The sequence below is a fragment of the Megachile rotundata genome, chromosome 11 (assembly GCF_050947335.1).
Source record: "Megachile rotundata isolate GNS110a chromosome 11, iyMegRotu1, whole genome shotgun sequence".
NCBI lineage: Eukaryota > Metazoa > Arthropoda > Insecta > Hymenoptera > Megachilidae > Megachile > Megachile rotundata.
In genome coordinates, this window is record NC_134993.1 from 15,886,738 (window position 1) to 16,122,109 (window position 235,372).

At 41.1% G+C, this 235,372-nt stretch overlaps 8 protein-coding genes across 19 annotated transcripts; 6 read left to right on the forward strand and 2 right to left on the reverse strand.

Annotated features, from left to right (window-relative positions):
- Positions 1–6,127: 6,127 nt before the first annotated feature.
- On the forward strand, positions 6,128–20,561 carry LOC100879163 (otoferlin). The gene is given in 27 exon segments (XM_076537244.1): positions 6,128–6,504; positions 6,561–6,702; positions 6,886–7,039; positions 7,708–7,876; positions 7,987–8,176; positions 8,846–9,045; positions 9,890–10,052; positions 10,257–10,441; positions 10,825–11,139; positions 11,501–11,830; positions 12,535–12,651; positions 13,452–13,586; positions 13,679–13,840; positions 14,070–14,339; positions 14,398–14,611; positions 15,026–15,258; positions 15,314–15,446; positions 15,448–15,566; positions 16,189–16,333; positions 16,384–16,513; positions 16,747–17,069; positions 17,135–17,280; positions 17,444–17,631; positions 17,889–18,124; positions 18,185–18,357; positions 18,528–18,628; positions 19,920–20,561. Coding segments are annotated over 27 exon segments (5,019 nt in total). The 5' UTR covers positions 6,128–6,339; the 3' UTR covers positions 20,101–20,561.
- A 6,032-nt stretch (positions 20,562–26,593) lies between these two features.
- Positions 26,594–179,117, forward strand: SK (small conductance calcium-activated potassium channel). 3 transcript variants are annotated; one of them, XM_076537277.1, is made up of 12 exons: positions 26,594–27,002; positions 67,189–67,703; positions 73,955–74,225; positions 85,354–85,575; positions 127,241–127,654; positions 151,587–151,682; positions 163,133–163,554; positions 166,176–166,311; positions 167,335–167,445; positions 168,351–168,478; positions 168,543–168,612; positions 169,474–179,117. In XM_076537277.1, exons 2-12 carry the CDS (start codon positions 67,234–67,236, stop codon positions 170,062–170,064), a joined length of 2,931 nt encoding a protein of 976 aa, XP_076393392.1. In that variant the 5' UTR covers positions 26,594–27,002; positions 67,189–67,233; the 3' UTR covers positions 170,065–179,117. The 3 variants fall into 3 exon arrangements, with proteins under 3 accessions (XP_076393392.1, XP_076393393.1, XP_076393394.1); XM_076537278.1 differs by lacking the exon at positions 85,354–85,575; XM_076537279.1 differs by lacking the exons at positions 26,594–27,002; positions 67,189–67,703; positions 73,955–74,225; positions 85,354–85,575 and adding exons at positions 105,505–106,028; positions 110,893–111,279.
- A 920-nt stretch (positions 179,118–180,037) lies between these two features.
- Positions 180,038–183,959, reverse strand: LOC100879276 (uncharacterized). 4 transcript variants are annotated; one of them, XM_003707702.3, is made up of 7 exons: positions 183,457–183,959; positions 182,390–183,018; positions 182,144–182,292; positions 181,861–182,068; positions 181,585–181,779; positions 181,370–181,499; positions 180,038–181,295 (listed from the first exon to the last, which is right to left on the reverse strand). In XM_003707702.3, exons 1-7 carry the CDS (start codon positions 183,626–183,628, stop codon positions 180,424–180,426), a joined length of 2,355 nt encoding a protein of 784 aa, XP_003707750.1. In that variant the 5' UTR covers positions 183,629–183,959; the 3' UTR covers positions 180,038–180,423. The 4 variants fall into 4 exon arrangements, with proteins under 4 accessions (XP_003707750.1, XP_012151106.1, XP_012151108.1 ...); XM_012295716.2 differs by having other exon boundaries at positions 182,390–183,119; positions 183,457–183,594; XM_012295718.2 differs by having other exon boundaries at positions 182,390–183,050; positions 183,457–183,592.
- A 129-nt stretch (positions 183,960–184,088) lies between these two features.
- On the forward strand, positions 184,089–189,485 carry pins (G-protein-signaling modulator pins). The gene is made up of 8 exons (XM_003707757.3): positions 184,089–184,422; positions 185,193–185,558; positions 185,635–185,777; positions 185,860–186,099; positions 186,176–186,647; positions 186,707–186,924; positions 186,997–187,141; positions 187,212–189,485. The coding sequence occupies exons 1-8, from the start codon at positions 184,378–184,380 to the stop codon at positions 187,413–187,415; spliced, it is 1,833 nt and encodes a 610-aa protein (XP_003707805.1). The 5' UTR covers positions 184,089–184,377; the 3' UTR covers positions 187,416–189,485.
- A 33-nt stretch (positions 189,486–189,518) lies between these two features.
- Positions 189,519–194,431, forward strand: LOC100879390 (androglobin). Its single transcript, XM_076537276.1, has 9 exons — positions 189,519–189,675; positions 189,731–189,831; positions 189,891–189,968; positions 190,141–190,330; positions 190,399–190,620; positions 190,687–190,797; positions 190,855–191,129; positions 191,188–193,662; positions 193,730–194,431. The coding sequence occupies exons 1-9, from the start codon at positions 189,552–189,554 to the stop codon at positions 194,369–194,371; spliced, it is 4,218 nt and encodes a 1,405-aa protein (XP_076393391.1). The 5' UTR covers positions 189,519–189,551; the 3' UTR covers positions 194,372–194,431.
- A 3,107-nt stretch (positions 194,432–197,538) lies between these two features.
- On the forward strand, positions 197,539–217,781 carry LOC100877035 (fibrillin-2). Of its 6 annotated transcripts, none has more exons than XM_003707682.3 (42): positions 197,540–197,837; positions 198,835–199,295; positions 204,930–205,012; positions 205,465–205,572; positions 205,634–205,768; positions 205,921–206,023; positions 206,093–206,277; positions 206,366–206,614; positions 206,688–206,843; positions 206,984–207,268; positions 207,326–207,448; positions 207,511–207,759; positions 207,864–207,983; positions 208,045–208,260; positions 208,337–208,536; positions 208,613–208,793; positions 208,862–209,167; positions 209,268–209,609; positions 209,717–209,842; positions 209,917–210,250; positions 210,314–210,480; positions 210,537–210,865; positions 211,180–211,606; positions 211,676–212,029; positions 212,101–212,214; positions 212,307–212,465; positions 212,521–212,735; positions 212,795–213,152; positions 213,207–213,352; positions 213,412–213,520; positions 213,582–213,869; positions 213,940–214,365; positions 214,426–214,674; positions 214,731–214,934; positions 214,991–215,116; positions 215,178–215,417; positions 215,500–215,672; positions 215,749–215,943; positions 216,003–216,107; positions 216,177–216,329; positions 216,397–216,600; positions 216,670–217,781. In XM_003707682.3, exons 2-42 carry the CDS (start codon positions 199,141–199,143, stop codon positions 216,886–216,888), a joined length of 8,616 nt encoding a protein of 2,871 aa, XP_003707730.2. In that variant the 5' UTR covers positions 197,540–197,837; positions 198,835–199,140; the 3' UTR covers positions 216,889–217,781. The 6 variants fall into 6 exon arrangements, with proteins under 6 accessions (XP_076393390.1, XP_003707730.2, XP_076393388.1 ...); XM_076537273.1 differs by having other exon boundaries at positions 198,940–199,295; XM_076537274.1 differs by having other exon boundaries at positions 198,943–199,295.
- Positions 217,782–217,841: 60 nt separating this feature from the next.
- LOC100877707 (galactose mutarotase) lies at positions 217,842–219,785 on the reverse strand. Of its 2 annotated transcripts, XM_012295916.2 has the most exons (7): positions 219,362–219,780; positions 219,135–219,265; positions 218,868–219,061; positions 218,635–218,808; positions 218,318–218,562; positions 218,116–218,257; positions 217,842–218,052 (listed from the first exon to the last, which is right to left on the reverse strand). In XM_012295916.2, exons 1-7 carry the CDS (start codon positions 219,457–219,459, stop codon positions 217,858–217,860), a joined length of 1,179 nt encoding a protein of 392 aa, XP_012151306.2. In that variant the 5' UTR covers positions 219,460–219,780; the 3' UTR covers positions 217,842–217,857. The 2 variants fall into 2 exon arrangements, with proteins under 2 accessions (XP_012151306.2, XP_076393396.1); XM_076537281.1 differs by lacking the exon at positions 218,116–218,257 and having other exon boundaries at positions 219,362–219,785.
- A 5,255-nt stretch (positions 219,786–225,040) lies between these two features.
- Positions 225,041–230,463, forward strand: LOC100879609 (uncharacterized). Its single transcript, XM_076537282.1, has one exon. It carries the CDS (start codon positions 227,060–227,062, stop codon positions 228,020–228,022), a length of 963 nt encoding a protein of 320 aa, XP_076393397.1. The 5' UTR covers positions 225,041–227,059; the 3' UTR covers positions 228,023–230,463.
- The last annotated feature ends 4,909 nt before the right edge of the window (positions 230,464–235,372 follow it).

The window sequence follows — 235,372 nt, forward strand, 5'->3', positions numbered from 1 at the left end:
TGACAAAAAATAAGAGGGTATGCTACAAGCTAACGCGTACAAAGTTTCAGAATTGAGAAGATGAGTGCAATTTAGAATGAGAGGCACTTACAAGGACCCACCCGCCCCGCCCACGAGCACACTTTACTTAGAATTAACGCACGCATACAATTAGCTTAAAATTAACGCACGCATAAAATTAGCTTAAAACTAACGCACGCATCCCTCGATGATCCCACGATGATCCCTCGATGATTGACGTCTTCAATGATGACCTATTACCTATAGAATAAATAGGTGTAACAATAAAAAGAGGAAACAGGGAAGCAATCACAAGATTAGTAACATTGTAATGTTAGGGATGCACAATTCCTGCTAACATTTAAATTTATATTAACATTTTCAGAATAAAATTAAAATAAACCTTGAATCGACTCGATAAAAACCTGAAACAGACAAATATTATTAAGACACATAAGAAAAATTGAATTATTTACTTAAAATAAAAATCTGAAACATAAAAGTATAATTAGACACATATGAAACATTACTTACTTAAAATAAAAATCACACATACTGTAGTATATTCTAAATGCCCTACATGTACCTCTTATTCTAAAATTGCACTCGCATATAAAACTTTGTAAAAATTGCAAGAAAATAGGAAAGAAAGTTGGAAGAACTTTCTCTTAAGTTTGGGGAAATTGAGAAAAAGAGAGAAACTATTACTACAGTCTAATATGTAAGTTTAAAAATTGACAAAGATGAGTGCAAATTAGAATAAGAGGTACTTATAATGTGCGCAGGTTTTTCGTCACTTGTGGTGACGAAAAACCTGCGCCCGAGCCCACCCTTCCTCCCACAGCTCGGAATTAAAATTAATGCACTGAAAATAACTTACCAAAAAATAAAATCTGTAACATACAAAATTTTATTAACCAATAAAATTGTACGAGAAGATGTGAAACAACCCTATCGAGAAACAAAAAAACCCAATGAAAAATTCGAATTTGGAATCAATCAACAATAAAACAATTTATTCAAAATCAATTCCTGAAACAGAGAAAAATAATTAACACATAAAATTCGGGGAAATTAAAATCGCGAAGGGATATACAAATCTCGAGAAGCTCGAGATAAAATCGCGAAGGGATATACAAATCTCGAAGCTCGAAATTTAATCGCGAAGGGATACAAAAATTTTTAATTTCGTAATTTAATCGGGAAGGGATACAAAAATTTTTAATTTCGTAATTTAATCGTGAAGGGATGCAAAAATCTCTAATTTCGTAATTTAATCGCGAAGGGATGCAAAAATCTCTAATTTCGAAATGTAATCGCAAAGGGATGCAAAAATCTCTAATTTCGAAATGTAATCGCGAAAGGATACAAAGATCCCTAATTTCGTAATGTAATCGCGAAGGGATACAAAGATCTCTAATTTCGTAATGTAATCGCGAAGGCATGCAAAAATCTCTAATCTCGAAATTTAATTGGGCGGGCATAAAAATCTCGAATCGCGAAGGGATACAAAAATCTTTAATCTCAAAATTTAATCGCGAAGTTATGCAAAAATCTTTAATCTCGAAATTTAATTGGGAGGGCATAAAAATCGCGGGTGGCTTTGCTCGTAAAAATTCGAGCAAAACGATACATTTTGTATCGTTCAAAAAAATACATGCAAAATACAAAAAAATAATTAGCGAGCATAGTGACAAAATGACTCTCCATCCTAAGATGGACAGCCATTGATAGTTCCCCTCTTCTTTGGCAACTTTGCCGGGGCTCTTCGGCATATAGCCTCTTCTCTCTTCGGCATAGCCTCACGAAAAATCACTCGCGAAATTTTACGGTAACTCGGACATTCTTATTTTTCAATTACATAAATTCTCAATTTTACTATCAATCTCCATAAACGGATAGCAGACAATTTTATAAAAATAAAATTGCACCACTATCCATTTATTTCGATCGATAACAAAATCGAAATTTTATGCAATATAAGTTAGTTTGGTAAGAAAAATAATTACTCAAAATAAAAATACGAACAGCGATTCTTAGAATGCGCTGTCCGTAAAAGAATGTCCGAGCAGAGTATTTTATTTCACTGCACTTCACTTCACTTTATACTTCATTTTTGCAGTCGGATCTAGAACCCGACTGCGACTTACAAACTAAAAGGCCTGGCCTGAACGAACAATCGAGTTCAAGAGATATTAAATATATTCATATTTAATTTTTCTCTTCTCGATTTTTCGTGAACCTCCCAGATGCAAGCATCTCACGTGTGAGAGAGGAGGATAGAGAAACGTGAAAGCTTGCTCTGGCCCTACCTACTTAAAACTAACTCATTCACACCAGAAGTAAACTACCTGCCTGCCTATCGCTATATTTAAAAAATTGCAAAGTCCACTCTCACAAACACACACTCCACGGTTCTCACACATACCACCCGGGTGCAAATAAGCCTAATCCTAGGGAGTACGTCCCGGGACGTCTCCGACACCCGAGTTCAATACTACATTCACACTCTAAGTTCATACCTTTTTGCTGAAATCGACCGACAATTGACAGTGAACATACATATTTCATTTTCGTACTCTTTCGAATATTCAATGTAATATGTACATGTAATAATTTAAAGTACTAATAGAATTTTCTAAGTTATTTACTTTATGTAATTTTCAAATGACTCTACTTGCATTTTGTATGCATTTTCAAATGACTCGACTTGCATTTTGTATGCATTTTCAAATAGAATTTTGCAAAATTTAAAAAATGAATCTATAGTTTAATCGACACAAGGTCCACGACCTAACCACACACACACGTGTAACTTGTGTCGATAATTCACTGTCAATTTGTCGATCGCCAAACATCTTAAAACTAAACCGTGTCCACCTGCCCTAACCCATGCGAGTAGCATCTAAGCACGCGCATGAGTATAGAGCATAAAAATGAACACGGCCACGTGTATTTTGACCTACCAGTTTTCTTCATGTGTGCTGAAAATCCTGAGCTAAAAAACTTGATTAGAAACATGCTAATAAAGTGTCTTCCAGCAAAAATTTACTCTAACTTTAAAAAATGTTCAAAATGGAAAATGGAAGATCACTTTGCAAAAATCTAAGTATACGATTGTTTCATTTTTAACAGATTTGTGATATCAAAGTAAATTTCTAAATGACTCAAACATTCGTAAATAACTTTGATATCGAAATCTGTTTCTCGCGATACTTTCTTGTACGTTTATTTAAAAAATTTTCACGCGTACGTAAAAATTGAAAGTGACTCGATAACTTTATAAAAATGACTCGAAAAGTACTGTGAAATCGGAGGGTTATCCGACTTCTATGTACTAATTTTAATTTTAAATTGAAAAGAAGTTAAAACGCGATGTACAAGAAAACCCTAACCTGAGCTAATAAATGAAATAAACAGTGTGTACGAATTTTGCACGATCGTACAGTCGTGGTCACTATGCTCGCTCAAAAATATAAAATACAACCAGTTCCCGTGTCGCTTCGGACCATTCGTCCTACGACATGATGGGAACCGGAGGAACCGTAAAGCATGCGACTCACCGTTCGCTGTCTTGCATCACTGCGATCATTTTAGCGTTGTTGGCTGCGTTTGGACTGCTTTGGACTGCTTTGGATTGGTTTGGACTGCTTTGGACTGCTTTGGATTTGGTAGTTTGTCCATTGGATTGGGTGGCCTTCTGTAATCATAGCAGGACAACAATTTAGTAACTGTATATCAATTTGCATTTCGAGTAAAGTACACATTTTTTTAATGCAAACAGTAAACAAGTTTTTGTGACTTTAAGCATGCATGCAGTACATTACAAACACCGGTAATAAATTTGCAAACGTGTATCAAAACGTATAGTCATACAGTGAAACTTGATAAAATATTTGAAAAGTTATGTCAAATTACTTGGATAATTATTGTATGGAATGTGTTAAAACGTTTGCAAATTTATACCGAAACACATAAATAACTACATGCAACAACACACTAAAACACTTGTACAAGTATGCAAGACACTTAAATAACCACTACATAAAATACACTAAAGCATCAGTAACAGTTTGTTAAAATGTTTAAATAACCACTCTACATAATATACTAAAGCACCAGTAAAAGTTTGTAAAAATATTTAAATAACCACTCTACATAATACACTAAAGCACTAGTAACAATTTGTTAAAACACTTAAATAATCATTCCATAAAATACACTAAAGCACCAGTAACAGTATGTCAAAACACAATAAAACACCAGTAATAATATGTCAAAATAATTAAATAATTATTCCATAAAATACACTAAAGCACCAGTAACAATTTGTTAAAACACAATAAAACACCAGTAATAATATGTCAAAACACTTAAATAATTATTCCATAAAATACACTAAAGCACCAGTAACAGTATGTCAAAACACAATAAAACACCAGTAGTAATATGTCAAAATAATTAAATAATTATTCCATAAAATACACTAAAGCACCAGTAACAGTATGTCAAAACACAATAAAACACCAGTAGTAATATGTCAAAATAATTAAATAATTATTCCATAAAATACACTAAAGCACCAGTAACAATTTGTTAAAACACAATAAAACACCAGTAATAATATGTCAAAACACTTAAATAATTATTCCATAAAATACACTAAAGCACCAGTAACAGTATATCAAAACACAATAAAACACCAGTAATAATATGTCAAAACACTTAAATAATTATTCCATAAAATACACTAAAGCACCAGTAACAGTATATAAATCACAATAAAACACCCGTAAAAATATTAAATAACCACGCAAAACACTTAAATAACCACTCCATAAACACACTAGTATATCCGTATACACATGCACAATCACTTAAGGGAATGCACTATTAAAGTCCATGACACTTGTTGAACCACACCATAAATCGTATTAATACACCCACGTATTTATTAAAAAATATTTAATAAAACACACTAAACACTTGTATTAGCACAGTAGATAACACAGAGATGAACACAAAGTAAAGAAATTGTATCCTTGACTCGTACCGGTAAGTGTTGACAGGCGACGTCCGAGCTCCGCGCGATTACAGATAAGACTGAGCGCTCCCGACCTTCTTCAAGTACGATGATAGGCTGTCTGTGATAGCCAATCATAATCAACCAATGGCATGCAATTATTTTATCCAATGCAGTCTCTGTTATGTTATCGATAATTTTAACATAATTTTACATTGTTCAATTGTTTATTGCATAATTTTTTATTAACAAATGATATATTTGTTTAAAATTATTGTTTCCATAATTTTTTATTTTATGTTATACAATGATTATTAAGTATCATATTTTAATTTGTGCTTTGATAATTATTTTTTTTTAAATAATTATTTGTTAGAGAATTGTTATATTCATGTTTGCGATTTTTAAAGGTAGATGCGATACAAAATTATGTTCTAACTCATTTTTTTAGAGATTATTATTTTTTAGTGATTAGTTAAATTATTATGTTTGTTACAATTTATTGTTTATAACATTCTTACATGAATGTAGTAATTTATTTTTTATTCTTTATACTTTTATATCTACTAGAATTAATTATTTTTATTCGCTTCGTTACGTGGACTTGTTACGAATTTTTATTTCAAAAAAATAAAACTATTATTTTTTTTTTGGAAAAGCAAAAGTCAGCATCATCTAGTGTACGATCCTCGAGTTCTCGTACAGTAAAAAATAGTAGGAATATAAGTAGAGTACTGAACTTTCGACAGGGGTAAAACAGAGAACAATATTACCCATGGTGCTACTTGCATATTTAAAAAATACATTTTAATTATATAATTATTTGCTTTAAGTATCTTAACAGCGAGTCAAATTGTAATTTTATGAAAAATATTTTTTTGCTTTCTTAGTTGCAATGTTCTCTATTAGACGGCGCCAGCAACATCATTCCAAAAATCGGTACTATTAAAAATAAACTGCGGATGTTTATGCAAATATCTATTTTTATATCTTCTCTTTAACACTTTGATAAGCGTGAAAAATTAGTTTAAAGTTCCACTAGAAACAAGTTTATTTTTAAAACGAAACTAGCCTATCTTACAATACAAGGAAATAATTACATTTTGTACAATTAACAATAAATATCAGCTTCATCAAAGTATAATAATTGTAACTATTCGTAATATCCTTATTAAACAAAAATTACACGACATGAATATGCATGCAGTCTATCGATCACCGAACGAATCGAATATTCATACATTAATTATACATCGATAACCTCGAAGAATTTGTGGAACAAATGCGAAGTGCATTAAATATCGAGCCTAAACACGATGGTTCGCAGGAAATTTCGGCCGAGCACTTATCAAGTTTGCATAACGATTCTAGAGGCGAAATATTTGCCGCAAAATGCGAATCCATCTGTCGTGGTGAAGGTGGGAAATCGGAAAAGGAGAACTGTAGTTCGAGAGAGAACCGACTCCCCAATTTTCAATGAAGTAATTTTGCAAACTAAGGCGTTGCAATATTACTTTTTAATTGCACCAATTTTCAGTATTTCGTCTTCGATTTATTTTGCCATCTGGAAGAACTTTTGAGCACCAAGATCATGATCGCTGTGTATCTGAAGCAGCATATAAGATCGAAGTTCCATGGGAGTACCAGTTTTGAGATTGCGCTTGTTTGGGAACAACCGGGTAATTATGGGTTTTTGTAGGAGGTGAAATTCCCGTGTGTGATATATTGAGATAATTGTGATTTCTTTAAGTACCACAGGTTTATTGGGGCATACAAATTACTTAATTTCTCTATAAATGAGATATGTCGGTTCGTTAGTATTCAACATGTACCCTAATTAATTTGCTAATGGTTTTAAATAGATCGCCAATATTACCACAAGTGGGCGATGTTGACGAATCCAAAGGATCTTGCGGCGGGACCGAAAGGTTACGTCAAATGCAATATTGCAATCAACGTGAAAGGGGAGAAGATGAGAGTGTATCCTGAAACGGAGGGTGAGGATGATATCGAAGGGTAATTTTCACTTTGAAATATACAAGCGAGTCGACGTAAGAATCTTAGAAACTGAGGCTCGATTAGATTTCTAATATGAAATCATAGCCGATGATTATCAGCAATAGCTGATAAATTAGTTAAATTCTTATAAATCTCGTAACTTACATCCCTCGTCTTCGAGATCGATACAAGAACTTGCAAACTCGATTAAAATGTACCTAGAGCAACTTGGAATTAATACGATGTTCACAGGATAATATAGCGTGAATCCCTCAGAAGATGCACTATTTATCAAGTTTAACCTATATCCTTGCATTTTAATCCTGAGGCGTCCACATTTCCCAATATAACTCGGAATAAAATTTCAAGCTTACGTCTGCGTCCACCTCAGAAAATGGCGAACTACCCCATAAAGCTGTTTTTTGCTCCCGTCTTTGATAAAAGATCGCGTTAACCCTCGGTCATATCGTATCCTCGTCTTTAATCTTCGTGAATCCAGCGTCGCAAATTTGCCCGCGTAACCGTTCATCTACATACATATTGCGTTCCTCGGGAAATAGCGTAGCTGGTTCTCCGGTATCCATTTTAATGTTACACGCCGGTGCCGCGTGTGACGCGAAATCGATTCCGGACCCAGCGAAATTGCGAGTGTATCGCTCGATTAATCGAGATACGAACAATTACAGGAATCTCTTGTTACCAGTTGGCGGCGAGTCTCTGCCGTTCAGGCAACGTGCTCGCTATATTTTCGCGATTTATCGAGCCGACGGGCTGCCGGACATGAGTAGCCTCTGCGTGAAAAACGATTTTCAGAACATTAATCCCTATGTGCAGATATCGTTCGCTGGAATGAAGGTGAAGTTATTTAGTATATAAGATACTTCAAATGTTTGATGTTCTAGAAATTAGAATATTTCTGAGTTTCTTTAGGGTTAATTTTTAGAAATTAACGTAGAATCTTTTAGGGGCGAACCAGCGAGGAGTGGCAAACTTATGCTCCGAGATTCAACGAGAAGATCACGTTCAAAGAAATGTTTCCCTCCCTCTGTCAGCGCGTTCGAATCGCAATTAAACACCGTGTGAATAGTTGTCGAACCTGTGTGGTGGCTTCCTACATTCTCAACATGAGTCACATATCACATTCTGGCGAATACGGTAATTATTAATTGAAGAGAATAAAATGTAAAGAAAAAATTGGCGGGATAAATTAGAGAACACGGTAGAAATTCACGCAGCTGCAAACGAAACATGGATTAACCAGCTTGTTTGTTCCATTTGGGCTGTAAATTCTTTCCCCCAGAGTCCGGCCGCGTTTAATGCAACTAACGTTGTGTAACTCTGATTCGATTTCATCGGATCCGATTTATCCTCTCCGCCTTGGGTTCTCGTAAAATGAAGAATACATGCTCGTTTATTGCCCCGGTCCAATTACCGGAGGATCTTCGTTTTGATTCGAGTATCAGGATACGATTACGATAGCAATCTTGCTACTAGACCGGATTGAATATAATGAGCTATTTCTTACGAGGTCTTCTAGAAAAATTAAATTGGAAACTTGGGTAGTTAGAAATTTGGAAGTGTACAAATTTGATAGTTGTTGATTTGGAAATTTATGAAAGTAGAAATTTAGACAATTAAATTTATGTGAAAATTTAGATATTTAATAATATAGAGCTTCAGCAATTTACCAGTTAAAAAATGTATAGATTACAAAAATGAGGAATTCGAGAATTTAGAGACATCGGTCATATAACGAAATTATAAAGAGCTATCAAGCTCGTGGCTAAAATGAATCGCATATAAGATGTTCCGACATATCGCCAGGTTTCCTGCCAACTTTCGGCCCCTCGTTTCTTCATTTCTACGGTTTTGGATCGTCAGAGAGGAACAGCTGTTTCGGCAAGTGTACAAGCCTCCCATTTTATCGCGGCAGGCTTCTTCTTTCGCTAAAAACTGAAATGGATGACCCAGAAGCGTCGTCAGGAATCAGTGCAGAAACAGAGCCTACCCCTCCCATTATCGAGGTACGTCTATCAATTTCCTCTGCGAATGTCAATCCGCTGCTTGGACTTTATCGTTTTGGCAATTTTACAAGCGCGGATGAAAATTGTGTTACCTCATTTTCATTAAGTCATTTTAGAATGTATCGAAGAATCGGATATTTCATGCATATTTTACATGGAATCCGATATATTTTAAGCTTCCGATTCTGTCGATAAAAAAACGTGTCAACCGCTAATTAAAGAAGTTAAATCCGTGACCCGTTCGAAATTTAGGGGTGGAACTTTTCGAAGCAAAATTAGGGGTTCACTATTTTTCAAAAGGTGCTTTCATCTCCAGAAACTAATTAGGGAGCTTATTTGATGCTTTTGAAACTTTGTTGAAGCTTTTTTGCACAAGTGGGTTTACTATTTTCTAATGAACGTTATTTCCGGAAATTAATTAAAAGCTTCGCTGAAATAAATCTTTTTAGAGACATAGAAAAGTGACTGTACAAGGCGTACACAGTACTTCGGTTTATCGTGATAGAACTTTGTTGAAACTTGATGCAAAATAGCAGGGGGGTTTTCCAAAGGTCCAAAACTAATTAAGAAGTTTATTAACTCATGTGAAACGAGATACAGCTTACTCAATTCTCCGAATATCAGAGTAATTAACATAATTAGAATCCACGATGAATTTCACGACCTACAAAAAATTTAATATCAAATCGTAAGAAGCCAAGCTAATATTGCGAAAATCACTGAAACTTTGTAAGCCTACGACATGAAAGGGGTGAAATCACCCCTATTGTCAACTAACGCTCTAACCCAGCCCTCGTATCGATTCCACGTCCATTAATGCTATCTAATGATTCTTTTCCCAAAGAAAAGCTTATGGAGAACAGAGGAATATTACCTGATCGCTGTCCTCTACGATGCGAGCATGATCGATCGACGATTTTCATGGAAATCGATAAGCTACGAGGTTAGCCTTGGGAACGCCGGTAATAGACAATTCTCGCATAGCCAGTGCTTCGACGACAACGATGGTACTCTCTAAGTTTCTAATCTTAACTCTCTGCACTTGTGTAACAATGTGAAGCACTTCGGTAACTTAGGAATTTGGTGAAAAATAGATCTCATTACCTAAATTTCTCAAGTTCAGTTGCTCAGTGAGAGCAGAAACGGGTGCAAAGGGTTAGCGAAGTTCACAAAGCGGTTACCCTGATTAACACACGATTAATTTTCAACAGGAAACAGAAGGATGCCTGTGTTCGACAGCGGGACCGTGTTACGAATGACTGGCTCTCTGGATGGCAAATGTAATTATCTGCCCCTCGGTTCGAGAAAACCGTGCTTGCATGTCAGATCTTGGTGGCCCAACCTCGGCTGGAGGATGCACAACAGTAACAGCCTGGCTCTCATCGTTCGATTTCTTGTAAGCTCTGCGTTTGTCAATAGTAGCTAAAAACAAGCTTTCCATAAACTAAAATATTCTCACCCTCTTTCGAAATTTTGTCAATATCGATATTCTATTACAACCTTCTTGAACAAAGCGATTGTTATTAACAAGCCGTATTAACAATTTCGTGCGGACGTTTCAACTCCAGCGAATTCCCGGTGGCACTGAAATTTTAAAGGCGCTGCAGACTCCAAGAACTCCCAAGTTCGATAAATGACGCGTTAAAATTCCAAGCCGTTAACGCGAAACCGTTACACAACTTGCCATCAATTTCAAAGAAATATTTCATAAATCCGAGTTCCCGCGAGTTGGGAAATAAGCGAGTTCGAGATAGAACGGTTCGCTAATTGTGTCGACAGGAACAGAAATTGGAGAGACTGGAGGGTCTGGTTATGTTGGAACGACCGGACGTTTACAAACTGTACAACGAAACGATTCGTGCCCTGAAGAGTCATTGCATCCGTTATTTGCATACGCTGGACACGGGACGATACTACGACGAGGGAGGCACCACCAAGTTGGATCGTCATCGCGTGAATCTCTGCCGTAAGGAGATCGAGGATATCCTGAGGAGGATCAAGATCAACGGGGACCTTCCGAGCAACCATTACACCAGGATCGCCATGGCGCACGCGTACCAGTACTTGAGGAAGCTTAAAAAGATTCAGGAAGACGTGAGTCACTTGCAAAAGCTCTCAGAGTTTGGGTAAAGTTTCAAACCAAAGTCCTCTTGAAAAACCTCCTTTAGCAAAATCCACATTGGAGAGGTAAAAAGTCGGGAATCTACAAATTTGGAAACTGCGAATTTGGTGTTAAATCTCGAAAACCTCTCTTGAGCTAACTCCTCAAAAGAAACCCACACATAAAAATCGAGAACCTACAAATTGCGAATTTGAAAGTGTTCGAAAAATCACCTCTCTTGAGGTAGCTCCTTAATCAAAAGAAAGCCACGAGTAGACTAGATCAATCTCTGTTCACGAAAATGAACATATTCATCTCTCCGGATGCTACATCGACTTTTCACAAATTTACCAGCCTCAGCATAGCCTGCCAGACGTTTTCATTTGGATGATGGCTGGCTCGAAGCGAGTAGCGTACGCCCGGTTCTCGCCAGAGGAGATCATTTATTCAGAACAGGAGACAGAGAGAGGGAGCAAGTGTGGCAGGCAAGTGGACGTGTTCCTGAAGAATCCGTCCGACGAAGACGAGGCAGATTATGCAGCCTGCAAGCTGCAGATTTTTCTATGGCTGGGAACCGCGGAGTACATCGGTGCCTGCTGGTCCTCGCTTCCGCCGGGATACAAGGTGGATCACGAGAGGAACGTCGACTCGTTCCCGAAATATTTCGAGTACACTCGATCCACGGTAATGACAAACCGTTCTCTGGGCCAAGGTCGAAGTTCTAATTAATTCGAGAGATGCGTGGTGCAAATTAGGTGCATTTTCAATGACATATTTTTTATATTTTGGAGTATGCGAGATTCTTAATTATGTTAACGATTCGAGGAAAAACGAATGGTACACGATACGCGTTTGTGATAAGAGTAATGCAAGTCCCCGAGCGAACACGCCTTTGTAAATGCAATTGAATATGCACTTTCTCCTATTACGTTCGCGTATGTTTCGAAAGCTGTAGGATTTTTCTCTGGTTATTTAACGGTGGAATCGGTTACATCCTTAGGGAAACTCTGTCTTAAGGTTAACTCCTTAAGCATTCCGAGCTTCCTTGTAAGCCATTTGAATTATTTAGTCCATCGGTTTGTATAACTCAAATGCCGAATTAGTACAATTACACAGGTACTCTGCAATTATACCGTCAATAGCACAGATCCTTTGATCAGCAAATCTAACATTTAGAGCATCGGGCCATTAAAGCCAATAATAGGGAATACATTGTTAAACGTAGCTATCTTCAATTATTAATTCCACTATTAATTTTCTGATACAGTTTTAAGTTGAAAAGTCAGAGTTCAGTAATTCAGAAATAAATGTTCAGTAAATACGGATGAACCTTAGACGTCTCTCGAAATAGTGTCACCTTATAGAGAATATAGCATCTTGCGTTCCAGGCATTCCAATTACGAGCACATATATTCCAAGGTTGCTTTGATCCCGGGATGGATGCATCCGGTTTATTGGATCCGCTGGTTCGCGTTGCGTTTCACGGTTACACGGCCACGACACGAGTGAGTATCGATAATTCACCAACAATTGCAACTACTTTATACCGCAACTCTATTATAAGCTCCTACGTTTGATGCTCTTATCATCGACACTCCATAGATCTTTCAATGTGACTATGATAGTGAGGGGTTAAACTTGATCCACTTTAATCTTGAACTATTTCCTTTTACATGGGTGCTTTTAGATTGTAAAGCACTTCATAGTTTTTTCAATATGACCAACTATGATAGTGAGAGGTTAAACTTGATCCACTTTAACCTTAAACTATTTCCATTTACATAGGTACTTTTAGATTGTAAAGCACTTCATAGTTCTTTCAATATGACTCTGATAGTGAGGGGTTAAACTTGATCCACTTTAATCTTGAACTATTTACATGGGTACTTTTAGGTTGTAAAGCAATTCATAGTTCTTTCAATATGACCAACTATGATAGTGAGAGGTTAAACTTGATCCACTTTAACCTTAAACTAGTTCCATTTACATAGGTACTTTTAGATTGTAAAGCACTTCATAGTTCTTTCAATATGACTCTGATAGTGAGGGGTTAAACTTGATCCACTTTAATCTTGAACTATTTGCATGGGTACTTTTAGGTTGTAAAGCACTTCATAGTTCTTCCAATATGACCAACTATGATAGTGAGAGGTTAAACTTGATCAACTTTAACTTTGAACTATTTCCATTTATACAGGTACTTTTAGAATGTAAAGCACTCCATAGTTCTTTCAATATGACTATGATAGTGAGAGGTTAAACTTCATCCATTTTAACTTTGAACTCCTTACATGGTTACTTTTAGGTTATAAAGCAAAGTTTGGACCCCTACTGGGACCAAACCCTGATTCTGCCTCCGAGAACCGTGCATGGAGCAAAAGAGTACATCAAATTAAATCCACCGTCGGTGTTACTTGAAGTTTTCGATCAGGACATCTGCGTGAGTGATTTCTGAAATATCTAGTGAATCGTAATCAATGCCTGATTACTCATCAGAACCGACCCGAAAATATACGATTCTAAAATTTACAGGGCATCAAGGAGTTCTGCGGAAGATGCACAGCCATTCCATTAGTTAAACTCGCAGAGGAAACTTACTCGCCGCCTGATTTCCCTCCGAAACTCGAGTGGTACAAATTTAAATCGCAAAGGGATTGCAGCGGCTCCGTGCTCGCTGCATTCGAGCTCATAGAGGTGAGACAGGCGATACTAATCGATACTTGCAAGCCTTTTCCATCTTCCGTTAACATCTTTTGCACCCATTAATTTCGACCTCGATATTTACGATCTGTGTACAATTTCTCCTCCTTGCATATTGAACATACGTGTACATGAAATTGAGTGTGTATACCTTGTTTCATGTAATGAAAGCGTACCATAAATTTCTTTAAACACATAAAGTATGACTGCAAAATATTTGCAGGTGGAGGACGATGAAAATGTGGATAGGCCAATAGACCCGTCAGAGCCGGAAATTATTTATAACATACCGACCGACATCAGGCCAAAAATGGCGAGTTACAGGCTGGAGGTTATATTTTGGGGTGTGCGCGATATGAAGAAGATTTATTACTTGCCCGTGACGAGACCCAGAATTATAATAGAATGTGCGGGAGTCAACGTCAAATCAGAGGTGATGGAGAATGTTAAAAGATTTAGTAACTTCGAGGAACCGCACATCATCGTTAGCTTGGTAATATTAATATCGATAAACGAAGGTAATTCGTTGCATCGGTTTTTCTTTTTCAAAGGACATGCCAGAGCTCGATATCTATTATCCTTCCATCATCATAAAAGCTTACGACTCGCGAGGATTCGGTTGCTTCAAATACGCTGGGATTTGCATCGTGCCTTCTCTTAACGTGTTTCTGGAGCAATTAATAACCGAAGAGGAATACGACGAGCAGATACACGAGTCGGGATTCATTGCAAAACTTCGGTGGAAGAAACAATCGACTACAATACGTAAGTCTCATAAATTATTTCTGTAGCCATTTGCATATCTTCGCTCAAACTATGTGCATTTGTCTCTATTCGCTTGTAAGAATAGTGGAGAAATTCCATTTCAAAGTTCACTCTTCAGTCTTTGATTAAAATACGCGGAAAAATGAACGCTCATATGTTTCGAGCGTACTAAACATTTAATCTCAGCTACATCGATTCGGAACTTCCTCATATAAGAGTTAATAACGCCATGGAAATGCTTGCTGCACGTAACAGTGAAGTTTGTTAATTAAAGTTCGCACATCAGGTTCGGTACAAATGTTTTTTACCAGCATATCTCTAGTTTATACTACAACGAAACTGGAATTAGCTGCAGATAGATTTTCATTTAATTTTGAATCAATAGAAGAGATCATTTCCCTATTTTTATTTTAGTCCCGCTCCCGACCGACCACGACCCAACGAAGGCCGAGAGTCAAGAATTGATCCCCTACAAGAAGATGATCATTAAAGAGTCCTCGAAGTTTCAAAAGATCCTGCGATCTGTAAAGAAGCTCCTCTCTGTCGTGCTCCCCTGGAGAAGAAAGAAAAGGAAAAAACCCAAGCTACAATCGAAACGTGACGACGACTCGTTCGATTGGTGGAGCAAATACTACGCCTCTTTGGAAGTAGGAATATCGGATCAGGGTTTTGGATCTTGTAAGGATAAGTTTTCGTTTGCAGAAGGAGAAAAGCAGACAATTAGGCAAGGATATTCCCGAGGAGCTCGTGGCGACGTTCAAGGTACGACGCTTTAGCGAATTTTCAGCAGCTCAGCTGTCTCTCATTGGACGGGAAACAGGTGTACGACGGGGAACTGGAGATGCAACCGGAGTTTGCCGGCTTCCAGGATCGTCTGAGAACGTTCGAGCTCTGGAGAGGGAAGAAGACCGGGGATCCTGCTTACGATAGAGACAATTATGTCGGGAAATTCAAGGTTCGCCGCTGACTTGTCATTTGCACGGAATAGTTTTGCTAAAATGTTGCGAGAAACAACGATAACTGTTGACGAATTTGCCGCGGAGTTGCTTGCAAAATACCGAAACTGTTACGTTATCTAGTTACCTAGTCTACAGAAACAGTAGACTTTAATAGCTCTTTAGATACACTTTAATAGCTCACATATGTGATAAAAAAATTTAACACAAAGGATCTTGCATTACAATTTGAAAAATTAATTTGGGAAATTTAGCATCTAAGCGAGTAATAATGAACTGCCTAATGATCGTGCCATTAAGCGACAATTTTTCTCCTCCCAACTGCATTCGAAATAACTGAATCCTTTCCTAATTTCAAACTTTATTCAACGAGTTGCTGTCATCTGGCAGACAGCCAGCGTCCGCTTTCCAAACAATTAAACGGCACTATTGCAGGCTGTCTTCTGTCCCGTTACATTATTTTCATCTCGGGAAAATAGGATTCCGCGTCTCGTCGCACGACCGAATAATTTCCCTCCAATTACCACGGCGAACACTTTCAATCCGTTTCTCGAAAAACTTTAAACTGCCGTCGTTAAAGAGAAATACGAGGCGTCGTAAAAATCCGACTTTCATCCGCAGGGCCACATAGCGGTGTACCGTTGGCCGCATCCGGATAACTTACCGTGCAAAACACGGAGCGGTAGAAACGCGGTTAACGGTTTATGCGACGATTATCCGCCGGCGGAGCTCGTCAGACTTCTGGTTAGGCTGTACGTGCTAAAGGGTGAGTTCCATGGCGTTCAACCGAGATCGTACTATCGATTCTCCTCGTAGGTATCAATTTGCAGCCTAATGATCCGCTTAGCGGCAAGTCTGATCCTTACTTGTGCGTCAAACTTGGCAAGACTTTCATCAACGATAAGAAGAACTACGTGCCTAACCAGCTGAATCCCACTTTCGGAAGGTACGGATTAGGTTTAACTCTTTTATTCATCAGCTGTATTGAGATTGTAAAATTTTTAGATACGTGCAATTTTTATGTGCGTTTCGGGATTAAAAGGTTAACGAATATCGGCTTTCATTGTTAGTTATTGGGCGGATTTAATTGCCTTTCGGGATTTTTGAATTTGTGGAAGCCTGAAAAGAGAAGTAGGAAAAATCTGTAAATGTAGAACATCGGAAATTATCCTTTTGCAGGCTGTTCGAGATAGAAGCCACATTTCCCCACGATTACCTGCTAACCATACAAGTATGGGACTACGACGTAAGCTCGGCCGACGATCTGATAGGAGAAACTAAAATCGACTTGGAAAATCGATTTTACAGCCGGCATCGAGCCACCTGTGGCATATCGAGCAAGTATAATATCGAAGGTTATAATGCTTGGAGAGACCGCGAGAGACCGACGCAGATACTCGAGCAACTCTGCAAGAAAAATAATCTGCCACCGCCGGAGTTCGACGAGAATTATGTGAAGATCGGACGGAAACGATTCGCCTTTACCGATCAGGACGAGACGAGTCTGTCTTCCGAAATAAATCGTTGGAGCTCATCCCACGAGTTACGCATTCTTTATCGGTGATAGATGATTCTTATTCAGACAGGAAAGAACGCATGGCGTTAATGGTTCTTCATCAATGGCAAGATTTTCCCATTTGCGGATGCACTTTGGTGCCGGAACATCTAGAAAGAAGACCACTTTTCAACGTCGCCAAGTACGGTCTGGAACAGGTTAGATTTATTACCCGACAAATATTCATCTTTAAGAATTGTATCTTAATGTGCATTGTCTTTAGTTATCTTTGTTAATTGTTGCAAACCGAGTAAATTTTTAGAGGGAATTTTTCAGACGGGTGTCTGTTTCGACTGTCTAAATATTTATCGGTCGTTTCAGGGCAAATTGGAACTTTGGATCGACATGTTTCAATTCGACGAGCTTCCACCGAAGCCACCCGTAGACATTACCGCCCCCGTACCAGAGGAATATGAAATTCGCGTGATCGTTTGGAATACCGAGGATGTGCCACTCGTTGAAAGTCAATTCCTCACGGGAGAAAAGTGCTCCGATATTTACGTGAAAGGGTACGTACGAAAATGGCATCGGTAAATAGACCTTCTACTCTCAAGAGAATATTCTAGACCCTCTTCACAGATTTTTTATGAACCTTACATTCGAAATGATACTATGTACTTTATTGTACAAGGACTAACATTTTGAAACTCAAGTCTTAAAACTTAATTACACAAGATATTTTGTATTATACAAGATATTTTGTATGATCACTTCCATTTTGAAATAGACTTTCAAAAGGGTAAAACTATCTGATTCATGATCACAGTTGGATTCTGTACGACGACTACCAAAAAACGGACGTCCACTACAACTCCCTAAACGGAGAGGGAAACTTCAACTGGAGGTTCGTATTTCGAGTGATGTACTCGAAACGCGAGAAGGTGATGGTTGTTCGTAGGAAGATGTCCCTATTGGCCAGAAGCGAGATCGAGGAGAAAATGCCGTGCAAACTGCACTTGCAAGTTTGGGACAGCGACCACTTCAGTTCGGATGACTTTCTAGGTGCGGTGAAAATCTCTCGAAGTTAATTAAACGTTCATTGATTCGATCAATTGATTTTAGGCGCGCTGACGTTAGACCTGGCGAGAATGCCACGAGGAAGTTCCAACGCCAAGAGCTGCACGCTGAGTTTGCTCGATCCGAACTTGCCGACCATCGATTTGTTTAAAGCGACACGGATCAAAGCTTGGTGGCCGTTTGCTAGTGGTGTCGCGACCGGAAATTACGTTCAATCGGTGAGTATGGATATTCGTTTTGGTCGTTGACACGGGTCTTTGATCTGCTGAATTTAATTTGTTTGAAAAATTGAAAGGGGGTTTAAAAGTAATTGTGTAACTTTTATGTGTCGAATAATTTTGTAGAAAAATATTACTCGATAATTGAAACTGATGCAAGTATAATTTAGGGCAAAGTCGAATTAGAATTGTCAGTTCTGAAGGGGGATGAAGCGGACGAGCAACCGGTAGGAAGAGGAAGAGACCCACCCCAAAATCTTCCTCCACCAAAGTACGTTAATTAAACGAAATCCTACGTCAGCAAAGTAAACCTGATACCACAATAACGATCGATTCATAAGTATTAACCCTCTCAAATTTTGAAAGAAAAATTTCAAGCCCTTGCTAATTTTGAATAATTATAAGAAAATAATATTGAAGTTGATAGAAGTCGATATAGATTCTTTTATCTAAACGAACTCGCAAATCGTGAAAATTTAATTATTCGTAAGTGACTTACAGCTATTCGAAGAACATAATATTATTTATTCAACGTTCTCTATGGAGTTACCGTAGCACGATCGAAATAAAACCGAGCATGAAGTAGACGTGGCTCGATACCATATTCCGCCGCAAATGAAATTAGAGCTGGCCATCGAGCTTAAATGGATTAATTCCCGATTTTGATCGTCAATCTGTATAACTACGAGTAGCTTCGTTAATCAGATCATTCCGTCCGGTGTGCTCGAGTTCACTCGAAATGTATCCTCGTACTGATGAATTTTAGGAAACTATTTGAATAACCAAAATGTCGGAAACTATTGCAAACCATTAATTTTTAAATGGGTTTGTACATTTTGGAAACCTAAGAATTTGAGAATCTATAAATTTGTATGTTTAGGAATGTAATACTTTAATAACATAGGAATCTGGTAACATGAAATAGTATTCAGTACAACATGCAATATTTCAATTACCCAGAATACATTTCCATCAGTTCCAGCTCAAAAGTATCCATTTACAAACATTTGAAACTCGTTGAGACCAACAAATTCGTAAATACGTTGACCCATGTACGTTTCGTTCACGCTGAACGTTTAATGAAGTTCAAACGTCCGACGGATCTGCAATCGGAATTATCGTTCCGGGTGTAATTAAACCAAAACACATTGGTTAAATCACCATTACGTAATTAAACGCGTATCTTGTTTTCGTTAATCTTTGTCGCACACGTAAGCGAATATTTTTTACCGAACAAATGCACTAAATGGAGATTTCGTTCAAGTAACAAATTATGAAAAACATGGGATAATATTAGAAACTGCCTCATCAATTTTAAGTTACGTAAACAGTTTAGCAATGTTCAAAATGGCTGGCCATAGTGATCGATTTCAAAACATGTGTGATATCGATTAACAGAACAAACACATATGTGAAACTAGTATATTAAATTGTAACTCGAAGCTTTAGGTAAAATTTTCCAAAGTTACCAGCTGTTTAAATTCTACATTCTACGTTCTAGCAAATCATCCATCCCCAATCCTGTCGCTGTCGTTAACAGACCTGTTTCCTTAAATTTATAGCCGACCGGATACGTCGTTTTCGTGGTTCCGAAATCCGTGGAAGGCCTTTCGTTTCGTGGTCTGCCGTTATTACAAATGGAGAGTGATATGCTGCCTGATATGCGTGTTGCTGCTGGTGCTATTCGGCTGCGGAATCTACGCGTTCCCCGGCTACACGGTGAAACGTCTTCTAGGCGCTTGAAACGCGGTGAAAAAACAGCAGCGGTTAGCGGCGATGAAAAATGATCATAAATGCGAGAATTAGGTCGGCCGACGGAAGAATTATCGATTATGACCACTTCACACGATAACTCCGACGCCATTTCGGCACCGTTAATTGCGGGACAACGCGGTGGAGTCGGTTAACGACCATTTTCGCCAATTAACGCCTGCTTGTTTATTATAAGCCTGAATTAATGGGTCACCGTTCTATGGCTCTGTAATTCGATATACAAACATTGTATACAGACTTTGTAACAAAACTTTGGAGTTTTTCAAACTACGCGCTATTTTATTCTTTGAATGTCTGAAACACATTCATCGTGCGATTTCTTAAAAGATATTCTGGGTGACCCGACTTCTTATTCTCGTTTGTTTTTGTTAATTAAAAAAACCTGCAAAAAATTTTATAATATGCGTGGGTGACCTTGTACATTTGACTTTAGAAATAAATCTGAAAATCCAACCCCTATTTGTTTTAATTAAGGTCATTTAGAAAAAGATCCGAATTTAGAGAGCAATCGAATCACCAGAATTTCTGAAAGGTCAAAAATTTTGCATGAGCGAGGTAAAAATTATTCCACGTTTTGAAAATCCTTTGCACAGGGCATATTTCACTGGCGTATTTGAGCACGTTTCAAACTCTCTTGGCAAATATAAATTAGTCACGTGCTTCTACATTAATCAGATTCTAACAAAGCCCGCTATCAGCATAAGTCTGCGGAATAAAACATGAATGCAACAAAATCATATTGTGGAACGATTTTGTTTCTTCGGTTTTAACTGATCTGCGTGATGAAAATGCGAGTTAGCCAGCCAGGTGGAAAAGAGGTAACGTGACGCAACGAAAAGATCAATAACTCAACCGTTTCGGTCGAAAGTTTATTGAACTCGACTTTTCTTAACCCTAGAACAATGAACCTTTCATTGTGCTATTGGCACGGCGACGGCTCGGTGTATTTATATCCTCTTTTCGAATAGTTCCTATAATTAGAGTAATTATGGTAATTGCTTGTACAGCTTAAGTGACTTTGAAGAACTTTAAATTTTTTAAGATGCTCTGAAAATTCCTAAATTTGCAATGATTATATTTTCGAATTTGTAAGTCTCGACTTTCAGGTTCTTTCAAGTGACATTTTTTAGAGGTTCGTATAAATAAGGCTTTTCGACGAAACAGATTAAAAGATATCGTCTCGGATTTATCTCAAGGTTTATGGGTCTCCGGCGCGGAAAGTTAGTATTCGTTCGAAACGAATCCAGTCAGTTTTACGATATCGATGAGCGACCTAGGCATTTTTTACACCGTCCTATCTCTCTGTCACGTCGTGACATAAACCTTTTTACGGCTGAACTCGAGCAAACGGTTCTAAGTAGTTTAATCTTCTTTGCTGTCATAGAGACTCGAAACGAGACACCGTGCAAAAAGATGGACCGCCTTTATAACTTTCAAGCAAATCCTAACTTTTAATATTTCTAGATGCGTAGAATGATGCATTAGGTACAAAAAGAATGCAAATGCGAAGTTAATAATGATGGATTCTATTTGTTAGTCATCGGGTGGACAGCAAAAGTTTGATCGATTTCGGTGCTGCCTCCATGAAGCCCTTATATTTCCTTCGTTGTCTTTTATCACCATTATTGGTTACCGATATCGTGGACCATCGAAATACGTCTTCGAATTTCGCGCTGTAAAAAATCGAGCGTGCCTCCACGCGATCCTCCATTATTTTCATGTGACGTTTCTCACGAATCCATCAAGCCCAACTGACGTATAAATGCGCGAAACGGATGTGCCGTATATCTGTACGTGGACTGTTCGATCGGTTCTAACACATAGAAGGAAATATAACTGTCTAACAAGAAATTTTAGAACTCCAGTACTGTCTAGATCGTTTCGTTCAATAAAAAATTATAACCGTTACGATAAATCTCCGAAACGGTGCCAACATTCCGTGCCAAAAGCACCGGTCCACTGGTTAAACAATTACCGTTCGTAGATTAGCCGTATCTCATTAGGCAAACATCAAGGTTCGCATTAAATCCAAACACGGGGCAAAGTACATCGAATAAACACACTGAATCAGTGATCAAGCTCGAAGGGGTTAATACACGCGAACCTGCAGTCGACGATTGCATGCTGTTTCTCGAAAAACCGGGTCTCCGGGGGAAACCGGTGCCGTTAAACGGTCATACTTCGGCTGAACCCCTCGCGAGTTTGTCAGCCAAGTTTTCGGGCCGACTGAATTCACTTATTACACAGCCGGAGAGTCACGCGAATGCATATGCAAGAGAATGCATGCTACGTCCACTACAATCTGTTTCACAAGACATCTCGATTGCCAAGTTTTTGACTTATTGCACCAGATGGTTATCCGTCACTTCAACACCTGTCCACTTGTCAAATCTTTTACAAGCTGTTCTGACAGGTCTTGACATTCGAAACAGGAAATATTTGTAGAACCTTCATGCGTTCTAAATTTAACTTGTTTCTTCCAATATTTGCAAAGGGTATTTTTGATTGAGCAGACCATTTGCAGTCATGCTTAAAAAGTGAGTTTGATACTCGCTCTGATTAGAGGGTGTATTTTTAAATGGCTTAATAAAGGTGATTAAACGTTTCGCGGATTACTTTCTTGTGGAACACGCTGTAATATCGGTCTTAACGCCATCGCGTGCTCTATCCGACCAAGTATCTCTCGATTGTGGGCCAATGACCCGGCCCGATGAAAAGTTTCACCCTGTTCCGCGATAACGTCGAGATTTCGCCTACGATTCTACCAGAAATCTTCCTGCACCCTCTGCCACCCCTGCGGCTGGATTTATGACAGAATTATCAGTGCGCTAGTCGCGGATATCTCGGGCTAAATTTATGCAGCTCTTCTTCCTCTTAATTTATCACGGAAATAGCAAGTTCAACGATTTCTGGAAGTCGCGAATAGTGATACAAGAGATCTAACTTTTAATTTTTCTGAGAACGGTGTCCGAAACTTTTTAGACTTCAATGCCTCTCGTAGGAGTGCTAGAGCATCAAAAAGACACTCTCAAGGTAGACACTCGTAAGGTAGAAAACAAAGGAGTCGTTATAGCAAGGATAACGTCGTTAAAAGTAAAAAAGAAGATGCTTTCTCTGAACGGAGCGACTTCGTTGTCTCTTTCTATGGCCAGAGAGAAATTTATAAGGAGTACAAGGAGTTCCACACTTTTGAATTTTTCAGAAAGTTCTCAGAAATTTTATTTTTTGGATGAAATTGCAATTATTACGAGGTACATGTTCTACTAAAAAATTTCTTCGAGTATTGCCAGTGAAACAGGGTGCAGTAGAGGAATAAAAGATAGGTTTCCCATGAAATCCGTAAGCGTGTTTTATCGATATCACGAAACACGATCGTCAAACTTGGAAGCGACCTCGTTTACAGGGCTGTGTACGCGCGACTCCGCTTTCGTGACAAGAGGAAGGCGTGCGAGTGCCTGGAAATTTGTCTTGCGACGGAAGCTTTTTCAGGACGAAGACTCGTCACGACCCGGATGTCAGCTTTCGTACAGAGCGAACTGCTAAATTGTCACAGACGCGAAAGTTCGGTTGTAACATCCTCTCTCTGTCGATCGTTTGAACGCTTTGTCTAAGATCAAAAGCCTGTCGTTTCAGATCATCTCATGATCTTGAAAGCTTCGTAGAAATATATTCTGAAATACATTCGTTAAAATTGCGAAGCAAAATGATAGACACGATAGTAAATAAAATCTTGTGAACAAGATATTTCTTCGATCTCATAAAGATGTCGCGGGGCACTCGGCCAGGTGTAGAACAAACCGAAAGTTGGTGTACAAAAGTCCTGTCGAGAAGTAGCACGGAAGAGGGGACGATTTATGGTCATTAAATAATGTAACGAAATTTATTCAGTGGCTGTCGTTCCAGGAACCCGAGGCGTTAAATTTTCGAGGCACGAACGTGTGTCTGCGATTGCGATATTAATGGGCAGTGTGTAATAGGGATCCGATAGCTGGCCGTTCGCCAACCATCGACTCGCCCGCCACGTTTCATCGCCAGATTCCTCGACCCAAGAAATTGCTCGAGCTCCATTTCATCGTGTGTTGTGCAGCCTCAATAGTTTTCACCCTACGTGAGATTTTCGCGCGAAAAGGGGTTCTCAAGTTTTTCTTAAACTTTCACTTCTTGACCCGCAAGATTCTTCCTATTACCCTTTCTCGAGGTCCCTCAATCAGACCTATTCAGTAACTTTTTAAACTCGCAGTTGATGAAAGTGAAAAACAACCCTCAGGGGTGTAATTCCGAGGTGTCGGTCGGTAAACTGTGAAATAATCGTTTACAGTAACTACCAGTTTCTCGTTCGTGGAAGAATAAACTCGGGCGTATAAACGCGAAACGACGTTCGAAATAATTGAAGATAAAGCGTCATCGCAAGGATGCTTTTATCTTTCAAACGGCATCAAGTTTCATTAAAGCAACAACATTCTCGTTAGAACGCAAGAACTGCCGTGAAAAGCACTCAAAGCACTCTCCTTGGGACCGCTTGTAAACAAATTATAAGCTTATCGTTTTCTTGGCAACGAGCGCACGATATATCTGTTTGAGCCAACTTTCTGTAATGATTAAAAACTTTTCCTAATTACCGCTCCTACGAACCGTTCGTATTTCTTTAATGTTTATCCGAAGTTTCAAGCTGACACTCGCGAACAAGCGTGTACCTCGTTCTGTGTATACAAGCACGGATTAAAGTTTCCTTCGGTAAATTATACCTGGTAATCCTGCGTTTATCGGATTCTAGATCTCGGTAACAATATTTCAGTGCGCAGAAACGACCGGTACAAACACGCAATCGAATTTTATTTTATAGACGTATCTTGGTAGCTTCGCTGATGAAATCCCTAATGGAATTATTATACCCTTCGTGTATACGGATGCTCAATAAATCTGATTGCGAGTGAATTTGTACAGGATTACACAGGTCCAGATTATGCTAGTCGGTCTGCTACAAGCGGTTTACAGTGCTAAACATATGGAACTTTATGCACGTTCATGCTCGATATCGGACTGTTGATATACACGGTCACGATTCGGTCTACGTAATATTTTCAGAAATCCTGGCAAACCTCGTTTCATGTAGGTGTCCTCTTCCGGCACTCGTTCGTCTTAGTCTATCGGGAAATCTTCAGGTATCACGTAACTTCCGGTCTTGTTTCATCGCGCGATGTTATTTATTCGAGTAGCTCGCGATGGAAACAGAAGAATAGCCATAAAATACGCGCTCTTAAATCTAATAGACCCACGGATATCAGAACGCAGCTCTCCTTAATATTTCTAGCGCGAGTTTTCTAACGAATATTAATAGCCGTTAGAGCAACGTATACGTAACTCGTGCCTCGAAAGACGGCGATTCATTTCCATAAAAGTGGAACGGTAGGTGCACGCTCGTGCATCGTATTCGAACGGTGGTACCATGCTGGAATAATGATAGCGTAAGACCTGTCCACAGGATTTCCTAGATGGTTCAGACGACACGATAAACCTCGATGCAACGGTGACAGAAACGGTAACGCTAAGTAGGAGATCGCTTCCTCTTACATTCTCTCGCGTGCTAAAACATAGGCTCTTTTGAAGGAAAGATAAGTCTACAGAAAATTTAGAGACCCCTAATCTAGAGGAACTTCATCGATTTTACATAATTGCCCCATCGAATAAGGGTCAGACATTCCATTATTTCATGTCATGTCCTATTAGAAAAATATTTGAAAAATTTGTCCATTTTTATGTTCAGTATGCAATAACATTTTTATGAGATCAGTATTATAGAAGCTTTTACGACGACAATTTGAAGATAGAAACACGGTTAGCTAGTATTGCTCGTAAAAAGGAATAGGGAAGTTTTAATTAGTAATATAACTTTTATGATCAATAATCTTCGTGAGCACTCTTGGGAGGTGTGCTGTATATTTAATTTATAGTTATTAAAGTTTACGATAACTGAGCATGTACATAATAGTCCTATGAGCACATAAACAAGACTCAAAATTGCTGCATCAAATTGTTTCTAATATGTAACATTCACGGTTACAAAATTAGAATTTTGAAATGTAAGGTTCGTACAGAAACCGCGGGAAATCGAGATTTTGAAATTTGCAAGTTGATCCACGTGCACGCAAGGAGCACAAAGGCACTTAACGTTCCACTAACATAAATCTTAAAGTAAAATAGTATTCTAAATATAGTTGCTTCCAACTGTCACCACGTTCCAGCTTAATTCGTTCAGTTTTATTGCGGCGAAGAAAGAAACAAGTAAATGCAGACAGCGAGCAACGAACAGACAATGTCGCGTCGTTCACCCCTCGGCGGCCACGTGACCCGAATGGCGCCGACAGCGAGTGCGACGGCCCTGAATGGCCGAGCGAGACGGCGGTACACGAAACATGCCGATGCCGGCCGACTACGCACGAGCCGGTCGCGACGGCAACCACGTTTTCTACCCTCGTCTTCAGTCTGTCGTGGTGTGTCCTGTCGGCCGGTCGGTGTAATAAAACCGCGCGCCCTTATCTCCCTCTCCGTTCCGCTTCGTTTCTCGTCGGTGTTATTGCCGTCGCGATATCTCGCCGTTCGCGTGATTCGTATTACGCGTTCCGAGTCGTCCTTGTTCCCCGCGACGAGAGGGAGAGGCCATTCGATGGAGATACGCGGTCCAGTGAAAAGCCGGCGAGCAGTGTTGTTGTGAGAATTCATGTGCGTACGCGTCGTCGAAAAGTTGAATCTTGCCGCGTAAAATCCGTGACAACCGAGTGATAGGATCGTTCTCCAGGACAACAGGAGATGCATCCGAAACGTTGTTTCGCGGACCGATGAACGTGGCTGCCTCGATGCAGAGGGACGCTAAGGTAAGAGTTCAATGTACGCGAACGACATCGTTGGCACGCGAGACTGCTTGAAAAAATAAACGCGCCGCGTAGCATGACGGGTATTTTTCGGTGCGTTTCACCCGCCTTTTTCGAGCGAGATCGTGACGTATCGATTCGATTCTTCGTTTCGATACTCGCAGCGCATTAAAGGTTAATTTCCGCGTTTGTCTCTCGCAAAATACGTACGTGGCGTGCAGTTTTGATGCGTTCGGAACCTCGCGTTAGCCTCGCTTGTTTTAATTGGCTAAACTGATCGATGGGAAGGCAGCGGTGACGAGTGTCGCGATTCCAATAGCTTTTCGATATCACGCGTGGATGCGCACAGATATAACACGTGGCTATAACGCGTGGCGATATAACGCGATGCGAATTTCGAGTATCTTCTAATTTTATTCTTTACTCGTTCGGAAAATATATTCTCTATAAAAACAAAACACACTGCGTGTTGTGATAATCTACTGATAGAAGATACGAGCTAGATAAAATTGCTAGGCGAATCAATACATTCCTACAAAATGAGAAAGTATATAGGGTGGACCGATATGTTTAACCCTTTGCATTCGAAGATAATTTTACTGTTTGCAAACAGCAACTTTAAAATATTAATTAAAATGTTAAATGACTTCTTTTGAAGTTATTATTTCTCTACTAATAATAACTATTGTCTATTTCACTATGTTTATACATCACATAAGCACTATTATAGAATTAATTAAATAATTCTTCTTTTAAATTATTGTATTAAATCGAATCGAATGTATTAAATCTCGAGCGCAAAGGGTTAATAATTTTATAGTAATATTTATTCAATTAGTACCATTAAAAATTATTGTTCAATATTAATTTGTTATTATATTCAATACTTCACTATGGTAATGGACAGAATTTTTCTATTTTTCTTCGCCCTAGTTATTATACATAGTCATATAAAAAATAGGAAATCTGTTAACGATGTTTTAGTGGAAATCGAATATTCGAACTATATATTTAATTGGAACACCCTATGCACGTGTCCATCAGCCTCACGCGCAGCTCCGTTTTGTGGCTGCGAGGATGGGTTAATTAAGAACCGTTGAGTTCGGGTTAATTTATCGTGGCTAGTTTTCGGGTTAATGTCCCCTAAGAGTGGTTTGAAGAGGGTGAAATTTATTAGCGGCCTTCACGAACGGTTTTTACACCACGTATGCAAACTGCGAAAGTAGCGTTGGTCGCGTGGTCAGGGTTGGAAGAATGCAAACGATTCTGAAAACATGTAATTTGTTTGGTTCGAGCGAGAGAGTATTACCTGTAATTTCGTTGCCTAAGTCTGTAACCACCCCCTCGTTATCTTCTGGTTTGTTGTAAGACATCCAATTTTATTGCGATAAATTAAAGCGGTAGAATAAAAAGTGGGGTGTTTCGGATAAATTCACTCGGTAAAATGAAAGTTCATTAAAAAGTAACATCGATAAGTATCTCACGTAACACCGCAGTAATGTATCTTTAAAGAGGAGCATGAAAGTTTATCCGAGAACAAAACCATCGCGTTACCCACGAGAATTTAAGTACGTACAATTTCCCGGTACATGAAAATTGTTTCATTTCCTATTTTCTCGTATCGGAAGTTATGAACGGTTAAAGAATCGTTCTAATAAAAGAGAAACGAAACGGCGCGAAGGCAGCGGTGATAGATTAAAAGATCCAAGGATGGTTCGAAGATAACACGATGGAACAGAAATAGAATAATTCAGCAAATTTTACGGCGGCTTGACGGGCCAGAAGATATATCGATAAGTGAAACGAATGAACTTTTTATTCGTTGGATTACAGCCCCTAAAAGAGAACGTGATAACGATAAAGCGAATGGAATACATTTTTTCCAAGAACGCCCGTAAGAAATAACGTTCTCCCTGGTGACCCGAGGAAATTTATTCTTGACATAAGCGGGCTGGATATAAACGTAGGGGCGGGACCGGTTACGGGCAGATCAAGTGCCCGTCAAGGTGCCCGTGACGAAATCGGGGATGCAGATTAATACGAAAGTTCGTTTTAAACCGCTGAAATTAAAGAAGTCGGATAATGGAGTTATCGCGTGAGAATTCGAAACTCTTGTTTAATCAAACAACGAGCTTCCGATCTTTTGTTGTTCCTCTGGCTCATTGTCCTGTAATTCGTTTTTCTCCGCTCTTTCTTTACGTCCTCTCATTATTGATCAAACTTTTCAACTTTGCCTCGTTCGCTTCTCAAGTTTTCTCCTTAGAACCGGGGCAAGATATCCCATAGGTTAATACGTCCTTTCAAATTGCAAATACGAACTTCTTTTCGTTCTTTGAGCAAACTTTGATATTACAGAAAGGAACTTCTTACGACGAATCGAAGGGTTCGTTACCGGGGAAAAAGCACCTGCCAAAAGTTTTATTTTAATGACTTAAATTGGACTTGCTACATTGTCGGATGTTGTAGGTGTAAGGAAAGTTTCCAAGTACCCTAAACGATCTTGGTAACGGGTGTCAGTTTGTCTTCGGAGACCTTGAAATATCTTCAAATAACTCCTCGAATTTACACAGGGTAGAAAATATCTATCTACAGGCGTAGAAATCCTAAGATATATCTGACCACGTAAAGATAGTGATCCAGGTTTGAACGTGATACACGTGGCAGTATAACAAAATCGAAATTTATTGAAGAGAATTGAAAAGTTTCCCCCGGGAAAAGGCGAAAGAAGGCTGTCACGAGCTGTTCAATTTATTTGGAAGTTTTATTTTCGCATCGAAATGCCAGGATTTCCCCGGCGATCGAAATAGCGACTTTTTATTTCTCCGTTTTAACCGCAGCTCGTGGACAGATCTCGAAATTGAGTTTAAGCGTTCTGTAAACACGCCTGGATGTTTTTTACGTTTAGAGCGCGATCGCGCGGGAAATGATGATGTTAACACATGCGCTCGTTCTTTAACGAACGTTGAAAGCACTGTTTATCTTTGGAAAAGAAGCGAAAGCACATTGTAACTGTGGCGAGATAATCGTGGCTGCAATACGTGCGTCACGATGTATTGCTTGCTTTTCAAACAGAATCGGATAACATATATTTCACGAATATTCTCCTACGCCTTTTATTCGACGTTTCGTTTGTTGTTCTAGTTATTAACGCAAAAATGTTTCGGTTGTTAAAAAGATATAACTTTTGAAGGGTCATTCGAAAAGTTCAATTCGAAATTTGTAGAAAACCTGCAAGTTGCGCAATACAGGTAAATTCTCCGAGCTTCTCGCGATAAAAGGGCGTTTTATAATTTACTACTGCAACGTCCAGAATTTATCGCCGACCGAACTGTAAAGTGCTTTCAAAAATCGCGCCACGTTTCTCGTTGTAAATGAGATACGTTACAAGCATAGAATAAATCTTCCATTAAAAACTTACCGGTTTACAATTTCGTACCGACTGTACTTCCCGTAAGAATTATTTTAATTCAACTTTATTATTCGCCGGATGAAAAATTGAAATTTCATATTTTTAAATCTTAAATAGTGTCCGAATAAATGTTGCGAGCAAGCTTGTAGAACAAATAACGAAATGTAATAGATACAAACACGCGTATGCATTTAAATTGAGCCGGGTTGAATTTATGAACGTCAAGCTTCGGGACCAACAATTCCGAGCGGATCCCGCGGGACGCGTGTAAACGTGGCATCCGCGAGCAAAGCTGACAGAAGCGCGGTGGCTCTCTTTATTCATTCAAAGAGACAGCCAGCGAAATGGAAGCTGACTTTTAATCGCGAAATCGTGTTTTAGCGAACCGTGCATCATCGATTATCATCGCTACATCAATAAATCAAAAAACCATACTAATCTTGACACGTGTATAACATCGGTTTTTCTTCTCTTTTTCCATCCTTTCGCTCAAATTTTTTTCTGCATAGTGCAGATTTTTGTAGACGTTTTAAAAATGTTTAGAGGACAATCGAAGGATTTTCGAGACGGTAAGGATCCCTTCGGGTTCGACTGATAGGATCCTTTGTGCGTCTCTAAGCAAATAGAAGGGAGCAAGATTTATAGAAATCGATTGTGACGCGGAGGATCACTAGAGAACGAATTTCGAGAAATTGACTATTGTGCGTTGAGTGGAATATATTTATACGAATTTCTAAAATCCAGATCCTGGGAATCTTGTCTTGCAAAATAAATACAATTTATATTCGATGATCTGACTTACCGAGTCCAATATCTTGGTAATAAGATTTAAATCTAGCGAAATCAATTCAATTTATTCTGTATTTTTATTTAGTGGAAAAATTGGATACACCGTGTTTTCGATATTGAACAAATCTTTCTGGCGTAACAGGATTTTTAGTGTTTGATCGTGCAAGATAAGTAAAATCTGATCAAATTGGACGAACATGTGTATCATAACTTTTAACCTAGAATCTGACCAAATTAAAATAGCTTCGTTTAATCATATTTTAACCTAACCTTGTATGACTTAACCTTAACATCACGTGCCAGTAGGTTATGATCAGCGTAATTGTAAAGTACAGTTAAATAGATCTTCCTCAAATTTCCTTTTCTGAAAGATGAACAAGTATTTGCGAATGCTCAGGAATCAAATTTTATCCGCAGGAAGATGACCCAAGTGGTTGAAGAGATTTATTTTTACGCGGTTATGTTTTTCCCTGAATGCGGTCCTCGCTGAGGACTTTCAAGGCACGAAGATCGGAAAGCGAAAGAGAATGTCGTTGATTCTATAGAAGGAAGTTGGAAGTAGCTCTCCTCGAGAAATACGGCGTCGCTTTGCCACACGTTCCAAGCGTTTCCTCTTGTTTCGTTCCGAAAAATTGCATGCGTCACGGCGAAGAAGCCACCCTGTTGACTCTTTGAACTTTCAAAGCTACTTGCGGAAATTACAGCCCTTTTTGCTCCTCGGAACTATCGAGATATTATATAGCGTTTTGCTCAGTAAAATAATTCAGTTCCTTTATAAACGAGCGTTAAAACTTCGTTTAATAGAATTCCAATCTCTCTAATTACGAATTTAAGTTTCTTTGGAAGTCTTAACGAGATAACAAATAATCGATGTTCGAGCAGCGAACTTATTTCAGAGCCTCGTTTGCGATGCTTCAAACTTCCAGATGGTTTTTGCAATATTTCCCGTTACGAAATTAAAAAGTCGGAAAGTCTGCTTTGCATTTGTCAAGATTGAACGAGACAAACAATTAGAAATTTTGTAAAAGCGATCAGTTTTTAAATTTGAACCCTGTATCTTCTATAGGGTGTCTCACTAGTGTTCCTAGTGTCCCTGGTGTTCACTAGTGTCACTAGATATACAGAGTCGATGCACTGGGATTAAGTACCCGACCTCCGAAACGAGGTTCATATTTCATTAAATATGGAAGCAAATACCTACTTATTGTTCTCAGCGTCTTAACAATGCCTAAGTTACAGAAACACGAAATTAACTCCGGAACATTTGTAGCGTAATACGTGGATTTCGCCCGTAGCAGGTGGAAATAATAGTAGAGATGAGAAATTACTATTCGCACGACATAACGGGGAATATAATTTAACTGGCCGATGTTTGCGAACGGTTTGCGGATGCAAATCGATCTCGAAACAACGGAAACGGATGCTGCGAATTCCGGCCGCGGTGATCTTGAACTCGACCACGGCTCGAATTCACGATGGAACTTTTCGCTCATCGATTTATCCGTTTTTACCCCAAGGCCTATCCTGCGTTCGTTTATTTATAATTCCCTCCGATGCAGATTCCACGCGATAATATTTTTTAAACGTTTCCGATCACCATTGATAGGCTACTTAGATTAGGTACTAGCTTCTTGCGGGTCGGTTAGGTCGATGGAGACGTTAGGTACAATTTTAAATAGCTCCAAAAAGTTTGTTAACCTCCTCCTTAATTTTTGTAACTCTTGAATTTACAGAATAGAAGAAAGGCAATAGTATAAACTAATAAATAATATTGTGATCTATTTACCCGAATTATTTATAAGAATGCCACGTACAAGTGCAAATTAACCCTTCGGTTTACACGAAGACGCGTTACAGTTGAAATGCGAGGATCCTAAATTTGCATAAAGATCGAGTCTTCACAAATTGTAATTTGCATAATTGAAGATCGCTAAATGCAAAGTACACCTGACATTTCAACGTTCTTTATTTATCTTAACACAGCAGCGATAATAGCTCCGCCAAACTCGTAATTCAGCTTCCATCGCTATAAGGATACAAGTTCATACAGTTCTGCCGCTTAATAGGAGGCAATGATTCGGAAAGTCTATTGCCACTCGGTTGTATTTCGATTAACGTCAATCTAATTCGAGCCGACATTGTAATAGCATCCCCATTAAATTTGCATTTCATCGTGGCTCGATAAAATCTCATTGATTAATGTTACCGGTTGAAACCTTGCTCGTGTTTAACGCCTCGAGTCGTTCGTGTCGTTTCACGCGATTCGTACAATGCTCAAGGACGTATCGAAAAATCTTAATGAACTCGCGATTCGTTAATCCCGATTTACAATTTAGAAGCCGGAAGTGGTCATTAATCACAGGTGTAACAGGACGTGGTCCGTGCAGTGTGTCAAAATTAGACCTCGTTATGTATTTCTGCAACAGAAATGTATTGCTACATGTGCAGAATAAATTATGGGGGTTTTCGCGCGCTCAGGAAGCTGTCTCGCGTCTGCGCACACGAGATTGCTTAATTATTCAAAAACGAAGCTTCAAACCCCATTTTTGCAAAGGGAAATCTTATTCAGAATCAGCTCGTTTCACCAGTTGTGAGGCAGCCTGTAGAATTAAAAATTTAATCCCAGTGCAAATATAGTAACATTTGAACGTGAAAGGTGTTAACCATGCCAATATTTATTCAGAACTAATTTTCTTTAATTCCACCGGAGCAAATACTGCAAATAATAAAGATTTCGTACGGCGAATAACGAGTTTGAAATAAATGGCGAAGAACAGAAGGCGATTTAAAGTAGAACGAGAGCGAACAGAAAAAGGATTGGATGTTCTATAAAAATTAATAATCCATTCGATTCTGGAGAGAGCACTTTTCCCGTTTTTCTTGCGAATTGATTAGATTTCAGCGGTTTCCGAAGCCTTTTGCAGATCTTTTGGTGGCGATTGAAAGGATCGCGCGCGATTGAATTTCAGCTAAAAGGGAATGCTTGAAACGGAGGAGGATGACAATGGAGTCGTTGGGGAAGTTAGGAATTAAATCCTCGATCGAGCCTGTCGCGGATTTTTCCAAGTTTCTCCTTTTTTCAATCGGGATGAGTTGTTCCCGTTCGAAGCCACCCGAACGTCGTATGCAAACGAGACTTCTTTTTCGACGAATATAATTCCGCATTAAAATTTACATTTTGCTCGAAATGTAGCAAAGGTAAACTGCCCAATGAATATTTTACACATTGCGTTATGTTATTCCATGTATATTTATAACATATTGTCGAAACACTTGCATATTCTTATAAGGAAGATTTACACTGACAACACGTGACGCGAAGGAAGCGAACGAGAGACAAAATGGATTCCTTGGAGCGAACATGTAAATTAAGAAGCTTTGTCGCGGAGCACCGCCATGTTCTCGAATTAATTTTAATAGGTTTTTACGGTCACGAATATAAACGTGCAAATGAATCGTGTAAAAATAGCGGCTTGGCTGAATTATGCATAAACCTTTTGTTTCCTGCTCCGTTTCTTTTTCTAGGCGTTACCACCCACTTGCAGAACAGAAGTTAATCAAATTCGTTCCACGAGATTTCTTCGTGTTTTAACTTCTAATTTCTCGGATACTCTGTATTTAGTTAGTTTTATACAGATATAAAAACTTCAGTCGCCATTTTGTCATAAATTTTATACCAAGTCACTTTCATAATTAGTTTTTACATCTCGAAGATCCCATAAAAATCGAGAAGGCAGAAAAAGAAATAAAGACATTTAAAGAAGACATATTGGAACGCTACTCTAAATTAGACACAGCAAACATTGGTTAATTAATTACAGACCGTATTTATTTTACGTGAAAAGTGCGTTTCGAGCTCGTTACATGGCGCTTCAATTAACTTTGTGATGAACGACTTATGTACACGATACCGTTTATATGGAAACGTTTCAACGGAATATCGCGTTTCGAGTAAAATGGCGTAATTTTGTGTTCGGTGGAGCTGAAACAATATCGATATCTATGATTATTAATACCGGTTCGTAAATTAATAACGCGCACAGTATCGCTGAAGATTTCGCTCGTGTATAATTAGTATGATACTTGTATTTGCAAATACTAATTTCAAATATTAATCTTCTGTATTCTACATTTTTATGTAGTCAGATTATTCCAATCTATGTATCTCGAAATTTATATTCAGATCTCTTTTGAGATACCTAAATTCTCGAATGCCTAGACTTTTCAATTCCTAGATACAGAATTTTTACATCCCCCTTACATCCTTACATTTACATTACATTTCGAGAACACCGAATTTTTAGATTCCTTAGTTCCTATATCTCTGAATTTTTAGAACAGCGAATTCTCAGATCTCCGAATTCCTAGATCCCCGAATCTCTAGCTTCCCGAATTTCTAAAAGCTCTAATTCTCAGATCCCCGAATAGCTAAATCCCCGAAAAGCTAAATCCCCGAATAGCTAAATCCCCGAATCTCTAGCTCTTCGAACTTTTAGCTTCCCGAATACCTAGATCCCCAAATCTCTAGCCCCCCGAATCTCTAGCTTCCCAAATTCTCAGATCTCCGAATTTCTAAAACCTCTAATTCTCAGATTCCCGAATAGCTAAATCCCCGAATAGCTAAATCCTCGAATAGCTAAATCCCCGAATACCTAAATCCTCGAATAGTGAAATCCCCGAATAGCGAAATCCCCGAATACCTAAATCCTCGAATACCTAAATCCCCGAATAGCTAAATTCCCGAATAGCTAAATCCCCGAATAGCTAAATCCCCGAATACCTAAATCCCCGAATACCTAAATCCCCGAATACCTAAATCCCCGAATACCTAAATCCCCGAATAGCTAAATCCCCAAATAGCTAAACCCCCGAATAGCTAAATCCCCGAACATCTAGCTCCCCGAATCTCTAACATCCCAAATCCCCAATTCGCCTCATCACCCCCAAATCTCCATTTCCTCACATCCCCAGCTCTCCAAGTTCATCCACACAAAATTTAAGTACCTAATACGTGCATCTTCATGCAAATTTCCCCACCCCTGTCACAATTGATCCAACACCGCAATAATTAAATGAAGATGCAAATGAACGTTCATAAAGCTCCATAATAAAGGTAGCCGTTTTAAAGCGATACGTTTGCAAATTGCTGGCTCTTAATTCGCGAAGAAATGCAGCTAAAAGGTTTTCATTTAATAATTTTCCTCGTCTCAATGAGAAAAATTTCAGCCGGCGACTTGTTTTTGTTGCGCACAAAAACTCAGAAATTTACTTCGCCATTTGCCTCGTGCTGTTTTACCCTTTTTCTCTCGGCCATGTTCGCTCGAACGAGAAGAAAAAAAAACGAAGAAATTTCTCTGTAGTTCCGCGAATTCTTTTGTGCGCTCCACATTCACCACAGTTTCGAGAACGCCTCGCGATAAAATATCAGAAAGTTCTTCGCGAGATGTCACCGGAAGGAAGTCTGAAAGTCGTGCTGCTCCTCTTTTTTCCTTTTTTCAAGAATCTTTTCCCGCGGGAATCGAACTCGATCGGCTAGGGAATTACATCGCGATAATGTATGCGTTCTGTCTCGCTGGGGAAAAGACTCGAGTTGGAGAAAGCGTCTTCAGCACGCCTGTTCGCGTTCCAGGGCTAACGAATGACCTTATTAGTGGCCTTAATAAGGCCTTCCAGCGAGGTCACGTTCATGATTCGTGGAACCTTGGAACTACTTAGATGTAACCTGTGGTCGGCCTGCCTCGGGCAATGTTAAAATCGAGTGTTTTCAACGGTCAAAGTTTGCGCGATATTTTTATGCGCTCCATTGGCGCGGCTTGATGAGCTGCTTGTTTTTTACCCGCTTGTTTATCTCACCACATTTTTTTTCGGAAGGGATACATTATGGATGAACGGTGGACCATGGTTATAATGCGAGGGTTTTTTAAAGTATTCGATTGGGAAAGGGGAGAAAGTCACAGGTATTTTCATCGATTACTAATAGTTGTTTTAATTGAATTATAAGGGAGACTGTTTTTATAAAAGCGACCATGAAGTGTAACTAAATTCATTTTTAAATAGAATATTTTATGATAGCTTGAAACAAACAGATTGTAACGAGGAGAAATTAAAAAATGTATATTTTCCGATTTCTAAAATTGATCGTTATCGCTTAATAAAATTATTCAAAGCACCGAAGCGGAAATATTTCTAAATTTTTCGACATGGAAATAAAATAACGCAGCGCGCAGATATTTTAACAATACACCCCGCTGCCCACAAAGCCACTTCGAAAAACATACAATATCCCGTATCCTGTATATATTTTATCATGCAAAACTATCTCCGCATCGGTGTTTTCATCGAAAATAAATCGATGATTTAAAAAAACCGTATCTCCCGTTTGCAATATTTCCCTGCGAAGCGGGTAAACTTTGCCTGTAAGACTTGCAGGATGTAAAACGTAAGAGACAAACGCGACATTCCGTGAATCACTTCCAGTAGAATTTCATTTATTTCTCGGGGGATAACCGTAGGATTCAGCGTCAAAATATCAGCGGTCGCCAAACGAGGCGAGTAAAAAGCTGCTTTTTACGCGACGTGTCGACGGCATCCTTAGAAATCCTACGTCTTTTATACTTTTTTTACATTGTGTTGCGTAATGAGAATTTTCCGCCCGACCACTAATGTACGCTTCGAACTCCAGATAATTCAAAACCACAATTTCCATGTGGAATAACTTCTTCAAATTTTTAACTGCACTGTGTATTTTTTGGAAGTGTGTAATTTCTGAATTGTTAAATTTGTAGACAGCAATGTAGCGTCGATATAAGGAGTATAAAGGGTGTTTTACAATTAGTGTCTGAGATGAGGGGAAGCTTATTCTGAATCAGCTTAGGGACACTAATTGTGGGACACCCTGTACAAGTCTGTTAATGATCAGTAAAGATAATTTCTTTCTTTCTCCGAATTCCCCGTCATCCCAAATTGTGTTACAAGTATTTCTCTCCACTTATCCGTAGAATCCATAATGAGGGGTAGATCGAAGTAAACTCGATATCCGAGGATCTGGGGCCTCTTTGCTGGCCGGGTGTTTAACATTCTAGAGACGTCGGCGTCAATCAATGAAGGTTATTTAATCCGAGATGGACCGCTTCCAACTTATCTAAACTCGTCTATCTCATTGTCCGCTAATGCTCCACATCTGCTTTTAATTTGCAACTTGGAATTATCGATCAGGAAGTTTGCATATTCAATGAAATTAACCCTTTACAACGTGCCACTGCAGTTCGTACTTAATTAACCAAACTCATCGCTATTCAATTTTAAGTTCAATTTTAATCATAATCTTCACAGTCCTTGAATACGAAACCTAACCTTTTCATTTTTCTTCACATTTCTCTTCACATTGTAGCAGTAATTAATCATTTAAAAATTGTAGGATAAGTAACATTTTGAAAATTGTAGGATAAGTAGTATTTTGAAAATTGTAGGATAAGTAACATTTTGAAAATTGTAGGATAAGTAACATTTTGAAAATTGTAGGATAAGTAACATTTTGAAAATTGTAGGATAAGTAACATTTTGAAAATTGTAGGATAAGTAACATTTTGAAAATTGTAGGATAAGTAACATTTTGAAACTTGCAGGTTAAGTAACATTTTGAAAATTGCAGGATAAGTAACATTTTGAAAATTGTAGGATAAGTAACATTCTGAAAATTGTAGGATAAGAAACATTTTGAAAATTGTAGGATAAGTAACATTTCGAAAATTGTAGGATAAGTAACATTTCGAAAATTGTAGGATAAGTAACATTTTGAAAATTGTAGGATAAGTAACATTTTGAAAATTGTAGAATAAGTAACATTTTGAAAATTGTAGGATAAGTACCATTTTGAAAATTGTAGGATAAGTAACATTTTGAAAATTGTAGGTTAAGTAACATCTTGAGGGTTAATCTCTAAATGATTCTAGGATTGTAGGTTTATCCTAAATCTTCATGAAATTTGTTGTAAATGCGAAAGATCTCGTAACAAGTTATCGCATTGTTAATTAGTGTGCGCAGTTTTATCGTGATTACAGTAAATTCCGATGTACTCTATAGAGCGCAACAGCTTGCAGAATGCTGACACCGGTAAATAAACCGGACGATGCATGCCAGCGTGTTAACGGACCGAACGTTGAAACTTTAGCGAAAACGGATATTCAGTTACATAACTGATGCGTCCCCTGTTTCGTAAACCTTCTATTTCCGTCTTCCCTCCGAATGTTCACGTACACATTGTAATTCTTACGAAGTGAGTCACCGAACCTCGAGAATCCGAGGAATTTTTATCTGAAACAATTGCCGCTGACTTGAATCACCTGGTGCTTTGCTGTGAAATCAAACATGGGTGTTTGGAAATACGTATTAGTGTAGACATCTGTAAACGTAGAATTCCTAATATTACGCAAACCTACAGAAGGAAAAATTAATATATCCTTCATCTCTGAATCACCTCAACTCCTCAGTAATCCACCCGGCAATTCATCAGCCGTAACCTTGTTCACCTCGGAACAAATTATCCGCCAACCCAGCATCAAGATGTAACAAAAGTGTAAAACCGCGTCGAAACAAAATTACATGCAGACGAGATGAACACTCGCAGAATTCGCCGCAGGAAACTCGATTCCGTTGGACAAGATTGAACGCATGCGGCGGTTATACGGGTGTAATCAAGAGCAAATTGCAGCTACAATGGAGACAGTTTGCTAAAAATAATGCAATCAGTTGCGAAGGAACGATTTCCAGTTGAATTCTTCGATTTTAGAGGGCTGACTTTTATAGTCACGTGGTTCAAGGGTAGACGATGTTAAAATCTTAGGCTAATATTTATCTCTCTTTAAAGATATATCTGTGTTTCGTATAATGGAGGGTGTACTTGTGTTTTGTGATTAAGTAATGACAGATACAGGTTTCATTTTTGTTTCAAGAATTGGGGACATGGGGGTTGAAATTTGTGAGGTGATATCCTGCTCTAACAAAACGGCTGTCGATAACACGATTATCAGAAAATTAACTCGAATCAGGTCCGTTATCTACTTACGTGAATCGCTCGAGCAGCCTTCAAGCTACCTTTGCGAACTCGTACGAGCGGAGGACGTGATTCGAGCTGAGAACCGATCAAGCGTATCGGTGATGTGGAACGAAAAAAAATGAGAACGAATCGATGATCCGTGCGTCGATAACCTTACCGTTCATCCCTTCGAGTTTAGATGCGAAAATGGAATCCTACTTCGTATTTCCAGCAATTCTCAAGAGTGCAAGTCTAAAAAATAAAATATTGAAACTATTTCAAACATGTCTGAGTTAACCTTACATTTCTTTTACCCACCAAAAAGTCCTCAATAAAATGCAAGTTGTGACAAATATATTTTGCCATCTGAATTATAAAAGAAATCCACTCAGAAAACAGTAAAAGATATTCCGTCCCAATTTGCCAGATTAAAATGCAAATAAATTCTTTAGCTAACCATCTCCGTTGACAATTACGTTTAATGCACCGGCAGACATTTATCGTCGATTTGCTCGCGTAACATCGAGCAAGGACACGCGATTAGCCAGATAAAAAAAAGTAAATCGATAGAACGAGCGGTGACGATCGCTGGTGTTCGCTTTTCTTCTCGCTTCTTCATCGCTGAAAGACGAAATGAATAATAGAGGCGGGAGAGGATGGAAGAGAGGAATCGTCGATTTTCAGGACGGAATGTTTGCAGTGACGAGGCAAACACGCGATAGACGAACTCGAATTCGATAGAGGCTCTGCTTTTGTTACTCTGTTTTCATTGAACGCTCTCTGATTCCCGCCGAGGGCTTCCTAGCTTTGCACGAATCTCAGCCTTTTATTGCTTTTCTTCGATCATTCTTGAATTTTTAACGCGGTGAATAAGCAAGTTTTCGAATAAAATTACTTTTCGAGTGTTTGATTCAATGCTGCTGAAATGTTTGTCTTACAGATTTTATTCAAAATTTGATATCGTTAAAGGGAAACTTCTGAAAGAGATACTTTAAATGTCGTTCTGAAACTGGAGACTTATTAAGGAAGAGGATTATAATATCTCCTATATTGCCGGTTGCTAATTCTGCTCTTTGGTAGCTCACAAGTTTCAGAATCAAACAATCCGTTGTTCTATCATATAGTTAGATATAGAAAGATTGTTATAATTCTGTTCGTAGTAATATAATGTACAGTTTCGTTTTAACCTGAAAGATCGGAACAACAACGTTCGAATAAACGCGAAATATAGCGGGAAGGGCGGATAATGAAGAGCTCCGGTCACGAAGAAACATCAACACGCGACACTGTGAAAATTGACTTTCATAATTAACACCAGTCATCCGTAATTTGCGTCACGAGGTTAAATAATGGAAACACGACCGCGCAACCTCCATGAAACTCTGTTTGGCTCGAACGTAACTAAGTCTGCGATCGCAATTTGCATTCGTGTAACGTCTCGTACTATCAGACGTTTCCTCGCAAAAATCCTCCCTTAACTTCCTTTACCTGGTGAAACATCGAGAGTCAAATTTGCGAGGTTGAAAGGGTGAAGTATGTAAATTAATGAACAGGTTTGACGAGCTTCTTAATAAAAGGAAGCGCAACAACTTTCACACGATAAATCTATCGACATTCCGAAGTTACATGCCGCAAGATTGACGTTGCTAAGGGGAATTGAGATTAACGAGGTCCGATAACAAATGGGGTTAGTGGCGATAGAGCTCGAACCGAGAGACGATGAAACACGAGGGTGCACGGGATTTAGGGACAAGAGGGACAGGTTAGATAACACGTAGGTGAGAAAGAGACAGGAGGACAAACCGAAAGACGAAAAAGGTTAAAAAGAGCGAACTTTGAATTAACACGAACGTGTAAATTTGCCTCCCCGATTTTGGTAATTTAGAAACGTGGAAATTTCCAGTGTGCAAGTTTTTAAGGGGACTTTGAATAATTTCAGAGTTGTCAATTATTAAAAAACTGGATAATGAAACTTCCATGAATTCGCTTCCATGCAACGAATGTTTGAATTAAAAAGCAGCAGATAATCGATATTAACGATTTCCACGGTACAATCCAATCATCTTGAAACGTCAAACATTTTTACCTTTCCTTTATCAACTTATTCAAGCTTATTCGTTGCGCGGCATTGACCCAGAATATCATTTGGTGTTCAATAAGAAACAGTTTCATGTTTCGAATTTTTTCTGTGCGTCTTATTCGGAAATTTTGCGGAGCAAGAACGTTGAAGCGTTTAGAATCGATATCAGGCAATTAATCGGAGTCAATTAAAAGAAAAAACACGAATCAATTATCGCTGACCTACATGAGGTTGGCATTTGATTGAAGGAAGAAAATCAGTTTTCCCGTCACGGCGGCGAAACATCGCTTATTAGCAGCGTAAAAAGGGGACTCCGAATTAATTCGACGAAAATCCTTAGAGTTGTACGATTTGCAGGACTTGCATTCAGCACCTACAATTTTCTCATCAGTCAAATTTTCAAATTACCCTTCCTCGGCCCAATTACCGGTCCGGAGACGTATTTATACGTCGGACGCAAGCATCGGTGCGTTGAAATCAGCAGGTGGAAATCGCCAGGTAGAAATATGGTAGGCATTGTCGGCAATAAAGTAAATTAGGCGAAACGTTCAATGGCGGTTAACGCGGACAATGCACACGTCCGGTGACGGAATTTCAAAGCAACGTTTTCTCGCGAATTCATGACGAGGATAACTCCGTTCTCGCGAAATTGCCTCGACCCGAACACGTTAAGCTCCGGTATTAAACTCTTCGCGAAGCTTGCGATGACTTACGTGACCAACAACCATCTGTAACTTCATAGATTATAAAGTTAGTACGGCTATTATTCGATTCTATACCGTAAATAACTTTCATTTTAAATAAACAAACGACGTGGAGGGTTGCAAAAATTTAGGGAATTTTTTTACACAGCTACTTATAACCCTACAATTAAAATTATCAGGGATTTCACGCTGATGTTGTTTCTCCTTCGAGCTAATTTTATGACGTATATTTTCTCTGCACCCCACGTTAGAAAAAATCCATACTCGAATTGCAGCGATAGAACATCGATAGAATGCGATCGTAGGATCACGTAAGGACAAGTAACATTTCTTTGTTAGGAAGGGAAGATGAATAAATGAAATTCAGAATGTACACGGAAGAACACGCACCAGAAACAAGATACCGCTTGCATAGTAATGGACCCGCAAAAATTTAATTCTGTTACCGTACAGAAGACTGGCTTCATAAATGTTTTACGTACAAGGCTGAATGACAGCTGAATTTGGAGCAAGCATGCGAAGAATTTTTAAGAGAATACTTTATTATGTTTGCTGGTAATTTTAAATTAATCGTGACATCCTTTCTTGAGAGGGTAGATGTTTTACATTTAGTCTTTATGGATGGCTTTGAGATATCATGAAGCTTAGGAATGATTTGGGCTATACAGGGTGTCTTATAAGTGTCCCTGAAATGAGGAGCTGATTCTGAATAAAATTTCCCTTTGCAAACATGGGATCTGAAGCTTCGAATTATTAAGACGGACCAATCAGAGCGCGAGGATTTCGCGCGCTCAGGCTCGCGTCTGCGCGCGCATCGCACTCTGATTAGTCCATGTTTTTCCTTAATAATTCAAAAACGAAGCTTCAGGCCCCATTTTTGCAAAGGGAAATCTTATTCAGAATCAGCTCCCCCTCATTTTAGAGACACCAGTTTACCGTATAGATAACTTGCAATGCCACTAAATTAAAAATATATGTGCTTGATAATCGCGATAGTGTGCCTTAGTGCATATGTAGATCGCATAATCCATTTTCGCTGCAAGAGTGTTCGCGTTAATTATGGAGTTCATTTTGCCACGAGTTCGAGGTCTCGTTTAACTTATTTACTTTGCTTGACGATCGCTTGTGATTCTTATTCAGCCTCCTTTTATCGTATATTCAAAAGCTTTTAATTCGACGAGTCAGTTGCTCCACGGTTCTGACCTGGATTTCCTTGCACTCTCATTATTTCACGTGAAATTTTTATTTCCGGTGAAATAAAGAAAATCCGAAGGTCCCGATACGAATTCTAGCAAAATTTCCGATACTTTAACATGAAACGAATAAATAAGGGTAAGCAATAAAAATGATAAACAGGTTACAAAGATTCTACAGTTTCTCGTTGTTTAATCCTATATTTTCGTTGAAATTCCCGGTACAGTTAATTCGCAACGTCGGTTCATGAACCAACGAATGTTTGTAGTTTCTCGGGTTACGTCGACGAATTAAATTCACCCTTAAACTTTGTTTCTCTACGAGTTCCATAACGCAGGTACTTCGTAACGTAATCACATTTCATAGAACAAGCTATAGTTATTTCGACTGATATTGGCATTCGAAACACCTGAAACTTTCGGATGTTCAAGTTTTGCGGATGTTACGGACAGATTGCCATCCTTGAATAATCTCGTCACTCGGAGGAAACTTCGCCAAAATTATCCCAAAATTTCAACAATTAATTGCAAAATAATCTTCGATAATATTCGAAATGCTTCAACTGCAAAAATATCCAAGTACTTTAATCACCAACTCTGCACACGAATTTTTCCTGCAAAACTCGCATTATTGCAGATAACAGCTGCGACGTCAATCCATTACCCAACCGACGGTCAGACCATTTATTTCGATTTACCCGATGATTTACTATCGACAATTTTTTTGCATCGAACTTCGTGTCAGCAGCCCGAACATATTGTTATTTTAACAAACCATAATTCCGTGCTCGAAAGAATCCGCAAACATGTAGATAATACGATACCGCGCAAAACACGGAAGCTCGTTTGCGGACATTTGCGTATTTTCGAAATCGTAAAAAATATACGAGGCTTTAATTGAACGGATCTTCTGTCCGTATCAGTCCTTTTAGGCGAACGAAAGTGGCCGCTACTTGAATACGTTCAATCGAAACGTATTTTCCGGATTATTGGGGTCACGAGTGGAGGAAGTAGATTGACCGTACTCGCGTTATTATTCTCCAACGATACACGTGTGTGTGTGGAGACACGACGTATCCGTTTTATCGACGTTTTCTTCAAACCTCTGCAAAATCGAATTCAACTAGATCTAAGTGTATTTGCAACCGTGTTTGTACAATTTTTATGCAAACTTTAACTCGTAGAGACAATCATTGCAGGGAAAAATATTTTATTTTATTTAGCATGTAATGGGAAAATTATTTGACGCACTCAGCTGTGATTAATTTTAATTTTTTGCATTATTTTGAGGAGTCTGACTCGTGACGCACTCATGACGCACTCAGTTGTGATTAATTTTAATTTTTTGCATTATTTTGAGGAGTCTGATTCGTGACGCACTCATGACGCACTCAGCTGTGATTCATTTTAATTTTTTGCATTATTTTGAGGAGTCTGACTAGTGACGCACTCATGACACACTCAGCTGTGATTAATTTTGCCCAAATTTTTAGTAAGCTTCAACTTGCAATTCAAGTCCAATTATAACATAGTCAACGATTGCATAGTAATTTAACGTAACATTTCAACTTTCTGTCTGCTTTTGTAAAACAACCCTTAGTAAAATAAATTGATAAAAATTACGCAACAATGCAATCGTGAACAAACCAGTCGTGATTCGTTTTATCAAAAGGCAGTTTTTCTCGCGAGGAGGAATTGAACGGGTAATTCGTGCTCGACGCGTGAAAGATTCATAGGGCCACGCGTTGTGCCGGCGAAACTAAGAGGGTTTACCACCCGTTTCAGTCAGCCTTAGCTCGGTCATAAAAAATTTCGGTCCACGCCAGCCAGGCAAACGAGAATATAAATATTTCAAGCAGTCCGTGAAATTTCCGCGAAACGGTTGGCCGAGCAGACAGTAGAACGGGTCGTCGCGAAAACGCGCGGTTTTTCTCCGCCGGCTTCTTAACGCGATTTTTCGCCCGGCAATGACGGCACGCGTTTAAACACACCCTCGTGCTCGCGTAAAGACTCAAAGGCACAAAAGACAGAGGCGGAAAAAAATGCCAGCAGACCTCGTAAATGAACGGCTCGGCGAGTTCGTGTTCTTTCTATACGAATTTTTTCGTACCCAGGTGGCTAGTGTCTTTTTAGCGCTCGTAACGTTGCGCAACGTACAGGGCTGTCACAGAACGGTGGTCCTTGTTTAGTATGCACCGAAATTTCCTTCTCTAATTCTCTTCGGGGCATACAATCACTTGCAGCTGTGCAAGAGAGCAGTAATGGAAAAGTAATTACAAGCCCATTGGGTAAAAATAATTAAAATAATTGATAGCTCGTGTAGATTGTTCTATGTACTCGTTAGAAAAATATATTCTTGAACGAGAATAGAGACAGGTCACATCCAACTGAATTTGTTGTACACCCGGTATATAAAGAATGAGTGGAATAAATAATTCCGTGTAATGTATTATGTATTCATGTAGATATATAAGAGGTCTGTCAAGTAAATAAATAAACAAACAGGGGTGACTTTTTGAAAGCTCGTGAAAACGACGAGGCATTATTGATCGAATGGACGAGGGTACGTGGTTCTTGGATTGAATTCTCATGATACCAGTTCTTTGCAACAACCAAGTTGCATGAAATTTTCAACAAGTACAAAGCAATTTCCATCGATTTAGAAGGTGGTTCGATCAGCTCGAAATTAATCGTACGTCGAAAATTTCACGCATCCGATGGGTTCCGCCATGCTTTTCCACGGATGCTCATTATACTAATGCGCGAAAAAAAATTCGCACGATATCGATTATCGGAACGCTCTTTCTTGGCGGATGATTAATTCATCGCGTGTTTTATCGCGAAACTCGGTTCGGCGAGCTTTGGCTTGCAACCGACGTTGATGCGAAACAACGTTATAAACACTGGGAAAATGAATGCAATTTACGGCGAGCAACGAAGGTGAAATGTTAAAAAGAACTGAACTTCTTTTATGAGGAAATACAAAATTACTGTACACATATTTCAATACTGCCACTAATAAACCTGTCAAAACAAGCAACCCACGTTTTTCCCTTTCAAGATATTAATATTATAGCTGTGCAACATCTTTGCCGCAATTTTGGCTTCTACGACCTCGGAACTTTGGCATTTTACGCATTTGCCACTTTGCTATTTCGTAACTTTGCCTGGTTGGGACTTTAGGGGTTTAGCATCATTTTCAAAGTTTTGAAATTTAGAAATTTTGCTCGGAACCCGAAGGTAATTTATAAATTACGCGCGTGGGAGATTCGGTGCGTGGAAATATGGCGCGTGAAGATTCGGTGTGTGGAGATGCAGCGCGTGGAGATACAGCGCGTGGAGATACGGCGCGTGGAAATACCACGCGTGGAAATATGGCGCGTGGAGGTACAGCGCGTGGAGAAACAGCGCATGGAGATACGGTGCGTGGAGATTCGATGCGTGGAGATTCGGTGCGTGGAGATTCGGTGCGTGGAGATTCGGTGCGTGGAGATACGGCGCGTGGAAATACCATGCGTGGAGATTCGGTGCGTGGAGATGCAGCGCGTGGAGATACAGCGCGTGGAGATTCGATGCGTGGAGATTCGGTGCGTGGAAATTCGGTGCGTGGAGATCCAACGCGTGGAAATTCGACGCGTGGAGATTCGGTGCGTGGAGATGCAGCGCGTGGAGATCCGGCGCGTGGAAATACCACGCGTGGAAATACGGCGCGTGGAGTTACAGCGCGTGGAGATACGGCGCGTGGAAATACGACGCGTGGAGATACGGCGCGTGGAGATTCGGTGCGTGGAGATGCAGCGCGTGGAGATCCGGCGCGTGGAGATACGGCGCGTGGAGATTCGATGCGTGGAGATTCGACGCGTGGAGATTCGGTGCGTGGAGTTGCAGCGCGTGGAGATACGGCGCGTGGAGATACGGCGCGTGGAGATTCGATGCGTGGAGATTCGACGCGTGGAGATTCGGTGCGTGGAGTTGCAGCGCGTGGAGATACGGCGCGTGGAGATACAGCGCGTGGAAACACCACGCGTAGAAATACAACGCGAGAGAATTGCAACACGTGATAATTTATAAATTACCTTCGAACCTTATCAATTTTTTCAGCCATTGAATTACGATTTCTAAAAGGATCCGTTTCCTACGTAGACGTAACATTGGTAAAAGCGTAGGAAATCGAAGTTTTATAATGACCCACAGTCTCATATCAGTTATTCGATGCATTAACAGAAAACGTGATTGCCCATTGTGACCGGGCGATTGCCTATTCTGAATCGCGTACCAGGCAACGATCATCCCCCTCACCCTTCTACAGTTACCGAGCTTTTTCCCGATCGACCAACACAGAAAGAGATGGGAGCTTGATTGGATTTAGTTCTTGGCAATTGAGCCGACCGCTTCATTGCATTAATCCCGTCGCGTTCGATCCGGGAGCTAGGCAACTTCTTGAAAAGGCTTATTGTTAGTCCCTTCAAGGGACCATCTATTTATTCCTGACAGGGTCAAAGAACCAGTGAAATTACTCCACCGGTGATAAGTTTCCATTCTATTGTGCAGCTCAAGGTGCTCTAACATTCAATTTTTGCTTGCTCTCTGTGTTGAAGCTCATGTATTCATGCAAGAGTCATGATGTGATTTATAAGCTGACATATGTGGAGCTCTTTAACTTTTTACTAAAAGTTTGACATCTTGATGTGTGGCTACTTCGGGTAATAGTTATAGGAGCTATGTATTTTACTTTTAAAATAAATTAAGTACAAATGTAACATCCATATGATACAGTAAAATGTATATCAACACTTTCACTAATAATCAGCCATAAAATTCACGTTGCAAAAATGCTGCTAATACTTAAATTAATAAACTATAAGATAATAAAGAGTCTACATGCTGTACCTTTGCTCAGCGTCCATCTTGATCAACGTTCTCCATTTTGTCCACGACCCTTCTTCAACCAGTCAGCGCCTCAGAATGTAAGACAAAAATTCAAGGTTAAACCCGAAATCGATTTGCCCTTGGCGATAAATAACGACGGGTGAAGAGCTCCACGAAGGTGTACTAAGGGCCCAGGGATTAAAACGCTAAGTCATGTCGACGGTAAGGCAATCTGAACGAGATCTCGTTTGAATGGTCCTCTGGAGATCTTCGACGGTCCGTTCGATATTCAAATTCCTCCGGTCACCTGGGTTACGAAGACAAATAAAAGACTGGATGGAGAACTGGCTCTCCTGCGGGACCAAATGTAAAGAGACGTTCCCCAACGACGGATTTCGTCGATGTTACGGGCTGAATTAAAGCCGGGTATTTGAAATTTTGAAGTTTGGTAGAAAGTTAGTTAACAGAACTTTCCTACCTTTTTAAGATTGGACGGTAGATTGATACAAGGATACTTATGTCAATTTGAAGAGTATCTTATTGACATTTTGAATTGCTTCCACGTGAATTATCAAGGCAGAAAGAAAGTTTCGAGGATCGAATTTAATGCGATTGAACGACCGAGAACCATTGGATAATTGTATTGTTCCAAGTGTCGTCAGAAAGTGTCCAGCAAAGCAAGAGGGTCAAAGGAGCACGAGAGGAAATGAACGAAGGTGCAGAAAAAGAGAATTTGACCAACGAGGTCGTTGCTTCAGATTCCATCGCGCGACCTGGATTCTGACCGACGTTCGTCTTCTTTGATCCACCTAAATCTCGATAAACGTCCATCCGCATCCGCGAACTATTGCTGATCCATTTCGTTGGGATTTACCAACTGTGTTCTCGTTTCCGTTCGCCTTGAAAAGTCCATGCTAACATTGTGTCGTCGAGATATCAACTTTAAAGGACTGCAGAATACCACTGGGATCTTGTCATCAAGGAGAGTCGTGGGAAATAAGAGCTTTCACGAGGAGAAAGAAATTGTTGCTTTTAATTACGGTTTTGTTCGTGTTATGAGATTGCTGAGTTTGTTGTATTTGCTTGGGGCATGGTGGAGGAGAAGGTAGAAGGTTTGCTATATAATGTGGAGGAGTGGAATGTGGGGATGTGGCGTGTGTAGAGGTAGGACGCGTGAAGATTCGGTGCGTGGAGATACAGCGCGTGGGGATACAAGGCGTGGAGATATGGCGCGTGGAGATTCGGTGCGAGGAGATATGGCGCGTGGAGATTCGGTGCGTGGAAATACGACGCGTGGAGATTCGGTGCGTGGAAATATGGCGCGTGGAGATTCGGTGCGTGGAGATATGGCGCGTGGAGATTCGGTGCGTGGAGATCCAGCGCGTGGAGATACGACGCGTGGAAATTCGGTGCGTGGAGATCCAGCGCGTGGAAATACGACGCGTGGAGATTCGGTGCGTGGAGATCCAGCGCGTGGAGATTCGGTGCGTGGAGATCCAGCGCGTGGAGATACGACGCGTGGAAATTCGGTGCGTGGAGATACGACGCGTGGAAATTCGGTGCGTGGAGATCCAGCGCGTGGAAATATGATGCGTGGAAATTCGGTGCGTGGAGATCCAGCGCGTGGAAATACGACGCGTGGAGATTCGGTGCGTGGAGATCCAGCGCGTGGAGATTCGGTGCGTGGAGATCCAGCGCGTGGAGATTCGGTGCGTGGAGATCCAGCGCGTGGAGATTCGGTGCGTGGAGATCCAGCGCGTGGAGATTCGGTGCGTGGAGATCCAGCGCGTGGAGATACGACGCGTGGAAATTCGGTGCGTGGAGATCCAGCGCGTGGAAATATGATGCGTGGAAATTCGGTGCGTGGAGATTCAGCGCGTGGAAATACGACGCGTGGAGATACGATGCGTGGAGGTACGGCGCGTGGAAGTACAGTGCGTGGAGATACGGCGCATGGAAGTACAGAGCGTGGAGATACGACGCGTGGAGAATTGCAACGCGTGGCGATACAAAGCGTGGTGACACAACGCGTAGAGAATTGCAACGCGTGGCGATACAACGCGTAGTGGTACAACGCACAGAATATCACATTGTCCTGCAATACAACGTGTGACAATTCATCACGCGCCCATACAAATGATCCCTCAAACACCACCGACCAATAATTTCATTTACTACATCTTCTGCAATTAACCCAAACTTGTAAAATCACTAAATACCTTGTAGCTAGTGCACTTATGGCATAGTGCAATAAAGTGACCTTGAATCAGAATTTTGGGTGTTTACAGGTAAAAGAAGGGTCATTTATGGTTAGCTGTTAGCTTCTCTTTTTCAAGATGGCGTGCTTTTCTGATCCGAGAGTCTCGCTGCTCTCGAGAATGAAGTGCTCGCTGGTTTCGTCGGAATTGACCTTTAGCCAGCTGAGCCTCGTGGATGAGTGCACTTCAGCTGTGGAAGCTTGTTGCATGGTCGAATTTGGGTATGGAAGCTCTCTGGACGTTGTTAGGTCAATTTTAGAGGGACGTTTTCATTCTGATATGTTTTGCGATGATGCTCCACTTTGTACCGATTGTACATCTTCAAACATTATTTATACTTTTAATTACAAAACTGTGACATTGCAGCTTCTGCTTTTAATTGGATGAAAATAATGAATTATCATCTCATTTGAATGTAACTTCTCCAGTTAAACTACCCTTAAATTATAAGAAATACAGAGAATCCTATAATAAGATTGGACAGAAGTCAATACAAAAAACTGCCTTGAAATAGCTGCCAACAGCTGCGAAGCTTTTCCGCTCTTTGGTTGACAAATCTGACCATGAATCATAACCATGATTTAACGTCCACGTGACCTTTTGGTTCTGCGCTTCTGAAATTCTGGACCTCTCGCATACAAATCACTGTGTACCAAAACCCTCCACTCTTTCGTTAAACAATTTTTAAAAACAGCAGAATTCGCTTAGACTTTCCTCCACTTTGAAGTATCAGAAAATCCCCGAGTTTCTCGAGCTCGGAAAACAAAGCGAAGGAAGAAAAAGAGTGGATGGAAAAGTTGTCTTTATCAGAAGTGTTCGAGCGCCGTGTCTGAGACACGTATCTGCAGCGATTTTACAAGCAACAAATACCGCCACGACCAAAACGATATTACAGCGGATAAAAGCGTCGCATAGCCAAGAGCCGCGTATTTTTAGAGCCGGGCCCAGGATCCGGATGATAAAGCATTCTCGGAAAATTCATTCCTGTCTCTATTTATAAACTCGAGAGAGATGGGTCAGGATCGTAAAAGCAAATGTTAAGTTCTCGCTACGCCTTGGCTGATCGATGGATCGATTGTATAACCAGATTCGCTTAGTGTTGTGTCATCACTTCACTCTTAGCTGTTTTTAAATTTAGATATTTTGCAAATCTAAATTGAATGATTTTTTCTCTTAGAAATTGACAAAGTACATGAAATAATCCGCGTAATCTAGCATCCAGGTTAACAAGTGTACAAAACCTGAATAATTACTCTCTAATAGAGGCAACGTGAAAACGTTCGGCGATATTAATTACGATCATTTTGTAGATCGACTCTGATGGAGCGGCGCGCACTATGAACACGCACTCCGGAATCCCAGACATTAATTAGTCAATAAATCGAACGTATATTGTGTACGCAACATGCGAGTTCGATCGATTTCTCCACGGAGATTTCGAGCTCTATTTCGAGCGCAAACAAAAAGAAGTTTATCCGCGACTTTGTTCTACTCCCCAAAAGAACAAACTCGTAAAAATCATTTAGCGAAATTACATGTTTCCAACGATTCGAAAGGTCGTCAAGTTCAGACAGGGTCGTTCCACGAGAATCAATAAACGGACGCTTTGAAAAATGAGAATTTCAACTGCGTTGAACGCGAGCCAAACACTCGAGAGAGCACTTGATCGTGCTGAGAAATTCGTAGGAATGAATGAGTCTTTCAATGAAACGGTCGTAAAACCACCGTACGCTGCGATTCCAGTTTTATAAACACATTGAGCGGTGGAACTATTTGCTGCTGCTGTTGAGGGGAATTGCGAGTAACTTGGATGCCTCGGCCCAGACAATTTGCGATATCCGACTTTGATAAGCTGCGGCGACTGGTATCTTTCGTGTAATTGCGTTTTATGGAGAGCTTACAGATGTAGGGACTTAATAGTTTTGGGGATTCAGGGATAGGTGATGGAGTTTTGGGGATTTAGGGATTCAGGGATAAGTGATGGAGTTTGGGGGATTTAGGGATTTAGGGATTTGTGATGGAGTTTTAGGGATTCAGAGATTTGGGGATGGAGATTTGGAGATTTAGGGATTTAGGGATTTGGGATGGACTTTGAGGATTTAGGGATTTGGGATGGAGTTTTGGGGATTCTGGAATTGGTGAGGGAGTTTTGGGGATTCTGGAATTGGTGAGGGAGTTTTGGGGATTCTGGGATAGGTGATGGAGTTTTGGGGATATAGGGATTTAGGGATTTGTGATCCATCACAAATCCAGTTTTAGGGATTCAGAGATTTGGGGATGGAGACTTAGGGACATAGGAATTTAAGGATTTAGGGATGGAGTGTTGGGGATTCAGAGATTTGGGGATGGAGACTTGAGGACTTAGGAATTTAGGGATTTAGGGATGGAGTGTTGGGGATTCAGAGATTTGGGGATGGAGACTTGGGGGTTCAGGAATTTTCAGGTTTAAGGATTTGCAGATTCAGGGATCTATATATTTAGGGACTTCAGGACTCATGGATTTGAGGATTCAGGGATTTGGAGATTCATACATTCGCTGATTCAGGAAATCAAAAATATAGGGCTCGTAGGAATTTGCTAACACAGGAGATAGAATTATAAGAATGTAGAAAGCATGGATTTAAGTATGCAAAGAATTAGGTATACCAGAACTTGTGGACGTAGGAATTCAACGTAGAAATTTGAGAATGTGTGAGATAGAAGTTTAACATTTTTAATAGTACTATATATAGAACTTGTAACACTTGTATCGATTTAAATATTTTCCACTACTTGAAATTTTAAACAGATTCCCAAATTAACAAGAAGGTAGAAACGCAAGAGGAAGTCCGAGAATAACCGAACGATAGTTCTGCACCGTTTCAAATACGCAAAGAGGTTTGATCGCGGCTGAAAATGAGTTGATCGCGTTCCATCAGCAAGAACAGGGAGAGATTTAACAGGAAAGGAGGAAGTCGGAGCGGAACAGTGGCTTCTTGGATTCCAGATTAATGGATCGAAATAAGAGGGTCGTTTGCCTGAAAGCCGTTTGCTCGCGCTCGTTGGCGCGAAACCGAGCGAGCACGCCGAGCGTGTGCCACGTGTCATCGTGCTCTGTCAGTATGACTTGCGTCATTCCACTTCGATTGTTATTTCAAGACTCGTTGCGCTCCCGAAATAACGACACACCAATGACGTGACGCGCGAACCGTCTCTCATAAATTCTGAACTTTGAGTACTGACTTTCGATCGACCGCAATTACGGGCGAGTTCGATGATTGACGCTTTTAAACGCTTTAACTACTTTTAGGAAAGTTTGTAGAACTTTATCGAGCTTTTAGAAAAACTTCGTGTCGCGTTAGATATCAAGGTTTACGATATTTAACTTCCTTTTGGCGCCAAATTTTAATGTTAGGTTAGTTCGAGGCAGCCATCTTTGTTTTGAGGCGGCCATGTTTGTTTTGAGGCAGCCATATTTGTTTTGAGGCAGCCATGTTTGTTTCGAGGCAGCCATCTTGATTTTAAGGCAGCCATCTTGATTTTGAGGCAGCCATCTTTGTTTAGAGGCAGCCATCTTTGTTCCAAAGCAGCCATCTTGGATCCAAGGCAGCCATGTTAGAAAGCAATCTTTGTCTACAGAATTTTGGGAACATACTTATATAAATTCTGAAATGCAAGTTTACATTTATTTCTCGTTTACAGCGAAAGTAAAGTTGGCAAGACACTCTGTATATCGTGAGACACCAAAATCTTACAATTTCGTTTCGGCTTTGCTATCTCAAGATCTCCCCGTGTCATCCCCGGCACAGAAATATTCCGTACGTAATTAAATCACCGTAGTTTCTCCGTGATTTAATCTCAGTTTTATTGTATTCTCCCGACGATATTTCCGCGGCGCGAGGATTTATGAAACGTTACAATTACGCGCCATTAACGAATTGCAAATATCTGAAACGTGTAAAAATATACACACGTATCTTATATCATCTAAACTCATTTGTTTCGTTTCTCGTTACAGTAGATATTATATCAGGAACTTGGCATCAAATCAAAGTCGTCAAATTATTTAAATATAATCTATGAAAATTATCTACATTGTTTTGTCTGACGATAGAAATGATTCTAATTGAACAAATCCATCAATCCGACAAATCCGTGAATTTTTTACTGGGACTATTTGCGGAAGTGTAGCTTCGGGTAGGAAATCATAGTAGGACGAAGAAGGAATCACGCAGAGGGATTTTCTCACGGACCCCTTTTAACCCGTGCTTTTTTTCCACATTCGTCGTGGTGGAAAAGAAGCGGACTTCTGCAACGCCCTATGGCCACCTCGATCGATTACCGGCGAAGGCAACGTGCTGCAAACACTTTATCGACCAGTGAACCGCGCCGCCCGTGGATAGTTTCCGTTCGTCCGATGGAAACGAAACGAAGCGAAACGTGCGAGAAGAAGGTCTTTGAAATGAAATAATGCCGGAGTCATATGGTACGCTGCTTAATCGCGATTCAATCGTGGCAAAAATTCGTTCGGGCAAAAACAATTTGTTCTTCTTTTTGCGCGTCTCCAATATTTTCCTTCTGAATTTATTCTCTGAATCAGCTTTCGATAAAAGGCTATTTAATCGCTCGATGATGAAAATCATTTGCTTGGAATAAATTCATTGTTGAATCATAAATTTTCTTAGGATTGTCAGCTTCTATTTATTAATTTTTTATAACAAGATTCAAACATGTCCGCAATTATTGTATGAACGTGTGTGAAAATATTTGAGAACTTACAAACTGCTACAACTCAAAGCACATTAAATTACTATAAAATTAAATCCACAATAATAAATTAGTTTACAATAATGAATTGTTGCAAACTCCAAGAATTTTGTATCTAAAACTCCGTTTAAATTACTATAAAATTAAAGGAAGTCCACAATAATGAATTTTGTAGCAAACTCCAAGAATTTTGTATCTAAAAGTCCATTTAAATTACCAGAAAATTTTAGAGGAAGTCCACAATAATGAATTGTTGCAAACTCCAAGTATTTTGTATCCAAAGTCCACGAAAATTGTCCATCGTCCAAAATTTTCGTAATCGATCGTAAAGAAGAAGAGATCAGAGCGCAAGTAGAGGGTATCGAGTCGAAATTGGCTGACAATGAGTCAGACGGTATAACGACACCATCCGGATATCGGTTTCCCTATTTTTTCCTGCACAATGGAGACGATACTGTCCGACTGCGTCGAAATTGCAACCCCGTAGAGAGGAATTCCAAGTTGTTGACGGCAGGAGTGGCACTCGTGCTGTTCCAGCCTTCTTTCTTCACGGTCCCTTCACGCGCGTCCTCTTTCCTACTTTTTTTTCTCTCCGTTCCCTTTTTTCCTCTTCGCGACGAGAAGCCTCGGTATAGTTTCGTCGGAAAGTGCGCATACACATTGTACTTGCGAGACGAGTGGCTGCTGTCTGGTTCGGTTCGCCAGAAAGCTAGGCCTGCCTGTAATGCAACTGTAATGTTTGTAACGAGAAAACGTCAGTTTCGCGAGTGCTTACCGAGAGTCGATATTCTAACTTTTAACTTCTTACCGCGTCATTTCTTTACTTATATCGGGAAAATATTCCTTGGAACTCCAGAGCTTCGAAGTTCATGCTCGACACGTTTCTACGAAGTTCGAGGATTTTTAAGTATTTTTTTGGCGTCAGTCAAGCATCTATAATAGTCAGACAAGTAGAATATCTCTGTAAGTAGAACTAGATGGTCAGACAAAGAGGCCGAATAAATAAAAGAGTAAAATTTGTATAACCTAGCCAGGGATATTTTAATGGAACATCCGCAGCATCAGAAAATATCTGTATCAAAAAAATTTGTTCCTCGTTTACGGATCCAATATCGCGAAAGCACATTTGGTCCAATTCAGTTTCACCGCGCTCGAAAATTAAACGGATATTATCTTTCCCATTGGAATATTAGCTCCGGAATAATTGCAAATGCTCCATTTTAATAGAAGAAAAAAAGACACGCAAAGAATACTTGTAACGACGCGGAGTCGTTAAACGCATTCAAATCGAGAAGGCTTTAATTAAAGTCTCCGACCGCTAAGATCGACAGAAATAATTAAAAAGCTGTTCCACGATTTCCTAATTGAACACGAATCTGTATCTTTCATACGGTTATCTTCGAATGAACTCTGCAAGAAGATGACCACAAGAGCATTTCGTTGTTTCCAATTATCCGAAGCAGGTCGGTGTAAAATGATCGAAGAGGTCATCCGGTGCGACGTTGCATTATGCACGATCGTCTCTAGCCAGACGACGTTGATGGACGTTGATTTGATTAAGATCCGATGTATTTTCGGCGATGTCTACTCGTTCATTTTGACGCCTGGTTTATTAAGCTTGGCTCTAAATCCGGGTCTTATCCACGCGGATCAAATAAAAACCGTTTATTTTCACTAGCACATGGCATAGTTTACCGATCGAGAATTTAATTGAACTTTGATTGTCGTTTTCCAGTTGAGTGCTTTTTTATGGGTCACCATTTTGTAATTGTTGAGATTGAAATCGATTTGTTACTTTCGTTGTTCGATATTTCATTGTTTTTCTTTGTGAGTGCCTAGCATATGTGTACATGTATGTCTACCATATGTGTGTCTACCACATATGTGTACATGTGTACCATATGTATATGTCTAGCATATGTGTATATGTATATGTCTATCATGTGTATATATCTAGTATGTATGTATATGTTCATGTCTAGCATATGCATATGTCAATCACATATATGTACATGTCTACCATATGTATATGTCTAGTATGTGTGCATATGTACATGTCTACCATATGAACATGTCTAGCATGCATGTATATGTTCATGTCTAGCATATGTATATGTCAACCACATATATGTACATGTCTACCATATCTTTATGTCTAGTATGTGTGCATATATACATGTCTACCATATGAACATGTCTAGCATGTATGTATATGCATATGTCTACCACATGTATGTACATGTCTACCATATGTATATGTCTAGTATGTGTGCATATGTACATGTCTACCATATGAACATGTCTAGCATGTATGTATATGCATATGTCTACCATATACATATGTCTACCACATATGTGTACATGTCTGCCATATGTATATATCTAGTATGCATGTATATGTTCATGTCTATGATATGCATATGTCTTGCATATGAATACGTACATGTACCTTGTACATATCAATAAGCATTGTGTCTGTGACTGTCTGACTATACCGTCTCTACTCTACTGATTACATATTCTCAGAATGGAGTATGTATAGTACTCTTACGAGGTCTATCCTACTTGTCTGACCATGATATCTTGTGTTCCTTACCTTCCAGTTCTCACTGTGAATTTATAAATTTTTAAAGCTCCAAGTTCAGAAGTTTAAACAAGTAAAAGTGCGGATAATTAAAATTTCTCCTCCGCAATTAAACTTTTTAAAGTGAAACCTCTATGCAGACTAATTTTAAAAATTATATCTCGATGTTGAAAATTGCCTCGATGTTTGTGAAAATCGATTGATTTACAAGGAGCAGAGTGTTATTACGGGATAACATTCGTGTACACAAACTGGAAGCAGATAAAACGTACATAGCGGAGACACAGATATGCAAATACATACAAAAGTTTCAGCCCCGAGCCGGTAAAGGAGTTAGTAGTTCGCATCAGAACAGAAACTAAGGACTTACAATTAATGCGATCTGATTTATAAGTGAAACCTCGTTGCAAGTTTAATTACAGGATTAGTAAACGTCGTCTCGAAACAACGCAATTAATTTATTGAAATCCATCACTTTTCGAGTTTCATTATTATTCAGGTCAATGTATCCTCGATTACATTGGAGTTTTTTAAGAAAACGAAAGACTTTGAAACGAAGGAAGAGTATTGTAGTTTTCGAGTGATTGGTATTAGAACGCATTAATTAGGTGCCACTGATCCTTGATAGCGCGTTAATTAGAGCAAATTCCTGTAGCGGCAGATGCTCACTAAATTGCACACTGGAAATTCCGTAGAACCGAAACGTTATAGGAGATTGAAATCGCTATCTTTCCAGATGGTGCATGCTCGAAATTGCCTGCAGCGTGACAAACAATACACTCTGTGCTTTAATCGATATCGCTGCTCGTTTAGATATAATATAATAACCCTTGATCAATTAACCATTTCACTCCCACACCAATTTTTGCGAGACTCCACTTATTTAGTCTGCAACTTTGCATCACAGATTATGAATTTTAAGAACACAGATTATGAACAACTGTATCAAATATAAGCTCCAACAGATTGAATATAAAAATCCACTGCATTACCTAACCAAAAAAAATTAGAAGCTGCAATAAATAAAAGTAACAAGTGATGCTATCAACGATTAGATCAACTCTCCAGTATCAGTAATTGTCGAGTAAATCCAGTTCTCCCATTGCAAAACGTTTTCGGTGTATCCCCAATTAAGCGGCTCAATTACAGAAAATAAGACGGGCTAATACCTCAGAAAAGCTGTCACGGTCACGAAAGTTCTAAATCAAGCGGAAGTAACGGTTCGATCGATGACTCGGTCGGGATGAGAAGTATCGCCGTGAAACCGTGCATAATCAGCGTCCATTAACTTAATTAAGTGACATGGCAGGCACGGAAGCCCCTTCTCACCTGCGCCGCTTTATGAAGCAACAAGGCCCGACTCTAAGCAGATTGCGCCATAATTTTCACCGGTGCCCGTCGAGCTCGTAATCGATCCACGGACAAATATTTCCGATTCGATCGATCTTTGTGACGCTCTTTCAACGCTCGGCTACTTTGTTCGCTCCGCTGGATTTAGAAGTTTTGTTCTTTTAATTGCCTCGTTGATTCTGTTCGGTAAACCATCGATGAAAGTTGGGGGAAATTAAATTTGTTGTCGAGATGAGTTTATTACTTTGGAGAGGCTTGGAGTATTTCAAATTGCTTTAAATGTTAGTGAAATTTTATCAGTTTATTTATTTACTGCAAACTATTACACATCGTTACAATGAAGAGGAACTTTTTTGGCAGAAGGAAGAAATGCGTAAGTGCGTTAAGTCCCATTAGTCAGACATGACAAATGTGAGTGGTCAGACAAGTGGAATGAGCCGTAGGTGGTCAGACAAGTAGAGTAGAGCCGTAGGTGGTTAGGCAGTACACAAATGCAGTGACGGAGGAAGAAGTAAGATACATAAGTGGTTAGACAATAGAACTAGGGGACCCTAAGTGCTTGGATAAGTGGAATAGGTCTGTAGGTGGTCGCCTATATGCAGACAAGCGTGTACGGTGAATAAAGACGTAAGTGGACGGAAATATAGGAACTATAAGTGGAGGAGTGGAATGTGGGGATGTGGTGTGTGTAGAGGTGGGACGCGTGGAGATATGGCGCGTGGAGATTCGGTACGTGGGGATCCAGTGCGTGGAAATATGACGCGTGGAGATTCGGTGCGTGGAAATACGACGCGTGGAGATTCGGTGCGTGGAGATCCAGCGCGTGGAAATACGACGCGTGGAGATTCGGTGCGTGGAGATATGGTGCGTGGAAATACGACGCGTGGAGATTCGGTGCGTGGAGATATGGCGCGTGGAGATCCAGCGCGTGAAAATACGACGCGTGGAGATTCGGTGCGTGGAGATCCAACGCGTGGAAATCCGACGCGTGGAGATTCGGTGCGTGGAAATATGGCGCGTGGAGATTTGGTGCGTGGAGATCCAGCGCGTGGAAATATGACGCGTCGAGATTCGGTGCGTGGAAATACGACGCGTGGAGATTCGGTGCGTGGAGATCCAGCGCGTGGAAATACGACGCGTGGAAATATGGCGCGTGGAAATTCGGTGCGTGGAGATCCAGCGCGTGGAAATATGACGCGTGGAGATATGGCGCGTGGAGATTCGGTGCGTGAAGATACAGCGCGTGGAGATACAAGGCGTGGAGATTCTGTGCGTGGAGATTCGGTGCGTCATGCATAAATGATTCTAAAACCCTAAATCTTTAAATTCCCAATCAAACTCCTTAAATCCCCCAAATAATTGTCAAATTCCTAAATCCCAAGTATAATGCTGGACCCATAATTTTTCCCACCCGCAATCGCACGTTTTGACGTGAATTTACAAACACCTTCTCCCAGTTTCCGGCCGAGACCGGTCTCGCAAGTTGATTCTCAAACAGCTGGCCACGGAAGCTAACTATTCACGGGAGCATATCACGGTATTAATATTTCGTGTTCGTTTAAAGTTTCCGCCAGCCGATACGCGACCGCCGTTGTGTGTTGAATTTACAATTTAATTTCAAGCTGATTTGAATTTACCACGAGCGGTGCGATTTCTCCATTTTCCTGAAAGATCGTTCTGCCGTGAATTCATTAGAAAAGACACGTTCGGAACGGGATCTCGTTCCGTGCATTTATCCGCCGTGAATTCGTGTGATTTTAAAGTTCATTCGATTCCTACGGATAAAAAACTGTGATAAAACGAGTGTAAAGAATGGTCGCTCTTGTGCGCACACCCCGATCGAATCTGAATAAAATATTCCTTTACTCTCCGGTGTTACATTTATGACTACATCAATTAATCCGAACATCGATTTTTATTTCTGCAATTTTTTGAATTTAAAAATTTTATGTTTGACAACTCCTAAATTTTTTGCAATTCACGTGGATATTTAGTCCATAGATGTTATTTTTGCAAGTTTGTAAATTTTTAAATTTTATGTTTGATAGGTTATAAATTTTTTGCAATTCATGTGGATATTTAGTCCATAGGTGTTATTTTTGCAAGTTTGTAATTTTAAAAATTTCATGTTTGATAAGTTCTAAATTCTTGCAATTCAGAATGTGGATATTTAGCCCATATGAGATGTGATTTGTCTTTATAAAAATGTAGGAGCAATCGAGTGGTTGAAGGGAAACCTCAGTCGTTCGATTTCTTATCGATCAAGCGAACATATTACCCAGTTTGAAGTCCGTTATCTAATCACGAAGCTCGGCCAGAGGCATCTGAAGTTTCAGATAACAGCGACACCTATGTAGCGCGCTATCGACTGAAGTTCCGTTGCCCTTACTTCCGGTTCCACGTATGTACTTTACGATCGTGACGGCCATTATCTGTTCTCGGTGCAATGCTCTCTTTATTGGCCATCAAAGGATTTTGTTTCCAGAGTTTCAAATGTTGGCCACTGATTTTCGAACCTTATTTCTCCCAACATTTCTCTCAGCAATTGAACTTGACCATTTGTACACTTCAGAATTTCATTAACTCAAGTTTTAATCGTTGATACTCGATCTAATTTCGACCGTGTTCATTAAAGGTCCAATCAATTTTCTCGTAGAAACACACGCTCCGGCATTTAGGAACATATGGAGGTTTTATTACGCCCAAACGTGACAGAGGTAGGAAAGCAATGATACCTAATTAGTAGTCGTAACGATCTGAAACTCGCTGAAATGTGCTCATTAGCCATATTGCTGGCACGGTTCGTTCTTCGGTAAACCCTGCACTCGCTCACGGATCTTCCGAGTTCAAGGAATTGTTCCATTTTCAGCACTGGAAAGTTACTCTCCACGGTGCTTCAAATAGCACACTCGAGGATATAAATTTTCTTTACGGGAAATTTGAACTTGTTCGTTACGTTCTTTACTTCTCTTCGAACCCTCTTAGTCCAGGTGAATGATCTGGCTTGAATCGTTCTAAACTTTGCTGAAATCTCGCAGACGTTAAGATGAAAATTTTTAGAACGATAAATATTTTTAATTTCAACATTTTTGTCAATCTTGACAATAAGGCAGTTAACGAGTGGTCATTTACGGAAACGACATTTAACGCAGTCAATGAGTACATAAACCTCTGCCAAAATAACGGCTAGAAACATTCGTAGCCTAATTAGAAAGAGCGGAAACGTTGCAGCGGAAGATGAAACGAAACTTGTTAATAGTCGCGGATCAACGTCTCTCGAAGCTCCTCGAAACGAAGGCCGTGCTTTGAGCTTTCTAATTAATGGACAATGAACAAACCGAGTGTGCCGGCACGCTTGTCCTTCGCGTTTACGTGTCCCAGTTCCATAATGCCTTGCAGGAGCACCCTCCAAGAATACTCTTGCCATCGGCTTCCAGGCGAATCAAAGCGGCGCCGATTCCCTGGTTCGACGATTAATTTCTCACCCCTTAGGGCACAGCCCTAATGAGTCGAATTTCCAGCGCTAACCGAATTTCTGCCCGGGGCGAGTCTCAAATTTTGCTCTCCTATTTCAGTGCTTTTTGAAATTGTCTCTGGTGTTTTGAACTTTTAGCTCTTCTCAAATTTGGTACTTTGAAATTGTCAAGAGTACGATAAATGTTTTGAAATAGAATTTTGCAACTTTGAAGCATCTCTATTGACGCGTTACCAGGTTGCATGTATCGCAGTTTGAAAGCTGCTCAATAACCATCGTCCGTTCGACCAGAACACCCACTATGAATACGTTGGTATTTACATACGATGGTTTTATTTAGCGCTGTAGCTGCATTCGACGTGAACATCCCGGTAAATAACTGAACGAGTTCGCCAACTCGGAAATGTCAAGAATCACCTTCTGACCTTTTGAACCCTTTTGGTTTTACGATCAGCTTCATGAACTTGAAAAATCATGACAGTACTCGCGTGGTATTTCCACGCGCTGGATCTTCACGCACCGAATCTCCAGGCGTCGTATTTCCACGCACCGAATCTCCACGCGTCGTATTTCCACGCACTGTATCTCCACGCGTCGTATTTCCACGCGCTGGATCTCCACGCGTCATATTTCCACGCACCGAATCTCCACGCGCCATATCTCCACGCACCGAATCTCCACGCGTCGTATTCCCACGCGCTGGATCTCCACGCACCGAATTTCCACGCGTCGTATTTCCACGCGCCGGATCTCCACGCACCGAATCTCCACGCGTCGTATTTCCACGCGCTGGATCTCCACGCGCCATATTTCCACGCACCGAATCTCCACGCGCCATATCTCCACGCACCGAATCTCCACGCGTCGTATTTCCACGCACTGAATCTCCACGCGTCGTATTTCCACGCGCTGGATCTCCACGCGCCATATTTCCACGCACCGAATCTCCACGCGCCATATCTCCACGCACCGAATCTCCACGCGTCGTATTTCCACGCGCTGGATCTCCACGCACCGAATCTCCACGCGCCATATTTCCACGCACCGAATCTCCACGCGCCATATTTCCACGCACCGAATCTCCACGCGCCATATTTCCACGCACCGAATCTCCACGCGCCATATCTCCACGCACCGAATCTCCATGCGCCATATTTCCACGCCTTATATCCCCACGCGCTGTATCTCCACACACCGAATTTCCGAATTTTCACTTGCATCTGCATCTTCTCTGGGCAAAGCTATTTCCCGATAGAAAAGTAGACACGAGTTGGATAAAACATTTTCTGCTTCGCTCTTCGAAACGATCGGGGAATTCTGCTTCGTGCACCTTAATCCCTTAATATACGGATTTTCTCCTCTGCTGGAAAAACGATCGATGGTCGAATCGATCGAGGATATTGCGTGAGATATTTTCTTCGAAATATTAACGGGAATGTACTCTTTGAAATATTCATTAAAGTACCATGTTGGAATTTTATTTTAATTACACGTTGTTAATTTTAGCACATTGACTCCAGATGTGTGTCACATGTATAGATGACATCATAGATTATGAGCATCAAAAACTGTACAGACAGTTTTGGGTCCATTTAAGTAAATTATGCTTCACAACCTTTCAAAGATACCTAAAATACGCAACAGTACAAATTTCGGTCCGCACTTCTTTCTTTTTAAATCTACGCCAAAGCGTGTCTCGTTGAAAACGCAGAATGTTGTTTCACGGTGGTTTGGCAAAGCTGAGAAAAGAGCTACTTCATCCTCCGTAACCTGACTACGTGCTTTTAGCAACTGTGTCACGCTTTTGTCTTTTGCGCTTGTAGTCTTTCGTAGTCTTCTATGATTTAAATTTATCTCCAGTTATTTGTTATTGTATCAAGCGACTTCAACCCTTAAATGCACAAAAAAATGTGCATATTTCATGTACACTATGTTGCACTCGTGCAATTTCATACATATGTATGTACTCAGATTTTGAAGTCCTTATTGCAGCAGAGAACTCATAAATATTGCAACACTGCAACATTATTAACACAACTAAGTGAAATCTTGTTAATTAAGTCTGTAATTGGTCCGTGCGTAATTGATCTCCAGATTAAAATAAAGCACTGCAAAACGTAATTAAAATCAGACTTCGAGGCGAGAAGCGATCGCTTTTTGTTGAAAATTTGAGCGCTATCGGCAGCGGCCCAAATTGCAGAGGGTTCGTATCGCAGCTATTTCGGAATAGCCGGGAATTTTTATTTTTTCCAGCCCGTGGAAACGAAAAAGACCAGTGAGCCTGTTCATCCATTATTCCTCATTTACGTTCCGTGAATTGAAGGCAAACACGAATTTCATTTCCATGATTCTATGACCACGTTGTTCGCGGGCGCAGTTACCGCGAGGAATTTTATTTCTTCCCGTCTCGCGTAAAATGTGATAAATGAATTGTTAAGTAAAGAAAGAATGTAACTTTATCGCAAAATATCTTGGCAAAGCAAGAGGGAGCAAGTTTCTACATTACAATGAGGTACAAAATATTTCGGTTTCGAAGCTGTTCAGTAAAGGGCGTTTAACCAAGAAAGAAGAGGTCAGTAGAAGAAAGAAGCCCCGCATACCGAGACAATTTCCTTTTATCGCGCAAGGCTTCGCAAAGCCCCGGGAAAAACGGTTCGGGAACGTTTCTCGTCTGTTTATAATATTGTCACGACGAAGCCGTACGCATTAACGTACTACCAAAGCATGTCGCTCGTTTGCCTTCAGCCTGTCTCGTCACCAAAATAGGTTCCTGTATATTTACGCAAGTGTTCCAGCTTATCCTCCGAGCAACTTCGTTAAATGGCCCGCGGAAAGCGCCCCGCCACCGTTTCGTCGCCTTTGATCAAACTTTATTGGCAACAGATGTTCAGTCCGCTGTCTACATCTCGATCGATTAATCGCTTCACGATTCTTTTATTTATTTGAGGGAGGAGGAGATTGGACTAGGATGTTGATGATGTTGGCTCAGGATGGAACTGGAACACTTTCGGAAATTTGGAGAGTGCAATTTGGAAATATGGCGATGGGGAAATTTGGGGAGAATTGGGGTACTTGGAAACTTAGGACACTGGGATTAGGGGAACGTGAAGATTTGGGGAACGCAGAGCTTGTGTATTTGGAAATTTGCAGAGACAGGATTTGGAAATATGGCGACGGGATTTGGGAACTTGGGGTACCGGGAGGTACGTGCAAATTTAGGATTTTGGGCATGTGAAGATTTGGGGAACAGAGAACTTCAGTATATGGAAATTTGAAGAGGTGGATTGTGGAAATATGGCGATAGAATTTAGGAGTTTAGGGATATGAGCATTTCTGTACTTGGAAATTTAGGACATTGTGGATATGAAGATTTGGAGAACGAGGAACTTGAGTATTTGGAAATTTGAAGAGGTGAGATGTCCAAATATGGCGATAGAATTTAGGAATTTGAGGATATGAGGGTTTCTGTACTCAGAAATTTAGGACATTGTGGATGTGAAGATTTGAGGAACAAGGAACTTGAGTATTTGGAAATTTGAAGAGGTGAGATGTCCAAATATGGTGATAGAATTTAGGAGTTTGTGGATATGAGGACCTGTGTATTTGGAAATTTAGGACATTCAGAATGTGACGATTTGGAAAACCTGATAGAACAGCTTGGTTAGAATATCTCAGTAAGAGAATATTGTTTGTTTCAGGAAATGGCGACGTGACGCGACAGAAAAAGAGAACCCGGCCGCAAGATGAACACGAACGGGAATGTCGGCTCTCAGGAGGGTGGGAACGGTACCGATTACGGTTCCAACGAGGAGACGGCTGCCCTGCTAAGCAGGGCGCCACCCCCTCCGGTCGTGGTTGCCGCGGCGTCTCAGGGCAAGCCGGTGCTCACGCGACAGGATCGAGCAACCTTTCTGGTTGCCTCGCCCCAGTTGTCGGTCTCGGGGCTCGGCGGCTCCGAGGAGAGCGGCACCACCGAGGATCCGGCCACCAGATCGGTACCGGACATCGAGCTGCATTGCAGACTCGACGGCGAACTCCAACCACAGTTACAGCCGCTACAACCGCAACCCCAACCGCAAACGCAATTGCAGCAACCGGTTGTGTCCGCCGGATATCGCTCCAGGCAACCCTCCCATCAGCACAGGTGTCGTTGCGATCGCAGGGACTCTCTGGCGCCATCTTCGGCGCTGCACCTGGCTAGGAGCGTCTCCAGGTAATTTCACTATACTTTCTGCTGTGCTGTCACTTTCAAAGCGCATGATTTTTACTCGAGTCGTCACATGTAACTGTGACATGTAGAGCTAACGGGATACACCCTTATCTATCAAGTGTCAGAAATGTTGTAACCGAAAGGAGGAATGGGACCTTCCTCGCATGTCATCCTATTAGTAACGTCATCTTAAAAGAATATCAAGGTCATCTCAAAGCTAAGGTCATCGTTCTCCAAATATATTTACAAAATTTATTAGAATTTCTGTATCGTGCAAGAACCACTTTGCAAGAATTCGTAAATCAAGCAGTGGATCTCGGTATATCACCGAGAATTGGTTGGTACGTTTCAGGGACAATTCGTCTCCAATTAAAGCGTTCGACGGTCGTTTCGTTAACGAACTAATGGCGATTGCCTGGGAACAGTCTTGTCTGTTGTTCGTTATCCCGCGCAGTTACACCGAGTGGATCTGCAGCCGTGAACAATGCAGCACGAAAACATTTTGAGGGTGGTTCATAGTCGGGAAAGTTTCGATTTATGTAACTGTAGTTTCGAAGGCTTTGGCGTAATTTCGCAGGTTCAAAGGGTCGTTAATTGAGCTGCCTTTGAGAGGGATTGTGTTATTAAGAACATTCGTTGCGGGGAATTTGGTTGGACTTTTCTGGCTGACTATGATTAGGTGAGATTTTATTGCAGGGAAGATTGAAAGGATTAGGTTGATATCGTTGTATATTGTTATTAAAAATATTCCACTCGCGAGGAATATCCTTTGGATTTTCTTGAATCTCTCCATAATATACCGTTAGGGACTTAACTGGATTTTATGTAATTGAACTTTGCAATCCCTTGAAATTTCCATGCACGTTCTTACACATGTCGCTACACATGGACAGAGTATTATTCGAAGACTATTCAGAGAACGAAAAAGTTAAATCTCTAAAAACTTCTTACGTATTTCTGCAAAGTTTGAAAAGTATTCTTGAAGGGTCTTCAAAAATTTTAGAAAAGTTAATTGTGACAAAATGGTATGAATTTGATTCAATCTCCAGGTTTCCCGAATCGCAAGTCAAGTAAAAAGATAAAAGCTCCACAAGGATAAACGCGGAAAGTTTGAAATAAATTAATCAACTTTCAGCCTTCATCGAGCGTTCTAAAAATGCGATTTTAAGGGAAACGAATCCTTGTAACTTGCTTCCACCTTGATTAACTTGAAACTTCCGGAAAATGTTAAGAAAATGTGAAAAATCTTCCCGCGCCTTTCAAGTTAAATTAAAAAAATTCCCCCGGATAAAAACGCGATACCGTTACAAAGTCACTTCGCGCGTTAAACGGGTAACAGTAGACTTTTAATCAGATTTTGATCTATTCCCTTTGTGTTTGATAGTCGAAGCGAATTTCACGCGTTCAAAAAGGGCTTCGTGCGCGGTTTTCGGCACAGAGTGTTAAGCCCCGACCCCGTTTCGGGATCCAGCGGGATCTCGCAACCCCTATTGCGCCAGTTATTTCCTATTTCGAAATCCGCGGCAACCCCTATTTCCTTATACATCGCCGCACAAAATGTCACGCCCCTCTATATTTCACGATATTCGCGAAAACATTATACCGGCCGAGAAATTTGCAAGACGTAATTAGCGTGGAAGAGGGTTGATGGATGAAGCGTAAATGCAACGTTTCGAAAGCACGTATTTGCGAATACTAATGCCTCGTTAGGGTGGAAACGTATACGCTAAATGATCGGTTAATGCAGAAGCTTTTCTGCTCGGTTTCGGCCCGTCAGTTTTGCACATATTTCAGTTAGAAGGCTGTAAAATACGTCCCTTATCTTGCGAAGTTACCGAAGTTTTCAAATTTTATTCACTTTTGTAAAACACGGTATCTTTAAAGAGCGTATTATCGGGAAGAAAGTGTTCCATTTCTTGCACAGAACAAACACGCTCGAAACGTAATAACTGTCAGGCGGAGAGATCATAAAGTTGGTCAGGCGGTAAAATTGTTGGAAAAGCAACGAGCTAACGCTATTTAATCTCCAGTGATTTATGCCCGGGCAATAATTTATCCCGTCGTATCTGGGCTCGTTTAAAGTCACCGATGCGTCACATGCCAAGTAGTTGTACACAAAATATCCTGGCCCTATTCTCGGCCACGTTCGCGCCATATATCCTTCAAGGGCCATCTCCCTGACCAATCGAGCGAATCTCTACGCCACTGTATTTCATTCATTCCCTCCTTTTGCACCCTTCTTGTTAACCTTGATATTTCTGCCGTTTTTTATCAAACTTTCTCTGGAGACATATTTACGGAACTGGAGCTGGGAGAGGCATGCAACTTTCTTCTAGCAATGCAAACTTTTTCGGAGGGACGGTGTTAATTATTTGGGGGTAAGGGTGAAATTTGGAATTTTCAGAGGAACGTGTTTGTAATTTGGAAAGTTTGCAAGGGTTGATATTTGGAAGCTTCAGAGAGACGTGGTTGTAATTTGGAAAGTTTGCAAGGGTTGAAATTTGGAATTTTCAGGAATTAAGGGATTTGGGAAACTTTTTAATTTAGAAAATTTCCGAGTGAAGTTGCGATTTGGTAATGCGCTCGAGAGGTGACTCTCATACCATTATTTAATACAATAATTTGAAATAAGCATTTTTTAACTGATTCTGTAATATGACACGTATACACATAGTGAAACAATCGTGGAAATTATTAGTAGAGAAATAGTAACCTCAAAAGAATTCATTTAACTTTTTATCTGCGTTGCTGATTTGCAAATAGTCAAATTACCTTCGAGTACAAAGGGCCAAAAATATATCTCCGTTATATTTGAAGCATCCTGCGACTTCCTACAGTGTTGATACTCCGACTGTCACTCGATGCAAACGTCTCCAGCAACAATGTCGTAAATCTGGCGTGAAAGCTGATACACTAACAATGAGATATAAAAATGAAAGGTACAATCTAGTGCCTTAAGGCGCAATAAATCACTGACATTTAGTATGGCGGCTAGACGCGTACGATCCGTCAGGATTATTCTCCCGACAGCGATGCAACCGGTCGTCGAGCGTAATGCTTCGTCAAAGATTTATGGGCAGGAAACGCAGAAAGGAGCATGGAATTTTCATTGAAATAACGTAACGTCATGAATATAACAACCATAAGAGATTTCTGCCTTTGAAGCATCCTCGTGTTGGCAAAAGATAAATTTGGATTTTCGAGTATTCTGGGTCTATTCTGTACTCTCGTACTGGTGAACAATATCTTGTCAATATTTCAAGGCTCTCATGACCTACATGGGTGAGAAAACCACCTGTGTAACTTGGCGATGGGAGAAATCGGGCAAAATTACTATTATTCTTTAGTAACATTAGATATCAAATTTTGCCTGATGCAAGTAATTTTGCCTTTTTATTACATATGTTATTTTTATTTTATTGAGGTAGCTTTAAGGCCCTCACATTCGAAGCTGATTTAGAAAAGAAATAGAATTTTATAACCGACCTCTTTGTAATGTGAGAATGATACGTGTTAATGAAGCGAAAATAATTAACCCCAAAGTCGGTCGGCCAGATTGAAGATAAAAGGATAAATGATTTCGAGACACCCACGCGTGTCATACTTCCTGTCAAACCGGACAAGAAATAACATATCGAATACAGGCTACACCCACGCGGCGTGTAAAGGGAAATCTAGCGTAGGAAGCAGACGCTTTCGATCGGACGGATTTTTACGGCAATTAAATCGACGACTACGCAACGACGAAACGGACTATTGGACTAGGTGTTTACAGTACTAGGTGCAGATTAAACTTACTGGGTTAATAGTAGAATATGGATATTAAGACTTAAAGTATCAGACCTGATATTAGGTTTAATACTAGGTCTACATTAGATCCAGATACCTAGTGTCTGACCTAATACTAGATTTAATACTAGGTCTACATTAGAGCCTAGATATCTAGCATCTGACCTAATACTAGATCTAATACTAGGTTTAATACTATGTCTACATTAGAGCCTAGATACTTAGTGTCTGACCTAATACTAGATTTAATACTAGGTCTAATACTAGGTCTACATTAGAGCCTAGATACCTACCGTCTGACCTAATACTAGATCTAATAATAGGTCTAATACTATGTCTACATTAGAGCCTAGATACTTAGTGTCTGACCTAATACTAGATTTAATACTAGGTCTAATACTAGGTCTACATTAGAGCCTAGATACCTAGTGTCTGACCTAATACTAGATCTAATACTAGGTCTAATACTATGTCTACATTAGATCCTAGATACCTAGCATCTGACCTAATACTAGATCTAATACTAGGTCTACATTAGATCCTAGATACCTAGCATCTGACCTAATACTAGATCTAATACTATGTCTACATTAGATCCTAGATACCTAGCATCTGACCTAATATTAGATCTAACACCAGATCCAGATCTAATACTCCTACGAGAGCTAATAAATTTAGCATGAGCCCTAAGATTAAACGACGAAAGAGTAACTGTCCGGAAACGCGAAGTCAGTGATTTCCGGTTAATCGTTTGAAAGGGTTCAAAGCGCGACTAGCGTTAATTGCGTTATTACCGGCGAAAGCAGCTGCCAACGACCCCGTATCTCTTTCTCTTTCTCTGCATTAGCTACGTTCTAAGTCAAGAGCACTCCGTTTCGACAAAGACGTTGAACAAAGAGCATCGCCGTCACAATAGACGAGCACATTCCGCGAGCAAAATCGAATTAGTTAAGTACTTCCGTCGAGGCTAAGCCTTTCTCCAGCGTTCAAGCTACTCCACTTTTTCCTTTTTTCTTCTCCGCTTTTACCTTTGGGCAACGTCTTCTAAATTGAGTGTTTAGACGCGGATTCTGACCCGGGTAAACGGAATGTCTGTTCGCGTCGCTTCCGGAATTTCCAACAAAGTGGAGTTTCAAAAGTTTGGGAAGCTTTATTGTTAATCGAGAAATAATTTTTTCCGATGGAAATATTGATATCTGATTTATGTTGGTTAGCAGAAATTTATTCAATAAATGTACGCAACATAAATATTGCATGCAAAAGGCAATAATGACAGTTACGTTCATAAATTTTATTTTTATTAAAAGGTTTTTTATTTCCCTTTCTCTTGTAACTTGATTTTATCGCGCAAAGGACTAAAACAATTTCGTTTATTTCTCTGCAAAATAGTTTCATTCGTTTATGAATGTTCGTATTGATCAATAACCGTGCGTGGCACGGAATCAAATTACTTTTTATACTCGAAATTCGATTATCGCTATGGCGATTCAGAAATAATCTTCAACCTCATGTACACAGAAGAGTCAGTGTAATATACAGAAGTCAGTGTAAATTACTGCTTCTTAGCTGTCCACTGTAAATATCAATTTACATTAAGAAAAATTAAATTACATTAGCAGTTAATTTTGCTAAGTAAAGCTCTGACAAGACTCGCACAATAATCTCACTTTTGCTGACAATCTTTTCTGCAACGATACACCTTCCTACCTACACAGCATATTCCCAGTTTTATTGGTTTCTTAAAAAGAGCTGTTCCATTACGCTACTTCCTGCTATACCCCACTATATCGATACACATATCGCGATGAAACTCGTCGATATGTACTGCCTATTGTCCGCGTCAAGCATTGCTCAGGTTTGCCTACATGCTGCATGTAGGGGATAGTTCTATTGACATTCAACGTGTTTGCAGGTTCTATAAGATAATTAACTACCAATGCCGGAATCGACAATACCATCGTCTGTTTACTACACGAAATTTCATTAGTGACCAGTCGATCGATGCGTTCGCGATAATGTCGCCGCATGATCCAACCTCCTACGTAACGTTATTTAATTTCGTTCTGTATGCAATAATATCACCTCGTTAATTTTTACCGTGGAGGCAGAGTAACATAACTGTAATGTTTTGCTGTATATTATTTGTTTGTATTATTGCTACATGCGCAAATTTCATGCGCAAATTATATGTACGATAAAATATTGTTAATGTTTTGTACGCAGCTATGTTCTGCTGTATATTATTGTTACGTGTGCAAATAATTTCATGCACAAATTATATATACGATAGACTATTGTTAACGTTTTGTATCCTATATGAAAATTAAACTCGTGCTTCAAAATCGAATTTCGAATCGCCTGGAAAGTTGTTCGCGGATGCGTATCTCTTTTGATGGGAAAGTCGGTGAAAACAAGGCAATATCGCGGGATTGTCGATAACACCTGTTCGTCGATTTCTGTTACAGAGAAAGCGTGAAAAGCGGGCAGCACTGTTGCCCGTGCCAGGCACCCCCGCCGCCGGTTCTCGTCACGACGTCGCCGAGCGCTCGTATAATACGGCAAAGCTCTCAACCGGAAGCTTCCGCGTGCTGTTGTTCCGGATGTTGTTGCCCTCTGCACACCGGCGCCACGCCGAGTGCTGCCTCCCTGCGGCAGCTGCGCGAGCCGGGCGACGGAATTGCGGGCATCGCGGCGGATTCCTTGCGGATCAATGGCGGCATTCGACAATTCCGACAGGTGAGCACCCCTCGAACAAAGGGTTATCTGCGCCCTTCCATTTCGTTGCCAGAAACTAAAGCTCGCAGTTATTTATTGTTACGAAACCAGCCAGAATGTCTTGCTGCAGTTTTGAATAGAATGCAAATTATTTATTGCTCGGAAAAAATGTAGCGAACCTGTACAGATTTTTCGAATTTTTCATCGAGATGAAAGGGTTTCTGGCAACTTTGTTATTCGCAATCTTCACTGCGTTCACCAGCCTTTCACCTTGGACATATCTGTGTTCGATATCCGGTTTCACTTTGTGTACGCTTATCGTGATATGCGCGATGGGAACCTGGACGCTTTGCATTTAATACGGCTTTGTTTTAATTGCTGTCGGAGCTATTAATCACTTGTAAGCGAGGGGTTAATGCATCGAATGTCGTGCAAATGGGTTACATTCCGATCTACATGAAAACCTCCATGTATTCTTATTTGTACATAGCGAAGTTTAGATTCATCAAAGTGTTACTACATTTCTAATCATACTGTACATAATTTGAAGCAGCTCAAGACTAGCCAAATGTCTGTACATATTCCTTGAACAAAACTGTACTAATTATACTGTGCATGTACATAATTTGAAGCTGCTCAAGACTTGCCAAATTTCCCTATAATATCTGTACATATTTCTCGAACAAAACTGTATTGACCCCTTGCACTATGATTTGTCACATCACCCTTGTGAATCACTACAATATTAACGTAGATAAAGAAAGTTAAAATTATAATTGAACTCCAAATCAGCGTATTCAAAATTCCAGTGAAATCGCTCCTAAACTACGAGTGCGTCACAGTGCGTCATACCGCAAGAGATTAACCAAAAGAATCAAACAGCGTCCAGGTTCGCGTGTACAATTTCGAGGAAATCAATGTTAGGAACTGTGTCTATGTTGCTTGTACCGTCGATGATTTACGCGATCGATGTTCCACGATCCAGAGCACGTTTCGTATCAGCACCCACTCGGCATTCCGTGTTATCCTTCCGTGTTTGAACATCCGGTCGGAGCAGCAGCTTCACCGGAATTTTTGGTTGTCTGCTTGGCACGCGTTCCTCGAGCTGTCTTCCCTTTCCTTTCGGTTCCACCTTTCCGATACACTTTTCGTGTCATCGAGTTCATGGGATTCGGGATCCCGTTATTGCATATTGATCGTGGAAAATAGGAACTTGGTGTCATTTAGCGTTTTTTAGTTCCGAAGGTTTAGGTCTTGAAGTGTTGAAATTTTTGGTTGCTGTTAGGTGCATTGGACTTTGTGTTTAAGCATGGGCTCTAATCAATTGAAATTCTGAAAAGAATTGCAAAAGTACCAAAGTACAATTCAATTAGGAATGTGCAAAACGCTGAACAGTTTGAAAAATAAAATTTTCTGACGGGTTAACATCAGAGTAGCATATCGAGGAGCTTTTAAATTTCGCAAGGCTGTCGAAGTACACAGTGCTGCCACCTAACAAGGGGTTGCAGCATCAGTTAGGAGCTACCCTTGAGAATAGTCCGATACCGACCGACGAAGGTCAAACAGACCCCTACGATAAGAAGCTTATCAGACAATACTTCTAGTAACGTTCCCCGTTGTAGATGGCACCGGTGTGGAATGATTCGCTTCTGGAGGAGTAACCCTCACGGGAATGTGCACCTAGAGATCGCAGACACACGAGTTTCGTAGAGAATTGCACGAGTGATCGATCACAGAACTTTAGTATAGGATTTAATCACGGTGCAATTAACGAGACTAATTACTGGGTCGAATCAATTATCGAGATACGCGAATGCGTAACTTAATTCGATGGAGTCCTCAACTCGGTTTCAATGGGATTTACAATTTAATTTTGTAATTGATATTTTCTGTAACAGTCTTACTTTCTAAATAACCGAATTCGAATATTATTTAAGAAAATAAAAAATTGCAAGGCGGGGCTTGCACAACCCCGAAATAAAAGGAGGGGTAATTTGCTTATTCCCGAGTGGGGATCCTTGACGAGCACGAAACGGATCTCGCGTCGTCATTAAACGAGATCCGGGGCAAAAAGGAAGGGAGAAAAAAGGGGCGAAGTGGCGCGAGGCGAAAGAAGCGAAGAGAGAGGCTAGGCAGGAAGCAGCGAGCAAGTGAGATCTCGACATTGTTAGTTTAATTATCTCTCCTTGGCGCGACGAAACCTCCTCGTATCCCGTATAGATGCCCGAAGGGACGCGAGAGGGGCTCTGTGCTTTGTACGCGATTTTGGCCGGAAGCCAACGGATTATAATCATGCTCCGACATGTCGTGCATGGTATCAAGGTTCGCGACGTGCAGCCGTGACACGAGGGGTAATTGGGACCCTTTTTTCCGCTCCCTTCCTGCAACGAATGGCTCTCTTCTTCCGCTTCTTTTTTCTGGTCGAAAAAGAGTGGCTCGAACCAACCTGCTACTTCTGTTTTATATTGAGACAGATTGACAGTGCTGTCTTTATATTTTTCGACATATTTTTTATAGCTAGTTTAGAGTTTACTCTCGGGTGCCTTCACTTATGACTGACCTGTTCTACTTAAGGTTCTTCCTAGAGTTTAAGTAATTTGGAATTTGGAGAATATCAAAAATAGCTGGTAGATTAATTAAATCGATAGAAGGTTAGAAAGTGCCTTTGGAAAATAAGGACATTTTTGGCGATCGTATTAAGTCAGGAATTCATTTTGACTTTTCGATTATCGGGTTTTTGACTTATGACTGACCTGTTCTACTTAAGATTCTTCCTGGAGTTTTCTCAAAAATTTAAGTAACTTCTAGAGAATACAAAAAATATCTTGTAGACTAATTAAGTCTATAAAAAGTTGTTAGAAATTGCTTTTGGAAAATAAGGTCATTTTCAGCAATCGTACTAAGTCAGGAATTTTGATTATTCTATTATCGGTTTTGTAGTGTCGACTGACTTATGGCTGACCTGTTCCACTTAAAATGTCGAAATCATGTCTATGTATTTTCCCATTGAACAATTTTACGCTATCGATATATCAAATGCAAATTAATATCAGACAATACTAATTATTACGTTGTTATTAAATTATCGAGAACCTGGTTTGTGTTCATTAATATTGCTGCAAATTGAAACGAATAGGTTTCATCTTGTAATTCATTCGAGATTGATAACACGTCCTTTACTAATTATATCTCGGTGTACATTATTTAGGATATTTTGATTATCGAAGAAAATAATCTTTTTAGTCTGGGCTGACCTATGGCTGACCTGTTCTACTTAAAACTGTTTTATTCGTATAATCTACTTCGTTCCTATTTTTTCAACATATTTATACATCTTGATATTACACTACTGATACGTTCTATCAACTACGAAAAATTTGATCGAAAATTAATAACAATTACTGTATTGTTAATACTATTTATTTATATGAAAAGTTAAAAACTACTTCGTCTCTATTTTTTCAACACAATTATACATCTTGATGTTAAACTACTGATACGCTCTATCAACTACGAAAAATTTGATCGAAAATTAATAACAATTACTACATAGTTAATACTATTTGTTAATACAGAGCGTTTATGTTTGAGCATTTTTTCCAATTGTTGAAATAAAAATTGAGAAGAAGAACAAAGCTCCGTAGGAAATCATAAAAGAAAGTTTATAAAAGTTTGTTACGGTTTTTGTTCTCCAAAGTTTCGCAGAACAATAACTCGATCGTGAAAGTTTCGATCGCGTCTCCGTTTCTCGAATCTTGGCGTTAAATAACCAAGTTGAATCGTACGTCGTCACGAGATCGTGGAAGTTTCGGTGCGTGAAAGTGGAAAAATGTCGAGTCGGGTCGGGGTCTGGTCGGTTTTTCGTGTGGCGCGGCTATTACGATCAGGTGCCTTGTAAATCTGGAACGTTACACGTGTTTCCCGTCTGTGTAAGCGCATCCTGGGAAATGAAGCGGATGGGATCCGGGATTTTAAAAGCAAGGACAGCGATTTTTACGTTTTTATCGCGTGCAGACGATCTCGAGCACGCCCCACATCGGGAAGCTTCTTTTCCGTCTTCGTGAAATCCATCGGGATATTTTTAAAGGCGACTACTTTATCCAGCGGATAAGATTCCGACGAATTTTTCTTGCGATCGATTTTTCCGATGAAATACATTAACGACGACAATCTGTAGAAAACCGAACATTTACACTCGTGATAACATTTTTTTATGTATTTTTAATGCACACGACGATTAAGATGCTAAAAAGTTTGAAGAGTTTTATTTTTCTAAAGTTGAGAAACAGTATGCAAGAGTAATATTTCTAACCCAGTTTTAATAAAGTTACAATTTCCATACTTTTGAATACCACTTCTGGACCCATGACCGCAAGTACACCTTGAAACACTTTACCAATTGTTCCCAAGTTTCGAGAGTCGGAAAGAAAACCCACACATGTACATACACTTATACATACATGTTTACGCCCTTTATGAACAACGTATCGATGTATACTCTTGATGTTTCTTTTAATACATGTGCGATGTTGCTGAGATGCAACCCCTTTTATGCTGTCTGTTACTAGATTTTTCGATGTCGATATTATTGTTAGAATATTAACATATTGGTGTTAACGATGTATTAATGTTTAACGATTGTATGTGAATTAGGATTATATGCAGAATGAGTTCATTTTTTAGAATTTTAAGATCAGTGAGTTCATAAGAGACAACACTGACTCATACATTTATATGAGAAGACACAAATAAATATTAAACAAATTGCTAAAATTCTTCATATATCTATTCACAATATTGCGACGAGGATTTGGTATCAAACACATCGTATCAAAAATGAATCCACTTGATACACAAATTACGATTTTATTGCATAAAGTGGAAGTACAATACGTTTCGTGTCAACATCGTTCGTTTGAGTAAACGACCGTTTACAGCCACGGAGATGTAACGAGCGAGAATTGGCAATTTGCAGACGAGACAGATCGACGAGGAAGTCGATATCAATTTCCCTTTCCCCGGCTGAATGTCTCTCATTAAAAGGGATCGGAGAAAAACAAATGGTGACTCCGACGAGTTGGTGCTTTTATCTTCGGGCGTCTCGGTAGGCATTCCTCGCGAACAAAGCCGAACAAAAAACTGAAGGAGACGTTTAATCGTCAATGAGGAACAATCAAAAGTGACGGAGAGGTTATTTTCGCAATTGTCGAATGAACCTTTTCAAAACTTTTTGTACCTTTATTCGTCTCTAGTCGTTGAGATAATGGCTCATTTCTTATATTGCCACGTGCTATATTACACGTTCCATTACTACGCGTTGGATTACAGGGCGATAGATTACTACGCGTTGGATTACTACCCGTTGGATTATCACGCGTTCTATTACTACACGTTGAGTTACCACGCATTGGATTACAGCGCGTTAGATTACCACGCGGTGGATTACCAAGCGTTGGATTACCACGCGTTAGATTACCACGCGGTGGATTATCAAGCGTTAGATTACCAAGCGTTAGATTATCAAGCGTTAGACTACCACGCGTTGGATTACCACGCGTTGGATTACCAAGTGTTAGATTATCAAGCGTTAGACTACCACGCGTTGGATTACCAAGCGTTAGATTATCAAGCGTTAGACTATCACGCGTTGGATTACCACGCGTTGGATTACCAAGCGTTAGATTATCAAGCGTTAGACTACCACGCGTTGGATTACCAAGCGTTAGATTATCAAGCGTTAGACTACCACGCGTTGGATTACCACGCGTTGGATTACCAAGCGTTAGATTATCAAGCGTTAGACTACCACGCGTTGGATTACCACGCATTAGATTACTACACATTGAATTACCACACGTTAGGTTACCACACGTTTGATTACTATACGCTGAAGTACTACGCGATTGAATACTACGTACTCGATTACATGTTAGATAGACATGTGTAGAATTGCTACGCGTTGTATTTCTATGCCGTAGGTTACACGTTGAATTACTAAGCATTGGGTTACCACGCATTGTATTACAGCGCGTTAAATTTTTAGTTTTAATCCACGCGTTGGATTACTTCACATTAAGTTACCACATGTTAGATTACTACACGTTTGATTACTGTACGTTGAAGTACTACGTGATTGAATACTACACACTGGATTACAACATGTTAGATAGACACGTGTAGAACTGCTACGCATTATATTGCTAAGCGTTAGGTTACACGTTGGATTACTACACGTTGCGTTACTAAGCGTTGGATTACTACATGTATTACTATAAGCCTTACCGCCCTTCACGTAGAATTACTCATTGCATTCCATGCGTCAAAGTGCAAAGAATAACCCCAGTATAACCACGTTTTTATTGCGTTATATAATCATGCCCAGTATAACCACGTGCCGTATATACGAGGTGATCCGCGAAACGATGTTTGCATCGTGAAATAATTCAGCATCGAAGGTTCCCAACAAAGACTACATTCGATCGAACCTTGCCGCTGAAATTGTATTTCCCTGTAGCCGTTAATAATTAATTTGCGAGCCATTTTTATACCCTTGCACGGGATTTTTTCGAGAGAATAGGGGTTAGAAGAGATTTTTATGTTCTGGTTGATGGAATTTGCCAGGTGCTTATGTTCGAAGGAAAAATGGAAGTGTACGGCGTACTTTGCCTCGCAGATTTTTATGATCTCGTTGGTTAGCTTCGCGAATTGCATTACTCCCGTGTGAATATTTTTAGGCTCCACAAAAGTCATTCGAACGAAGTCGGTTAAAAATTGTTAAAGTATCGGTGAATGTATTCAACTTGCAGGAAATTAATTACTTGAAGTTCCAATTTATTAAAAATTCCTCTTATTTAACCGACACGTTTTATCACGGAAATCATCGGAGAACGTGTTCCGAAACTTCTACCAGCACATTGCACTTTCAGGAATGGAATCAGTTTGAAATATTTAGGAATCGAGCAAAACTTTTCCCCACGAAACATCCTGAAATACTTTGACTCTCAGATTTACACTCTTCCGAACTCGGCCACTCGGACTAACGAGAATTAGTGTGTTTTCGACGCTTTGCTACACAAATAAACTTACGCTTTGAGTATACTTTATGAAACGATTCTTTGCTAAAGAAATTTGAACCTTTTTGCTCGAAGCTCGGGGTCCAAACATTAAGGAGGGTGAAAAGAAAAGGACCGTAATTTGGGTTTCGTTTTCAATAGCGTTAGAGAGGATATCGCACAAATCGTTAGCTCGATTGCCCTCGATTATACAGGACCCAGGAAAAAAGTGAAGTAATCTCGAATATCGGCAGTCAACTGTCAGGGAAAAAGCTCGATTCGTAGCCGCGGGAGAAACCTTTTTGATCCCCTTTATCACTCGAGTAACGGTGCGAACCCTCTTTTCGTTTTCTCACGATTCGTCATGTTGACGTATCTGAAATAACGATGCTTATCTCACTTCCTAGGGAGAGGGACCTTCCAGTTGACTTTAGGAGATTAAACTCGACGAACTATTCCTCTGTTTGTCGAACTTGATGAATCCTTCCTGGACGAAGGTTTCCTGTTTTCTCTTCGGTAATTGATTACACGAGATTTTTCGATCGGAATAGAACTCAAACAGGTTTCATCACTGACAACACTATAAACCTAATTCGATACAAACCGCTTCAGTTGTTAGACCTCTACAATTTTCTAGCCAGGTGCGTCATGCACAAATGACTAATTATTACTATAACTTGAAGAGAAATAAAGAAAAGTGGAAAGTTAGACATGTTCTGTATTCAAAGAGCCTTGATTGTGAAGATTATAATTAGTGTTGAACGGAAAATTTTATTGTAATGAAAATATGAGTTTGATCTGTCTTATGAGTCACAGGGTGCGTCATGTAGAAATGACTAATTATTATTACAACTTGAAGAGAAATAAAGAAAATTGGAAAGTTAGACATGTTCTGTATTCAAAGAACCTTGATTATGAAGAGTGTAGTTAGACTTGAACAAAAAATTTTATTGTAATGAAAATATGAGTCTAATCTATCTTATGAGTCACAGGGTGCGTCATGCAGAAATGACTATTTATTACTACAACTTGAAGAGAAATAAAAAAAATTGGAAAGTTAGACATGTTCTGAATTCAAAGAACCTCGATAAGGAAGAGTGTAATTAGAATTGAACGGAGAATTTGATTGTAATGAAAATATGAGACTCATCTATCTTATGAGTCACAAGGTGCGTCATGCAGAAATGACTAATTATTACTACAACTTGAAGACAAATAAAGAAAATTGGAAAGTTAGACATGTTCTGTAATCAAAGAACCTTGATTATGAAGAGTGTAGTTAGAATTAAACAAAAATTTTATTGTAATAAAAATATGAGTCTGATCTATCTTATGAGTCACAGGGTGCGTCATGCACAAATGCCTAATTGTTACTACAACTAGAAGACAAATAAAGAAAATTGGAAAGCTCTGAATTATTGGAATTCTGAAATTGGAATGTTCTGAATTAAAAGAACCTTGATCATGAAGATTGTAATTAGAAAAATTTTATTGTAATGAAAATATGAGTCTGATCTATCTTATGACAGGATGCGTCACAATTGTAGAGCAAGTAGAGGTAAATCTCAGAGAAAGCAATTAACAGAAGTAAACGCAATTTAAACCCCATGATTACACGTGATTATAGTGTTTGATCCACTCGAATTGAAATTTTGGTGAAAATTCCACTTGACACGATTGGTTTGATATGTATATCTCGAAATTCCGGATACTCTAGTAATCCATCGATCGAACGCGCTCGAAACGATAGAAACACTTCTAGCAAATAGCAAAAGCTTCTCGACAACGATGATTAAGCTATCCCTAGCCGTGGCCAATCCGCTTAGCATCCATCAAGTTCGTGGTCCAACGGCTAGTCCAGATTAGAGTTAGGTATCCACGATCAGCCAGTCAACCAGCGAATGTTCAACAGCGATACACACGACACCATTTTGATTCCCAGATTTATATCCTCGAGCGTTGGCAAACTACTAATCTATAGATTTTTGACAAATTTTCAATTTTGGACCAAATAGATCAGTTTGCCAATACTATTTCCTTGTTCCGTTTCCATTTCCTGTGTGTTTGTCTCTGTCCGCTAGAAATGGGATCGAGGTAAATAGAATGGAGGTTTGCAAAATTTGAAGGCGATTCGGAAGTTATGAATACGTAGATCCCATCTCTAGAGAGCTTAGACAGCTTGTCCTTGAGGTAGAACGCGTTAGGATCATCAATCTGCCGCCATCTGCTCGAGTCATCCATTAGCATCGTTCTTTTGCATCGTCGAACTGCTGGCAGAGCGGGTCAACCCCACCGGGTCCACCTTGCACGCCCGGAAAAACAACCGCGAACCACCCTCGAGCAGCTTCTCATTCGATTGTTCGCCAACACTCCCCCTCCCCTGGCTCCGCCCCAAAATTCAGCCCGAGTGATCTTTAGTTCTAGCCGAGAACCGCGTCCCTTTTAGTCTAGTTTTGGTAGTTTTGCGCCGAACGTAGTGCTCGGCTTAGATGACTAGAATCGAGTGTCATCGCTTACGACACCGTTCATTCTCTCGAAGAGTAAAGGGACTGGAACGATTCTGGAACGAGACTAATTATTTCATCATCTGATCGGCTATTTTGTCGATCAGCTGATAGTTTAATCACCTGGTCTTGTTCTGTGATCTTCTGGCTGTCTTGGCTGTGGCTTTCACGCGAACTCAAGGCGATTCGTCGAAGGCTTCTCTTTGTGCTCGCGTGATATTTTGCTATAATTTCGAACTGGCTGTTGACGAATCGCCTTGTGCATCTATGATTCACAAGAATTACGGTACTTTGGATGATAGATCAAGGAAGTTTGAAGGTGATCGATTATGGAGATCGATGGTCGTCGAATCTTCATAATTATATTTTGCAGTCACTTTTCAATGCTTGCTCCTCCAAAGTATCTTCTATCTGCAACCTTGTGCCGTCTCATCTGAATCGGTTACATCGAAATCACTGGAAAACTGAGCACTACTGTCTTCGATTGTCTCTTGATGTACACCTTTTATATAATTGTAGTATGTATCTTCAAATGAAATTGTTGAGAGAAATTGTTACATTGAATTATTGATAGAAATTGTTAAATTGAATTGTTGAAAGAAATTGTTAAATTGAATTATTGATAGAAATTGTTAAATTGAATTGTTGAAAGAAATTGTTAAATTGATTTATTGATAGGAATTGCTAGATTGAATTATTGATAGAAATTGTTAAATTGAATTATTGATAGAAACTGTTAGATTGAATTATTGATAGAAATTGTTAAATTGAATTATTGAAAGAAATTGTTAAATTGAATTATTGATAGAAATTGTTAAATTGAATTATTGATAGAAATTATTAAATTGAATTATTGAAAGAAATTGTTAAATTGAATTATTGATAGAAATTGTTAAATTGAATTATTGATAGAAATTGTTAGATTGAATTATTGATAGAAATGGTTAAATTGATTTATTGATAGGAATTGCTAGATTGAATTATTGATAGAAATTGTTAAATTGAATTATTGATAGAAATTGTTAAATTGATTTATTGATAGGAATTGCTAGATTGAATTATTGATAGGAATTGCTAGATTGAATTATCGATAGAAATTGTTAGATTGAATTATTGATAGAAATTGCTAGATTGAATTATTGATAGAAACTGCTAGATTGAATTATTGACAGAAATTGTTAAATTGAATTACTGAAAGAAATTGATAGATTGAATTATTGATAGAAATTATTAAATTGAATTATTGAAAGAAATTGTTAAATTGAATCATTGATAGAAATTGATAAATTGAATTACTGATAGGAATTGCTAGATTAAATCATTGATAGAAATTGTTAAATTGAATCATTGATAGAAATTGATAGATTGAATTATTGAAAGAAGTGTCACCAAAAACCCTGGATCAATCTAGGTAAATAATTATGTAGCAATGTAAGTAGTTTAAAATATGAGGCATTCGAAGACGGTAAAGACTCGGTGATTTCAAGGCAACCATATCACTCGTGAGAAACCACTGCACCCGTAAAACCACCCCCGCGTTTCCCGTATGCTAAGAGTACAGTGTGGAATAACAACGTGCTAAAAACACGCCAGTTCCCGTGGTGGTGCAAATCGTCGTCTACGACGATGCCGCCGACGACACCTCCACCGCCCACGGCCACGATACCCGGCGTTTCCGGTTCTGGGTCTGGTTCCGGTATGCAGGGCGCCCAGGGCGTCGTTCTCTGCCCACGTACGCTGTCGCAGGTCCGACGATCACGGTTACGAAGAGCCCTCACCGAGGCGACCGCCGAGACCGTCAACTACGTCAAGACGGTGGGCATTGATAATTACGATATGCCTGATTTCAACCACCCTTACACGATATTCTGTATTTTGCATCGTACACGCGCACGGACCTTGACGCACACTCTGTCCAGTTCTTTTGGAATAGTTTTACGGGACTGCTGGATTCATTTAATCGATCACTTTGCTTTTAATTTGCGCATATTTTTCAGTGGCAAATATAATAAATTGTTGTCGCTGGTTTATTTGGACTGGTTATACGTCGTTGGAAAGCCTGCGAATTTTATATAATTGTGCAAATGAAATTGTTGGTAGAAGTTTTTAGTTTGAATTGTTGATAGAAATTTTTAGATTGAATTATTGAGATAAATTGTTAGATTGAATTATTGATAAACATTGTTAAATTGAATTATTGGAAGAAATTGCTAGATTGAATTATTGATAGAGATTGTTAAATTAAATTGTTGAAAGAAATTGTTAAATTGAATTATTCATAGAAATTGTTAGATTGAATTATTGATAGAAATTGTTAATTTGAATTGTTGAAAGAAATTGTTAAATTGAATTATTTATAGAAATTGTTAAATTGAATTATTGATGGAAATTTTTACGTTGAATCATTGATAGAAATTATTAAATTGAATTATTGAAAGAAATTGATATATTGAATTATTGATAGAAATTGTTATATTGATTTATTAATAGAAATTGATAGATTGAATTATTGGTATAAATTATTAAATTGAATTATTGAAAGAAATTGATAGATTGAATTATTGATAGAATTTGTTAGATTGAATTACTGATAGGAATTGCTAGATTGAATTATTGATAGGAATTGCTAGATTGAATTATTGATAGAAATTGCTAGATTGAATTACTGATAGGAATTGCTAGATTGAATTATTGATAGGAATTGCTAGATTGAATTATTGATAGAAATTGCTAGATTGAATTACTGATAGAAATTGATAGATTGAATTATTGAAAGAAATTGTTAGCTTGAATTACTGATCGATGTTAAAATTTAGTGTTGGATGTAAACATTAATCGCTACTACATTTTCAAGCTTGCCAAGCAAATTACAAGCAATTTTTAATTAAAAACAAGTGTCTATTCTGTCGACCGAATTATAAAAACGAGTGGAAATAAAATTCAGCGCAAGAGCAGCTAAACTCAATTCCAGAAGAGTGGATGAAAAACTCGATTTCGTTACTGAAACCGTAAAGTCTATCCGTGAGCTATTAAATTACTATTCCGAAAGAACTGAATCGTGATAAGACAGAAACAACGTTCAATTTTGCGTACGATCTCTTCACGAGGAGAATCAAAGGCGATAGGGTATTAAACGTTACGATCTCGTTTCGACGAAAATCGAAGGATCGACGTTTATTACCTTATTTCTTCTCGTTAGCGATCGCTCAGCAACGACGTCGTTTCGATCTTTACACCCGACGGACGTACTCGCGATATATTAATGCGGGACGCATTTTATCGTGCGTACGTGTGCTTATGTCCGACCCCGTAGTTAGCGTCACTGACCTATAGAACCTCACTATTCACCACCACTGCTAGAAAGTATTGCCGCCAATACACTTAGTGACCTGCATTCTCGTATCGAAAGGAATCGATGAAAATCTGGGATCGAGCGGAAGGTTAGACCGATATTTTACATGTTGAAAACGGAAGAGGGTAGTTCATGTAGTTATTTTTAATAATTTATAATATGATAAAGGACCTTTTCTTTATAAATTTTGTATTTAACGCCGGGGATTAAATACATGGAATGAGGTATTTGAACTTTTTTAATAACACACACCTTTAAGCACCCGGGGCTTTGTTCACGCTTCCCAGTTTCTAAATTATGAGCGTTCAAAAAGTTTCACCGCATTTGAGTTCCATTGTATTTATAGTTGAAATAGTATTACTATTTTAAACTTGAAAATTTGCACGAAACTTATTCGACTTGCGTGATTTTTGTACGTGAAACTGCTTCATAAGACCTTATATTGCAAAATTAATATCGGTCAAGTTATCAAACTCGCAAATGACCAAATCGCAATTTCGTAAATTAGCAATACGTATCAATATCAACCTAAAACTTCAATATTGCGAGTGAGTGACCTGGTATATTAATCATCCGGCGTCCATTAATAATATCGATATTAGCCGCGAGTGAAGCAGTTTCGCGAACATTTAACGATTTCCCGACGAAACACACTCGTAAACCCGAAACGGTTAACAGGTAATAGAAAAGTAGTTGGAATAAATAAAAGGCAGAGAAATAATAGATTCTTGACTCGCGCGAAGAGTCTGTTGTTCGTCTCGTCTTCCGCTCGACATCCGTCGTGAAACGCTTGCTCGCGCCAGTTCCACGCGGATCCGTAATTAGTTTTACAGACAGAACAGCATGTCTTCTACACGTAGGAAAATCGCGAAACGCGTTCTTCGAGCGCTACGGCAGGAACTGAGAGATTTAATGCCGCGCTTGCTCGAACACGCTTCCTTTGTGTCACCTCTTCCGCTCGCGCTTTGTGCAGCCGACTTTGTCATCCGCGACCGTCGGATTTACGATCGACAATTTTTATTTCCACCCTCGTAAAGTTCTGGACATAACGAGAGGGATTACCCGGCTGAAGTTTTTCGAGGAAGGGCCCTCTGCCTTTTTAATACGGCTTTCTGTTCCTAACTGAAAATAATAGCCGAGTTTAAATACTTTTCGAATATCGCGAAGCGTTTAACCTCTGTGCAGGTGAGAGTCACAATATTAAAACTGGCAAAGAAAGACTGACTCTAAAGTGTATTTAAAATTTGAATTAAATTGATGATGAAGTACGAGTGCGTCAAGAGTGCGTCACCAGACTGGTCATTATACTTGCAAGGAGTTAAAGACACCACTTTGCAACAATAATAAAATATGACTATGCAGATTAAACTCCAAAGTGCATTTAAAATTTGAGTTAAATTGATGACGAAGTACGAGTGCGTCACCAGTGCGTCACCAGACTGGTCATTATACTGCAAGGAGTTAAAGACTTCAGCTTGCAACAATAATAAAATATGACTATGCAAATTAAACTACAAAGTGTATTTAAAATTTGAGTTAAATTGATGACGAAGTACGAGTGCGTCACGAGTGCGTCACCAGACTGGTCAATATAGTGCGAGGAGTTAAAGACCCCACTTTGCAACAATAATAAAATATGACTATGTAAATTAAGCTCCAAAGTGTATTTAAAATTTGAGCAAAATTTATGACGACGTAGAAATGCGTCACCAGTGCGTCACAGTGAGATTGGTCAAAAATAGTGCAAGGGGTTAAAGACCCCAGTTTGCAACAATAATAAAATACCAGCTTCACCGAGCACAATTGTCAAAGTTAAAAGCAAATTTATCCGAGAAGTCTGAAACAATTCGTCCATTTATCAAGAAAATTCGCTAGCAAAAGTATAACGAGCTCCAAAGCGGTTTCCTCGCAAACCAACTGTAAATTCGGTCAAACAAAAGTTTGCGGCACTCCATCGGCCGTAAATGACGAGGACAAATCAACGGCGAGTTACCGATCTCCACAATCGCTAGTCCGAATTCCATGGACAGTCGAAGACATTAAAATATCAAAGTTGATCAAAGTTCGTGCACAAAGGATTTTTATCTGTCAATTAACACTTGAACGATTGCACCCGAATTTAACAGATCGTTAATTTTCGTCAGAACTATCAAATGGATTTCCTAGATCACAGGTGATTGAACAGGTGTCCGAGGAGAATTTCAGAGCACGTCTACCGAGGCACGTTTCAGGATCATTTTTCGAGGGAAACATTTCGCGCGTTCGCAATTACCGACACGTATTGTTCACATAAATTACCTGGGCGAGATAATTGCGTATCTCAATACGCATTTCGAATATCTTTGCTCGAAAAATAAATTGCTTTTCGACTCCATTTATTTTCGTTTTAATTAAACGTGGCCGAGATGTAATCTCTCGATGCGCCGTCAAAATATGAGCTCGAAATCTCTTGAGCGATATACCGCAAACATGCAACTCGCTGCGGAGCATCAACCCTCCAGGTATCTGGTTCTATCGGTTAAAGTTATTGCCGTATAAAATCTGTGTTCCCGGTCTATTACCAAAATTGCAGCGCGTCTAGCAATAAACGCGCACTGCGTTAGGGAAGCCGATAATATACCGCAGCTCATTATAACCTGTAAACTTACCCCCTCTGTTTATCTTTCACTTTTATCTGCTCCGCGCTTCTGCTATTTTTACTGCGAATAGCTGCGAAAATATCGGAAATTTTACTGCAGTAAAATTTAGAATTTCGAGGTCTTGAAGTTTCTAAGAGTCAAAGTAGAATTTGCAATTTTAGAAATTTGGGGATTTGAAGATTTGGGGTTTCGATAAATTGGAGAAGGAAAGTAATTTTTTAGGTTAGCAATTAATACTTCATCGATCGATTAATGTGTGACGATGCAATAATCAGCAGAAATTTTACTGTATTAAAATTTAGAATTTCCATAATTTCGAGGTCTTGAAGTTTCGAAGAGTCAAGGTAGAATTTGCAATTTTAGAAATTTGGGGATTTGAAGATTTGGGGTTTCGATAAATTGGAGAAGAAAAGTAACTTTGTAAGTTAGCAATTTATACTTCATTGATCGATTAATGTGTGACGATGCAATAATCAGCAGAAATTTTACTGTATTAAAATTTAGAATTTCCATAATTTCGAGGTCTTGAAGTTTCAAAGAGTCAAGGTAGAATTTACAAATTTACGAATGTGGAGATTTGAAGATTTGGGGTTTCGATAAATTGGAGAAGAAAAGTAACTTTTTAGGATAGTAATTTATATTTCATTGATCGATTATTGTGTGACGATGCAATAATCAGTAGAACGGTACCGTGTTAATAACCACAGGAAACACGGGACTGCGCTCGGGTTTCTACCCATACAGTAGATAGTGTGTTTTCCGGTCAGCCAGTAATATATCAGACGATGTGTCAGAGTCAGGCCTGCTTTCTATCATCAGCGAAACAATAATGCGAGCAGACGAACGATAATAACGAGCGTCTCTATTATCCTCACTAACTATTTCCCACAACAATTTATCGACAAAATTTCTATTTCGAGGAGTTGCAAATTTTTCTTAACCTCTTTTAATTACGTCCATGTTATCATCGAGCTCCATTGTAATATCCCTCGTAATCTCTGGAATGAATTACGGGTAATTCGGAAACAATACCCTCTCATTAGCTCCGTGCTCGATAACAATGAAGTCATTAACGAATAATCGTATAAACACTTGCATCGGTGCATGGTCATTGAAATAACCATACTTTGCAATTCAATTGGCTCTCTGAAGTCTTGTACGCGATCCCTTATAAATTTACCTAGCAATTTGCAATCGATTCGTTGACCTGCAACGAAGTTGAAACGTTAAATTGCAAACAATGACGAATACACGATATCGAATCGTTTGAAGGAAATTTCATTGTAACAGCTTATCGATACTAAAGATAAAAAAGACGTTCTAAAGTTTACGACTCAATTCGAAGAGAAAGGCGATAAATTAAATCGCTAATCGAGTCGATCGGGGAGAATCAATTAATTCAACACCCCGAAGCAACGTTCCCGGCCAAAAGAGGATGAACTCTGTTCGTCCTCGATAAAGTTCATCGAGTTCCGGCGGACGATGCCTCGAGAAATCGTTTTCACGGTGCTTCTGCCGTCGTGGCATCGTTCCCCGAGGTAATAATCGTGAAGTAACTGCAGCGACGAAAAAATAAAAATGCTCCAAGAGCTTAAGTGACCATGGGGCGGACAAGCGCGAGCGGAAAGGAAGAATGATGGGGGATAAAGAGAGGGCCGTGAATCGTCCTGGCAAATAAAGGAACGTTCAAAAGACGTTCGGATCGTCGCTCGATCAGCTGGAATTTCGTTCGGCAACTTGACACGGAAATGGAGTCTCCATTTTCAGACGCTCGTCCATGATACTTTCTGCCCGATTGATGTATCACTATTCTTTTCCTACTCTGTTCAAGCTGACCGAATTTCCGGTTCTTCAATTTTAAAGCATTGCAACATTTTGGAGTTCTGTGAATTTTAAAAAACTTTGGGAACATTCAAGTGTTGGAAATTGAAGTTCAGAAATGTTACAAGGTAATTTGGATTCATATGACGATTTTTACTTGGAGCACTAGCGAGAAACTTGTTCTTCAACGACATCTAGTGGCCCTCTGTCAGAAGCATCTCAATAAAAACATCCTGGCAAAACTATATTGCTGGCAAAACATATTCTGTGCAAAACAGCTCATTCCTCGAAACAGCTTATTCTAAATAGAGCTTCCTATTTTCCGCAAAATAGGGCGAGCAGTGACATTAAAAATTAACACCGGACGTCCTGATGATCCCGTAAAGTACACGCAATATGTCGGTGTTTGGTCAGCGAATACCGCGGTTATGGGGGCAGTGAAACGACAGAACACGGCGTCAGGTTCCATTACATGCACGCCGGCAAATGGTGGCCCTGCCGGTTTGCATTCCGACGCGAACGCGACACTTGTAGTTAAAATACAACAGCCGGCCATGAATCGAATAAATCTCTCGCGCTCGTTGCCCGCCAGAGCGCAGCTCGTATTTCTAACGGGCAATTTAACGTTCTTATTTCACGAAGAAAACACTTTTATCTACTACGCTAACTGTGCAAATTGTTTAATTCTACAGTTTCAAGATTTTAGGAATTTTGAAATGTGGGTGCATACTCCGCCACTGTTGATAAAATTAATCTGATTCTCGAAAATACCGCAGTCCGGTTTTAATCTCTTCATCCGGACAGCCTCAGAGGCACCTTGTCACTGTCTGAACAAGCGTTGATTAATCTGGTCGGCTGATCCTTTTTACGACTGTGTTGAAAATTACAGGACTGTCCGCATTAACGCGTAATGAGAATCTATGGGACCTGGTCGTATTTCGTGTAGTATTCATCAAATCCAATGCACCGTGCATTACTGTCTTCACATGAACGACACCGTTCACTCTTATCCGCCTCATCGGGTCAAACCAAAATTAGAGCCTCTTGCGTTGCCTACAATCTACTGAAATTATAGTCAAAAATAAGATGAACCATCGTAACATAATATAGTAATGCTAAATTAGTTGTATCATCTCAGAAGAATTTCTTAACTCCTTCCCGTGTCATTTATTTATCAGATGCGTCAGTCAAGACTAACTATTCAGGGCTGTAACATTAAAACAAACAAAGAAAATGAAAATGTGAGTATTTTATATTCAGAGGTACTTGATAACACAAAATTAGTTGAATCATCTTAGAAGAATTTCTTAACCCCTTCCCGTGTCATTTATTTATCAGATGCGTCAGTCAAGACTAACTATTAAGGGCTGTAACATTAAAACGAACAAAGAAAATGAAAATGTGAGTATTTTATATTCAGAGGTACTTGATAACACAAAATTAGTTGAATCATCTTAGAAGAATTTCTTAACCCCTTCCCGTGCCATTTATTTATCAGATGCGTCAGTCAAAACTAACTCAGGGCTATAACATTAAAAGCGAACAAAGAAAATTAAAGTGTGAGTATTTTATATTGAGGGGTCCTTGATAATGCAACTTACAGTTGGACCTAAATTTGAAGTTGAAGAGTATTCAAAATTTGAGTAAGGTTTGTCACATTTGAGCTGTAAGTGCGTCACGAGTGAGACTCATCATGGGAAGAGGTTAAAGATTCTTGAAATCGGATTGAACGGCACTTCCAATTGACAATGTATAATCGAAGACCGAAAATGACGAACAAGGTTGAATCGCAGAAGGCGAACGATTTATCAGAGTGGAAGGGGTCGGTTGTTGAATTATTAAGTGGATGTGTCTTAAAGTCGTGTTCCGTATTTCCTTTTAATACCAGCTAGGCGAGCTGATCGATGAGAATTCAACAAAGTGGCTGGCATACCCAGCGTGAAATATTCAACGGCGAAATCGATGGAGGGGATCGCGATTACGCCAGTTCACCACCCCGGACGGAGTATAATCGAAACGCGACCATTTTGCTGGAAATTATTCAGTAAGATTGATTCCGCCTGGGCCCCGCGAAAATCTCATACGTATCTGCATAATTGTCATCACGGAATCGACGTTTCTCGGTTCTTGATGGAACGCCTGGAAGTGCTGGTATTTTCTTACCGGATCGAATCCATATTCCGAATGAGATACCGGATGATATTGCAACTGTGGCTTGAATATTCTTTTAATTAAGTTTTCGCGTTGAAATTGAAAAATTCCGAGAATTTTAATTTCTCTTTTTAACAAGTTCCTGTATTTCCATCTCCCGAAACTGGGTATCTCGGATTCAACTGGAATTAAACCTTCGTTTTAGTCCGTTAGAAAGTTTCGGGTTAATAATGTTACGGGGAGTGGAATTATTGTAATATATGATCACGCTGTAAAATAGTTGCTGGACAAACGTGGAATGAAGGTGGTCAGACAAGTAGAATGAGACACGAGAAAATAGTCAAACGAAATTAGTCACTGGAATTATCTCGTGTATCAAATTGTTTATGTCTTTCTTAGATTAAATAAATAAAAACATACCAAGTCACTAAGTGAATATCTAACGAGAAAAATAGAGCCGTCTCGTTAATCGTTGATACGTACCACTAGAATATATTCGGCAGACGCGGTTCGTTAAAATGCGGCACGTATTAACTGGTTCGCGGGAAACTTTCGAAACATCTTCACGTGTCGTTATAATCCCTAACAATTTACCCGATCCAGCTTTTGTACGTAGCTGAGTCGACGAAGTTGCTCTATTAAAAAAGTTTTTCCATTCCGCGCTCCACGAACGCCGGGCTCCTTCGATGGCCCGCGGCTTTCAAGGAAATCAATTTCTTTTCGTTGACTAACAAGGAAACCCGGTGAACCCGACCGCAACATCTCGAATTTGGCTTCTTTCGTTATGGACCCATTGTATTTGCAATCGGAGTACGGTATTTCATTTGTGCCGGATCAGAGAGATTGAAATGAACGAGGTAGAAATAAAATTGCTACTAAAGGAAACTGGTAAGGAAACTGATCAGACAAGTAGATTGAGACTGTACCTGAAAAATGTGGAGATACATGATCAAATAAATGTGAAGATACACGGAGTGGTCAGACAAGTAGATTGAGACTGTACCTGAAAAATGTGGAGATACATGGACAAATAAATGTGAAGATACACTGAGTGGTCAGACAAGTAGAATAGGGACGATGAGTGGTCAGACAAGTAGATCGAGACTGTACCTGAGAAATGTGGAGATACATGATCAAATAAATGTGAAGATACACTGAGTGGCCAGACAAGTAGAATAAGGACGATCAGTGGTCAGACAAGTAGATTGAGATTGTACCTGAAAAATGTGGAGATACATAATCAGACAAATATGAAGATACACTGAGTGGTCAGACAAGTAGAATAGGAACAGTGAGTGGTCAGACAAGTAGATTGAGACCATACCTGAGACATGTGAAGTTACATACTTAGACAAATGTGAAGATACATGGAGTGGTCAGACAAGTAGAAAAAGAACAGTGAGTGGTCAGACAAGTAGATTGAGACCATACCTGAGAAATGTGAAGTTACATAGTTAAACAAATATGAAGATACACCGAGTGGTCAGACAAGTGGAATAGGAACAGTGAGTGGTCAGACAAGTAGATTGAGACCATACCTGAGAAATACGAAGATATATGATCAGACAAATATATTCGATGCACGTAGTGGTCAGACAAGTAGAATAGGAACAGTAGTGGTAAGACAGATGAGTTACGATCCATAGTCAGACAAGTAGAACAGGAACGATCGGTCAGAAGTGGAATGTGGGCACAAATAACAAAGGTCAGATTTGAAGTGTCTCACCCTGAATTTAACCAAGCTATCGAAATGTCGCAGATAAAAAGCATCCATATTTTCTTTTATCGAGACATTTACCGAAGGCATAATCACGAATCGTTTATCTTTATTATTTCATGGTATAATTCCGTGACAACAGAGATAAGTCAACCCACTAAAAAAAGAAGGTATTTCCGTTTAAATAAAGGTCATCGCGTACAGAAATATCCACGTGTTAATGATTCAGGAGGAAGCAGCGCGAAATCCATCATTTTGACATTGACACGCGTGGAAAATAAGATCGTACGTCGGAGGTGACATTAAAGTTGACGGCAGCTGATCGCGACGAGTCGAGCAGAAACGTGACGACCAATTAATTCTTTCAACGTGCGAAACGTAACCAGCGTGCAATCGTTACATCTGCAAGCTCTGTCGCGCTAGTCTCGATGATTTATTGCTCACGGATGCATCATCGTGTTCCATCGATCGAGAACTGATGAACCGTGTCGCGGTTGCGAGAAAATAATTCGTCCCACGACGAACTTCGAATCGGTCTCTCACCGACTCCCTCGCTCCTCGTTTCACGAACTTCCCGCGCTCTTTTCCATCCGTGCCTGAAAGTAGTTTACCGGGAAAAGAACCTTTAGCTGTTTTGTCCATCACGCTTGACCCAGCTAGACCTCGATTTAAATCAGATACGCTTCGACTTTTTTTTACATTTCTCTAAACACGGGAAATATCGTTTTCGTGCGTGCTCAGTAGGAAGAAAAATGATTTGAAATCTTGATCCAAGTATCCCTTGTAGAAAACAGACAAAAGAAACGTCTTACAAGTTATACACGGCGAGATATTAATCACGAACACGCCCTGGAAAATCATGAATGGGTCACGCCACGCGGCCCATTAGCTCCTCGTACACGTGGAACCGTCATAAATTGTGCAAGGTATCCCCGGGATCCGAAAGTCAGCTGTTTACGGCGTATTTCCTCGTAAAATTGAAAAACACCCGAAATCCACGCGGCGGACTAGCCCCTCCTCGATTGAATTAACCTTGTACGAGTTTACGAGGCGAACGCGAGAAAAATCGTATTCCGTTATCACGTCGCCCATTAAAAGACCACGCAGCACCCTTCGTGGCTTCGGCTTACGATGTTAGATAGCCGGTGTTTCTCGCTCTCTCTCGGGAGCTCGTAAACGTTCGTGAAATTAACTTTTGCCGAACTTTAGCCACTCCTTGACCCTTGTCCTCCGGCAACGATGGAATTTTTGAATTGGCTCAAAGTCTTGATGGTTCCTTAGGGATCGAGTTGTTTTTACCAATTACCGAGCCGATGAAACGTGCTGGAAATTCCGGAGACATTTTTTTGTTTGTTGTCGAGAAAATTTTTCCCGATGTCGGGGAGACGTTTCGATGGCTGAGGGGAAATAATGAAAAGGCGTCCCGGGAATTGGTATTTACGACGTTCGCGCTGGGGCGAAGGTGTTTTATAAAAGTGGCTATATGAGGGCGTGGAGAATCGTGTTTCGCAGAAGTGGCTGCGCAAGGGTGCGTGGAGCAGAGAGAAAGGTAAACATTTTATGGAAATAAGTGTGCTGTTATTTTTGGATTCTATTCAGGCATTTTTCTTGATTTAATGGAAGCTTGCGTAGAAACGCTTCGCGTGGGAGGTGAATAAGGTTTGCTGACTCGTTGGGGATTATCATGGAGATCCCATTGTGTTTTTATCGCGTTTAGCTTCAAGTATTTTCTATTTATTGCGTGGGTCTTTGTTTACGATTCTAGAATCGCTCAGCCGATTATTAATTTTAACGGAGTTTCTAAACAAACTGTGTTCTTAAACGGTCCACGATTAACGATTCTCTCTGTGACAACGCGAGACTTTAATTCGACGAATTAAAGCGAAGAACTCGGAAGAAAGTTTTCTCTCTTCACCTAGATGCTCCATAAAAGTTTCGGAAATTCTTCTCGTTCCTGCTGGACGTACAATTCACAATGGGCATACCGATCGTTGGATTCCTTTGCGTTTGACAGTTGGATAGGTTGTTTTTAATATAGCTTGTTACCTTTGTTCGAGTTTCCTTCGAGAACCTTGCAGAGTTTCTCTCCAAACTTTCATACACGAAACTTGAAACTCTATTCATCAGAATACCACTTTTCGTTCCTCGTACAAATCGAACCAAAGATCTTTTCACTACGCGATCTAGCAACGATGCATTTTACAAGTTAACGCATTTTTTAATGCAAAACGTCTCATAATTTCTCTCGTGTCTATTCTAGTCGCTGGAGATACCATAAATCTTCCGCAGTTGTATCATATTATCATCGTAACCTACATTCTTCTCGTCCAGCTTTTATATCAACTTACACGGAGAAAAATATACTAGAAAAAAAACATATTACCTTTGTTCTCGTTAGAGGTCCAACACAATAAGACTTCTCTGTATATCGGTAGGTTGCCGAGAATATTAGTACTTCACCTTCCACGTACATTCTTCCATTGTTTCTCAGTTAGAGGTGACGCTAATTGGGCAAGGACTCGGCCACCTTGTCCAATTATGGTCGCGAGATTTACTTAGGTGCGGGTAGAGCGATGTTTATTTTCGAAGGAAAGAAGCTCCACTCGAAAGCGATTCCCCGCAGTATCTGTCTAACGTTTGATCCGAATGTATATTGGTACACGTGATAGGAATGTTTGTTCAAACTTCAAAGTGATTCCCGGTTAAACATTGGCTGAAAATGCGATTGAATCCGGCCGCGAGTCCTGCCAGAATTTCATTCCGAACTGTATTCTCTGTTGCCGGTATTGAAAACCAGTGAAATCGAATCGCGAGTGGCCAAATAAGTAGAACCGTACCGTGAATGATCAGACAGGTGATATTGGACTGTGAGCTAGTAGATGTTCCACTGTGTAGAATTTCGATCCGTGCGGTGTGAATCGATAGACAAGTGGTCAGACCAGCATAGAGCTGTGAGTTAGACAAGTAGACAGCTATGGTAGGTAATCGGACAAGTAGAGCAGACAAATTAAATTGTCGGTTATCAGTGAAGTTGATTATAGCGACTGGCCAGACGTATAACGCTACTGATAGCCAGACAAGTAGATGATAGTGCGTATAGTCAGACAAGTAGATGGTGTGTATTGCCAGACAAGTAGAAAATGTATGTTGTCAGACAAGTAGACAGTGTATGTAGTCAGGCAAGTAGATAGTGTATGTAGTCAGACAAGTACATAATGTGCCTAGTCAGACAAGTAGATAATGTATGTTGTAAGACAAGAACATGATGTGCGTAGTCAGACAAGTAGATAGTGTATGTAGTCAGACAAGTACATGATGTGTATAGTCAGACAAGTAGATAATGTATGCTATCAGGCAAGTACATGATGTGCATAGTCAGACAAGTAGATAATGTATGTTGTCAGACAAGTAGTTAGTGTGTGTAGTCAGGCAAGTAGATGGTGTACGTAGTCAGACAAGATGATAGTGCTTGTAGTCAGACAAGATGATAGTGCGTGTAGTCAGACAAGTAGATAATAGTGCGTGTAGTCAAACAAATAGATAATTGTGCTTGTAGTCAGGCAAGTAGAAGATGATGGTGCTTGTAGTCAGGCAAGTAGAAGATGATGGTGCTTGTAGTCAGGCAAGTAGATGATGGTGCTTGTAGTCAGACAAGTAGATAATGGTGCGTGTAGTCAGACAAGTAGATGATGGTGCGTGTAGTCAGACAAGTAGTTGTTGCGTATAGTCAGACAAGTAGTTGTTGCGTATAGTCAGACAAGTAGACGATGCTATCCACAGCTAGACAACTAATAATTGAGTTGCTAGTAGAGTAATCACGCATATAGTCAGACAAGTAGAATAACACCGTAACTGCTCCGTCAATTGTCCAATTACACTTTTGCATTAAATGTCCTCTGCATAAGATTTCTCGCAATCAGTAAATATTACTCAATGAAACTATAATAAAGTGTCTAAAGTAAAGTTCTTCGTATCTTTGAAAGCCTAAATCGTACTAGAAATAAATGTGGAATTTTTCTTCCTTCAAAAAACGGTATTATAGCCGTGCAGTTTTTTCGACGCAATGTGTCTTGTCACCGGTTGAACCTTTCGATTGTCGGAGTTTGCTTTCGCTGGTTATTTTCGTTGGAAACGTTCGGAGCAGCGAAACGCGTCTCAGGGACACAATGTGGGCCGCGATTTTTATCGGACTGGTCGATCGACACGGCTTTAACGCGGTCGCTTTTATTGGCTGAATCAGTCCATCGTAGAGCTACGATTGCGAAGAAAAATTACACGCTTCGCAATTGCTTTTCAGCGAATACAGAGGTAAATGACGACAATGGCGACAGGGTTTTTATCGTTAACACTTTCTTGGCTTGTCGGTGGCTTGTTGCTGTCGCTCAGTATTCGTGTCTCGATTTTATATATTTTTTGTTGCAATTATATAACCGTTGGCTTTGAGATGGGCTGCGAATGAGCCAAGTTTTTTACCTTCGTACTTTTGATTGTAAAAGTTTATTCAGAAGGGAAAGTTGTTAACGGGATGAACCCGATATCAGCTTTTACGTTGAAGTTTATTGCGTTATGCTAAATTTTTTAGGACCAAGTTGGAGTCAGCCCTGTAGGGTTGTTTCGCTCGACTGATACCATCTTTGCTACCCTCCCAAAATTCACTTCTTAAATATAAGTTATCGCCCGAGAGGAAGAAATAAACTCGCTTATCTCTGATGACTGTATAGAGCTGCCAAGTGTGGTAAAACTTGCGAATAACATGAACAACGGCGACATTCCATAGTAATTATTGAAGTTTTATTTTGTAAATTCAGGTGATCAAAATTGCACAAATTTTCTTTAAATAAAATCACTACCTTGACCGAAATAATCCTCCACATAACTCCACATCAAATTATGGGATTAATCTATGAATCTTTCACCTTCTACGCAATCTACATCTTTCGGACAAAGTTAATCGACATTCAAATCTTTCAACCCCATTTGAACTACTTTCCTACGCACATCTTTCTTACAATATATCTGCGTCAAGAAACCTTATCAGCAACCGCGTTGTCCCCGCGATTTATCGACTCATGAATGATCGTCGTTTATCGTTCCCGATTCAATTCCTAAAGCTGAAAAGCTTCGAACTGTAACGTCGCCTCTAATTTTGTCGTCGCGCAAAAAAAAACGAACAGAAATGGGTCGACAACCTGCTGAACGTCTGAACGTATAAACGTCGGACGTAAATTCGCGTATAAGGAAATCCGGCGGAAGTTCGCGACGATGAAAGCAGCAGAATTTTCGGTGCAAGCACAAAAGCAGTAAATGTGACCGAGACTGGTTATCGCTGATAAAGCTCGCGTTAATCCGACGTCTTCTGTTGTAAAGTTTTTCCCGGCAGCGGCTTGCACTTTTGGATTGTCAGACAAGGGACGATGAAGAAGTTCCCGACGCACGTCAGCAGCAATATTTCACGAACAAACTTTCGCCAAGATAGATCTTGGTGCTTCGTCAATGGCTGTAATGGCTGTTTGCTCTGAATCTCTTTTCTTGCGGTCTCGTTCAGGGACGAAATTAAAAATTGGAATGCGGCGATAGTTGAATTTTCATTGGTTTTATCGGCGAACTTTCGTTCTTAACCCTTTGCACTCGAAGGTAATTTGACTGTTTACAAGCAACTTTAAAAATTTGTTAAAAAGTTAAATGAATTCCCTTGAGGTTATTCTTTCTCTACTAATAATTTGCACTGTTGTTTGTTTCATTATGTTTATACATCATACGTGTCATATTATAGAATCAGTTAAAAAATGCTTATTTCAAATTATTGTATTAAATTGAATGGTGACTGAGAGTCACCTCTCGAGTGTAAAGGGTTAACAATCACTTTGACTTTATTAAATAAACACTAAACCTACCTGTATGTAGGTAATTTTAATTTTAAATTAAAAATGAAGTTAAAAAATAAGTAAACAAACGACGAAACATAAATTACACACATTTATTCTTTATGTTGATGCGAATCAATTCTGATTTGGAGAAATGTATTTCAACAAAATGTATTCCTTATAATAAGAAACTTGTGGGGTGGTCATATGACAACTTTGGTACTTTTAGTGTTAAAAGGAATAATGAAATTTAAGATTGGTGATGAGGATTTCAAGTGTTTATTTAATCAAAACAGCTTCTTTTTTATTGGAGTACGAGTGTGCTGAAATTTAAAGAATTTGGAATAAAATGCACGTTTATGCAATAAATTCCGTCTAATTTATTCGGTTGACTTCGAAAGAGAAAGGTGCTAAACGACGATAATTTATGAGCGCGGAAAACGTCACGCGAGGAAACGGAGATTTCGCGTCCCCTCCGAGTTTCGAGTTACCAGCTATTTCTCCATCGATCTTTCTATGGCTACCGCGTGAAATGGTAATTCACGGTTAGGCTAACGTCACGCGACCATAGGATGGGGAAAAAGCGATAGCACCGAATTACCGTTTCCATTGCACGTTTCACGCTCTTAAATGAACATTACCTCTTAAATTACGTGATCGGAGAAAAGAAAAATTAAACACTTAACACTTTAAAAAGTAAAGTTAAACGCGTTTCACAACAGGTGTTAGTTTTTTGATTCGCTGAAGGATCAGTTCCTCGGAAACCCCAATATTATCTATATTCAACCCCTATTGTCCACCCTCTTCCCGGTTTGCGATGTATACAACCGCCTACTAATCCTTCTCCCATATGTTGACCGCACGACGCGTTCTCGTAAACTCACGCAATATCCCAGGGGATGATTTCCTGCCCTTGTGACTCGGAACTCTCGTTATAACTCAACGGTAATTCTCTATTTTATTACCAGAGTACACAACATTATATCGTTACTTTCATACTATTTACAAATACACAGGGAAATCATAGGATTTGTATTTCCCTCCAATTTGTAGTGCAATTATTATTAAAATCAATAGTTAAACATCTGCAGTCTTCTCAAGTTTGTCCACGGGCAATACCACCGTTTCGCAAGATCCTCGAACAATGATAGATTGTTTGTCGATTATGTTTCGGTAGTTTGGTTATCGAAAACCGCTACACGTTGATCGTAACTACTTACGAACGTGTAGTCCGCCGTATCTCGTGTGTCGTAACAGCTGATCGATATTAGAAGAGATTGCGGATAATCGGGGACCATGGAAATTTGATAAGATACCCCATCGATTTGGACATCTGGGTCCGAGCTTTACGTAAGTAAATTACGTAAAGGAGGTTTATTAATCTATTGCGAGTTAAATTTAATTCGATAACGGTGTTCAATCTACGCTTTCAATTTTACAGGATTTATACCACGCCTGTATCGATTATCGCCGAAATCTCTTTGTCTCGTTGCTTCGGCAAGCGTTTATTTCTTTGGAAAGCGGAAAATTCGTTTCGGTTCAATATTTACCCCGAAAACGTCGAACGGTCGAAACGAAATAAAGACGGAAATAAAGTCGGAAAGCGCGAGATTTGCCAGGAAAGAACGGAAACTGTATGCAAGAAAATACGAGTTTCTTTGCGACGGAGAAATATTTTGTATTTTTCTGCAGCCTGAACTTTGCAATATTTAAGTGCAAGTTGTATTACTTCGAAAACATATTCTGTTTGCTTTCGGAATAAATCAACCGGATTTAAAAGGAGACAAGAGCGAACTTCTTCTTTAACGTTAATTGGATGGTTGTAGTAAATTACACAGGTTCACGGGAATTCTTTGTTGCGTAAAATCGTGCTTTGATACGTGTACTTTCGAAGGATCAATTATTGCGCCGATGACCTAGCTAATGTACTTTATGCGATAAAGGGAGTGAGACAAATTGACAAAGGGTTTTAGGTATAGTGCAATTAAACGCATTTGTATTACCTTTTTCGGAAAATTTTCATTTTTGAGTGTAGAAAATGTAGGGGTCTGAGGGGTCAGACAAGTAGATACGGACTGCGAGAGTTAAGACACGTAGATAAGTAGCATTGTCAGACCAATACACCAGTATCAGGGCTGGTCAGACAAGTAGATTAGTGCTGTCGGTAGCCAGACACGTAGTCGAGCACCCTAAGTGGTCAGACAAGTAGATTAGTCCTGTTACTAGTCAGACATGTAGTCGATACCCTGAGTGGTCAGACAAGTAAATTAGTATTGTCAGTAGTAAGATATGTAGTTGGGTACTCTGAGTGGTCAGACAAGTAGATTAGTCCTGTCAGTAGTCAGGCAAGTAGATTAGTCCTGTTACTAGTCAGACATGTAGACGATACCCTGTGTGGTCAGACAAGTAAATTAGTATTCTCAGTAGTAAGATATGTAGTTGGGTACTCTGAGTGGTCAGACAAGTAGATTAGTCCTGTAAGTAGTCAGGCAAGTAGATTAGTCCTGTTACTAGTCAGACATGTAGACGAATACCCTGAGTGGCCAGACAAGTAAATTAATACTGTCAATAGTGAGACATGTAGTTGGGTACTCTGAGTGGTCAGACAAGTAGATTAGTCCTGTAAGTAGTCAGACAAGTAGATAAGTCCTGTACATAGTCAGACATGTATATGGGTACACTGAGTGGTCAGACAAGTAGATAAGCACTGTACATCATAAAGTACATAAGCAATAAAATAAACAGTGTATCATAAGAAACTAAATAAACAGTGTACCACAAGAAATTAAATAAACAGAATAATGATGCTCATACAAGTAGAACAGCACCCTAAATGATCAGACAGTAAATAAATAGGTGTGATCTCTACTCGCAAAAGCAGTCTGATAGCAAAATGCAATCCGTGGTTCGTTCCCAAGGTGCAATTAAGGGCGTCTCTAAAGCCGCGATTTGTTTTACCTGTCGATTGATCGAGAAAAGAAAAGATGGGATGAAAGTTAAATGCGAGAGGGATTAAATAGAAAGGATCGTGATTAGAATGTTGATACTGGTGACGATCGATGCTTGGTTCTTGTCGCTGAATTCCTTCGTGCTCCGACTACGATATCCGAGGAAAGTTTTCGGTGGCGTTCAGATCTGCAGAGGAAAGAGATGGGGCAAGTTTTTACGTGTTAATTTAGTGAACGAACGTGGAATTGGATTGTGAACGTTCGAGGAGCAAAAAGAATAAAGTCGTCGATTTATCGACGCTTATCAGGCGTCGAAATAAAGAATCGATTTCCATTGTTTCCACCGCGTTCTTTATAAAATGGACACATGCAATAAATACCGGCGAAAGATTATTTAGGTGACTTGTTTCGGTACAATTGCTACAGAATGTTAACTGGCAAGAATTGACTTATTATATCGCGGTACAAGAGAAGCAATCAACGTCCCAGAACAAAATAACATCTCGATAATTCCCCTTGACTTGTAAAATTCCTCTCCAAGAACCCTCGATTTTTCATCGAAGAAGATTCATCGCGAAGCCCTGCAGCGACTGCCGAAAGAAAGGGGAGTCGTCTCATTAACGGGGACAGCATCCCCAGGATCCTAATTCCAATAATCGGGAGCCCCCGCGGTGCTACGGAAATCTCTTCAGACGAGGGTACGTAAATCGTGGAAAGAATACCCCCGGCAATTCTATGATTACTCATTAATCGAGACACACATCGACCTCGGGGGTGGGTTAATACATTCTTACAAACCGTGTAACGCGACGGCACTGAAATATTGCCTTAATAGAACAATTTGAAAGCGTAGAAGGGTAGGAAACTCTTACGACCCATGAAACACATCTGAAATTCTATATCGCGTTAATAGGAGAATTTCTCGTATAGGGTTCTAAACTCGTGGTTCCAGCGGCTGCTGGAGCGATAACCGAAATTAGCCGGCACGCAGATGTGTTTACACGCGGGGTAGTTGAAACGGGGTAGAAAAAGGCCGTCGATTCGCGGGGGCGAGAAGGCGAGGAGAGAGAAGGATGGATCTCGTTGGAGGGGTGGAAGCGTGGTACACAGAGGGCAGGAACACAAAGAAGGGTGGCGTCGAGAAGGGGTAAAGCGGTTGACGGGGATGGTCGGGCGAGGGTGGCTGGTTCGGTAAGCGTCGGGTTCGAGGAAGGGTAGGAGGAATAAATGGGGAGCGACGCAGTCCTGTCGGGAGCGTCACAGCGGGCGGACGCTCACTACCGACGCTTCTCTCGCTCGCCTCGCCTCGCTGCCTCGCCTCGCTCGTTCTCTCCCCCTCCCTGCCCTCCGCCCTCACCCTTTGCCCTCGCGAGCCTCATCTCCATCCAGCAACAGCCGAGTCGCTCGCGAGACGTTGCCGATGCCTCACCCTGTGTGTCCTCGAGAAGGTGCGTCCTCGTGCGCGGTTCTCCCTCTTCTCCTCTTCCTCTTCCACTTCCGCGCGGGTCTCACCGGTGATACAGTGACGATCGTGGACACTTGGTGATGAAAGGAGTACCAACAGTGAGGATCTGTGTTTCCGCGACCACGTTTCGTGCGCCGAACACTCCAGGATTCTCCGTTAGATCAATCTTCAGACTTCGATGCTAACTTTCGAGGAGTTCTTTCTCTCGACCACGTTTCGACAGCTGGTCCATAGGTGGATCGAATACAAAGAGTGCGATGTTGACATCCGAGAAGAATAGTTTGGAGAACAGATGCTTGTTAGAACGAGAGGTACTCTTACGAAAGACTTATCTCGCGAAGCGTGACAACCGTGATGGAGCTCCGACGCTTGATTCAGTGGCAAAGTTAAAGGATGCTGCAAGAAATTTCTGCGAGGGGAGATAATTTCACGCTCGTTACCTCGACTGTGTAGTTTTCGAATCGAGTTATCGGACGATTTAGAAGAATGAATCGAGGAGAATAATAAATTAGGTTGGAATAGGTTAAACGTTCGAGAGTGAGGATTAAAAGAGGAAGCAAGGAATTCGGTCGCCAGAAGTGCATCAATTATTCGCGGGGACACGAAACTTCGATTCGTTTCGATCGGAACCTTGAAATGACACGCTGCCCGCTCGAGGGTATTAATAAACCGGCTGAAAGAAGCTTTATTCTCGGCGGCAACCGTGAAAGTCAAGATCAGCCGGTCTCTATTGAATAATTAATATGATTTCCTGATGAACTTGCTTAACTAGCCATTTCTTTAACGAGCTGTGCTTTAACTCCCGTTGAAAGCCCTTGAAAAATGTCAGCATGGTGTTCTGCAGCTTTCTTTGTCCCGTGTCATTTATAATTCAAACTAATTTCGTATTGTTTCGAATTCTCGTATTAATTGCCAATCTTATCGCAGGTGTTTTTCGATTTAAACTTATCGATTCGAATTTTATTTACTACCCCATTTCGAATCTATTAAATCTGCATCAATCAAAGTTTAAAAATCAGCCCGGAAGCCGAACTCCAAGGGTTCGTCCGAATATAAAATTTCCATGATCCACCTTCCCGCCATCTTATTTTCATTTAATTATCGCCACGTACGGTAACGGTGTTATTTCAGTTCCGACGCAGATTTATTCGTAAAAATACAACACAGCACGTTTCGATTCGAATTGATTTAAAGCGCGGAACGAAGGTTGGCAGGTCGTTTAAATTCGGCCGCTGAACGCCTCGAATAAAGGTCTCGAATCGGACGATTTACCGGAAATCAAGACTGGCCGCGTCATTGCATTACATAACTTAATTGCTGAACCGTAACTGGCCTTCGGCGAAATTGCAACTCTCTGTCTCGTGTGTGTTGTGTGGCACGTAGCGGCACGACAGTGTGCGTCTGTTTATCCAACGTCAAGCTCGAGCTGATTTTAGTAAAATTACCGTCGTTGCTAATGGTCGCGAGCTTCCTCTGGCGTGGTCGCTCGATATCGATGTATCGAAGATACATTAACTTTAACGAACCAAGACCAACCGTTCGTATCGATACGTTTTTCATCGCGTGTCACTCTGTATTCCACATATTTATTTATACAGAGGAAATATTTGAAATATATTCTCGGTACAAGGCGAACAGAATGCAAATGTTCAAATGTTCGACAAAAGTTTGCTTCTTAAAATTTTAAGCGCTTTCCTTAACGCAATCCACTTCCCTCTAATTTCTCGATGCTCAAAGCGTTTAAGAAATTAACTAAATTCCTCCGACCACTTATCTGATTGTTCGTTAATTAGTTAAATGCACGGAGTTCGGTTGCACTCGAGAAAAACCGTCTCGTAGGACGCGTGCTGAAAAACAGGAAGCGTGAAATTTTAACGAGCTTACGGCGGCTTAATATCAGTACTGATTGCGAAGAAGTATACATTCTAATCAGTGACCCAATTCGAGGCACCAAGAAGCTCCGGCTAACCCTTCATTAGTCGCGATGTTTCTATTCGAGTAAAAGTGGCTTTTCTCTCATTACTTAACCAGATTACAAAGAGGTATTTCTCCTTTTTATTAGCAACTGAAACTCGTTGGATTTTAGAGTTCCTCGGTTAAATAAGAAGCTGGCAGTTTGCAGTTCTTATGTAGCAGAAGACCGAAGAAGCAACAACGAGGCCTCGTTAGCGTAATGGTTAAGGTGTTCGCGTTTTACCGGCGCGAGCCGAGTTCGAATCCGCACTATTTTTTCTATTATTTATTTCAAGAAAATCCTTCGTCTCCGAAAGCATTATTAAAATATTTTAATATATTGATCAAAAATAAATCTGAGAATATAGAAATGTTTGAGATAATGAATATATTGATAAAAATATATTGGTAAAAAAATAAATCTGAGAATATAGAAATGTTTAAGATAATGAATATATTGATAGAAAAATAAATCTGAGAATATAGAAATGTTTAAGATAATGAATATATTGATAAAAATATATTGATAGAAAAATAAATCTGAGAATACAGAAATGTTTAAGATAATGAATACATTGATAAAAGTATATCGATAAAAAAATAAATCTGAGAATATAGAAATGTTTGAGATAGTGAATATATTGATAAAAATATATTGATAAAAAAATAAATCTGAGAATATAGAAATGTTTGAGATAATGAATATATTGATAAAAAAATAAATCCAAGAATATAGAAATGTTTAAGATAACGAATGGATTAATAGAAAATTTGCAGTCGACGATTAGAACAAAGAATTTTGTATGAAATTGTTTAATATTAATGCAAGTGCAGATAAAACTTTGAAAAAAAAAAATTGTTCAGAAAAATGATAGACGATAATGAAAAAGCGTATCGGAGTAAAAAAACGGGAAGTATTACGTTCTCGCGGAAGATCTGAAAAAAAACTTGCGAGGTAATAATCCGAGCACAAGAGGAACGTCGATACTGAAAATAACATAGGAAGCTCTGGTACGACAATAGCTTCCCGGGATTTCTCAGGAGTTCAACGAAAAAGGGATGGGCACAAAGAACTCTCTCTCCCGATATATATGTACATCGGGATAAAAACGGGTAGTCTCGGGAAATCCCGTCTCGCGGACAATTCGCTCTTCATTCGATAAAATATTCCCGAATCGATCCTTAACTGCCGCGAAAAACTTTGAAGCGGTACAACAGAATGTTTCCGATTGCAAACTGCTTTTGTAAATATCGAAGGGATTTAAATATATGAAATGTACGAAAAACACAGTTAACGCCTACGACAAACAATTTGATTTACTCGGAAAAAGTAGGCAGACGCAGAAAAAAGCTTGTCGTGGCATTCTGCTGTTCACCCTCGTTGAACTCTGACTTTTCCCTACGGTTTCTCTGTTTCGTAGGTTTTCTTGACGCTCTAACGACTCTGCTTTTTTAAAAATGAACAACTTTTTATATTTCATTCTTACACGTGTACTAGAAATTCCTATTTAATTTCTGATGGGAAACAGAAGATACACTTTTTTGTACAAAATTAATAAAACCCTTATCTTGGAATTTAAAGCTTGTTTAGAATCAATAAGTTGTCATACTATTGGTTGCAGAGTAAACCGCGACGGATTAAGAGAAACGTTTGACACAGAAAAACGAAGTTACGAGCATCACCTGTCGATAGTAAAATTCCGGCGATCAAAAATTCAGAAAGACAGTTTTTACGGGCGAACAACCGATAGCCTTTCGACGAATTGATCTTCGCTGTCATCCATTATTTTCGCGCCGCGATTTCATCACCCCGATGAAATATTGTTTCGGGATGATTAACTTACCTCCGCAGAAAAGAAATTCGGACAACTTATTTCGAATTTATTAATGTATGCCGATTCGCTGGTAATTTATTGCGGTAACAGTAGCCTCGGGAATTCTCTTCTTTTTCCAAGATTTGCATTTCGGTGAATAAGCAGAATTAGAGCGAAACGAAGACGGAGTATATTTCGTTTCTTTTAAATACATCACAGTGATCAAATTTATAAAACCACCTGCATGAATGCTGGAAATAATTTTTAAACCGAGTTTTATGTTTGCAAATACTCGACTTTAATTACTGTTAGAGAAAATTTCGTTTCAAGACCTGCGTTTTATCTTCGTATCTAAATCTAACATATCTAAAAACCTTGAACAAGAAACTCCAGTATCAATCCAACATCGCTATTAACTACTCCGAAAGTATCGAAATTTGATTCGAACGTTATTGGACTAGCAAAGGGCCATAAAATCCGAGCGGAACGAAAATTGTAATAATTTTCGAACGTGAAGAGGGTCGGTAATATCAGGAACGAAAAATCGTTGCAGTTCGCGAAAGGATCATTTTCCGATGCGCGAGTAACGATCTCACTGGGTGTAAATTTTTCATGGTCTGTCGAACGTGTGACTACACATTTTAAAAGCTCTCGTTTAATCCGCATGGCCGCCGTGTCGCTTCTGTGTGAAAGGCAATTTATGCTCGCATCGCGCAATTTTTGAGTATGGCTGAAAATAAAGAAACTTTATTTCGGTCGGAAAAGGTTAATTCTTTATTCCCGGTGTTTTGTTCGAAATCTTGCGCCAGGTTAACCCTTTGCGCTCGAGGGGTAAGAGCCTCGAGCGCAAAGACAATTTAAGACAATAATTTTATTTAATTTAAGACAATAATTTGAAATAAGCATTTTTTGACTGGTTCTATAATATGACGCGTGTGTTGAACATAGAGAAACAAAATAGTGGAAATTATTAGTAGAGAAATAACCTCAAGAGAATTCATTTAATTTAATTAAGTTTTAAAGTTGCTGTTTGCGAATAATCAAATTACGTTCGAGCGCAAAGGGTTAAAAGCGACTGGGTCGGAATTTCTTGCCACTAAATTAGCGAACTTCATGTCGGTGTCTTCAATCAGCGTAAGTAGAAGTATTGGAATGACAATCGCAGAGATCATTCCCGGTACATCTGTCACGATAAATCAGCAGCCAGTCGTTCTCGATAAATCACGCGCCACAAATTCCGTGATCGTTTGACAGGCCAGTCCATATTTTCTATTTCTCCTATAAACCAGTCCAGATACGATCAAAACACGCGTACGAGCTGTGTATCAAACATCTACCAATGACCGACGCGTCCATCACGCTTGTCACTCTCTTCGAAAACAAACTTCGACAAATATCGCGGTTACAGATGTCCTCTAAGAACCGTTGAAGTTCGCAAAGTAGTGATTCGGAATGAAGAAACAAAGGCAAAGGTCGCGTAGGTGCAGGACGATCGAATCGATCGCCTCGAAGAAGTGATGCGGACTGTCTAAGAACGGGACGAGAACCGTCGCCGATGAGAAAACCGACCGTTCGCGAGTTCGATTCAGCGAACGGTGAGGGACCTTTTAAACATGAGTGATTCAGTATTCCGTGACGAACGATTACACGCCGCGATGCAACTGACGGGACGCGGTACGTTTTGTGAAGTGCATCCCGGCGATAAACAAACAAAGTTGCATAACTGTGCCAGCGACGTCCCGGCCGCGACGGACCTCACTTGAGCAGCTGGACGGACGTAAATGTCACTGAGAAGGTTGGTTTTGCATTTATACTACAATTAATGTAACTCCAGTTGCCTCGTTTTCTTTTTTGCGGATCGAACTTTGGAAGCTCTTACGAAATTCGGTAAAACTTTCATAGTTGTCTGAACTGCTTTATGTCCAACTGGAACTCTGTATTTGATTCATAGCATCTCAATAGCTAATACGATGAAATTCGGTAAGAAACGTTCATAGTTCTCTGATTTTCTTTATATACAATTGAAACTATGTATGTCATCTATAGCATCTCAATAGCTAATACAATAAAATTCGCTAAGAAACATAGTTGTCTGATTTGCTTTATATCCAACTGAAACTCTGTATGTGATCTACAGCATCTCAATAGCTAATACAAAGAATACAACGACCTACCTTGACACCTCGAATTAAGAAAATTGGAAATATCTAAAAAATGGCAGGCAATTCGAGAGGGTACATTCTTTTATTTCATCCATTGTCTCGTATCGAATTAAATAAGTAAGGAGTCATTTGTTCTCGAGGAATGTAGGCCCGACGTAATTTTACGCAGTGTCACGGTGTCTCGTAAAAAAACGTGTTTCACCCTTGGAATGTTAAGACGTGTCTCGTTTATCGAGGAGCCGGTAATAGGACGGGGGATGAAACATTCCAAGAATCGTGGGGTGAAAAATTGGAAGTTGAAATGGTGGATGTTAAAAAATTTAGAGTGTAGCAGGGAAATTGAAGGGTTACTTGTAAATTGAATGAAAAGTGGATGATAAAGTTATGAAGACTATTACATATGCAATCTTCATATGATTTTCCATTTGATGCGCCTTGAAGGTCAATTTTGGTGTTAAATTGGAGGGAGATGCAAAGTTAGCCGACGTAGAGAAACCCATTTTCTGAGATGACATCAGCTAGCGAAAAGAGAAAGTTTCATCAAAAAGAATCGAGTGTCCGTGGAAAAAGGGCTGCGTTTAAAATTGCCAGAGCTAGTGCTTCCTCTGAAGCAGTGTTTACCCAACTTTTCCACTTTTCATTTCAGCTGTTCCGCTTCCTCTCCGAAGGGCGCGCTTCTAATCCTGCTTATTAACATATATTACTCTTTCAAAACGATATTCCGGAAATACTGGAATCTCGAAACCCAAAAATTTTCAAACTTTGAAACTTTGAATTGTACAAATTACGATCTTGAAATTCGGAAGTTGGAAATCTTAAAAGTATTTGGAACGAAGTATTTTGCTTCCACGAAGTTGGCATCAAAGAATTCCTATCATCATATAATGCACTTTCCCGAATGATTTCATAACTCTATAAAAGATTATCGAATATCCTCCCGTTTTCCCATTAGTCGAAAATTTCTTCCACGTCTCTCTCGAGTGTCTTGAAAAGGAATCGCGTCCGGTGCCAAGGATTTTTCGGTAATTTGCCTCGGTTGCGGGGGCCAAGCCTAAAATCCACGAGTCCGGGCACGTCTCGTGGAACGAAGTTTCGCGCACGTTTAACGGACAACTGGGACGTTTTATCATTTTCGCTGGTGTTCGAGATACGAACCGGGTCGCGGGAACAATGTCTGCGCTTATCGACAAGATCTCGCTGACGACAGTTAGACAGAAGTTCGTTCGGCTTCCGCCCTCGGCCGAACTTTCGGATCATTTCAACGAATCTTCTCTGTTACTTCGGATCCGAGCATTTAGAGGATTCAAGGATATTAACGTTTATGGCCTTCCTTTTATCGCGGCTTCCTTTGATCTGCGGAGATTGAGACGTGGTCGGGTTCGGATACAAGTCTTTATCAGCAAATTTGGTTTCGAATAACAATTTTGGGGATTAGGTGTTATTAGGAACGTGGAAACATACGTGGGAATGTATGTCTAAGGGATCTGAGGACGTAGGCATGTGAGAACACATGGATCTGGGAATGTGTATGTAGGAACATGGAAATAAGGGGATGTGTGTGTAGGAATTTAAAGATGTACACTTTTGGAACCATAAAATTCGTGCAGAACTAATCTAAGCACCCCTCTCCAGTTAGCAGGTACTGACACTATCTTAAAACCAATATCTCAGAGCTGTCCCAAAACTTTCTTATGAGAAAACTTCTGTCCACGTCGAACGCCCGAAACAACTTGGAAGATAACCATATAAAACTCCTCGTACAACGTCATCTCTCTTCGTTTTTAATCGCTCACCTTTCGATTAACTGATACGAAAATACTTGAGACTTCTTCGAAACAATCGATCTCGGTTCAGTAAAAAATACCGCGTTTTAAAGAAGCATTCATCTCGCGAAACGCTTTCAGCCTTTTGTATCGCGGAGAAGCCGCATTCTTGAAGGTTCGGTTTTTCGAAGGAAGCCAAAAGGCATTTCGCGAAATAATAGACGAAAGGAGGGCGCGAAGCCGGTATCGCGTTATTCGAAACAGACGTAACGGCTGGCGTTTTTCCGCGGACTTTTTCCGCACGAGTTGGCTGCCGCACAATCGGCAGAGGCCAGTCGACATGGTTATTGTGCCAGGGAATATTGTGCGAGTCCCGGGACGCCCTCTAATCTGCATACGAATGAAATCCGTTAGCCACGAAAACCCCGCGAAAAGACTAAATAAGACGTCTCTTTGCGTCCCTTTGGAATCGAACTCCCTCGGAATATTTAATGTCACTTTCTTCCGCATAATTTATTACTGCTGTCTATCTGTTCAAGATACGCTGAAGTAATTCACGTTAATCTATTTTTACGTTGGAGACAATTGTCGCTATATTAAAATAAATAAAAACGTGTTTGAAATATTTTGAAGCGATGTTTAATTGCACAAACTGTAACTCAAAGGGCAAGTACAATTTATTATATTTGACTTGCGATGTCACTGGATGTCACAAGAGGTTAAGTTGAAGACTTTGTGTATAAAGACAGAGTTAAAATTCTCTGGAAATTCTTTGCAAAAGTTAATTTAAAAACATCTTGGTGATCAGGATGGATTCTCGGCTCTAACGAGAAAATATGGCGAGAGTTAATAAGAATGAAAAATGGCGGAAGAGGTTAATAAGAAGAAAGTGTTCGCGTTAATCATAATAGTCTTTCATGAACTTCCAACTCAGAATAATATATTAAATATTTATAGTATAAGAATCCATAAATCAAAAATATACCTAGCATTTTAACTTTCCGTATTCGTTTTAATAAATAATACCAAACACCGAATAAATCATACCCCAAGAGATTCGTCCAACTAATTTCTACGCTTCGCAACAAATAATTGACTTCTCGAAATTAGTTAAAAAAACTCTCGAGCGAATGTCAATAAAAAATTAGCGAACGAGACGCAGAGTCGAGCACCGATCGATATATTCGTGAACAAAGGACACTGAAAAATCCACTTGGGAGGCTTCGTTGGCAAAAGCAGCACATGTTTCAGCACAAAGACCCTCTTCGTATTGTTTGATCCATTCTTTTCTTAGACCTTAACCTGTACGACAAACATTCACGAACCCCATTGTCCGAGGGTGACGGCGGAGGATGGATTCGATTCATCTGAAATATAGGGATTTGGGGATAGAGAGATCTCGGTAACGTATCTGGGGAATAACGGAGATATGAAGGTGGCTGGACAGGATAGAACAATCTTCAAATTTTCAATACAGTCTCTACTCGCTCAAACTATTATAGAAATTTTTTTCTGTTCTTTTAAAGAAAATCTTGGTCTTTCAGGATCAGGATTATTAAGATATGGTCCCATTATGCTGGACACATCGAGTTTCGTTTTTAGCCTAAGTTTGAGGCTGTCGAAAGCGACTACTGTCATGTTGATAAACTCTATCTCTTGCAACGTTCAAATTTTCAATAAAGTTACTCTTCTCTCTACTCGTTCAAGCTATAAATCTTGTCCTGTACTTCTAAAGAAAATCTTGGTCTGCCAGGATCAGGAGCAGGTCCTGTTACCATTTTAGACAAACATCATGTTAGGCTACGTTTGTGATGAAGCTGCCAATTGCAACTATAGTTATGTTGACGATGATTAAACCTCTTAATAAGCTCCTCTCTTATAATCTGTTACAAAGAGTGATCAGATAAGAATGCAAGAATATCGTCGATCGTATGTAGGATCGTAAGTTGGCAGTCTAAGGAATCCCCGAGGCTATTCTGCGTTTAATTGGCCGTGGTTAGTTATTAAGACGATTTCCCGGGCTCGTGGATTACCTCATCGTCGCCGTACTGAGCAAACTTAATTAACTCGCGAGCAGCTCGACGATTCGTCAGCCCCTTGCCGGTATCAAAGAACGTTCCACCGTGAAAAGAGCACTCGTCGATGCCGATGGAAGTAGCAAAAGTTTTTGCGAGGCCTTTGCGCATTAAAACGTTCAAGCTTACTCGATTTAATTATTTGCCTTTCGAATCGACTGTTGACTGTTGCCCATGTAACGCTTTCTGCTCGTTTTCATTTGTGTTGAATAACGTTCCAAAAAAGACAAAAACATCTATGCTGTTTCGAGAGCTATCGATTTTCTCTGAAGGATGAATTTTTCAGAATACGCGGTAGCTGTGCTTAGGAAAACCATTAACTATCGTGAATCGTGTAAAATGAGAAAGCTATTCATTCTCGGTGCTCGAACAATAATCCTCTAGCGTATCCATCAAGTATTTCCTCGAGTACAGTGGCGAAATAATCGCGAGGCAAATTTTGAAGGCGAAGTAAACCGATAGTCAAAACGTTAGAGTAGTTCATTTTCTTTGACGTGTACGAATCATAGCGAAAACTTGGTGAAAGATTAAATTCCAAACGATATACGGGTTCGAACGTCGGTTTCGAAGGTAAATATTGACGGTGTCATGACACTGTAGCTTTTAGATCCGAGTTTTTAATTGCTTTTTGGCTTCGATGCCAGAAGAAATGGAGATGCCGCTGTGTATCGGTTTTCTTCTGTTTGTGGCGTGATGGAAGGATCTGCTACGGGTACAACCTTCCGCAAAACTTTTATACCCTCCAAAATCTTACCTAAATCTACTTCTACTTTTTATTAGAAATACAAGAAATTTTTATCGAATGACACATTTATGTCAAGAAATTTTTACGTATTAGACTTGAAGGATATCATTTTCTTAAGCCCTCAATAAAATATTTTCTACTGTTTAAACAATTCAATACATTTCAAGTTGGATTTGACAATGGGTTTTGGTCGGTACTGTACATGTTGCTTCTTGCAGTCAACCTCTCGTGAAATGAGTTTCTTGTTAAGTCAAGTTTCCAATGCAAGCTTGTACTGTTACAAATAGGATGCGACAACATGTATTTTATGTATTTATTTCTATTTTATTTTGGTCGTTCGAACTCTTAAAACATGTTGACCAAAGTTTACATTAAACTTTTAGTTTTTAGCCTAGTCTGACCAGTGGTCTCTCACAATAAATCCACGAAAATGATCGGTTAATTGAAACACGTCATTCGCTTAATCATTATCTATGTAAAATTACGCGTTCAATTAACCAGAATAATCGAACGTTTCATAATTACCTAAATAATTAATGACGATCAAACGTCAGTCATGTTTCTGCCTTACAGTCTAAAACAATCTAAATTGTTCTGAAAACAAAGTGTCAGTGAAATTCGAGAAATTCCGCGGTCGAACGTTTTTGCGAGAAGGAATTCGTTTCATTGGCAAATTCTTGCTGTGTAGAATTATGCGAAGCATGAATTTCGTGCTAATTAGCTGTTTTAATTAATCGCTTTCGTGCACCGACCCTGTATTTAACAATTAAACGTACGGCGAAAAGACGCGACGGAAAAAACTGAAGCTTCATATTAATAAATCGATCGAAATTGACGATGCTTCGGTGATCGTTAGGAATTAGCTGATCGAACGCCTGGGTGAATCGCGCGCGAAAATATTTGGAATAATCGAGAGTAATTTGAACGCGTAGTCGCTAATTGAAAAGCGTTCGAATGAAAATACGAGCTAACAGTAGCGAATTTTCCGATTGAAAAACGATCCGAGTGTCAGAGATTGAATAGCCGTGTATCTTCGCGAATCAATCGAAATTCGCGAAATTGCTATTTACCCGTTAATTCCACTGCGCTGAACGCTCTTTAATCAACGTCCATATTCGTCTACTGTTTACAGCGATTTCAGTTTGTTAATTGGAATGCCGAAGAATTTAGGGCGACGTTAAAAGAGAAATTCGAAGATAGCTCGAAAAAATATCGTAGAAGGAAGAGAACGTTGCCGTCGATAAAGAGGTCAAAGTTAATAATCGCGGTTCCGCGAGTCAGAGGAGGACGTCGTTGTAAGGGTAGCCTCTAAAAGCCTGTCAAAATTCAATGAGCCGGAACTCGGTCGGCGTTAAAATGCAAAAGGTATCCCCAGTATGGGTTATGGAATATATACATAAAATTAGACGAGGACCCCTTTAATCCTGCGGAGGATATTCCGTGCGCGAATCTTGGCGAATCCTGTCGTTTATTGAGACATCCTAGATCGAACCGGAATTTCAGTCCACCGATTCCGACGGAAATAATCCGATATCGCTCGCGACACTCGCTCGTGAATCTCGTTGTTCAACGCGTGATAGAAATTGGAATTCCTCTTCAAATGAGAGGTATTAACGTATCGCGTTAATATTCCGCCTTGACGCGCGGAGACCTCGATTTTCCGAACGATGTTAAATATCCAACTGTTAAGCGAGCATGTTTATCGAAAATTCTGGATTATTGTTGTTATCGCGAACTATCCGGTAATTTACAAGTTTAGAATTTATACGGTTATCCGGCTAGGGATCTAAATGTGTGGAGGTGCGAGTACGACAGCAGCTAATCTTCCGATCGCGTAAATGCGTCCTTAGTGACATGTTACGGGGGTCATATTGACTTGAACTATCACCCGAACGATTGGCGATAGACGATATATCACTTCCAACAGACAATGTCTTTCCAGAACATGGCGTTCCGCTTCCATTAGCAAGATTATCTTTGCGACTAGGAAGCTTGATCGCCGAGCAACGGAATGAAATTGAATAGAAATCGCTGGTACGTGTCTTGGCGTACTGATACCTCTCCACGGTCGTGGTTGAATGTTTAATGTCGTGTGAATTGAAAGAATTCGTGCCAGATACTGACTTTGTCTTATGGTTTCATCTCCGAGTGTTACCCTTATCGAGGAAATTTATGGCCAGAAAGTTTCCAACTGCCGAATCAGAATTTGACACGCGTTTCGGTACCTGAATAAAAAATTAACTCTTCTCGAGTGAATTACTCTGTCGGATACACGGTCAACATGTGCAAGAATTAAAAGATGTAAAATATAAATACAGAGGATACTGGGTCACTCTAATTGCTTTCCGATAATCTAAGATCAATTCATCTATATAATCCTTGACAAATTGCCGAGCACCTTCGCAGGATTCGCGGCAATAAAACAGTGGGATAAATTCTGCGGGTGGGCTGTTCGCAACGGCGATACCATAAATTCTATTTAAACCCCTCCATTATCTGTTTGGTGCGAAGCTAAAAAGCCTCTCGAGTACGCACGATGGCAAACTGGAACAATCGCTGGATGATTAACGCGATGAACCCCGCTCCTCGAAACTAATTCAATGTACCAAGTGAATTAACCAACGTTTCCTGAAACAGGTTAGACCGATTTTCTCTTAAAAGCTGCGTCTCGAAATTGACCACGGAATCAAGTTCGGTCGAGTGCGTAATTAACGAAACTTAACCAACCGCGATGTCTCGGGTTTTGCGAGGCGATGCGTCTTCTCCGGATACTGATTACCTTCATTACTTTCGCTAGCAGCTAATTATTCATGGGACGGTTGGCAAATCTTTCCTTCTTATAAACTTGATGGAACGAATCATTAATTATCTGTTGCCTTATGAATTTTTCACCCGCGCCTTTTTTGCGACCACCGTTATTGTATATCATTTTTATTCTGAGTCTATTTAGACTTTAAATTGATATTCAAATTACTTTAAGGGAATTATTTTGATACTCGTTATCCGATCTTGTTGGATCAGTCGTATTTTACCTGGTAAGCCGGATCATTCTACTTGTGCAGCGATCTGCACTGTTATTCTACTTATCTAACCACATCAGTTCTACTCTGCAGTTGATTTGTGAGATTATTCTACTTATCTGGTCATGCAAGGGATTTTCCTTCTCGTTAGCCTATCTACGGTTTAATACTGGTCTGGCCATTTACAGTTTAATAGTACTGGTCCGGCCATTTACAGTCTGATACTACTTGTCTGACCACCTACGCTCTAATATTGTTTATAGTAATAAATAAGTAATTACTATAATTACATATATATTTACGCGTGGTAAATCGGGGTGTGAGTAATTCCACGCGTGGTAAGTCGGAGTGTGAGTAATTCCACGCGTGGTAAATCGGGGTGTCAGTAATTCCACGCGTGGTAAGTCGGAGTGTGAGTAATTCCACGCGTGGTAAATCGGAGTGTGAGTAATTCCACGCGTGGTAAGTCGAGGTGTCAGTAATTCCACGCGTGGTAAATCGGGGTGTGAGTAATTCCACGCGTGGTAAATCGGAGTGTGAGTAATTCCACGCGCGGTAAGTCGAGGTGTCAGTAATTCCACGCGTGGTAAATCGGGGTGTGAGTAATTCCATGCGTGGTAAGTCGAGATGTCAGTAATTCCACGCGTGGTAAATCGGGGTGTGAGTAATTCCACGCGTGGGAAATTGGGGTGTGAGTAATTCCACGCGTGGTAAATCGGGATGTGAGTAATTCCACGCGTGGTAAATCGGAGTGTGAGTAATTCCACGCGTGGTAAATCGGAATGTGAGTAATTCCACGCGTGGTAAGTCGAGGTGTCAGTGCTTCCACGCGTGGTAAATCGGGGTGTGAGTAATTCTACGCGCCATAATTCCACGCGTGGTGATTCGGTGATGCGTAGTAATTCGACGCGTGGTAATTATCACCTCCCGTCTACTAGTACTTGTCTGATCACCTACGGTCTATTACTACTTGTCTGATCACTTATGATCTTACAGTACTTGCTTGTTCACTTACGGTCTAATACTACTTGTCTGATCACCTACGATCTTAGAGTACTTGTCTGACCACCTACGGTCTAATACTACTTGTCTGATCACCTACGATCTTAGAGTACTTGTCTGACCACCTACGGTTTACTACTACTTGTCTGACCACTCATGCCACTCGTGTCCACGTATTATCCCGCAATTTATCTTCAAAAAACAATTTAAACAGGAAAATGCAAGTTACGTAATATACACTGTGTTCTTAGCACAGATGCAACTCGAAAGTAACATATCAAAGTTCCGTCGTAAATTCAGACCTTCCCTAAGCTTTGTACAGCATTGACAATTACAGAATGCACAATAAATCGTAAAGTTGGTAACATCTTAATCGCTCGACCGTTGGGAAATGATTAATTAACGTTTTGAGTATCTACAACTGGCAGTCAGACTGCTGGTATAATCTTCGCGGTATTTCGCCGTCGTTCTAACTGGATTTCCGACGCTTAGCCCAGAGTTTGCCTTTTATTACCCTGGCTGAAAGTGGGACGGAAATTTCGGTCAGGGAAGAAGTTGTGAAACTCGCGGATGTTGTCGATAAATGGGTGGCATATTTGAGCGGCGATTGACTTAATGTTGTTGACGTTAAATTTACGATCCCTTTCTCTCTTTCTTCCTTCTATTACACGGAATTCGCAATTTTCTCTGCTACCTCGATTACTTACATTTTAAATTAAGAGTTTCGTTTTTGAAGCGTATACCGAAAGTTTGATTAGGTAAAAGAGATAGAACGTTTATCGGGACATATAAGATCGCATAAACGTCTCGAGTTCTTTCCTCCAATGAAGTCACTCCATTATGGTAAGTTAAAACTGCAGTGGTGCGCAATCGAATTCAGGTTTTGAGAAGCCGGCTCGATCGGCGGAGACGATAACGCGCCGACAAATGTCATCGAAACTTGGCAGAGGCCGAACGAGGTCGCAGTTTCTTGGAAACCGACCCCGCGAAAATTCTACGTTCTCACGAAATTCCGTGTAGAACCGTACCGCTAAGTTTTATTCGTCAATGAAACTCGATACCCGGGGAATCGAGGACAACCCTTGGCACCGGGATCGATTAAGGGTCGTCCCGTCGTTTCTCCGAATTGTCGCAGACGATCTCGCGCCTCGTCTCGCTGGCAACTTCGCGAACCGTGAACGGCCTCGAAATTGCCGTTAAGGTGAGAAACTTTATCGCGAGGACAAGTTTAAGATCACCTTAGCCAATCAAGCTTTAGATTAAGCTAGATGTAGTCTCTTGGGGCGGTCTCCATGACTACCATCCCCGTTTCTGTATCCTCCTTTCTGTCCTTACCTAATATTACCACTCATCTTACCACTTATCCTCCTGCGAGGAAAGGTCACGTGTAAAATCACTCGATTCCTGTAATTCCTCGATGCAATTATATAAATTACTTTGACGAATTCTCTGATCTTATTCTACTTGTCTGACCACTCGTATGTCTGAAACACCCAATTGCTCCTTCCGATTATTTATTTCTGCCACTCTTAAAAAGCTGTGATTCCTCGATACAATTTTATAATTTACTTTGATGAATTTTTTTATCAGGCTTATTCTACTTGTCTGACCACGTAGCACGTACGTCTGAGACACCCAATCGATTGATTCTTCCCATTATTTATTTCTGCCACTCTTAAAAAGCTGTGATTCTTCGATACAATTTAATAATTTACTTTGATGAATTCTCTGATCAGGCTGATTCTACTTGTCTGACCACGTAGCACATACTTCTGAAACACCCAATCGATTGCTCCTCCTCATTATTTATTTCTGCCACTCTTAAAAAGCTGTGATTCCTCGCTACAATTTTATAATTTACTTTGACGAATTTTCTGATCTTATTCTACTTGTCTGACCACTTGTCCATATCTGAGACACCGAATCGATTGCTCCTTCCCATTATTTCTGCCACTCTTAAAAAGCTGACGTGTTGCAGAAGATGTCGACGCAGATATTAGTGAATCATGCAACCTTACAAAATAACCTTTCTAATCGCGAGGCGAATCGAAACACGTGTACGATATAATCGGACCCTTATTTATACAGAAATTAATTTATTATTTATGTAGCGAAATATTTCAGAAGTCCACACGCGACCGCGTGCAAGGCTTCTCAACGCGCCACGAAAGTGGACGAAACAACGTTCCCTTCAATTTTTCAAAGCGCGAAGGTAGCGAAGTTAAAATTTGTATTTCTACTTCGATAAGCGGCGAGACGCGAGAAATTCGATGTGAAATATTCGTCGGAGGTAGAATCGCAGTCGATAAAGTTGCGTGTCCTGAAACGAAAGAAACTGTTGAACACTACGGTCCGCCGAGTATACAATTCCTTGATTTAATATCCGGGAGTAGCTTTCCGTAACGCGAAACTACGTTAATCATGCTTTGGAAAGTCGGAGTTAAACGCGAGATCTAGTTGCTCGTTTCGTGGCCTCGTTTTATTTCTCTGAATTCGAATACCAACACTTTAAATTGCTACACGTTTCTTTCTTTGTAGAACGTGAATTGAAACGTTTCTCGGTAGAACAAAACAGGGCTTTTACAAATTCGGTCTTAATTGTTGAAACTCGTAAAATTCCGGAAATTCTGAAAGACAATCGAATCGAAATGGGCGAGTTACGCACCGTGAACAAAGAGTAACACGCTCGAAAATGCGTGTTTGCAGAATCCCGAGGCAACCTAGCTCGATTATGGCGCAGTAAAACGTTTTTCTCCGGCGCGTTCAGCACTTTCACGGGAGGAAAGCGTATTAAAACGCGAGGCGAAGGAAATTCAGCTCCTGTGAAGGAAAGTTAAGCCGTAATCCCGTCGCTGGTTTTTCGCGCGACGAATTTCCAACATGCACGACACCGTCGCGACGCTCCCGGCACAAGTGTAACCGAGACACGCGCGAAATTGAAAGGAACAGCTTGATATTCTCGAGACCAAATGAAGTTGCATCGTCCGGGGCGTGGTTCAGCTGCATCTGCTCGTTAGCGGCAACGAGGGAGACGACCGACAGACGAGGGCGTTTAAGTGCTCCTGTTGCGCTACGTTCCCAATGAAAATTCATCACCGGGAATTAAGTTTTTACCTCCGCACGCTTAAAACCTGGTTTACCGCGCATTCTGCATTGTCGAGATCGGAGGTAAACGGATCTTGCGCGTTTACATCTCTGCCATTTTCTTTTCTCTTCGGGATATTCTGCAAACTTTATATTCGTTTGCTTTCGAGTTTATACTTTATCGGTTTTGAACATAAGGATTATTTTCTTTGTTTTGTTACAGTCTCCATGTTTTAGTTTACTTGGGACGTTGATATGAAGTCATATTCGTATGTGGCTCGTGGACGTATGTGGATGTGTAACAGATGTAATATACTTTAGTATCGTTGAAATTAGTTGGATGAACTAATAGTTTGGGTCGATGGATTTCTTCTTGTGGCTTAATGAAAACGACAGCATAATAGTTATAGAACATCAGAAAAATCATATGTGGTCCTACGAGACTGTAGACATAAAGAACAGTGTCAAGAGGGAACATAAAAAGTGTAGATAGTCAGACAAGTAGTATAAGACGAATTACAAAAACAGTATGAGCTAGTAGATAATCAATGAACCTCATCGGTGATGAATTAATTATTTAATAAAAACGACAGTATAATAGTTATACAACGTCAAACAAATCATATGTGGTCCTACGAGACCGTAGACATAAAGAACAGTGTCAAGAGGGAACATGAAAAGTGTAGATAGTCAGACAAGTAGTATAAGACGAATTACAAAAACAGTATGAGCTAGTAGATAATCAATGAACCGCATCGGTGATGAATTAATTATTTTTAAAAAATGACAGAATATTATAGAACATCAGAAAAAATCATATGTGGTCCTACGAGACTATAGACATACAAAACAATGTCAAAAGAAAATATAAAAAGTATAGATAGTCAGACAAGTAGTATAAGACGTATTACCAAACCAGTATGAGCTCGTGGATAATCAATGAACCACATCGATGATGAATTAATTATTTTTGAAAAATGACAGAATTTTATAGAACGTCAGAAAAAATCATATGTGGTCCTACGAGACCGTGGACATAAAGAACAGTGTCAAGAGGGAACTTGAAAACTGGTCAGACAAGTGGTATAAGACGTGTTGCCAAAACAGTAGTATGAGTCCGCGGATAATCAGACAAGAGCAATGTAGCAAAGTTTGGCAAGCTGGCAGAAGTAGAATAGAGTAGTAACGAAACAAGTAGAACTAGATAGCAACTAGTTGACCGAGTGAAATGTGACCGCAGATGGGCAGCCAAAGTAGAACGGTCTCTTGAGAGGTAAAATAGAACCGCAGCTCGACCGTACATTCCACGAAAATTAGTAATATCCGTTCTGTTTGTTCAATACGCGGCTTGTTCAACGCTACTCGAAATACTTTTTGGTCCCGTATTTTCCGCGTACCATTTTTGGGCTACATTTGCCGACATGCATAATTTCGTGGCACGCTTTCAGATCGTATATCTGTTTGCTCGCATTTGCGGCGCGCTTTTAGACGGGATTTTTCGCCTCGGCCTGTCCGCGCATTTCGCGGCGAAAGTCGGCGCCCTCGCGATATATCGCTCGATAAATCAGCGCCGTTATACGGCGTGTCGCGGCCGTATCGGAGTCACGCAATTTCCGGCCCGATGAATAAACCCGCGTCGCGACGTCACCCTTAAACGCGTTGGCGCCACGCGTCGACATTTTAACCATGCAGCGATGCAATTTAGCGGGTAGAACGCCCTTTGTTGGTCGATTTCGTTGTCACGAACGGAGCCGGGTTTCGGCCTTCGTTATTGTGCCACCAAAGCTCCTTTGTGCACGACTATGTCACGCGCTACTAAAAGGCCAACGATGCTTTCGCGAGTCGCGTTAAATATTTCGTTCCGCGTGTTCCTTTCCGAGCAGATAGCATGGAAACGAAACATGGCCGGATGAGTCGGGCAATGAATTTACAAAAATTACGAGCTATAAAATTAATTTCACTGATGTATCTTTCTGCCGGAACCGGAAAGCTCTTTCTAATTCGAGCAATTTTTCAACGTGCACAATATTTTTCTTTGCATTGCTTGTCTCGTATGTCGCTAATATATTTCCTGGTGGTTTTCAGCGAATTCTCGAATTGAATCGTCAGTTACCTCGTTCGGGAAAACGATCGATCTTCGTCGATCGAAATTCTGGAGGTAACGATGCCGATCGTCTCCTTGACCGGGTTTCAGAACCAGAGAACTTGCATTGTAAATTCCAAGTTGTCCACCTTTCCAATCGTTCACAATTTCCCCTTCGATCTGTTCGATGTTTCTTAAATAAGCGCGTCAGCATGACTACCCTTAAGTTAGAGTGAAATAAACAGGTAATTGTTCACCCCCAAATAACTCTAACCTATTTTGCTAATTTACTGCCCGTAGAGTCCACAATTTCATACCCAGAATATTAGTAGAATAAGCAATAATTTTTATCGACAGTGAAACAGTTTTATGTCCCAAAGTTCAACTTCGGCTCCCAAATTGCGCGTTTATTATGCAACGAGTTAATACAAAGTTGACAGAGGAGGAAATTTCGGGAACGGTTTTATCGCTTTGGCGTTCCGAGTAATTTTTACGGACATTAATGTCTGTCATCACTTTTTTTAAAGGCGCACAGCTCTAAACAATTCCCCGCCACACGTTCGCACATTCTTCCGGGTTATCGGTACTTTATGCCTCCACTCAAACAAACCGTGCCGGTATTAACCTAGAAAAGCTTCGTTCGGTTTGATGCCGTTGAAATAACCGTGTTCCCGTTCGACTCGATCCCCGTTTCAACGAAACGACGTCGAGTCGACGTATCGGATCCTTTTGTCGAAATGACTTCGCTTCGTTCTGTCGGCCGCTCCTCAGAATAATTCCTTTGAAATAGTGCTTCTGCTAGAATACCGCCTCGTACTTATACAGATGTATCTTTATTTGTTCCAAATTTCCTCGTTATAGCCCCGGAGAGAAACGTCGCTGCAAGCGCGGGTCAATGATAGAAGAATTCTTCGGTTCTCGAAACTGGAGCACAGAAAATTGAAACGTAACGCGAAGATAACTCTCCGTTGATGACTCGCTAAATTCGAAGGAAGTTCTCATAATTAGCCTCGCTACAAAGCGCAGCTTCTGTTTAGCGAAAAAATCTGCTGTTTTATGCTTGTTTCCATTCAAACTGTACCATGTTTCATCGCATGAATTCTGATAGTAATTCTGGAAAGTAGAACCATTCGGAGCTTGTAGATTTTTCCTAGAAAAAGTTAGCTTGGCTTCCATATTTTACATTTACACAGATAGAAAAGTCCGGATAGAAGTTCGAGCGATAAAAACTTTGCGGAACTCACCGACGAACTTTCATTTATTCTATCGAATTACATGTCGGAATTTTAAGTTGTGGAGTTATTTAAGAGGTTAATCGGTTCAAAATTTTATATAAATATTGCGCGTCAGTTATTCGGAAGCTAGAAAGGAGAGCGTTTTTGGTGTGATGGTAAACTGCAAGTAGTGTGGGTCAACGATTTAGGAAACTTTGTCGAACTCTTTACGTTAGCAGTCAATTTACATATTCCAGCGAAGGTTTTCTTGTTCGGAACTTTGAAAGCACTCCCAAAATACCGAATTACCAAATTAAAATCTTTGAATGATCTTACAGTTGGGAAGTTCTAACGAAAGATGACGGTAAACTTGGTAATCTGCGGCTACCGGGGTTGAAACTTGCCGCTACAGTATTCCAAGTTTTTCATAAAATAAAATCGGGGGTAACCCTACTACCCCCTCGTGAAGCTCTAAAAATTGCAATCGTATTTCGAATGAAATTGATAAATTTGATGTTGCTGGCACTGAGAGAGAATCTGTAGGAAAAACATGGGAATCGCAGAGAAGGGAACGTAGAAAGTTTGAACGGTGTTGTTTGTTGTTGCAGCTACGGAAGCCAGTGTCGACACTCTCGATCCCGGGGGCGATGAAGAACAGCGGCGGCGTGGCCGGTGGGGGTGGAGTGGGAGTCGCAGGGGGTGGCGGCGGGGGTGCTGGTTGCGGTAGCGCGGCTGCTACCGGAACCGGCGAGGACGCCGGAATCGCCCTTGTTGGCGTCCATTCCGAATACCCACGGTACATGGACGACCGTGTTCTAGCCGGTGGCCAAGTGAAGGGTCCATCGGGCAGCATAGGGCCGGGTTCGAAGCACAAACCGAACGTCGGCTACCGGCTCGGCAGACGGAAGGCCCTGTTCGAGAAGCGGAAACGCATCAGCGACTATGCGCTCGTGATGGGCATGTTCGGCATCATCGTGATGGTCATCGAGAACGAACTGTCCAGTGCCGGTGTCTACACCAAGGTAACGTGCTCGTCAATTCCATTCTCATTTACTTATATTCCGTTCTCGTATATTTATCGCGTCTCGGATTTATTAAACCGTTGTAACGTTTTGTATTACTACACAATCAATTTCTCAGATTTATGAACCATCATTTCTTTTCAGTCTATTTATCGGTGTGTTTGACCCAGTTCGAATGGTAATTTCATTAAACGCGATACAATTCGAGGTGATTCGGTTTTATTTCTATTTAAATCAACACGATTAAATCCGTCGCAATTTTAATCGACGTTATTCAACGCGGGTCGATCGAACTCGATAGGTTCATTAAATTTCGATTCCACGCGATCTAACTTTTCTGTCTTTCTAGAGTCCAACGATTCGTCAAGATTTTGTCGAGTCTTACCGATCGTTATCGCGGTAATTATCCGGGGGTTCGAACTTAGGGGATGGTTCTCGTAACGCTGGATAAATGTCTGTTTAAACCGCTGTTCGCTGCAAGTTGTATGCTAACGCAGTCGGCTGTTGTGCTTTCTATGATAATTTTACGCGATGAGAGAACGTTAGGGCGAATAAAATCGCGGAGGGAGGAAAATTTCACGGGATTCTTTCGTTTGATTGTCTCTGGTTTCGTTCAAGAAAAGTGATAGCTGTTGCCGAGAATTCGAGATACCTGAACAATAAAACACAATTTACGATCCGGTATTTGCGAAGAAATTTCCTTTCGTATATTGCGTACGTTGCGAAAAGATGAACAATAGTAAAATCAATAGTGCACAATTATTTTAATTAATTCTAATTTTCCTTCGATTCAGCATATTTTCGTGGATTCAGATATCGAGGTCGAAACTTCCTGACCTTTTCTAAATGCTTGTTACAGCAATCGTAGCGTTACATTCCTTTTTGGATGCAAATTCATAAACGAGTTTCATCGAAGTTCGTTTCGACAAATTGTTGGAAACTGTTATGAACGGGGAATTTTAATTGGACTAATCGTAGAATGACCCACATTGAGGGCATATAAACGCAGAAGTCATTATAATATAGTCTTAGATACTTACGGAGTGATCCACTGTTATAAAAGCAGTAACTAAGAGCATCAAACGTATTTAAATCTTTTTTAAAATGACATCTGTCGAACAAAATGTTACCTTTTTCCCAGAAAGCAAAAATGGCAGCAATAAAAAATGTCTTTGAAAGTTAAACACTAAAGACCCGGAACAAACTAATGACTAAAAATGTAGCACGCTTCAAAGTCTCCCTTCCACAGGAAAAAACTACCCTTTTCAAGTTGCTAATTAACACAGAATATTCGTACGAACACAAATTTAAACTATGATTGTTCTTAACGAGTTACGCGCCTCGTTTTACGTTCTTTGTCGATGACAAAACAACGGCTTTGTCCTACCATTTTCCGTTTCTACTCGTAATTTCCCTGTTAATTCAAAGGTGTTCGCGTCTCGTTCGATTAACCCGCCAACAAGCGAATCGAGAGCAGAATAAAATCACAATTAAGTGGCAATCACGGATTCTAATTAAATGTTACGCGCGATCGACCGGAAAGAAATTGTTTCAGCCCCTTCTTGTTTCTGTAATCCTTTGTTTTACCTTTTTCCTTTGTTCTTCTTTGACGTTCGCGACGGTCTTTATTTTAATCGTTGATGTTTAAGGTTTTCGTTCCGAATTAGTTTTCACACTTTTACGAAATTCTGTGTCGGTTTCACGCAATTTTAACCTCTTGTGTTTTAACAAGTTTCATTGTGCTCTTTGTGATCAATTTTATTCGAATTTTGGATACTGTAATTTGAAGTTAATGACCATGACGCACCAGAAGTCTGATGACGCACTCTGTGATCAATTTTATTCGAATTTTGGATGCTGTAATTTGCAGTTCCAGTCCATGACGCACCACAAGTCTGATGACGCACTCTGTGATGAATTTTACTCGAATTTTGAATACTTCAATTTTAGTTCAAGTCTATGACGCACCACAAGTCTAATGACGCACTCTGTGATTAATTTTATTCGAATTTTGAGTACTTCAATTCTAGTTCAAGTCCATGACGCACCACAAGTCTGATGACGCACTCTGTGATCAATTTTACTCGAATTTTGAATACTTCAATTTTAGTTCAAGTCTATGACGCACCACAAGTCGGATGACGCACTCTGTGATTAATTTTATTCGAATTTTGAGTACTTTGATTTGCAGTTCAAGTCCATGACGCACCACAAGTCTGATGACGCACTCTGTGATCAATTTTATTCGAATTTTGAGTACTTCAATTTGCAGTTCAAGTCCATGACGCACCACAAGTCTAATGACGCACTCTGTGATCAATTTTATTCGAATTTTGAGTACTTCAATTTGCAGTTCAAGTCCATGACGCACCACAAGTCCGATGACGCACTCTGTGATCAATTTTAATCGAATTTTGAATACTTCGATTTGCAGTTCAAGTATAATAATTTGCACAGTTAATGATTAATATTGTCATAGCATTTCATGTCACAGCATACCTTTATTTTAGTACTGTAGTGATTTAGAGGTACCTGGTAAATGATAGAAGAAGAGGTTAATACAAAAAGTAAAACTGCCGTTCATAAATCATTAGGGTGAAATTTCTTGCAGTAATAGAGGTTTATTGCCGGTGCTGCAAAAAGCGACATTTGTTTCGCACTATTCAAACTTGTCCGCTGACACGTAGCGGCATAACGCGAAATGCCGAATAAAACAGCCGGAATTCATCGAATAAAGCGAGCACTTCCCGCTTCCTGTTACACCCGACATTTGCCTTCCTATTTCCTGTGCGTACTTTGGTCCACCGGAAAAATTCGGAAATTAAACGCAAACTTTTCAATTTAAACCTTGACGAAGTTTCAATATTCAGATATTTGATTTTTAATTAATGTTCTCCTTTCGAGATTTCTAATAAAAAAATACTAGTTTTATTGAATTTTCTATACGGGATAAAATACCGAATTCATTTTTCTGCCAGCTTAACATTATTCAGTGTTAAAAAGAAGACTTCCATTGTTTCTCTTTTCACGGGCAATAAAACTTCCATCCAATCGGGCAACAATCATTTCACGATCGAATGCGCTTCGTTCAATCTTCGCCGCACTTTTTTTATTATTTCGTTTGTATTCGTTTTGGAAGCTGCAGAAAACTAATAACTCACCATCGAAGCGTCCGCTGGGGTGAAATCATTGCCCCTTTTATTCCCTGATGAGTCGTCTTTTCGAACGTGTTCGAATTTTCCCTCTGTCCATTCATCCCCAAACCCCCTGTATCCATCGAGTTGGTTAAATTTAACGCGAGGAAAGGAACGCCATCGTTGAAGACTGAATTACGCTGTTGACCGTTGCAATATTCCGTTTGAAGCTGTGCCAAGAAACCAACGAATGCATTAACAATATCGATGCACGGCACACTTCTCGGGGGAAAATGCTGGTGAAGGACTGATTCGTTTACTTTTGGTTGCTGAAGTTTTACGTGAGGGGTGGAATTTTAATTTTTGGAATTTGGGGTTTTGGGATTTTCAGGGTTGGGATACTGGGAAATTGGGAATTGGGGAAAGTGGGAATTTGGGGAATTGAGAAATTGGGGAAATGGGAATTTGGGGAAGTGAGAATTTGGGGAATTGAGAATTTGGGCAAATGGGAATTTGGGGAATTGAGAATTTGGGCAAATGGGAATTTGGGGAAGTGAGAATTTGGGAAAATGGGAATTTGGGAAAGTGGGAATTTGGGAAATTGGGAATTGGGGGATGTGGGAATTTGGGGAAGTGGAAATTTGGGAAAGTGGGAATTTGGGAAATTGGGAATTGGGGGAAATGGGAATTTGGGGAAATGGGAATTTGGGGAAATGGGAATTTGGGAAAATGGAAATTTGGGAAATTGGGAATTGGGGGATGTGGGAATTTGGGGAAGTGGGAATTTGGAGAAGTGGAAATTTGGGAATGTGGGAATTTGGGGAATTGAGAATTTGGGCAAATGGGAATTTGGGGAAGTGAGAATTTGAGAAAATGGGAATTTGGGAAAGTGGGAATTTGGGAAATTGGGAATTGGGGGATGTGGGAATTTGGGGAAGTGGAAATTTGGGAAAATGGAAATTTGGGAAATTGGGAATTGGGGGAAGTGGGAATTTGGGGAAATGGGAATTTGGGAAAGTGGGAATTTGGGAAATTGGGAATTTGAGGAAGTAGGAATTTGGGGAAGTGGGAATTTGGGAAAGTGGAAATTTGGGAAAGTGGGAATTTGGGAAAGTGGGAATTTGGGGAAATGGGAATCTAGGAAAATGGAAATTTGGGAAATTGAGAATTTATAAATTTGGAAACTTGAGAGCTTCCACACCCTCACACCCTCTGTTTAGCCAGAATACAGACACCCCGTATATCAATGCTTGTAAAAATATTCCGAACTGTCGGCTGTGTTCGTTGGAAAGAAGGCCAGGAGATGCATTCGATTGCTCTCTTTCTTTCAACCCGCGAACGTTCTGACGGGATTCTGGGCCAAATCGTACATATCGGGGAAGCCTGATCGACGTTCAGCCCTTATACTAGACGTCTTCTACTTACAATAATCAATAATCACTGATTTCAGTTCCAATAACATCATGTTCAATCTCACACTAATTCTACAATCTTTCACTTTATTATTTTTGCGAAAGAATTATTTTAATTCTAACCACTATTGATTATAATTACATTCATATAATTAATCAACAATTTATTTGCTTATCAATTAATCATTAGAATAATTAATTCTGTCAACGATTATTTATTATCACTCAATTATTATCAACCTATTCGTTGACGTACCTCGTTATAATAGGATTATAATTACAATCATATGTTTCATTAATCAAAAGTCTAGTTGGTTATCAATTATTCATTAGTGTAATTATACACTACAAAATTAATTCTGCCTATGATTATCATTTATGATCAGTTTATTAATATTAATCTATTGATGTACTATAATAAGAAGAAATGAAAGAAATCAGTGAACGTAAAAATTGAACCGAAGATAAATTAAATGTGGGACGAAGAAGACGTAGAACGCGAGAAGGCACAATGTAGAAAGTATGTCAGCGAAAAAGAATGTGTTGTTGCCGCAGCAGTACGATAAAATATACCGTATACGTAACGTGTCGCGATATTTACGCCTGCACGTTCTCGGTTATCAGATTCGGTTGGCAACGCGTGGCTTTTCGAGAAATTCCAAAATTTTCGCTGGCTTGCAGTTACGTACGTCGCGAATCGAATTGCAAATATTGGCTGGGACCTCTGGGGTATATTCCGGAAAGGAAATTTCGAAAACCGACAGGTTGTCGATCACGTTGCCTCTCATTTTTTATGCATTGCTTCGGGAATATCATATTCTACCTTTGTGTCTCGTGAATATAATGAAAATTACATGTTCGTTTTTCCTGCGCGTCAGCTACGAGTAGTTTATTTTGAAATACGTTCATGTCATTAATTTGTATTACAATTTTCTTTTGTGTCATTTTGTATGGAGTGCATAGTCGTGTACCTTGAGCCGTAAACTGATATTGAGTGATGTCATATTTTGTATGAATGTGAGGATACAGCTTTAAAATTAGTTGTGTTGTCAAGTAATTGTTTGCTGTAATCATCCAAAAATGTCAAGAGTAACAATGCTTTAATATTAAAATTTTAATCAAACTTAAAGGTATTCTCAAATTTCCGCTTTTTTAAATTTCTACTTTTCCAAATTTCCACTTTCCCAAATTTTCAAATTCCCAAATTCCCACTTTTCCAAATTTCCACTTTTCCAAATTTCCACTTTTCCAAATTTCCACTTTTCCAAATCTCCACTTTTCCAAATTTCCACTTTCCCAAATTTCCACTTTCCCAAATTCCCACTTTTCTAAATTTCCACTTTTCCAAATTTCCACTTTCCCAAATTTCCACTTTCCCAAATTTCCAAATTCCCTAATTCCCATTTCCCCAAATTCCCACTTTCCCAAATTCCCAAGTCCCCAACTTCCCACTTTCCCAAATTCCCACCTCCCCAAATTTTCAACTTGATGCACTCAAATTTAATTGAATCTATAAGTTAGAATTCTAATGCAAAGCTCAGGAAAAGTATCCAGAAATAGGTTGTGGAATTCCGTGAACCAAAACCATAAAACGCATGAATTTTTATCGAGGTACAATTATGAAATTTCCATATGACGCTGAGCACAAAGGTCCCAATTTCCTGTGCCTTGATTTACATTGCAAAACAGTCGCTGGCAATCTGTTTAACGACTCGAAGGCTCGTTCTGCGCGAAGCGTTTTCGAGTGGCCATCATAAATGCGTCTGAATTTCAACGCCACCCTGACCGATTAAGTCAGAAAAGAAAAGGCCATGCATCATCTTTCTTGCTGGAAGTCTTCCACTGTGACCTCCTGCCAGCTTTCCTTTTTTGTCGCAAATTTCGTGCGAAGATTCTTCTGAAAATTGCATAACTCAGGACTGAAGTCATACATTTGTATCGCGGAAATATGGAAGTGATTCGAGTGGTATAACTTGTTATGTAAGGGGTATGATTGTCACGTGTTAAGTTTCCACGCATTAGTGCCACGTGCCGGATTTCCACGCGTTGGATTTCCTCGCACATTTCAACCAGATATCGAATCGCCATGCGACGGATATTCACCTGTCAAGGTTCTACGCGGTGTACTGTGGCGAGGTGTTGCACTTGTCACGTAGTGTATCTACACGCGTCGTATCTCCGCGTATTAAGTTACCAGGCGCTGGAATTCTACATGTACTATATTTGCACGCGACGTATCTTCACGTATTCAATTACCACGCGCTGGAATTCTTCACGCGACGTACCTTCACGCATTGAATTACCACGCGCTGGAATTCTTCACGTATTGAATTACCACGCGCTGGAATTTTCCACGCGCCGTATTTCCACACGCTGTAATTCTCCACGCGCCGTATTTCCACGCGCCGTATCTTCACGCATTGAATTACCACGCGCTGGAATTCTTCACGCGCCGTATCGCCACGCATTGAATTACCACGCGCTGGAATTCTTCACGCGCCGTATCTTCACGTATTGAATTACCACGCGCTGGAATTTTCCACGCGCCGTATTTCCACGCGCTGTAATTCTCCACGCGCCGAAACTCCACGCGCCGTATTTCCACGCGCCGTATCTTCACGCATTGAATTACCACGCGCTGGAATTCTTCACGCGCCGTATCGCCACGCATTGAATTACCACGCGCTGGAATTTTCCACGCGCTGTAATTCTCCACGCGCCGTATTTCCACGCACCGTATCTTCACGCATTGAATTACCACGCACTGTACCTCCACGCGTCGTATTTCCACGCGTTGTAATTCTCCACGCACTGTACTTCCACGCACCGTATTCCCACGCGCCGTATCTCCTCGCGTTGCATTCGTCACGCGTTGTATCTCCACGCATCGTATCTCCACGCACCGTATTCCCAAGCGCCGTATTCCCACGCACCGTATCTCCACGCGTTGCACTCGTCACGCACCGTATCTCCACGCACGGTATTCCCACGCTCCGTATCTCCACGTATGTCCCCACGTGTTGCACTCCTCACACCCTGACCGTTCATCGTCACGACATGGTTCTAGTTAGAAGTTTCATTTGAGGAAATTTTAATTTAGGTTGCGTCGCTTAAAAGGGTGAAAAGGGACGTGTCCCAATACTTTCCTATGAAACTGCAGTTTCTGTGGCAGGCAGCCGTTGTATAATTAAATACCGGAATTCGATGCAATTGTTCGCGATATTACGTTCTGCCCGATAAGCCAATACTTGCGATACGGAACAATGATGTCGATATTCAAATGCTGCGATAATATCGGTCTTCCACGTGCACCGTGTCGAGAGTAGAATTAACAGGTTTCGAAGGGGTGAGCTTTCGGGAGAATCGATTTCAATCTTGTCTAGTACTCTTCCATTCCTATTTTAGGGGAATCTTTCTCATTTTCTAATCACAACGTGCAAATCTAAATGCAATATTCTGTACAATTATTTTTTTAAGCATATGTGTTAATGCCTGAAAGATTAGTTCTATGTAGTGCATCTACAAATCTGCTTTTCTAGAATTTTACAATTCTCCGAACTCGAAGACCGTTCAATTTATAATCCATTTAACACCGTCATAATTACCACAGTAACGTCATGAAAGCTTGTCACCTGACTAGTTCTGAAAGAAACCCTTCAAGACGGAATAGATTAGAATGTTTCACCTTTTGACCCAACTCCATTCTCCTTTCACGATCCTCCCTTCACAAACTTATCTTCGCGCCTCTCGTAAGAAGCATCTCGTTTAAAAAATCACACCGCCATTAGCGCAGCTTAATAATTAGCCGTCCCAGAAGAGGGACGAGTAAACGCTGAAAAATAGAATTTGACAAACGGTGAAAAATAAAAGTCGAAAGACAGACAAACATAAGCGCGAAGATCCCCCAAGGAGAACTGGCTAATTGCTGCAGAGTAATCTCGCAGAAGAGGCTCGCCAATTAACACGGTCAAAAGTTTAAGAAACGATGATTAATATCTTACTATTGTCCGATTGTTTGCGAGTTTTTCTTCGCAGCTTATTGACATTGCATCGAAGCCTTCTGCTTGATAAATGACTATTCTGAAGTGTACTGCGCTCTGTTGTACTTCTTGTAATATTTGTGCAAAATTTGGGATTTGGGACGGTTCTCCATCGTCTGTAAAATACAGCAAGTAAAACAGAGAACCAAATATGATCTACGAGCCCCTAAACACAGCCGATAACTCTTTCGTTCGTTTCCAAACGTCCTAAACGAATCGTACGAAGTTCAATTACACGTAAGACCAACATGAAATATCGTTGTAGAGACGATAAATCGAGCATTAATGCGAAGATCGATAGCTGACAAATTGTTTGAGCCTGTTACCGGCGTCTGGTTGGTGAAAATCAGCGGAAATTCGATTTCCTAGACGGAAAGTTCGGGTAACACGTATTATTATCCGAGGAGATTCGCGAGATAACCGCGGTAGATCGGTGGCACATGCGGTACGTATCGTTGGACCGTTGCCAATGACAAACGGGGTGGAGGTAGATTTAAGTAAGTAACTAGTTCATGCTCGTTGGCGTGTATCTCGAAGATCTCCTTCTGGCGCCAGGATCGCACGGTTTGCCAAGCTAGACGCTTTTCTATTAATTTCTACCCGCTTCCTCGATTTTTCAACCCCGCTGCGAGGGCAACAATTCTTTCCTTCTCGCTGGCTCTCCTACAACTAATTCGAGGCGACGTATACTTGCGTTGCCACTAGATTGCACGTGTTTACGATAAAGGATGCTATTCATTTTAAAGTGCGAGTAAACGGAAAACTTCAGTAATCATTTTTGTGAGAGGGTCATTTCTGCAAGTTGCACTTCATGTGTTACTTAATATGGCATGTGGAGAATTTCGGCGCGTGGAATTATGGCGCGTGGAGAATTACAACGCGTGGAGAATTACAGCGCGTGGAGAATTACAGCGCGTGAAATTACGGCGCGTGGAATTATGGCGCGTGGAATTATGGCGCGTGGAGAATTACAGCGCGTGGAATTACAGCGCGTGGAATTACAGCGCGTGGAATTACGGCGCGTGGAATTATGGCGCGTGGAGAATTACAGCGCGTGGAAGTACGGCACGTGGAGAATTACAGCGCGTGGAATTACGGCGCGTGGAGAATTACAGCGCGTGGAATTATGGCGCGTGGAGAATTACAGCGCGTGGAATTACGGCGCGTGGAGAATTACAGCGCGTGGAATTACAGCGCGTGGAATTACGGCGCGTGGAATTATGGCGCGTGGAGAATTACAGCGCGTGGAAGTACGGCGCGTGAAGAATTACAGCGCGTGGAATTACGGCGCGTGGAGAATTACAGCGCGTGAAATTACAGCGCGTGAAATTACAGCGCGTGGAATTACGGCGTGTGGAGAATTACAGCGCGTGGAATTACGGCGCGTGGAAATACCTACTTTGTCAAAGAATTAAACAATCGAATAACCATTAAACCCACGATAGAGTTTTGCAAATATTGCCCAATTCTTTCCAAGCATGTCAGCCATAAATTCCGGTGTATTCTTCATAGAGTGTCTGTTAATATTCCGTTTGTTCGGGGTATTATAGTAAAGCTCCGTAACGAGGCATTGTTACACAAAATTATTAAAATAAAAGCTGCATTAATCCCGGGAACAATATCAGCCTGGTGAATTAATGGCAACGTTACGAATTTCATTTCGTTGGAGCGATAAATTCGAAATGAAAATTGCATTGTAGTTTTCAATTCTCTACTCGGATACATACATTCTGCAGATAGGCAAATATTTTATTTCAGTCAAGTTTGAAATGATCTTGGTTTTAAAAATATTTAGGGTTGTATAATTTTTGTGTTGTATTAAAATTGAAGACTAAGTATGCTTCAACAAAGTATGTGATTAAAATATTTGTTTGTTAAACTGGTTACAATAGGTGCCCTGCAATATGACGCACTCGTGACGCACCTGTTCGTGCGCCACAAACCAGACTCATATTTCATCACCGTCGAATTTCCAGTTTAATTATAATTGTAATTACGATTACGTTTATATTGTAGCAATAATTCGCAATCATCAGCTAATTAGCTGATGAAGCTGTTGTAAAATAGTAGGTTAATGGACAAAAAATAGGGGAAATCGAAAGGTAAATGATTCGGAGTACTCGTTAGGGCGAAGTTTCGCAAAAGGTCGAAGATAAGACGTCGCATTGGCTCCATTCTTTAATCCGTATCAGAAGCCGGAGGTAAAAGCACTCTGACCCATTTTTATCACGCCACTACAACGAAGACAGTGGCATCCGGCGATCCTAATCCTTGCATAACGTACAAAGTCTATAAGGGTAGACCATCGTCGAGAAGCCTGGCGAAAAGTCGAAGCTCGTATCGACCGCGGTAACCGACGTGTCTGACGTGAAATCGAAATGAGAAAGCTCTGTTGGTTTCCCTCCTATATTCCTTTTCTCTTCTTCGTTTTTGTCGTGTAACGCAATACTGAGTATCGCCGCGAAAAAGGAAAGCGAATACGAGAGGATAATCCTTGGTTGGAAATGGAACGTGCCGATGGAGCGGTTGAAATTGTGGTCCTCCCTCTTTTTTGTTTCCACCTTTTTCCGATCGTTAGATAGAAATAATCAAGGTTCTACGCGTATTTACATTTTTCATTTTTATACGACCTTTCAATTTTTATGGGGTTTCAAAAATTTCAATTACGTGCACTCAAAATTGTATTCAGAAGGAATTATAATTGTACACTGCGATTACTCTGTGGAGATATGGCGCGGGGAGATACAACGCGTGACGAGAGCAACGCGTGGAGATACGACGCGTGGAAGTATAGTGCGTGGAGAATTATGGCGCATGGAGATACGACGCGTGACGAGTGCAACGCGTGGAGATACGACGCGTGGAAATACGGCGCGTAGAATTACGGCGCGTGGAGAATTACGGCGCGTAGAGAATTACAGCGCGTGGAATTACGACGCGTGGAGAATTACAGCGCGTGGAAATACGGCGCGTGGAGAATTACAGCGCGTGGAATTACGACGCGTGGAGAATTACAGCGCGTGGAAATACGGCGCGTGGAATTTCGGCGCGTGGAGAATTACAGCGCGTGGAATTACGGCGCGTGGAAATACGGCGCGTGGAATTTCGGCGCGTGGAATTACGGCGCGTGGAGAATTACGGTGCGTGAAATTATGGCGCGTGGAGAATTACAGCGCATGGAAATACCGCGCGCGTAGAATTACAACGCATAGTAATTCAATGCGTAGAAACACGGCGCGTGGAAATACAGTGCGTGAAGAATTCCATCGCGCAGAATTTTGCAGTCACCCTGTATAGGATTTTGCACAATGCAGAGAACTAGAAGCAATTTTATCGTAGAAGAGGTAGAATCTTTTTTCCGTTCCAATTTCGCCCCTTTTTCACGTGCGGCCCTTTGAAACAGATTTCACAATGTTCGTAGCGATTACTTCGCGTTCTGTTTTGCAATTTAAACGGTGCTGACCTGGAAGGGCTACGGTGGTCCACAATTTACGATTTTGGATGCTGCTTGTATCGGCGCGCTTAAAGAACAGCTGAGACAGCGAATCGAGTTTGGGCGGACATGTATTCTCATTTAAAGAATTCGGAATACGTTTGGACCCGTTTCTTCCGATGTAATTTCGAACCACTCGTTTCCATAACGTTATCGGGCACGGATCGATTATAGAGACAAATGTATCGGAGAAGAGATATTTCTCTTCCGAAGCCGGAAATTCAGGAGTAATTTTTGTTGAATGTCCTTCGATAACTCGTGGACAGAATTAATTTTTAGCTAACGAAACGGACATAAATTCGCTAAATTTCGTGCAATTATCACGAATGAAATACTCTCGGTTTAAATGGTTAAGCTGTTCGATTTGAATTAATTATAACTCGCGATCGCGCGTGCATTCATTGCTCATAAACGCTTTCGAATAAAGAGCTGTAACGGAGAAACATGTATCAATTTGTTTATTCTGTCGTATTCAATTTATCACGATTATCATTAAGCTTGGAAGCAAATTAGTTCATCTACTAATAATCCGGAACGTACCGCAATTCGGCGGTACAACGCGAAATGGAATTCTGTGGCCCTTCGAACTTCGTGTTATACTTGGGAACTTGATGCAATTTAACGTGAGCTGAAATTATCCAATATTGATTACTAATGTTAATATTACGGCTAAATGCAAATAATCACCGTTAATTATATCTGTAAATAGTTCAAAATACCTGTTAATAATTTCAAAACAATAAACAAAGTAAATAATTTACAGGACTTAAGTTCGAAAAAGATATCGTTGCAGCGGGACGAAAATTGTTTGACCACGCAAATAAGAGATACTCGGTTCGTTGTCGAGTTACAAGGTTCTTCCCCGGGTTCCAATCTCCTTCAGGACCGTTTGTTCGTCCGACTCGTTGGACAAACGTGGAAATGGTCCTTGAGGGAATCGGCCGGAAGCGCTTTCTTATCGTGTGTACAGGGCCAGAGTGTTTTCCGGTGTGCCCGTCATCGCGAAGGATTAAGCCAGCTCGGCGATAAACCTTTTTGCAGCGATAAATTTTCAGCTGGCGAATCCTACTGTAGATTCGACCAAAGAACGCCACTTCAACTTCCTCCAAACGTTTTTATCCTTGATACGGAATTTTCTCCGCTCTTGGATGACCGATCGATGCGACTGTTTGCAGACATTTTTATGGAAATCTTGATTGGATGGAGCAGTCTTTTCTATTGAATTACAATTGTGGTGATATAGGGAGAGGGTTCTTGTGCGCGTTACATTAGGGGCTGTCGAACTACTACGCATCGAATTTACTGCATCAGTACGTTTCATGTAAGATTCGTTGATCAATATGCAATGTACTAAGAGTCGAATCGGTACACGACGGATTACTAGTTGAATTACTATGCACCACTGAATTATTTCGCGTTGAGTCACTACGTATCGAATTACCAAGATTCGAGTCACGATATATCATATTACTACGCTCTGAGTCACGACGTATCATATTACTAGCGCATCGAATTACTTAAGCACCGATTCACCACGCGTTGAATCATTACGTATCGAATTACCAAGCGTCGAATCACTACGTATTGAATTACCACGCGCCGAGTCACGTCGTGTCAAATTACCACGCGTAGGATTACTTACGCGTAGATGTAGCACGCGTTGAATCACCACGGGTTGAATTACCACGCGTTGAATTACTACGCACCACCGAATCACCACGCGTGGAATTATGGTGCGTAGAATTAGTCACGTCCCGATTTACCACGCGTGGAATCTCGACGCGTCGAATCACCACGCGTAGAATTACTTACGCACCGATTTACCACGCGTCAAATCACTACGCACCACCGAATCACCACGCGTGGAATTACCACGCGTGGAATTACTGACAACTCGACTTACCACGCGTGGAATTACTCACGCCCCGATTTACCACGCGTGGAATTACTGACACCCCGATTTCCCACGCGTGGAATTACTCACACCCCGACTTACCACGCGTGGAATTACTCACACCTCGATTTTCCACGCGTGGAATTACTCACGCCCCGATTTACCACGCGTGGAATCTCGTCGTGTCGAATCACCACGCGTAGAATTACTTACGCACCGATTTACCACGCGTCAAATCACTACGCACCACCGAATCACCACGCGTGGAATTACCACGCGTGGAATTACTGACAACTCGACTTACCACGCGTGGAATTACTCACGCCCCGATTTACCACGCGTGGAATTACTGACACCCCGATTTCCCACGCGTGGAATTACTCACACCCCGACTTACCACGCGTGGAATTACTGACACCCCGATTTCCCACGCGTGGAATTACTCACGCCCCGATTTACCACGCGTGGAATCTCGACGCGTCGAATCACCACGCGTAGAATTACTTACGCACCGATTTACCACGCGTCGAATCACTACGCACCACCAAATCACCACGCGTGGAATTACCACGCGTGGAAATACTCACACCCCGACTTACCACGCGTGGAATTACTGACACCCCGATTTCCCACGCGTGGAATTACTCACACCCCGACTTACCACGCGTGGAATTACTCACACCCCGATTTCCCACGCGTGGAATCACGACATGCTGAATCACCATGCACAGAATTCCTTACGCCCCGATTTCCCACGCGTCGAATCACCACATATTGAATCCGCACGCACCGAGTCACCACGCGTCAAATTACCCCGCGAATCAAGCGTCGAAGCACACATGATTTTCCCAGAATATTTTCCACAGTCCCCATTTTTCCGCGAAATAAAGGATCCCCGTAATGCACAGCCATAAATTGTGGAAAGTAGCTCTAGGATCTATTTCTTTAGAGGCTGTTGTGCTCGCTATCAAATGCGGGGCTATTATTTCGTTCGACATACACGCAGCCACTGTTCCCGTTTCCGCACAACGAATTTTCCGCCGGAAGTTTCTCATTCGTCTCATCCAATAACCTGATACCATGCGTGCACTCTGTACGATGTCAAAGAAAATAAGCGACTTTTTTCCTCCCTTCCTCAGAAAAGGCTGCAAGGAGCTGTGCAGCTTTTTTATTTGCATACGGCTGCCTCTTTTGAGGCAATCCCTTTGATGTTTCGAGCAATTGTTCCCTGCATTGTAATATCTGAACGAAGATCGAATCGGCACGGTTTCGTCGATAGAACTCTTCAAATATTTTCATATTTTTCTTCGCGTTTTGCGAGGGAGATTTTTTGTTAGATGTGGTAGTTTTTTAAACTATTTAAATTAGAGAGATACCGTGATCGATCATCGGTTCTTTATAGCGGCCAACACAATTTCCAGGTCTTTTTTTAAACGAGCAGGATTAACATGCCTCCGGAGCTCCAACTGACACAGGACGATAAAATATGATCCTTGATTCGAGTGGAGGCCCCGTGGGAAATTATTTAAACATATCGAGATCAACCGATACGCGGTTTAAAAATACGTGTCTTCGATACTCCAATTAGTTGCATAATCTGCTACTCTCTGTATAATTGTTTTGATATATAACTGCACTTTATCATTTAATTGGCAGAAAAATTCTATTAAATTTTGTTGGGACAGAAATATGATTTACAATCCTCGATTAAATATTTGATTCTCTAGCACAGTTTTCTCTAAGTGGCGCCATTTTGAACATTCGCTAATACTCCGATTAAATAAACGAAATTAACACATATTTTTTCCGCGTTTAATCCCAGTCATGAAAAACGAGTTACACGGGGTTGTAAAATGAAAGCATCTTTACAAACTCGAGTTTATTTTATTCGTTGCAGGATCATATTACCACAACAATGACGCGAAATATTCTACAGTCCATTTTGTAAATATTCGATATCGATACAACAGTGCAAAATACGATGCTTCGTATGCAAACGGCGCGATAAATATTTAACAATAACCGTGGAGTTCCACGAACCTCGTTTTACAATTCGAACGGGAGACATAAATCTTCGATCGCGAAATTCCGTATCCGACATCCTTCATCATTTAAAGTTTCCATGGCGTTGCGTTTCCGCGACAAAACTATTCATAGCGTTTTCCTGTCGAATCATATTTCACACGATTGCCTGTCACGGCCCGAAAAAAATCTTCTGAATATGTCATTTTCTGTACACTTATTTTCCCATCATTCTTGGAACCGCTATAACCAAGCATTGATAAATATTTCTCCCCGGCGAAATGATAAATGTCTCCTATGAATTCGCATTTTACGATTAATATCGTTTTAACAGTTATTCTCAAGTAAATTTTATTAAACGTGGATTGCAAGTATGCTGCATTTATATTCTACAGAAATTTAATTGTGAGCATTTTTTATACTGTAGTAAAAGAGATGTAATTGTTTTCCAGCGATCTCCGTGCGAGATAATTCAAATATCGATAGCCACAAGGGTATATGGTTTCTGTCATATCGATTACAAACTGTGTCTGACCATACGCGGAGCTATACTACTTGCTTCTCGTTTATTCTTTACTCGTGGTGAAATCTTTTGATGTACATAGGCAGGTGCATAATAAAGACGTGTAATAATTATTATAATTTATTTAGAATACTGTTGTTTTATATTTTAAATGTTTTTTAAATTTTTTGCCTTTCAATTATTGGGTTATTCATGATATTGTTTGGTGGTCTCTGAAATATGGAGGTGTTGACAATTCTGTAACTATTACAATTATTTAGTAAATTTGAAGAGATAATTTGCAAGATACTTGTCAGTAAAATACAGTGTTGATGGCCTTTTGAATCGATAGAATAGTATAAATGATTCAGAATACCACAAACGATCCATTCGTTGATTTCTAACAATAATGCAGTCTTATACTTTTATAATAAATTTTATATTTACTTCATAACTAAGAAATTTCCTAATTAACACGATTGTTCTACGAGAGAAAGGCTTCATACACCGATTCGATATCGGTCCAGCAATTAGCGGAGGAATTATTAGTCAAAGGACGATTGAATGCAGTTAATTTTGGAGGTAAACGAATACCTTTAACCAACCCCCGTTAAATTAAGGAAGAAGGGTCGGTAATTAGAGGATCTCGGAGCAGCGTGTCAAACAATCGAGATTCGCCTTGATGCCGCGAATACTGGTAGAACAAACAATGACCAAATGGACGTATTCGACTAATTTCCAAGGGCGTAACCGAACGCCACGGTTTCATCGGTCGAACTCGACATGCGCAGCTACTGATCATGCCGTCGTCATAGAAACGTTGTGAATCTTAAAGGTATGCATCCTGGAGACTGTCAAATGTCTTTATTTATATATGCTCACACGTACACGTGTACCAGAGACTCCATCTGAATTGCAAATTGTCTCTATAACTCATGCCACTCAATTTGCAATTTGTCAACTATAATAATTTATGTATTACGCTATTATGATTTATTTGAGACCTGGTGCGATTAAGTGCGTGATGTTCGAGTTTAATATATGGTTGGATCTTTCACATTTTCTTATCATGAAATGATTTCTGACTTCACAGATTCTCAAGTCCTCAGATTCTGAAATTTTTAACGCTTTGCGCTCCAGAGGTGCCTCTCGGGCACCATTCGATTTAATATAATAACTTAAAAGAAGTATTATTCTATTAATTCTATAATAGAGCTTATGTGATGTATAAACATAGTGAAATAGATAATAGTAGAAATTATTAGTAGAGAAATAATAACTTCAAAAGAACTCATTTAACATTTTAATTAATATTTTAAAGTTGCTGTAAAATTATCTTCGAGTGCAAAGGGTTAAATCATCAAATTCTTGCTGTCCTCTATTTGCAATTTTTCGAAATCTGCAAGTCGACAAATTCCTAAATTCCCAAATTCCTAAATCCTCAGATTCTTACAAACTCTAATTTCGGTATCTTCAAATTCTTGTAGTCCACAATTTCTTTTTCTTGGAGTTCCCAAACTCCCAAATTTCTAAATCCCCAAATTCTTGCAACCCCCAACTTCCAATTCCCCCAGTTCTTGCAATCCCCCATTTCTTGCAACCCCCAATTAGTAATTCCTCGAATCTCTAAATTCTCCAATTCCTAAATCCCTAAATTCTTGCAATCCCCAATTTCCAAATCCCCCAATTCTTGCAATCCCCAATTTCCAAATCCCCCAATTCTTGCAATCCCCAATTTCCAAATCCCCCAATTCTTGCACCCCCAATTACTAATTTCCTGAATCTCTAAATTCTCCAATTCCTAAACCCCCAAATTCTAGCAATCCCCAATTGCTAAATCCCCAAATTCTTGCAACCCCCAATTACTAATTTCCTGAATCTCTAAATTCTCCAATTCCTAAACCCCCAAATTCTAGCAATCCCCAATTGCTAAATCCCCAAATTCTTGCAACCCCCAATTTCTAATTCCCCAAATCCCTAAACTCCCCAATTCCAAAATCCCCAAATTGCAACCCCCAATTTCTAATTCCCCAAATCACTAAACTCCCCAATTCCAAAATCCCCAAATTGCAACCCCCAATTTCTAATTCCCCAAATCCCTAAACTCCCCAACTCCAAAATCCCCAAATTCTCGCAACCCCCAATTTCTAATTCCCCAAATCTTAACGGCCATATAACGCGTGACAATACAACACAAAGAAATCTAAACTACCATCGCATCATTTAGGCAGTAAATTATCTCGCGACTAAAACTTCGTTAGAAATATGCCTGAGGATATGTTAACGAGTAGATAATTACCTGGAAGCTGTTCAACTTTACCCTCGTCAGAAACCTTCGCAAAGTATGCTTGACTTAACTTTCCCAGCTTTTTCCCGTTTTTTTACCGCGTCTCGACTTGACTGCGAAATATCCGGAATACATCGAACAAATTCCGAATTTCCGCGAATATGAAATTCATCCAATATTTGAATACCAACTAGCCGCGATCGAATGTTCTTTCATATCGTGCAAAAAGCAGTGATAAAATTTACGACTCGGTATAAAGAATATATTTTTTTTATTATTTTATTACCTTATCATTTCTAAATCCGTACTCATAACTTTCGACGAATTAGTCATTGTGATTTTATATTTCAGAGCAGTTTTTTTATTCCCTTTCGTTTATATTTTATAAAACGGTTATTTGAGAGACATTTACAATCGAATAATAAAATTGTTGAAAGGGGGTTAAAAAGGTTTAAAAAATATTCCACATATTCTGTAAATATAGTGTTAAACCCGATTGCAATATTCGCAAAATGTATTTACAATAGAATTTTGTCCCAATATTTGGTACCTGACCGCAATATAAATTTTGATGAAAGTGTCTGAAAACAATTAATAACGTCGTTTAGAAAATGATCGGAACGGCGGAACTAATATCGAACCACTCGAGGACTCGCGATCGTTTAATAAGCCAAATGACGTGCTCGTTCGAGCCACGTCGATGGCAAACAATAATGTCGAAGGAAACAATAACTAATCTCGGGTCTGAACCTTCTACAAACGCGATATTACGTGACACAATTTGTGTGTTCGCACCATAAATATGTTTCTCCTACAAAATCTCTTGAAATTTCTTCACGTATTGAGTGAACTTTAAATTCCATAGCTTTGACATTTAATATTTCTTCTACGTTTTAAGAATTTCGAGAACAAAGAATTCTTTGAAATTTAATATTCCTTTAACGCAGCTAATATTTGAGATTCGAGTAACATGTGACACCACGACATATGCGAGTCTCAAGGAAGAAATTGGCCAATTGCGAAGACGCAAGAAATTTGCAAATCCTGTTGCCAAAATTCGGAAACGCTGACCTCGCGTTTCCTCAGAGGCGTGTCACCGAAAAATAATTCCTCGTCGACAATGCAGCGGAGGCGAAAGCAGTTATCAAGCGACAAAGCTTCCATTTCCCCGGCTTGTATTTCATTTGAAATCAATAATCTCCTCGCTGGTTCATTCGCGGAAGCGGATTTGTGCACGTACAGGATTACGTATCGCGGTATTGTCGGAAGGAAAGCCCTTTTGGTCGCAGTCCAAAAATTTCGCTTCTGCAAGCGAATCGAGGTGTTCCTGCCGAAATTAATCGTTTCAGTCCCGCATCGAAATTTTCTCGAGGTCTATCATTTAAAGTATGAAGTCATTCTCTTAAGAATCTAGTTAAACTTCCCCCAGTAGTCCTTTAAACTTTTAGCTTCCCTATAAATTTTGCTGCACATGCAAAGTGTCGAACCGTTTTCGGTAATCGAATAGAAAACAAGAACGAAAGTGTGCACAAGGTTTAATCTCGCTGCATGTTGCAAGTTTATTTACCGTTGCAACCAGAACGATTTACCGCAAACGGTGCGGAGAATACAATCACCGGTTATCGCCTTTTGTAGACCGATCCTGGGTATAATATCGAGAGCGATATCGATAGTGATAATAGCTTCACCACGTTGCAACACCAAGTTGAATTTATTTCGATAAGACGTGCTACAAGAATCAAAAACCTTTTCATTCTGAAATATATGAAATTAAAAGTTTGTCCGATATAAAAGCAGCGATCTTTCCGAGTGAATGATTCACTCGAACAATGAAAGCGGTGGAGTGTTCGAGTTTCTAACACTTGCAGCAAAATTAATCCAACAAGGAGTAGAATTTCTCTCTAAATGCAGGATAACTTCTACACCCACTTCATCCAATTATAATTACAACTCTAATTGCCAACTAATGCCGTGTTCTCAAGTTCACTGACATCATCTTCCGCAACTTCGCACGATTGCCGTGCTCTCAGCCAGAATGCAATTTATCATGGCATCTGTGGTACATCCCAGGGAGGATTATTGTCCCTGTTCCAGGTGCTTCTCGTAAAAAGACACTTGACGCTCTCTACCGTTAAAAAGACTTTCATATTTCACGGGGAAATCTTCCTGAATTTCTAAATGTTCAACATTGCTATCTGCTTAAATTTGATGTTAATTCATTCTCGGTTAACTCCTTGTACTTTGACGAGTTTCACTCGTGATGGTTCAAATACAATCTCACTCAAAACTCAACTTAAAATTTAGGTCTGACTATAATTTGCATTATCAAAGATCGCTGACTATAAAATATTCGTCTGACAAATAAATTGTGCGGCAACGTTACTGATAGAAACTGCATTTTGTACTCGCAACTAATGTTCCCCTTACGTGCAACTAATTAACCGACTGCCGACCATTATGAAAACCGCAGATTCGTTACCGCGAAACCGGAAACTGGCCAGCGAGAGCTCCGTTCGTTGAACAATTCAATTAGAACATATCGCTAATCTCTGCCAGATCTAATAACACAGTTGCTCTAGTTTAACTTTTTTAATAGAAAGTCTGAAAAGGTTCAGTAATTCGTGGCAAGGAAATGAACTTCGAGCATCGTTGAATTAATGAAGAGTAACCATTCGTAGCTTCTTTCGTTAGCATTTACACGCTAGATCGATTCCGGCCTCGGTTTGACGTTCGCGATTTAATTACACAGAGAATGCTCGCTGCTCAAAGGGCTTCGAGCGATTCGAGGACTCTTCATTCGAGACTTAACAATCCCCGTTTCTCCCTTTCGCAACTTCCGGTGTCCTTCAGTTTCCACGGGTCAATCGTTCGGACCGAAAATGACAGCGTGATAATTCCACGCGTGGTTATTCGGTGGTGTGTAGTAATTCGACGCGTGGTAATTCAACACGTGGTGATTCAACGCGTGGGAAATTGGTGCGTGAGTAATTCTAAGCGTGGTGATTCGACACGTCGTGATTCCACGCGTGGTAAATCGGCGTGTAAGTAATTCCACGCGTGGTAAATCGGGATATCAGTAATTCCACGCGTGGTAAATCGGAGTGTAAGTAATTCCACGCGTGGTAAGTCGGGGTGTCAGTAATTCCACGCGTGGTAAATCGGAGTGTAAGTAATTCCACGCATGGTAAGTCGAGGTGTGAGTAATTCCACGCGTGGTAAATCGGGGTGTGAGTAATTCCACGCGTGGTAAATCGGGGTGTCAGTAATTCCACGCGTGGTAAATCGGAGTGTGAGTAATTCCACGCGTAGTAATTCGGTGGTGCGTAGTGATTCGACGCGTGGTAATTCAATATGTGGTGATTCGACGCGTGGTAAATCGGTGCGAAAGTAATTCTACGCGTGGTGATTCGACACGTCGAGATTCCACGCGTGGTAAATCGGGGCGTGAGTAATTCTACGCGCCATAATTCCACGCGTGGTGATTCGGTGGTGCATAGTAATTCGACGCGTGGTAATTCAACCCGTGGTGATTCAACGCGTGGTACATCTACGCGTAAGTAATCCTACGCGTGGTAATTTGACACGACGTGACTCGGCGCATGGTAATTCAATACGTAGTGATTCGACGCTTGGTAATTCGATACGTAGTGATTCGACGTTTGGTAATTCGATACGTAATGATTCAACGCGTGGTGAATCGGTGCATAAGTAATTCGATGCGACAGTAATATGATACGTCGCGACTCAGAGCGTAGTAATATGATATGTCCTAATTCGAATTTTGGTAATTCGATACGTAGTGACATAGTACGTTGCATACTGAATCTTATATGAAACGTACTGATCCAGTGACGAATTTTAGAAATTTTCTAGCAAAATCAACTTTGAAATAAACCACACTTTATTCGGATGAAGTCTCATACGTCAATTTGGTTCTGGTATTTTTGAACGTCGAGTAATTGGGGTCCTTCGACGAAAGGCAATGATATTTTGCCTGAGAAATACTTGGAGTATCGGCTCCCCTTTACGAGCTTCGAAAACGCGGTCAAGACGATTTAATGTGGCCGGTAAAGCGTGGCCGTTCGACTTTTACGAGCCGGCAATAAGTGTTCTGCCGTCTCACTGTTTCATTACCCTGCATCCTTTTCGAGTATCCCTACTTTTAATCAGCATTTTTTCAGTCCACGATTAAGTTTTTTAATCTAGTCGAAGTAATTGTGTACATTGCTTACTTGAACGCTTAGGAATCTAAGATGGCGATATAACGCTTAGATATACAACGGGTAGTAATCTAACGGGTCGTTATAACGCGTGACCTACTACCTTTAAGAACTTATGAATTCTAACTACACACCGAAATTAAACATCATTAATAATTCCTGGAAATAAAATAATTGTTCCTTGAATTATTCAAGGAATAAATTTTATCAGAAAATCTACTTTATTCAATCTGAAATTATTATTCGGAATATATAATGATATTAAATTCGCGGATAAAAAGCGAGAAAGATTAATCGTTATACGTCCAATTCCATGTGACAGCAGGAATTTTTCAGCAAGAAATTCCATCTTTGCTGTGTTTTCGAATTATTGTCAGCTGCACCAGAGCGAGCTAAATTTTAATTATTCAAGTTGCGCGCATCGATCGTGTTAACGCGTTAGAAACAATTTTTTGGTTAACTCGCTGGTTCGTGGCCTCATTGGAAACTTGTGTAAAATATAAATGAAGGTTTTCAGAACGAACTGCGTGTCCAACGTTTCGGGCGAATAATTCAAACAATTTTGTCGCACTGTGGAGCTGCGAACACGCAGGGAATAAATTAAAAACTTGCAGATATGTAAAAGGAGAAAATTGACAAAGCTAAAAAGTTACGAGTTACGGTATATTTTCAATTACAAAAGTATATTGTATAATTACCAGCGAAAATTGTAAAAGTAGAGTAAGTGAATCGTCAAATAAAAGAACGTAAACTTGTAAAACGAGATAGCGTAAACTGAATAGAAAAGTATGCTCGAATATATTGTTTCATTCTCGTGGTTTTCTCCCGGTGCAATATAGAGAGCAGGCAAATTTCGACGCTCGTAGAATAAAAATGATGTACCATGGCGAAGCTGGGATTTACGAGGACGACGTTTTATTTGTTGCAGGCCTCGTTTTACTCGACAGCACTGAAAACCCTGATCTCTGTGTCTACTGTGATACTGCTTGGCCTCATATTTGCTTACCATGCCTTAGAAGTTCAGGTGCGTATAAAAAAAAAAGAGAAAAATAGGCCCGATGTCCTTGTAGCGTGCATGTAAACAATTTCCCGTGGAAAAATTCCATGGTGCATGAGAAAGCACGATATAAACTTGTGGCACCGTCTTTCATTTCGCTGAAACTACAGACTTGATTAAATAACATATTTACATATTGCACTTTATGTACAGAATCTTTTACCTTGTACTCTGGTTGAGTAGCAATTTGTTTAGAGGAACTCATTTTTACATGTTAAGATTATATTTCACGAGGTGTGACACAAAGAAAACGAGACTAGTCCAATGTATCTTCAGAATCAGTTCTTTCACTACCACCTTCAATGTAGTCCTCTTCAGCATTCACACACTTCTGCATTCGGCGCTGCCATTGCTGGTAACAATTTTGGGATGAGGTTTTAGGAAGTCCCTTCAGGAGATTCTCCGTTTCTGCCTGAACCTCAACTGAGGTTAAATGGGTTCCCTTTAAGCAGAATTTAATTTTAGGAAATTAAAAAAATGTCGCATGGAGGCAAATCAAAAAATAATTGAATGTTGTTGAGTCTTGTATGGTAGTATCGTTCTAATGAAGTACTAAGAATGGGGTCTCGGTGGGTAAGTCGGTAAGGTGTCGGATCCACGATCCGGGGACCCCAGATCGAATCCGCCTGCGGGCGAAAATCTTTTCCGAAATTGTAATCGGTTTCTCTCGGACTTTGAGTTGTGGGAAATGGTTGTAAACAACTTCCCAAGATGTGGGAAATGAGGGAGAGGGAAGAAAGAAAGAAATTCGGAAAGTGGGGGGGAGGGGGAAGAAAGAGAAGATACCAGGAGGAGTGGGAGAAAGGTAGGAAATGGGAAATTGAGAATATTGAGTCCTTGTATAGTAGTATCGTTCTAATGAAGTACCAAGAATGGGGCCTCGGTGGGTAAGTGAGTAAAGTGTTGGATCGACGATCGAAGGACCCCGGATCGAATCCGCCTGTGACCGAAAATCTTTTCCAAAATTGTAATCGGTTTCCCTCTGACTTTGGATTGTGGGAAATAGTTGTAAACAACTTCCTCAGCTGTGGGAAAGTGGGAGAGGGGAGAAAGAAATTCGGAAAGTGTGGGGGTGGGAGAGTAAAGGAAAAAACTACCAGGAGTGGGGGAAAGGTAGTAAACGGGGAATTAAGAATACCGTTTGAGTTCTTGTATAGTAATATCATTCTAACGAAGTAACAAGAATAGGAGTCTCCTTTTTTGTGTCGCATTACTATAATGATATTAGTATATCTTCGTGATAATTCCTGTCCGAACACAAAATGCATTGACTGGCGTATTAAGCTCTGTCCATACCTGCCCCTCTAATGACTACCTAATGATGATTAATCGAGTAATTGATACAAAACTAATTTCCTCGGTTTCCCGTTATTTTCCGCCGCCTCGATTACATCTGATTAATGACCGTGAAGTTACGCCAGCACAAAAGTGATATTCCGCTAACAGGCTCGGTGAATAATGAATTGTTAGCGGTAATTTGTTGGACCTCTAAGTAAGTGGTGATCTAACGAGTACCTGTCAAGGTACTGCTTCCCGTTGTGTCTCGAACTCCCGCAAAAAACTATTAACTTTGATAGATTGTTAGCCTCATCGACGTTTATCTTTCAACATCGTTAATTTATTTAGATTTCTAATATTCGAGTTGCTATCAAAATTTCAATACCAAGATCCCTGGCTGTAATGGTCAGAGGCTCATCAAAATCAACATTGTCCGATATCCTGGTCCAGCAGTAAAACGGACCCGTGTTTATTACAATACGCGTAAATTGCTCGTTAAAATCTCTGCCTCGCTTCCCGTTAAGCGTCGCGTGAATTTTCATGAAGGCAATTTTATTTTAATTCCACCGAACGAACGTTACTGGCTCTAGCGATTTTACGTGCCTCCGAAAAGCTGTTATCCGACAAATTTCAAAGTTAGATTGACATAATCGATTCCGTGGTATCAGCGCGATGGTTAATTAAAATCATTCCTCTTTTTAAAAATGTCTGTCTCATAATTGTCTACTGCAAACTGTGCACTTAGCTGCTCATCAATTTGAAAATTTTTTATATTGCTAATCAAATGCAGCTCTTAATATTTGATGTTACTTGTCACCTCCATAATCATAAAGAAAATATACATATTTTTGTTGACGTTCTTATAGTCAAATTATAAGTAGTCAAATTAAGTTCTTGTAGTCAAGTTCATAATTTAAAAAATTCAGTAGAAGATGCAATAATAAATCAGACACGTTCGAGTACGGTTTCAGAAAGCCTAATAGTCTTCCGGTATAAAGTGTTAACGGTTCGTGCAACTCTGTTCCCTTTACAGAATGATCGCAAATGTGAACAGGTGCATTTGCAGCGACGGCTTCTTGCTTTTATGTCCTCGTATCGAAGCGAACGACAGTGCACCACGCTATTGGAGCGAACACTAGGGTACATCGTGAACCACAGGAAATCCGTACCGTTTCAATCAGTTTAATCGCAACCAGCAGTAAAATTATCGCGCTTAAAGGGTCAAAGCGTAATAATATCGTGGTCGAGGTATAGAGTTCGAGTCTTTGTCCATCGCAGGAATTAACGATTGCGACTGACGTTTGATTACTCGAGAGCTCAAAGTGTGAATCTCCATTGGATTCGCTATAAAATTTCTGTGGCAAATTCTGCGATACTGGTAATGTCAGATTATTTACTAATTGAAGGGTTGGAGATTATTTATCAATTTTGGAAGGGTTGTAAATTTGAAAGCATAGCAAAATTAAAATTCTGCAATTTTTCATTCCTCAATCAATTGATCGTACTTTCACCAGGAATAACTTTAAATAACAATGACTGAATACCGCCTGCCGATTACAAAATAATACGATAAATTCAGATCGGCGATTTGGTCGAAAGAAAGTTAGCCGTACAGTTACGAGTATCTGCATAATGATCGCACCGTAACGCGTTTCGCGTTGCATTGTAGTATAATTCGATTGGCACTCTAGCAGCGAGAAAATTGCGAATTGTTCGATGACGAACCGGTAGGCCACGACACGGCAGGGTGCGTTCTAATTGCGTTATCGTGCCGTGTTGCACAGCCGCGGCATAATACCGCGAGACACGGTTTCCACGAAGCTGCGTCTGTTTTGCGGCCTGCAAATGTGATCAGCTAGAGCGAATCGGTGACAATGGGTCGTCGATGGAAACGAATCTTTCGGAAAAAGGCTTTGCAGGCTGGATTTCATGTTGGACACGCTTCGTTCATTTCAATGAACGTGTACCTTCTTATATGATTTATGGATCGTTTTATTGTTAATCATTTATGGTATCGTTTTATTGTTGATCGGTAGTCTTGATTAGATCAAAAGATCTTTTAGAAGAACATTGTTTTTGTAGAAACATACGAAACTTCAATTATAGTCACTTGACTCGACTGCTGTTCAGCTTTTGCCCAAATATTTGTAGTACTCACAAACGGAACTGTATCGTCGTACATCGATTGTCACAGTGACAAAAGCGTTACGAACTCGCAGAATTAACGTCCAAAGTTCCAGCATATTGTCCTTGAACACAACATCCTTCGGGCTTCCGCAAACATCGTCCATCTTCCCGAAAATGCAATCTCCCGTTGCAGAAGACACGGCAGAGGATCGTAAGAGGGATTAATTACCAACTCATTTGTACACGTGACACAGTGCTGTCCGTGATATCTGATTTGTCCAACGAAACCGATTTACTCCCGTTATCGGCGTAACAGATCGATGGAAGAGCGTAATTGATGATAGGAGCAGAAATGGTCCGGTCGTAGGTCGGTAGATTCATCCGCAGTAGTATGAACCGTCATAAGTCAGACGCGAGGATCAGTGCTCGACTCGCGATAACGATAACGGCACGGTTTCTTCGAATTCCCATCGGAATAATCTCTGGACCGTATATCAACCCGAATGAATAGCATTAGACTGGCAATGAGAGTCAAATATCTCGGCCGGGGAATCGCTGGTCAAACGATACCGCTTGCAGGATTTGCTTACAGAGTAATTAAACACAACGCTGATCGACGATCTGATGAAACGGAATTAACACTCTGTCCACGTGAATTCATAGTTTCAACCTTAACTGAAATTTCACAACTGATTTTAGAAATTCTCAGTGTCTAAGTTTGCAAATAACCGAACATATAATTCTGTAGGAGTCGAATTTTCTAAATACCTTAATTCCGGGAAGCTAATTTTCCAGTTAAGTAGCTGAATTCTGGACTCCCAAAATATTTGCTCTCCGCACCGAAATTCCAAATCGTAATTATATTAAGAGCACGATATCCATATCATTATAATTACAGAACACGCCCCGAAGGCTCTAAAGTTAGCACGATTAATTAGGACATTCGAGGAGCATGCATTCCATTTTCACCATAACAAGCTCCGCATAAACATACGTGATATTTAACAGTGACGTTACAAACTTCATTATCGAGACTGAATTACGAGTTAGTTTTGATCGTTATTTATAATTTATACAATAGTATTGTACACATTGTCCTTATACCACTGTACTGTATAATGTAACGTGCTGTACTAATGTAATGCACTGTAGTCTTCCGCTGATGTGGAGGATACAGGATAAAAAACGAAGGATTTATGGATCGAAAGTGTTTGCAAGTAACGAGATGCGCATCCGTCCGATGGTAAATCAAAGTTTGAAATCAAGAACGGCCTGTTAGCTCGTGCAAACACAGCTTCGGCGTTTTCGAGTTTGAGAACCGCTCGAACGAACATCTTTCTTTGGTATCAATATTTGACTTGGCTCTCAAACGTTCCGAGCGGAAACTGGCCGAGTGAGGTAACACGCACCCGACATCTCTTTATCCGCGGCTAACTTATTAAGAGGGATCTGGAACCCGCTGGGAGCTGGGTTATTAAAACAATTCCACTGTTTTCTTTCATTCGGGGGATGAAAGATTGTAAGAACGTTCAAATATTTATCGATACCTTCCTTCGCTGTATTAATTTCTTCCTCGTGATTTATTCGTGGGGACATAATTGTATAGAACGGCACATTGTTCGTAATTTCTCTTGACATCGTGAAAGGATTATATTTTCGAGTCAAGATTTTTGTTTCTGCTGTATATTAATTAATAGGATGCATGGTGTACTTAAGTTTATCTAAGCGTTCGCTTACTAAGAACACTACGTTCACGTCTGAGCGCTCCGTCTACCGGAAGCTGATTATCATGCGCTTTGCAGTAAGACTTATCAACCGAGATCAAATTAATCGGCTTTTCGTTCAAGTTTCCCGTATTTCAACCTAAATACGTAACCTACACAATTACGTTAATATCACGTGTTCGTAATTAATACCGGTATGGAACATAAATGTTAGTTAACGTATTTTATTAAACGTTTTTTGCGAGAGTTCTGTTTAATCCGGGCAACGGTCATTCGTTGCACGGTGAACAAAATTCTACCGCAGTTTCGTTGGATAAGATGGTTTACGGGCACGGGACGTTTCGCATAAATCCTCGCGGAAAAAGCAGCGTATATCAAAATGGCGTTGGGACTTGGATTCGCAAAAAGGGTCAGGAATAATGTAGTCCACGAATCCCGGGAAATACGCTTTCTAAGGAACGGGGAAGAGGAAAACAGCGCAATACGCGCGAGCTCCGCTTTATTTAATCCCGTGCACCGAATGGGTCTAGGCGAGAAAGTTTATGAGACACCGGGATTAGCATCTTGAACCGAGAACCGTGAAAACATTTTTCTCCAAAGAAGTGATTCTACGTGTTTCGCGTTCTCGACTTTCCGTGTCAACAGACGAATGAAAGCCGTTTAGATCGGCCGAAGAAAAATTGCTGCTTAAAATTTTATGAAACAGACAGTTGGAAAAGTTAATGGCAGATGCTTAAGTTATTTGCAACAATGACTGTCGCAGAATGTTAAACATTATGCATGTTTAGCTACCAAGTTTACAATTTGAAACTGTAACAGCGAATTCTCTCATTGAGTGCCATTCGATTTGACTTGCAAATTTACGTGAGAATACCAATAAATTAATTCAAAATAAAATGGGTGGATGGTTATTGCGGGTTTGAAAGCGTTTTCATTCAATTTGCGTGAGGATTACAAGAAACTTCCCTTTGCGATAAGAACCGTCGACACGAAACTACCGCTGCTAGAATATTCATGTGCCCAGTGGTGAAAGGAGTGGTTCATCGACATTCAAAAAGTACGCTTCGTCCTCTATGGACACTCTTTGCTTTGAGTCGTTCTCGCGTGGACGTATCGATTATATCGTTCAAGATCGACCTTCGACGTTAGCGTCGGATGACTTTTACACTTTTCTCGTGAAGAGCCAACGATTACTCCTTTAGATTTTATCTTAAAAGTTGATCTTGTTTAGAATTCACGATGCTTTCACATGTTCTCCAGCAAAAAAATTCCATACATAAATTTAAATTTTGATACAGTGTTTGTTCCAAAAAAGTTATACACCAGATTCGAAGTTACACGCGTGCAGGGAGCTACAACAAATAATCATGTCCTAACTGCTGCATAAACTGGCTGTAAACACACCATGAGGAAGATACCGAGAGCTGTAAACCAGCTCCTTTATGCTCGCTTTTTCTGCCACATTACGTCCTTCGATACGCGCGTTCAGGAACACGGTAATTTGCGTATCGATCATCGCTTATCAGCAAATGTCCCGGTAGGCTTTTCTTGTCCCAGTTTCCCACGCAATCCTTGTAATCCAAGGAAACGGGAGAATTCTCTCGGAAATCGTAAACGATCCCTCTCGATATAAGCCTCTATTGATACGTGGTGCATTACCTATGGAAAGTATGGAAACTATGAAGAGTATCAAGGTTTAATCAAGGTTTAGAGATGTGTATCATAATTTCCCAAATTTCCAAGTATCTAAATAATCAGCCTTCATAGACTTTCAAATGATAAATCTTTCAAGTCTTTCTAAATCTTGTCGTGTTACATCTTTCAATGATGGCAAACAATATCCGTCCCCGAAGACGTAAGAGAAGATATAAGGTGGTTGACAGGTAACAATGGTACGTATTAAAGAAGTTACGAAACAGCCCCCGCAATATTCGAAAGGTTCGAGTTACATAGGGCACGTTTCCAACAGGGCTTACATAAGCGTCGGTCATAAACCGCGATCCGAGACTAGCTACGTAACCCGTTCTTGAACCGGCGTAACAGCTAATCCCTTGGAAACGAGCGTTGTAAACTGTAAACTATCGCTGGTATTACAAATTTTAATGGATGCACGGCACGCAATTCCTTCAAGATCACGATAATCTCGTGGGGCATATCTTCGGTGCCTTGGCAAAATTTGAATTTAAGTCCTCCTTGGTAAACTTTCTAAATTTAGTCTTCGGAAGAATGTTCATACTAAAATCGAGTCGATTAAGAGGAATTTTTAACGAAAATATAGAATCAAAAACCTTGTATCGCAGATTTTTCCTGTGAAAACATTCTCTATCGAGTTCCAATTGATTGTATGACCGTGACACACATTCGACTTCTGCATGATTCAGACGAATTGATAAACACTTTGCTTCGATTCCCGAAGTATTTGTTCAAGAGATAATTGCAAACCACAGTCACGCGACAAATGCCGCTGTTAACGCAAAATAGAGAGGTTCAAGCATAAAAGAACGAAAGCAAAAAAGGATAGGACAAGAGATGAAAAAGCCTGATAGCGGACAACAAAGACTGTTTAGGAGCAGCGGTTAAGTTCCACGTTTAATTAAGCGTAATACGATGGTCGTTCGGATGTACGACAGTAATCCTCGTCGAAAGACATTTGGAATGTCGTGTACCGGGAAAGCCGATTTGTTGGCGGTCGTGCAAACGGGTCAGGTTATCCAGAAACGGTATATTCATAAGGAAATCCGGAAACGCGGTCCACTAGCTTTAATCCTGGAAATTCTAATTTCGACGATCACTTTCAGAATGTTTCTCCCGCGAACGAGGACATCCGATGCCACATCAAAGAAGTCGCTAAAGAATTCATCCTTGACTTCGTTTCCTATTAATTCTTAAAGGGCGAATAACGAGGGCTAAAAGAACCAGATCGAATCTTTGGATATCAATTTCCTCTGCCGCGGAATTTATTAACGTATTGTAGAGAGGAGAATTACGGCGCGTGGAATTACGGCGCGTAGAGAATTACGGCGCGTGGAGAATTACGGCGCGTGGAATTACGGCGCGTGGAAAATTACAGCGTGTGGAATTATGGCGCGTAGAGAATTACGGCGCGTGGAGAATTACAGCGCGTGGAAATACGGCGCGTGGAATTACGGCGCGTGGAGAATTATGGCGCGTGGAATTACGGCGCGTGGAGAATCGGCGCGTAGAATTACGGCGCGTAGAGAATTACAATGCGTGGAATTACGGCGCGTGGGAATTACGGCGCATGGAGAATTACGGCGCGTGGAACTACGGCGCGTGGAATTACGGCGCGTGGAATTACGGCGCGTGCAAAATTACGGCGCGTAGAATTACAGCGCGTGGAACTACGGCGCGTGGAATTACGGCGCGTGGAGAATTATGGCGCGTGGAATTACGGCGCGTGGAGAATCGGCGCGTGGATTTACGGCGCGTAGAGAATTACAATGCGTGGAATTACGGCGCGTGGGAATTACGGCGCATGGAGAATTACGGCGCGTGCAGAATTACGGCGCGTGGAGAATTACGGCGCGTGGAACTACGGCGCGTGGAATTACAGCGCGTAGAATTACGGCGCGTGAAGAATTACAGCGCGTGGTAATACGAGAGTTCCTTCTCTCGTAAATTAAAAGAGGCAACTTAAAGAATACCATTTTCTAAGTTTCCTGCGGTTCGAAAGTTGAAATTCGTGTAGCAGGTGTAATTTATTAATAAAGAAAAAGTCGGTCAAAGCATCGAGCTGGCACAAATCGAAGATCAATAAATCCGGCGTGTTTGGGCAACGCGTCACGGTTTGGAATTGGGGGTCGTGGATTGCCAGGTTGATCAACGCACCCCTCGAGAGCGAGCGTTTCGTTTTGCGGGCTAGTCAGGTGTTCCCGACGAATCTGCGCATGCAAATCGTTGATAAACGACAATCAACAGGTGCTGAAAGGTCAACGGGCCATTAGGCTGGTATCCAAGCGTCGTCACTGTGAAACCTGTGCTCTCGCGGATCTCGTTTCTCTTCTCGTTCGTTTGCCAGAGGACACCCTGAGCTTCTGTCGGGTAAACGTTCGCTGAGAATCGGCTTAATTCGACGGGTATGTGTACGCAGACGTTTGCTTCTGTATTCATTAAGCGTGGACATCTTGTATTTTTAATCTTCTACTTACACGGACGTTTAGAATTCTTTGCGAAGTTAACAATCACACATGTCATTTAGAGATAAAGGGTTGAAGATTCGTTCGAGCAGCTAAACAACTGGTTATACATATTCATGACAAATAATTAAACAATAGCTTCAGATTATTCAGTTTGCATGGTCATTTCCTTAATACAGTGCTTTTAAAAAATGTAGAAAGAAGAAATTGAGAATCTGCATTTTTATAAAGTAGAATTGTCATCTCGAATATTAATATTGAATCTACGCTTTGTCGAGTGTCACGATGTACCTCTCGACAGGTTAGGCTGTCATCCTCGGCAACATATTTCTCGATGCACTCGATGGTGGCATCGAGAAATATTTTCTCGTGACACACCGCGTCGTCTCGAATATCGATCAAAAATATCGGGACCGGGGTCGACGTGGCATTGATCGACCGGTCAAAGGGACTAGTTTTTCAGGGAAACAATTGTTTGGGTACAGCGAAACGAGAGTACTGATTACAAAAAACCAGTCGTTTTGCATGTGACTGATATTGCAAGTAAACCAAGCAAAACTATATTACATATTCTACTTCTCAAGTTACAGAAAAATACTTGTGAACTTTTAAGTGTATCTTTCACGCTGAAATCTTCTCATTGTACGTACAATATACAAGGGTTACCTTTCACGGTTGATTAATTACAATGGATTTCGGACGAAGAGAAATTGATCTTTTCCCTTTGACCCTCTCTTCAGGCTTGATTAATCTGCAACACGATATTGTTACTAAGGGTTCCTTTATGGTCAGCAAAATTGTAAAAACCGTTATTTAATTCCTCGAATATTCCATCAGCATCCTTGACACTTCAGCGTAGAATTTCTCTGCTTTGTTCTCTTTCGAAGTTCGACCAAGTTCTTCCTGCTTTCATTCGGTTTCTGGAAACTCCAGGAAGTTCGAGTGCTGGTATTGATTATCGAGGATGTTAGGATATCGAAGATATTTGCTTGAATTTTTCGAGCACGTAATTAGAATAATAGCGGTCCTCGAGTGCTTTCGTGCTCGACTTTTTTATTCAACTTGTATGAATTATTGCGGTATTAATTTTTGTTTCTATAATTATTTTTCGTGTAATTGCAAGTTGATTTAACGCCTTCTTTCGTTAATATCGCTCCTGTACTTTTCGCTTAATGAAATTACAAAATGGAAATTACGAACTGTAGTGCAACTAAAATTTTTATTTTTATTAATTTCATGAAAAATATCAGAAATCAAATTTTATTCGGACAAGAGCAATTAAAATGTGCACGGTTAAAGAGTAAGAGGGGTACATTTTCAGGTTGATATTACAAAGGCGTAGAAGAAATAGGCGGTAAAGGGAAAGCGTTTATAAGAAGGGTGAATCGCAAAAAGCGGTGTAACGCAGGTCGATGCTCTTGTAACTTCTTCAAGGATCTCTTGGCGGCTAGTGTAATTCGTTTTATCGATACGAGTCGGTACAGACAGTAAAACGAGCCCGCGATTTAACGTCGTTCCTCCGGCGAATTATTTCTCGTAAAATGCTGCAGCTAATGCACCACGATCCTTGGCTATTTCGCAGATTTTACGATAATTCGTATCCTCGCGAGCGTGAGATTCGCTGACCTCGCTCGGTTTTTTATCCCCACTTGGGCTTTGCATTCTTTTTAGGGGAAGAATAAAATTTTCTGCAGGATTTACATTGGTCACGTAATTATTTTTTAGTCGTCAGCGTTTAAGATTTTAAAGAACACGTCACAATTATTTTAATCTTGATGAAATACAGAAAGAAGAGTATCTTCCACTATTCATGATTCAAAAATGCGATTCATGAAAGTAATGTTATGCTCCAACTTCGTGATCAGGCACATCGACATAACGTAGTTCCGAAACTCGATAATAGCCAGCAAATGAGTTGCGAAAGTGAAACTTAGCAAAGTATAATGACAGTAATAACGAGATCCATAAATATTTATTGCTTCGGCAAATGGTACTTGCAGGCTCGTTTTCATTTACAGAATGCTTTTACGAGTTGGCGAACTCTCGAAACTTCCTAATCTTGTTCGAGCAGACTAACCGATCGTTAGAACGCGTTAATTGTTAATTAAATACGAACGTTTTTTGTTCGCAGTTGTTCATGATCGATAACTGCGCGGACGATTGGAGGATCGCGATGACCTGGCAGAGGATCGCCCAGATTTCGCTCGAATTAGTAATCTGCGCGATCCACCCGATCCCGGGAGAGTACTATTTCCTGTGGACGACCAAACTGGCGAACAAGGGTGGTGATTTCGGGTCGAAATGGGTGCCGTACGACGTCACCCTCTCGCTACCGATGTTCTTCAGACTCTACCTCATCTGTCGTGTTATGCTGCTCCACTCGAAGCTCTTCACCGACGCTTCGTCGCGCAGCATAGGGGCCTTGAATCGTATTAACTTCAACACCAGATTCGTCCTCAAGACCTTGATGACCATTTGCCCGGGCACCGTGTTGCTCGTCTTCATGGTGTCTTTGTGGATCATCGCTTCGTGGACGTTACGCCAGTGTGAGAGGTAAGTCACATTCACATATGTTCTTTAGATACACGTTTAAGTCTAGGCAGACCACATACTTGACCTGTCATCATACAAATATTACTATCATACAAATATTAAATATAACAAATGAAGCAACATGTAAGTCAGATTCACTTTACAGTATGGTCTTTAGGTACACTATTTGGGTCTGAGTATGTCAGACCACATATGTGACCTGTAACCATACATCATCTATCAAATATTACTATCATACAAATATTAAATATAACAAATGAAGCAACATGTAAGTCAGATTCACTTTACATTATGTTCTTTGAGTACACTATTTGGGTCTGTGTATGTCAGACCACATATGTGACCTGTCACCATACCTCATCTCTCAAATATTACTATCATACAAACATTGTTAAATATTACTGTCTATGTAGCAAATGAACCAACATGTAAGTCACATTCACCTTACACTGTGTTCTTTGGGTATACTATTTGGGTCTGAGTATGTCAGACCACATATGTGACCTGTAACCATACATCATCTATCAAATATTACTATCATACAAACATTGTTATATATTACTATCAATATAGCAAATGAATCTACATGTAAGTCACATTCACCTTACACTATGTTCTTTGAATACACTATTTGGGTCTAGTATGTCAGACCACATATGTGACCTGTCCCCATACCTGTCCCTTATCATACATTGTTAAATGCTACTATGAATACAGCAAACGAACCAAGATTAAAATTCCGAGAACGTTTAGTAGATCTAGAGATGATCTTGATAAAATGATCCTCTTAGATGCAGCCGAGGATCACGCCTAACAGCTTTCTAAGCACCCGAAAACCCTGAACGACGCACCCTAAGATCCTGAGCCCGTTAACAGCGGAGAATCGGACGATCACAAGGGTGTAAATCTTCGTATCGGACAAGGGGGTTGGCTCGTAGTTAAGGTGGCAATGAAGGATTTACTACGGCGTCGAGATTGCTGGATCCGCGTATAATTAAATTCTTCCTAAATAGCGCGGTCGATTTAGGGAATCTATGGCGCACGATCAATCTTTCGATGAATGGGTGTCAGGGCTGAGAATTAACAGATCCTTATGAAAGATTATGGAAAAGTCCTCACAAATCTTATTTCAAAATACAGGAACTTATAAATTTGATATCCCAATTTTTTACATAAAGATTGTGGGCGTAAAAATGTAACGTAAATATTCTTTATGTCTCGTAAAGGACATACGAATGAAATTCGCGAATTTGTTGCAGCTGTAAAACGTTTTCCTCATATCGGTTTAGTGGGTCTCTTCTTTTAACACCCTGTATAAAACTTGGCCGTTCTTACGCTCAAGCAAGTACGGATTCCGAGACTCTTTCTTTTGCTTTCCTCTCACGGCCTCGATAAAACCTTCGTTCGACCTCTTCTCTTCCGCCCCTCGATGAATGGACCTCTTCCGGTCTTTTTCCCTTAAACAAGACGTTCACGGAACTCTGTTCTCTCCTGTTCGGATAAAAGGTTGCTCGAATCTTCGTCAGCCCGTGCACGTCGCGATCGGTTGCACACGGTGCTGAAGGACTTGTCCTATTTTCGAGACTTTCGGAACTGATCTTCGATAGTTTAGCTTCTGTAACATCTTCAACAGGTAATCTTTTTTTCGGGTAATGAATCTTTGATGAGTTACATGTTTCTGCAATTTCTACAATTTTACATCGCAAATTTCCAACTCGAGGATTTTCCAAATCCTTTGAGCCCTGTATCTAAAGTTTGGTCCCAGAAGGGACAGAGAATTTCATGCTAGTATCGACAATTTCATCCGCGATTCGCCTTCCCTTCATCGTTTCAATTATTCCGAAATGGTACCGCACTTTAGGAGTTTCGCTAGGAAACTGGCGTGTAACCTAATTAAGTGGTTTAATGCCGTCGAGTAATTGAAAAAGGTGCGGCAATTGATACAGCGGAACGAGGAGAAATGAATTTTAACTGCGTTTAACGGCATAGCCACGGATAAGCCAAGTCAAGATAACGAAACACATAACTGTGAATTGGAACAGATAATTTTGTATTACCGAGGGAATTTCTGTGCAGCTATTCTCCGGGATCTGCAACACTTATTCCAACGTGTTGTCTCTTAATTGCTGAAATTACTTCGACATATTCGCAATGAAATCTTAGGTTAAAACCGATAAAAGTTCGTAATTAAATTATTAATCGAATAGACGAATCGATTCTCGGGATTCAGCGGTAAGGTAGATCTCTCTGTAAAAGGAATCTGTTGTAATACTATCTGTTCCATTGGAACACGGTTTAACAAGCTGGATTAGTCTGCGCGTGTTATTTTGATGTTCCACCAGTTTAACGATTTCCGATAATGAATTTCGTGGACTCGATGGGGTAGAAAAAAGCTCTCGTTCGCTTGTGCGCGTATTTATAATGAACGACAGATCGAGATTCAAAGGGAGGATATTATCGCGTCAGGATTCGAGTTTCGAATTTTTTGTTTTTCGGACAATTTATAATTTCAGCAATTTCGTGCAAAATTAAAACGTTCCTGTTCGAAGCACAGACACGTAATAAAACGAACCGATCTATGCTGCGATGTTTCAACCTTGTTTTCTCGTGTGTGGCTGCAGGTTTCACGACGAGGAGCACGCGAATCTCCTTAATGCTATGTGGCTCATAGCTATCACGTTTCTGAGCGTCGGTTTCGGTGACATCGTACCCAACACGTACTGCGGTCGAGGTATAGCAGTTTCAACTGGAATAATGGTAAGGCCAGACTCGAAGTTTAATATGGAAATTCTCGTGAGATTTGCATGCCCATTCCTGTACAGGCCACGTCGAAAGCCAGCTTTATTAAGCGTTTTCAGAGATTCTGACAAATCTTACGACCTCTTATTTTTTAATTCTCCGAAATTATCACGCCTTAAACAATCACGTACATTGTACCAATAAGTTCATATCATAAATCAAAACTCGAGACGAGAAAGTTCCTCGTGCTAGACACTTTGAGTTAAATTTTTATCGACTATGTAAAAGTTGTATGAATTTATACGAGGTTTTATGAACGGATCAACGAGGAAACTCGATCTAAAACCTTGAAACGGTGTCCGAAGCCTAATTGGTACATGTTGAAAAGTTGAACGTCTTCGTTTTGCTAGGAAAAGTTTTCAAACGAGAAACTTAACAGCGTTGATTGGTCAATTTCTCGGTCCCGTTAATTACTCGATCTTTCACGGACTATCAATCTGTAATTAATTATCGAATTTACGACTAGAATTTGAGCTAACTAGTCCGTGACGAGATGTATTTAAACGAGTGAAAAACGTGGCTAGAGACAAACATGCAAAAAAAATCTTAAAATCTAAAGAAAATAACGAATCCAGCGAATAAAAATGAAGGTGATCCAAAACGAGTGGCCGAAAGTGAATATAATTTCAGTCAGCAGTGACTCGGAAAGAAGAAATTTGACCGTAATTGAGTCGAAAGGTACTCTGTGCTCGCGAGCAGAATTCGTTATCGTCCGAAGGCGAGCAAGAATTTCTTTTAACGAGCTGAAACGGTTTAGACCGTGAAACCAGTGAAAATAAAGTGGACGGAAGTACGATTCTGATGTTAGTTTACGAGAGAGCTAACGGGACGAGTAATTTTATTCACTTTGAGAGTAGAGGTCGAAGAGCGGCTTGAAGAATTAACCGGACGTATTTTATTATGTTGTATGTGTTTATATATGTTTGTTACGGGATTTTGAGACCGTTTTGAGTTCACAGGTGCGTTTAATGGTGTTTTTAGGGAGCCGGGTGCACGGCCTTGCTGGTGGCGGTTGTTTCCAGGAAGCTGGAGCTCACGAGGGCGGAGAAACACGTTCATAACTTTATGATGGATACGCAATTAACGAAAAGGGTGAGACGCGTTTGTTCATATTGTTCCAGCGATTGTTTGCCTTCTACGTACGAGCATACACCGCCGTCCATAAATTTTGGGACACTTTCGTTTATTTACATTGCATTTTACGATTCTGCCAGCTAATAATTCAGCCAACACGCTGAACAAATTTAATACTCGAAGTTTATTTAACGTGTAACGATCGATAGTCGCATCCCGAACAAGAGAATCGTTTTAACGGACAAAGGCTGCCAGGAATAAAAACATGAAAAATGGAGAGACTCTTGAATCTATTGGTCGACGGTTATTTTTCGCAAGAAAATATCAAGCCTAACTAGCTTCGACATGTTGTTATTAAATAACTGGCGAAATATAAACTGTGTCCTCGTTCGGTAAATCGAGACAGGCCAATTAACGAATTGGTTATTGATCAATTTTGTACATAACGTTCAGGTTGCTGTAAAATTTTCATTGTGACTATTTTCTTGCGACAGACATGAACTATTCAGGCTCGTTGCAGTGGACAAACGGCATGTGAACGACAGCCGTCCAGTCTCTATTTCGCGATCGAACGCTTTAGCTTCTGAATTAAATAATAGTCTGATATGTATAAAGCTTGGAAATAGCAGGGATGAAGCATCGGTGGCATTCAGAAGCAACTTCACAATATCAGTTCTATAAGTAGACGCTCGAAGTTCGTGAACATATGTTGTTTTCACTTTGTCAATCTTCTCGTTTTTCATCGCGATAAATACACTCTTTTTTCCACGATCGTTTAACTAAAGGAATGCGGGGATATCGGAATAATTTCTGGGTCGGGTTTGGTCAGTTTTTGAAACAAAGTTCGAGCAAAGAGATCGGAACTGGCAAGTTGACAATTGGAGAACCTGTAGATTCCGCTTAACGAGAGGATTCTGTTTCAGCTGAAAAATGCAGCGGCGAACGTGTTGCGCGAAACGTGGCTAATTTACAAGCACACTCGTCTGGTGAAGCGTGTCAATCCGGGTCGTGTGCGAACTCATCAACGGAAGTTTTTATTGGCTATTTACGCGTAAGTCACTGATCGACACCCGTGCACCGACATAATTAACAACCTTCATAATACCAACTTTCAGGCTCAGGAAAGTCAAAATGGATCAGCGAAAATTAATGGACAATGCCAACACCATCACAGATATGGCCAAGGTACTCGCACGCAAGTAACTTAGAATCCAATTAAACTTCCGTATCCGCCTTGTGGATAGAACATCGGTGTATGTGTCGGTCAAGCGTCCTTTGTATTCCGGGAACAAGCTCTTCGTTTGCGAATCGATCGTTCGTTGCATCGAATATTGTTTTTTTTTGGACTGACCCTGATGAAACACCGATCATCGAGTCGATTGTTCGTCAATTGTAACATTCGAGCAAAAATTGTACCGATTGTCTTGCGTCGAAGATCGTGGGTTAACACTACTTGTCTGACTGTCTGCTTAATATCAACATTAAGCCTATGGTCCCATTCTACTTGTCTGACTATCCGCTTAATATCAAGATTAAGCCTATGGTCCTATTCTACTTGTCTGACTATCTGCTTAATATCAAGATTAAGCCTATGGTCCCATTCTACTTGTCTGACTATCTGCATAACCTGATACTACTTCTGTAATCACAACCTAGAAACGCTACATGTCTGACTATATGCAGTCATATTCCACTTGTCTTATAACCCTTACTTGAACAAGTCTGATTATATACGTGACTCCCTATTACTGTCTGACCAGTTACGACTTTATACTACTTACGTGACCACTTATAAACCGATTCTACTTGTCTGGACATCTACAGACCCATACGACGATACATATACTTACTGACGACTTATAGTCTGTCTCTACTTGTCTGACCATTTATAGTCTGTCTCTACAGACTCCGATACAATGCTGACTCCGATAGCAGTCCTCTTTACGTTCCACATCCAAAACCGATGTGTTTTATACTTGTCAAAAAGCCATTTAGCCTAATCTGATGGGAGAAAAGATATAACCGTGATGAATAATTGTCCTACAGACGCAGAACACAGTGTACGAGATCGTGTCCGACATGAGCACGCGTCAGGACGGCCTGGAGGAGCGTCTGGTTGGACTGGAGGACCGTCTGATCGGCCTAGAAGACAAACTGACCGGTCTCCAGGCTCAGCTGGAGCTGCTGCCCGAGGAGTTGACCAGGTGTCTGGCGCAGCACGCGGAGAGGATGGAGCAGAGGCGCAACTTCCTTCATCCGGACACCGCGGTGGCGATGGCGTCTTCGGGAAGCGGCGGCGGAGGAGGCAGCGTGCCAACCGGAAACAGCCTAACGATGGGCATCTCCGTGTCCGCTCATCATCCGCTGGCGAACCTGTCGAACTCGCTGCCGCACTCTCGGAGCGTGCCAAGCGCGCCCAGCACCACGTCCCTTCATCCTTGGCCGGCCAGCTCGATCCTGCCTCCGGTCTCGAGTCGTACACCTCATCTGGTGCCGGAAACCGGAAGGCATCACAGCCTGGCACATTCCACGGTGGCTACGACCACGACATCGCAGTCGGCCACGAGACTCACCTCGCAGTCCGGGATGGGCGGACTGGGCAACAGTCAGGGCTCCGATACGTCTGCACACAGCTGAGTCTCGTCTTTGCAGCCGCAGCACTCGTACTAAGGACACCGAACCTTCGACGTTCGGTGACCTACGCGACGCTCGCGTGTCCTCGAGTCCCTCTCTCGCGACCTTCTCTCTTTTCTCTCTCTGTGTGTGTGTCCCACTCTTTCGGGGATAGGAAGTCTCTTCAGGTCCATGTTCGGGTGAATTCGTTGACTCCGGCGGTAGGGTCCTGCCCTTCGGTTCGGTCGGCCTCGCGACGAGTTACGATGTTCCTGGGGTATCGCACTTCCTTTGGTTGCATTCGCGGTGACAGAAACGCACAGACTGCCCGAAGGTTACCGGGTTTTCCTTCGATCATTACACGGGGATGAAGAACCAAGACGCCGACTGAGCTCAGCCGCCCGCTTTTATAGACGAAAACGTTGCAGTAGCGTAAACAACGGGTCCAATCCTCTTCCCGATCGACCGTGTCTTCTTACTTAAACGAAATAAGAAAGAGAACAAGGATAAAAAGGGACACGGGACGCGTGCCAAACGCGCGCACGTGCTAGAATCTATCTCTCTCTCCCTCTGTTCAGAGTCGATCGATCCGCGTTTCGAGATTCCTGCTAAACGAACGGAGGGACTCATGGACGCGAGTGTCCTCTTCCACTCGCTGCGGGCTGCTCCCCTGCCCAACTTGCGTGCCTGAAAACTTTTTTCTTAATATTTAAATATATATTCGACACACCTACACGCTCACACAGACACGAACACGTACACACACACACATGGACACGGACACGCATACACACACACGAACTCCATCTAATCTCTGTAATACCTCGTGAACGAACAAAGGGACGTGGACAGGCACCACGAGAAGAAGATGGTGGTTCTTGAGCTGACGACGAGCGCACAGCGAAGAGTGTTTTTCCTTGCCACGGTCGTCGTTCCGACGCGTCTCAAAGCGGATTAAGTCGTTCCCGCGAGACGTCGCGTGCGTCGGTAAGAGTTTTCGTTTCGTTTCGGATCGCGTGCGTGAAGGGGTGCGTAACGTTTTAAATGTGCGTGGACGAGGAGAGTTCAGCTTCTTTTTACACGTTTGCCGATTTCTTTTCCGAGACTGTTTTTAGCGTTCGAAACAGAGAATTGCGATCACGAAGCAAATCCTTGTTACCGATCGTTCGAACTAGATTTTATCATTCCTTCTCGCTGTCTTTGCTCCGTGATCGTAAATTGTGTGTCAGAGAAGGACCCGCCGAGCTCGAAACACAGAAGACACTTCATTAAACGACATCACATCAAAGAAACAGAGATTAATCGACACGAAATTCATCGACACCCACTCCCCCGAGTCGAGTGACGCTGGACGAGCTTTAAGGGCAACCAAGAGACCACGAAACAATCTCCGGGGCTGATGGAGGGAGAATGCAAAGTGATCTTATCCGCTTTAACGTCCGTAGGTTACATAGAGTATTATATCGTTAGGGTATATAAAGCGTACGCGCGCTCGAGTGCAACGTAGACTTCCTCCGGAAAAGGACTTTAAAAGCGATACGACAAATTGGACATTTCTGAACCCCTTAATTTTCCAGTATTCTCTCAAATATTCTAGTTTCGAGATCTTTTAAAATTGCGAGTTCCTATTAGCCCTAGGAAGTCTACCATGCTAGTGTACGCGTCGCACAGGTACAAAGGCTACGTTTCCACCAACGTTGTGGGAGATTTTTTTTTATAAACGGTCTAAGCACAACGGCGTACGCGTGTGCACGCGGTGTGGTCCACTAGTAAATATTGATTTTATCGAAAATTGTTACTGGAAACACGCGTAAAGGGGATGATGCACCATGTAAGCTCGCTCGAACGTGTCTCCGCACAAAGTTCTTTGGCATTTTGTAAACGGAAAATGAATTTATTTTTGTATCGGATGCGACAAAGGACGTTTAGCAACGAATTCGATCGCGTGTCGGAAAACGATCCATCAATGACCTCGACCCGGACCCCGAAACGGAATTTCAATTTCGCGTTGCTAGAAATTAGGAGCGAATTTTGGAAAAATTCCTGGTTAAAGGTGATATATTTTCGCGAGGATGAATTATTGGCGATCAGTTAGAAATCTTGAAATATAGGTCGGAGCTGGGTCACTCGAGGAACCGCGTCTTCTGGACGGACTTCTTTCGAGGTCGTTTTGGATATACCGTTTCTTATTATGGAAATGAATTCGGTTTCTACGAAAAATCCCAAAGGGTACCGGATGAAGGATAAAAGGATCCTTTGAATCGTTCACGCGTACAATGATTTTTTTACTAGGAAATTGGTGCTCGCGGTTGGATCAAACGGCACGCACACGTACGAAGCTGTTGCTACGGGGTTAGCTTTATCGAACGAAATATCGACAGACAAATGGGACGCGATTCGTCAACGACATTTGTTTCACTGTCCAGGTGAAATAGTAGCTCGAGGCTCAAACTTGGTACACGTTTTTATAATAAAATATGCACTTCATTTTCCTGTGGTCTTTGATTATTAACTTTTGAATTACTTCATTTATTTTTCCTTCAGTTTATACAATTGTGACACGTTCTCTCAACAGGATATTCAGTTTGTCGCTTCCTGTTAACGTCGGATCCTGAAAGCCTTTGTTCGTACCTTTCGTGCTCGTGAAAACCATACGATTAGAACGTGTGACCGGATCAAAGCTTATCGGGCTTTTAACATTTTACCTTCGCGTCTAATCCTTAGACATTTGTCCGTGTTCATCTGCGAAATAGAAATAAATCGATAATTCTCTCGTTCGATAACGCAATCCACGATACATCGATATTTCGATACGGAAACGTGGCGCGTAACGCGTTACGTACGCGCGAGCGAATCGAGTTAATTACGTTAATTGATAGTAAACGTTGAGGTTCACTACGTGATCGGGGGAAAACGAGTCGCGTCGACGGCATTAATCGTGTCGCACGACGTGACGATTCATTTCTTCGACGCGACCGGATATACGTTCTATACAGACATGTGTGCACACATACATATGTACATATACACGTGGTACATGAGAATACGCAGACACGGAAATACACGGGCAGACGTGTTTCTAACGAAAGGACATTAGCCGGAGATTTGATAGAGAGTACTTTTTTAAATGAAATCATTTGTTTCTGAGGTTTTGTGGATTCAAGTGTAAACGAATAATTTGCTTATTAAGGGAATGGCTTTGCTTTCGTCTTGTTATTCGGAATTATTTGCAGTAATTTATTGAGGAATAAAAAATTAGGTTTTCTCTGAAATATCAAGTTGGTGTCCTTTCAGAGTTCAGCAAATACTATCGCAACGTTCGGTGTTGTTCGAATAACGAACAGAGAATTTTTAATCGAAGAAAGCACAGAATAACGAATGTTGAACTAAAATAAAATTCGAACAACGCCCGACCGTTTCCTAATTTCGCGAGTGACGCATTCGTCGCGCAGAAGTTGATCCCTGAAGACTAACGGAAGCCACACTCAACGACGACCCGTAAAACGAGGATAACATTCACAGAAAAGCGAACACAAAAAACCGCACACGCGCGAAGAAGAACCTAGAAAAACCGAGATCATTTTTGGGGGTAGAATTGGGCGTCTCGAAGATTAGGAGGGAAGAAGAGACTTAAAGTCGAAGAGACAAAGGAAGCTGCCCTCAAAAATGATCGAGAACGTTCGTTTCCGACGGATAATGTTGGGACCTGGTTTGTCTTGTCCGTTTATTGTTTCATTTCGAAAGCGTTGTTTCGCGGCCCACGCGAAACGGGACCAAAGAAAAAAAAATAACAAAAAGACACAATTGTCACAATGTTCTCATTCCCCTTCTGTCTTCTATCTTCCTCTCTGGCTGCCTCTTTCTCCTAGACAACTTACTCTTCGTTTCCATTTCTTTCTTCCCTACGATACTCTCTTTCTCTTTCTCTCTATCTATCTCTGTCGCGGCTCAAAGTACTGGACACGACAACTCCACACGATATTTTTATATAGATTTCTTAAAAGTGCATTATAGTGCCAGGAAGACCACGCCAAGTTAAAAAAGTAAAACGAAAAGAAATAGATAATTAACAAAAAAAAATGAACACACAAACATACACGTACACGTGCAGTCTCGATATCGAAGCATTTAGGCGATAGAGACCGATTCTATAAGTATTATAAAGTATATACGAGTAGTCGGATCAGTGACGAGGAAAACGTGGATGAGAAGTCGAAGAATCAAGATTCTTCGACAGCTTCGATTGTTGCTCCGAATCATTAGACTCTTATGTAGACGTCGAACACGATTAGATTTTCTTTCGAGACCTTCCACATTTTTAACAAACGTTGTTTCGGAGAACGGTTGTTCTAAATTGGAGAATGTACTTTTGCGTAGAAAGTTTGTTTGCTTCGTTCGGTTAGCTTTTGAGCTCATGAATGATTAGAAGGGTACGTTTGCACGTAATATCTTACCCAAAATTTTATTTATAAACTTTCTTTCTATTGTAAAAGATATTTTATTCGAAAAAGTAGTAAAGTTAAAGTATAATGACTTTTATTTAACGTCAAAACGTACCCTAACTCACAACTTTGATTTAGAGAGTTAGATCGAAGTAATCGGTAGAGAAACTACAGGAAAATTTCCATCAGCAGCTAGACATATCCATAAAAAGAAAAACAAAATGGTGTTCGACCCGCGATTACGCTGAAGGATCAGCAGGATAAAGGAGACGGTTTACAGCATGATATCCCACGGAAAGGACCTTAAAATGGCGATCTGTACGTTGCCCGAGTGAAATTGCTTCATTGACTCTCCTTCGTGCGTTCATATACCATAAAGAATCATACAGTATGTGTGCATGGGGTGATGTGATTCGTTTATCTAAAACTTTTGCATTACTCTGAATGGCTTAGGAACATGCACTTTTCCCTTTGAACATTTTCAAATTTATTTTCGAATACAAGATAGTTTATTTTACTCTAAAGGGTAGGACCCACTTAGTGTGTCAACAATTAATTTCTACATTACGGAAAGTAATAGATGAGCGAATGACGTTGTCCCATCGAAAAAATATGCCGAGATTGATTTGTATGTTTATACCTGTACATATGTGTATACTATATTATGTAATATACCCGATATTATAGTATATAGTGTATATATATATTATATCGAAGCGTGCATTATGGCCTTTGTTTCGAGCAGAGTTTATACACAACGTCTCTTGTAAGGAAGCAAAGGGGGGCGCTTTTGTGTTCAGGGGTGAGCTAGAACCACGCCGGTTCGGTCGCCGTGTTTTCGTACGCGTCGAATGTTTCGCGTGTGTTTAAATGTTGTACTTTATATGTGTACATAGGTATTTTGTACGCTCGATGGGTTCGAAAACACAGGAACAACGGCGTGGTCGGCCGCCCTGCTGTTGAGAATGGGAGTGCTACTCCCCCTTTGTTGCGTAACGTTCTCATGTACAATGTTAATAATGGTCATTTGACGTTCAGTTTGCCCGTTCACGATGATGGCAGTGCAAATGTTTTGCAGGAATAGTCAGACCCCTTTACCCGATCGAGCAACAGGATACAGGATGTTTCAGAAGATGAACAAACTTCCCGGCGATCAACAGGTCACCAAAGTTATCGGATATTTTCTGTTCGAGAGCTGCCGAAAACTTGGATGTTCATTTTGTAATCCTTTTGTAAATTTCTAAATTACGAAGCCTTCTATCCTTTCGAATATCGAAGAATTTAAAAAGACCTAATATCAGTTAGCAGGAAACATTTGTACTGTGTTTGAATCGATGAGCGTGCGACCGCGTTTCGAACGAGCCTGTTAGCGTTGCTTCAACCCTAACCCACAACGGAGCGGATTCCTTGTCGAAGCGTGAAAACTATCGCTTAGGGTTGCAGGGCAACAATGGACAGCCTTCCGGCAAGAAGGTGACGTTTAAAAAGAATCGAAAAGATAAGGCGCGTTATCAGCGCGAGTCTCGTAACCGAAACGCGTAGGCTAAATCCACCTATCTTTGTACATAAGCATAGAGACACGTTGACTCTCGTATACTTTCTTCCTTCCTGTTTCCGTACGAAGGGCTGACAGATCGAGTATTTTCGCGAAAATCGGAGAAAGATGGCAAAGATCCGATCGATCGCGAGAAACGGCAACAAAGAAGAAGAAAAGAGTCGATTAGAACGCCGGTAGATATAACCGCGCGATTTATACGAGCGTTACCACGTTATTGCCACGTATTAATCGTTTATTATTGTTGTTATTATTACGAACGATTATTATTATTATCATTGCGAATTATTACTTACGATCATCTCATTACCTATTATTACGAATAACGGTAGGCGTTTAAACGGTTTTAACTCTCAGACACTTTATTAAGATCTTTACCAATATTTACCTAGCGGGCTGTCGCCGTGTAACTTGTTACGTAAAATGACCAAGAAAATTACTAAAGTAACGTACTACCTATTAATCTATATAGGATGATCTAGTCGACCACGTGTTTAAGGGGGAAGAAAAACAGTCTTTTTTAACGAGCTATCTCTTTCTCTCTATCTATCTATCTTTCTCTTAGTGAATTTTGAAATTACGGAGACACGGAAGTTGCAGCGACGACGAATCATTCAATGCTTATTTCTTTATTATTCTCATCAATGAATATTGTTTCAAAATTGTACAAAGTTCGGAAATTAAAAGACGTTTTACAGTAATAGTCTGACAAATGATTGACTCGTATCACTGAAATTGTTCCTTTTATTTCATAATGAATATACAAAAGTCTAATTAAAAACTCAATGTCTATCTTAAATTGTGAAACGTTTAATTTTTAGGACGATAAAAGTGATTTATACTCTCGCTCAATTGTCTACAACGAATCGATTTACATTAGAATCCAACAAATTAACGGCAGATCCAATAAATTGTAATAATTCCTGTTTCGACGACACTCGATGCAAATGAGGCACACCCTCTGACCGTTAATGCAAATTAATTGAAATCGAAATTTCGTATTAACTTTCTCGATCATCGCCTTTAAGATTCTGTAATCTAAAAAAATTCTCAAACCAGATTTAGTACGAAATTATTTTGTAATATTTACATTTATCACGAAAGCTGTAATTGCGATTTCAAAAGTGTAATTCTGCGAAAGGAAATTCGCTAAAATAAACAATACTTGATACTCTCGAAAATTGCATCCTTTAATAAATATTGAAATATCATGAAATAAGCGTCATCGAGAAACGCGCGTTTCGAAAACCGTCGATACTTCGATCGACAACCAATCAGCGTTACTCGTACAATTGCTCGCAAGTTGTTGACGTTGCAATTGTAAAGCCTGATTATGTAAGTTCGGAGTTTCGTTCGCAAACAGCGCGGAATCTCGCTAGAAGTAAGCGAACTACTTTTACTGCAGTTGTAAATTCAATCGGAACTAGTGACGCTATTTTACCGGAAGTTGATCGCGATTACTATGCAAATTGCAACGTTTCGTACTTTAACGCGAGATAAATATTACCGAGTCGTGTATTGAACTTCGCGAACTTACGAAATAAACTCCGTTTATGAAAAGGGGAAATAATTTCAAATATTTACTCACCATTAAAGTTGAATGTAGGTGGTGGAGTCTCGCTATATGGCCCTGGTAACAGAAACACGAATAAGTTATTGCAAAATTTAGAACTAAATTTATCAATTTTAATTTATGAAGCTAAAAGTGTCGAAGTGTAAGCAAAATACCAACCTAAAAAATTTGATCCTTTTGATTCCTCGAAGCAGGCTGCAGCTTCCGCGTGTCCCAGTGTAACAGCCCGTCTAAAAGAGGTGTAGATTACGAAAGAATAGCCCACAGGGTGTCGCGTTAGCACTTCAATGATATCGAACACCGTCTGGCGATGATGAAAAAGCATGTGATGCTTGCTCAACGTGAATAAAAATTGTATTTATGGGTCGTTCATTTCCCAAAACGCTCGACGCTGTCGACTTTCAAAGGAACCCAGAGAAATTTGTATCTTCGCTAATTTTCTATTGAACTGTTCCATAATTATTATAAGAAAACACATGCATACACACACCGAAAACGACGATTGTAAAGAAAATGACAAATCGAGAACTAGATAACAACTTTTTAATAGAGAGGTAATAGTAAATAGTATATTCGAAAGGGCCAGTAAACCTCGTAGCCAAATATGATATCGTTCATCGCGTTGGAGAATTAATCCTTCGACTGTTTTCATTTACAGCGCGTATAAAAATGAAGTTTCTAACGAGTCGTGAAATTAGCCATCAGACTGTCAAATGCGAGGAATTTTTGTCGAAAACAGTCAAAGGATTAAGCTTAATCGATCGCGCAGCTATACTCTACAAATTTAAGCTGTTTCGTTCGAACTTGTTTGCCCCGCATTTCATTCTCCCTTGTATCTCACGGGACTGTTTCTCTTTTTTTGTACTAGTATCAACGACTGAGTAAACTTTAGAGGCTTTACCATTGGAAAATGGACGATTCACTATTAGAGTGTAAACCGTGACGAATGAAAAAAGATCGATATATACGATATGGTGGTACCTCTGTGAGCGTGCGAATGATACAGAGCGATTTCGAGGAGAATTGCATTGGTCACTGCGAGGAACGAACGAATTCTACCAATTTTTACTCCGAACTTTTGTTGCCAAACTGTATAACAAATACTGAAATCGAATATTTGTATCAATAATGTTACGTTAATATAAAGTTGAATACGATTTATCGGCTGTGACAGCCAAGCTTAAATATGTCGATTGAACTAATCGAAACCAATTGAATGTTTCTGGAAATTCACTCTTTTCAATAGAGAATTTATAAAAATAAAGAAAGGAATTCGTTCCTCCAGTTACCGATCCAATGAACGCAGACGATAGCGTTCGTTGAACGCGAAGCTACTCGTCGCCGGTCAAGCAAGACCAAAAAACTAAGAAAACTGTTTGTAATCTCGTTACCAGCTAGATCTCGTTCCTGCCCTCGGAAAATTCGCGATGTGATCGCGAATGTCGCGAGCGTTGCGAACGCTATCGTCGCGCGACGATTAAATCTTAAGAGGAGAAACAAAAAAAAATAAATAAATAAATGAAACAATTCCCACGCAACGAATCTTGAAAGTAGTCAATATCTAATCAATTCCGAGGATACCGTAGCGGTAGTTACGATTTAAAATGAAATTAAAAAATGGAAGATAATTGATAAATCAGCGTGAGCGTGAAAGCGATGTTAAGTGGAGATTGGAAAAATTGGAATTACTTGTGGAACGAATTATAAAAATCTTCGTGAATCGATCTTGAATGCAAATAAAATATTCGCGTGGTTTGTTATAAATAATATGATATGTATACACAATATGAGTCAATAAGAACAGAAAGATTCGTTGATTTTTTAAATAAAATACATAAAGTTAATCGAACAGAAACGTATTGTTTTCTTGAGATATCCAAGATAATGAATTGTTTAAATATCTCTTTAAAAATGACAAATTATTTTCAAGAAAAGTTCCTATTGACTCACCCTGTATGTGCATAATTAATTACAGCGATGAGAATGAAAGAGCAAAAAATGTAGAACATATTTTTAAAGAGAAAAACAAGCATGTTTGAGAAAAAGAACGTCGAGTAAACAGAGGCGGTGCTAATCATGGCACTAACATAAAGTAAAAAAAGAGGTGATCCGATGAATTTCGATCCTTGTTAATCATAGGCGAATTAATATCAAGCGAAGCACCAGTCGATAAGTAAATCTCTAATCGTAGCGTATCTCCGAGAAGCGCTGCTAAAAAGAAAGAATTAAAAAACGATCTTCGAACCTTACGAAGGGATAGGGGTATAATGACTAACGATGTTTATGAACCAATGCATTTTCATGCCGAAAACAAATAAAATTTGCAAGTCGGATCCGAGTCTTTTTACTCTGAATTCCCAAATAAACTTCCTAATTTCCAAGACCGCAAATATGTAGGATCACTCATGCCAAATAATAAAATGGACGTTCATTATGTACATATATATTTGGGTCAATAAACAATTTAACAAAATAGTTGTACCACTATGTGCAGCCGCCTTTGTTAGCAAAATGTCTGATTTATTCAATGTTGATTCTTTTGATCATATACTTCGTAACGTATATACAAAATCAGATAACTTATGCGAAGAGCTTCGGAGATCAATGGTGTCCATAGAACTGTCCACATACTGTTAGGTTTAACTAAACCGAGTCGTTTAAAACGAGGAAGAACTGTCTTTTAAACAAAAATATATCCTTTTGTATCAAATAAATGCTACAGGCGCTAATATACACGAGTAGTTATAGGCTTTGTACAGACTCTTACAATAGGATCAAAGACATAAAAAGGAAAAAATTGTCGTCAGTTCTTGTCAGTCAGAAGTTATGTTTTCTAAGTGAGATATTTGTGGTGCTTCCGTGTTCTCGGCTATCTCTTCGATCACCTTCGGTGTCTTCCCCTGTTCCCTGTCGGCGCCTTTGGACCAGGAACAGCTCCTTCTGCCAGGAGATTTTGGCATGGACCAGGTGCTGCTGCGAGATCTTCTCTTGGGCGACGTGGTGCGAGATTTAGCCCTGGTGATTTTCACCTTCGACACTGATCTCTCCCTTCTGCGTCTGTAGCGGCTCCTAGTGTTATTTCTTGTCTTAGATCGACTCCTGGAACGCGATTTCCTCTTGGACCTCGATCGACGCGATCGAGATCTCACCCTCGAAGAGGACCTGGACCTCGACTTCGATCTATCTCGTCTTCTTCTCGATCGCGACCTGCTTTTGCTTCTGCTACGTCGCTTGCTCCTGGATCTCGATTTCGTTCGCGATTTTGTTCTTGATTTGCTGGGCGATCTGGACCTTGATCTTGAAACCGACTTCGATCTGGACCTAGACCGGGATTTTGATCTTGACCTCGATCTTGATCTCGACCTGGATCTACTGAATGATCCTTTACGACTACGTGACCTTGAGCTTCTGTAGTCGAAAGAGTGATAATCCTGACCTACTAAATGAGCGAAGTACTTGTAGTACTGCTCGTTGTATAAATGGGGGTTGAAAGTGGGGACTGTGCGAGGATTTCCAGCGTTACGCCATGAAAATCCTCTGCCCCTCCCTCGCGCGAAACGACCACCCCTGGGCATACCTCTTGGGAGACTAGGATAAAGCATGGGCAGTGCCGCTTCGTAACACCATGGTTGCGGAAATCGTGGATAAAGAGGCGGGTAAGGAAGAGATTCCAAGGAAGTGGCAGCTAAAAAGTTAAATAAAAATTGTTAATATACATTTCGTGGTTTGATGGTAACCTTAATCATTAGTGTCACTTACTTGTGGATGAGGATGGATATGCAACATTCTGTTTCAGGACGCTTTTCAGTTTTTTCGCTTGCTCTTCCGTACCTGAATCATCGCTCGGACTTGCAGAGTTTTCGGAATCCTTCCCCTTTTTACGTTTTTTCTGTGCAAAGAGATTTATGCGATTGAACAATATGTTTTGGGGAGAATGATAGTCAGTGAACTACTGGCCCTTAAATATGCCCTACCTTTTTCTTTTTTTCCTTTTTAGTCTTCTTCTTCTTCGATTTCTTCGCTTTCTTGTCCTTCTTCCCGTCCTTCGAATTTTCATCAGAACTCAATGCTTCTGTGACACCATCCATTTTGTTATTTTTCTTCTCTTCCTTTTTTACATCCGTACTTGATACTTCATCAATCTTAATTTCATTGTTTTCTACTTTTATCTTAAAATACAAAACATACGAAGATCAGGTTAAGTCCTTAGTACCAGGATTATAATATAACAAACCACCGCGGAATTGTACCTTTATCCTATCAAATAATTCATCTAATAAACGAATACTTTCAAGTTGCCTTTGTGCTTTTATCAGTTTTTGCCCCTCTCTCGCGATTTTCATAGACACTTTATCTTCTTCCTTTTTTCGAAATTTAGTCAGAACTTTACGCTTTCGCTTCTCTTCTCGTTTTCGTCGTCTGTTTTCTTTAGCCGCTGCATCAGCTTCTTCTTTCTTTCTGTAGAAATAAAAGCGTGCGATGTAATGCACGTTAAATTCACAATTCGATGAAGTACATTTTAATGTTAGTTACTTTTGTTCTTCACGACGTTTTTCTTCAGCTTCTTCTTTTCGACGAAGTCGTTCTGCTGCCAATGTATCCTGAGCTATGAGGCGTTTCCTTTCAAACTCTCTATGAGCAACAGAGCTATCGCTCATGTGTTTTGTTTTATCAAAATCGATCTACATGTAATACAATATCTTTTATTATAATAATTACAAGTTACTGTGGCATTATGATCTATCCAATCCATGCAGAAAACTCACATATTAAACACACCTTAATGGCAGCTGTGAATGCCTTCTCTCCTTCCTTCTTAAGGAGCTTCATCCCACGTAATGCATCCATAGCTCTAACAAAATCCATATATTCAACATACTGAATATAAGCATCAAAAAATATTCCATCCTCATAACTGAATTTATTAATATTTGTGCCAAGACGCATTCTAGATCTATAGGCATCGGCAGCAGGTACATCGATTCTTCTGAGTGTTCCCCATTTCTTAAAAATTTTACTGATCAAAGATTCGCTAGGCAGAGACCCGCTATCCTCGATGAACCACTTAACAGGTAATCCTGTTATGTGGATGGTATCAGGCCTTTCTCCAGGCTTCAATTCATTCATATGTTTAGCATCTCTGAAGTAAGAATCCCAACTATGTCTTGTGGGAAAATCATCCTTCGCCTCTGCTGCCCGGACTTTCAATACATTGGGAAATCCTGATAGATTTAAACGCTGAGAATCCAATCTTGCAAGTACACGTTGGAGTCTGCACCTGTCTTGCAAATCTCCTTCCAACCTGATAAATTCCAGCGTACTCTTCGCTACCTTCAGAGATGCAAACTCGTCCGGTAGTATAAGGGCACGTATCTTCTCCATTACTTCCCATGTTGATATTGTTTTTCCTGTTTATATCGCAGTTAATTTTCTGTAAAACCTACTATGCTAAAAATATTATATATATTTATAAATTTTGCACAGAATTTAATGAAACTGCATGTATATCCTGTTACAGAAATTAAAGTTATTATTATTGATACCATCGCATATATTAAATATACTAATCGCAAGGGTTAAGTTAAAAGGGTTAAGGATTAAGTTAGACAGTTTGAGCAATGATACGATAGCTAATAAAAGTAAATAAACAACAAAAGCAAAGATACAGGGCTGGTTTAAGACCTTCAATACACCCAAATGCTTAAGAGATATAAGTAGACCCCCATGACCTATGTGTAAACCTTATTTTGTTACTGATTAATCCAACCCTGCATATATACACATAACATTCTGAAAAATAAAGACACAGATGAAGAGAAAGTAATCACGGTGTATGGGAATTTTACCTGGAACTTTTAATTGGGGAAGATTAACGGACACATTTATTTTTGCAATTGGTTTTAAATAAAGTGCGCGTGGTATATAGAGAGGCACGATATCGCTAAGATCCCTACAGCTCCGAAATTGGTTAACAACCTCACTACTGGAATTTTCACCTACTTTCTTACCATCGCTCATTATTAATCTAATATACCGTATATATACTAGAATGTGCGTAAATCAGAACACGGAAGAACTACTTTAAATATCTTATTTAACGATAAAGAAAATCAAAGAGATGAAAACCATTCAGTAGAGAGGTTGTGTATCCATTCGAAATGAGAAATCTTTCCAAGTTGAGTTATTTCCTTCCTTCACTTCACCATTGAATATTTATTCTGATCAGCACAGCTCGTTTCACTCTTCTCGATTTACTTTCGAGCTATTTCACCAACAACTAAATGTACGAAACCATAATTATTTCTGATTTGATGTTCTGTCAAGTTTCACCGATCGAACACTGGGAACACAAGAACTCCAAAAAGGCACGCGTTCCCGTTAAAAGTCACATTAGGGAGTTTCGGTTTGTCGCCAGACGGCGCGGGTATTCCAATTGGACGTTATGCAAGCAGAGTGCATCAAGCGCCATTTGTTTGGACGCTAAATTCTCCGTCAGTTGCATTGAGAAAGTGCGGCGAGCGTGAGGTTGGAGGGAAAAGTAACGCGGGTTTTATTCTCAAAAAGGCACGCGGAGGTGATTATGTGAGAAAAGAAATTACCGGACAAAAAATTCGCTGATCACGATGCGCAGAAAATCATACAAGTCAAGTTATTATCGTAACCCAAATAATCGTCAACCGTGCACTTAAGACTCGCGTTATTTACGGTCGTAAAAGTAGCGAGGATCGATTGTTAATTTGCGAAGGGAAAGAAAGAAACGCAACACGATGTCCCTGAGTGCGAGCGCGGAAAATTTATCGTCCGAAGGGCAAGTAAGTGAACCATACTAATTATTCCGCTTTTCCATGTGTGACTCATATCTCTTTATCATCGTTACTTGAATTCGCAAATCATTCATTTCCTATTATTATTTCTATGTTACTTCATCAACATTTCTGTATGTAATAAACATTACATTTGATGTGGAAATAAAGAATATCAAACACTATATGCGCTTTTCATTCATCCTACCATATATGTTTATATGTTAATTAATTAACACATATATCTTTAGTCTCATATCTATTTTCTGTAAGCATGTGACTTATTTTGAACTAATCAAGCTTTAAATATTGATATAAATACTTGTCTGTAACCAGTTTGTTGTGTTTTCACATCCAGCCACTCCCATGATCATTCCAGTATGCTTCCCACATTTTTTTAAAGTCAAACATATTGTTACCATGAATGAATTATTTTGTAATTGTTTTCTCTACTATTTCATTATGATATTAACAGAATTATCCAGCGTTGCTGAAGCATTTCAAATGTTGCAGGTTTTAATGTAACAGCGAGCATTTAAATGCTTCTCCTTTTTCAGGAAATTATTTTTATTACATATTTTCTTTCCATTATAAATTACAACTGTGTATATTTTTTTTGTGAAATTTTCAAACTTACTGATATGTTACACAGATTATTTTGATAGATTTCATTTTTATATAATATCAACATGATTTTTATGCATTTGAAATCATCAACATACAGAATATGAATTGATGGTGGCCAAGAATGTGATGGAGGAACTTCTTGTGTTTAACAGAATAGTGAAAGGTGGAACATGTGTCTTGAATTGGCACTGGAGGGCGAGCGCCTTTGTAAGGCTGGAGATTGCAAAACTGGTGTGGCATTCTTTCAAGCCGCGATTCAAGCAGGCACAGATGACTTAAGGATATTAAGTGCAATTTATAGCCAACTAGGAAATGCATATTTTTATCTTGGAGATTACGTGAAAGCAATGCAATACCATAAGTTGGATTTAAGTCTTGCACGTAATATGGGTGATAAGTTGGGAGAAGCTAAATCCAGTGGAAACTTGGGAAATAGTTTGAAAGTTATGGGGAAGTTTGATGAGGCTATGATTTGTTGTAAAAGACATTTGGAAATTTCAAGAGAAATGGGAGATAAGGTGTGCACAAAACTATGAAATCATTTGAACATTTCAAAGTTATTCAATTATTCATAGAAGATATTTTCTTATGCAGCTCAGCGAAGGAAGGGCTTTGTACAACTTAGGAAACGTTTATCATGCCAAAGGGAAACAAGCAGGTAGAGTGGGTCATCAAGATCCTGGAGAATTTTCTGAGGATGTTAGACAATGCTTGCAACAAGCTGTACGCTATTATGAGTAAGGATATTTAATAATCAATATTTCTGCATTAAAAGACTGGCCATGATCAAAATACAAACATTAACAATTTTTTTTGTAGAGAAAATTTGGAACTGATGAAGGAATTGAATGATTCTGCTGCTCAAGGCAGAGCATGTGGAAATCTAGGGAATACATTTTATCTTCTGGGAGATTTTCAGCAAGCAATTTATTATCACAATGAAAGATTAAAGATTGCTAAGGAGTTTGGTGACAAAGCTGCTGAAAGAAGGGCAAATAGTAATCTAGGCAATTCGCATATATTTCTTGGTGAATTCGAAAAAGCTGCACAACATTACAAGTGTGTATCTTCATTGGTTTTTTTTTATGTCTGATAAATTATTGTGTAAGTAAATATTAACCCCATTATATCATAGGAGAACTCTAGTCCTTGCACAAGAATTAGGAGATAGAGAAGTAGAAGCACAAGCATGCTATTCTCTAGGAAACACTTATACTCTTCTTCGAGACTATCCAACTGCTGTAGAATATCATTTGAGGCACCTCGAAATAGCGCAACAACTTAAAGATCAAGTAGGCGAAGGCAGGGCTTGTTGGTCTTTGGGTAATGCATATGCTGCAATGGGTAATCACGAGAAGGCATTGCATTACGCAAATCTGCACTTAAATATCTCGAAAGAATTAGAGGATCCGATGGGTCAAGCTACCGCACAAATGAACGTCGACGATTTACAAAAGATCCTAGGTCTAGAAAAGGGACAACAGGAGAATAATAAAGAGAACATAGCACAAAAACTTTTGACCAATACAAGCTCAAACATTAATATATCTTCACCTTGTAGATATAGACTTAGACGACAGAGTATGGATAATTTGGATCTCATTAAGGTAACTTGATTATTTAATACAACGTGATCAACCATTTAACAATTATTATTTTTATTTAGCTTACACCGGATACGAAATTGAAAGAACAGGCAGAATCTCAGATAGACAAAAGTAACAACGTAACCCCACAGCTTACTCAAAAAGAAGAAGACAGTTTCTTTGATCTCCTGTCTCGTTTCCAATCCGGTAGAATGGACGATCAGCGCTGTGCACTTAATACGAATCGCAATCAGAAGTTTAGAACTATTACACCCGAGTTATGTGATTCTGACGAAAAGTATGTATTCGCAGTTATAGTTTCAGGAGTATGTTAATATTTTATATTGAAATTTATTTTATGTATTCTCAGAGACGGAGAAGATCTGTTAGATTTAATTGCTGGGATGCAGAGCAAGAGAATGGATGAACAGCGAGTGACACTGCCTTACTTACCAGGCCTAAACACTAATCAAGATGCTGATGATTCTTTCATCGAAATGCTAGTGAGATGCCAGGTATATGCCTAGATCCTATAAACCTGCATTCATGTATATAAGATTTTGTCAAAGAACGTGAATTCTTTAGGGTTCGCGTCTAGAAGATCAACGAAGTCCTTTACCGGCAGCATCCACGGTACACGACGCTGAGGAGGAGCACAGCCAAAGATCAAACGGAACTACTCAAGCGGGCTCGACGGTTCCCGAAGAGGATCTGTTTTCTTTAATACAAAGACTTCAAGCGGGACGAATGGAAGATCAAAGGGCCTCCGGGCCTGGGAAAACCTGTTAAAACATTAATATGTATAGTTGTGTCAGGTCCTATGGTAATGAACCTGCTTGATATTCTGCAGCTATTCTTCCACGCGATTTTTTAGTTGCCTCTTTTGATGATTTACGAAGCGCGTTTGATTTGTACATTCCGCTCACAGCGTATGAAATCATTATCATGATTCACGTTCCAAGAAAATTGCGAGGTACTGTCATACCGTCCACTGGTATCGATTCTCCGCTGTTCGTTGTACAACATAACGATGTACATCGTGGTACATCGTGGTAAATGTAGAATACTGTTTCTTCGATATAATTTTTTCTAATTTTTCGTTCACTTAAATATTCAAGACATGGTGCCAAATTTTGTATATACGAGCCTAAGTTATCCGAGAAGTGTTTCGTGACATTAAATAGAAGATAATTTTTTATTATTTCGATTAATTTATGATGAAGGATGTTCAGTCAAGAACAAATATAAAATATAAACACTGCCAGGCTGAGAATGGGAGTCGCACTCCTTCGGTGGATTCAAACAATTACTGTACCGTGAACAATTGAATGGTAAGGATTTATTGATCCTGGCGTTATGTCTTGCATATCCGGTTTTGCACAATTTATTTAGTCATCGATTATTTTTGCGACAGTATAAAATTGGTGCCAAAAATAATTGATACCTTAGAATCTCTGATAACGAGTATTAACAAATGAAATTGTTAATTGTTGTTACTTGCGTACATTTCTGTGTGTACTTCTTTATCGTAGGTTATGATAAATGTACGTTGAACGGAATCGGTAACATGTACAATTATAATAATTTACAACGAACGTTACCAGTTTTATCGATTACAGTGTTGTAATCAGTTTTCGTTGTACTTCACGCATTCTGGGTAAACGGAATGTTTAAGGCAGTATTTGTGGATAGACTGGATCGATCATTCGTGTAACTAATTCCAATAGTACCTAACTAACTGTCTAGAAAATACCGATACTATAAAGTCCTGATACTTATCCGCAAACTTATTCCCAAGATACTTACAACTTGATACAGTGGATTTACTGTATCACCTGATCTCTTTGTGTTCCAAAAGAAGTTGAGAACAAACACGGTGTATACACAACAAGAAACGCATTCAACATTCCACTAAATATTTTATGATATATTTATACCCTATAAATGGTATCTGCCCAATAAGTAACTTAAATTATTGTTAATCCTTCGCGTTGTTTTGTCTGTAAATACGCGATAAAACGCTTCTGTCAAAAATCTTCTAAACATGGTTAATGAATCGATTGCCTTAATAAGTTAATGCAATTCTATCGACCTATAATGTATGTACATTAGAGTGCAATGTAGGCTTCTTTCGGTCAAAGTTATTTGCAAAGATTCCAAAGTTGAAAGTCCCTTTCATAAATCTTGAAGGTTCTAAAATTGTAAAGACCCAGAAGTCCCGTAAACTGTTACGTCGTGAAGATTGACTTCAAGGAGTCTAAATTGCACGTAGCAGTATTCACGTGTACATACATACTGAAATTGAGAACTCGTTGTGAAACTGACTATAAAAACCGAGCCTGATCGAGCGACTATACGTATAGTTACGTAACTGTAGGGATATTGTTGAAGGAAGAAACACACTATTAGTATCGTATAAAGAAAGATGCGAGGGCTAATTGTAACTTCTGAATGTAAGAACGTAGTATTATTTTTCTTGTTATCGAAGGAAAAACCTGTGTAACTATGTGAACGTAACAAAGCGAATTAAACTTCGATCCCATGTTGACGTACAATTTCATCTCTCATCACCGTTATTCAAAAGAGATCGAGATAACTATTGATTCGTTACTGAGTTGATGATATAACGACGCTATTTTTTGTAGACGTTACATTTGTACTACATTCTATATCATTAATATAATGTACGTTTAATTTCTTAACGCGAGGCGCACGGCCGTTAGCGAACTAGTAGGTACTAACGAGTTTCTTTGAACTGTAATGTTTTTATGGAGTCTTTTCTTGACATAGATTCGCATCTCATTTTCATATAGTTATGTATAATACAGAGATTCAATAAATATATATACTTTTTCCATATGTCAAATATAATTACTGTAGAATCCTTTTTATCCTTTCGACTGTCGATAGGAGACAGTTTCAATCATGTCCACAAGATCTAAAAAGGTACCAGAGTCCGAGTTTGGTGTTACGTTTATCGATGACTCCCCTTTATGGTTAGAATGGTCTGACGCGACATTGAACAAAGAAAACTGGGCCTCTCCTAAAAGTAACAATCGAGAAACTTTTGGAATGTTCTTTATAATGCAATACGATATTTGTAGATGGGACAGATAATTTGTTCGTTGATACACAGACCGTTCAATTACCGCCATCTTTGGTGCCTCACGAATGGATTAGGGTGAAAGATTTAACGACTCTAACAGTAGGTTTATATTACAAATGAAATTTAATAGATTAATAATTAATCGTCTGTCAATTGAGGAACCTCTGGTGGTGTTCGTCCCTGACTCAAACTACTCAGACCTCATCACAAACAACAAGCATTTGTTGCACAGCGAAGTACGTTAAATTTTCAGAAATTTTATGTGACATAATTATCAGTAATTAGATGAAACAAGTCTATAGTTAACGTAAGTGTTTCATCGTAAGAACAATTGCCACAAACAAGTTGTTGATTAAGAAGACTCATTCGTTTGCAATTGAACGCGGTTCAATTAGAAACAACTTTCAGTTCGCGCGATGGTTCGTTTCCGCGCTAATAAATCTTGAACATTGCGGACGGAATGGATTGGAAATAAGTGACGAGAACGGCAATTTCATTTGGAATGGGCGGTACCAGTCTTGGCGTGGTTGGATGAACGTGTATTCAATGAACAAAGCTGGCAAAGGGGCGCAACATCGACCTACTGTTAATCCTAATGGTACACGATCTACATTTTTTATAATTTCATCTTGGGACAGCGTCAGATATTTTCTCCTTTTCTCAAAGGAAAATACGTCGTGAGGTTGTACTTTCTGGGATGCTGGCGTCGAATCGTGATAGATGACATGATACCAGTGAACGCAGAAGGGGTGCCACTTCTACCTAGGACTTCAAAAAATTTCGAACTATGGCCTATGCTTCTTTCGAAGGCTCTACTGAAACTGTGCTCTCTAACTTGGACAGAAGATCGTGAAATAGTTGATTTCCATCCTGTAACTTGCTTAACTGGTAAAATTTACCCTTCACAGTACCTTTCAATTAACCATTCATTCATTATCCCTTAATTTGAATTAGGATGGGTCTGCTTGCGGATAGACATTTCGTATCTCTCTCCCCAAGACAAGTGGGACTTCCTGAGGAAGTACGCAGATCACTTCGAATGGGAGGCGGAAGGCAAAGAAGAAGGTCAAGGTCACTTTATTTTTCACTCTTACATTCATTAATAATTTTGACTCTCTGCAGAAGTTGCGTCCACGATAAATAACCAAGAGAAGAAGTCGAAGGGGACGGTACGGTCAAAGAAGTCCAAGGACACAGCTCGAAGTAAAAAGTCGAAGGACACTGACTGGTCAACTAAAAAATTGAAAGTGCTGAGCAAACCGCAACCGGTGACTTTATTTTTGGGGTTGGAGGACATGAGGGAAGTGTCTCTGGAAGATGTGCCTGGACTGTCACCCTGCTGGGGTCATTTCGTTTATGTGGAACAGTCTCGCGACATACCGTTGGACCCAAAAGATGTATCGTTTTATTTATTATATTCATGTGATCTTGATAATAAAATGTTTGTGTGATTAGGTGAAGCCTCCGTTGGCAAGATGGAAGCTGTATCGATGGCTCAGATGGGCTATTGCCGAGGGCATAATCGATCCAGCCGAGTACTTCGTGCCCATTCGTTCCCTGAAAGTGGTTAGCCCCCTAAAGAAATGCAAGGAGAGCGTCATCAACAAATTCAACAACGCAAACACAGAACAGAATTCAAGAAACACGCTTAATAGAAAATCAACTGTTAACACGATAAATGAACCCTCACAAGATTCTGTAGAAACCGAAGAAATTAGTTTCTGGGCCGACTTCAACAAAATGGAACCTCACGTTAGAGACATTCACTTTTTCTACAAGTTGGATTACTTTCAATACACCATGAAACTTTCTGATCGCTTTACGAATAAGCAATCGAGCGATCAGAAATCGGAGGACAGGAGAGCAGAAACGAAGAAGAGTAGCAGGAAGAGTTCTCCTTCAAGAGCTACCGTCAAGGATCCTGAATTCGAGAACACGTACTCCTGGCCTCAGAAAATGTTGAAAACCAGAAACGATCCTCTGTACGTGTTAACAGATTCTCTCGAAGAGAAGTTCTTCCTCATCAACTTCTCCACGTTTCAAGTTCTGATAAACTCTTTGGAGGAGAATGATAATCAGAATTCTACGAATATGCAAACGGGGGGTATGGATTATTTGATCGTAGAGAAACATAACTGGTTTCGCAGACCGAAGAAATCAAATTGTCTGGTGTCCATGTTGACCGCTGGAACCAGGTCAGTGGTGATGGAACTGAAACCCGGAAGACACCTGTTGCGAATGTACTGTCGCTCGGAATCCAATTGTTTCGTAACAGTCTCTTCAGACACCCTGTTTCACGTCGGAGACAGAAGGAAGATGTACCAACTGATGTCCACCGAGTCTCAGAGGATCGATCATTTGACGAAACACATCAGCAACTGTATCAGCAACGCTTATCAATCGTTCGGCACGGAAAAATATCCGGAAGCCTTGAAGGCTTACTATGACAGCTACTTGCCACCTGACCGCAGTTCTGAAGAGAGAAGCAAAGTGTTCTACGATCACATGCACGACTATTTCATGGACGAGAAGGTGCAATTAATAAGAAAGAGCCTACGCGAAGAAGAGATTCCAGATGTGCTCCGCTCCCTGAGGATATTCTTCCTGAACCCTGTCATAGGTTTGGAACGTTTCAACTTGATTTCAAGGTTACTGGACAGTTTTCAAGACCTAAACGAGTCGAAAGACCCGGTTGAGAATGACAAAAACAAAGAGAAATTCGAACAGGAGCAAGCTGCGACCACTATTCAATCGTTCTTCAAGATGCTGATCATTAGGAAATACAAACAAATTCACAATCCCCAGAACCAACATCATCAGAAGGTCTTGGAGAACCTGTTCAAAGTCGTGGAGTTGTTCAATTACAATAAACGAGAATCCCTAGCCAATCAATTGCTGAGGAACATATTAAAGCATCACGATAAACTGGCCGACGTTTATCCCTTCTCCGAGGACTGCGAGCACACGCTGCAGGTGCAGGAGGTCAGAGGGACCCTGATGAACGTGAAACCAAACCACTGGTTACCCATCATGAGGCTCGTGGTGAATTGCCGAGCCACGGAAACCGTTCTAGCAGCGATCGACACGTTCGTCGATGTACCCAGGTACTGTGTGCGGGTGTTCAACAACGACACGGGTCGAGAAATGCTGCGAGTGGTGAATAACGTGGTGTCCACGAGCTACCAGTACTCCAGGCTGGGTTACACGATACTTTGTTACGGCTGGAGCAAGGAATCGGCAGTCAGAGAATTACCTTGGACCTTGAACGTCGTCACCGTGAAACAACAACCTGTTTTCTACTCTATAGACACGGGGAACCCGTTGTCGTTGGCCACTGTGCCACCTGCCCTGATGGTCGAAGAGTTTTCCAGCACTTACATACCTAACTCGCAAAACGACATCTCGAAGTTGATCGTTCGAGTAGCAAAACCCGGTATCGTGTCGTTTAGACTGAAAACGTCCTACGAACACGTGAGAATGAAATTCTCCGTGACAGACGATCAGAAGAACGTGGTGGCCAAGGTGACGAGTACCTCCGTGGTGATACTGCCTATGGTGTACCTGGGACTCGAAGAAGAATTCAGTCAGAGGAGTAATGAGAATAAAAAGTTTGCAAATGAACACGATAAGGAATCGATGGAAAGCGAAAGTAGAGAATCGATGGATTATAGAACTTATCATGCGCAGGCTACTGTGCTCGATGACAGCTGGCCTCTGACGAAGACGGAGTGGATCGTCGTAATGGAGATTAGAGAAGGCACGATTATGTCTGATATTAGATCGAAATTATCGTCCGTGTCGCACGTGTTCAAGACGAAGTCTGAAGCCCCGAAAGGGAAGAGAGGATCCAAGTCAGTGGTCGAGGATCAAGCTCCTGAGCCACCATTTTGGGTGCTACAAGTGGTCACCGACGTCGATGGCGGTCTGGAGGTAAGAATTATAATAATACTCCCTTCAAAGGTAAAATATCTAAGCTACTAACAATAATACTCCTCAGATATCGCAAGACAGAACGAAAGAGGAAGAAATAGCGCAAATGAAGGAAGCCTGGGCCAAAGAGAACCCCGACAGCCTAGCCCGAGGCAAGAAGCTCAGAGAAGCCTTCCTGAAGAAGTACCAAATACTGTCATCCGCACACTCGCAAACAACTTTGAGAAGAAAATCTTCGATCATGTCTGAGAAATCCATAACCAAATCTCATCGATCGTCCTTCGTGGAGGCTTCAGAAATTTCGATGCTCGATACAGAGCCAAGATCCTTGACACCTCCTTCGTTTCTTCAAAGACTTCCTGCGCTAGATTTGACCATCTACGAGGTGCGAGAAGACGAGGAGGACACGTTATGGATCAAGACCGAACAGGACGAAGAAACGCTGAGAAACAGTCGGGCGCTGAATATCTTTTATGCTAGTGAAGACCACATGCACTTTATGGAAGATATGCAGACGTTGTTGAGGGCGCAAAAAGACAGGTACAGAACCTTCTTCAGCAGATACAAGGACCAGTTTTGGAGGAACAGAATAGAGTCGGAGGAGGCGCACGAAGCCAGAGACGCTTATGTTAGGAGTAAGAAGGCTGCGAGTGCTCCGGTTAGCAAAAAGGCTAGCAGTCGAAAGAGCAAGAAGTCTAAGAAGAATTAGGTTATCTTTGTAACTTAGGTATAAGTTAACTTTTAATGAACATAGGTTCTAACTGTACAATGTTTCCTTGTTACTAATTAAAAAGCTTGACCAAAGAATTCATCTACTCGGAGAACAGACACCCTTAAGTTACAAATCGCGTTCTCGAAGCTAGCTATTTCACCTCAATGTTTTCGCGTCTAAAAAATACGCTGAAATATTCGCCAACGAGTACATACATCACGTTTATCGTAACAGTTGGCAAAAAGCATCTCTAATTACCGCATGAACCTTGTCCTTAATAATCGTGGCGCGTATTCCGGTACAGCGACATTCCTCGAATAGATTCCTCGAGCTTCTGCAGCTAAGAAAGCCACTCTACCAGCGAAATATCGCATTAGTCGATAGCGATCGATGATGTAATGGAGCTTTTAAGCGAAACCGATTCTTCAGCCGTTATCTAGATCGGTGATCAGGGCATATTTTTAGTACAGAAGTTTGTGACTGTTTTTTGTTAACGACTTGCAAGGTGATTAGCATTATTGATGCTGATGGTTTTGCTATTATTCTTGTATTCGACAATTTGGATTAAGTCGATCGAGTAGATACGCGGTGGACGCACCCGATGCGTCGTTAGAGCTGAACGTGTTAATGCGCGTCTATTCGCTCGGCACGGCAAGAGAAAAGTACGCCGATCCGTTCCGTTCATTTTTCACCGGGGACCAGTCCTCGTCGTCTAGCAAGATTATTACAAAACTACCGGCGAAGCTGTGGAAGAGGTCTAGGTTAAGCGCAAGAACGGGTAACAGCGCGAACGAGCGACGCGACGGTGAACAGCTCGATTTTATCCTTCGCGTAATGGATGTCGATCTTTTTGCCTGCTTTTCACTCCGGTTTTTGCGCGTTTTTCGTGCTCGCTGATTATTAGTTTCCTCGGGGGATTTTTCTGCGATCATCGAGGGAGATGCGAGATTTTGTTGTCAGCCTGCTGGCGGAAAGAATTGATGAATGGGTCAGTAACGATGTTCGTAACTTTCGACATAGTGTATTCACGTGTTTCACTTTTGTAAAGGGCTATAATTAATAACTCGACGTTATCGCGTTTATCGAGAATGTTATACGCGATGCGCGATGTAGAAATAGAATTCGCGTGTAGATTACCCCGCATCATCGTGACTTTCAGTTTAAAATCCCGTATTTCCTGTCATTCGTCGAATCAGCAGCTTCTTTCGAGGCTGAATACTTTTGCGATTTATACGAAAGGCTCCTGGAGGATGCAACTTTCAGTTTCAAATGGATCGCAGGAAATAAAATTGGAACCCGTAATTATTACGAGCTATTTTATGAAAATCGGAATAGGTTTGTCGAACGAACGAGTTTGGATTTTCGTGAAATACCTCAGAGCAGCTATATAAAATACAACTCGCGGCAAATGAAGCCGCCGCAATAAAACTTCCCTATACTCGTTCCGTGGCTCGTATCTCGTTTTACTACCGCCACCGATGAAAAAGAAAACAGGTCAAACGCCGTTAATCATCCGTCGATTTCCCTCGGAACCCGCGGCGCGCGTTTGAAACGGCCGACAATTTTCGTCGTCGCGAAATGTTACGGAAAATCGCGTTTTACGAGACATTTATCGGACATTTTTCGACCGTGGACAATACCTCCGACACGATTTATGCGTCCCCGTTACCTTTGTGCCATCTCTGTTCTATTCTTTCCCTCCTGGATCGCCTTCAGTCACGTACACGCCTCTCATAAATCACTCTTTTAATTACGAACACAATTCACACGGCAATTTTTACGCTCTTTATATCGATAATAAAGTATTGTTTTTCGGTTTCGACGATTTCGATGATGATGTTTTAGTAATTTTCAGAAGGGTAATTTATGTAATTCTTGCTTAATCTTTGTGCGTTTCGAACTTCATCTCTGATATCGCGATTTTTTGCCAAGAATAATTGCGGACAAACAGGGTCGCGAAAACAAGGAAATGATACTTGGTACTGAAGTTAACGTGTCAAGGAGACTCGCATTGCTCCGCATCTGTTATCGTTGCCACCCGCATGTATGACTTCGAGCAACAAAAGGAAGACTCTGAAAATCATTCTGCGCGAATGGAATTATGTAATGAAATTACGCGTATAACTTCATTGATGACGCATCTACTAAGTTCCGTTGCTAAGTGCTAAGTAAATGTTTAAATTTGATAAAATTTTCAAATATTTTAGTTCATCAGATTCTTTCGCTTAAGAATGCATCGATATCGGCAGCGAGTCATCAACTGACAATAGCCATTTTTAATCGAACCGAGCGGAAGTGATGCTTATTAGTCCAGAACAGAGGCCAATGTCGTTGGCGTTTCTCAATCTTCAGCCTTGTTCGATAACGCTCGGTTACACATTGTTACGAAAGTTTCATTAATTGAAACGCCCTCCATGTTTATATTTTTATGAATGTATTTTCAGTGGTGAACACACGAGTCGAATACAAAGTATATAAAGAACGCGAATGCGTTGCATTATTTCGTTAATCATATCGTATCTTCCTTTTTCCTTCGTGTTACAATGACTTAATGGTGTTACAAAGACTCATAGTCCCCCCTTCTTCACGCTAATGATGTGTGGAATACTCCGGAGTGATATGCATTTTGTAGCACAATGCATGTCCTCTTTATGGACGCAGAGAATGAAACATGCTGCGTGATAAGTTCACGAGTGGGTCGTTTTGCTTTCAGATTTACAAATTTTATTTTAATTTTATTTTACGTTCCGAGAGATTTCTGAAGAAACATTTTCGAGTCGACTTGCATGTATTTACACTTAGAAGTGTTCAGATTCACTAATCTGTATGGTGACTTGTACGGTGAGATTTTGCACCTCCCCCCTGCACAAATGAGTTCTACACTAAAAATGTTCGATTTTCCATCGATATCCATGCAAGTATCCGAAGCTGGTCATCACGCGTGCCTCAACACGCGTCCCACACACGCGCAGCGTGTTGACAGCGTTGAAGAAGAGAAAAAGGAAGGGGTGGGACCATCCATGCTCTTCTTCTGGCGCGGCGTTCTTGCTCGTCAGCTGGACGCGGCCGCGAGCAAACGGTCTGGAAAAGAAGGGAGGGAAGAACGAGGGAAGGAGAGACGGGAAGACGAGAGAAGAGAGAGCCTCTTCTCTCCAGATGAGCTCTCTTTCGGAGCGGCTCGTCCACAATCTGCTGCTCCAGTCTCGCGTCGAGTCCCGTAGGCGCATCTTTTCGGGGCTCGTTCCCTCTTGCCCTTCGACACCGTAGTGTTTCCGAAAACTTTAGGAGGAGGTCTTCTTCGAGGGCTATATGTAATCGTGCAGTTCGATCTTTTTAATTTATCGAGGGAAGAGTTCGAGTGGGAGGGTGCATGGTGACTTGGGAGTTTACATGAATGAGGTTCGGTGTGTTTGGTAGAATCGTATGGGGGTTCATGGTGGAGTGATGTTACCTTCGTTGACAGGTATGGATGATTATATATGGAGTAATTTGCGATGGGGTCTTGAAGGGTGTCGATGCTTCGTTGGGGTGGTATACACTTTTGTTACTGTCATTTTAACTCTCTGTACATTCGACTTTATATCAACTTTTTGTTATAATTAAAACTCTTTGCCTTTTATGGGGTGTACCATATGTAGCTGTGTCAATATCCTACACAACCAAGTGAATTTTACAAATTTAAAAATTTCGGACTTACATAATTTTTAATAAATTAGGGAAACTTCGTAGAGAAATTTCGCTTTCGAGGATACAATAATAAGCTAATTACCGAAGTTGTCAAAACAAGTTAATTAATTGAGAACTCTGTGTAGTTAATTATACACAGCTCATTTATTTTCCTCTCGCAAATACGGCAAGTAGATTTCTCCTTTTTGTTCGTAAATAGATCTCGTGGAAAATCGTTGCAGCAAAACGTGCAAACATGGTTGGTTTTTATACGAGTTTTGAACGAGCATGCTCACATTATGGAACTTTAGTGATAGCCTCTGCTCGGTTTGCTTTTGCGTTATGATAACGAGAAGCGAAGTGTGTAGCGTCGTGTTGCGAATTTTCGACGTACCAATCATTTTTCTTTTCGTATCTTTGTACAAAGATTCCGAAATATTTAAAAGTAGATATTAGAAGTTTTGATAGATTTTGTAGGGTTTCAAGATAAATAGTTTCTAATAATAAACGACTTGAAATTTAATTTCGTAGTTCCTGACTGGTCTCCGTCGGAGGAGCAGCTATTGTGAATATTTATATCAGAAGATAGTTCCATCTATCTCATCGTACTAATTTGGCGCTTCCGGAAAGGCGTCATAGCCAGCACTGAATCGCGACAATTATCACCCGTTGTCTCTCGGCTTGACGTGGCAAAATTCTTGCTGCCATGGTGTTCCGAAAGTTTTATTACGGTTCTTAAATAGAATTAATTAACACAATCTATAATGTTCATTTAAACACGGGATTATTTACAGAATGACTTAAATATTAGAGGAGACTCGTAAAAAAATCGTGAACGAAGCATCGGTCAACCCCTGTAAAAGTCTCCCTAAAGCAGAAGAAGAGCTCTTCTCCCGCAGCAGAATTCCTCGCGTGTCAGATTACCCATCGGCCGTTCGATCAAGAACCATGATCGAGGATCCGATCGTGGTGTCGATCGCGAAGCACCGTTGAATCGTTCGAGTCCCTCAGTGTTCGAATAGTGATCTAGTACCATGAGTGTGACACGAGCCAACGAATAACTAGACGGATCGTGTTCGAACAGTTTGTCGCTTGAATCGATGTTGCTGGCCGTGAAAATGCCGAACCAAGTGTTGTTTCTCGCGACGTGGTTGCTGCTGATCGTTCCCCGAGGAATCTCGGCAACGGGACAACGTTACACCACCAGCTCGACCCAGGATCTGGACAACACTCTGCAATCAGTACCACCTCTTGGGTGAGTATCGAGTTATCGAACATCCGTGAAGCGTGAAACGTTCAACGGGGCCAATCTGTGATCACCGAGGGATATCGATGGCCACGAGACAGTAATTTTCGTACCGTGTGATCGAAGATAGGCCGCGTTATGCTTGGAATTCGAGGATAATCGGGATGCTGTATTTATCTTTTCCTTTTTTCTTTTATGGGGATTAAGGGAATTTATTCTCCTCGCACGACCATCAGGCAATTAATTTACAACCGATTTATTTGCCCATTCGGAAAATACGAAAGTTTAAGAACTCCGGAGAATAAAATCGAATCAGATCTAAGGCGACAGAAAATATCCCTTTCATTTTCGTTTTATGCCATCTCATCCCGATCGTATAATAGCAATCTGAAGCGTGATTAAAATACCAAAGACGATTAATCTTTTTGATTTTAGTAGCAACGTTCGGAAACGATCGAGATGGAAAATCGATTAAACAGATTCGTGATCGAATTCTCAGGCAGCGAGTGGTAGTCGTTTGACAGGTCCCCGAACACTCGCGTACGTGGGAATGTCAGTGATAAAGCTGTTTTCAGCTCGTTTCTATTTTTACTCGGCCGTTAGGGAGACAGGAATCTAATGAAATCGCTTCGACATCTTACTTTCTGCTCTAGTTTCGTTTTTTTCTTTTTCACGTTCGAGTGACGTAATGTCGCGCGTCTTGGAACAGCGTAATGTTTATCACGTGTCCAATATTTCTTTCTTGCCGCTTCGAAACATGCTGTTAGATAGCAAAAAAAGAATCCTCCAGATTCTTCAACGGCTTCTCCCGACTAAATTCCCTTTAATTTATTTCACGTGTTGCTAGTCACATTTATTTTACAGACGCTCGAAATGGCTGCCGCATTTAACTCGAGCTATTCGTTTCAGCCGACTTAATTTAATCTAGCTAACTATAACCCAGTCAGATTTAATAAATTTCAACGACGAAAATTAATTCAGCCCGAAGTAATTTTATCGCTTTATTCTGACGACGAGGTTAGGTTAGGTTATGCTCGAGGAATAAATTCTTTCAGGATATTAAACCGTATGGCTGCGTATCATTGAACTTTCGCGGGTTAATATACATTAGCAGATGCACAGGAACGTATATGTACGTCGGTTGTGCAATCAAAGGGTTAAGCTCAGTCAGTGGCGAAGGTCAAGCGTCGAACGAAGTGTTCCCAGGCGATTCGCGGAAAACGTTTCCGCTTGGAAAGCCGCGCCAATTGACTGTAATTGACGGCTAATAATAATAATAATGATTCGTCGACTGTTTGATTTCGCACTTGACACGATGACAGTGTTAATTTGACTTTCTCCTCTTTTGAAATTGAATTGATACCGTACATATAACGTAATATGCAGATAACCCAATTTGAAGAGTTATCGTCTCGTCGCCAGTTGTTCAATCAGACAGAATCTGCGATTTCGCAAAATTGTACGAGGAACCTCGTTTTCAAACATGTTTTTCTCGTAGATTTTACACTCGACTGATATTGATTTTGATATTGACAAATAAATGCACATGAATCTCAATTAATGTCACGGTGGAGCAATTAATGTTGCATCGATAAACAATTAGAGAATGTTCTGGGAGGATAAATGTGCAATCGAAAGAGGATCGGAATGCCATGTAAATGGAAGCTTGTGACGGTTTATTGTACAAAAGCCACGAGAACGGACGGTATTAGCCAGCCCCGCGGAAAAGTAATCGACATTAGCGGGGGTATCGTATAACTGGGAGCAGAGGAACTAGTTTGTTACGGTAAAAGATTCTTGGCAGCTCGTTGCACGCGATAGTGGCACCGCGGGGATCTCTCCCGACGTCGCAGCCGGTGAATCTCGATACGGGGAAAAATAAGTATAGTCGGAATAACGACGATCTCGTGATTTCACTTAATACGGGACATTAGCCGAGGCGATAACGTCAATCCAGTCGGCGGTTTTGCCAACGTCGAGGTTGTTGCCATTTAACTCCTTCCCCATTGTCCACGTTTAAATTTACCGCCAAATCTATCATCTTAATTACTCTCCTCTGTCGCTATTTTACATACAAATTGAGATCGCAATTTGTTGTGACGTAATTTCATGACATAAAAGCATCGCGAAATGGCACTTATATCACATTGATTTAAAGATTAATCGATAATTCTGGTTCTTGTGGAACAAACAAGCTGTTAGCCAATCTTCGGTTGAGCACCGATCACTAGACGTTCAATGTCTTTGACAATCCTTTAATATTTCAATCATTTGATAAAACAGTAATTTGTAGAATTGCAATTTGAAAGCGATGAAAAATGTACCCTTGTTATATCAAAGATCGAAGAAGGTTGTTCGACAAATCAAAGATTCGAACGACGGTAATCCGAGATGTTTCTTTTTCATCGACTTTAATCGAGACGCGTTTCAGGCGCGAAACGATAATTGATGCGACGTATTAATGGCGCAATTGATCGCCACCGGTTAGGTAGAGTCGCGTGAAACGTGTTTCTAATTGGCCGTGACAAGATACCAGGCTCTAATGCGTCTTTATTAATGAAAAAGTAGCTCGAGTGTAAAGCTCGTTGGATTCGCTCGATTTTCGATGGCCTTCTACCTCAGGGTCGATTAACGCATGATCCCGGATGATTGACGCGAATTTTCCTCGATTAAATCGTGTAATCGCCCCGGGCGGAGGATGTTTCGTGATAGTTCATTAACGCCTATACTCTTGAACGGACTACTTTGTAGAAGGCTGCCCTCTCGTGATAAAATAATTTGTTAAATTGCCGAGGATTGCTGTGACTAATTGTAATGGTCGAGTTTCACGACATTGAAATAACAAAATTCGACTATTTATTTATTAAATCGATACGTTGAACAGGCCTTTAATAAGGTTTCCAAGATCGTAGAAAAATGAGGATGGCAATGAAGAAGGAGGCTGGTTAGTCGAAGGCGTGTAATCGGCCAGTTAGATAGATAACTCGTGCCCTACAATCGATGAACTTTGTCATTTATCGGTTGTACTTCTCCAGCCGCGACGATAATGTTCCCAAGCAAATTTATCGCCGGTTTACGATATTTACTTACAACTCTCGAATTAAATGGACTGCTGCACCTCGGGGTTGACTCTTTTATGATTGGACGGTTTAGAGTCTGACACGATTTCGTGACATATCACTTATTTTTCACTAATCGGTATTTTAATGCATCCGAGAGGAGTCGTTTTGCAACGATTAATTTTCATCGAGGAGGTAGACTATTTTGTGCTCAGGGGTTGAAGAATTCGAACAGTGACGTCATTCTTATCGCACGACGAACCGTATCACTTGAAATTGAGATTTCGCCGAATCCGAGTTATATACGTTCGACCCCATTCCAGCGAATCGATCCTAATTGGCGAACAATTCTCGTTACCGACGATTTCGACCGAAACGTGTCAGTATGCAACGTAGCCACTTTTCCTCCCCCCAGTTCCTCTTCTTTTCACTTCCGCTGCGTTACGTAAAGGCTTCGTTTAGTCTCGACTAATCCAACTTGTAGACTAACCGTGAATAATTAAGTGATGATCCCATTAGCCGTGAAATAGGTCCTATTTTCGACCCGTCATCGACTTGTGGGAACATAACCCTTGCGTCTAAGAGGATTATCTCGTGTTCTTCACTCGTGGGGTGCTTCTGACATCTCCAAAGATAGGTCCAGTAATTTTTAACCTACGAGTAGGTTACTGAAAAAACACCAGACGTATTGAATTCATCTTCGTTTACAATTAAGCTCACACATGTTCAATTGCGACAATCACCGATTCCTCGTCGAACCCTTTCCTCTAACAAACGTACAATAAATTTCCATCGCAGTTTCGTAACAACACTGTCCTTAATAAGCAGTTTTAAAATGACCATAAGTCATAAATTAATGTTCTACCTAATTCGTCGTCTCGTTTTTTCCACCCCACTCCCTTGCACTTTTTTCTCGCTCACTGGTATGAAAGCTATTCGAGCTTAGAAACTCAACACGGTCTACTTTATTAGTCGCCTTTTGATCGCTTTAACTGTTAATGGACCATAATCCGCCATCTCGACAGAGCCATTCCAGCGGCCGTTTCAGATCCATTAAGTGCACTTTCCAATTGAACTTTTAAACCCACACCCGCCGCTGAGGCTGTTTAGACACGCATCAGGGTTTGTGCTGTTGGTTTATTGGATTATTGCGGGAGCACGCATACCGCGAACCGCTTTGCGAATTAAATCGATGAACAGGTCATTTTTCAACGCTTTGTTTTCTTTTTCGTTCACTTTCTTTGTAACGCGGTTGAAGAATGATTTAACATCTGATCTCGGTAACATCCAGTTACAATATTTGGTCGTGTAATTACAAATTATTCGAATAATTACTTAGTCCGCAATGTTTCTCCAATTAGCTGTTAATATTTGAACATCGTAATTAAACGTCGTAAATCAATTACATATATAATTAGTAAGCAAACAGGTATTCAAATTTATTAGAGGATTACCTGATCAGGTGACATTACTCAAGCAGGTGACTGCCAACATCATTTCCATATCGCGATAAATACAGTTTCCTCATTAATAATATTGAAAGTCAGCCAGCATACGATAACGTTGCTTCAAAAGATAAATCGTTCACGAACAGGCAGAAGGGAGCAACACCAAAGGTGTCGTCGTCGACGCGATGATTGATTTTTATCCGAGAAATTAATTGGAAAATTATAGTTCGCACGAAAGTTGCGACAGGTAAAGATCTCGCCGGTAATATGTATGCAGATCAGCTGCTCTTTCGAAAGGGCATCATCGAATTCATTATCAAATTGGAAATCGTTGACAGAGCATGGCGGTGGCGCGAAGGCTGTAATTATGAAATAATGAGCAGCTGCATATAACGATACCCTTCCTCAACGGGCGTATAATTTGTTGAATAAACAACGCGTCAAACATTGGCCAATTATACCGGTGTAACGAAGGGGCTCCGATACGTTGTAATTCCGCGCTATTCGATTACACGTTCAATTCGATTTACCGTAATTCGATGCGATTTAATCCGGCACTGTAATTTGACGCGTTGATTCAATTCCGAGACTGCACGCGACTCGAGGTAATTCCACGCGGTTCAATTCCGTACTTTCGATGAATTAACATCGACATTGAACGCTGAAAAAGCCAAAGTTCCGTTCGCGAGTGATAAGGCGAAACGGGGTCGACGCGTTGTCGGAAAACGGAAACGCGATTTTTAGCGTGGCGGTAAACGGTATGTCGTGGCACGCGCTGACAAGAAGAAAGAATGGGAAGAGAACGTGGTGTGCCACCTCGGAACAAGGCGGCCATTCACACGGACCGGCTCGTGATTAACGTCAGCTGCTATATAGCCGGTCTCCGAGTACGCGCCACTTACGCCTTGGCGCCGCAACTCGCTGCGCTTACGCGGATTTACACGCCCGTAAACACGACCCCTTTTTCTCTTTTTTCTCTCCGCAGCTGATAATCAAACGCTCTATCTTGCGGAGAACTATTTACAACACAAGTTAAATTCGTTCACTTTTCTAAAACTTGTCAATTTTAAAAAAATAGTCCAAACTTTTAAGGGTAGTTTATTCCCAAGAACTAAATTCTAATTATGTTTTGCCAGGCCAAACGTGTGCAGGTCAAGATACAAGAATTACTGCTGCCCCGGCTGGACGAAGAAGCCCGAGACCGGTCTCTGTGTAATCCGTAAGTACGCAACAGGCATTTCGAACTGAAAAGTTCAATTATAATCCCCCGGTGAATTTTCCCGTCTAATTGGACGTGATCTCATAAGCCGTTGTTGGCCTGCTCGAACGCGGTCAATTTTAGCTGCGATTATCGAAAGGGACTGGAAAGTAACATCGATGATCGAACACGCTTTTGCATGGCGATAAATAATTGCAACGTTACGTAATCAGCGGATAAATAGATGTTCGTACCGCACGATCGATCGACTCGGATGAAATTGCTTTAATGGTTTGTTACACGCTTCCTGTTGATCGTATTGTCTACCGTGTTTGCCTATCGAAATTGCTTTTCGATGTATCATTCTGTTTGGATTAGGTGTTCTATTACTGTAATTATTAACAACGTGTATTATAGAAATGCTAAATGTTAGGAGCATTGATCGAGATACTGTAGATTAAAAATATTTATAGCGGTGTGTACGAGACGATGCGGTTCACTGGGCAGATGCATCAGACCAAACATATGTTTGTGCGAGGGTGGCACGGTAGCCTCCTCTTGCAGTAGTAGCCAAACCAAAGGTAATATTCCACTACAATTTTTCAACTAACAATGATCTTGACAAGCCTACTTTCGTAACAGCTTCCAGCCACGAAAGTGGAAACGCGTTAGACAGGGGTGAGTCCGGTAGGTGCAGGGCGCACTGCATAAACGGAAACTGCGTGGATGGCAGGTGTCAGTGTCGTAGTGGATACCAAGGAGAGTTCTGCAACGAACGTGAGTTAGATCATAGTTTTCATCTAGGTCAGATTTGATATCCGTTTACGTCATTTAGACCAACATTGATACGTCATCTAGGTCAGAATTGATACCAAAAGTAGAATTTAACGTGAATGTTTTTGCTGCTTTAAATAAATTGTATTTAACAGCGATCTGTCGCGAGCCGTGTCTGAATCAAGGAAGGTGTATCGGTCCAGATCGCTGCGCCTGCATCTACGGATACACAGGTAGACGCTGTGAAACCGATTACAGGTAAACATCTCGTCGAATCGAACCGAAGTTTCAATTAACGCAAAGTAAATGCATTCTCTGTCCTTGCAGGACCGGTCCTTGTTACACGAAGGTAAAGAACGGTCAATGTTTGGCGAATCTTCAGGGTGTCGTTTGCACCCGACAATTGTGCTGCGCTACTGTGGGCAAGGGTTGGGGTCACCCTTGCGAAAGGTGTCCGGCCAGACTCGATTGCGAACTAGGACACTTGAAAACTAATCAAGGCCAATGCGTCGGTAAATTATAAAACCACCGTCTCATTTGCGAATTATTCAGCGACATGCACGACAAATATTCAGAATTTCATTTCATGTAATTAATTAGATATCAACGAGTGCGAAGCGATACCAGGGTTATGCGAGGGTGGCAAGTGCCTGAACACTCCAGGATCGTTCACCTGCGAATGTCCTGATGGGCAGGCGAGAGACCCCGAGACAAACTCCTGCAAGGATCGGGACGAGTGTCAGGAGGAAGGAATCTGTACAGATGGACGCTGCGTGAACACAAATGGCGGATATTACTGTCTATGCAATCCTGGATTCATTCAGAGCCAAGATCGAAAATTCTGTATCGGTACGAACAATTCAAAAATTACTCCAACAAATTATTAGGACTTAAGATGCATTTTTGATCAATAAAATTGCAGACGGGAGGCAAGGACTATGTTACACGTCGGTGAACAGGAACGGTCAGTGCAGAAACCGACTAGCAATGAGGCTGAGCAAGAAGGATTGCTGCTGCGGCAAGAACATGGGACGCGGTTGGGGCGACGAGTGCTACATTTGTCCCAATCCCGGAAGTGGTACGTAGAAACAATAGAAATACCTCCGTGAAAGAACGTTTAAGTGGAGCGTTCGAATTAAAAACGAAGCCGCCCAGGAGGCACGGACAATGTTTACGGTAATTGCGAGTAACGGGAACCGTGTTATTACTCAATTATAGACGATTACAGCAGGCTATGCTTGCAACAATTGCAACCGATCACCGCCATAAACGAGTGCGTTCTACGACCGGACATTTGCGGAAGCGGGAAGTGTATCGACACGGAGGATGGATACGAGTGCGATTGTTATCCCGGTTTCACGAAGAAGGCTGGCAGATGCGAGGACGTCGACGAGTGTCTCTTGGGATACTGCCAGGGTGGCACTTGCCAGAATTACGAGGGTAGTTTTACCTGCCAGTGCCCTCCAGGTTTCGTCGTGTCGGGAGAGGGAAGATATTGCACAGGTAATTTTTCGTAGGTTCGGATTAGACGAACATAGAGAAATTTGCATTTTCTTACAGATCACGATGAATGTCAGGACACAGGAATGTGCAACAACGGACACTGCATCAACATGAACGGGTCCTTCAAGTGCAAGTGCAACGATGGTTATGCTTTGTCACCTACGAGGAACACTTGCATCGGTAGGTTTCTTTCACAGATGCGATAAACCTGAGGGCTTTTTTTAATGCGAATATGGTCACAGATATCAACGAATGCGCCGACAATCCTCGTATCTGCTTGAACGGAAGATGCGAGAACACCCCAGGATCGTATCACTGCATCTGTCAATCTGGATTCACCGCGTCACGAGATAACACGTTCTGCGTCGACATGGACGAGTGTTCCACCAGTGGCATGTGCGAGAACGGGAAGTGCGTGAACATGGAGGGTTCTTTCAAATGCGTCTGCGACTCTGGCTTCCGGATCGGGCCGGATCAAAGCCACTGCATCGGTGTGTGTCCTCATACCACACTTTTCCAATTTAACTTTCAGAATTTATTCCAAATCTTTGTCTTTGCAAAAATTTATTATACAAAGATACTTTTCTCTCGTTAGATATCGACGAGTGTCTAAGCGGACCCTGTCAGAATGGACGCTGCATCAACACCCCTGGCAGCTTCCGGTGCGAATGTCACCCTGGATTCAACTTAGGACCAGATGGAAGATCCTGCTTAGGTCTGTCCCCAAAATTTAATTTCACAATCCTGAACAGAACTGAGAATTCTACTTCTAACAGACACGAGAAGAGATTTGTGCTACTCGCAATACAAGGATGGACAGTGTTCTAATCCGACATCGACAGCGGTGACAAAATCAAGTTGCTGCTGTTGCACCGTGATCCTGGGTCAACCCATGGGCTGGGGAAGTACCTGTCAACCTTGTCCACTTCCTGGCACCACAGAATTTGATGCTTTGTGTCCCCATGGAGCTGGAATGACTTACAATGGAGATGGTAAACAGAATGTGTTGAACGCATAATGAATATATTAGCTACTGAGTGCCTCTTAATTTATGAAACTATGAAACAGACATCAACGAGTGCGCACAGAACCCCAATATCTGCGTGAACGGTGGTTGCGAGAACCTGATGGGAACCTATCGCTGCATCTGCGACAGTGGCTACGAGGTGGACTCCACCGGAAAACAGTGCAGCGATATAAATGAATGCGAACTAGAAGAGTCCCTCTGCAGCGGTGGTCAATGTCGAAACACGCCCGGAAGCTTCCAGGTATATAATCTTCCCATTACCCCAATTTAAGTGAATTAAACCTATCCCAGAGATTCATGGTTTGGTATTCACACAGTGTATCTGTCCAAGTGGAACGAGATTCAACACGCAGAACCACATGTGCGAGGACATCGACGAGTGCGAGGAACTCGGTCCGGATGTGTGCTTGAACGGGATCTGTGTGAACACTCCGACTTCCTACGAGTGCGAGTGCTCTCCGGGATACGTTCTCGATCACAGTGGCCACATATGCATGGGTACAACAAATTTACCAAGCCTTCAATGTTTAGTAATAGAAATTTTCTGAGACCAAAACTTCTCTTAGATAACAGGAGGGGTTCCTGCTGGACGAAAATGATAGACGGTCGCTGCGAGTACAATCTACCGAGACTGGCACTCAAATCGGAGTGCTGTTGCTCGGTGGGAGTTGCTTGGGGAAGCCCTTGCGAGCTCTGCGATCACTCTCTGTGCGAGTGCTCTAAGGGATACGCGAAATTTGGCGGTAAAGACTGCGTTGACGTGAACGAGTGCGAACTGAACAGCGGAATTTGCAAAGGAGGGGGCACCTGTGTTAATACGGATGGCTCCTATCGCTGTGAATGTCCTCCTGGATTGACTTTGGACGCGACACGTAAGTACCTCCACACGTGAATTGATATTTTACAAGATAACAAGGCTATCACCTATGAATAGAATGTCGTTCTGATCGGTATAAACTTAATTTTGTTCAGATACCACTTGCATAGACACCAGACAAGAGACCTGCTACCTAGACTACCGCCACGGTCAGTGTTCGAACGCGATCGAGGGTCAATTTTCCAAGAGTCTCTGTTGCTGCTCCGTGGGTCGCGCATGGGGCACCGAAAGATGCGAGTCCTGCCCGAAACCGGGTACCCATGCCCACCAAGAACTGTGTCCCAGAGGACACGGTTTTACCGACAAGCAGGACATCAACGAGTGCATCGAGTTTCCCGGCATGTGTCTGAACGGGAGGTGCAAGAACACAGTTGGTACTTTCAGTTGCAAGTGCAATCAAGGTTTTGCGTTAGACGAACACGGCATCAAGTGCAATGGTAAGTGACGATTATCTTGGGTCAAAGGTGTTAATGGGACTCATTTATTCGTGTTGCTTCAAGAGCAATATTTTTGTGGTATTCACTAACAATTATCGCGTGTGCAGATATCGATGAGTGCGAGATCATGCATGGAGTGTGCGGGAACGGGACCTGTAGGAATACGCCTGGCAATTTTCAGTGCGACTGTAATCCTGGGTATCGCAGCAGCGATATCATGAAAATTTGCATGGGTACGTATCGTGTGGACTAACACTAACAAATTCGGAAGAACAAAAGTAAATTAACTAGTAGTTATTAATTATAGATATAAACGAATGCGAAGAGACACCAGGGTTGTGTCTAGGAGGTACCTGCATCAATACCGAAGGCAGTTTCAAGTGCCAGTGTCCTCCAGGACACGAGCTGGGTCCCGACAAGCAGTCCTGTAAGGACATCGACGAGTGCTCGAGAACCAGCGGAATTTGCTCGAATGGAGTCTGCGAGAACATGATGGGCACTTATCAGTGCATATGCGACGACGGTTATCAACAGACCGGGTTGAAGTCGCATTGCGAGGACATAAACGAATGCGCGGCCAGTAATGGAGGGTGCGAAGATATTTGCTTGAACACGCCAGGCAGCTTCTCTTGCTCTTGCAGGTATATTTTGATATATTAACTTAGACGATATAATTTTCCTATATGGAACTATTTTCTGAATAGCACTGGATTTGCACTGAACCTCGATGGTCGATCCTGCGTGGACGTCGACGAGTGCAAAGAGAATCCTCGAATTTGTAACGGAGGCAAGTGCAGCAACATCCCTGGCGGCTACATATGCACCTGCACCGATGGACTGCTGCCCGGAAAGGACGGAGCATCTTGCATAGGTAAATAAAAGAATTCTTAAAAGAGGACTAGAAATTAAAAATCCTATTTTCGATAGATGTCGACGAGTGCACTACGCAGCCCCAGATATGTGGCTATGGAGAATGCTACAACACCATCGGTTCCTTCAACTGTCGCTGCGAAGAAGGATACTCCGTGAAACCCGATGCGGGTCCTGGTTGCACAGACGACGACGAGTGTCTGCTAAATGCTTATTCCTGCAGCGAATTCGCAGAGTGCCAGAACACTCAAGGATCGTACGAGTGCACCTGTCATGAAGGCTTCGTAGGAAATGGAGTCGAGTGCAGGGACATAAACGAGTGCCTCACGAATAATGGAGGATGCGATTCTAACGCACAGTGCATCAACACCGAGGGATCCTTCAAGGTAACGTTTCAAAAAGTTTTATTAACGCGTGATTTTGAACACAGTACCGCTGGCATCATCTTGCGGCGAGTGCCTCAGGTAACGAAAGACGAAATTTCTTTTCTTTTTGCATAAAACAAACACATTTTGCAATTTGCGGAAATATACAACAGATGTACGAACTTAAAATAGCATCAATTTTCTTCATTTAAAAAAAATATGCAAATTTCTATCTTGGTTCCGACACTCACCGCCAGATGACGCTACCGACACAATTTCAAACCGTACAATTACAAAATCTGGGAAAAACTTGCAAATAAAAACTGAAATTGCAGTGTGTCTGCGATGCTGGCTTCCGAGGCGACGGTTACACTTGCAAAGACATCGACGAGTGCGCGAACGACAATACCCTTTGCGAGAATGGACACTGTCTCAACTATCCAGGCTCTTTTCGTTGCGAGTGCGAGATGGGTTTCATGCACCCTGACGAAAATAACGAGCAGATGTGCGTGGACATAAACGAATGCGAGATGTTCAGCAATCTGTGTGTTTTTGGACGTTGCGAGAACATATTTGGCATGTTCCGCTGCGAGTGCAACGAGGGGTACAAACTGGACGGCTCCGGAGGGAACTGTACGGACATCGACGAATGCGAAAATCCACAATCGTGTCAATATGGAACTTGCATAAACACACAGGGAAAATACGTGTGCAAGTGTCCGCCTCATCACGAGCTGGTTGAAGCGGGAAACGCTTGCGTTGGTCAGTAATTGAATTACTTTATTTAGTGACTTGGAGATTTGAAAATTAAAAACTTTTTTGGACTTCTAGATAGGAGAGAATCGTTCTGTTTCATCGGCTACGAACATGGAACCGGAAAGCCTCAATGCATCTTCGATCTCGCCTCCGCGGTGACGAAGGCGACATGTTGCTGCAGCATCGGAAATGCTTGGGGCAACAATTGCGAAGAGTGTCCGCACGAAGGAACCAAGGAATTCGAGGACCTTTGCCCTGGGGGACCCGGGTATAGACCTAATCGAGTCACCGTGATACTGGAGGACATAAACGAGTGCGAGGAGCACGAAAATATTTGTCAGAATGGACATTGCACGAACACTTTTGGTAGCTTCATGTGCTCTTGCAACGAGGGCTTCATTTTGGACGATACGAAGAGTAGCTGCATTGGTAATTTCATAAAATTATTTAAATAACGATATTCCACATGAAAAATTCATGATTCAATTCCTTGTTTATAGACATAAACGAGTGTGCCTTGCATCCACAAATATGTGGAGTGGGCTACTGCATCAATGATCAAGGGAAGTACCACTGTGAGTGTCCAGAAGGGTACATGGCTATGCCAGGAGGAAGTGAGTGAATTATTTAATAACAAACGATTAGATCAAGTATCTAAGTGAATATGTAATAATAGTTTCACATACGAATTATTTTATTTTCTCAGAGGAATGTGTCGACATGAGAAAAGAGTCCTGCTATCTGAACTACGACGCCGGTCAGTGTTTCAATCCCATGATGCATCCACAAACAAAAATGCTGTGCTGCTGTTCCATGGGTGCTGCCTGGGGAAGTCCTTGCGAGCCATGTCCAGCAGAAAGAACTCGTAAGTAAACTGTTATTTTGTTATAAACATGAATCGTAACTGAATTATCCTGCAGGCGAACACGAAATCCTCTGCGGTATGGTACCCGGTCAGATAATGAACCCCATAACCAACCACACGGAAGAAATCGACGAGTGCGCTCTGATGCCAACCATGTGTACTCACGGTCGTTGCATGAACACTCCTGGCAGCTTCGAATGCCAATGCGATCGCGGATATATTTACGACCAGGACTCGCATCAGTGTATCGATGAAAACGAGTGTTTACAGGTACAGTAATTTCGTAGTTAAGTTATCATTTTTCGGAGAATATAATCTTCTTTTCTCAGGTTCCAAATCCTTGCAGCGGCAATGCGCAGTGCATAAACAAACAAGGCTATTTCGAGTGCACTTGTCCAGCCGGGTACAAACTTGGATTGAGCCAACGAGACTGCGTGGACATCGACGAGTGCTACGAGAGACCCGGGATCTGCAACAACGGTGCCTGCAACAACTTGCAAGGCAGTTTCCAGTGCGTTTGTCATCCCGGTTTCGCGTTAACGAGGGACCGCGACAATTGCGTGGACATCGACGAGTGTCAACGTAATCCAAACATCTGCAATAACGGGACGTGCGTGAACACTCTGGGCTCTTACAAGTGCATTTGCTATCAAGGATTCAAGCTTAGCCCCAACAACGACTGTGCAGGTGAGTCGTTACTTAAGGAGTCGATGGTCTTCGATTATAACGAGTAAATTGTAGATATCGACGAGTGTCGAATCATGCCGTTCCTGTGTCGCAATGGGAGATGTCGAAACACGATTGGGGCATTCATTTGCGAGTGTGCCGATGGATACGTTCTGGCGCAGGATGGACAACACTGTAGGGACGTGGACGAGTGTCACGAGGTGAGTGATGAATTAAAAGACAAACTTGAGAATTTTAATAACACTAAAATTTGCACCAGGTACCCGGACTCTGTCCTCCGCCAGGAAAGTGTCAGAACCTGATGGGATCCTACATATGCAACTGTCCTCCCGGCTACGAGTTAGATCACACGCGCAGAAGATGCGTCGGTAGGTAAATAAAGTCTTACCAAATGAAAACTTCATACAAATGCAATTGCAATTTGCACAGACGTCGACGAGTGCGTGGAGACTCAAGGAATTTGCGAAAACGGTCGCTGCATCAATACCGAGGGTGGCGTGATATGCGAGTGCCCAGTCGGATTTAAATTGAGCGATAAACCAAATTCCATGCGATGCATCGACGTCAGGGAGGAGTTCTGTTACGATCGTTACGTGCCACATCTACGAGGACGGTGCACCCATCCTCGCACGGGTGCCATGACGAAGAAACATTGCTGCTGCACTATGGGCAAAGCTTGGGGCAAATATTGCGAAGCGTGCCCTTCAGAAGACAGTGGTGAGTATTCATACGTTCAAATTTCTTCCAAAATCAGAACCAGAAAGTAAAAATTACGATCCTATTCCAGAGGAATTCAAACGACTGTGTCCCGAGGGCCCAGGCAGGGACGACACAGGAATCGATCTGAACGAGTGCCTGTTCATGCCGGATGCCTGTGCGGGTGGCGAGTGCATAAACACGGACGGGTCCTTCAGATGCGAGTGTCCTTCAGGATACGTTTTAGACGCAACCGGAAGACGCTGCATAGACAACAACGAGTGTCTAACTGTGCAAAATATATGCGGTAATGGGACGTGCACGAACATAGACGGTGGTTTCGAGTGTTCCTGCAACGAAGGATTCACACCAGGCGTAAACCAGGTCTGCGAGGACGTGAACGAGTGCCTGGAGATGGGCAATCAGTGTGCCTTCAGGTGTCACAACGCGCCGGGCTCGTTCAGGTGCATTTGCCCTTATGGGTACACTTTGGCACCCGATGGACGACATTGCATAGGTAGGTAAACGAAGAAATTTGCGATGAATTATTTGGATAAATCGAACGATCTTGCTCCAGACGTAGACGAGTGTGCTACCCCCGCAAACAACTGCAAATATCAATGCAAGAACCTGATCGGTAGTTTCATGTGTATCTGTCCACCTGGTTTTCAACAAATTGGCATGACCGACGAGTGCAAGGACATCGACGAGTGTGCAATTAACTCGGGACTGTGTCGAAACGGTCGATGTATCAATTTAGAAGGCAGTTATCAATGCTACTGTTACGACGGTTTCGAACAGAGTTCGGACGGAAAATCTTGCATAGGTATTTACACAAGATCTAATCATTTAAACTAGTGGATAAAAAAAATTGTTCGTTAGATCGAAGAGTGGGATACTGTTTCCTGCAAACCATCGGTGGCAGATGTACGGCTAGGACTTCCGATTTGAAAACAGTAACGAAAGCGGACTGTTGTTGCACGATGGGTGCAGCCTGGGGTCCTCATTGTGAAATTTGCCCTACCAAGGATTCTGATAATTATAACGAGCTCTGCTTGGACAAAGGTTTCTCCGTGGACGGACAAGGTACTCAAACAATATACCTTTTATTATCACCGAAATAATTTGACGATCTTTCTTAGATATTGACGAGTGCAGAACGATTCCTGATTTATGCAGAAATGGTCTGTGCATCAATACTTTGGGATCTTATCGTTGCGTTTGCAACAAGGGGTACAAACCTGACAAATCTGGTACCCAATGTGTCGGTAAGTACTTCAAAATTAATATTAAATTATAGAAGGAAAATTTAATGTCAATAAATTGCAGACATAAACGAGTGTGAAACAGTACCGAAGCCATGCAAGTATAACTGCCAGAACACGGAAGGAAGCTTCATCTGTTCGTGTCCTGCGGGATTCATCCTGAATCCCGATGGAGTTAGCTGCAGGGATCTGGACGAATGCGCGACCGGAAATCATCTGTGTCAACAGAACTGCATCAATACTCAAGGAAGCTACACTTGTGGCTGCCAGGAAGGATACACTCAAGATGGAGACGCGTGTCACGGTTGGAAATCGTTATTGACCCACTCGGAAAATATTCCACAAAATTAATTATCGAATAATAAATCGTAATTTGATTTGTGTAGACATAAACGAATGCGAACAACATGGTACTTGTCCGAAACCGGGCACCTGCATCAACACTCTTGGAAGCTTCCGGTGTATCTGTCCGAGAGGATTCAAGCTCGATCAGAGTGGAAGATTTTGTGTCGATCAGAACGAGTGTGCTGAGGACAGCACTTGCGAACACGGCTGTCAGGTTAGCAATTTCTTTGCAATCTGCGTTAGCATTTTCTTGTAACTTCGAGGCATGTGAAAAATATTTTCTTGCACAGAATTTCATGGGAAGCTATCGTTGCGGTTGCCCCGATGGTTTCGTCCAACACTTGTACTACAATCAATGCATCGACGAGAACGAATGCAACACCTCTCCCTGTGGCGATAATACTTGCATCAATACTATCGGTAGCTTCAAGTGTGGCTGCCCTGACGGCTATCAGTTCGATAACAATTTACAGATCTGTGTTCAGGTAAGGTTTTTAGTGATTAACTAGCAATTAAATATTAAAACGGGGGTGTTAATGAATAGGTGAGCTCTGGGTGCGTAGGAAGCCCTTGTGCATTTGGATGCATCCCTAACGGGGCGAATGGTTTCATCTGTGGATGTCCAACGGGTTATCAACGAATTGGCCAGGTTCGTAAGGAAGTGTTTTAGAGAAGAGTCTCTTTCAAGTAATGTAATCTTTCATATGATTATAAATAGGGTCACTGTCTTTCGACGATAAATCCATTATCACAAGGACATTACGGCGAGGATATCAGCAATGCACCTACTTTCGTGATCAATCCCGATCCTTATCACATACCACCGGCGGATGATAAGACCATATCGACAGAGGGTTGCTTCTCCTGCAAGGTAAAGTCTATCCAAAAAATTTGAACCCCTAATTTCAAGCTTAGTTAAACGAATCAAATTCGGATAGATCAACGGCAAAGGCCGACACAGAAGGAGTACTCGAACGAGATTGAACGACGAGGAGATGATTGCGAGACGAAATGAAATCATGAAGAGAAGGTTCGTCAGATCTGCGAAGAGGCATCATCACGGCGAAGAATACGTTCTCAAGATCAGTTTGCGACAGACTAGGCACCGAATGAGAATCATCAAACTGCAGCCTGCTGTTAAGGTTATTTTAGTTGACTATAATTTTCTCATAAATCTCGCAATTAAAATTTAAACGACAAATGGTTCGCAGGACGAGATGGAGTACAAGATCGTGAAAGGGAACGAGGATAATCATTTCGAGATCGTGAACGAACACGGCATTTCTGCGTTGCATTTCCGCAGTCGATTGAAGAAACCCGATCGATTCAGGCTGTTGATTCACGGAGGTTCGAGAAATGCCAGCAACCAGGAGAACGAAGTCTGGGAAAGGCCACTCACCTTTAGAGTGCACTTAATAGTGACGGAGTAATTCCTAGAGGAACGGTGTTTCCGTTCTTTTAGTCAATTTTCGTGTCGCCACGCGCAACGGGAGAGAAATTAGCTGGGCTACAAGTATTATATACATGGCACGAAACTTTTTGAAATTCGTTCGGGCAGGCGAAGCCTTTAAACGCTTTTTAATTTGTGTTCATTTGACTCGCGTCGTCTCACTGCCAAATAACTTTTTTTTCTTATTCTTTCGCGTGGAAACTTGCGATTGATCCTTGGACAGCATTCAATTTCCAAATCTTTATATTTTTGGATTCTATTTCGTCCAAGGGTTATTAACACTGCCTCTGCCTTATTGTGTTTTACATTTTTTCTTCATCTACTGCCTCCAAATACTCGTGAAACTTAAAAAAGAAGACTAAAGAAACAGGAAACTGCAGAATTCTGCCACAATTTATCGTAGAAATTTAACACTCTAGGAATGTACAAACGAAAATGAATATTTTTCTAAGTTTAACGAATGTATACATACACAGACGTAGCTTTATATATTTATATAACGTTTATAGACGGCTAGAAGCGAATACGGTGCAGAATTCCAGGTGTCGATTTTTAATAAAAGATATTCGAGATTATAATTTTATATCACGATTATCGAACATCTGGAGCAACGTTTCTCTCGCACCGTTTAAGTGCCTTCAGGACAATTAAAAGAGAATTTATATAAGGCAAGTAACGTTAATCGATTCGATAATATGTATAATTTAATTAGTTGACGATCGATGAGTCCTGTTTATCAAAGAACACCCATACGATTGTCATTTACGATAGATATGTGAATAGAAACTATGATGGATAATTTTGTACAATCGATCGCGAATGCGAGGATTATTCCAACCGAGATGGTTCACAAATATATCTGTTATAAACCTATGACCCTATTTTTTATTCAAGAATTAAAAAATACTAATACAAGAAAAAGTCCCAATGAATTTGAGTTTTCTAAAATTTATATTTTGGACAATAGACCAAACTTATAAGTTAAATCGTGCACGTAAACTTCACCAGGGTACAATATACAGGGAGGGAAATTATTAATGTTGATTGCATTGGGGTAGTTTTGAGGGGACATAACAAATCCTCCGTGTCTCCGATACCGAACACCGTCTTTACCCCAAATTTCTCTCGGTTCCTCGTACATTCCCTGCAATAGATTCCATGTAACATCCAAAACTTAACAAATCGATCGAATTTAAAATTGTTCAACTTTATCGTAGTTGTCGCAATAATCCTCAAAGTCAGGGGGATAAACGCGATCGGGATCTGGTAGATCGTTTCCAGTGGAGAATTGCAAGCCAGGTTGGTTCGAGTATATCTCCATAGTTCTCCCCGAATTGGGATGCAAAACCCTGGATGCAGAGTTCGGAAAATTTTCCAACAAAAATATTCTCGCATTCGGGTTGGCTTACCTAGCGTGAAATCGGTAGACCCAGCAACTGGGGCTGGTTATGCAGAGGTTCTGGTTATAACCGCCTCCTGGTACACAGTAAAGCTTCTTCCTGGTGAGCCGTGTCGGTAAACGTAGATCGTAGACTGTTCGATCAACCGAATGTATAGCACCCGTAGGCAAATAGTTGTCTTTGATATCCGCGAACGTCCAACTTGCGGCGTTCAGGGAGACTATGTGCCTTTTTAATTCGTCTGGACCAGTTGCCTATGACGAAGATTGCTTGAGATTTCATCTAGTTCCTTATTGAGACAAAGTGACGGTCTGAAATCATCTTACGTGTCCAGCAAGATTCATCAAACAATTAGCAGTGATATTAACAGGTGTCGATTGTGTGGCAGTGGCTCGAATGTTAACTCGAAGATGATTATTATCCGTCCAAGAGTACTTAATCTGCGTTAACATATTTCCTGGATATCCTTCGCTATTTGCTGGACTCAAATACGACATCACCTGTTCGGGACATACTTCTATAATCAAATGTCGAACTACTTCCACGACGATTCTCGCACCACGTGTTTCTTCATTATGTAAGAATTCCAATTAACATTGTCGAAGCCCAGGAAACCTCCATTGAAATGACTGGCGCAATCCCTGTCGTTGATCGATAGGGAGTGAACCCTGTTTTCGATCTTCGCCCTCGCGTTCGATATTCGATTCACCACTCGTCCGATTATACTTCCCATGTACCTGTGCTCCAGATAACCTGATTATATCTTCACGAATGTTGTCGAGAAGTTTCGCAGAAGAGTACAGGAAAAATACGATTATCATTTTACCGCTCATGTCGTCGAATCCTAACACAACGTCGCCCAAAATTCCGAACCTGTTTGGAACCTTGATGGACTGAATACCAGCGCCCCAAGATATTAATTGAACCGATGCTCTGTGTCTATTGGTCATCGTGTATCTAGTCGAGCATGTAACGAAACGTTCAAATATCGATTATGCTTCGCTAGGGAAATATTTGCTTTCTTTACGGTATTCAATAGCGTCCGCAATTTACCTCCTGACGATCTCGAACGGTCTATTTTGTGCATTGCGATCCGGTCTGGGTACAAATCCGAAACCATCCTCCTCGATGAACGTACCCGCCACGGACATGATGCAACGTGAACAGCAAATTTACCCCGCTCCCTTTTCCGAACGATTTAATTCTTCACGGCGAATTTAGCTTTCTTGCATGTCTATCTCACCGAATTTCCGGCCATTCACCGAAATGTTTCCACGAGAATTTTTCCGCCGAGGTTACGAAACGTACCTGTTCCGAACTGGTACGGGAGCCAACTTCTCGTCGAAAGAAATCGACCGTGCACGGTGAACAATCGATTTCCGAAGGAGGGATTTACGATTCGGTTCTTTTTACGAGTGGTAAAAATACAATGCTTAGCAAAGACAATAAGCGTACTTAAGAAATATGTGCGGAACTTAACGCATGGGTAATATAACGCGTGGCTAACACGGCAATGTAACGAGTGTAACTCCGAATACTCGTTTGAGAAAATGGAAAGTTTGCGAACTGTCAGAGCACGTTTCTGCAAGAGGAAAAACAAGAATCGAAAGGCAACAGACCGCGAGCAAAAGCCATTACGAGAAATCAGGGTATTATCGCGGTAGCAAGCGAGCGACACAAATCCGACAAGCGAGTCTCGTTTTAACGCTTCGACGCCGCCGTGACGAGCGATCCCGGAGAAGCACGCGAGCGTCGAACGCGAAGAAGAAGAGCGACGGGCAAAAGAGTAAAGGGTGGAAGGAAGAATGGAGGAGAACCGCGAAGGGTATCCCTCGAGGACGCGGATTTTCTTTCTCGGTAGCAGGCCCGGTCGGCTGATCAGTCTCAATTCTCGCGAAGCGTTCTCCAGGCTGTGAAACACTCGCTGGAAATAATTACATTAATGGCGTCGGCCCGGGAGAAAGCCGTTGGATACATCGATGGATGCCCACCCTCTCACTGTGTTCCTCGAGGAAGCTCGCTAGTTTCAATGGCGAAACATGGAACTGACGGAATGATGCTCCACCCACGGGCTAAGGCATACAGTGGTTGCCAAAAGTTTCCGGTCAAATTCATTTTTTTACTCTTCTAAAGTCTAGAAAAATTCACAGGTAACCTGGGTATGAAAACAAAATTCCGAGAAATAACTTTCTGTTGGTTAGTAAGGTAAATTCCGAAGACTCCAAAAAATAATTCAACCGAAATTCGAAGGTAGTCTATAAAACTCTTGTGCTAGCATACCAACTAAGTTCTTGCTATATGAAGTTGAACACCAGTCATCCCTAAGCCCAGATGTTTCTACAAGTTACTTTAATAAAAGTCCTAGTTAGAATTTTAAGGAGAAACTTTTGTTAGCCACTGTACGGAGTGGGTGCCACCCACCCCTACAGTTGCTGTCGCACCTCGCGCAACGTCAACTCCCTCCAACTCCCTACACACACCCCTACAGCTTTCTTGCCGACAATGCATAATGCCATTCTGCCGCGGTAACGGCAACAATAAGCGCGCACGTCCTGCTGGAAAGTAATTATCTTAATGTCGACGAGCCGAGCGGCGACGAATGGAGAACACTCGCGCGACTCTGGCTGCCTTGTGAGAGGTATACTCCTGCTTTACCCCTTCTCGCGGGTAGTTCCATTCCTTTTGCATTCCATCCTTCCTTCCTTCCTTCCTTCCTTCCTGCCTTACTTGCTTGCCATAGCTTCGTTGTTTCACTCTTGGATGCGGATTGTGCGCGACACAATATCGATGCCGCGAACCGTTGCCGCGATATCGTGACAAATCGTGTCGCAACACGCGGCGGAATTGTCTTCGTTGTGCGCTGATGAATGCGTCTCGTGAGCGACCGGGACCGTGCCTCTTGGTTTATTGCACTCGCGAAACGCTGAACTTTGACGCGCGAGCGAAGGGAAGACGCTTTGCCTGACTTTCGAAGCGGACCTTCTTTGGAAGCCTGGCAAGGGTTCCTGAATGGAGTTCTTTGAGCTGATCTGGGTCTGGTTTTTCTTTCAGAATTAGGCGTCTTTGCGAGAGACAAATATTAGAGAGTTTGCGAAATTGTATACTTTTGTTCGATACCGAAATGGAACAAATGCTTCCACCACAGGTCTTCCACGATTCAATAAAATTTCAAATAAACTTTATTCTAAGTAAATTACTTCCGCGACTATCGATCCTGAAATTTTCTCCACACCGTCTACATTTACGTACGAATATCCTTGCACTCTAAAAATATTCCCGCCGCGAATAAAAGTAAAAAAAATAAGGAGAATAAAAGGAACGGAAGAGGTTGATAAATCCGTCTACCCGAGATACTTAGGTCTCGATAAATTTTTGATTGCATTAAAATCGAGCCGGTGGTGATCCTATCGGAGGCTGGAAGCGCGACAGCGCAGCCGGTAATTCCATTGGTGTGCCTACAGGCGAGAGATCCTTTGTAATCGACACGAGAAAGGGTTAGAGGAGCTGAAGGGAACGGGAGGGGGTTATACAGGGAACGAAAAAGGATGAAGGAGGAAGGAAAAAGTGCGTTTTACCGTGACCACCCGGATCGTATTATTCCCTTCTCTTTTCCAATCTCAATTAGTCATTACGTCTGACGGCATAGCTTCGATGCCCTCGTCGAAACTCCCTCGACGTCCGCGGCTGGTTTCTGCATTAATTGCGTCTACGTCGAGTCTATGTGACCCCTCTTTCGCCACCTCGTCGATTCGCTGGCTGATACGGGGGTTGTTTCGACAGGGATTAGTGTCGACGCCACCAACCGCATAATTCGCCCCCCTCCCGGCTCCAGTTCGCGTTTCGCTCCTCGAGAAAATCAGATCCGCGGCCGAGTAACGCGAGAATCGAGCCCTCCAAGACGTTGCTTGTTTACGTAGTAAAATCCGCTGCGGCTTTGTCACGATTCCCAGCCGAGCGTTATGCCCGATAATTGATCGTTACGAGCCGTTTGTGCGAGAGGCTTCATCCAAGTAGCTGCGAGACGACGCGTTAATTCGAGCGGAGTTGCCGAGGCTGAAGCTGAGGCGAGCTCAACGGGACCGAGTACACTGGGTGAACTGAATTATTGAAACGAGCAATTTCTTTGAAATCGAAATCTACCAAATATCCAAATGATTCGGTTGCAATTCGGATCTTTATTCCGAGTTCGACAAGGTTATTAAACTCGCTGCAGAAGAATTAACGTTTTACAACGTTACACAGATCCCTCGTTATCTATATACATATGATGCGATAAAAGGGGTGTGAAAGAATACGTGGACCTCAAAACTGCAGATGAACATGAAGGGTGGAAAGCGATGGTTAGGAAATACCCGAAATCTTACAGCGAGAACCACCCAGTAGATCGCACGTGTGCTCCCGCATGGCGATGGGTTTCATCCCGGTCGGCAGTTACTCGAACGTGTTCTTCAGGGGGTGCCCCAATCCCGACGCACGGTAACAGTGCAGCTACTTCACCCTCGGCATCCAGGCCGCCCAACTACCCCCTCATCCACCCACAAAACCGGAGAGGCAGTCGCTAATTACGCAACGCGTTCGAGCGTGTACGTCGGGGTGGCGACGCAGCACCGTTATGGGCCCGTGTATCCCTCGTCCACCCCCTCGTCGTTTTCCACCACCCTTAGCTCTATCTTGTTCCCTCTTACCCGTCGCTTTCTGGTACTTTCGCGATTGCCTATAATCACCCAAAGCACATTGCGATTACGTTCCGTTCTGCCCCACCTGCCTCCAGGACAAACCACCTTCCTCCCTACACCCCCGGCCGCCCTGCGTCGAGCTCGTGTCGAGCAGTCGACTTAATTTGCAGGATCAACGTCGAAACGTCGCGCGGATTATCCGACGCATCCGAATTATACGCTCGGTGTGCTGGCTGGATACGCCGAGCACCTGCGAATTTAACAGAGGAAGATGATTACTAATTAACCGGGATTTTGCCACCTGGATGAGAAACGACCCGTTCGAGAGACGGGGTCTCCGACAGGGATCCTTTCGAGGCACCGGGATCCGCTTTTCGGATGAGACTGGATTTTTCAACTGGATTACCGATCTAATGGTCAACTAATCCTGTGTTTTATTTTACTTGTCAAGACACAAAAAGCCCACCATCTCTAATAATTTCAAAGTTTTCGAGCACGGTCAAAGTTCGCCAAAGTTGCCACCGAGTTCATAGCATGAATTGATCTCGACGTTCTATAACGATCAATTAACATTACGCGTTTGACTAATTGTTCGATCGTTGATTAATTGGTCACACCGCACAATTCTATATCGGTCACAGACATATCAAATGTGTCTACAGTGAAAGTTTGGAAACTGATGTACTACGCGAAAGTTCGCAGTATTGGTTCGCCAACTTATCAGACGCGGTAACTATATCAGGACTGATCTTACCTTTTATCAGCGTGCTTCGGTAAAGCAGGACAAATGGAGGTCGAAGGCGAGGAAGAAAAATGAGCCGCGAGCGACGCGAAAACGCATTCGCGAGCTTGCACTCTCGAAATCGTAATCTCCGGTGGAACAAAAGTCGGCATTGTCCTGATCCCCACGATTCTCGCGGCATTTCCATTGAGATCGACCTTGGCAATAGCTCGATAGGACACAAAAACCTCGACACAGAGTCCCCAGACGGATCTCTCCAACTCATTCGAGATTCACAGCGACCGGGAAAGGGGTGGTGGTTGGTTCAACGGAAGGGGATGAGGGCTACGAAAAGATTTGGTCGCTAATGGCAATCATTAAACGAGGACAACGGGTTTTCATACGTGCAAACCCGAAGATATGCCGCAGCCTCGAATGGCTGAAGGTGGATGGCAAGGTGGTGAAAAGAGAGGGTGGCTATTGGGGTGTATCTATCGCGTGGGGCTATACTTAAATTACCTAGGAAGCATCGCTGCCATTCATACGCGAGATAAGCATTGTCATCCCGAGGGATTGTCTCACAAACACCTCGCTGGCACATGCTTTATGTTGGAGAATGGGGTGGCGGGACGGGGGTGACACTCGAACCTTTATTAGGTAGATAACCGAGGTGCGAGCTACGGTATATACGCTAAGACTCAAATGTATTTATTCCTTTGTATCTTTCCGTATTTGCGAGCTATGTGTCTGATACTTTTCACAAGGTTCAGGGTTCAAACCCTTTAAACAAAGTTCAGAGATTTCAATTTATGAAAAATTTAATCTTTGTCTTAATTATGAAAATACACAATAATAAGTGGGCATCCATTTTATTGGGACGTCATGCGTATACAGTCGCATATGTGTTTGTTATGGAATTACTTTTGCAATTCATCTCGAGAAGTAGATAATCGATTTCTATAAATGATTATTAACGAGCAAATACTTTTGAGCAACCGTGTAGGCGCCCATCCACACTAAGCTGCCTCGTTTTACTCACTTCAATGCTTAATGGAATTGAGTTCTTGTAAGCGTCCTCGGTCCCCCCGGCACCGCCCCCCTAGTCACCCGATTCACCCACCACCCAATCCCCCTCGCAGGGTGGCGATGGGTGCCGAAGGGACGACGGAGGAGGCGGAGTAGGAGGACACGAGATAATTGGTATTTTGTCTCGCCAAATCCTTTGTACCTCGAGTTTTAATTGACTTCGAGATTTTTCAATACCAATTTGCACCCAACTGCATAGAGAAGCAGGGGTGTATTCGTAGCCCGCGAGACTTGTGTGCGCCCGCTCGGACGTGCACGTATTTCGCAGAATCCGAGCTGACGGAATGGCGACCATCCATCGACGGGGATTTTTTTACTCTTCTCTCCGGCAAGAGTCCGGCTCCGCATTTTTTCCCTCTTTTTTTCGCGCTCTAATCGTTTCCTCCCTCTGTTTACGGTTCTCTTATTGGCTACGCTCTCACCCCCGACGTACACGATAGACGATTTTAAATGGAAAGAGATTTTGATAGCGACGTTTTGTCCGACGGGGATATTTTATTCGACGGATCGACAACTTTATGTCTGTCAAAAATTCAATTTAATATTATACCTTGAGAACAGATTTTTGAGGCTCACCGATAACTCACAAAGGAGTCGACAAACTTTTGTTGCACTTTCAATCACCAAGAGAGAATAGTAATTTTCTAAAGCAAAGTACCAAAATGTTAGTCGTGAACGGAGCAGTATTTCGTTCGAAGACGCAGAAAGCTTAATCGATTATTTGGAAATCGAAGAGTAAGGAGACACCGCGGCGTACGCGCGTTCGCGACACAAAAGCACAAACGACTAATGCAGTTCAGGCAACAGAGAGGGACAGAGAGAAGAAGAGAGAGAGAGCTTTTATTCGTTCGCATTGCTGAATGTCCTTTGGGAGTGGAGGGCGCGGTGAGTCGAGATTGGGAAAGGGGCACCGCTCGCTCCTTTCTCCGCTGTTGCTTTCCATTCTAATCCAAGTGCCTGTCGTCGAGAGATTTTTTGCATTGTTCCTGAGATTTCCCACAGGAAAGGAACCGGCAGATTTCAGCCCATCATTGTTTCTACGGAGAAAAGAAGGACGCCAACGAATGCGAATTCTGATTAATTACTCCACGAAATGACCTCGGATTAGTCACCCGTGCTCTCGCCAAAAAATCGTGTTAATAATTCGTCTTCTTGATCGGATCAAGGATTTGCTTAGTCAAAGAATTTTTACATTTTTATGAGACGAGATTTTTCATCAGATCTTAGAATTAAAAAAGTTTTGAAGAATCTAATACCTATTCGCCCTCTAGTGTACTTCGGCTGAAATAAAAGGAAAAGTTTTGTTGAAACTAGTGAACAAATTGTCGACGCGTATAATAAATAAAAGAAAAATAACAAGTGGTTTCGAAACTGTGATTTCCACCCCCTGTCGGAGATTCGGGTGTATCGAGGTTATCGGAGCGTGGGTGTAAGACGCGAGCGAAGGACCTAATCCGATCGAAGATCGCGGAGCTCGAAGCCGAAGAATCCTAGTCGGGTTCTCTCGACAGCGCGTCGGAGCAGAAGGGTCGCGCGGGTGGGATCGAGCGTAACCAATTATCGCGCGAAATCGCGCCGTTGGTGGCGTGCAAAGCGGTACAGGAACAGAAGTAGTCAATAACGGGCAGCCTATACGCTATTTGTACTTCATCGTATCGAGGTAATCGATAATAATAATTGCAGCTCGCGGTCTCCGAGGCAGCAGCAGCAGCCCTCCTTAGTTCGATGTGGTACAGAGGGGTTGCTGGTTCGGTGTTACTTAGTGGGGGAGAAAGGGTAGAAAAGGTATATACCGCGTGCACCGAAGCAACTTGGACGAATAGCGTGAAGAGGGTCGGTTCGTGGGCGCGGCGTACGACGCTCCGCGTCGGTTCCGCCCTCGAAATCCAGCCTGACAAGGATAATCGAGCTGCAAAACGAAGAGAGAAAGAGAGAGGAAGAATGGATCCCTCCAGCAGGTCGTGGACCGGTCCTACAGGCAGTCCACGCTCAGTCGACACCGGCACTCCATTCGAGCACGTTCGACCGTTTGCCGCGCTCTCTAACGACTCGTGATTCGCTGTCAACACGGTTTTTTTCTTTTTTTTCCGATCCGGTGTTCCACTCGTTACGATCATTCGGACGACGACATCGATCAGTGCATGCCCGCGAGGACAGGGACGCTAATCGAGCGCGACGAACGTCCGCTCGCGCGCGTGTGACAAGTTTGCCGAACGAAAACCCCTGAAAGGTGATCGAATCGAAAGAGCATCGACACAGGCTGTGACAATGATGAGCTCTCATCAACAACACCCGGGCTACGGGTTCCTCTCGGGCATGGACCTGCACTCTGTGCACCACGTGAGCCAGGACATGAACGTGGCCGGTCAACAGACGGCGTCGTCGCAGGAGCAACACATCAAGAGGCCCATGAACGCCTTCATGGTCTGGTCGCGTATTCAACGAAAGAAGATCGCTTTGGATAATCCGAAGATGCACAATTCCGAGATATCGAAACGATTGGGTGCCGAGTGGAAGCTGTTATCCGACAGCGAGAAGAGGCCGTTCATCGACGAGGCAAAGCGTCTGCGCGCCATGCACATGAAGGAGCACCCCGACTACAAGTACCGTCCACGAAGGAAACCCAAGGTGCCGGTGTCCGTGGTGCCGGGCAAGGCAGGTTCCATGAGTCCAGGTGGCTTCCCCAGCTTCCCTCTGCCGCCGTATTTCGCTGCACCTGCCGCTCCGGTGTCCCATCACCATCACCATCCGCATCCGCTCGACTATCCGCCTCTGCCGCCGTACTTCGGCTCCGCCTTCGACGCCGTCCACCTAAGCAAGCTGGTGGCCGGAAGCAGCGCCACTGGATCCAGCTCGTCAGCCGCGGCCGCGGCTGCGGCGGCCGCCGACGCGGCGAACAACAACGCGGCATCCGCGGCCGCGGTCGTCAGCAGCTTCTACTCCGGATTCTACACGACGCCGACGACAGCAGGTAAGCCGTACCCGACGACGGCGTCGCACCTGGGGCCTCTGTTCCCGACCGGGCATCACACGACGGCGCCGCATCCGCCTCTGATGTTCCCGTCCTCCTCGGCCACCGGCTCCGGAAGCATCGTCACCACCACCAGCAGCCCGGGAAGCAGTCCAGGCTCCACTCCGATCCCGTCGTCCCATCAGCAGGTGCCAACGCCGACCACCTCGACGACTCTGGACCTCGAGCAACTGCGCAGACCCGTCTCCGTGATATTCTAGACTCGTAGATCCGGATAGTTCAGGACACTCGTCGAGCCGGGAAGTTCGAAACGCTTTTCGTTCAGGGATTCGCGTCGAGAACCACGTCCCTAGGGACGCATTTAGTGCACGCGGGACGATGTTGTATTTATATTCGCGATGCTCGACAGCCGACAGCAGGCACTCTCCGTGAGAAGTTTGTTCGGGTCTTTTGTAGCCGAATGTCCGAGGAGGCGGTCGCAAGTGAGATAGGCCTTCAAGGTTGACCCAGGCCGATCGCGGATCGACCGCCGTTCGGGGAAGCCACGCCGCCAACCACGCGGATAATTGAATTAGCATATTAATGCGTTGGAACAAAAGAGTCGTTTAGGACCGCATTCGTTTTGCTTTATTGAATGGGCTTCATTGTGCGACGCGCTGTCCCCTAGACGGGGAACCGTCCTCTCCCTGCGGGAGCTACAAACTATTGTTTTCAAATAATATTTTATAATTGCGGATGTGCCTTTTCCGTCGCCTGGACTTCGCCAGGTACTGGCTTAGAGAAAGTTAGCGAACTGGGTCTCTCCAACTTTAGAGTCCACTTTTGATAGTCCGGTTTCCAAAAGATCAAAATTCCCAAATTTCCATGATTCCAAAGCTCTTAAAATTTCATAAATAGCCCCACCCAAAATCATCTCCCGCCTCACAAGTAACCGAGACCCACACTTCAACAGTTTCTGATCCGAGAAACATTCTGAACAGTTTTACAATGCATTGTTCCGACCGTTTCACCTACATACGTGTCCATCTTGTCCAGGCGAAATTGTTGGCTCTCGGGCATCGTTAACCGTTCGTTTTAATATATCGTTTGTACGAATGTAAATAGATCGTAATACACAATCGGCGTAGGTTAAGGACTAGTTCTGGTGGAATGGCTCGTTCGGTCTGGGTTAAGCCTTGCTTCCGCCCACAAACGGGCGAGCAACGCTCGTTCTTCCGAACGAAGCTGATGCTCGAATTTCGGGGACTCTTTTCAAGTTTCTTTAACGAACGACCGTGTTTCGTCCAACACCAAACGGTACGCACTCCAGAGGCAGCTCGTATGTGATACTCTCCGCGTTTAATCCGTGGACGATTCGAGTGCCGCGCGTACTCGAGGTTCAAAATTTTACCGCGAGTTCGATTTTTCGCGTTGGTCTGTCCCTGAAAGTAGAATTTCGAGCGACGAGCGGGAAATGTTTCGAGGAATCTGACTAACGAACATTATTGCACTTTTATCTTTTAGTGTAATGTCTCGATGTAAATTAGGATAATTTTGTTTTGTTTTTAATTGTAAGTAGGAGCATTTGCTGTATCGAAAAATGACTTGCATTATCGCTGGAGTATCTGGATATCTCAGTAGGGACTTCTGAAACGAACGTTTCAGAATAATTTTGTTATACTTGTCTCAGCGTTTGTGGACAAAAGTACGTGCACAATGGTGGGACATTTTATATATATCGACGAGACAAATTTCTCGAAGCATTTTCTGCTGACGATTTCGCAACGCTATTTTACTAACGATAAGCTCTTCTTCGAAAGCATTTTCGTCGCCGTGGTCCGAATGTAAATGGACCAAGTCGTTAACTGTGATTTCGTTACGTCGTAACAAGCGTTCGCGGTTTCAAAGCAACCAATCCACGTGTACGTGTCGTTTTCTCGTAGATTTTAAAGTCGCCTCGTACCTCTTGTTGTATCAACATTAACGTTTAGAGCATACATACATACACACACACACACACGCAAGCGTGCACGCGACCATTGTTGCACCGTGTATAAGATTATTATTTATGGAGAATAATCGCGTCTAGCGAATTTGTTTTTTTGTTTGTCAACGTTGTTTTCGCTGTTCAGGTTTTTCTCTTGTATCCTTTCTTGTTTTGCACACGCGAATATGTATCTATATGTATATATACACTATTTGTGCACAAGTATCCATGTTGTCTGAGAATTCGTGGAAAAACGCTAGTCCGTAGAAACGAACAAGAAAATTATGACGCGTAGGTTTGTACGTTACGTTTCGTTTTTTTATCGATAAATTGTTATTTGTTTTATGGCAGCGATCGTGTAACGCGAAGGGCGTGTTCATTGAACGATGTAGAAAACTTTAAGCGAGCGAATTTTATTGTAAATGCGAGGCTCGATATCGAGCTACGGGGATCATTCATTAAACGAAGAGAGGTTCATTAAAAATATTTCAGAGAATTCGCTGTACATTTCTAAACTCCAACAATTTCAAATTAACTCGTGCTTTCAAAAGATGCTATTATTTTACACCTCTGTTTATCTCTTTGATTACTGAATGGATCTTTGTACTCTTAAACGACCGAACAGAATCGACGAAACAAGAAAAAAGGAACAATTGTCTCTTATCGTATATGTGCATATATTTATTATTATCATCGACGAATCAAAGTAATAAATGACTCTATGAATTTCATTAATTCATATCTTTCTATCATTTTCACCCTCTGCCGCTTCAACAATAGTAACACGTCTACATTTTTAAAGAAATTACAATTTCTGAACCGTGTATCGTACACCTCCATTTAGCCAATGTAATGAAAGAACATTCTGAAAAAATAACGAAGTCGTAGAATATTGAGAAACAGTACTTCATGAAAGGAGGGAAAGGTGAACAAGAAACATGGGTAGAAGAACAAAGTGCACCGGCGATTGTTCCTGGAAACTCATTTCAACCCCTGCGCCAACCGCCTCGCGGTGTCAGCCAAGATGGATACTATTCGCTCGAAATCCGCTGTAAGTCCGTGGAGGAGATCGATCGAGTGTCAGGTATCGAATGAATCTAAAGCGATCGGGAATCAAGATCGAGATCGGTGCAAGGGGCGAGGTGGGATTCGCACGGCGAGCTCGGCAGCTGCAGGACAATGACGGGACGCCAGGTCCCGAAACGAAATTCGTAACCTCGAATTTCCTCTCGCGACACTGGAGAAGCTGGCGGCCATTGAAAGCCCCGGTAGAATGGGAAATAAAAGGAGAGAAAGAAGCAGCGGAGTAGACGTCAGGTTCTCGTCAAACGGCACCTCTCGTCGTGCACCCTTCTCGCGTGTATACACTCTTTATTATTTCTTCTTTTTTTTCTTTCTCTTCTTCTATGCACGTTCGGTCGGTGCATTGAAAAAGTCTCGCCCTGATTCGGTGGAAGGTGACCACCCTTTGCTATTATGGGGTGCAACGGAGAGAGCGGGAGAGACGATCTGTCCTCTTCGTTTATCGCGTCACCCCAATGGGCATTGCGTTTCGCTATAACTACCCTCTGTTTAGAGGCCAATTGTATCGGCGCGGGGACCTTTTTACTCTTTTCACCCTAAGAAACCCCGCTGGCTCTGTTGGCCTGTCTCCTCAGTAGGGTGCGCACTTTTCTCTCTCCTTTTTCCGCCCCTTACTCGCTCGCTTTCGCCTACTCTGTATGTACATTATACGTGCTCTTATGCGTTCTCGCGTACCGATAACTCCCCGGCGAGAACTACTTTTCACCCCGCCGCTTCCGGTCCGACTTCTTGACCAACCCTCGGTCACGGTTTCACGTTTTTAAACGGTCTTCCGCGAAGAGGGAGAAACTCGAGACGCTCCGCGTATTAAGGGTTCTTTAAACGCTTGCATTCTTTTCATACCGATGATATTCTTCCCCCTATTTTTCTCGCTTGGTAAATATGGAAATATTGCACGCAACATCCGCGATAAATTTATAAGTCACGACATATGCCACCGAGGAATCTATCGAAACGTTTCGTGGATCCGAACCAACTGTCCGGAACTATCGAGTTCTTTCAGGGTGAAGTGACAAGGTTGCACAAAGGACGACGCTTTAATAATGCAATCGAGTCGAGAGGAAACGAATTCGTTTCTCGTGCCACCCCCTCGACCCCCATTTCCCTTCTCTACGATTCTCCGTTGGCGCTACTCGGGATGCCACTTTTCCATTTACGACAGCCACGTCGAGTATCCCAACGTCCAGCCATTGCAAAACAGTTAAGTGCATTATATCATTCGAAGGAGAGGCACTGTTGTGCCCGAAGTGGACATTGTTTCAACCCGTTCCGCGCAAACAATGGCAGGAATCGAGTGCCGACTAGTACCTGGCTGTACATACGTTGAAACACTTTTCTTTTTTTTTGCCTACCAGTCAGCGTCGACAATGATCTCGTTAAAGAGCCCTGACCGGACCACTTTGACTACGATAATGCTTTTCTTTTCTGCCTCTTTCATTTTTTCACGACCCTTTCGATCCTCCTTTGTTTCTCCATCGAAGCCAACCGCGATTTGTCAGTTTCCTCTTTTGACTTCGGGTTGTGAGAGCACTTCGGACCGACCGAGGGTCGGTGAAGAGTAACTATGATTTTTTAACTAACTTTTGAACCTAACGAGGTTCCTTTAACCATCATAAATTTTTTTATATTTCTAGCGTTAAATTTCAAGATAGTCTAATATGGTTAATTGTCGCCGTTCGATTCCACGATACGACAATCATTTACGTAGACCTCTAGAGTCTATGGCGTACTCGCACGATTTGCGGTTGTGATGGATTCAGCAGTTACCGCGAACCATGGCTCAGATATTCCGTTTTCCTTACGATGATTAGTTAATTAAACGTCGTTGGAACGATCGCGAAACCGCGCAGCGGAATCCGTTGGAGCACAAAGGCGTTCCTTCGCGTCGTTTGCCAGGAAAACCGGAAGCCTTTCGGATGCGGGTGAGATTGATTGAAAAATAGGGAACAGACGTCGCCACGTGCTCACCCTTTCCATCACCCCTTTTTACTCGCTAATGGATGAATTCTAGCTTTCCCGTTAAGATGAAACGGAGCAGTGTTGTGTAACTACTGGGGGTGGTATTTACAACATTCGAGATTTGCTAATCATTTTCGTTGAAAAAGTTCACATTTTAGGGAAGGTAATTTTGAGGTACTAATTCACCGTTTGAGCTATTTTGTATCACTCGTAAATATTTTTGGGGGCTGCGTTTAACGGGGGTTGATTGTGACTTTAAGGCCCAATTTGTATTACAAAGGGTTCCCTGTTTACAGGGCTATTCCGCATTTTCGGAGGGTCGGTTTACGTGTTTATATTCGCATTTTTGGCCAGTTTATATTTTTGATGGACAGCTATGAATTTATGGGGTCCTCTGGTCGGTAACGCCTATGGACGACGGGTTAAGGAAATAAAAGAAGCTCGTACTGTTCTAACGTTTCCTTCCCTAGCGAACTTTCGAATGGAGAACGCACCCACAGAAACTTTTGAACTGAATAATTAAGAAAACCACTTAATTACCCCTTCCGCGTGGAGCGTACAAAGGATCCGACATTTATCAAGCGATAAGTCTCTTTGCCATCGGGCCAATTGTTTTCGTTCGAACGAAGTCGTCGAAAACGCGCGAAAAGTGTTTGGCCGATGGCATTTCGGCCCTCTTGTTGGCCCGCTTTCAGTACCCAGCCGCGAAAAACAAGCCTTTCCCATTTCGAACAATGCCGGTCGCCTTATTCTCGCGCGAATTTCCTTCGCTGAACTTCCTGCGCCGTTGTCACGGCCATAACAATTATTCGTCGAGCACCGCGACGCTCGAAACGACAATCGCCCGGGCGAATTTCTTTCCTCGCGGCCAAGACGCTTTCCTCAGGTTGCCTTAGAACAATATCACCGAAGAGGGATTTTTCTTCTCCGCGACTCCCGCTGCGAAGAAAGACCTTCTGAAAATCGAGAACGTAGCCACGAGCTCGAATCGTGTTCAACATAATCCGAAGAATCGCTCGAATGAACGCTGGTAAATTGCATTCAACTATTGTGACCGATACGTTGCAAGACGTCATTATTCAACGGCGACTTTTCAACCCGACGATACCGTATAGATTGAAATAGTAACGAAACGGAGCCCGAGGTGGCAGCCACGAGAACAATCCGCGAAATTCACCGAGACTTTTTCCACTCCAGTTTGTTATTATTCACGCGAACTTTTAGGAACAAATGATTAAAGGCTTCTCGACTTTCTACCCTCGTGAAAGGAACGTCGTTACGTCTCGATATTCTTTCATTTTCTTCCGAATGGAAGGCGTATGCAACGCATTCTTCCATTTTTTGTTTTATCCGCATACTGTGATTACATAGTTCTTTTATTAAAATACGAACTTTAAGGGTTTGGTTAGAAAAAAGAGAACAAATCACCGACGAAGGACTGAAATTTTGAACAAAGATGTCTTTCGGATTAGTACTTTCTTGCCGATAAACTTTTATTCCTTTTGTCCAAATCAAATGAACATCATTTTCTCCAAGCATCAATCCACATCAGGGTCTCGTTATGCATCGTATAAACTTAAGATTCGTATTCAGGCTGAAGGAGACACTCAATATACAGAGTGCGTGCAAAGCGTACATTTTCTTCTCTTAATTATACGAAATATAAAAGTGTTCTATCCACGTGATCCCGTGACTGAACGTCCTCTAGCGAATGATACGTGGTACCGGTGCCATCTGTCGCGGTTATTCATCTCGACGGAAAAAGAAAATACGAGAAACGAAATTCTTAAAAGGGTCCCGGACGCGCAGAGGCCATTAAAAGGTTTTTACATTCGCGAGGTCCTTTATCTCTGCTCGGGTCGAGGGTCAAGGGATGCGTTTTTCCCGAAAGAGGAGGACCGCCAGTGTCCACAGAGAGTGGCATCTCGCTGCTTCTCCCCTTTTTCGCTTTTCTTTTCGCCTTCGCAAGCCTTATTCACAGCGCCCCAACCCCCGTATCCGAGATACGTACGTCTTCGGTGGTTCACGCACATCCACCGTCGCCGCTGAAATTTCTATCCCTGCGTGTCGTTGATTGTCGGTGGAAACCGACAGCCGAGGACTCGTGCATTCATCCGACGCACTTGATGCGGCCATTGCATCGGCCGACTTTTTTTCGTGCAGTCGTTGCTGTACATGCCGGCTTTGAAAGGCCCTCCTTGATACGAGCCGGATATATCCCGTAAATAACACGCACGAGGGCCCTCGTGCAGGGAGAAACGCATCCGAGGGACCAACGATCCCTCCCAGTCGCAAAGAAATTAGTGAGAAAGATAATGGGAAAAGAAGAAAAACGTCGGTTCTTGTCGCGTAAACGATCGCGAGATCTTAGTACACGAAACGTTATTACGACCGCCCGTATTCTTCTTGCGAATTTTTCATTCTGACGATTCGATAACTCGGATGAACGCGGGGTATAATCATAAGGTTAATAAATACCTAATGATCTTTTTGTACAAAAATCTAACGATTCCAATAGTCACCCTTCGTTCGAGGATAAAATCGATCCCTATTCAGAGTACAATTTCTGACCGATTATTTGTAACGCGTTGAAAAAAGGTTG

What these genes read in the sequence shown, in the direction of transcription:
- SK (XM_076537277.1), top strand. Translation starts at nt 67,234, where the DNA reads ATGAACACGAACGGGAATGTCGGCTCTCAGGAGGGTGGGAACGGTACC. An exon ending in CCGTCAACTACGTCAAGACG is followed by an intron (nt 85,576 to 127,240) that starts GTGGGCATTGAT and finishes TTGTTGTTGCAG; the next exon opens with CTACGGAAGCCAGTGTCGAC. An exon ending in CAGTTTCAACTGGAATAATG is followed by an intron (nt 166,312 to 167,334) that starts GTAAGGCCAGAC and finishes TGGTGTTTTTAG; the next exon opens with GGAGCCGGGTGCACGGCCTT.
- LOC100879276 (XM_003707702.3), bottom strand. Translation starts at nt 183,628, where the DNA reads ATGAGCGATGGTAAGAAAGTAGGTGAAAATTCCAGTAGTGAGGTTGTT. An exon ending in TCCCCAATTAAAAGTTCCAG is followed by an intron (nt 183,019 to 183,456) that starts GTAAAATTCCCA and finishes CGATATAAACAG; the next exon opens with GAAAAACAATATCAACATGG. An exon ending in AATTATTTGATAGGATAAAG is followed by an intron (nt 181,780 to 181,860) that starts GTACAATTCCGC and finishes TTGTATTTTAAG; the next exon opens with ATAAAAGTAGAAAACAATGA.
- pins (XM_003707757.3), top strand. Translation starts at nt 184,378, where the DNA reads ATGTCCCTGAGTGCGAGCGCGGAAAATTTATCGTCCGAAGGGCAA. An exon ending in ATTTATCGTCCGAAGGGCAA is followed by an intron (nt 184,423 to 185,192) that starts GTAAGTGAACCA and finishes TGTGTTTAACAG; the next exon opens with AATAGTGAAAGGTGGAACAT. An exon ending in CAAGCTGTACGCTATTATGA is followed by an intron (nt 185,778 to 185,859) that starts GTAAGGATATTT and finishes TTTTTTTTGTAG; the next exon opens with AGAAAATTTGGAACTGATGA.
- LOC100879390 (XM_076537276.1), top strand. Translation starts at nt 189,552, where the DNA reads ATGTCCACAAGATCTAAAAAGGTACCAGAGTCCGAGTTTGGTGTTACG. An exon ending in AAGATTTAACGACTCTAACA is followed by an intron (nt 189,832 to 189,890) that starts GTAGGTTTATAT and finishes CTGTCAATTGAG; the next exon opens with GAACCTCTGGTGGTGTTCGT. An exon ending in ACCTACTGTTAATCCTAATG is followed by an intron (nt 190,331 to 190,398) that starts GTACACGATCTA and finishes CTTTTCTCAAAG; the next exon opens with GAAAATACGTCGTGAGGTTG.
- LOC100877035 (XM_003707682.3), top strand. Translation starts at nt 199,141, where the DNA reads ATGTTGCTGGCCGTGAAAATGCCGAACCAAGTGTTGTTTCTCGCGACG. An exon ending in ACACCGAGGGATCCTTCAAG is followed by an intron (nt 210,866 to 211,179) that starts GTAACGTTTCAA and finishes CTGAAATTGCAG; the next exon opens with TGTGTCTGCGATGCTGGCTT. An exon ending in AGGGTTGCTTCTCCTGCAAG is followed by an intron (nt 216,330 to 216,396) that starts GTAAAGTCTATC and finishes AAATTCGGATAG; the next exon opens with ATCAACGGCAAAGGCCGACA.
- LOC100877707 (XM_012295916.2), bottom strand. Translation starts at nt 219,459, where the DNA reads ATGTCCGTGGCGGGTACGTTCATCGAGGAGGATGGTTTCGGATTTGTA. An exon ending in ACATAATGAAGAAACACGTG is followed by an intron (nt 218,809 to 218,867) that starts GTGCGAGAATCG and finishes TGTCCCGAACAG; the next exon opens with GTGATGTCGTATTTGAGTCC. An exon ending in GTCTACCGATTTCACGCTAG is followed by an intron (nt 218,258 to 218,317) that starts GTAAGCCAACCC and finishes CTCTGCATCCAG; the next exon opens with GGTTTTGCATCCCAATTCGG.
- LOC100879609 (XM_076537282.1), top strand. Translation starts at nt 227,060, where the DNA reads ATGATGAGCTCTCATCAACAACACCCGGGCTACGGGTTCCTCTCGGGC.